This window comes from Pinus tabuliformis, chromosome 2_1 (assembly GCF_031772625.1).
Source record: "Pinus tabuliformis cultivar Carrire ecotype Pingquan chromosome 2_1, CPIR1, whole genome shotgun sequence".
Taxonomy (NCBI): Eukaryota; Viridiplantae; Streptophyta; class Pinopsida; order Pinales; family Pinaceae; genus Pinus; species Pinus tabuliformis.
Genome location: NC_142299.1, coordinates 345,805,781 through 346,094,138, shown reverse-complemented (window position 1 = coordinate 346,094,138; position 288,358 = coordinate 345,805,781). Strand labels below are relative to the sequence as shown.

Sequence of the window (288,358 nt, the reverse complement as noted above, 5' to 3'; positions counted from 1 at the left end):
TTATTCTTTGAGCTTTAGAAAGAAAGAGAAAGAACACATAGATGGATGCAGATTACCAAGTCCAAGAGAGTGAAGGACATAGGACACATGGAGGAAAAAATCAAAGAGATGGCCAGAGAACTAAGCAACCTGAGGGACAGAGAGGCCATAATGAAAGCTCAGTTGGAGGTATAAAATGCATGGTTGAAAGGACAACTACAAGAAAGAGAGAATCAATTGGCATCCATGTCTAGTCTACCCTTAGAGGTAATCCAGTGCAGGATGCCAGCTAAGTCTTATGCATTATACCTTAGGGAACAATGGTTGTAGTTCCAAATCAATACCCTGGCACTGAGAGGCATTATGCCATTCCAGGACTATAGATAATTAATTGATCTTTGTGATCAAATCACATTTGAGGATATGGCTAAGATGTTTGAGTTCTACTTACATAACATGGCCTTGACTCCTAGGGCTACCAGCTTTACTTTATCAACCAGGGGTTCGTAGAAACTTGGAGGAGACAGTGTTGTATACACAAGTAAAAGTGATGGTTCTTCCCATTGTCACTGTTCAACTGGCGATAGACCAATAGAGTTTTTCAAGACAAACTTCTATGGATTCAGAAGAAGCTTGATTACTGATGAGGGAAAGAGAAATCTACTCTAAGAAAAATCTTGTCTACTCCAGTAAGGAAGAAGACTGAAATCAAATGCTAAAAACACACCATTTTCTAACTAATTGCTAAGAGCTTATGCTTCAAACATAATGCTAAGTTAACATGTATGCAATCCTCTTGTCCTAAGCATGTAAACTGAAAAGACCAAAGATTCTACTACTACGCATGTAAATGACTAAAATGAATATGTTTTTCTTTTTGTCTTTTTCTTCATTTATGGAAAAGTGTGAAAGCTAATCTCTTTTGGTGATGTGTTAGATGGCTTAGGGATGCCGGTGAATGGTTAGAAGGTTGGGAAGACCATTAGGTGACCTTTTCTAGTGTCCTAGAAGCTTTTTTCTCAATTCGGCCTCAAAACAGGCCACTACAGGAAAACCTACAGGATGTCCTAAAAACCTACAGGATTCCCTGTATTTCTATAGGATACAGCTGAGAGAAAAATTATGGGTGTTGAAGGTGATGGGAGGCTTAGGTAAGGTGGTTTTAGGATGGAATGAGGTAAGGAAATACCTAGGATCACTCAAAACTCAAAACCAAGTTTGGAAGATGGTTGGATTTCCTCAATAAGCTTGGAGAAGTTTCCTTGTAGAATGATGAAATTGGTGAGGGTATTTGTGAAAGCAAGGAATGATCATGGATGGATGAAGTTGGAAGGATGTTGTTGACTATGAGATCTCTTTGTAATTCTGAGGCACCTGCACAACATCAAACATTGATATTTACCCAACAATCATGTAAACAAGAAGAATGAGCTAGGAAAACAGAGTTTAATGCTAGTTGTCTACTTCATGCATGAGTAAAACTTGAAGAATAAGATGGAAACATTGATGAGATATACTGTAAGACTGAAGATGGAAGAAATGATAACTATATCCTACTCTTGCAAACTGATCAAATGTTGGCTTAAGTACAAAAAACCCTAAATTCTATGAGAAAGTAGAATTTTGTCTTTTTAGGGTTGCATAGGAGTTCTTTCCTCAAATCATGATCCCTGCAGAAAGAAGTGAGACCAAAACACCTATTGATAGCTTTTTGATGTTCCTTTATCTCTTCTAAACTACTACTGAAGTAAAGCACAAATGGAAGCAAACTAATCAAATCTACACTACTTGCAATGAAATACTTCTAAGGACAATTTAACCATGAATCTATGAAATCAATCTAAGCATACAGATACAAGAAGAGGAGCCTTTGCTGCTAGGGTTGGGCCCTAACCCAAGATATTCAGCCCTCTGAGTTAACTCAGTGCTGGATCAAGAAAAAGCTCATTCTCATTATCAAAATAGAAAATTACATAGCAATGTCTTCCACAAGTCTTGAGCTAAAAAATAACTAGTGTTTTTACAGCAAAAATTCGAATCCTAATGAGGCTCTAGGCCTCTTTATTTATACAACTGAAGTCTCCAATGACTTCCTTAAATCTAGGGAGGCTCGACTCCCAAACTTGAGATAAACTAACTCTTTGACTGTCACTTTCTCGGTTGCCTTTTGATCTTCATGACATGGCAGCTTTTACATCGAGCTAGTGTGATTGATGGAGGAATATTTGAATGAGGGAGGAGTAAATGAGGGGGATTCACCTCCTACAATCTCTCTTCCTTGTCTCATTGGAGTTTCAGCCCTTAATCTAGCCAAAATTCCGTAATTTTCTCTCACAAACCTGCATTCAATGCACATTAGTCCACTAGGCATAATATCTCACTTTGACTCATCTCATTAAACAAAATATAATCAAAATATGTAATAAGTTGTGAGAAGAGTTGATTTGACTAAGCTAGGAGGTGAATTAAGGTCCATATAGTTGCCCAATGTTGAGGTTCATCATCAACCCCCTACTGAAAGTGTTGCTTATCCTCTGAGCAACTCAATCAATATCCATGTCTTTCAAGATCTAGTGGCCTCCCTAACATCCCATGCTTCTGTTGTGGTTTCCTCTTCTTGTGCATAGAATCCTACCTTCTTTTCTATCTCCTCCCACTTCTTTCTCTCTTCCTCTTCCTTCCTTCCTTCTAACATCCCCAAGAGCAGTGGTGGACTGAGTCTCAATCCAATCCAATTGACTTTGAGTCTTTGGAGGGTTTTCTTGTACAGGGGTGTCTTGTTCAGTGCTTCTCTCATTCTTTGAGGAGAATGGTACTCTCTGATTTATAAACTGTATGGCAAAGTATTCCATCTCCTTTGGCAAGCTTGCATACTATCATCCCCTAATAGCCTGAACATATCCTAAAAATGTGTAATTGCTTGGTCTTGGGCAGCAAGATACCTGGGTGCAGGTTGAGGACCATTTGCAATTAAATTATGTGTGTTGATAACAACCATTAGATTTGACTGCTCAGCTCTTATCATGAGAGGCTCTGTTTGTTCCCATACCATAATGTTCTTCATTTCTGTAGCCCTTGCTTCCTTATGGTTCATCCATGATGCCAAAGCCATCAACTGTAAATCCCCTAGTTTTTCATTAAGGTCCCATACATTTAGATTTGTCAAGGCCATGTTATGTAAGTAGAACTCAGAAATCTTAGCCCTGTCCTCCAATATTCCTTGATCACAAAGATCAATGAACTGTCTATAATCCAGGAATGGCATAGCGCCTCTCTGTGCCAGGGTCTTGATTTGGAACTACATCCACTATTCCTTAAGGTATAATGCATAGGACTTAGCTAACATATTGCATTGGATTGCCTCTAAGGATAGATTGGCCATGGATTCCAATCAATTCTCTCTTTCTTGTAGCTGTCCTTTCAACCATGCATTTTCTGCCTCCAACTGAGCTTTCATTATGGCCTCTCTGTCCCTCAGGCTGCTTAGTTCTCTACCCATCTCTTTGAGCTTTTTCTCCATGTGTCCTATGTCCTCCACTCCCTTAGATTTGGAAATATGCATACATTTATGTTTTCTTGCTCTTTCTTTCTCAAGCTCGAAGAATAATGAGATGGAAAATTTTTGTGGAATGACCCTACCCCCTTCAATAAACATGTAGTAGGAGTCAAGGTTGGGTTGAGAACTAGGTTCCCTTAGCTCTAGATCCTCCTTCTTTGTTTCTTGCTGCATACTCCCTTCCTTATCCAATTTCTGAGTTTCCTGTAGGTTTAGAAGAGTTTCCTGTAGGATGTCCTCTGCTTCCTGCAGGTAGTGTTGTGTATCCTGTAGGATGCCTTTTCCCTTGAATGAGGCATATCTAGTCATAGGTCTTCTCACATAAGTGATAGGATACTTAGGGGAGGTTTGTCCTAAGGATCCTTCTCCTTAAGTTTTCATAAGAGGGGCCATCTTCTCCTACTTTTTAGGTGAGAATTCAATAACAATAGGAACCTTGGTGAGAGTTTGAGGTTTCCCCTGCCTTATTCTTGTACTTTTTCTTGTTCTAAAGTACAATGGATTTTGTCTTTGTATTTTGCATTATTTTTATACTGGTGCTAAGGGAAGTGAGGGAAGTTGTTTCCTCTTTCTCAATGGGTTCTGGAGACACCCTGGGTGAATCCTCCTTATATTATGCCTCCTCTTATACATTCCCCTTTTCATCTTTGTCTTTCTCCTTTTCTTCTCCCTCTGGTTCCTCACTTTGTTCATCAGTTTCCTCCTTGGCATCTTCTTCTGTTTCTTCAAAAATTTCCTTCTCTTTCTTTTTCTCTTCTTCCTCATCTATTTCCTCTTCATCCCTCTCTTCTTCTTCTTCATATATTTCAGTTTCTTCTTCATCCCTTTCATTATAAGTAGGGCTCTTGTCATATTCGAGGGATTTTATATCCTCCGCTATCTGCATGTCTCTAAAAATTTCCCTTGTGATAGGAATTCTAAGGTTTTGGAGGGCATCTTCTATGATGAGTCTAATTAACCCATGATGGGATAGCTATTGGTGGTTTCCTTCTTGCACCTTAATGCTCAGATCTATCAGTGATTGAAGAAAGAAGTAGGGTATGTTGAGACTGTGGTGAGGAGGTGTATCTGCTCCAAACCTCAATTCTTCAAGAAGCCTAAAGTGGTATCCATATATAACACAGTATCTACCTTCACATGATATATATTTTATAAGGTGGTAGCTTATTTCATTCTAGGGGTATGGTAGGCTTGCTATTATCAATCCATTTTTGTCTTCCATGGCCTCCTCTCCCTCTAAAAAGAATTTCTTCTTTGCAATTTGGCTATTTCCCTTGTCCTCTTTTCTCCAAGGCACTCCTAAGGGAAGTGTGGTAATTCTACCTATGGGTTCAGGGGTGAGTTCTATGGAGAGGCCTCTCACCACAATAGTGGCATGGGTCCTATTCAGAGGAATGAGGGAGAGAGAAAAATCTCTGGATACTTCATCATCATATCCCCTCAATTTCTCAAAGAAACCCATCCAATTATACCTTGTGAATATTTCTAGCACAAGAGGGTGTTGATGAATCCTCACGATGTTGATGGGATCCCTTCTATTAAACCCCCCCTGTCATTTTTTCTGATGGATGGAGGAGTATATATGTCTGCTAAACAATTTTAATGAAGGAGGAAATTTAACTGAAATTTCTATGGATAGAATTCCCTTATATTGCAATCAATTTCAACAACTAGAAGATTTGTTATGTTCCTTTCACTTGGAGAAATGTGGGGGAATGTAGAACCTACCTCCTTAACACTTCTTGTTGAAACCACCCTCTATTTTCCCCTCTAAAGTTTCTCACTACCAATCCTGAAGACTTCTTGACTGTATCCTGTAGGATTCTTGTGGGATCTTGTAGGATTTCCTGTAGGATCCTGTAGGTGGTTTTGAACAAGAAAAAATGAAATTTGCCTCTTTTGTAGGCTGCTTGAGGTTGAGAGCGAATTTTCTAGTGTGAGCCTCAAGAATGTGAATGCATATATGCATGGGGATCAACGTTTATTTCCTCTTATGGTTGATTTGAGTGAGGTGGTGTGCTAGCAGCTGAGGTACGAATATCTATTTTTGGACCGTTGGTCCCACTACCACATCATCACTCTCCTAACATCGTAATAAACTCCCACTTCATGCATCCATAGCTTAATTTCTTTCAACCTCATCCTCCTTTTCTTTTACTTGCCTGCTGCTAGGTGTGTGAGGACTAATTGTTCTGTCCTCAGTGACTGAATGAAGGTGGCCAAGTTAACTGGCCACCTTTCGCTTATAAACCAACTCATTCAGAACTTTTACATCTTTTGATCACATTATGCTAATGAGAGAGTGGAAGCGAGATACTTACCTTTTGTAACAATTCCCTGATGCGGTTTGTTTGAAGAAATGAAGTATTTGTTGTGTGTTGGATGCATGTGCTTTTCTCCTTTTTTATTGTGTTTTGATGATTTTCTTTGATGTGCAGGCACCTGGTGTTGATGATGATGATGTCGATGTTGTTACTAGGCTCTGGAGGAGTGTTTTCTACCTTTGGATCTCCATGCTTGAAGCTCGCTGCAACCTATGATTTTTGTTTTGTGGGATAGGCTGCTATATGATTTCCTATGGGATGTCCTGTAGTTGCTTCTCCCTCAAAATGTTTAATCATTTTCTACTACTAGAACCTAAGGATGATTGGAATGGGCAGAGAAGGGGTCTAGGGATTTGTGCATGAGGAAAAATAACCTTCAGGTGTTGTCCCCTTGATCTAGGGTTACTTCCTCTAAGATTCCAAAGCCATTGTAATTCCTACAAGATCATCCTATAGGTTTTCAGGGGATCCTGTAGGTTTACAAGGAATCCTGTAGAAAACACAGAACCCTTGCAAACTGAGGCAAATGAGTGGAAAAATGGAAGGAGTGGTGGAATGATGAAGGATAATGAATGGAGAAATAAAAATATAAGTTGAATAGGTCCCTTTTGATTCTCCATTGTTGCTCTGATCTTCCTCTTGCTCTCCTGCAACCAATATTTTCATAATTTATCTTTTCTCTCTCTTTTTTATTTTATTGAAAACAACTAGTCTGCCTCAAAGAGGTTTTCATCCTAGCTACTTTCCCTTAGCACCTTAAGAGAGGTTTTCACCAAGAGATCTTTTTATTTTTCTTTTTCTTTTTCTTTTTTTTACACCATTGGGCCACCTCAAGAGGTCTTCAACCCAACAGTGAGACTCGGGTACCTCATGGAGGTTTTCACCTGAGTCTCCTTATTTATTTGTTTCTTTTCCTAAGTGACTTGATGAGGTAGGAGCTAAGACTTACTCCACCACCATCACTATTTTGTTGATACCACCAATGGATTCTTGCTTTGATAATGGCCTTTTCTAAACTTTCAATTTGTGCCCATTAACATGTAAAGGAATGGCCTTTGCATCTATGTTTCTAATATGCACTGAACCATTATCATGACATAAGGCCCTAACCATCTAGTCCTTAACTTTCCCTTAAATTCTTTATATCTAGAATCGTATAACAAATCCCAATCACCTTATTAAAATTTCTTGTACTTGATGTTCTTGCCATGCCAGATCTACCTCTAAATTTGAGTCACCTTTGTGTGTTGGAGGGCCTGCATTCTGAACTCATCTAACCCATTGAACTGGAGCAATCTCTCTTTTTGTGCACTGCTGAGATATAGATCTAGTTGGGCTGCCATCCTCAATGTATTGTACTCAAATTCAATGGACAGCAAGGCCTTTTCCCCATAGACCAACTCATAGGGTGTGAATCCAGTGGTCGTCTTCCAGGTAGTATTCTACGCCCAGGTGGCCTCAACTAGTCTATCTTCCCAATATTTTCTATTGCTACTAACCACTTTGGTCAGAATGCCCTCCAACACTCTGTTGGTCACTTCCACTTGCCCATTAGCTTGTGGATGATAGGGAGTGGAGGTTCTATGCTTGATCTTGTGCTGGCTTAACAAGTCTTCAATCATGTTGGACGTAAACTGGTTTCCTTGATCAGTGACCAATTCTCTAGGGTACCCAAACATGTAAAATACATTCTCCCTTAAGAACTTAGCCACCTTCTCCTCTGTTGCTGGCTTGATTGCCTTAGTTTCAGCCCACTTAGTCAGATAGTCAGTGCAGACAATAATATACTGCATTTTATTGGAAGGATGGTCAATAGGTCTAATGAAATCCATGCCCTACTTGTCAAATGGCTCAAAAGTGTTGGAAATAATACTGAGAGGGGGGGGGTGAATCAGTATTATCAGATCAATAAAACTTTTTCAATGCTCAGAAACATATACGCTACTTCAGTTAAGCGAACCAGCGTGTACAGGCTACTGTGTCTAAAGAAACCAGCGTATAACCATAAATCTTATAATTTATCTTCAGTTAAATGCATTAGAACATTATTCACCATATTAAGAGTAAACAGATGCAGTATACTAGAACAGATCATCACACAAAAGCCACACACATGAACACCATGATATAAGGTGGAAACCCAATGTGGGTGAAAACCACCTGCTGCAAGTCGTCTCTATCTTTCTTTAATAAGAACTTCAGTTTACAATCTTTTGTAATGGTGCAGCCTTATACCAGTACGCAGGCTACAACCTGCAGAAGGCTTCAACCTTCTCTCGTTCTCCAAACTTCCTTGGAAGGGAGCTCCAACCCCCTTTGCTCTTGTACTAGCTAAGATACTAGTACGTAGGTGCAGGCCTACAATCTTCTTTCCTTCAGGTACCACTTTTCATCAATTTTCAGACTGGGTACTCCTGAAGCACAACATTACAATTTGAAGACCATGATTCATTCACAAATCATTGAAGCATAAAACAACCAATACTAGCATCATCAATCTTTGAATCACTGAACCACTGAAACCCTGTCAACACCAGTCACCAGAACACAGAACAGACTACAGAACTCTGCAATACCAGTCAGATCCAACTGCAAACCCAAAAATCAAGCTTCAAAAGATATACGCTACTTCAATGAGAGCAACCCGCGTATACACGCGCTTTTATCGAAGACAACCTGTGTACAGATCTAAAAATAAATTCTCTCAACTTGCAGCTGTACCAGACATCAGTTAGACCCAGAACATAACATTGCGTCAGTATGCAGATCTAGAAATACGCATAATCAACCATATCATAATAGTGCATTTCAAACCATTAGATCCCGATCTGTCCTTAGATCTAGTATTCCATCAACCGATGTGATCTCTCCTTAGCTTAGATCAAGCAACCCAGAACCTGCATACCAGATCTCTTTCTTTTTCAGATATTCAAGCCTTTTCAAAAGTTGTCCTTGCCTAATGATCTTCTTCTCCTTATATAGCCTTAGGCCTTGCTCAATACCAAGGGCCAAAACCATAGAAATCCAATACCATCAACTTAAAAACTAGGGATCAACACGTCTGTCGAGATACTTTGGTCCAAAGACATAGGCTCAAGTACCGAGGACTAACTACCACGGACCAAAGGGAAGTTTCCCGACATATACGCCCTTTTCTGTTCATGCATCTGCGTGTATACGCGCCTTCGTATATAGCTCACCTGCGTATACGCGACTTAGTATGCAGATCACCAGCGTGTATACGCAACTTGGACTTAATTAACCTGCGTATATGAGATTTCTCTTCATTCTGTAGTCTGAACGAAGATCTGTCATCAAAGAGAGTTGCCATCAAGGACAACACTTGTATCATAGTGCCACACCTGTGCCAAAATGCCAACAATCTCCCCCTTTGGACTTGATGGCAACCTCAAGATCCTTAGAATCATTCTCCCCCTTTGTCATCAAGGGCAAAGGGCTGTGCTCCCCCTGAGTACATGCTGATACCTCTACTTGGCTGTGCTGAATCATGCTCCCCCTGACTGTAGGCAAGATCTGCAAACGATGTTCTTCAAAGAGAACCAAGACTTATACACCATAAGGGACCTTCCTATCACCAAAAGACTTAATACATACATCCATACTCCCTACCAAGAGGGGACACATCAGAAACAATCAATTATATTACATCATTCATCCCAGGCATAGTGGGGAAACCAACATAGGCCGTTACATGACCTTGACACCATAAAAGAGATATCACAAAAGAGATACATGACATAGAGACAACAGATCTAGACCAAGACTTATGAAAGTCACCAGCAGCATCTGATAAACATCTTTTAGATCAGCAACCAAGATTTCTTTCTGAGCTCCTTCTCCTGAAACCAACAACAGACAAACATCAAAATGCCAACAATGTTTTATGAAACTTTAAGCTGCTCCCCCTGAACCTGTGCCTGCTGCACCCCCTGAAACTGTGCCTGAAGAATTCTGGCATACCCATCTCAGACCTTCTCCAACCAGAGTCTGCCCTTGCTGTTCAGAACTCCATATACGCGAGTTCGCCTGCATAAACCTGCGTATGTACGCGGATATACTTTCTGCAACACGCGTACACCATACACGCGACTTTCCCAGCATAAATCGGCATATATACGCGGATATCCCTTACGTAACTTGCGTATACCAACTTTTTTGTAGAACAGACAAGCTTCAACAGCAGGATGAAGCATCAACTACTCCCAGCTTTTGTCTGAGATATTCAAAAGTTTCCCTGGGCAGTGGTTTTGTGAGAATATCAGCAACTTGTTCCTTAGAAGGAACATACTCCAACTTGACCTTCTGCTCAAGCACTTGTTCCCGAAGAAAATGGTACTTGATTGGTATGTGCTTGGTCTTTGAGTGCATGACTAGATTCTTTGAAATGCTGATTGCACTTGTATTATCACATAAGATAGAGACTGGTGGAGTGCAAGTGATTTGAAAGTCCTGCAAGGTCTGCATCATCCAAAGAAGTTGTGTGCAACAAGATGCCGCAGCCACATATTCTGCTTCAGCTGTAGATAAGGCAATCGAACTTTGTTTCTTGCTGAACCAAGATACTAATCTGGAGCCCATAAAGAATGCACCACCACTTGTGCTCTTCCTGTCATCCACGCTTCCGGCCCAATCTGCATCTGTATAAGCATGAAGTGTGAGATTTGTATCTCTAGGATACCATAAGCCGTAATTTTGTGTCCCTTGAAGATATTTGAAAATTCTCTTCACAGCCTGAAGATGAGTCTCCTTTGGATTTGCCTGAAATCTTCCAACTATTCTGACTGCATGCATGATGTCTGGTCGGGTACCTGTCAAATAAAGCAAACTCCCAATCATGGATCTATAAGTTGGTTGATGAACTGCTGCTGATTCATCATTTGCACTGAGGCTGCATCCTGTAACCATGGGTGTACATACTGGCTTTGAATCTTCCATGCCATACTTCTTCAAGATCTGCTTGAGGTACTTGGTTTGAGACAAGAAGATACCTCCTTCATTTTGTTGGATTTGCAACCCAAGAAAGTATGTCAATTCTCCAAGTAGTGACATTTCAAATTCTTTCTGCATAACCAAGGCAAAGTTTTGACTCATAGTCTCTTCATTGCTGCCAAAGATAATATCATCTACATAAACAACAAGTATTAGCAATTTGTTATTTTCAACTTTTATATAGAGATTGCTATCCGCTGATCCTTTTGAAAAGCCTTGTTGGTGAATATATTTGTCCAACCGATAGTACCAAGCCCTTGGAGCTTGTTTGAGACCATAGAGAGCCTTTTTCAATCTGCATACAAGGTTTGGATCATTCCCAAGAATGAAACCATCTGGCTGCTTAATATATACTTCTTCTTCTAAGTCTCCATTCAGAAAGGCTGATTTCACGTCCATTTGAAATACCTTGAAGTTTTGAAAGCTTGAGAGAGCAAGGAACATTCGGATGGCCTCAAGTCTTACCACAGGAGCAAAGGTCTCTTCAAAATCTATTCCTTCTTGCTGCGCATACCCTTTACAAACAATTCTGGCCTTGTTTCTAATTACTTCTCCATTTTCATTCAATTTATTCTTGAAGACCCATTTTGTTCCTATGACATTCTTATCTTTTGGTCTAGGAACTAATTCCCAAGTGTTGTTCTTTTCGATCTGCTCAAGTTCTTCATCCATAGCTTTGACCCAACATTCATCTTTGCATGCTTCTTTCACATTTTGTGGTTCAGTAGAGGAGAGTAATGCCAAATAGCTTGAAGCTTCTGCAATTGTTCTTCTTGTTTGTACTCCTGCTTCTTTCTGCCCCACGATCTGAGATTCTGGATGATTCTTTTGAACATATCTGGATGGAGTCTTCTCTTCTATTCTTGTCTGCTCCTCTGGTTCTTCTTGATATTCTTCTTCTTCTTGAGGTTCTTCATCATTCTGCCTTTGAGAGTAGCCTTCATCTTCTTCAATGTCTTCATGATGAACTTGCCTAGGAATATATCCCTTCTCATCAACCACTACATCAATGCTGTCAACAATTCTGCCAAGTCTTTTATTGTAGCACTTGTATGCTTTGCTATGTGGAGAATAACCAAGAAGAATGCCTTCATCTGCTCTTGGTTCAAGTTTGCCAAGTTGCTCATCAGTATTCTTAATATAACATTTGCTCCCAAAGATTTTGAAGTGCTTCACCGGAGTCTCACCACTCCAGAGCTCATGAGGTGTTTGAGTGCTGTTTACTCGGACATTTGTTTTGTTAAGAATAATAACCGCAGCATGTGCAGCTTCACCCCAGAAGGTTGCGGGAGTACCTGATTCATCAAGCATAGCACGAGCCATTTGTTGGATTGTTCTGTTCATTCTTTCCACAACCCCATTTTGCTGAGGAGTTCTAGCTGTAGAGAATTCTCTTCTTATCCCATGTTCTTCACAGAAATCGAAAAATTCGTTTGAGGTAAACTCCCCACCTCTGTTAGATCTGAGGCACTTAATTTTGTGTCCTGATTCATTTTCAACCAAGGCCTTGAAGGATTTGAATTTTTCGAATGCTTCATCTTTGTGCTTCATGAGCCCTAACCAAACAAATCTGGAGAAATCATCAATGAATAATATCAGATATTCTTCTCCTCGAGGTGTCCTCTTCCTAAATGGACCACATACATCTGTATGGACTAGCTCAAGAGGCATGCTAGCTGATCCTTCCTTCTCTGGAAAGTTAGTTCTGGTTTGCTTTCCAAACTGACAAGATTTGCATATGGTATTGTCTGGAATTTTGATGTCTGGAAGACCACGAACTGCCTGATATTTGCATGCTTTCCTTATTTGTGAAAAGCTTAGATGCCCCAACCTCCGATGCCATAGCCAATGTTCATCATCCTTGCTTAAGTAGCATTGTTGTCTTTCCTCAAAGATATATAGATTATTTGGAGTCCTTCTTTCTTTGAGCACTGTTTTACCTGTATCAAGATCGCGAACACAACATCCATTTGATCTAAATATTACCTATGTTCCTTGATCGCGCATCTGACTGACACTCAGAAGATTATGCTTCAATCCATCAACATATAAAACATTTCCTGCTTTGACCTTCTCTTTCAACGGAGCAACACCTTTTCCTTTTATGGCTGCAGAGATATCGTTTCCAAAAGAAACTTTCTTCCCCTTTTCTAATGCGGTATATGACTCAAGCTTTTCTTTGTCCCCTGTCATATGCTTCGAACATCCACTGTCAATGTACCATAGACTTTCTTGACCTTCTGCATAAAAGGCTATCCCGCATCTTTCTGGTTGTGATTCCTTTATTCTCCATGTTCTAACATTTGAGGTTTGTTCCTTCTGAGTTGTCTTCCGGAACCTGCTCCTGCATTCAGAGTCTTCATGACCAAAGTTATTACAAATAGAGCATTCAACTTCGTTTTCAAGAAACGAAAAGTTGTTATAAGTCCTTTTCATGGTTCCAGTCATTCTCCCTTGCTTTTGAGCTTCTCTAGTCATGATTGTCTTGTAGGCAACACATTGAGCTTCTTTGTGACCGAAGTTATGGCAAGAAAAGCATTGGCCATTAAAGAAACTTCTGCGATAATCAGATCTATCATCCAACCGATTGTAGCTTCTATTCACATTCATTCTTGGAGAAAATTGGGAAGATTTTACCTGTGGCTGATTGTAGCTTCTGTTTGTCCTTAAGGCAATTTGTCCCCGAATTTCTTGATGGTCTTTATTTGTTCTTGAGGTAAACTGTCCCTGATTCACCTGATGACTTTTATTTGGCCTTTGCTCGCTTCTCCTTGCTGCATCAAGATAACTTTTAGAGGTAGAGGCTTGAGATGTTTCTCCATTATATCCTAGACCTGTCTTGATCAGAGGAGATCGCTGCACATTGATAATCTCATCCAAGGTTTCAGATCCTTTAACAAATTTGAGATTAATTGCTTTAGTTTTCTCAATCTCCTTTCTAAGACAAACAATCTCACATTCCAATTTTTCAAGATGTTTTTCCTTTTCAGTCAGTTGATATTGTAGAGAATCAATAATAGCACTTTTCTCTTCTAAGGAAACTTTGAGATTATTCATTTCTTCATAAAAGCCATCTACATCTATAGCATCCATGTAGTCATCATCTTCAAAAGCCATTAAAAGTTTATATCTATTACCTTGTTCATCTTCATCACTATTTGAAAGACCATCACTATCCTCATGAGTGTAATAGCTTTTCTTCTTTTCATTATGTTTCTTGTTCCATTTAACAGGTTCCTTTCCCTTGTCATTCTTATCTTTGTGAGGACATTTGGCAGCATAATGACCTACCCTTCCACAAGCAAAACATTTAAAAGGTAACTTACCTCTGAACCTTCCAGAACCCCTTTGAAGATTTCTGACAAAATTTGATTCTTCTTCTTCACCTTCTGGCACATGACTTGCTTCATAATAATCTTCTTTGCCTGAAGCTTTGAAGGCAGCTTCTCTTTTGTCTGATGGAACTCCCTTTCTCATTTCATAAGCGGTTAGAATTCCATGGAGCTGAGACATAGTGAGAATTTGCAGATTTTCCTTTTCTTCTATGGCAGACACTTTAGATTCAAACTTGGGGGACAAAGATCTTAGAACCTTTTCAACCACAATAGCCTCTTTTATTTCTTCACCCAAGTTTTTCATGCAATTAACAATCTCAGCTACCCTAAGGAAATAGTTAGCCACACTTTCATCATTATACATTCTGAGAGTCTCATACTTAATCCTGAGAGTTTGAAGTTTAGCACGCTTTACCTGTTCGTCTCCTTCATAGCTTGTGACAATTTTGTCCCATATTTCTTTTGCAGATTTATAGTGCATTACCTTCATGAATTCTGATTGAGATATACATCCCAATAGAGTATTGACTGCTTTCGCATTTGTTTCATATTTCTTTTTCTCGGCTGCATCTGTAGGAGTAGCTGAAGGAAAAGTGTAGCCTGTCTCTACGATGTCCCAAACTTCTGTACCAAGAGATTGAAGATAGGCAGTAACTCTTACCTTCCAATAATTGAAGTTTGTTCCATCAAAAACCGGTGGCCTGATTGATGCTTCTCTCTCGTAGTTGCTCATGATAAACGATCTACCTTCAAGCGATCAAGCTTCTCTGAAGGACCTGCTCTGATACCAATTGTTGGAAATAATACTGAGAGGGGGGGGGTGAATCAGTATTATCAGATCAATAAAACTTTTTCAATGCTCAGAAACATATACGCTACTTCAGTTAAGCGAACCAGCGTGTACACGCTACTGTGTCTAAAGAAACCAGCGTATAACCATAAATCTTATAATTTATCTTCAGTTAAATGCATTATAACATTATTCACCATATTAAGAGTAAACAGATGCAGTATACCAGAACAGATCATCACACAAAAGCCACACACATGAACACCATGATATAAGGTGGAAACCCAATGTGGGTGAAAACCACCTGCTGCAAGTCGTCTCTATCTTTCTTTAATAAGAACTTCAGTTTACAATCTTTTGTACTGGTGCAGCCTTATACCAGTATGCAGGCTACAACCTGCAGAAGGCTTCAACCTTCTCTCGTTCTCCAAACTTCCTTGGAAGGGAGCTCCAACCCCCTTTGCTCTTGTACTAGCTAAGATACTAGTACGTAGGTGCAGGCCTACAATCTTCTTTCCTTCAGGTACCACTTTTCATCAATTTTCAGACTGGGTACTCCTGAAGCACAACATTACAATTTGAAGACCATGATTCATTCACAAATCATTGAAGCATAAAACAACCAATACTAGCATCATCAATCTTTGAATCACTGAACCACTAAAACCCTGTCAACACCAGTCACCAGAACACAGAGCAGACTACAGAACTCTGCAATACCAGTCAGATCCAACTGCAAACCCAAAAATCAAGCTTCAAAAGATATACGCTACTTCAATGAGAGCAACCCGCGTATACACGCGCTTTTATCGAAGACAACATGCGTACAGATCTAAAAATAAATTCTCTCAACTTGCAGTTGTACCAGACATCAGTTAGACCCAGAACATAACATTGCGTCAGTATGCAGATCTAGAAATACGCATAATCAACCATATCATAATAGTGAATTTCAAACCATTAGATCCCAATCTGTCCTTAGATCTAGTCTTCCATCAACCGATGTGATCTCTCCTTAGCTTAGATCAAGCAACCCAGAACCTGCATACCAGATCTCTTTCTTTTTCAGATATTCAAGCCTTTTCAAAAGTTGTCCTTGCCTAATGATCTTCTTCTCCTTATATAGCCTTAGGCCTTGCTCAATACCAAGGGCCAAAACCATAGAAATCCAATACCATCAACTTAAAAACTAGGGATCAACACGTCTGTCGAGATACTTTGGTCCAAAGACATAGGCTCAAGTACCGAGGACTAACTACCACGGACCAAAGGGAAGCTTCCCGACATATACGCCCTTTTCTGTTCATGCATCTGCGTGTATACGCGCCTTCGTATATAGCTCACCTGCGTATACGCGACTTAGTATGCAGATCACCAGCGTGTATACGCAACTTGGACTTAATTAACCTGCGTATATGAGATTTCTCTTCATTCTGTAGTCTGAACGGAGATCTGTCATCAAAGAGAGTTGCCATCAAGGACAACACTTGTATCATAGCGCCACACCTGTGCCAAAATGCCAACAGAAAGTCACCTGAGGTTGTAGATACATTTCATCCCTTAGAGTAGGCTTTCCCATCCGTTGGCACTGATCACACTGACTAGTATATCTCCTCACATCTTGATGAAGAGTGGGCTAATAATAACTAGCTTGTAACACCTTGAATGTTGTCCTCTTTGCTGCAAAGTGACCTCCACAAGGCCCATCATGACAAGTTAGAAGGATGTCAAAGACTTCCTCCTCCCTGACACATCTTCTCAGAATCTGATCCAGGCCTAGTTTGAAGAGGTTGCCCCCAATCCAAGTGAATTCGATGGGAATTGTGCAGATACCAAATAGTTTGCTATGTCAACAAACCATGGAGAGAGAACTGAAATGGTGAATAAGTGTTCGTCCGGTAATTGATCATCAACCATTCCTTCCTCACTTGTAGGCAACAACATTTTCCTTTCCATGCTTATCAACACTAGTTAGATCAAACTGTTGTAATAAAAGTAACCATATAATAATACGGGAATTCACATCAGATTTATTCATTAAATATTTGATTGTAGCATGGTCAGTATGTACAAATTTTTGATAACCTGTAATGTAATGCCTAACTTTTTCAATGAATGAACAACATCCAGGAGCTCCTTTTCAGTCAATGTGTAGTTTAGTTCGGCCTTTCACATATTCTTACTGATAAAGTCAATGGCATAAGGAAATTTTTCATCTATCTAGCCTAAAGTTGATACTATGGCTTTATCTGAGGCATCAGCATGTATATGAAAAGGAAGGGCTAAATTTGGGCCTCAGAGAATCGGTGTAGTGGTTAGCTTATCCTTTAGGGGTCCAAGGCCTCTTGATAGCTTTTTGACCATACAAACTTAGAGTCTTTGTCCAACAATCCAAATAAAGGAGAAGCTAACATGCTAAAGTCTTTTATAAACCTCTGATAGTATCCAGCTAAACCTAGGAAACTTTTGACATCTCTCTGCTTTTGCGGAGGCAGGACCCTTTGGATGATAGCTATTTTGTTTGGGTCCACCTACAGTCCTTGCTAGGATATTGAATGACCTAGCATAGTCCCTGCAGTCATCAAGAAATCACATTCCCCGGGACTAAGAGAGAGGTTCATTTCAATGCATTTGTTCAACACTTTACCTAAGTTGGACAGAGCCTCCTGGAAATCACACCCATAAGGTGTAATATCATCCATATAAATCTCTACTGCATCATGGACTAGCTTGGAAAAGATACTCCAGACTGCTCTCTAGAAAGTGGTAGGAGCATTGCATAGGCCAAAAGGAAGGACCCTATAGGCAAAAGAACCCCAAGGACAAGTGAAGGTGGTTTTATCCTGGTCTTCTGGGCTGATATGGATTTGATTGTACCTGTTGAATCCATCTAGGAAACAGAAAAACTTTTTCCTTGCCAGGCCATCTAGCACTTGGTCGATGAAAGGTAGAGGGAAATGGTCCTTCTTTGTGGCTTTGTTTAACTCTCTGTAATCGACACAAATCCTCCACTTACCATTTTTATTTGGAACCAACACCAAAGGAGAGACCCACTCACTGTCGGAGATAGGGTAAATGAATCCTGCATCTAGCAGCTTTTGTAGTTCTTCTTTGAATATACCCTTGAGAGTTGGATTCATCCTCCTTCGGGGTTGTCAGACTAGTTTGCACACTTCTTTGATATAAATGTGGTGAGTACACACCAAGGGGTGCACTCCCTTCATTTCTTTGTAACTCCAAGCAAAGGCATCCAGGTGTTCCTTTAGCATGTTGCACAACTTTTCTTCTTGGTGAACAAAAAGAGATGGGTTGATTTTCAAAGTTCTCTCAGGGCCGAATTCTATGGTTTTGACATGGATGGGGTTTGAATCAGCTAAGCATAGATGAATCTGAGGGTTTTTCTAGGTTTCCTTTACTATTTCTTCTAAGGAAAATGTATTGGGATTTGGACTTTCGATTATGTGTTTAATCAAATCATCTTCATCCGGTTGTCCCCCTCCCATGGTTGTTTCTAAGGTATAGAGTTGGGAGGAATAAACATCATCTTCTCCCTCCTGTTCCAGCCATAAAGGTAAGTCATGTTCTATAGATGGCTGAGCAAGAGGGTATAGGACTAACTGCTTGGACATATGCCCATTTTTTATAGTCATATTTCCATCCCTACAGCTAATGTAGGCATCGGTAGTGGCTAACCAGGGCCTCCCAAGGATGAGAGGATAACCAATAAGCTTAGCCTTAGGCTGGAGAACAAGGAAATCTGCATGGTATTCCCAAGAGTCAATGGAGACCATCACATCCTCCACAATCCCCTCAGGGGTCATTGTGGAGCACTCTACAATTTGCATGATTGTTGTGGTCTTTCTCAGTGAACCCTGGAGGTTGAGCTTGAGCATGGTGTCCTTGTTCATCACATTAAAGGTAGCCCCTAGATCAATCAAAGTGTGTGTGACAATGGTTCCATTGATGTGCACATTGACTACAAGGCTTCCAGGGTCCAAATACTTTGGACAAATTACCTGCCCTAGCATTAAGTCGGGTAGCTGTCCAATGACATTAATGGTAGGGGCATCTCTTTTTTGCCTCCCTCGATGCTTGAGGAACTTCTCCTTAATCAACTTGTTGTAAATAGGTACATCTTTTATAGCTTGGAGAAGTGGAATTTTGACACACAAATTTTTCAATTCTCCTAGAAGTTTAGTCTCTTCTCGGTAGGCTGGAGTGGTTGGGTTAATCTCTCGGGAAAGGGTGGTGGATTTACTTTAGGCATGCTTTCCTCTCATTCTTCCTCAACCTCTATAGGTGGAGGTAGAGGCTGGTTGTTCAGGAGTACTCTCCCATATCTCAGGTTGATTTCCTGAATTTCCACAGCATAAGTAGGATAGGATGTCTCTCCATTGTATACTTGTTGTGCATGTCTGTTGTTCGGGTTTGGATTTGGCTGGGCAGGCATCTGGGGTTTTTTAGGTGGAGCAAGGTGTAAAAGTTGTGGTTGAGCAGGTGGTGAAGGCAACAAATATGGAGCGTTGTTGTATGGGGGCCTCCACCCTTGGGACAGTGCATTCCACCACGGTTGTGGTGGAGCAAAAGGTTGAAATGATTGGCTGGTTGGCTGGGAATGATACTAAGGTGCAAAGGACCAAGGAGTAGGTGTAGACCAAGAAGGATGAGCACGGGGCCCCCAAGAGGGAATGGATGGCGGTTTGGTTGGGGTTGTAATATTCATGGTATGACCCTTGTATGCCCTGCTGGTACGGACTAGGCCCATGAGGTCTCCTTTGATTTATGTAGCAGAGTTGTTCAGTCACCCCTTCAACTCCTTGATATACAACTTTTAGTCCAGGTAGAGAATGGCACTTGTCTGTGGAGTGGTTTTCTTCACAGACTTAGCTTATTTCAATTGAATTCAATGGACATTCATTCCTAGGGTGCCTCCTTGTGCATCTAGGGCAAAAAATGGCTAAGGCTCTCTCTACTTCATCCTGTTTTCTCTTAATGTGCATATTGTCCATCTGTACGACAAGGGTTTGTTGGAAATAATACTGAGGGGGGGGTGAATCAGTATTATCACATCAATAAAACTTTTTTCATTTCCATATTCAGATTCATATATGCTACTTCCACAACTTCTTATGATTCAGTTAGTTGATCCTTAATGAGTGCATTAGAACATTATCAACCATATTAACAGTAAACATGTGCAGTAAAATAGAACAAATCATCACACATAAGTCACACACATGAACACCATGATATAAGGTGGAAACCCAATGTGGGAGAAAACCACCTGCTGCAAGTCATCTCAATCTTCTTCTTAATAAGAAAATCCTTTTACAATATTTATGTACTGGTGCAGTCTTATACCAGTACGCAGGCTTCTACCTACAGAGAGCTACAACCCTCTCTCGTTCTCCAGTCTCTCCTGGAAGGGAGCTACCACCCCCTTAGCTCTTGTACTAGCTAAGATACTAGTACGTAGGCGCCGGCCTACAATCTTCTCTCCTCCAGGTACCACGTTTCATGCATTTTCAGACTGGATACTCCTGAAGCACAACACATAATCTGAAAGGCCACGTTTCATCCAATTTTCATACTGGACCCATTAATATCATTGAAGCACATAATCAATCAATCTTCTGAATCACCCAAACACCAGATCAATACATATACAAGGATAATATATGTGTTAGCACCCAGATCTAGTCCATCAGATCACATAAATATGAGTCATTATGATCCTGATCCAATATTAGTTCTCATCCATCAATACTGAAGCTAAACACAATCAACCAAACAGAATATGCAGAATACTGACACCTTTAAACTATCATCAGAACCCATCAACAACCAGAACCATCTGTGACTTCAAATGTCATAGCTCAAATTGTATACGCTACTACAATGAACCAAACCTGCATATATACGCGCTTACACCAAAGCCAACCCACGTACATATCTATAAATATTCAAACATGACTTGCAGCGATTTCAAACTTAAGTTATACCCAGTTCAGATCATTTTTCAATATACAGATCTAGAATAAGCATAATCAAATATATAGAGATAGTTCATTTCAAACCATTTGATCCCGATCTATCCTTTGATCTTGTTCTCCATCAACCAGTGAGATCCCTCTTTAGCTCAGATCCAGATCTGCACCATAACCCAATCACAGTATTCCAGATCTAGCACTTTATCAGATAATTCAGATGATGCTTTGCCAAATGATCTCCTTCCTCTTTTATAGTCTTAGGCCTTTCACAATACCACGGTCCAAAACCATAATAACACAATACCACAGACCCAATACTTGGGATCAACACTTTTGGATGCAATACCACGGACCAAAACCATAGGATCAAAAACTGTCGGACTAATACCATGATCCAACCATGAAAGTGTGTGAGATCAACACTTTTGACGAGGTACCATGGTCCAAAACCATAGGTTCAAATACCAAGGACTAACTACCATGGACCAAAGGTAAGTTCTCCAACATATACACACTTTTCCTTGCATGAAAGTGCATGAGATCAACACTTCTGACGAGGTACCATGGTCCAAAACCATAGGTTCAAATACCAAGGACTAACTACCATGGACCAAAGGTAAGTTCTCCAACATATACGCGCTTTTCCTTGCATGAAAGTGCGTGAACTTTTTCTCTACATGAAATAAACTTTTCTTTGCATAAAAGTGCGTGAACTTTTCTCTACATGAAATAAACTTTTTAACTACCATGGACCAAAGGTAAGTTCTCCAACATATACGCGCTTTTCCTTGCATGAATGTGCGTGAACTTTTTCTCTACATGAAATAAACTTTTCTCTGCATAAAAGTGCATGAACTTTTTTCTACATGGAATAAACTTTTCTCTGCATAAAAGTGCGTGAACGTTTCTCTACATGGAATAAAATTTTCTCTGCATAAAAGTGCGTGAACTTTTCTCTACATGGAATAAACTTTTCTCTGCATAAAAGTGCGTGAACTTTTCTCTACATGAAGGAAACTTTGTTGCACTATAATTTATCAAATAAATTTGCTGCACTATAATTTATCATTTGTGTGATTTTCCATCAAGGACAACACTTGTCTCATAATGCCAACAATCTCCCCCTTTGGACTTGTCATACTGAGAATTGTCATCTTATATCTCTTCCGTAGATTCATCTAGATATATATAAGTGAGTTGATCTCCTATGAGTTGTTTGCCATCAAGTACAACACTTGCATCATAATGCCAACAATCTCCCCCTTTGGACTTGATGGCAACAATACCAAATCACTCTCCCCCTTTGACATCAAGGGCAAAGGGCGAACCAAGATATTCTCTTCCTAGAAAGGCATTCCGCTATTCATACTCCCCCTGAGTACCTATTGAAATCTCTGAATGAACTCCCCCTTTGTATATGCCAAGGTGTACCAATCTGTTCATGCTACATGCTGAAAGCTCTGCTCTTTCTGAATTGTGTTGTTCATGCTCCCCCTGACTGTAGGAAAGATCTGCAAAAGATGTTCTTCAAGAAGAACCAAGACTTATACATCATGAAAGACCTTCCTATCACCAAAAGACTCAATACATACATCCATCACCCAACCAAGTGAGGATACATCAGAAATATGACAACCAAATACATTACATCTTCATCCCAGGCATAGTGGGGAAACCAAACATAGGCCGTTACATGACCTTGATATGACTGAAATATTTCATCAAATGACTAGATAGAGACACACTATTACACCATGAGTCTTGATATGACCTTTACATCGAATGATATACATGACATTTATAACAGAGACCAAACACCTAAATAAGATCATCAACAACGACACTGAATGATCTGCTCCATAGCATCTGTCACCAGCAACTTGTATTAGTGCATGAATCATCAAGGTATGTCTGTATCAACTCATCCTTTTGAACAGAATTCTGTATATACAGAATCATTCTATCATATGTGAGAAACACCATAGCCATCCAGATCTGCATGGACCAAGTATCATCAATTGGGAATATCAATCAACATATGTACGAAACAACCTATCATCATATAGGTAAGAACTCATCATCATCAAGTCTCCAACAATGCAACTTTGAATAAGCATCCATGTATCCAGCCAACAATCCTCATCCATATATGTGCCAAGAACAATAGGAATCCTGCATCATAACTGTAATATATGATCTTTATGCATATGATGACAACAGCATATGAGTGACTCATCATCAAGTAAAGAAGATGTGAATTCAAGCTATGTACTTCTCCTTATCCTTATGAATATCACCATGTAAGCACCATTAGAGGATCAACCACAAATCTGATCTAAATATCAACTATGTAACCCCAAGAATCATCTGAACAACTCATAACCATATCATAGCAACATGAATCATTTAAGCATCATCACCAAGGACTATTAACCATAATGCCAACAATGCATTAAAAGCATATGCTCCCCCTAAACTTGTGCCATCTTGTTTACTGTCAGATCTGATCATTCATATCAGCAAGAAGTATCAATACATCATCATTATCAAGTTAGAAACAAAATACTTCTAACCATCATATCCACACATCATTAGCAAAATGCAACCATTATCAATTAGAGCAAAACTGATCCTTTTCTTGAATCTGTCCCTACTGCCTTTCTTCAAACAATCATATACGCGACTGTGCAGTAACAAATTCGCGTATATATGCAACTTCCCTTTATCAAGCTTGCGTAGGAGATTGAATTTTTACACTTCCGTCTCCCTCTGTTATGTCTGTATAATGTGTTGTGCCGCCACTTTCTGACTGAACTTCCTTTTTCTTCCATATCTTCAAGTGTGATGATGTTTTCTCCTTTTGGTGTGATGTCCGTGCTTTGTTCCTGCATTCCTTTGCTATATGTCTAATCTTGTTACATGCATAACATCTTACATGTTTCATATTCCTTTTGTAGCAATCAGCAACTTTGTGACCAAACATATTGCAAGCAAAGCAATATCCATTAAAGTACCTTGACTGAGATGATCTGTTTGTTTGATGATCTTGAACCCTTCTTCTTCTACATCTGGCTGCAACATGTCCAAGGTTATGACATACATAACATTCAACATTATTCATAGGAGGAGTAAAAGATTTTCTTTGAAGAATTTCTTTCCTTGGTTGATGATGAGATTGACCTTTCATCTCTCTTATCTCCTTGTTGATCATTTTAGATTTCTCTTTAGAGTTCCTTGCCTCACCTTGTGAACTAGATTCACCTTCAACAGATTCATGAAAGCCAAGACCAGTTTTGATAGCAGGAGATCTTTGACTATTAAGAATATCATCCAAGACTTTAGTACTATCTTGAAAACGTAAGAGCTTATCCTTTTCTTCTAATTTACTTTTCAAGATATTTACCTCAACCTGAAGTTGTTCTTCTTTTTCTAGATATTGCTTCTTCATGTCTTCTTCAGCTTTCCTTTCTTCTTCCAACTAATGCTTTAGCTTGAGAATCTCCTTTTCTTGTTCTTCATTCAGATCCTATTGCATTTGACAAATTCTGAAAGCACATTCTAGCTGAGATTTTAAGCTGATAACTTCGTTTCCCTGTTTTTCAATATCTTGGACTAGATCTTTATTCTACTTCTTTGATTCTTCAAGATCTTCCTTTAGAGAGCGGATCGTGGCTTCAAGAATTTCATAGTAACTGGATCTATCTTTGAGTTTCTTGATGGTTGTGTTCTTTTCATTGACTTCATTTCTTAGAGATGTTGCTTCAACCTGCAACTTTTGATATTTCTCCTTGAATAACTCTCGTTGAGCCTTTTGTCTAGTAACAGCTTCTTTGAGGGCACCACTCTTTATGTTCAGAAGTCTTTCTTGTTCACTAATTTGATATCCTTCTTCCTCACCCATAAGAGCACATTCAGTTGTTTCATTATCACTTCCATCTTTTTCAAATGGATAGATAGCTGGAACATCAGAGGATAGCAAATTCATACCTGATAGTTCATCTTCATTCTGAAATGATTCTGAATCTGAATCTGAATCTGAAGAGCTTCTTATACCTAATCCCCAATCGATTCCCCCACTGTCATAGTTCTTCTGAGATGTCTTCTTCTTCTTATGAGCTTTCTTCTTAAGCTTCTTTCCCATTGTTACACGGATCTCCTTCAAGCGATCAAGCTTCTACCAAAGGACCTGCTCTGATACCAATTGTTGGAAATAATACTGAGAGGGGGGGGTGAATCAGTATTATCACATCAATAAAACTTTTTTCATTTCCATATTCAGATTCATATATGCTACTTCCACAACTTCTTATGATTCAGTTAGTTGATCCTTAATGAGTGCATTAGAACATTATCAACCATATTAACAGTAAACAGGTGCAGTAAAATAGAACAGATCATCACACATAAGTCACACACATGAACACCATGATATAAGGTGGAAACCCAATGTGGGAGAAAACCACCTGCTGCAAGTCATCTCAATCTTCTTCTTAATAAGAAAATCCTTTTACAATATTTATGTACTGGTGCAGTCTTATACCAGTACGCAGGCTTCTACCTGCAGAGAGCTACAACCCTCTCTCGTTCTCCAGTCTCTCCTGGAAGGGAGCTACCACCCCCTTAGCTCTTGTACTATCTAAGATACTAGTACGTAGGCGCCAGCCTACAATCTTCTCTCCTCCAGGTACCACGTTTCATGCATTTTCAGACTGGATACTCCTGAAGCACAACACATAATCTGAAAGGCCACGTTTCATCCAATTTTCATACTGGACCCATTAATATCATTGAAGCACATAATCAATCAATCTTCGGAATCACCCAAACACCAGATCAATACATATACAAGGATAATATATGTGTTAGCACCCAGATCTAGTCCATCAGATCACATAAATATGAGTCATTATGATCCTGATCCAATATTAGTTCTCATCCATCAATACTGAAGCTAAACACAATCAACCAAACAGGATATGCAGAATACTGACACCTTTAAACTGTCATCAGAACCCATCAACAACCAGAACCATCTGTGACTTCAAATATCATAGCTCAAATTGTATACGCTACTACAATGAACCAAACCTGCATATATACGCGCTTACACCAAAGCCAACCCACGTACAGATCTATAAATATTCAAACATGACTTGCAGCGATTTCAAACTTAAGTTATACCCAGTTCAGATCATTTTTCAATATACAGATCTAGAATAAGCATAATCAAATATATAGAGATAGTTCATTTCAAACCATTTGATCCCGATCTATCCTTAGATCTTGTTCTCCATCAACCGGTGAGATCCCTCTTTAGCTCAGATCCAGATCTGCACCATAACCCAATCACAGTATTCCAGATTTAGCACTTTATCAGATAATTCAGATGATGCTTTGCCAAATGATCTCCTTCCTCTTTTATAGTCTTAGGCCTTTCACAATACCACGGTCCAAAACCATAATAACACAATACCACGGACCCAATACTTGGGATCAACACTTTTGGATGCAATACCACGGACCAAAACCATAGGATCAAAAACTGTCGGACTAATACCATGATCCAACCATGAAAGTGCGTGAGATCAACACTTTTGACGAGGTACCATGGTCCAAAACCATAGGTTCAAATACCAAGGACTAACTACCATGGACCAAAGGTAAGTTCTCCAACATATACACGCTTTTCCTTGCATGAAAGTGCGTGAGATCAACACTTCTGACGAGGTACCATGGTCCAAAACCATAGGTTCAAATACCAAGGACTAACTACCATGGACCAAAGGTAAGTTCTCCAACATATACGCGCTTTTCCTTGCATGAAAGTGCGTGAACTTTTTCTCTACATGAAATAAACTTTTCTCTGCATAAAAGTGCGTGAACTTTTCTCTACATGAAATAAACTTTTTAACTACCATGGACCAAAGGTAAGTTCTCCAACATATACGCGCTTTTTCTTGCATGAAAGTGCGTGAAATTTTTCTCTACATGAAATAAACTTTTCTCTGCATAAAAGTGCGTGAACTTTTTTCTACATGGAATAAACTTTTCTTTGCATAAAAGTGCGTGAACTTTTCTCTACATGGAATAAAATTTTCTCTGCATAAAAGTGCATGAACTTTTCTCTACATGGAATAAACTTTTCTCTGCATAAAAGTGCGTGAACTTTTCTCTACATGAAGGAAACTTTGTTGCACTATAATTTATCAAATAAATTTGCTGCACTATAATTTATCATTTGTGTGATTTTCCATCAAGGACAACACTTGTCTCATAATGCCAACAATCTCCCCCTTTGGACTTGTCATACTGAGAATTGTCATCTGATATCTCTTCCGTAGATTCATCTAGATATATATAAGTGAGTTGATCTTCTATGAGCTGTTTGCCATCAAGTACAACACATGCATCATAATGCCAACAGGGTTTGCAACATCTCACTCTTGAAACCCTCCAACATGTTTCCAATTTCACCCTTGATGGATGTATTGGAAGATGATGGACTAACCATAGGTTGACTACTTCTACCCTTTTTCCTAGCTACCCTAGAATGTTTTCTAAAGACAGTCTTGATATCCTCATAGGGTAACTGGTAGATGTCCCCATCTACTAACAAGTTTAGGGTGTCCAGAAGATCTTCCCTTACCCCTCTAAGTAGGACTAGCTTCAGTGACTTAGGGTCAAGTGTGCACCTAGCCCTTTTGTAGCAAAGATGGAATCTTTCTTCATAATCCTCTAGGGATTCATCATGCCCTAAGGTCATCCTAAAAATTTCCTCTTTAGTGTCTTTATACCTATAGTAGTATCAATAGTTGTTGTTGAAGGCTTGCTTTATTTGAGCCCAAGTTGTGATGTTATCCCCAGGTAAACCCATGAACCAGCACGAAGGTGCATCCTTGAGAGTGGATGGGAATAGTTTCAACTTCTTCTCATCATTGGTGTAGTCATAGGTTCTGCATATGAAAGAAAACTCAAATAAGAAAGTGTTTGGATCTTCTAAGGCCAGGCCATGGAAATGAAGAAGGGCAGAGGGCTTATATTATTCACTTTAGTATCCTCATTGGTTTCCCTGATGGGGAAGGAACCCTCAACTCTTTCTCTATTTCCTCTGTCATTTCTGCTTTCAGCCATTGGGTCAGTAGGAATGGGTTCTTCTTCTTCTTCTTCCCCTACAGGCTCTTCAAATATCTTTGGTTGCTCACCTAAGGGTTCCTCCAATTCATAGCCACTGATGAAGATGGAAGGTTCGTTGTTTGAAACAGTGGGTGTATTTGGAAAAAATTTCCCTAAGTTATCCATATTCCTACGAGGCATGAAAAAAATGTTTTTGTTTTGTTTTGTATTTTTCCAAACTTTGAAAATGATTTCTGAATTGAAATTACTAACTGAATGAAAACTAACTACTTGAATGAAATCTTACTTGTAGAATGGAAAGGAAAGAAAAGAATGCAGAATGGAAAAGAAAGCAAGCTAAACTACTTTTGCATAAATGAAACTATTAGCAGAATATCAGAAACAAGAAATGGAAGAAAGAAAGCAATAATCACAAATTACTCAGACACCTCCCCGGAAACGGTGCCAAAAAGTGACGAGCACTAGTATTGCTGCAAGAATGCTGCAACTCCTGGGGCTACCAACTTTACTTTATCAACCCAAGGTTCATACAAACTTGGAGGTGACAGTGTTGTATACACAAGTAAAAGTGATGGTTCTACCCTTTGTCACTATTCAGCTGGCGATAGACCACTGGGTTTTTTCAAGCCGGACTTCTATGGATTCAGAAGAAGCTTGATTACTGATGAGGGAAAGAGAAATCTACTCTAAGAGAAAGCTTGTCTACTGCAGTAAGGAAAAGGACTAAAATCAAATGCTAAAAAAACACCATTTTCTAACTAACTGCTAAGGGACTATGCTTCAAAAATAATGCTAGTTAACATGTATGCAATCCTATTTTCCTAAGCATGTAAACTCAAAACACCAAACATTCTACTACTGTGCATGTAAATGACTAAAATGAATATGTTTTTCTGTTTGTCTTTTTCCTTCTTTTAAGGAAAAGTGTGAAACCTAATCTCTTTTAGTGATGTGGTAGGTGGCTTACATATGTTGGTGAATGGTTATAAGGTTGGGAAGACTATTAGGTGACCTTTTCTAGCTTCCTAGAGGCTTTTTTCTCAATTTAGCCTCAAAACAGGCCACTACAGGAAAACTTACAAGATGACCTAAAAACCTACATGATTCCTTATATTTCTACAGGATACAGCTGAGAGAAAAATTATGGGTGTTGAAGGTGATGGAAGGATTAGCAAAGGTGGTTGGAGGATGGAATGAGGTAAGGAAATACCTAGGATCACTCAGAACTCAAAACCAAGGTTGGAAGACAGTTGGATTTTCTCAACAAGCTTGGAGAAGTTTCCTTGTAAAACGATGAAATTGGTGAGGGTCTTTGTGAAAGAAGGGAATGATCATGGCTGGATGAAGTTGGAAGGAGGTTGCTGACTATGAGATGTCTTTGTAATTCCAAAACACTTGCACTACATCAAACATTGATATTTACATAACAATCATGTAAACAAGAAGAATTTCAATTAGCTAGGAAAACAGAGTTTAATGATAGATGTCTACTTCATGCATGAGGCAAATTTGTAGAATAATATGGAATCGTCGATGATATATATTGTAAGACTGAAGATGGAAGAAATGATAACTAAATCCTACTCTTGCAAACTGATCAAATGTTAGCTTAAGTAGAGAAAACCCTAAATTCTATGAGAAAGTAGAATTTTGTCCTTTTGGGGCTGCATAGGAGTTATTTCCTCAAATCATGATCCCTGAAGGAAGAAGTGAGACCATAACACCTATTGATAGCTTTTTGATCTTCCTTTATCTCTTCTAAACTATTGTTGAAGTAAAGCACAAATGGAAGCAAACTAATCAAATCTACTCTACTTGCAATGAAATACTTCTAAGGACAATTTAACCATGAATCTATGAAATCAATCTAAGCATATAGATACAAGAAGAGGAGCCTTTTCTGCTAGGGTTGGGCCCTAACCCAAGAGCTTCAGCCCTCTGAGTTAACTCAGTGCTGGATCAAGAAAAATCTCATTCTTATTATCAAAACAGAAAATTACATAGCAATGTCTTCCACAAGTCTTGAGCTCGAAAATAACTAGTCTTTTTACAGCAAAAATTTGAATCCTAATGAGGCTCTAGGCCTCTTTATTTATACAAATGAAGTCTCCAATGAATTCCTTAAATCTAGGGAGGCTCGGCTCCCAAACTCGAGATAAACTAACTCTTTGACTGTCACTTGCTTGGCTGCCTTTTGATCTTCATGACTTGGTTGCTTTTACTTCGAGCTAGTGTGATTGATGGAGGAATATTTGAATGACGGAGGAGTAAATGAGGGGGATTCACCTCCTATAATCTCTCTTCCTTGTCTCATCCGAGTTTCAGCCCTTAATCTAGCCAAAATTCCCTGATTTTCTCTCACAAACCTACATTCAATGCACATTAGTCCACTAGGCATAATATCTCACTTTGACTCATCTCATTAAACAAAATATAAACAAAATATGTAATAAATTATGAGAAGAGTTGATTTGACTAAGTTAGGAGGTGAATTAATGTCCATATGGTTACTTTTATTACACCGGTTTTATCTAACTATTGTTTATAAGTCCGGCAAGGAAAATTTTGTTGCGGATTTTTTGTTCAGATTAACTTTGCCTATATGTGAGGAAGGAATGGTTGATGATCAGTTACCGGATGAACACTTATTCGCCATTTCAGTTCTCTCTCCATGATTTCCTGACATAGCAAACTATTTGGTATCTACACAGTTCCCACCGAATTTTTCCTCCAAAGAGAAAAGCAAGATTGTGAGGAAGAGTGCCCCATTCACTTGGATTGGGGGAAACCTCTTTAAAATAGGCCCACATCAAATTCCGAGAAGGTGTTAAGGAGGAGGAAGTCTTTGACATCCATCTGACCTGTCATGATGGGTCTTGTGGATGTCACTTTGCAGCAAAGAGGACAACATTCAAGGTGTTACAAGCTAGTTATTATCGGCCCACTCTTCATCAGGATGTGATAAGATATACGAGTCAGTGTGATTGGTGCCAAAGGATGGGAAAGCCTACTCCAAGGGATTAAATGCCTTCGCAACCTCAAGTGACTTTCGAGCCATTTGACCAGTGGGGCATGGATTTCATTGGACCTATTGACCCTCCTTCCAAGGAAAATCAATATATCATTGTGTGCACTGACTATCTGACTAAGTGGGCTAAAACCAAGGCAATCAAGGCAATAACAGAGGAGAAGGTGGTTGATTTCTTAAGGTAGAATGTATTTTACACATTTGGGTACCCAAGAGAACTGGTCACTGATCAAGGCAACTATTTTACATCCAACATGATTGAAGACTTGTTAAGCCATGACAAGATCAAGCATAGAACCTCCACTCCCTATCACCCACAAGCTAATGGGCAAGTGGAAGTGACCAATAGAGCATTGGAGGGCATTCTGACCAAAGTGGTTAGCAGCAGTAGAAAAGATTGGGCAAATAGACTAGTTGAGGCCACTTAGGCCTACAATACCACCTAGAAGACCACCACTGGATTCACACCCTATGAGTTGGTCTATGGGAGAAAGGCTCTGTTGTCCATTAATTTGAGTACAATACATTGAGGATGGAAGCCCAACTAGATCTAGATTTTAGGAGTGTACAAAAAGAGAGATTGCTCCAGTTGAATGGGTTAGATGAATTCAGAATGCAGGCCCTCCTACACACAGAGGTGACTCAAATTTAGAGGAAGATCTAGCATGACAAGAACATCAAGGACAAGCAATTTCAAGAAGGTGATTGGGATTTGTTATATGATTCCATATATAAAGACTTTAAGGGCAAGTTAAGGACTAGATGGTTAGGGCCTTATGTCATAGAGAAATGTCATGATAATAGTTTAGTGAAAATTAGAACCATAGATGCAGAGGCCATTCCTTTACTTATTAATGGCCACAGATTGAAAGTTTACAAAAGTCCATTATCAAAGCAAGAGTTTGTTAGGTCCCTATAATACTAGTGATTACCCCATTACTATTGTAGTTGTATCCCTTATTAATATTGTTGTTCCCCTATTTTCCCCATATTGTTATTACTTTGCCCCATAGAATCCCTCTATTGTTATTTTTGTGGTTTTATATTATTATTGTTAGGTCGGCTAGGTTATATTGTGACTCCTTAGACTCCTATATGTAGAAAGGAGGTTTTGTCATTTGAATCATCCAAGAATTGTTCATTTGTGTAATGTAAAGGAGGTTTCCCCCTCGAAGAGGCTGAATTCTAAGGCGTTCAACTATCTTTTCTTTCTTTTTGTGAGCTGGTTTCATAACATTTGGTATCAGAGCTTTGCATTCTAGGGTTTCGCTGCTCCAAATAGGTCATCGTGACATTTTCGCTATAACTTTTGCTCTGCGATGTTTCAGAAGCAAAAAAAAAAAAAACCCATTTGAGAGGAAATTGCACTGAACCTCGGATCCAAATTTCAGAGCTTTTCGCACTATATTTGCGGAGATATGATCTGAGGAAGTTGGTCTTTTTGCAGACTCCTGAATTACATTCCAAATAGGTGACCTGGGGAAAATCGTCATAACTTTCTCTCTGAGCATCGGATTGAAATTTTGTAAAAGGGTACAGAAAGAGGAAGGACAGTAGTTTTTTGTATATATTTTTCAGAGCCAAAGGTCGAAACAATGACTCGTGGCACATCGTACAAGTTTTCTCTACTGAACTAGTCTATAATCAGGTCACTGTGGGAGATTTGGCATAACTCTTCCCTGGAGAATCCAATTTGGATCAGACTGGTGGCATTGGAAAGAGGACATAGAGGGCTACCGTAGGTCACAATTTTAGAATTGGATGATCCAAAATTAAAGAGATACATCAGATTCAATATCAATCTCCTACAAAGTGAAAAAAGGTGTGTAGTTTTTTTTCAAATTTTTTAATAAGCTTGGTTTGAAAAATTAGTTTGAAGGAATTCAAAGGGCATAGTAAAGAATTATTATCTATAATTGATGCCGAGGAAAGAAAATGCAAACACCTAGTAAGCAACCTGAAAGCTCTAGCATGATTCATTAAGAAGAGGAAGAAATGCAACATGATATATCAAAATTACAAGACCAAGTGCAACAAGTGTCACTTGCACAAAAAGCAACAGAATCTAAGATGGATGTCTTAAAGAAAGATGTAGAAGCTAAGATGGATGGTTTAAAGAAAGGCATAGAAGCTAAGATGGATTGTTTAAAGAAAGGCGTAGAAACTAAGATGAATGACGTGGAAGCTAAGATGGACGATTTGAAGACAGGCATGGAAAATGTGAAGACAGATTTGAAGATAGATTTGACAAAGTTTCTACAAGAAATGCTTACTAATGGTGAAAGGGTAGCAAAGGAAACTCATGATGAGAACAAAAGAAATGTTAATCATGATTTCATAGACTCTAATGTGGGATCGAAGACCCACCATATTCCAAAAATCGACATGAGGAAGTTTGATGGCAAGGATCCCGCAACATGGATACTACAGATGGAGCAATTTTTTTATCTCAATAATGTGCAAAACACACAAAAGGTACGTATTGCAACTTTATATTTGCAACCAAATCAGTTTGTATGGTATCAATGGCTTTGCTCTCGTAAACAAATTATCGCTTGGGCAATTTTTACGGAAGAATTGACAGCACATTATGACGATACAAAAAGAAACACTTTTTTTAGCCAATTGATAAGTCTCAAACAAAAGGGTTCAATAATGGAGCACATTGAGGAGTTCCAAGAATTGAATATAAGGGTAAAAAATATTCCAGAGGAGCATAGGATTGATGTGTTCATAGGGACTTTAAAGGATAATATCCAACATGATGTTCGCCTTTGGGAACCTGATTCATTAGAGAAGGCATTCAGGTTAGCAAGAAAAATGGAAAGCAAAATTATGGCAACCAGGAAGCATACCACTCACAACTATAAAGATGGAAGTGTTGTTGCCCCTAGTCTTCCACAACCTATAAGGTTGACACCACAACAATTGGAAGAAAAAAGAGCAAAAGGGCTTTGTTACAGTTGTGATAGCAAATACACTAAAGGTCATAAGTGTGCTGAGAAGAAATTATTCTACATAGATTGTGAAGAGGAAGAAGAAAAGGAGCAAGAAAGGTCAAAACAAGAGGATATACTCCAGGAATAAAGCCTAGATAAAGAAGAAATGAATCCGACCATATCTTGTAATGCATTGGCTGGAATTACCACTCCTCAAACCATCAAGATAGAAGGACAAATCAAGAAGAAAAAGGTAATAGTGTTGATTGATTCAGGAAGTACCCACAATTTTATTCATTGTAAGGTAGCAAAAGAATTGAATTGCTTCCTATATCCAACACTAGAGTGTCAAGTGATGGTTGCAAATGGAGGAACGATAAATTGCTCTGGAAAGTGCCATAATATCAAGCTATCCATGGGAGAATATGTATTGACTAGCCCAATGCTTTCCATTCCAATGGGAGGTGCAGATGTTGTACTAGGAGTCCAATGGCTACAATCCTTGGGTACAATAGCTTTTAATTTTCAAGAAATTTTCATGAAATTTTCTACACAAGGAAATAAAGTTGAATTAAGGGGTATTGCAGGGAAACCGAGAAAGATAATCAGCTCTAACGGTATGACAAAGCTTCTAAAAAAGGAACAAAGAGGTGTAATTGCACAATTATGTTTGCTAGATGTCTCCACATCGGAATCATCTATTTCTCCAGATCTCCAAAAAGTCTTGGACAATCATTCCAAGGTATTTGAGACTCCCAAAGGTCTCCCACCTATTCGTGATCATGATCATTCTATTCATCTGATTCCAGGAAGTGTTCCTCCAAACATCAGGCCGTACAGATATCCCTATGCCCAAAAGAGTGAAATTAAATGTATGGTTGCAGAAATGCTAGAGGCTGGTATAATTCAACCTAGTCAAAGTTATTTCTCTGCTCTAGTAGTAACGGTGCACAAGAAGGATGGATCATGGCGCATGTGTCCGGATTATAGAGAGCTCAACAAGCTCACTATTAAAGATAAGTTTCCCATTCCCATCATTGATGAATTACTGGATGAATTGCATAGATCAATTTACTTCACCAAGTTGGATCCTCGTTCAGGATATCATCAAATCAGAATGAATACTGAAGACATTCCGAAAACAGCATTTAGAACTCATGAGGATCATTATGAATTTTTGATCATGCCTTTTGGCCTTACCAATGCACCTTCTACATTTCAAGGATTGATGAATTCCATTTTTAAACCTTTCCTTAGAAAATTTGTGTTAGTATTTTTTGATGATATACTAATCTACAGCAAGTCTTGGAAGGATCATGTTGAACATGTTGACAGGGTGCTACAACTATTGGAGGAGAAACAATTATATGCAAAAAGATCCAAATGTTTCTTTGGAGTAGAAGAGGTGGAATATTTGGGTCATATTGTATCTCATGAAGGAGTTAAGGTAGACCCTAGCAAAATTAAAGTCATTAAGGAATGGAAAATTCCCACATCCATAAAGCATCTGCGAGGATTTCTCAGGTTGACAGGTTATTATCGCAAGTTTGTTAAGAATTATGGGAGAATAGCAGCACCTCTAACAACATTATTGAAGAAAGATGCATTTTCATGGACTCCAGAAGCAACAAAGGCCTTCGAACATCTTAAAGAGACAATATGCCAAGCACCAGTCTTAGCTACACCAGACTTCACAAAAACCTTTATTGTGGAATGTGATGCTTCAGGAAATGGAATTGGTGTTGTTTTAATGCAAGATGAAAGACCCATTACTTTTGAAAATCGTCCAATCAAGGGAAAAATTTTACACAAAGCTATTTATGAGAAGAAAATGTTGGCAATACTACATGCACTTAAGAAATGGCGACCCTACCTAATGGGGGGACACTTCAAGGTAAAGACGAATCATGATAGCCTTAAATACTTTTTAGAACAAAGATTACCCTCTGAAGAGCAACAAAAGTGGATCACAAAGATGTTGGGTTATGACTTTGAAATCATTTACAAAAAAGGGAAGCAAAATGTGGTGGAAGATGCACTCTCAAGAAAGGATGAGGATGTGGAAGCATTGTTGTGCGCCATTTCTATTATCCAACCAGATTGGATAAACGAAGCAACGGAGGAACTGAAGAATGATGAAGAAGTGTGGCCACTTATTCGAAAGTTACAACAAGATTCCAGTACATCTGATACATTTAGCTGGCAAAATGATTCGTTATGGTACAAAGATCGCTTATACCTCTGTGAGAATTCCAAACTCAAACAAAAGATTCTTATGGAATTGCACACTTCTCCCTTAGGAGGGCACTCAGGATTTTTAAAAACTTACCACAGGGTTAAGAAGGAATTTTTTTGGGATGGCCTTAAATCGGATATTCAAAAGTTTGTGGCGGAATGTTTGGTTTGCCAACAAAATAAAGTTGAAGCAATTAAGACCCCAGGTCTATTACAACCTTTATCCATTCCAAGCCAATGTTGGGAGGAGGTTTCAATGGATTTTATCACAGGTTTACCCAAGTCTGAGGGAAAGAGTGTCATCATGGTGGTAGTTGACAGACTTACCAAGTATGCACACTTTTGTGCATTATCACATCCATTTAAAGCCAATACATTTTCTACTGCATTTATGGAAACAATTCAAAAGCTACATGGAAATCCAAAGATTATTGTAAGTGACAAAGATCCCATTTTCACTGGAAATTTTTGGACAGAATTATTTTCTTGTCTTGGTACTCAGTTAGCTCATAGCTCATCTTATCATCCTCAATCAGATGGGAAAACTGAGATAGTAAACAAATGTTTAGAAGGATATCTTCATTTCTTTGTATCTGATAAACAGACAAAATGGGTCAAATGGTTGCCTCTGGCTGAATGGTGGTATAACACTTCCTTCCATACAGCAACAAAAATGACCCCATTTATGGCACTTTATGGATATCAGCCACCATCCATCACATCATATTTAAGAGAAAATTATAAGGTTCAAGCAATGGAACATCACATCGAACATCAACAACAAGTCCTCCAACTCTTAAAGGATAACCTTGTGTTGGCACAGAATAGAATGAAACAACAGGCAAATCAGCATCACAGTGAAAGAAGTTTTGATGTAGGTGATTGGGTATTCCTACAGCTACAACCATATAAACAAATGTCCCTCAAGCAAGCTAAGAAGGATAATAAATTATCACCAAAGTATTATGGTTCGTACAAGTTGTTGCAAAAGATTAGTACTATGGCATACAAATTGGAGCTTCCTGCAGCTTCTTGAGTGCACCCAATTTTCCTTGTTTCATGTTTAAAGAAGGTTATAGGTTACAAGCTCACAGTTCATTGCTAGAACTTGACGAGGAAGGAAAAATTATATTGGAACCAGAAGGAGTCACAGAAGCAAGAACTCAACAGTTACGAAATCAATCAATTTCGGAGTATCGCATCAAGTGGAAGAGCTTATCCGCTGAAGATTCCACATGGGAGGATGAGAATTTTATACAGAAGCATCCAGAACTACTCAAGCATTGAGGACAACACTTTTTTGAAGGAGAGGGGCATGGTAGGTCCCTATAATATTAGTGATTACCCCATTCCTATTGTAGTTGTATCCCTTATTAATATTGTTGTGCCCCTAATGTCCCCATATTGTTATTACTGTGCCCCATAGAATCCCTCTATTGTTATTTTTGTAGCTTTATATTATTATTGTTAGGTCGGCTGGGTTATATTGTGACTCCTTAGACTCCTATATATAGAAAGGAGGTTTTGTCATTTGAATCATCCAAGAATTGTTCATTTGTGTAATGTAAAGGAGGTTGTCCCCTCGAAGAGGCTGAATTCTAAGGCGTTCAACTATCTTTTCTTTCTTTTTGTGAGCTAGTTTCATAACAAATTTCATTGATGGTATCAACAAAATAGTGTTGGTGGTGGAGCAAGTCTCAGATCCTACCTCATCAAGTCACTGAGGAAAAGATAAGGAGACTCAGGTGAAAACATCCATGAGGCACCTTAGTCCCACTATTGGGTTGAAAAACTCTTGAGGCAGCCCAATGGTGTCAAAAAAAAATGGATAAATAAAAGGATATCTGGGTGAAAACCTCCCTTGAGGCACCTAGAGCAAGGAGCTAAGATGAAAACCTCTTGGAGGCACACTAGTTGTTTTCAATAAAAAATAAAAAGAAAAAGAAAGAAAAGAAAACTTATGAAAATATTAGTTGCAGGACAGCGGGGTTTTCTACAGGATTCCCTGTAAACCTACAAGATCCCCTAAAAACATACAGGATGATCCTATAGAAATTGTAGTGGCTTGGGAATCCTAAAGGAAGTAACTCCTAGAGTAAGGAAAGGACCTGCACATGTCAAAGAAATAAATTCCTACTTCACCATCTCATTACCATACCTCTCTCTACCATGATCACCCCTGCATTCATCACAAAAGTCAGTTTTCAAGAAGAAAACAACTCAGAGAAAAGCTGATGAAGACAGAGAAAAAGGGGACAGCACCTGAAAGTTATTTTTCCTCATGCACAAATCCCTAGACCCCTTCTCTGCCCATTCCAATCATCCTCAGGTTCTAGCAGTAGAAAATGATTAAACATTTTGAGGGAGACGCAACTACAGGACATCCTCTAGGAAATCCTATAGCAGCCTATCCCACAAAACAGAAAACATGGGTTGCAACCAGCTTCAGGCATGGAGATCCAAAAGTAGAATAATCTCCTCTAGATCCTAGTAGTAGCATCATCATCATCAACACCAGGTACCTGCACATCAAAGAAAATCATCAAAGGACAATAAAAAAGGAGAAAAGCACATGTAGCCAACACACAACAAAGACTTCATTTCTTTAAACAAACTACATCAAGGCATCATTACCAAAGGTAAGTATCTCACTTCCACTCTCTCATTATCATAATTTGATCAAAAGATGTAAAATTTGTGAACGAGTTGGTTTATAAGCAAAAGGTGGCTAGTTAACTTGGCCACCTTCGTTCAGTCAACGAGGAAAAAATAGTTAGTCCTCACACACGTGGCAGCAATCAAGTCAAAGAAAAGGAGGATGAGGTCAAAAGAAATTAAGCTACGGATGTTCGAAGTGTGAGTTGATTTTGAGGTGAGGAGAGGGATGATGTGGTAGTGGGACCAACGGTCCAAAAATAGATATTCGTACCTCGGCTACCAACACACCACCTCACTCAAACCAACCATAAGAGGAACAAATTGTTGATCCCCATGCATATACGCATTCACATTCTCGAGGCTCACACTAGAAAAGTCCCTCTTGGCCCTAAAGCAGCCTACAAGAGAGGAAATTTTCATTTTTTCCTGTGCAGGACCACCTACAGGATCCTACAGGAAATCCTACAAGATCCCACAGGAATCCTACAGGATATAGTCAAGCAATCTATAAGATTGGCAGTGAGCAGCTTCAGAGGGGAAAAACAAAGGGTGGCTTCAACAAGCAGTGTTAAGGAGGTAGGCTCTACATTCCCCCACATTTCTCCAAGTGAAAGGAACATACCAAATATTCTAGTTGTTGAAATTGATTGCAATATAAGGGAATTGTATCCACAGAAATTTCAGTTAAATTTCCTCCATTAAAATTTTGTATCAGACATATATACTCCTCCATCCATTAGGCAAAATGACAAGGGGGTTTAATATAAGGGAGCCCATCAACACCATGAGGATTCATCAGCACCCTCCAGTGCTAGAAATATTCACAAGGCATAATTGGATGGGTTTCTTTGAGAAAATTAAGGGGTATGATGATGAAGTAGCCAGATATTTTTCTCTCTCCCTCATTCCACTGACTAGGACCCATGCCACTGTTGTGGTGAGAGGCCTCTCCATAGAACTCACCCCTGAACTCATAGGTAGAATTACCTCACTTCTCTTAGGAGTGTCTTGGAGAAAGGAGGACAAGGGAAATAGCCAAACTGCAAAGAAATTCTTTTTAGAGGGAGAGGAGGACATGGAAGACAAGAATGGAGTGAGAAGAACAAGCCTACCATACCCCTGGAATGAAATAAGCTACCACCTTATAAATATATATCATGTGAAGGTAGATACAGTGTGGTATATGGATACCACTTTAGGCTTCTTGAAGAATTAAGGCTTGGAGCAGATACACCTCGTCACCACAAACTCAGCATACCCTGCTTCCTTCTTCAATCACTGATAGATATGAGCATGAAGGTGTAGGAAGGAAACCACCAACACCTATCCCATCATGGGTTAATTAGACTCATCGTAGAATATGCCCTCCAAAACCTTAGAATTCCTATCACATGGGAAATTTTCAAAGACATACAGACAGATGAGGATATAAAATCCCTCAAATATGACAAGAGCCCTACTTCCAGTGAAAGGGATGAAGAAGAAACTGAAATAGATGAAGAAGAAGCAGAGAGGGATGAAGAGGAAATAGATGAGGAAGAAGAGGAAGAGAAAGAGAAGGAAAGTGGTGAAGAAATAGAAGAAGATGCCAAGGAGGAAATTGATGAACAAAGTGAGGAACCAGAGGGATAAGAAAAGGAGAAAGATAAAGATGAAAAGGGAAATGGAAATAGGAGGCAGAAGACAAGCAGGAGTCACCCGGGGTGTCTCCAGAACCAACTGAGAAAGGGGCAACACCTACCCTCACTTCCCTTAGCACCCCTATCAAAAAAAAAAGGAAAAAGTCAAAGACAAACTCCATTTTACTTTAGAACAAGAGAAAGTACAAGAATAAGGTAGGGAAAACCTTAAACTCTCACCAAGGTTCCTATTGTTATTGAAGACTCATATAAACATCAGGAGAAGATGACCCCTCTTATGAAAACTCAAGGAGAAGGATCCTCAGGACAAACCTCCCCTAAGTCTCCTATCACTTATGTGAGAAGACCTGTGACCAGATCTCCCTCATCCAAGGGAAAATGCATCCTACAGGATACACAGCAGGACCTATAGGAACCAGAGGAAATCCTACAAGAAACTTTGCTAAACCTACAGGAAACTCAGAAATTGAATCAGGAAGGGAGTATGCAGCAAGAAACAAAGAAGGAGTATCCAGAGCTAAGGGAACCTAGTCCTCAACCCAACCTTGACTCCTACTACAGGTTTATTGAAGGGGGTAGGGTCATTCCATAAAAATTTGCAAGCCCTTTGTTCTTTGAGCTTGAGTAAGAAAGAGTAAGAACACATAGATGGATGCAGATTGCCAAGTCCAAGGGATTGGAGGACATAGGACACATGGAGGAAAAGCTCAAAGAGATGTGAAGAGAGCTAAGGAGCCTGAGGGATAGAGAGGCCGTAATGAAAGCTCACTTGGAGGTAGAAAATGCATGGTTGAAAGGACAACTGCAAGAAAGATAGAATCAATTGGCATCCATGGCTAGTCTATCCTTAGAGGCAATCCAGTGCAGGATTCCAGCTAATTCCTATGCATTATACCTTAAGGAACAGTGGTTGTAGTTCCAAATCAAGACCCTGGCACAGAGAGGCGCTATGCCATTCCTGGATTATAGACAGTTCATTGATATTTGTGATCAAAGCACATTGGAGGATATGGCTAAGATGTATGAGTTATACTTACATAACATGGCCTTGACAAATCTGAATGTATGGGATGCTAATGCAAAACTAGGGGATTTACAGTTGATGGCATTGGCATCATGTATGAACCATGAGGAAGAAAGAGTTGTAGAAATCAAGAAGATAATGGCAACGGAAAAAACAGAGCCTCTCATGATAAGAGCTGAGTAGTCAAATCCAATGACTGTCATTGGCACACATAATTTAATTGCAAATGATCCTCAACTTGCACCCAGGTATAAGAGCAAGCAATTACACATTTTGAGGATATATTCAGGATGTTAGCGGATGAAAACATGCAATCTTCCAAAGGAGATGGAATACTTTTCCATACATTTTGAAAATTAGAGAGTACCATTCTCCTCAAAGAATGAGAGAAGCAATGAACAGGACACAAATGTACAAGAAAACCCTCCAAAGACTCAAAGTCAATTGGAGTGGCTTGAGACTCAGTCCACCACTGCTCTTCGAGATGTCAGAAGGAAGGAAGTGATGGGCCTCTAAATTAGACATAAATTAAAGACCATGCCTCTAATGTAAAACAGAAATTAAGGCCTATGACCATCCTTCAGCACATTAAACCTATCTTTTTGCATTAGATAATTTATTTTTAGCTTTAATATATTCATTAGGAAGGTTTATGAATAATTGAATATTTGTGCCTAATATTATTTATTTTTTGTGGAATCTTGTGAGAATATTGGGCAGATTATGAAGAGTTGGAGGAGGAGATAATTTAGGGAATTGTTCCCTACTACTGTAGGATCAATTATTTATAATTCAACAAGATATTATGGAATTATGGCACAAATTGTGGAACTCCAATGATTGAGAAAATCTAGGAATGTGTTCCACTAATCAAGGTATTTTGGTGGGGAAATCTTCCTCCATGCATGGGGAATGATTCTTAATCATTTTGTATAAGTACCAAGTCGAATTTGCCTCTAGGAAATGATTGAAAAAATCTAAGAATGTGTTCCATGTCATTTAATGCAAATTCCTAGTATTGGGGACTAGATCCACTAATCAAGGGATTCTGGTGGAGAAAGCTTCCTCCATTCATGGGGAATGATTCCTAATCATTTTGTATAAGTACCAAGTCGAATTTGCTTCTAGGAGGTGATTTTCATTAGTGCTATTGTGGAGAGAGCTTGTACTCTTGCAGTTCCATTGTATTTTCTTACAAGGATGTAATTCTATTGACGAAAATAATGAAGATTGGTGTCATGTTCAGCTTCTAAATCTTGTTAACCTACATAGGTCTCTGATTTTCCTTGGGCTTGACCATCCCAGGAACCTCAGAGCCCTTTTTTATAATTTCTTTCGTTCTTTTCATTGCTTATTCACATGCATCTCTAGTTTTTATTCCTTTCTATTTCTGCATTTAGGATTAATAATTTTTTGTTGTAGGATTGAGTTAAATGGCTGATGTAAGTTCTTTTGCAGGATAACAAGCATTATTTCATCCTTTGAAAAGATTTGGAAGTTCACAGTAATCATTGAGTTTCTTGGATTAGTCTTCTTATTCCCAAATCTAGATTGCTGGACCTCCTTTTTAGCAAAGAATAGTAAATTTCTACTATTTTTTAGAGCATGCTAACGAGATTCAATCGAATTGATTCCAATTTCATTAGATCAAAAAAAAATCTAGTTAATAACAAAAATTACCCCATTGCATTTGAACTTCATTTGATTAGGCATTTTTTAGATTTACTAGCTCACTAGTTCTCAAATTTCTAGATTTTCGACTAGTAATGTTTTTTATTTTTTTTGCATGGGTTAACATAGGTCTTTTTGAGTGATTACAATTGGAATAGGGACCTAAGACATCCTAGTTAATAACAAAATTTGTCCCATCCAATTTGGATTTGATTTTATTGGTCATTAAACCCTTGCCAATTTCATCATTTCACAAGGAAACTTCTCCAAGCTTTTTGAACAAATCCATCCATCTCCCAACTTTGGTTTTGAGTTCTAAGTGATCCTAGGAATTTTCTCACTCCATTCCACCCATCACACACCTTTCCTAGGCCTCCCATCACCTCCAACACCTCACATATTTCTCTCGGCTATATCCTGTAGGTTCACTGTAATTCCTACAAGATCATCCTGTAGGTTTCTAGTACATCCTCTAGGTTTTCTTGAAATGGCCTGTCTTAAGGCCGAATTGATGGAAAACCTCTAGGAAGTCACCGAAATCCTCCCAAGGGTATTCCACACCATCCAGCCATCTCATAAACCTTCCATCCATCCTCAAACATCCTTAATTCACCTGCCACATCCACAGAGGCAATTAGTTTGCATACTTGATTTTGCATAAAAAGACAAAAAAGAAAAAACAGATTTAGTTCAGCCTCTTTACTTGCACATTAGTGATGTTTGATTCTTCTTACTTCCATGCTTGGTGTTGAATTATGTGGGCCTGACCCAGGTTTAGAAGTGATTTAGCCAAGAAAATCCCGATACTACTGGCCCTTTCGGCAACATTCCGCAAAGCGTGGACTGAGGTCTCAGCCGAAGTAGTATGGGAGGGTGCTAGAACCAGGTTTCCGTACCCTGGGAATGTCTGATGAGATTTTTGAGATACGTGATGCGCACTTGTTATTCCTTCACAATCCGTGATGCTACTTTCGCGCAGCCCTACTCGGGGCGCAACCCGTATAATACCCAAGTTCTGTGTTATTTAATCTGTTATTACCTGATTACTTAACTTGTGGATGTAAGATTAATGATTGTTACAGTATATTCGGTAATCATAATAGTGTGCGTAATAAACAAACCAATATAGATGTAAATAAGACAATGCACCACAAATACATAGAAATAAGAATCAACTTCTCTTTATTAACCTTCGATCTCGATTACAGACTCGACACCGCCCTGCGCACTCAGCGGCAAGGGTCTGCGCACTCAGCTGCGGACTCTACTAGGCCTTTGTGCACTCAACTGCAAAGCCTCTCCCTACCACTATGACCCAAGAACACTTAGACTCTTGCCTTCTGCTTCACTATCTCATCCTATCCCTTAGATTCTCTATTTTCTTTACACTTAGAACCTTGCTCTATTTATACAATTCCATGGTTTGCAGACCATGGGTAGGCCAACATGACATTACATTACATTACAAAACTTAGGGTGGACAACCCTACGACTCATCCTATCCCTCGCGCTCCGCGCCCACAATTCGCGGAGTCCTACAAAACCTTTGACCAAAAATTGGGCTTTGAGCCCTAAAACATACTGTGGGGGGATTCCATGCCCAATTGGCCCCCAACACAATCGTCATGACTCGTCCTGAGTCACTTTGCTAGTGCGGTGATCTTGGCATGGAGCCCCTCCAACTGGTCTCGTACTGCTCGGAGGTCCGCAGCGCACTATTCTGCGGTGTGCTGTGTTAACACCCAGGTTGTTCCCTATGACTCCCAAGGGAATACGGCCGGGGTAACCACTAACCAATCTTTGGATCACAGTTCCTAGCCACACTGTAATCAGAGAGGGCTCTCTCTTTATAATTTGTCTCTGTTTTGATGGTGTTTTAGGCTAGTTATTATGCTCAGGTTTTTTGGTTTATGTTTTGGTTGAAGGACTTCTTTCAGGGCTTAAGGTGTAGTGTTCAGAGAATAGTATATCATTGGGCAATGGAGTCTGGAGTTGTGAAATGCTTTGAAATGCAGGTTTGGTGATGTTCGGACTGCAGGGCCTATTGTGTATCTTAAACAAACAAATTTAAACTTAAGGGGTGAAGCATGGTCAGCCAACAGAAAGCAATTAAGAATTCTCTATTAAGCTGGTGATGTGAAAGTGAAACATGTTGCACAGGAGCAAACTTGAATTCCTGAAACAAAGCTCACTGTGAAAGATATATTCTGAAAGTGCAGCAATTAAGAATTACACTTATCAAGATTACAGCTGAAGAAAAACATTCATTAACAACACAGATTGAACTCAGGGTATTCCTTGAATAAGTCCTGAAGGTTATTCTTTTTCCTTGTTGCTAAACGCTTAGAAATTAGAAACATATATGGGTTGTAAAAGATTAAAGCACATAACAAAGAGAGTTACAGAAACTTATTGTATTGTGAAGTACACAGGAATCCTGCAGTTTTCAACAGACACCAGAACGCATTCAACACTTCAGAAATCCGAGAAATTCCATCACTTTCTTTATTAAACTTCTGAAAGGATTACAGCATAAGAACTTCTTCAGGAGAAATCAACAACAACCCTTTGCAAAACATGCGAAGGGGACTTTATAGAAATGTTTATACAAAATATCTCAGGCATTGAGTCATCTGAGAGAGAAATATCTTCATTACTTCGTACAGAAAAGTAGAAAAGAAGTTATTGCAGCTTTGAATGCAACATAACTGCTCTTTAAGTCTGTCAGAGGATATTTTGACCTTTGGAGGTCACTGAGTCGGTTGGAACGCTTTGCTTTAATGCTGGAAAATGTGCCTTTACGTTTGCTGCGCTGTATGTTCTCGGCCCTGCCACCTGTGACTGTGCTTGCTGCTGTGGTGACCGAATAGCCCTGCTGAGTTGGCTCAGCCTTTTCATCTTTCCTTTGTATGCTGATTTTATTAAACTGTGCTTTGCATAACAATTCATATTTTTATAAACAAAATTTGGTGAATGGCTCACTGTTTACAAAATTGTTTGTATTGCTTTGGTCCACCAGTCATGTGTAGGTAATTGATGCCTGAGGATTGCATCTATAGTCTCCTCTGCCTCTGTATACTTATAAAAATTGGGAGGGGCCTCAAACAGGTGTTTGATTTCATTCATTATAAAAAATAGATTCTCTACTCTGTTATAGAGAGTCTGTCCTGTGGCTGGCCCTGTTTCCTCTGAGGTGCTGGGCTTCTCGTTGATTTGACTAGTGGAAAATGTGTTGACCCTTTTGGCATACTGGTCATGCGTGAACAATCTCCCTGCGCTGTTCAGTAAGCTAGGGAGCCCTCTGTTTTCTAACACCTGAAATTTCTCCAAAAATCTACTCACCTCAGTCTGCATATCCTGGGTTCTTCTTTCCAATGTCTGCACTAAGTTTCTCAGTGTGAGAACCCTTTTGATCAACTGAATGTGCTCAGTTCTGTTTGGAATTCCCATGGCAGCCAACTGAGTGCTTGTCCTATTGTTAAGCACATTGATCATCCTGGTGGCTATCTCAGGCATGTTGCTTAGAGCAGCTCTTGCTCTCTGAATTTCAGTGTGTGCTTTTGGAATGAGGTCCAACTGCTCATGGATTGTTTCAATATATTGCCATTGCTCATTTATAGATTGGCCAATGTTAGCCCATAGCACTATTTTAAGCTCAGCCACCACCTTATCTAATTTGAGCTCATTTTCTAGCTCTTTAATTTTATCTTTGAGGGCTTTTATCTCCCTTCCCTTTTCTGCCACAGACTGCTTGGATTTATCATATCTGTCATTCACTTTGGCCAATTTATCCCTGGTCTCATTCAGCTCTGTCATTTGAGCTTCCAGGGCCTGGATCTCATTCCTCAGCTTTTGCATGTCCAGGCTTGGGGCCTGCTCTGTTGCTGGTGGTGCTGCTGAGGTGGATGTTGCTGCTTGTTCTGGCTGTTGAGGAGGAGGAACAGTAGGTGGAGCAGTTTCCTCAAGATTTATTACTTCAGGAGGAGGCTGGGAGGTCTGTCCTTCTTCTCTTTGTTTCAAAGCTGCCTGTAATGCTGCCTGTGCAGCCTCTGATTCTCCCAGCTTTTCTTGTGCCTGGATGAGCTATTTGTAGAGAGACACCAGCAAATCTGTGGCTTCTTTATCATGCCTCTGCTGGGCAACCTCATCTGTTTGAGGGTGGATTGTGGCTAGCATTTTTATCTTTTTCTTCAAGGCAGCCATGTCTGCATCCCTTAACTTCAATATCTCCTGGATGCCTTTGATATCTTTGGGATCATGCCCAATTTCAATAATTATATCTTCTAAGGACCTAATTCTGCTGTCCTTAGCCTGTGATGATGCCCTTTCCAACTCAAGTTGGGCAGCTGTATTATTAAGGCTATTTTCCAGCCTGTAGTTGTCCAAGGTTTTGTCTACCAAGGAGGCATAGACCATCTCACCTGTTTGTTTGTGCAACTCAATTTTATCCATTGGGTGGATGTCTTTGGCAAGGACCTCAAGATTGGTCCTTATATAATCTGCATGAGTTTGGGGCTGTGCTACAGCTGGTAAGAAATGACTCATGATCATCTTTCCTTCACTGACATCAAAAGCAGACATCAGTCTTTGCTGGTTGGTGGGAGCCATCTTCAGCAAGTGATTATACAGATGTATTTTTATGGGCTCACTCCTTTTCTTTATGTCTATGAACTGCTGTTTGATGCTGAGTTCACCCTCCCTCTGCTGGCTAGAGGAGCTGACTTCTCCTCCCACAGTTCTGTTCTGTTCCCCTTGGAAGGAACTTGCAGATACTTCCCTGCTGGGTGGGCCCATGCCTAGAGACTGCCCTGTTGGCATTTCCTCATCCGAGAAAGGGTTCATTCTCTGTCTTTTCTCACCATGACTTTCTGATGTGGTCAAGGGAGTCTCTCTGTCCCTTTTTCTGCTAGTATCCTCCTTTTGTGGAGTTTGGAGGATTGATGCATCAACTGATGTTTCTTGCCTAGGAGGCACTGTATTTTGTGCCTGCTGTTCTTTGGAAATGGGGGCTTTAACTGTCCCTTCTTGCTGTGGGGGCTGCTCTTTATTATGCTGCCCTTCTTCTTGCTGCATTTCCTGTTGTTGTTGTTGTACCTGTTGCTGTTGTTGCTGCACCTTCTCATGCTGTGGCTGTTCAGTATCCATTTCTTTTTCCTTGCCCTTGCCAGATATATCTTCAGTGGCTTTGGGTGGTTGCTGGTTTGCAGTCGAGGAGGATGCAACTGCTCCCACTTGTGTGCTTGGCAGTGAAAACACCTGTGAACAAAGTTCAAGGTCAGCCATCTTTTTAAGATTCCTCACTGCTCTTTGATTCAGCTCTTCTTGTGTAACCGGCTCTTCTAGGGTTCCTCTCCTCCATTTTGCTTGGTTAGCATGTTTTTCAATGTGAGGGATTTTTAGATGATCATAGCCAGAGAGCCTATATCTGAGCCTTCTCAAAGTGATGAAGTGGTTGGGGTCATAAGGTTTCCAGAGGAAACTAGTTTGAAGGCCAAGGGACTCAAGCATCCTGTCTGCTTCTTTCCAACCTTCCTCCCTTTGGTTATAGACAAAGTGGCCCAGTTGGTTCCTGACTTTCAACTGTGCTTTCTTGCCTTTGCCTGAAAAGTGAAGCACATCAACATTGCCAAACTGCCTGAAGTATTCTAGGGAAAATAGCCTCATAGGCACATATCTGGGTAGTCTGTAGGGAGGCAGTTCACACCCATACATCCTGATGACGGTGTGGTGCTGGTAAAAGTACCAGTCCCCAATGCTGTATGATTTGGATAGCTGCAGGATCCTTTGCATTTCATCTGTGAGCCTTGGAGGGGGTGAGCCCATCATTATTGACATAGCTGGGTGAATGAACTGATCTATGAACTCACAATAGGTATAAGGAGTTTCACCTCTACAATGGAAAACAGATGACCAATAGACCACTGATCTTGGATTGCCTTGGGCATCCTCTCTTTTGATTGGAAAAGAGAATTTCTGATGTTGATGATATAAGATCAAGTGGTAAATGTAAGAGGTATACCTGAACACTCTTTCTCTTGCCAGGTTCATTAGTTGCTCATGTATTTTGTCTGCTATATAGGTGGCATAGTCATAGCAGATAGGAGACTTGTCAGGAGCAAACATGAGCATGATTACCAGCACAGTTTGATCAACAAACTCAATGGAGTTGTAGCCCAAAATGGGACTAATCATGTTTGCCAGATCTCTGCCCAGTTGGTTGAGGTATACTTGATTGATAGGAGGATACTTCACAGAGTCAGAGCCAATGTATAACTGGTTTAGTTTGGTAACCTGAGCATCTGTCATTTTGGCTCCTCGATTTATCACGTCTACAAGTGATAGAGGGACCAGTTTCTTCTCAGTCCTGAAGCAGAGCATATCCTTGATAGCTTCTGGGGTGACATAAAACACAACTGATCCTGAAGGGTCAAGAACTGCCCTCTGAGTGGGGTCATAATTTTCAGCACACAGATGGATCAACTCAGGGAATTGGTTAACTTGAGGGAGCTTGAAAATAGGGAGGAATGAGCTCCATATGCCCAGCACATCTGTTCCAGCCTCATGCTTAGCCTTCAGTTCATTAAGCAGGTGAATGTGGAACTTGGTACCCATCAGCATTTCCTCTGAAATCTGATAGTCCATGTCTGCCAGAGACTGCCATTCCAAATGTCTCTGAGGGGCATTTAATGGAGCAATGTTTAGTGCTATTGGAGCCACTGGTGGATCCATGACTTCTCCTAGGATTTATGAACAGAGTTGCTATGCAGAGCAACACCAAGAGTTTTCTTTGAGGGAGAAATGTGAATTGTTTGGAACAGAGAGTGAGTGAGACACTTGCAGCAATTGAAATACTGCTTAAAGGACTGACAAAATAGTAGCAGGACTGAGCAAAGTGTTTTCTGTGGTGAATTTGGTCAGTTAAGGTACCTAGTTCACGACTGCGCGAACTAGCTGCGAATTTCAACTCAATTTGTCAAATGCGGCCCTGCAGGAGTTTAATGGCTTCACTGGCTGGATATAAGTGTAGGTCACAGTGTGTTTAACGGTGAAAACAGAGTTTTAAAGTCTGTTAACAGTTCATTTGTGGAATTATGGATAAAACCAGATTTATGCGATGATTTTGAAGAATACCTGGTGAATTCGTCGGCAAGAGTTGCGAATGCAGGTGCAATGGAGGCTCTGGCGGTCTCGGAATCGTCTTTAGCAAGCTGGTGCTGGTTTGGACGTGAACAGCATGCAGAAGTAACAGTAGTGTTTTTTGCCAAAAGTGGAAAAAACACGAGATTTTGGCCTAAAAATGGATTTTTGGCAATATTGGCGCGTTTTTGGGATGACGTCAGCATGACGTCATCGGGTGGGGTCGGAGACGGATGACGTCAGCATGACGTCATCGGGTGAGGTGGCGAGCTGCTATTGGTCCACGGGGATGATGCGGTGGCAGACACATTGGCACGGGGGCGGACAAAAAGGTTGACGCGATGGCGGGGTGGCAATGACGTCGGCATGACGCTGGATGAGCGGATTAACAGAAACCGGAAATGGTTGGTGGTTTTGTATCGCACCGCTATATCTACGGAGGTGGAATGTGTCAGGTGTACCTCCAATGCATTGTGGGGAAGGCGCGTGGTGGGCACCTGACGTCACCTTCTAACAGATATCGGAAGGTATCTGTCGGACGTCGGGGCCGCTCCGATATCAACGAGGGCCGTCGGATCACATGGGTCAGATCCAACAGTTGACGGAAGGGTGATGTGATCGAACAATACGGATGGGGGCGGGATTAGTTTATTATTTGTTTTGGAAGCTGCGCCCGGCGGAAAACATTAGGATATGGGTTTTTGTAAGGTTTTTTCAATGTATTTTGAAAAATCAAACATACGCGCCGAAACTTTGGATAAGCGGCCAAAGGTGGGTTTTTTGGGTTTTTTCATAATTTCAAAGGGGTTCATGGGTAGGAGGGGGCTTTTATAAGGTTTTTCTTTACAAACGAAGGTTTAATGGGTGGAATGATTTGAAATAAGGGAGAGGGGTGAGGTTTAGGTTCATCAAAGTGACCAGATGCCAATTTGATCCCTGACAGAGGATTTATTGGCTAAAATTCCAAGGGGAGGAATATTTATACAAAATTTTGGGGTTTATACACCATGGTGTTAATAATAGTAGTGGAAGGGTAACATAGGGGAATTACATAATAGAGTTAGAGTTAATATGGGGGAAAATGTGAATGAGGGGGGGGGAAATCACTAAGTTTATTAGAAACTTACTTAGTTTAGGGAGTAGATCAAAATGAAAAGAATTTTAGACAAGAAATGTGGCTTCTAAAAGATTAAGAACCACCATGAAACCATAATTTATTCCATGAATCTCAACTGATGAGGGAGTGTTAGTAATGAAATGGAAAAGGGGAAGAAGGGAGGTTAGACCTGCTTCTTGCTTGCTGCAACTTGATGAAGAATAACACCTTCTTAACTCATTGATTTTGCTTTGGTAAACAAAGTTAGCACACATGCAACTTATAAGAAATGACCTTTCTACAACCCCAACTGCCTACCCATCTATTTGCCTAGCATTTTTTATTTCTTCCTGGAGGGTGCACTTGGACTTGCAGACCCTTACTTGCCTTTTCTTTTCTTTGGCTTTTTCTTTTGTTTTTCTATCTACTTCTACCCTTATTTCTTCCAAGGTCCCAGATTAAGCTGTTGGGAGCCTTTTCTTCTCTACCTCAACTACTTGTCTGCCAAGATTAAACAGTTTGGACAGACTTCTTTCTCTATTCTACAACTGAAAATTCAAAACATGGCATGATCCAGATTAGACTGTTGGACCATCCATCAAAATTTAGTCCCCATCAAGCTATAAGCACAGATTGTATTCTTATGGAAATATGTGATCTTTGCATCATCAAAGCAGAGCATATTTGGACCTTTTCATTTCCAATCATGAAATATGAAACCTATTGGTATAGGTAGCTAACAGTGGCTCCACATGGGGATGGTGTTTCATTTGAAAGACCAAGAACAGCAGGTCAGATTGCCTTGCTCCTTGACTGCTCTTGCCAATCTTGAAGTTTGCTGCTTTGGAATGCCAAAATTGTGTGCTTCTCTTCTTGGTAGACCTCTGATTCTATTCACCTTTCGCTGGCAGTTTAAGAAAACTTTGAGAAATTGCATTTTTACATGTTGACAGAAAATAATATATACATCTGGATATGTACAAGGGAAAACTCAGGCTGCACTTATAGGTGATATTCAAAATAGTGCTTCAGCATCCTGCCATTCACAGGACCTTCATCCAAATCAGTTTCATTGAGACTCTTAAGGAAATAAGTGTTGTTTCCTTGTACTGCTTGGACAGCAAATGGTCCTCTCCAGAGGGAATCAAATTTTCCATGTTTTCCCTTATCCTCTCTTCTTGAATCCCACTTGAGGACTTTGTCACCAATGTTGAAATCTTCTGCCTTAGTTCTTCTATCAAAGGCCTTCTTTAATTTTTCTTGTAGAACTTGAACTCTGCTGTTACACTAAAAAATGTCACCATGACTATTTACAGTTAGTATGGCTCAATCAACAGTCATGCTACCCTCTTAGGCAAGTCTTATGCCTCTGCTATCCATCTCAAACTCAAAGAAGAGAGAAAGTCTTGTAAAAAATATGTTTATCTCTGGGGACGCAGGTTCTCTCAAGCCTTAGCTGCGGGGACGCTCACAATGTTCACAAAGACTGCGTCTTTGGACGCTCTGTATATTAAGGGACAGGTGCGTCCTTCTGTAAAAGGAAAAATGCGCAAGTTTCATCTTAAAAAAGTTACTTGTGGTTACTTCTAGAACTTTCTAGAGGTCGGTTTGATGAAATGGATGCGCCTCCAATTGGTTCATGTATCCCTATTAAGGAGGAACTTATCCCATCAATAAGGGAGCTATCCCACCCAAAGAGGGGGATTATCCCATTGATGGTGGACCTGAATAACCTCTTTACAGCACTATAAATAAAGGCATTGAGCCAGAGGGAGGGGAGGTTGAAGCTATACATTTTCTTTGGGTAAATGCTGCAGGAATTAGGACTCCCATTTAGAGCCTTGTGAGGAGAGATTGTCTTTGCTTGATTCTACTTGGAAGTGGGTGAGCTTTGTCAAAGTAGAGGAAAACCCTTAATGGACCCTGGGAGGAACTTGCACAACACCAAGGCCAGGTTGTAAGAGTTTCTTTGTTTCGTTATTAATACAAACTGGTTCATTTTTCTCAATAGCTTGTGTTAATGAGTTATTTCATGTGTTCCTTGGTCTGCATGTTGAATATATGTTTTATTATATGAGATGCAAGTGCTTGGTAATTGTTTGATTGTTTGTGGTTGCAGGAATTGATGTGAAGGAGGAGCTCATCCGAATCGGCAAGGATGGATTACAACAACAGCGTTTTGGAATAAGGTAAGCCTAAACACTTGTAGTTTTCATGTTTTAAAAGGTGTATTTAGAGAAAGATCGCTCCATTTTGTCTTGTTTGTCGCTAGAGAGTTTAGACTCCTAGGGAGGTCAGCTGTGTCCGCACAAACGACTTTTTCCGCCACGACAAATTGGCGACTCCGCTGGGGACTCCATTAATGTGAAAGTCTTTTCCTTTGTGTGAACTTTGCTCTGAGAAAATCATTTTTATTTTCTGGTTTTTGACTGTGAGAATTTGTATTTGGGTGGCTTAGCTTTAGATTTAGTTAGATTTGGTTTTTCTTAACTTTTCCAGAAAGACGCACCCTCTAAGTACTGCACAGTGCGTCTTTGGACGCGCTGTTTCCGTTTGCACAGAGCGGGCCCGCGCCTGTTATAACGGGTTGCCTGCGTCTTACTGTAAAAATTTAGAAAAACTCCATTCTTGCTTTAATTGCTTTTAGATTTTGTTTTTTCTCAGTGTTTTCTGCCCAGATCCTTTAGTACCCTGTCAAAAATTTTCACCTGAACTTGTTTTGTGAGCTTTGAGTGTTTTAGTGGATTTCAACGAAGTTTAGGCCTAGGGTTTGATTTTTGAATAGGTCCTGTAGTGACTTTGACGGTAGAAAGTTGTCCAGCCTTAGATCTCTCTGGTTTGTCAGCCTTCTTAGAAGTCGGGCCTGTCGTAAAGTCTCCTTGTGTGAGCAGCTTGCCATTTAAGTTGTCTTTTGGGTCAAATTTCGAATTACTTGTTTATAAAGTGTTGATTTCCATTTTACAAAAGAACAAAAAGATTAGAGTTTTGTTTTGACTAGTTTTTGGTTCTGCAATAAGCTAGTCCTTGATTTGATTGTGATCAAGTAAAACACCTTAGAATAATCATTGTTGGCTTTGCCTCATTAGGATTAATTAGGGTAATTTCCTTTTGATTTGTTTTGTTTTTTGAGTGAATTTTCATAGATTTCATAGTTTGCAATTGATTTTTATTAAAATAGATTTATGTTTTTCGTTAAATAAGAAAAAATACAAAAACATCTCCTTTTAAAAGTTTTGTTTCAAGTAGCATTTAAAGTTTTTGGAAGAAAAAGAGTTTTTTCGTGCAAGTAAAGAGTGGTCATGTTTTTATGCTTGGAAAAGACAAACGAATTGTTTCTTTGATTGTCTTTAATTAAGAAGTTGCTTTTATAAAAAGTGCATTCTCTCAACTTTTTAGTTAAGCAATTCATCGAAAAAGTAAAGTAGTGGGTAAATCATCCTAGGTGCATTTTGTAGTGGTTTCGAGTCGAGTCAACACACCACTGGTTTCACTTCCATCACCTTTTGACTTAAGAAACAACCTTAAAAGTAACGCTTAAATTAAAATCAATCTAGTAATTTTTATTTTTCTAGGGCTCTGAAACACCAACATAGCTTAGGCTAGGGTCTTGGAGTAGGTGAGTACTTAACTCTCCAAGACTACAAAACCAAACAGATAGTTTATCTTGAGTAGAATAAATCCAATTGTTTCAATTGCATTCTGGGAAAGCTCCTCTTAAAGGAGAAGCACGAGCTCGTGTCCGAACCAGTGAGGGGATCATTCCCCCCTCGTTGGGAACGACGCCAGACAGTACGTATTACAAACGGTAAACCTCGGATTAACCATTGTCGAGGAGCCAGGGGTCACTTATCGGTAAACCTTGGATTACTGTCAAGGAGCCGGTAAGGGGATTGAGCTTGTTACTCTGCCCTTGCGTGCTGTCGGAGTTTAGACTGTTCCCCCAGGTGTAATTGTTGTGATTGGTAACTTTAGTGACCATAATCTTTAGGGTTCTACCGAGGTGACGGTGGAGGGAAGGTCCCACTGTACCTGGAGCAGACGTCGGTTATACTCACTTGGATTTTCCGGGGGGTTCACTTCACTTCGAGACGGTTAAAGTGGAGGAACTTGTGCCGGTCTATTCATTAAGCAGGTTGCCGGGGTAACTGTTCCACCCGCCATTTCTGTACTGAATCCAGCGAGGTTGGATTTCATCACCAACTAGCGCTTTTGGTCCGGAAGACTACTGTTTGTGTTTGGTTTGACGCTCTAGATTCTTTAGGCGTGTGCTTCAAATTTGTTTGCTTCTTTAGAAGACTTTAGGTGGTTTGATTTGAAATTTTTTACTTTGTTTTCGTGTGTTGTAGTTAAAAATCTTTAATTGTGGCGGAATTACCGAGACAGTCCCGTAGACTTCGGGGCCAGTCTCCTGAAGTTGTTTCTGTGGCCGAATTGTTGAGAAGATCCCGTAGACTTAGGGGATCACCTCCTCGAGACGACCCGGGTAATCCAGAAGGTTTAAAGGTCCTTGTAACTCCTCCTAGTGACAGTAGAGTAGGTTCACCTGAAGAAGGAGAATCTTCCTTGGTAGTCCATCCGGATTACCAAAGTTTAGAGACAGGTTATAATCCCGAAGCTGTTTCAGTTTCTGAGCTTGTCGGTAATTTTTCGTCTGCTAGTGATACAGGCGAAGAACCTGAAATATCTGAACCTGTTACTCCAACTTCTAGTGTTCCAGATTCACCAAGAATAGAAAGAATTATCACCGAAAATCTTCCTACTGGTTTGATTGCTATAGAAGAACTTGCTCCAGAGGAGGATATAGGTGTCTCTAACCTTGAAGGTCAACTTACTATTGATCTAAGGGAGCGTGAATCCATCTTTTACAGTCCTCCTAGAAGTACTACTTGGTACCTTTCGTTAACCAATTATTTGGACAACTCAGGGGTAGGTTTTTCTCCACCTCGTACTCCTTTTCCACCTAGAGGTATTTATACTCCTGTAAATATGACTGGTCAGTCGTCTGTGTTTACTCAAAGTCCTGAATCTTTTTTACACGGCGGTCCTTCTGTTCCCACTGGGTATCAATCTCTTTCTGGTACCTTTGCGGGGGCATCTCCTCAACCCGTTGATCATGGGTTATTAATTGGAAACAGTGGTAATGTACCATTGGGTGTAGGAGACATTTACATGATGTCAGGTTCAGTTCCCGTTTCTCAACCTCAAGGTGGCCAATTACCGCCTGGGGGGCAACCGCAGTTAACGCCTGGGGGGCAACCTCAAGGTACACAAATCGTGTCTGGGGGCAACCTCAAAGTCAGTATGCACCTATGGTGCAATACGCGCCTCAAGGTCAACCCCAGCCTCAATATGTACCCCAGGGTCAACCTCAGTATCAATATCAACCTCAAGGATGGCAACCTCAAGGATGGCAACCTCAAGGGTATCAACCCCAAAGTTATCAACCTCAAGGGTACCAACCTCAAGGTCAAGGTCAACCCCAGTATCAGTATTTACCTCAAGGTCAATACTCGAGTCAAGGTTATCAACCGCCTCAAGGTCAGTCATATGTTCCAAGTATGGGAACTGCACCTTACAATTATCAATCCTACCCTCAATCCGGTTATGGATCTCAGTATCCTCAACCTGTTACGGGTCAATACCCTGGAATGTTAGTATGGGATCCATCACAGGGTCAACAGGTGTTGCAGCCAAGTGTACAGATGGTTCCTCAAGCTGGACAACCCGTAGTTTCTGGTCCAACCCAGCAACCGCAACCTGTCCAGCCAAATGTTCAAACTTCTGTAACTTCGGTAGTTACTCAGCCGCCAATTGCACCTAGTACTCCATCTCAAACGGCTGCTGCAACTACCGCTACATCTACCATACTTACTTCTGGAGTATCGACGGCTCCAGTTTCTACTGTCCCTGTTACCACACCTCAGACATCTTTACCGTTGTCTGGATCTACGATTCAAACCACGGTCCAGATGCCTATAGGTCAGCCTGGTATAAGTACGGTTGTTACTACTCAACCTCAATTTGTTCAACCTCCGTACCAGGGACAGTACCAACATGGGCAAGCTGTCCAACAACCGGTTTACCAGTATCAACCGTATCCTGGGTACACTTATCAACAACCTCAACAACCCCAGTACGGTCCGGTTAATCCTGGTTTTCCAGGAGGATATAATATCCCAAATGCGACTCCTGTTCCTAGTTATCCTGGATATCCTCCTCCTGGGGCTGGTATTGTGACCCAGAGTTTTAGAGATCCTAACCGGCAGTTACCGTTTATCGCAACTTTGGATTTACCAGACTTGACGCGCCTAACGAACGATCCAATTCAATATCTTCCGTTCTGGCCGCCAATGCCAAATAAGTTGCCCAGTGATATACCCAAGTTCGAAGGTAAGTCTGGAGAGGATCCGTCCAATCACGTGATGACTTACCACCTCTGGTGTGCTTCGAATTCTATCTCAGATGATTCCATCCGCTTACGTCTTTTTCAGCGTACACTCATTGGTCTCGCGGCCAAGTGGTACATTGAGTTACCACGGGCCTCTTTTTACAACTTTAGCCAGTTAGCTACCTCGTTCTTAACTCACTTTCAGTTGCCGGTCAGATACGATAACGGCACGGAGTTATTAACTTCACTAAAACAATCGACGTCCACGTATATTTCTGATCACATTCATGAGTGGAGACGTCGAAGGAGGTTAGTGAAAGTTTTTATCCCGGACCAAATCTTAGCTGAATGGTTTGTCAAATCATTATTACCGAAGATTACTGAAGATGTAGCTAAGGCCGGAGTAGTTACTGAGGAGCAAGTCATTGCTCAGGCACAATACCTTGACTTAGTTTACACTCAGTCGGGTACGTTACACGAGAAGATTCCGGATCTTCCAAAGTCGAATCAAATCGCTGCTGCTCCTTCGGGATCTCATGCCGCTGATGGTATGATTGGTATCGTGACTACGAAGAGCAAGAAGAAGTCTTCCAAGGCTTCAAATACTCCAATTATCACTTTGCCTGATTCTCCGACAGGAGAGTCTTCTCCTCCTGAACTTACCGCCGATATTCACGCTGTAGAGTCATCTACGGCCAAATCAAAAAACGGTGGAAAGAAGAAAGGAAAGAAGAAGGCTAAAGCAGACAAGGCTCCGAAGGAGAAAACAGAAAAGTCGGAAACCAATGACGAAAAGCGCAAACCTCGATATCCTTGTCTTATTTGTGAAGAGGATCATTTTACGAGAGATTGCCCTCATCGGGCCGAGGTTGTGAAAATAGTCAAAGGTTCTCCCACTCCTGCTGTGTTAAAAAATCCATTTCCGGAGCAGGAGAATAAGATGATAGGTTCTTCTTCGAATGCCAGTGAAGAACCCATTTTGATGATGTCTCATGTGAGGATTGCGACTCGATCGCAAGATTATGGTAGTAAGAATCCTGTTGATGGTAAGGAAGCAGAATCTTCTCACTCTAACCCATCAACCTCAGCTCCTGGTTCCGATCCACTACAGATCGAAAAACCTAACCCAGACTTAGTGATTAAGCCGCCCGCCAAGGGTGTACTTCGAAGGTCTGCTTTCAATCCACATGCGAGAGCAGCCCAGAATTACAACATTGTTGAGGACTTAGCTGTTTCACCCTCAGCAATGTCGGCGTTAGAAGTGCTGCAATCATGCCCAGCACAACGAAAATTGCTTTTGTCGGCTATCGGAGCTGTTGATGTTCAGGACCCGAATCTAATGATCTTCGATCTAGAAAATAGTACACCGCGTCTCCCCCATCAAATGGCTTTCCAAATTCCAGTGATAGTCAAAAACAGGCCTATTCATCGGACTGTGATTGATGAGGGAGCTTCTACGTGTATTATGTCGATTCAATGTTGGAGATCCCTTGGTTCTCCTTCGTTGAACCAATCCCCCACCATCCTTAAGGCCTTTGATGGCCGTGGGTTCCGTCCGTTTGGTATTCTACAAGAATTGCCTATAGGGGTAGAAGGTAAAACCGTTAGTCTGGATGTGGAAGTGGTTGATGCCCCTCTAGACTACAACCTTCTTTTGGGTCGAAGTTGGTCATATGCTATGACAGCGGTCGTTTCATCGGTCTTCAGAATAATTAAGTTTCCACATAACGGTAAGATCGTGACTATTGATCAGCTGACATACTTTTCATCCGACCCAGCCTCTTCAGAGAGTATCCAGCATGTCGGTAAAACGACAATCCCTTATAGGGACGTTGGTGTAGGTTTAGTTAAGGATTCCGGTTTACTGGGAACTTTTCCTCTCCCTCCACTCAACGTAGACCCTTCATTTGCAACAATTCATATGATTACATCAGAAAACATTATTTATGATGATCCTTGGATTGTCCCATCTGACTCTGAGATAGACTCATTCGGTGATGCTATGCCTTTGAGTCCATATGAAATTGCTTATGAAGCTGTCATGTCTTTTACCGACTCGCATTCAACCGAAATCGACCAAATGAATGTGGTCAGTGAAGAATCACTTTTCACCTCAACCTTAGAACGGATAGCGTTTCCCGAAGTCGTGTCATCTGACGAACAACTTCGCGAAATCCTAAGTGTAGATGATCTACCATGGGAGGATCTCCATCACAGATCTTCGTTTTTACCTAAGGATGATGCATTTGAAAATGATTTTTCATCTATCTTTACCGCTGAATATGTCAAAGACGCTCAGGATCCAACGAAACATTCTGATTCAGAGCTGAATTTAGGGAATATTTCTCGTACTATTCCCATTGATATTTCAGTGAAGCCCGGAATTGAGGAGAACATTCATATAGGTGCCGCATGTACTGAAGAAGAAATCCAAACTTACAAGGCCCTATTCCAAGAATTCCGCGATGTGTTTGCCTGGTCTTACGAGGAAATGCCGGGAATCGATCCTGCCATTGTTGTTCATGAAATAAAGACCTACCCGGATGCTAAACCCGTCCGGCAACGGTTGCGTCAGATTCACCCTCGAAAAGCGGCTGCGATTAAAGCAGAAGTCGAAAAGCTGTTGAAAGCAGGTTTCATTTATCCGATCCCGTTAACGGATTGGGTATCGAATATTGTTCCGGTCAACAAGAAACAAGGAACAATAAGAATCTGTATCGACTATAGGGATATAAATCGAGCTTGTCCAAAAGACAACTATCCTACGCCTTATATCGATCAAATTATTGATGATTGTGCCGGAAGTGAAATGTTTTCCTTTATGGATGGTTTTTCGGGCTATAATCAAATCAATATTCTACCTGCCGACCAACCAAAAACGGCATTCATTTGTCCATGGGGGACATTTGCTTATTGCAAATTACCTTTTGGGCTTAAGAATGCCGGGGCTACTTTTCAACGGGCGATGTCTTATGCATTTCATGACATCAAGCACATTGTGCAACCCTATCTCGATGATTTGCCTGCTCATTCTTTACATCGAGCTGATCACCTTGTCCACCTACGAGCAATCTTTATGAGGTGTAGGCATTATCGAATTCGGTTGAATCCCCACAAGTGTGTTTTCTGTATAGAAACAGGTCGATTGCTGGGATTTGTTGTTTCAAAAGCCGGCATTCGCGTCGATCCCTCGAAAGTCGAGGCTATCATCAAATTGCCTCCTCCTTCGAGTTTGCGCCAACTCCAAAGTTTGCAAGGGAAAGCGAACTTTTTACGCCGATTCATCCCAAACTACGCCGAGGTCACTAAAGGTTTTACACGGTTGTTGAAACAGAACGCACAATTCTTTTGGGACGAGATTGCCCAACAATCTTTTGATGCACTTAAACACGCGTTGACCCATGCACCGTTGTTGCATCCTCCCAACTACAACCAGGACTACTTCTTATACCTCGCAGCTTCGCATTCCACCATTGGAATGGTGTTAGTTCAAGAAGATGAATTCGGAGCGGAGCATGTGATATATTATCTTAGTAGGACCTTGAATCCCACTGAGCTAAAATATTCGCATGTGGAGAAATTGGCCCTGGCAGCCGTTCAAGCTGTCCAGCGTTTTCGTCACTACATTCTTCTCCGTAAAACTACAGTTATTTCGGATTGCAACCCTATGATTTATATTTTGACAAAACAACTGCTAGGGGGCAAGTACTCTAAATGGATCGTTATCCTGCAAGAGTTCGACTTGGAGTTCGAGAAGTCCAAGTCTAAGAAATCCTTAGTTTTTGCGGAATTGATGTGTGATTTCCCGAGTGCTGACACAGAGACTGTGGCAGAAGAGTCCATTGCGGACGAATCTTTGTTTCTTATCAGTACTGTAGATCCGTGGTATGGGGATATAATCATCTATCTCCAAACCCAAACCTTTCGGCCTGAAGCTTCCAAAGCGGAACGTCGAAAAATTCGGTTTCAATCCCAGCCATACAAAATTATTGGAGATACACTTTATCGCCGGGGGGCAGACTTAGTTTTTCGACGTTGTTTAACTCACGAAGAGGCTGAGAGGGTTTTGAATGATTGTCACTCTGGAGCATGTGGCGGTCATATGTCTGGGTATGCCACAGCTCAGAAGGTGTTGCGCGCTGGCTATTTCTGGCCGTCTATGTTTAAAGATTGTATCATTGCCGTCAGGAAATGCCACAACTGTCAAGTGTTTGATCGCAAGATGCGCGCTCCACCTGCTCCTCTCCACCCTATAATTGCCGCTGGTCCATTCGCCAAATGGGGTATCGACTTTATTACTTGTAACCCTCACTCGGCCGGGGGGCATGCGTATATCATCCTTGCGGTTGATTATTTTACTAAGTGGGCCGAGGCGATGCCTACATTCGACGCAAGCGGCAAAACAGCTGCAGTTTTCGTATTCAATCATATCATAACTAGGTTTGGTGTCCCACAAGCAATCATTACTGACCATGGGAGCCATTTTCGAAACATCATGATGACTGAGCTTACAAGCCAGCTTGGTTTGCGCCACGATAGCTCTACTCCTTATTATCCGCAAGCCAACGGTTTGGTTGAGTCTATCAACAAAGTTCTGGTTATCATGATCCGACGAACCATTGGTGTTCATCGGTCGAATTGGCACAACATGTTATTTTCAGCGCTATGGGCATACCGAACCTCAGTGAAAAATTCAACAGGGTTCACTCCTTTCCAGCTAGTTTATGGCTTGGAAGCTGTGTTACCCATTGAATGCGAAATCCCATCACTTCAAATGGCTGTCGAATTACTTCCAGCTACTTCCGAAGAGGAGAAACGTTTATTGTACTTGGCTAAATTAGATGAGACTCGACGTGACGCTACATTGGCAATCGAGACTCACGCGAAACGAATGAAAGCTCAGTATGATAGAAATGTAACCCCTCGAAGTTTTTCGGAAGGAGACCTAGTGCTATTATATGATCAAGCTAACGATAAGCTAGGTGCTGGAAAATTCGTTCCTATGTGGCATGGACCCTACATTGTAAAGCGAAAGCTAGCAAAAGGGGCTTATGAGCTGGTTGATTTTGATGGGGACTCTTTGGGTAAACCCAGAAATGGACTTTACCTAAAGAGGTATTATGCTTAAATGGTGGATGGAGAAATTTTTAGATAGGTTAGATTTTCTTTCTAGCTAGCGTGTTTGTTAGTTTAGTCAGTGTGCTTAGCTTAGAGAGTGTGTTTTTTCGTCGTTATTCTGGCTTATCTTGGTTTTACTCTTGATATTGCAGATGTCGACGCCTCTCCAAACATACATTGGATTTGCTGATGGTGCTTGTCGTAGTACACGGAATATCTCTTCCGCAGCTTGGGTTATCTATTCGCCCTCTGACGAGTTAGTTTCTATGCATGGGGTAAGCCTCGGTCAAACAACGAATAACATTGCAGAATACAGTGCAGTGGTTGAATTATTATCCGAATCTATTTCATTTGGAATTCGACGTTTGATAGTGAGGTTAGATTCTGAACTTGTTGTATTACAGCTTAATAGAGTTTATGCCATTAGAAATCCTGTGTTATTAAGGTTGTTTTTGAGAGTGCGTCTCTTGGAACGTGAATTTGATTACATTGAATATCAGCATATTCCAAGGTCTTTAAATACATTAGCAGATGCAATTGCTTCTCGAATGTTGGACAGACATTTACGATAATCATGCAAGTAAATTTAAAAACATTTCATCACATATGTTAAACAAGATAAGCCGGTAATAGTGATATATATATAGATAGGAGTGTGTCAAAAAATATACATCGTCTTCGATCATAGGTTGAAAAACACCTTATGATCGGCAAAAATGATAAGTACAAAAAGTAAAAATGTCACATGTGACTACAAAAGTGACTAGTCAATCACTGGTGGTGCTCTCTGTATGACACCACTGCACGGGCTACCTTACGCAAAAATCTCCTAAACGGTCCAGGGACCGCGACTACGAAGCGCTGAAGCCTATAGGAATGTCGTCCATAGTAGTCTCAGGTATATCTGCCGTGAGACGCTCTAGATCATGCTCCAACTCAGCTAGTACTTCTGCAGCCGCGTCCTGTGGGGCCGGTACCGGTGCAGCTGGATGTAGTCTATCAAAAGGCCGGAGGTTGGCTGGACGCTGTGGACCAACATCTGCATTTTGAAAATTTTACTGTTAGTTTTGAGACGATATATATGAAAAATAAAAAAATACATAATTAGAAAACTTGTGAAAATTAAAGTACCTCTGTCATCCCATTGTTCTCCCGGTGGAAGAACCATGTCCGGATCACCTCTAAAATCCACTCCGGCATACGGAAAGTCCTGTATCGAAAAAACCTGGTCCTCTAACCAGTGAAAGTAACTATCTGAGAATCGAACCACCGCCGTGCCCTCGTCAGGATGCCGGGCCATCACCGCAACCCATCGTATCAGCTTTGGCTCCCGAGGACCCAAGATATCAACAGTGAGTTGCTGAGGGATCAGCATTGGAACTCTCTCCAAGGCAAAGCTCACGACTAGAGGCCCATATCCAAAAGTCTTTAGTCGTCCGTTCTTTGCCTTGGTCAGTTGGCTCTTCATATGAGCCGACACAGCTTCACACCAGTTGAAAATGGTGCCTTGGTAACAGTCAATTGCCATCCGCATTTGGGATCCGGAAGCAATGTGTAAAGCGGCCGCGCCGCAAATTCTGGTAACCGTGAACGCTATGACTTTGAGTTCACGCAGAGTGATGTGTTTTATCTCTATGCCTTTCGAATGGTGAGCCCCAGGTGTGCACCACTCGTCGCGGAGACTATCAAGGGATTGGCCACCCGGCCTAGTCCCCGCAAGACTGAGTTGCTCGCCTCTGTTCGGCAAGCCAGTGAGAAAGTATACATCCGAGGGCTCTATCTCGAGCTGGTGCCCTCCTATGTAAAAGCATTGTTCTTGAACGTTCCATCGATCAACCAGCCATTCCAAGAATCTTACCTGGCCCCTCATGCCCGGTATGGTCCAGTATTTGTATAATCCGCATGCTCTTAGGGCATCCAGAGAAGGTTGATGATTTATTGCAACTTCATCATCCTCTACATGCTCTCTTTCTCTCCAATCTAACATGGTTAATACCCTGCACATCAGAAATAGCAATTAGAAATTGATTTGGGAATTTTTGGTAGTTTTTTGAGGGAGTTGGGGTTTTGAAATGCGCACTTCTCGGAAGACGCACCCCGGCTTTGTAGCACAGGGCGCCCGGACGCGGCTGGCCTGAAGGCGGGCTGCGTCTTCCGACTATTTTCCCGTATGAGAAAAAGTCGGGGGACGCGGGTCACCCGAAGGGCACCCGCGTCCGCCGAGAAGCGCATTCCAAAACCAAAACCCCCCCAAAAAATGAAACTAAGACCTAAAAATTAATTCTAAACGGATAGAAATGCAGAGTAGGATGTGTAAAATACCTGGATAAGACGGCGTTCGATTCCGACGGTCGGATTTTCCGCAGCGACCACGGGAAATTTTCTTGTCAAAAGCTCCTTTTTCAACCTCAACAGTGAAACGGTAAAAATGACATGGTAAAAGGTCTTTTTATAGGTTTTTTGGATGAATTAGTTCATTTTTTACCATGAAAAGGTATTTCTCGATGTATTTTTGCCTATTTTAAACAGGTATGAGTAATGTGTTGCTTTTGTGCAGGACAAAGGGATTTCGAGGGAAATTGTAATTTTTCACAAACAAAAATATCAGAGTCATCTTTTAAGCCCTTTTCTGACTCCTAAAACATGAAAAGATCGCCGAGCGTTTCTTTTACACTCGTTAAAACGGAATTAAAAGACGGTCCCCTTTTAGCTCTTTTCTGACCGCAAAATCAGGAAAAGATTGCCGGGTTTTTGTCGTTTCAAACTCGATAAGGAAATAAAACGACGTGTCCTTGATCGCTTTTTACTTTTCAGGTCAACGACACTATTATGAAAGTACTCCTTGGTCGCAAGATCAAGCGGTTCCCCCAGGTATTATTTTATACTTTTTCGGGCTTGAGGGACACAAATGTACGAAAAAGTTCAACGTGGAGTCTCCTTTAGTTTTTTCAGACTCTCTAAAATTGAAAAACGCCGAGTTTTTCCTATACTGGGCTCGTTAAATTTTTACAGTAGAGGACCTGTTCAATTACAAACAGGAACGAACCACTCCTTCCTAGGGTTCGAATTTAAACTAGGTTGGACTCGTCCGAAGGATGAGCTTATAATCAAGCATATGTTATCCTCCTCAAGCTTGTTAAAAATAAAGAGGTACTTGCCAGAAATGGTGGGGGAAAAGAGAGAAGAATGAACCTGTTTGTTACCTTTTGTCTCGAAAGAAACTTTACCACTGCTCTTGAACACGACACTGTTTCATTCACCTGGGTTGGGAAATCTTTTACCTCACAGTTGATCAAACCACTTTGAAAGTCTTTAACCGGGTTCCGGGGATTAACTTTGAGTTATTCGTCACCAAGCCATCTGTCGTGTCGTTATGTGTTCAAGAGGTCTGCAAGCAAAACTTTCATCTGCAAAATACTTGTCATCCATTTGACCATCCCTGAGTCAGTCCTTACAGCAACATTTCTTCAACTTGAACAATGATTTCGTGTTGCGGGCTTGCCTGCAACGGGTCGCTTTCTATCGACATCGACACATTATCTAGAAAGATGACTTAGGAATCGACAGTACCTTGAAGTCTGCATGCATCAATGGCAGGTTTCTCGCCTTTGACGTCAGTTTACATCATTGACTTTCGATCAAAGGATTCCGTGAAGTGTTCGACATCAAAACATCTATTCACATTTCACGGGTTGTGCTTGGTACTTTGAGAACCATTGACATTACTGGTGGTCTCTCTCACGCTTGTTAACAGTTTACATCATCGACTGGTAATCAAGTGGTTTCTAACATGTTCGACATCAAATCATTTAATCACATGGCTAGAATCGTACCAATTCGGGAAGTAGAAGTGAAGACCCTGGATCTAGTTTCTACCATCCAGGCTGCGAGGAGTTTTGTATTCATTATCTATGTAGACTAATCATAAACAGATGGCTGCGTCCATACTGTGTCTACAAAAGTCTATAAAAATGATGTACTGCAAGATCATTCCTGTATCAGAGTAGTTAGTCCATTAGTTAAAGTTTTGAATCTGAGTATGGGAATGCCTACCTCAGTGATGATATAATCTTATACATGTATTTTGTGTTGAAAATTGCAGGTTCCAACCAAGTCATCCACAAGACAATCCTTGAAATGATAAAGCGCTTCACCCTTCCTAGAATTACAAAACCCTAATCTATTCCAGGCTTCGCACTTTAGGGGGCAATCTGTTACACTAAAAAATGTCACCATGACTATTTACAGTTAGTATGGCTCAATCAACAGTCATGCTACCCTCTTAGGCAAGTCTTATGCCTCTGCTATCCATCTCAAACTCAAAGAAGAGAGAAAGTCTTGTAAAAAATATGTTTATCTCTGGGGACGCAGGTTCTCTCAAGCCTTAGCTGCGGGGACGCTCACAATGTTCACAAAGACTGCGTCTTTGGACGCTCTGTATATTAAGGGACAGGTGCGTCCTTCTGTAAAAGGCAAAATGCGCAAGTTTCATCTTAAAAAAGTTACTTGTGGTTACTTCTAGAACTTTCTAGAGGTCGGTTTGATGAAATGGATGCGCCTCCAGTTGGTTCATGTATCCCTATTAAGGAGGAACTTATCCCATCAATAAGGGAGCTATCCCACCCAAAGAGGGGGATTATCCCATTGATGGTGGACCTGAATAACCTCTTTACAGCACTATAAATAAAGGCATTGAGCCAGAGGGAGGGGAGGTTGAAGCTATACATTTTCTTTGGGTAAATGCTGCAGGAATTAGGACTCCCATTTAGAGCCTTGTGAGGAGAGATTGTCTTTGCTTGATTCTACTTGGAAGTGGGTGAGCTTTGTCAAAGTAGAGGAAAACCCTTGATGGACCCTGGGAGGAACTTGCACAACACCAAGGCCAAGTTGTAAGAGTTTCTTTGTTTCGTTATTAATACAAACTAGTTCATTTTTCTCAATAGCTTGTGTTAATGAGTTATTTCATGTGTTCCTTGGTCTGCATGTTGAATATATGTTTTATTATATGAGATGCAAGTGCTTGGTAATTTTTTGATTGTTTGTGGTTGCAGGAATTGATGTGAAGGAGGAGCTCATCCGAATCGGCAAGGACGGACTACAACAACGGCGTTTTGGAATAAGGTAAGCCTAAACACTTGTAGTTTTCATGTTTTAAAAGGTGTATTTAGAGAAAGATCGCTCCATTTTGTCTTGTTTGTCGCTAGAGAGTTTAGACTCCTAGGGAGGTCAGCTGTGTCCGCACAAACGACTTTTTCCGCCACGACATCTGCTGAAAACTTGGTCTCTAGTTTGTTGTAAACATATGATCTGATTGATTCTTCTTTGCATATCACTTGGTTCAGCTTGGCTTTCCTGAAGAAGTTTCATAACAGGCACTCCTAGTGATGAAGGAAATTTGGCCTCTAATCCATAAACCAACTCATATGGGCTGGTCCCAATTGATCTTTTGGTTGTTAGTCTATCTGCCCATAGGGCATTCACAAGCTTCTTATGCCAATTCTTTTTGTTCTCTTCTAGTACTTTCTTTATGATGTTTACCAGACTTTTATTTGATGACTCAGCAAGGCCATTTCCTTGGGGATAGTATGTAGTAGAATGGCCCAAGGTGATGTGAAATTTATGGCAGAAGTTCACCATTTTCTTGGATCTAAAAGCAGCAGCATTGTCTGTTATTATTTTATCAGGACAGCCAAATCTATCCAATATGTTGTTTTCCAAAAACTGAATGATAGTGGAATCATTTGCTTCTCTGCATGGAACAGCTTCAATCCACTTGGTGAAGTAGTCTGTGGCTGTTAAGATCCATCTATGTTGGCCTGAGGATGAGGGATGAATTTCCCCAATGAAATCCAAGCCCCATTGTTGAAAAGGTCTCTCTATTGCAATAGGCCTCAAGGGAAGTGGCAGCAACTGTCTCTTTCCCTCAAACACTTGACATTTATGACATGAGGTGGTGAATTTCTTGACATCAGAGAACATGGTGGGCCAGTAGTACCCAGCCCTTAGTATTTTATCCACAGTGGACTTCCAGTACAAGTGTCCACCACAGTCACCTGCATGAAATTCCTTTATGATATTGTCAGTTTCACTCTCAATTAGGCAGTTTAGCAATATGCCTTCATGATTTTTCCACAATAAATTTCCATCCATAATACAGAATTTAGAAGCTTTCATTTTTAAGAACCTACATTTAGTTCTGGACAATCCTGGGGGAGCACACAGGTTTTGCAATACATAACATATATCAGAGTACCAAGGGGATTGCTCAAAGGCTACATTGATCTTTGGAGTCGCCAGCTCCGGTTCACTGTCCAGCTGGTTAATGTCTAAGGCTTGGAAATTTGCTTCTGTCATTAATTTGGCCAAGCCTTGCCCTTTTATTAGTTTTGTAGGTTTTATCTCAATGTTAGATTCCAAGATGTTGGCAATCCACTTTCCTCTTCTACCCTCTAAATTTTCTTGGGTGAGAATGTCTTTGACAATAGGACTTGGCACGTATGCTATAACATGGGAATAAAGGATGTAAATCCTAAAGTCTTTAATGGCTTTGACCAAAGCATAAGCTTGCTTTTCCATGATTTGATACTTTAAAGGTGCATCTCTAAGAGCTTTGCTAAAGAAAGAAATTGGCTTCTCATTTCCTTGGTCATCTTTTTGCAACAAAACAGCAGCAATAGTATGCTGGGAGGCAAAAGAGAAAATGATAAATTCTCTGTCAAACTGAGGATTGGTCAACACTGGGGTTTGGGTAAGGGCCAGTTTTATACCTTCAAAGGCTTGATTGGCTTCAACAGTCCATTTGACTTTTGAATCTTTCTTTAGCATGTTATTTAATAATCTGATTAGTTCTGCTAAGTTTGGGATAAACCTTCTCAAAAAATTGATTTTTCCCAAGAATCCTTGCAACTCTTTGACATTTCTTGGGTGGGGCATTTGTAGGATAGCCTGTATCCTATCTGGGTCAATTCTAATGCCATCTTTAGAAATGATGTGGCCCAATAGCTTACCTTCCTCTAAACCAAACAGGGATTTCTTGGGATTCAAGGAAATTCCATATTTTCTGCATTTTAGGAAGATCTGTCTCAAATGTTTTATATGTTCTTGGTCTGATTTTGAAAAAGGTGTAAGGTCATCTAGGTAAATGACTAAAAAGTCATGAATCTCCTTGGCAAAAGCAATATCCATGGCTCTTTGAAAAGTTGCCCTTGCATTTTTTAATCCAAAAGGCATCTTTACATATTTGAAAGTTCCCCATGGGGTAGTGAATGTCGTTTTGTCTTGATCATCAGGGTGTACCAGGATTTGATTGAAGCCTGAAAATCCATCCAGTAATGAGATCCTTGAGGCCCCTACCACTCTTTGGAGAATGTGATCCATCTTGGGTAAGGGATAGTTGTCTTTGAGGGATACTTGGTTCAGATTCCTTAAGTCCACACATAGCCTAATTTCACCAGTCTTCTTTCTTGTAGGGACTAAGTTGGAGATCCATTCAGAGAATCTGATTGGTGCTATGATGCCTGCCTTGAACATTTTCTGTACTTCTTGTTCCATTGCTGGGAGAAGCATAGGATTGATTCTCCTCAATTTTTGTTTAAAGGGCTTTTGATCAGGTTTGAGAGGGATTGTATGCTGGATAACAGAGGTGTCATAGGACTTTAGGTCCTCATAACTCCATGCAAAGACATCCTGGAACTCTTTAAAGAGGTCAATGTATTTAGGCTTTTGGTCAGGAGGTAAAGATGCAGACAATTTAATTATTTTGGGTTTGTCAATTGTACCTATGTTACATTCTTCAATGGCTGCATTTAAGGGCTGCATTTTTGGTTTTCTGGGGATATCATTTGAGTCAAAGATGTCTTCTAGTGGAGTTAGGCCTGTTGGTAGAAAATTGTCTTTCAGCTCTATGATTTCAGTTTCAGCATTGGCCACTTCCTCACCATTGATTGATTGAATTTGCTGAATGTTGTCCTCATTGAAAATAGTTGGATTTAGCATTTGTTTTGCTGTTCTAGGTGATATTGGGTGAGTAGTTTTCTGAAACTGTATTTGTGATTGACTTGTTGTATCAAGTATTTGTGATTGACTTGCTGTATCAAGTATTTGTGATTGACTTGCTGTATCAGTGTCAATATTTAATCCTGCAAATTCTTGTTGCAGAGTTAAAAAATGGTTTATTTGCTTGTCATCCTCAAATACTTGCCAATCATTAACATTGTTTGGAATGGAGGGTCTGTGTTTTACCTCAGCTGTAAAACAATGATGGGGCTCAAAAGGCAGTTTGCAGGTACTTGCAAAGGTGGCCAAACTATGAGCGTACAGATTGTGGGTTCTAGGAATTTTAGTGATTTGGAATTCAAAGAAAAAGTTTAGTACCTCAGCAACAGCAGACCTATAAGTCCTTAGTCTTTTGTCATTGGTGACAAAGTTTCCCTTCACTTGTTGAATAACTAGATCTGAATCACCCATGATTGAAACCCTGGCAGCTTGTAAGAACTTTACTAACTTGAGGCCTAGTAAAAGAGCTTCATACTCTGCCATGTTATTAGTACATCTGAAGTTTAATCTATAGGCTCTGCCTTCCACATGACTATTTTCTTTGTTGTGTACCCAAACTCCGGCTCCTGCCCCTAACTTGTTGACTGAGCCATCAAATTCGAGGAACCATAGAATATCTTGTTGTGGGGGAGATTTAACAATCTGTTCATGGGCTGGCAAAGTAAGTTGAAGTTGTGGTTTTTCATCTGGCTTGTATTTTAGGACAGTCTCATCGTTTGATTGGATATTCTTGACAACTAGGGCAGCAGCAGCATCTAGTGTTTGATTGACTGTCGTTTCATTGGAGTCTTCCTCCTGTATGAGTATCTTGGTTTCAACCTCACCTTTTGAGGGAGTTGTGTTGTCATTGAAGAGAATGTATGAGTCTATGTCTGAATGGACAGCATATATGGGAAAGTTTTGAGGCTTTTCTTCACTGCTGACCATGTATTTCATGAGTGTTTCTCTGTACAGTCTTTTTGGTTGCCCAAAAACAGAGATGGTGGCATATGACATGTCTAATTGCAGGGAACCTTGGAGTTTAGCTCCCCAAGATCTTGATAACAGCATCCCATACTTAGGTGGAATATCAGCAACTACCACATCCATTAGGATTGTCTTGTTTGGGTATTGAATCAGAGACACACATAAATCTTTTATGAGACCTAGACACTTGACTTGGCTGGAGTCAAAGGAAAACAGGTCCTTATATGGTCTTGTTATGTCTAGATTCAATCTCTCCATGACTGTTTTTGGCATGAGATTGTGAGAGGCACCTGAGTCAAACATTGCATTATGTAATATTTTATCATGAATATGTAAACTGACATAGAAAGGTAATACCCCTGTGACTACCGCTTTTCCATCCACTTCTGGGCCAAACAGGAGTTCTGGGGTGTCATCCAGCACATTAACATCATCTTTGTTGCTAGTGAGTTGAAGGAACTTCTTGATCTGTAGTTTATAGATGTCATGCTTGGCTAGTTCTGAGAGAGGAATTGCTATCTTTAGTTTGCCAATTTCAGTTTCTAGGTCAAAGGGTTTTTCAGATTGGGTCTTGGGGTTATGGATAACAGTCCTTTCCTTGCTTATTAAATCTTCTTCTTGATTTTTATCTTGACTTTGGGACTTGCCTCTTTTACTCATCTCTTGGGGAGTATCATTTAAATTAGGTTGAGAAGGTGAAGTGGCCACAGGCTGCTGTTTTAAGGACAGTGGTTCAGTGATCTCTACAATAATCACTTCTTCTGCAGGTGAATTTATTTTGTCATTAGGTTCTGTGACTATGACTCTTTCAGGCTGCTGATTATCCTTTATCTTTTCAGGCTGGTTTACATTCACAGTTCTGCTCCTCAGCTTGTATTGTTTATGGACTTCATAAACAGCAGTGTCATAGCCTTGTTTAAAGTCAAAGGATTCACCTGATTTAGTTTGGAATAGTTTGATTTCATCATCCTCATGATCTTCTTGTGTTAAAAAAACTTGACTTTCACCATCTAGACCCATTAAATTAATCTCAGGATCTTCATTGGGCTCTGTTGATGTGGAAGTTTCTGCATAATTTTCTTGGAAAGGGGGTCTTATGTCTTGGTCAGCACTGGCCTTGCCAACATTTGGGTTTTGAGTTCTCCTAAAATTTGGATTCCTAGGAGGGTTGTTTTGTGGTGCTTCCCATGATGATTTTCTCTCAATCGATTCCACTCTGTCGCCTAATCTTTTCATTCCATTGAGTATTGCATCCAGCTTCTGATCAAAGGCAGAGGGTTCCTCTTTGAAAACAGTCCTCTTTTCCAACCTTGCCCTGTTTCTTTTGGCAATTAGGTTGGCTTCCACTGTAACAGCAACCCTTTGGGCCTCTACAAGGGATTGAGGATCTCTTTCCTTCAACTGATAGGCCATGTCAGGGTCAAAACCATCAGGAAATTTGTACAAGGCTAAATCAGGAGGAGGTCTTAAATTTTGTGGAATCGCGTTATATACATTGTTAAATCTTGCACAATACTCCAAAACAGTCTCTTGGGGACCTCTTTTGATAGTGTCATATTCCCCAAGTATGTGCAGAGGATCTTTCTTCTTCTCCCATCTGCTAGTAAAGGCTTGATACAGTTCATCAGGAGTTGTGATGGAGTTTGCATTCAGGGATCTAAACCAAGTTCTTACATCCCCAGTTAGGCTTTGAACAAACATCCTCATTCTGACACTGTCATCATCTATTTCATAGGTCTCAAAATGGTCTTGCATCCTCTTAGCATGCTGGACAGCTGTCAGAGGGCCATTGGAGTCAAAATATGAGATTTTGGTTTGGTAATCTTGAGGTAGAGCTGCAGCATTAGCTGGTATCTGCAAGGGTGCATATCTGTTAGCCATATTTACAGGGTTTAGAGGATTAACAGGGGCAGCTGGGATAATAGGAACAGTGGGTACCACAGGGGTAATAGGTAAGGGTGAACCTAGAGTGTTGGTCAAGGGGATATGTGCAGTGGATGAAGATGTGAGAGGAGGACTTTGAGATGTGGATGGTGAACTAGGGGAACTAGGGGTAGACCGGAAAAGGACCTTGCATGGAGTAGAGATAAGGCTGGGATGATCTGAATCTGAGGTTAGATCAGCAGGCTGCTCCTGCCTTTGCTGCCTCCTAATGTTTCTAGGGATGGTATTTGGATTATCAACAATGATGGGTGGATTAGGGTCAGGATTTGCCCTAGTGTGCCGTGGATTTTTCTTGGGAGCCAGCTTCTAACTGTTTTTTAGGATTTTATAGGAAATTTTTATATCTTCAAGGACTGGATAAAGATTTTGGAATGGTTGTATATATTTCAAAGCTGAGATGAAGACTCACTGAAAAAGCTCTTCCCTAAAGCTGTCAATGTGACACAGAAACAGCTTTGCAGGCCTCCTGACTGATTTCAGGCTTGATCTGTAGCTTTGAGAGATGTATAGAAATTGAAAAATCCTTCGGTCCCCAGTGGAGTCGCCAATTATGTTAACACCCAGGTTGTTCCCTATGACTCCCAAGGGAATACGGCCGGGGTAACCACTAACCAATCTTTGGATCACAGTTCCTAGCCACACTGTAATCAGAGAGGGCTCTCTCTTTATAATTTGTCTCTGTTTTGATGGTGTTTTAGGCTAGTTATTATGCTCAGGTTTTGGTTTATGTTTTGGTTGAAGGACTTCTTCCAGGGCTTAAGGTGTAGTGTTCAGAGAATAGTATATCATTGGGCAATGGAGTCTGGAGTTGTGAAATGCTTTGAAATGCAGGATTGGTGATGTTCGGACTGCAGGGCCTATTGTGTATCTTTAAACAAACAAATTTAAACTTAAGTGGTGAAGCATGGTCTGCCAACAGAAAGCAATTAAGAATTTTCTATTGAGCTGGTGATATGAAAGTGAAACATGTTGCACAGGAGCAAACTTGAATTCCTGAAACAAAGCTCACTGTGAAAGATATATTCTGAAAGTGCAGCAATTAAGAATTACACTTATCAAGATTACAGCTGAAGAAAAACATTCATTAACAACACAGATTGAACTCAGGGTATTCCTTGAATAAGTCCTGAAGGTTATTCTTTTTCCTTGTTGCTAAACGCTTAGAAATTAGAAACATATATGGGTTGTAAAAGATTAAAGCACATAACAAAGAGAGTTACAGAAACTTATTGTATTGTGAAGTACACAGAAATCCTGCAGTTTTCAACAGACACCAGAACGCATTCAACACTTCAGAAATCCGAGAAATTCCATCACTTTCTTTATTAAACTTCTGAAAGGATTACAGCATAAGAACTTCTTCAGGAGAAATCAACCACAACCCTTTTCAAAACATGCGAAGGGGACTTTATAGAAATGTTTATACAAAATATCTCAGGCATTGAGTCATCTGAGAGAGAAATATCTTCATTGTTTCGTACAGAAAAGTAGAAAAGAAGTTATTGCAGCTTTGAATGCAACATAACTGCTCTTTAAGTCTGTCAGAGGATATTTTGACCTTTGGAGGTCACTGAGTCGGTTGGAACGCTTTGCTTTAATGCTGGAAAATGTGCCTTTACGTTTGTTGCGCTGTATGTTCTCGGCCCTGCCACCTGTGACTGTGCTTGCTGTTGTGGTGACTGAATAGCCCTGCTGAGTTGGCTCAGCCTTTTCATCTTTCCTTTGTATGCTGATTTTATTAAACTGTGCTTTGCATAACAATTCATATTTTTATAAACAAAATTTGGTGAATGGCTCACTGTTTACAAAATTGTTTGTATTGCTTTGGTCCACCAGTCATGTGTAGGTAATTGATGCCTGAGGATTGCATCTATAGTCTCCTCTGCCTCTGTATACTTATAAAAGTTGGGAGGGGCCTCAAACAGGTGTTTGATTTCATTCATTATAAAAAATAGATTCTCTACTATGTTATAGAGAGTCTGTCCTGTGGCTGGCCCTGTTTCCTCTGAGGTGCTGGGCTTCTCGTTGATTTGACTAGTGGCAAATGTGTTGACCCTTTTGGCATACTGGTCATGCGTGAACAATCTCCCTGCGCTGTTCAGTAAGCTAGGGAGCCCTCTGTTTTCTAACACCTGAAATTTCTCCAAAAATCTGTTCACCTCAGTCTGCATATCCTGGGTTCTTCTTTCCAATGTCTGCACTAAGTTTCTCAGTGTGAGAACCCTTTTGATCAACTGAATGTGCTCAGTTCTGTTTGGAATTCCCATGGCAGCCAACTGAGTGCTTGTCCTATTGTTAAGCACATTGATCATCCTGGTGGCTATCTCAGGCATGTTGCTTAGAGCAGCTCTTGCTCTCTGAATTTCAGTGTGTGCTTTTGGAATGAGGTCCAACTGCTCATGGATTGTTTCAATATATTGCCATTGCTCATTTATAGATTGGCCAATGTTAGCCCATAGCACTATTTTAAGCTCAGCCACCACCTTATCTAATTTGAGCTCATTTTCTAGCTCTTTGATTTTATCTTTGAGGGCTTTTATCTCCTTGCCCTTTTCTGCCACAGACTGCTTGGATTTATCATATCTGTAATTCACTTTGGCCAATTTATCCCTGGTCTCATTCAGCTCTGTCATTTGAGCTTCCAGGGCCTGGATCTCATTCCTCAGCTTTTGCATGTCCAGGCTTGGGGCCTGCTCTGTTGCTGGTGGTGCTGCTGAGGTGGATGTTGCTGCTTGTTCTGGCTGTTGAGGAGGAGGAACAGTAGGTGGAGCAGTTTCCTCAAGATTTATTACTTCAGGAGGAGGCTGGGAGGTCTGTCCTTCTTCTCTTTGTTTCAAAGCTGCCTGTAATGCTGCCTGTGCAGCCTCTGATTCTCCTAGCTTTTCTTGTGCCTGGATGAGCTGTTTGTAGAGAGACACCAGCAAATTTGTGGCTTATTTATCATGCCTCTGCTGGGAAACCTCATCTGTTTGAGGGTGGATTGTGGCTGGCATTTTTATCTTTTTCTTCAAGGCAGCCATGTCTGCATCCCTTAACTTCAATATCTCCTGGATGCCTTTGATATCTTTGGGATCATGCCCAATTTCAATAATTATATCTTCTAAGGACCTAATTCTGTTGTCCTTAGCCTGTGATGATGCCCTTTCCAACTCAAGTTGGGCAGCTGTATTATTAAGGCTATTTTCCAGCCTGTAGTTGTCCAAGGTTTTTTCTGCCAAGGAGGCATAGACCATCTCACCTGTTTGTTTGTGCAACTCAATTTTATCCATTGGGTGGATGTCTTTGGCAAGGACCTCAAGATTGGTCCTTATATAATCTGCATGAGTTTGGGGCTGTGCTACAGCTGGTAAGAAATGACTCATGATCATCTTTCCTTCACTGACATCAAAAGCAGACATCAGTCTTTGCTGGTTGGTGGGAGCCATCTTCAGCAAGTGATTATACAGCTGTATTTTTATGGGCTCACTCCTTTTCTTTATGTCTATGAACTGCTGTTTGATGCTGAGTTCACCCTCCCTCTACTGGCTAGAGGAGCTGACTTCTCCTCCCACAGTTCTGTTCTGTTCCCCTTGGAAGGAACTTGCAGATACTTCCCTGCTGGGTGGGCCCATGCCCAGAGACTGCCCTGTTGGCATTTCCTCATCCGAGAAAGGGTTCATTCTCTGTCTTTTCTCACCATGACTTTCTGATGTGGTCAAGGGAGTCTCTCTGTCCCTTTTTCTGCTAGTATCCTCCTTTTGTGGAGTTTGGAGGATTGATGCATCAACTGATGTTTCTTGCCTAGGAGGCACTGTATTTTGTGCCTGTTGTTCTGTGGAAATGGGGGCTTCAACTGTCCCTTCTTGCTGTGGGGGCTGCTCTTTATTATGCTGCCCTTCTTCTTGCTGCATTTCCTGTTGTTGTTGTTGTACCTGTTGCTGTTGTTGCTGCACCTTCTCATGCTGTGGCCGTTCAGTATCCATTTCTTTTTCCTTTCCCTTGCCAGATATATCTTCAGTGGCTTTGGGTGGTTGCTGGTTTGCAGTCGAGGAGGATGAAACTGCTCCCACTTGTGTGCTTGGCAGTGAAAACACCTGTGAACAAAGTTCAAGGTCAGCCATCTTTTTAAGATTCCTCACTGCTCTTTGATTCAGCTCTTCTTGTGTAACCGGCTCTTCTAGGGTTCCTCTCCTCCATTTTGCTTGGTTAGCATGTTTTTCAATGTGAGGGATTTTTAGATGATCATAGCCAGAGAGCCTATATCTGAGCCTTCTCAAAGTGATGAAGTGGTTGGGGTCATAAGGTTTCCAGAGGAAACTAGTTTGAAGGCCAAGGGACTCAAGCATCCTGTCTGCTTCTTTCCAACCTTCCTCCCTTTGGTTATAGACAAAGTGGCCCAGTTGGTTCCTGACTTTCAACTGTGCTTTCTTTCCTTTGCCTGAAAAGTGAAGCACATCAACATTGCCAAACTGCCTAAGTATTCTAGGGCAAATAACCTCATAGGCACATATCTGGGTAGTCTGTAGGGAGGCAGTTCACACCCATACATCCTGATGATGGTGTGGTGCTGGTAAAAGTACCAGTCCCCAATGCTGTATGATTTGGATAGCTGCAGGATCCTTTGCATTTCATCTGTGAGCCTTGGAGGGGGTGAGCCCATCATTATTGACATAGCTGGGTGAATGAACTGATCTATGAACTCACAATAGGTATAAGGAGTTTCACCTCTACAATGGAAAACAGATGACCAATAGACCATTGATCTTGGATTGCCTTGGGCATCCTCTCTTTTGATTGGAAAAGAGAATTTCTGATGTTGATGATATAAGATCAAGTGGTAAATGTAAGAGGTATACCTGAACACTCTTTCTCTTGCCAGGTTCATTAGTTTCTCATGTATTTTGTCTACTATATAGGTGGCATAGTCATAGCAGATAGGAGACTTGCCAGGAGCAAACATGAGCATGATTACCAGCACAGTTTGATCAAAAAACTCAATGGAGTTGTAGCCCAAAATGGGACTAATCATGTCTGCCAGATCTCTGCCTAGTTGGTTGAGGTATACTTGATTGATAGGAGGATACTTCACAGAGTCAGAGCCAATGTATAACTGGTTTAGTTTGGTAACCTGAGCATCTGTCATTCTGGCTCCTCGATTTATCACGTCTACAAGTGATAGAGGGACCAGTTTCTTCTCAGTCCTGAAGCAGAGCATATCCTTGATAGCTTCTGGGGTGACATAAAACACAACTGATCCTGAAGGGTCAAGAACTGCCCTCTGAGTGGGGTCATAATTTTCAGCACACAGATGGATCAACTCAGGGAATTGGTTAACTTGAGGGAGCTTGAAAATAGGGAGGAATGAGCTCCATATACCCAGCACATCTGTTCCAGCCTCATGCTTAGCCTTCAGTTCATTAAGAAGGTGAATGTGGAACTTGGTACCCATCAGCATTTCCTCTTAAATCTAATAGTCCATGTCTGCCAGAGACTGCCATTCCAAATGTCTCTGAGGGGCATTTAATGGAGCAATGTTTAGTGCTATTGGAGCCACTGGTGGATCCATGACTTCTCCTAGGATTTATGAACAGAGTTGATATGCAGAGCAACACCAAGAGTTTTCTTTGAGGGAGAAATGTGAATCGTTTGGAACAAAGAGTGAGTGAGACACTTGCAGCAATTGAAATACTGCTTAAAGGACTGACAAAACAGTAGCAGGACTGAGCAAAGTGTTTCCTGTGGTGAATTTGGTCAGTTAAGGTACCTAGTTCACGACTGCGCGAACTAGCTGCGAATTTCAACTCAATTTGTCAAATGCGGCCCTGTAGGAGTTTAATGGCTTCACTGGCTGGATATAAGTGTAGGTCACAGTGTGTTTAACGGTGAAAACAGAGTTTTAAAGTCTGTTAACAGTTCATTTGCGGAATTATGGATAAAACCAGGTTTATGGGATGATTTTGAAGAATACCTGGTGAATTCGTCGGCAAGAGTTGCGAATGCAGGTGCAATGGAGGCTCTGGCGGTCTCGGAATCGTCTTTAGCAAGCTGGTGCTGGTTTGGACGTGAACAGCATGCAGAAGTAACAGTAGTGTTTTTTGCCAAAAGTGGAAAAAACACGAGATTTTGGCCTAAAAATGGATTTTTGGCAATATTGGCGCGTTTTTGGGATGACATCAGCATGACGTCATCGGGTGGGGTCGGAGACGGATGACGTCAGCATGATGTCATCGGGTGAGGTGGCGAGCTGCTATTGGTCCACGGGGATGATGCGGTGGCAGACACATTGGCACGGGGGCGGACAAAAAGGTTGACGCAATGGCGGGGTGGCAATGACGTGGGGATGACGTTGGATGAGCGGATTGACAGAAACCAGAAACGGTTGGTGGTTTTGTATCGCACCGCTATATCTACGGAGGTGGAATGTGTCAGGCGTACCTCCGATGCATTGTGGGGAAGGCGCGTGGCGAGCACCTGACGTCACCTTCTGACAGATATCGAAAGGTATCTGTCGGACGTCGGGGCCGCTCCGATATCAACGAGGGCCGTCGGATCACATGGGTCAGATCCGACGGTTGACGGAAGGGTGATGTGATCGAACAATACGGATGGGGGCGAGATTAGTTTATTATTTGTTTTGGAAGCTGCACCCGGCGGAAAACATTAGGATATGGGTTTTTGTAAGGTTTTTTCAATGTATTTTGAAAAATCAAACATACGCGCCGAAACTTTGGATAAGCGGCCAAAGGTGGGTTTTTTGGGTTTTTTCATAATTTCAAAGGGGTTCATGGGTAGGAGGGGGCTTTTATAAGGTTTTTCTTTACAAACGAAGGTTTAATGGGTGGAATGATTTGAAAGAAGGGAGAGGGGTGAGGTTTAGGTTCATCAAAGTGACCAGATGCCAATTTGATCCCTGACAGAGGATTTATTTGCTAAAATGCCAAGGGGAGGGATATTTATACAAAATTTTGGGGTTTATACACCATGGTGTTAATAATAGTAGGGGAAGGGTAACATAGGGGAATTACATAATAGAGTTAGAGTTAATATGGGGGAAAATGTGAATGAGGGGGGGGAAATCACTAAGTTTATTAGAAACTTACTTAGTTTAGGGAGTAGATCAAAATGAAAAGAATTTTAGACAAGAAATGTGGCTTCTAAAAGATTAAGAACCACCATGAAACCATAATTTCTTCCATGAATCTCAACTGATGAGGGAGTGTTAGTAATGAAATGGAAAAGGGGAAGAAGGGAGGTTAGACCTGCTTCTTGCTTGCTGCAACTTGATGAAGAATAACACCTTCTTAACTCATTGATTTTGCTTTGGTAAACAAAGTTAGCACACATGCAACTTATAAGAAATGACCTTTCTGCAACCCCAACTGCCTACCCATCTATTTGCCTAGCATTTTTTATTTCTTCCTGGAGGGTGCACTTGGACTTGCAGACCCTTACTTGCCTTTTCTTTTCTTTGGCTTTTTCTTTTGTTTTTCTATCTACTTCTACCCTTATTTCTTCCAAGGTCCCAGATTAAGCTGTTGGGAGCCTTTTCTTCTCTACCTCAACTACTTGTCTGCCAAGATTAAACAGTTTGGACAAACTTCTTTCTCTATTCTACAACTGAAAATTCAAAACATGGCATGATCTAGATTAGACTGTTGGACCATCCATCAAAATTTAGTCCCCATCAAGCTATAAGCACAGATTGTATTCTTATGGAAATATGTGATCTTTGCATCATCAAAGCAGAGCATATTTGGACCTTTTCATTTCCAATCATGAAATATGAAACCTATTGGTATAGGTAGCTAACATGCTGGACCTGCTGCATGTGCTCTTCTGATGCTTCTTTGTGAATATCCACTATCTGCCTTAGCGCATATAGTCCCTGTATCTGTGCGAGCTTGCCCTCAATATTGGTTGTATGGTGAAGGCCTCATCAATCTAAGGCTAGACGCGCACTTTGAGAAGTGCCTCTTTCTGTCTTGCAGCATCTACCTGCCCTTTCAGTGCCCTTGCTTACTGCATCTTTGCTAACCGTTGGGTGAGGACGACTGTCTGTCCAAGTCCCCTTACATTGTCATACTGCTCCTATAGTTCACGCGCCTCTGTTTCCAGGCGTTGTATGTTGGGGTCCTCCTGCAAGGATGTGAGGACATCAAAAGCTTGGTCCAACATACCAGTACAGTCCTGCACTTCCCATCAAATTTCTTCTAGTCCTATTTGAATCATGCTAATGCGCTATTCTCTGACTTCCAGAGGAGTGGAAGGTTACGCCTTCAACCGTAGCTCAACAATCTGGAGGTTCAACTCCAACTCTACCCACGTTGTTTCCTCGCGCGCGGTTCGGACTCCACTTGCCAGATAGTAGATCCGCATCTCTGTGGGTAGGTTTGTAGTGATGGAAAATTCTAGAATGTGCCGGCATGCTTCATCAACTATTTGCACAATCTGCTGATTCTATGACCCTAGTTGGTCACACTCCGGACTGAGTTGTTCAATGTTTATCTTTTGCTCACTCAATACCTAGATCACACGGCCCTCCAGGTATTGTGATGCCATCCTGTAGTTGATACAATGTGTCTCGCAAAAAGGCAGCCAAATTAAGGCCCATTCCCTTGATCCTGCTAACCGCAGCTCTGTCATCCTCATTCTCCGCTGTTACCGCTCCTTTCGGTAGCACTATAGTGTTGGCCATCTTTTCGCGTAGCAGTTGTTCTACTGATGTCATGCCTGTTGCGATGTGGGTAGACAAGGTACCCTCCTGCGGGGGCCACACCTATAATTCCTGCAACTGCACCCTTAGGGCCCCCAACACAGTCTACTGCTCTAACATGACTTTGTGGAGCGCTTCCTTGGTGACATCGCAAACCATTTCACCGATGTCGTAGAGGTCACCTTTCGTTAATGTGATCGAGTCGATGGCCAATTTGGAGGCCTTGACCTTTTTCCATGGACCCGATCTCTCTGTGACGCGTGGCCTTTTGAGTTGGGTGGAAGTTGTGCCTGGGTCTGCACCCTCTCCTGCAGGGTTTGTGTCCTCTGTCTCCTGTTCTGTAGATAATTCCTGGCCTTCCCCAGCCTGTGTTGTTGTGGCCCCTACTGTCTGCACTGTTGTTGCTGCTTCGGTGGCCTTTGTCTGCTCCGTAACTGCCTGTGCTGCCTCGTGGACTATCCTTACCTCGGCTGCCGCTTTTTCGTTGCACCTATTCTTCACCAGCTGTGTGACGCGCGGCTTGGATTCCCCCTTTCTTTTCTGTGCTGCCACCTTTTCCAATTCTACTAAATCCGGGGCGCACCACTCGGGAGGCCATGTCTCTAACACTGTAAAAATTGCATCATCCATGGCGATGAATGGGAGCTTGGTCCACTGCTGTGCCAGATCTTTCCACACCCTGATGTAGACATTGTGCATGTTCGCCTTGAAGTCTACAAAACTTTGCAGACTGTTGTACACCATGGGGGATAGGTGCAGCCTCCTATTGATCCACATATGGATGCTCGCCTCCATGAGCACCTAGAAAATCTTTGTATCGTGAATCCGCTTTGCTTCCTTGGTAGCCCAGAGCGACGCATACTTCCCGACCTCAAGTAAGTCATGCTCAATCTCCGAGAACTAGTTGTCCTCCATTAGTTCACCAACAACCAGCAAGATGGACAAGAGCAACCATGCGTAGTGGAAGGTCTTACCCTACTCCTGGGCCTCCTTGTAGTTGATCAAAAATTCTTCACAGAGGAACTCGGCCCAGTTGAATTGGACCCCCTCTGTGCATTGTTCAGCCAATGCAATCACCAGCGCTAGTACCTCATCAGTGCGGCATTTTCGCATTACCTTGCCGACCAGGAGTTGGGTGGCTACGCACACCCCTTTATCCTTGATACTAGTGATGGCATAACCCCTCTTTTTCTTTTCTAGCTTGTATTTGGCCTTCATGGCTTCCGCGAGGGCCAAATCACTGCTTTTTCTTGCTATTGTCGTGGGGTCTTTTCCCTTACAGGGAAGCCAGGAAATTCAGTGGATGAGAGCCACACTGATGGGAATAGGCTCCTCCAGCCATAAGTACCCATCGTGCACCAGGCAAAGCAGCTGCCTGATGACAAAAATGGTGATGGGCGCACGGTGAAAATGTGGTATCCACAATAGATGTAGCAACCCGGCCTTCTCCACACTGTGCAGCCATTTCTGTGGCTCTAACGTAATTACTAGCCCCTTTGTGGTCTGCTTCATGAGGCTCTCTGTCTCTAAGTGTGGGAACTTCTCGCTGTCCGCGAGGTCCCAGTCTTCAAACTTCATTGTGGGCACGCAGCCCAGGGGCGAGCCCTCAAACACAATTCCATCAGGAAGGAGCAGGGTCTGGAGTGCGCTCTTCATGGCATCCAGATCCTTTGGTATCTTTTCGCGGAGGAACGTACTCGGGAAATTTCACTGCAGAGCGCACTGGCTGGATATCCTCCTCTACTTCCTCTGCTTCCTCTACCTCAACGATCAGAGCCTATAAATCCTCCTCCTCTTCATCTGACTCAATGGTGACAACCTTGCCCTTTTCTTCCATTGAGAGCTTACTGAACTGTGGATTCCTTGGGGACATCCGGACTAGTCCCGTGGCCTGCTTATATTTCTTCAGTCTCAGTGTCCGAGGTGATTTTGGGATTTCTGGCACAACCCCAATCTCTTCGGAAACATCATGTACCGTGTGGGTTGGCGTGGCCTCACCAGTGGTTCCTTCCTCAAAGCCCAAACCTCGCCTGGTAGTCGTCATCTTGTCCATCTTGTATGCAGTCTTTCACAAACTTAGGGGCTCAGATATCGCTCGGCGCTCAACATTCCGTGTTCTAATCAACTGCTCAAATCTCAAGTGAAAAAGTGTTGTCTCATGGCCAGCCTTTGGAGCTTTATAGCGTCTTTTGAATTCAAATTTGACCATTCCCCCAATTTCGGGCCATCAATGCTTTCTTGGCGGCAGATTTTCCCAAATCTTGCCCATAATTCGCGTCTTAAATGCCCACCGCCCTCTCCATTTGGCCTTAAAGTGGACATCTCATCATGAACAGTAACACCAACGGTCACCTCCCAGCTTATCTATGTGGCAGCGTTGTCCCTCATGCATGGGCGCGAACCTTGGGATATGCTGATTCTGCGTGTAGGTCCCTTATCATGCAATTTCAAAACAGACTTCTTTATAGTCCCGCACTCTCTTTCAACTGCCTAGAGCACTGAGACTGTACTTCCTACGGCTAGTTAGAGGGCCACACCATCTGTGCGAGGCTTCAACTTGTCTTCCCGTATAGTCCGCGGGGAATCCTCAATTGTCCTCGCGACAACTGGCACCATGCATTCTATCGTATGTAGTGTGCTCCCCTAGTTACTGCGTTTGGTGAGATGCGGTCATAGCCATGGCAACAGAGTCATAAATTCTTGGCTATAGTCTTTTAAGTCAGTGATATGATCATCTGCACCTTGCCTTGTCACCCTTGGTCTACCGACGCGACATGCTTGCTTGATCTCGTTTTCCGGCCTTGTGACCTCTGCGTCCATCAAAAGGATTTTCTTCCTCAGCCATACCTGGTCTTTTTTGAGTTCACGAGTCTAAGGTTCCCTCACCGAATGGCTTCCTAAAGCCTTATGTGTTCAACCTCGCATAGCTGTGTGATTTCTTCGTCTTGGGCTTCATGCACTGTCAAATCTGCAGGGGCTATTACGTGTGGATTCCCTTTTTCATTTTCTTTAGAAATTATGGTCCTTACTCTATTCCACACCTTTGGAATCACTTCTTCGGTCAGGGTTTTGCACATGGACCCATAGGCCCATCAGACCGCTGGTATGTGCAAGTCCCAATTAGTGCGTCTCGCCTGGTGAACCTTATGCAGTACTTCGCACACCCTATAGAATGCTTCCTCATGGATAATTAGTAACGTGCGTCGCCTTTTCTATTGCTGTATTTTGTCCTAATTCTCTATTCTAGGAGTGGTGTGCGCTGGTGCAAGCTGTACAGCATATGTCCGTACCCATCGGGAAAGGTGGGCATGCAAGTTGTCCCGCCCCTGGTGACTGGCTCTCATCCTGAGCTGGGGTTTTCCAAATTGTAGGCACATCATCCTTCGACATCCACACCAGTCCTCAAAACTTCCTTGATGCATACCCCACCATCATGCGGGCGTTGCGCGCAGTGCCCACTTCAGAGCACTGAACCGCTGTTGTTCTAGTACTACGCTTTCGAATTTGTTCAGGAATTCATCTACCACTGTCAACCCGTCATACCTAGGCAGATCCCTTGCTTCTATTGTTACACAACATAGTGATCTTATCATCATGTTGCAATTGAGTGTGGTTACCTCATGTAACCGGTTCTGCCATCGTTCTACTTCTTCGTCTGAATCCGAAGTGCAGGAGTTGTCGCGCTCCCATGAAATCCTACCATCTGCTGTCGGATTCACCCAATCCTCTTCTCATGTGGTTATCTTGTAGATGCAATCGAGATCGTCATCGCTATCATCGTCGCGCACCGGTTCAGTGTATCGTGCTCCTTCGGTTGGATCTAGCGGTACTACTACGCATAGTGACTTGTTTTCAAAGATCATTTTGCACTTGTTCAGATTTATGACTCCATTCATATTTGTGGCCAATTATATTCCTAGTAGCGTGGGATAGGGATTACTGTTATCGACAATCTCTATTACTTCAAAATCTGCCTGCGCGCTCGCACCTTCAATATCTATTGTCACCCCTTGCAATCTTCCCATGGGCAATATCTTCTGTTGGTTCACCATTCGTAACTGAATAGGAGACCATTGTAGCATGGGTCTGCCCATGCATTCCCATGTTTGTTTTGGCAGTACATTTGCGTCCAATCTGAGATCCAGGATTACCTGATCCATTTCATACTCGCCGATTTGCACAATCAACCTCATTTCCCTTCCGGTGTGCAATACATGCTTCCCCAATTTCCGGACCACACGTGGTTCTCCTGACCCAACGAATCTAGTGATAAGTTCTGATAGTCCTTTGACTACCTTGCTGTTGCACAACAGTTTCATGCATGTCTCCAGAAAGGTAGTGAGCATTGAAGGATCCATTCCTAGTTCTAGTTGATCCTTACTACCTAAAGTGGAGGCCTCCATGAAGCTCTTCTTAGCTTCCATGAATGTCTCCTTCGCGCATTCTAAATCAAACTCGGGTTCCTTTGTAGGAGCCTTGCGAACCCATGCACTTTCTTCTGACTGCTTCCCCTTATCATCTCCCGTGGTCATACCGCTCCTGAGCATCATGTTTACATTCGGGTCTTCTTCGCGCGGCTCAGACCTCATCATTTGTAAACTGTGAGTCGGAGGGGGCTGGAGTACCCCTTTTTCACGCATCCTTGCGATCAGCAAACGACAGTCTTCTGTCTCATGATCAAACTGAGTACAATAAAAACATGATATCCTTGTTAGGTTGCTACAATCGTGGGCATAGTTCCCTAGCCCTCTGCTGTTGTAACAAATTAGTTGTCTGCGACCCCTTCCTAGTCCCATTCCGCCTTGTCCTCGACCGTGCCCCTGAAATCCAATGCGTGCCATCCCTACATTTGGGTTGAGGGCTCGTGTTTCGGTCTGCACCCTGTAGGCAGGGGTCTAATCCATCGTTAGTTCATAACTCTAGCAGGTGCATTCATTGTGGCTTATCGACCTGCATAAATTACAAAACAATTTTTGGGACGTCTGCTTATACTTCTGCAATAGATGACAATTATCCATAATGTGTTTCCCTCCTATTTGACAGATCGCACACCATAATGCAGGTACCGCGCTCGGCCCTTCCTGTGCCTCTGGTCTCAATGGCATCGGCCCTCCTCTTGCCAAGTAGTTCACAAACACTGGACAGTGATCCTTGTCGTACCCTTGGCCTTTACATTTTATGCACCATACTTCCTCAAATGCCTCCAACCAAGATGTCCTGTCCTATTTCAAACTTTGCATTTCTAGACACAGGTTCTACAGTTGTGCGTGGATTTGTTGGACTCCCAACCCAGGATCTTGTATAGGGGTCTCATGTAATCTCATTTCCATCTCCAACACTTCAGCCTGGGTGGAAAGTTTTTTTTTGAAAGCGTCGTCCTTAAGTGCAGTGTCAAAGATGCTACAAACCATGTGCGATGTTGTCCATCTGTCAACATCATATTGGCTTCGCGAATCGTACTCTTCAACCTTTGGTCCAGATCCCAGGGGGTCTCACCCGGGAGCATCGCGATCTCCTTAAACCCGATGATTAATTGTGTCTCTGAATTTGGCCTACTAAATTCCCTGTTCAGCGCAGCCCGGACCTTTGTGATTCCTGCATTTGGGTGGTCATTAGAATGCTTGATATACCATGTTAATGCGCGATCCTGTAGTGCACTCACCAGCATAGCCTTCTTAATATTGTCATCCACGATGCCTTGTGCTTCCCATACTGCTCTTACCACGAACCAGAATTGGTCCGGATCTTCATTCCCCACTCCTCTGAATACTAGTAGTTTGATCGCACTTGCCATACTGAACTGTGGTGGTGGCGGAGGTGGGGTGGGTGGAGATGGAGGTGAGGAGGGTGAAACGGGTGGCGATGTGGGTGGAGGTGGTAAATGCGGAATTCGTTGCCTTATCAAACTGACCACGCTTCTCGAAGAAACCTTCGCAAGCTCTTCCTCGCTCTCCCGCAAGGGTGAAATTAAGGGACTGGTTTCTAATTCTTCACTACTTCCACTTTTGTAGATCTTCCCACTCCACGTAGTCCCAAACATTAATTTATTCGCATAACCCGCTTTTCACACAATATCATTTTAATCCAAGTGTTCAAAGATTTAATATACTTACCTCGCGGTCCCTTGAGGAAACGTCGCTCCGCCTCACTATAGCTAACAGTTGTGTCTACACAAACTCAGTGATAAATCCTCCTATTATCCGGTCGATCCAATGGTCCACAGCTCACACGATCTTATCTTCTAAAGCTTCTAGTCTGCGCACTAATTCTGGAGTCCACACTATTGGTTTGTCGAGCCTACACCTTCCCTGGTTGTCCGCTAACTTCACGATCCACTCATACAGCTCAGAAGGAAAGGATGCAAAGAAAATCTCGTGGATTTCCATATACAAGTAGCGTTTCAACCATTGTTCCTCAGATACTCGTGGATTTCTATTTTTCTGCGTCGTGAACTCGTGAATCTTCTTGTCCAACCACTCTTCAATTTCTTTCTTTGTTGGATTCCAGTGGCACGACATCAAACATCCCTTATGCAGAGCCCGGTCCCAGCAACGAAACCATTTGTGGACCTAACCCAGGTTCAGAAGTGATTTAGCAAAGCAAATCTCGATACTACTGGCTCTTTCAGCAACAGTCCGCAGAGCGCGGACTGAGGTCTCACCCAAAGTAGTATGGGAGGGTGCTAGAACCAGGTTTCCGCACCTTGGGAATGTCTGATGAGATTTTGGAGATACTCGATGCGCACTTGTTATTCTTTCACAATCTGTGATGCTACTTCGGCGCAGCCCTACTCAGGGCGCAACCCATATAATACCCAAGTTCTGTGTTATTTAATCTGTTATTACCCGATTACTTAACTTGTGGATGTAAGATTAATGATTGTTACAGTATATTCGGTAATCATAACAGTGCGCATAATAAACAAACCAATATAGATGTAAAGAAGACAATGCACCACAAATACACAGAAATAAGAATCAACTTCTCTTTATTAATCTTCAATCTCGATTACAAACTCGACACCGCCCTGCGCACTCAGCTACAGGGGTCTGCGCACTCAGCTGCGAACTCTACTAGGCCTCTACGCACTCAGTTGCAGAGCCTCTCCCTACCACTATGACCCAAGAACACTTAAACTCTTTCCTTCTGATTCATTATCTCATCATATCCCTTAGATTCTCTATATTCTTCTCTATTTTCTTTACACTTAGAGCCTCACTCTATTTATACAATTCCATGGTCCGTGGACCATGGGTAGGCCGACATGAGATTACATTACATTACAAAACTTAGGGCGGACAACCCTATGACTCATCCTATACTTCGCGCTTCACGCCCGCAATGTGTGGAGTCTTACAAAACCTTTGACGAAAACTTGGGCTTTGAGCCCCAAAACATGTTGTGGGGGGATTCCATGCCCAACACTTAGATAATAGCATTTGGTTCATGATAATTTAGCATTATTGCAAAGCATAGTTTCTTGGAAATTAATTAGGAAATGGTGCGATTTAGCATTGAATTTTTGTCTCTTTCCTTGTACTTTATTTCGTGAAATTGGTTAAGGTTCCATTTCAAACATTTCATTTTCTGCAATTAATTTAGGATTTGGTTTAAGTACATGCATTCCATTACATCATGATAGCAAAAGAAGAACACATTGTATGTTGCACATATAGTGTCAATACCTCTTAAGTTTGTACGAACCCTGGGTTGATAATTAAAGTTGGTAGCCTTGGGAGTTGCAGCACTCTTGTTGTAACACTGAGGCTCATCAATTTTTTTGTGTTGTTGCCAGGGAGGTGTCAAAGTATGCATTGTTTTCCTCCCTAGTTGATTCATTTCTTTTTAATTTTTGCAAAAACAAAAATAATAATTGCATTAGGCATATTTCATTTCAAAAATAGAAAAGTGCATTGGATTAATGTTTTCATTCAATCATAACAACAACAAAAAAATCTCCAACACCAACCCACCCCCCATTTGAACATGTGGTGCAGTAAGAGCCACATCACCATTCACTTTTGCATGTAGAAGAAGAAGATGGCAAAGAATGTAGAAGAAATGGATGGAGATGATGACAATGAGGAAGATTCTCTCGGATTTCTCATTCAAGATACTAATATCAATGTGCACATGAAGAACATCCCTCCATCTTTTCTTCCAAAATTTCATGTTCTAAGGTCAGAGGATCTGGAAACATTTCTCTTTGAATTTGAAATTGTTTGTAGATCTTATGATTACTTATTAAAAACTCAAAAACTGAGATTGTTTCCTGCAACATTGAAGGATAGAGCTCTTAAATGGTTCATGATTTTAGGGACTAATTCAATAAGATCATGGAATGATATGCAAAAGATATTTCTAGACAAATATAAACATCATGATCATAAAGAAGAAATATTTAGAATGAATCAAAGAGAAGATGAGAGTCTTGGGGATCTAATAGAGAGGTTCATGTATAATGTTAATAGGGAAAAACTACATCATTTAGGACCCGACACACTAAAAACTCTCTTACTTAGAACAATTAAGGATGAGTGGATTGATCTCCTTAATCTCACGAGTAGAGGTGATGTATACTAATTATCATTCGATGAAATTTGTGAAACATGCAAACGCATATCAAGAGGAAAAGCAAGAGTAGGTAAATTAGCATCAATATCGGTAAATCAAGCTAAACTTGGAAATTTGTTTGATGATTTTAAAATAAAAATTCTTAGCAATCTAATAAAACAAGTAGAAATGTTAAGAATAAAAAATGAGAAAAAAGAAGTTGTTTGTGTTGTCCATGCAGAATCACATGATGTTAAATGTTTCTCCTCATTACCAAGGTTGAAGGAAGTTCACCAAGAGGACAATGGAGCAAGTCAATTTCCAATGCATCAATGTTATGTAGCTCCAAGAGAACCATGGCAGCCTATTCAGCCTGATATGATGCAAGAGCCTAATTCACAATTTCAAGGTTATGCATATCCACCTCAAAGTAATTGGAACACACCTTTTCCTTGGCAACATTGGCCATCTCAACCCCAAAACCAATCTTGGCAAGAAGGTTGGCAAGGAACTTATGGGAGCCATCCACAATATCCTCAATATATTCCTCAATATCCTCCATACCAAACTCCATGTTATCCTTACCATTCACCTCCACCAAAACCACAACCCCATCTACATCCATCTCAAATATACACTCCCACTCAACTACCTGTACCACCATTCCCAAACCCACACATTGAAATAGCTCAGCCCACTTAAAATGCTGAGGTACAACACTTCCAAACATCTCCTCTTGAGATCAATGGTATTCACCATAACTCAGGAAGAGTATTGCAAAAAAGACATCATCTTGATATCATTGAAGGACCACATCCAAAAGAAGAAGATTCAAATAAGAAGACCACAAAACCATGGGCTGCGATTGATGAAGAGAAGACATCAAAATCAAAGATCGAGAGAACTCCCTCATGGATACCATCAAATTCTCCATGTATTCAAGAGAACAATTAGCAAAAAGAGGAAGATTTGAAGGTCATGGTAGAAGAAGACATGAAGAATGATCCAAATTAGCAAGTGGACCAGGGGCATCACAACTATATTGAAATATGGTTCCAGACAGTCATTAAGTTGCAACAATACTCTCTTCTTCAATTGTGCTTGATATCATCAAAGTCAAATCATTTGATCTCTCAAGTTCAGGTAAATGTCAAAGCATACATGTCAAGCCTACACATCAATTTTTCTATCATCTTGATGTGCACATGGCTCCATTGGAAGTATTATTGTACTTGAAAGTGATTTTGTTTTTCAAGTAGGGTAGGGTAAAAAAAAAAGAATGAAAAATAAGAGAAAAAATAAGAATCTCAGGTGAAAACCTCCTTTGAGATGCCTCAGATTGGCTCATTGATTGAAAACCTCCATGAGGCAGTCAATGGGTTGGGAAAAAAGAAAAAAAAAAAGAAAAGATCCTAGGTGAAAACCTCCTTTAAGGCACCTAGGCAGACCTACTAGTTGAAAACCTCATTGAGGCGGCTAGTAGGCCTAGAAGAAAAAAGAGAAAAATAAATAAAATAAATCCTTTCTCCATGCATCTCTTTGATAAATGCATGTACTCTCCAACATCTACAAGCAACAAGAACAAGTTGGTACCAAAAGGAAAATTGGTCAAGCCTAGTGAAAAGAAATCAAATTTTGACTTTCTCCTCCTTTGCTCAAATGCTCCAACAAGGCCAAGGCCATGCCAATCCATCATCCTCATCTATTTTCACCATCCACCCATAATTCTCAAGCTTCTACCATTCAGTTTTCTTGTTGTCCTAAAAAACTACAGGATGCTCTGTTTTACTACAGGATACAAAAATACATAGAGCAAAAATTTGTTTTTGCCATAACTTGAAAACCATGCATCCATTTTCCAAGCTGTTTCAGGGGGAGATGCATATGGATGATGGTAACATTCTCATTCGATTTCAGCAAATTCCAATGCACGGTTTCCAAGAAATTGGCCTCCATCACCTTCATCCATTTTTGCATTTTCTCAATATTCGTGCATCCATTTAAAACGTTGTTTCATGGGGAGATGCATATGGATGATGGTAACATGCCCAAGAAATTTCAAAAAATTCTAGTGCATGGTTTCTAAGAAATCGGCCTCCATCACCTTCAACTATTTTTAGTTTTTCTAGAGATTTGTGCATCCATTGACCAAAAATTTTCTATGGGGAGGTGCATAATGATGATGGAAACATGCTCAAAAAGTTTCAGCTCAATCTAGTCTACCATTTGGGAGATATGGACAAAACAAGTCGTTGTCCTGTAAACCTATAGGATACAGAACAACACCTACAAGATTGGCAGTGAGCAGTTTTAAAGGAGATCCAAAGGTCAAAGAAGCTCCTCCAGAGCTTAGCAGCAACATCAGGATCATCAGCATCACCATCCAACACATGCACATCAACATCAACTCAACAGCATTATGAATGTCTCTCCAACAACTATTAGGTAGGTACAGGTATGCAATATACTTGAACTCTTCTCTTGAGCATATTATAGTTAGAAATTTGTTGTCAATGCATGAGAGATGAGGTTTTATAAGCTAAGGATGGGTCAACAGTCTCAGCTATCTTCAACTAGTTGATTGCAACTCACTCCTTCACTCATGCAATGTTGAAAAGTCAAATTATGAAGGGTGATGATTTCAAGGAATGCGGATAGCAATTAAAAGAAGAAATTTTTACAAAGGTCAATGTCACCACAGCACTCCAAGACCTCCATTCACTTCATATTCACTATCTATTCATCATTCATCCATCCCATTTCATTCTTGAAAAAAAGCCAAAGAGAGCATCCTCTCCATTTTCATGAAATTTCCATTTGCAGGTCAGCAAGAAGGATGGTCAAAGAGCAAAGGAGGATCACAAAGAGACCCCTTTCACTCACATTTTTATTTTACCACTCATTACCATTCATTCCTCCACCATTTATGTCATTTTTTGCACCCATTTACTTTAGTTTACAAAGGGACTGTGTTTTCTACAGGATGATCCTGTAGGAATTACAGTGACCCAGAAATCCTACAGGAGGCAGTCCTAAGGCAAATAAATGGCAGAAAAAGGTAACAGAATGTTGATAAGGGTGTGGAAGACCTTGCCAAACTGAAAAAATTGTCAAGAACCATCTTGAATAAGGGGAAGAAGGCAAACTAATAGTCTCAAGAAACAAGGATTTTTCTTTGCACAAATATGTTTTTTTGCTTATGGAATTATGGATTCAACAAGATATTATGGAATTATGGCACAAATTGTGGAACTCCAATGATTGAGAAAATTTAGGAATGTGTTCCACTAATCAAGGGAGCAGATCCACCAATCAAGATATTTCAGTGGGGAAAGCTTTCTCCATCCATGGAGAATGATTCTTAATCATTTTCTATAAGTACCAAGTCGAATTTGTCTTTAGGGAATGATTGAGAAAATCTAGAAATGTGTTCCCTGTCATTTAATGCAAATTCCTAGTATTGGGGACTAGATCCACTAATCAAGGGATTTTGGTGGTGAAATCTTCCTCCATTCATGGGGAATGATTCCTAATCATTTTGTATAAGTACCAAGTCGAATTTTCCTCTAGGATGAGATTTTCATTAGTGTTATTGTGGAGAGAGCTCGTATTCTTGCAGCTCCATTGTATTTTCTTACATGGATGTAATTTTATTGACGAAAATAATAAAGATTGGTGTCATGTTTAGCTTCTAAATCTTATTCTCCTCCATAGGTCTCTGAGTTTCCTTGGGCTTGGCCATCCCAAGAACCTCAGAGCCCTTTTGTATCATTTTCTTTGCTTCTTTTAATTGCTTATTCACATGCATCACTAGTTTTTATTCCTTTCTATTTCTGCATTTAGGATTAATAATTTCTTGTTGTAGGATTGAGTTAAATGGCTGATGTAAATTCTTTTGCAGGATCACAAGTATTATCTAATCCTTGGAAAATCTTTGGAATTTCATAGTAATCATTGATTTTCTTGGATTAGTCTTCTTATTCCCAAATCTAGATTGTTGGACCTCTTTTTTACCAAAGAATAGTAAATTTCTAAAAAAATTTAAAGCATGCTAACGAGCTTCAATTAAATTGATTCCACTTGAATTAGATCACAAAGGCATTATAGTTCATAACAAAAATTACCCCATTTCATTTTCACTTGATTTGGTTAGACATTTTTTGGATTTACTAGCTCACTAGTTCTCAAATTTCTAGATTTTTGACTAGTAATTTTTTTTTTTCATGGGTTAACATAGGCATTTTAGAGTGATTCAAATTGGAATAGGAACCTAAGACATCCTAGTTAATAAAAAAAATTGTCCCATCCAATTTGGATTTGATTTGCTTGGTCATTAAACCCTCACCAATTTCATCATTTCACAAGGAAACTTCTCCAAGCTTTTTGAGAAAATCCATCCATCTCCCAACTTTGGTTTTGAGTTCTGAGTAATCCTAGGAATTTTCCCACTCCATTCCACCCATCACACACCTTTCCTAGGCCTCCCATCACCTCCAACACCTCACATTTTTCTCTCGGATGTATCCATGTAGGTTCACTGTAATTCCTACAGGATCATCCTCTAGGTTTCTAGTACATCCTGTAGGTTTTCCTGAAATGGCCTGTTTTAAGGGTGAATTGATGGAAAACCTCTAGGAAGTCACCAAAAACCTCCCAAGGGTCTTCCACACCATCCAACCATCTCATAACCCTTCCATTCATCCTCAAACATCCTTAATTCACCTGGCACATCCACAGAATCAATTAGTTTGCATACTTGATTTTGCATAAAAAGACAAAAAAGCAAAAATAGATTTAGTTCAGTCTCTTTACTTGCAAATTAGTGATGTTTGATGCTTCTTACTTCTGTGCTTAGATAGTAGCTTTTGGTTCATGATAATTTAGCATTATTGCAAAGCATAGTTTCTTGGCAATTAATTAGGAATTGGTGTGATTTAGCATTGAATTTCCGTCTCTTTCTTGTACTTTCTTTCTTGCAATAAGTTAAGGTTCCATTTCGAACATTTCATTTTCTGGAATTAGTTTAGGATTTGACTTCATTACATGCATTCCATTACATCGTGACGGCAAAGGAAGAACACATTGTATGCTACACATATAGTGTCGATACCTCTTAAGTTTGTATGAACCTCAGGTTGATAATTAAAGTCGGTAGCCTTGGGAGTTGCAGCATTCTTGTTGCAATACCGAGGCTCATCAGGAAGGAAGAGGAAGAGAGAAATAAGAGAGAGGAGATAGAAAGGAAGACAAGATTCTATGCACAAGAATAGGAAACCACAGTAGAAGCATGGGATGTGAGGGAGGCCACTAGAGCTATGAAAGACATGGATATTGATTGAGTTGCTAAGAGGATGAGCAACACTTTTAGTAGGGGGGTGATGATGAGCCTCATCATTGGGTAACTATATGGACCTTAATTCAACTCCTAGCTTAGTCAAACTAACTCTTCTCACAATTTATTATATATTTTGAGTATATTTTGTTTAATGAGATTAGTCAAAGTGAGATATTATGCCTAGTGGAGTAATGTGCATTGAATGCAGGTTTGTGAGAGAAAATCAGGGAATTTTGGCTAGATTAAGGGCTGAAACTCGAATGAGATAAGGAAGAGAGATTTTAGGAGGTGAATCCTCCTCATTTACTCCTCCCTCATGTTGTAACATATTTTGGCACACTGATTTTTTTTTTAAATCTTTAGTGAAAAATTGCCACTTTTCTTCTGGGCTAAATGCTGATAGATATAATTATTATGCTTTTGAATGTTTCATATATATATATATATATATAGAGAGAGAGAGAGAGAGAGATATAGATATAGATATAGATATAGATATATTATTTTTATAAAAATATAATTATATATTTTTATGAAAATATTTAGTTTAAATTAAAATTATATTATAAAATAAAATAAAATTTGAGCCTAAGTCAAACCAAACATTCATAAGAATCCCAAAAGTCAAAGTTAACCTCTGGGCAGTTTTAAATGGAGGAGATTGTAAAAAACCAAATCAACCGTCTCCATTCTACTTCGGATCCCAGGGTCATTCGAACTTTAACAGCTAGGGGGGGTCCGAAATTAGTTGTTTTTTCAAAACAACTTTTGGATACGTGGCATCAGCAGGAGAAATTCGGACCCCCCCTTGAAAACCATTTACCACTAAGGAGGGGGCCCCAAAACCATACCCTGTATTAATTAGAATTTTATATGGCAGAATACTATTATGAAATAAATTTATTTCACGATGGAAGGCAAAGTGGGTAAAATGGAATTACAAGTTAATGTGTTACAACTACACGTAAAATAAATTCTTGGTTCATGAAAATGAATAAAGGGAGGTTTTGCAATCATATATTGATGAAATTAATGTACAAGAGAAGAAAAAAGAAATTTACAGTGTGAAAGTAAATGAGTTTTTACAAATGAGTTTTTACAGGGAAGGAGAAACGGGACATGGATTTACAAAACCACACATAGTTTTGTAAATACATGAGAAATAAAAACACTACAAAATTTCAAATAAGTGGATGAATTTATCCATAAATTTATTATTTGAGAAGATACTTTCTGAATTTATTAAGTAAATTCATTCACGAAATATTTGAAAACATTTACGATTTTGAAATTAGTGAAGCATTGTCAAAAAGTGACATAAAAGCATTCCAAACAGATCTTCAACAACAACTTCATAAACTCCAGATTTCAAGGCACATAAATATCATATGAAAGGAAAATTGCGGAACAACAACTCCAGATTTTAAAGGCATGGAGATATCAGCATTCAAAACATCAAAAGATCAACAGATTGAGGATCATTCTGCAGATTTTTAGCAATCATTCAACCAACTCCAGATTTCAAGGCAGATACTTGCAACAATTCTAGATTTCCTGCAACTAATAAGGAAATATTATTTATTTTTAATATACAGTTCAGAATTTCATTCCAGGATTATTGTAACAGTTTAGGGGATATTTAGTCTATATATTGTTTTATTTGTAATAAACAAGGGTGGGATTTTGATGCCAAGACTCTACACTTTGTAATAGCTTCTCTTATTTGATTTCTAATGAAAGCCTTATGGCTCTGGTTTGACAGAATTTTGTGTTTCTTGTATGTTTTTCCAGTATTTCCATATATGTTTTCTACACATGTTCAAGCATTTATAGGAAGGTATGGGTAAGTGTAGATTGAGTATCAATTTATTCTTAAATCCCCTGCAAAATCATAACCTTTAAAAAAAGATTAGCTTATTGGACTATTTGTCTGAAATAGCTCCTCTTAGAATTGGTTTCATTTTGGCCTTCTTGAATACTCTGCAATGTGTTTTGTTGGGATGTAGAAATCTTCTACACACATCCAAATTTCCCTAGTTGTTAAGAAGTTTGTCTGACTGCTTAATTATTAGGAATCTCCTTACATTCTTCTACCATAATTCTTGAAAAAGCTAAGTCATTCTGTCAGGCTGGAAGCTGACACTTTCAGAATGGACCCTGTGAGAGAGGCCTTTAATCATGATTAGGGATTGTCATTGATCGCCAACCACCCCCAATTAAAACCATAAATTTGGCCATTGTGCTTGATAGGCTACTATTCAGTGACATGTGAACAATGTTAAACAAAGCCTCTTAAACATTGAGGAAGCCCCCTCTGGTTCAAGCTCCAGCTTGAACCTAAAGGCTAGTTGAGTTGGTTTCCTGGTGTAGTTTTTTCCGCCAAGGACTGCCTACGGGAAATAGGCACAACACACACTAAATGAAAATGGAAGAAGCTAGACATAGGCAACCATGCAAGCACCCTTGCTAATAAATCTTCTTGAAGTTCAGTACAAGATATGTTATCTATTATCATAGGATCCTCACATCAAATTGATGCAATTAACTTTCTCCTCTTCTATTTTGAGTTGTATTCATCATGAGCACCCATAACACTTCTTTTCAAGACTACAGGAACCAGTTGGTTCTCCATCACAATCCCATAGTTTGAAGATGTTCCAGGAATAATGTTGCACATAAGAGGATGTCGTAAACAGTAACATAACTGCAAGAAGTATACACTTAACAACTAAGCACAAGAAAAATATTGAGAATCACATTATATGAATCATAAATCTATATATTGTATTTACTTTTTATATGATTTTTCAAAACTCAGTATCAGGTCTAGTGACATGAGTATCTAACTTCAAAATTTTACAGCAAATTATCACATTTAAATATAAAGATAGAAAAATGTGAGTTGAACTTCCATTTGTTTTAAAATACCGCATTATATCCCAACACACACCAATCATGTATCTATGTGATTTATACAAAAACAATCTCAGATTCTCAAGATCAATATCAAACACATTGCATGTAAAATAAAATCAACAATGGAAAATCTGGCAAGAGATTCGCATATCAAGTAGAACTCAATAAATAGCAAGCTAAAAACTAACAAGAATATGCTAGGTACAATAATGATTGCAAAAGAAAAAAAAATTGTATTATGTGTGGCATAGCCTCTCACATGTGCACAGAGACAGTCAATATTTTTGTATCACTATGTATGAGGGTTATTTTTACATGGGTACTATGAGAAGTGAAGGAACATCTCTAAGTTTCAACTATCATGTTGTTTAGAGGGCTTCATTTAATATTGACAGATCCACATCCAATAATGGAAATAATTACCTTCATCATCAATGTGATGGAAGTTGTGATTCCTAATAAAATGATGTTATTTTTTGAATACCATCTACAGGCCCGAATGTCTTCATTCATACAGGTTGTTACTAAACATATAAACTTTTTCCTACTCTTTAAGGAGGGCTTCCATCCTCAGTTTTATGGGCATTGATTTTAGGAAAAAACTAATATTCTTTGTATATTTCTCTGTTCTAAATCATAAATGCAGAAACAATTATATCAACCTTTGCATGTCATATATGATGTTACTATATAATAAATACTTATTAGACATTTATCAACATTACAATAATCATGGTTAGAACTAAAGCAACAAATAATGAAATGGCACAAGTGATTAATATAAACGAAATATATTGATATTAAGCGAAACCAAGATCCAATCAGAACCAAACTCCCTCATGTGACCATTCACATTATCAGGAAAAATAGCTAACCATGGAACCATGGAACTTGGATTACAATCAAATATGGAAAATATATTTGAGAGACTGCAATTTATCCTTATTTACAAAATGACATCTCCACAAAAGTTTCCACGCATCTTGTTTATTTCCATAACATCCTAAATCATATCATGCTCCCCCTTATGCATAGCTCATTGATTCCCACTAGAGTTGAAGCCATTCAATGGACAATCAATCATAGTAGAAGATGATTCTTCTCCACTTGTTCTATAGTTACCTATCAAAGTGTCATATGTTAGCGCAATGAAATTTGCTAGAGCATCATGGTATATGTTCACTGTTAGGTCCCTATACTACTAGTGTAACCCCTTATTGTTATTAGTACAACCCCCTTATTATATCCTTGTGCCCATGTAGTCCCCATATTGTTATTATTGTGCCCCATAGAAGTCCACTATTGTTATTATTTTGCCCTTACATTATTATTGTTATGTCGGTTATGATTATATTATGACCCCTTAGACTCCTATATATAAAAAGGAGGTCTTGTCATTTGTATTATCCAAGAATTGTTCATTTGTGTAATGTAAAAGAGGTTCCCCCCTCGAAGAGGCTGATTCCTAAGGCGTTCATCTATCTTTTCTATCCTTTTGTGAGTTGGTTTCATAAAATTTGGTATCAGAGCTTTGGATTCTAGGGTTTTGTTGCTCCAAATAGGTCATCATGGCATTTTCGCTATAACGGTTTTTCTACGACGTTTCAAAAGCTAACAAAAAAACTCATTTGAGATGAAATCTCGTTGAACCTCGGGTCCGAATTTCAGATCTTGTCTCGCTACATTTTCGGAGATATGATCTAAGGAAGTTAGGGTTTTTGCAAGCTCCATAATTTTATCTAAAATAGGTCATCGTGGAAGTTTCACTATAACTTGTTCAATACAAAGTTTCAGAAGTTGAAAAAAAACCATTTGAGAAGAAGGCGGTCGAAACCTCGGGTCCAAATTTCAGATCTTGTCTCGCTATATTTTCGGATATATGATCTGAGGAAGTTAGGGTTTTTGCAGACTCCCGAATTACATCTTAAACAAGTGACCTTGGGAAAATTGTCATAAATTTCTCTCTAAGCATCAGCTTGAAATTTCGTAAGAAGTTACAGAAAGAGGACGGAGTGTAGTTTTTTGTTTATAATTTTCAGATCTGAAGGTCAAAATTGTGACATGTGGCACTTCATACAAGTTCTCCCTTTTGAAAAGGTATATAATCAGGTCATCTTGGGAGATTGTACATAACTCATTCTTGGAGAATCCAATTTCAATCAGACTGGTGGCATTGGAAAGAGGACGCAGAGAGCCACTGTAGGTCGTGATTTCAGAACTGGAAAATATGAAATTACAGAGTTATAGTCGTTTCAAGATCAAGCTCCTAAAATCAAGAAAAGGCAATATGAGGAAGTTTGATGGCAAGGATCCGGTAAATTGGATACTATTGATGGAGCAATATTTTGATCTACATGAGGTGCAACTGTTACAAAAGGTACATATTGCATCTTCATATTTAGAATCGAATGAACTTTTATGGTATAAATGGTTGTGTTCTCGTAAATCATTTGTCACTTGGTTAATTTTCACGGAATAAATGATAGCGTATTATGAGGATTCAAAAAGTAACACCTTCTTTAGCCAATTGATAAATCCCAAACAAAAGGGTTCAATGGCAGAGCACATTGAGGATTTCGAAAAATTGAATATAAGGGTAAATGATATTCTAGAGAAGAAAATGATTGATGTCTTTATAGGGACTTTAAAGGATAACATTCAACATGAGGTTCGTCTTTGGGAACTTGATTCATTGGAGAAGGCATTCAAGTTGGCAAGAAAAATTAAGAGCAAAATTATGGAAACAAGGAATCTTACCACTCACAACTATAAATATGGAAGTGTTTTTTCTTCTAGCCTTCCACAACCTACAAGGTTTACACGATAACAATTGGAAGAAAAAAGAGAAAAAGGGCTTTGTTACATTTGTGATAGCAAATACACTAAAGGTCATAAGTGTGCTGAGAAGAAATTATTTTACATAGATTGTGAAGAGGAGGAAGAAAAAGATCAAGAAACATCAAAACAAGAGGATATACACTAGGAACCAATCCCAGAGAAAGAATAAATGAATCCAAACATATCTTGTAAAGCATTGGAAATAATTACCACTCCTAAAACTCTCAAGATAGAAGGACATATCAAGAAGAAAAAGGTTAAGAAGTGAAAGATCACATCGAGAAAGAAAAAATGAATCCGACCATATCTTGTAATGCATTGGCCAGAATTACCGCTGCTCAAACTATCAAGATAGAAGGACATATCAAGAAGAAAAACATAATAGTGTTGATTGATTCGGGAAATAAAAATAATTTTATTCATTGTAAAATAGCCAAGGAATTGAATTGCTTCCTATATCCAGCACCAAAGTGTCAAGTGATGGTTGCAAGTGGAGGAACCATAAATTGCTCTGGAAAGTGCCATAATATCAAGTTATCCATGGGAGAATATGTATTGAATAGCCCAATGCTTTCCATTCCAATGGGTGGTGTTGATGTTGTATTAGGAGTCCAATGGCTACAATCAATGGGTACAATAGCTTTTAATTTTTAAGAACTTTTCATGAAATTGTCTTCAGAAGGAAAGGAAGTTGAATTAAGGCGTATCACAGGGAAACTGGGAAAGATAATCAGCTCTAACGGACTGACAAATCTTCTAAAGAAAGAAAAACAAGGCGTAATTGCACAATTATGTTCACTAGAGGTTCCCACATCGAAATCATCTATTTCTCCAGATCTCCAAAAAGTCTTAGATAATAATTCTAATGTATTGGAGACTCCCAAAGGCCTCCCACCTATTCGTGATCATGATCATTCTATTCATTTCATTCCAAAAAATGTTGCTCCAAACATCAGGCCTTACAGATATCCCTATGCCCAAAAGAGTGAAATTGAACGTATGGTTGCAGAAATACCAGAGGCTGGTGTAATTCAACTTAATCAAAGCTCTTTCTCTACTCCAATAGTATTGATGCACAAGAAGGATGGGTCATGGCACATGTGTCTGGATTATAGGGAGCTCAACAAGTTCACTCTTAAAGATAAATTTCCCATTCCTGTCATTGATGAATTATTGGATTAATTGCATGGATCAATTTACTTCACCAAGTTGGATCTTCGATCAGGATATCATCAAATCAGAATGGAGACTGAAGACATTCTGAAAACAACATTTAGAACTCATGAGGGTCATTATGAATTTTTGGTCATGCATTTTGGCCTTACCAATGCACCTTCTACATTTCAAGGTTTGATGAATTCCATTTTCAAACCTTTCCTTAGAAAATTTGTTCTAGTATTTTTTGATGATATACTAATCTACAACAAGTCTTGGAAGGATCATATTCAACATGTTGACAGAGTGCTCAAACTATTGGAGGAGAAACAATTATATGCAAAAAGCTCCAAATGTTTCTTTGGAGTACAAGAGGTGGAATATCCAAATGTTTCTCATGAAGGTGTTAAGGTAGACCCTAGAAAAATTAAAGCCATTAAGGAATGGAAAATCCCCACATCCATAAAGCATCTGCAAGAATTTCTTGAGTTGACAGAGTATTATCGCAAGTTTGTTAAGAATTACAGGAGAATAGCAGCACCTCTAACAACATTATGAAGAAAGATGCATTTTCATGGACTCCAGAAGCAACAAAGGCCTTCGAACATCTTAAAGAGGAAATTTTCCAAGCACCGGTCTTAGCTACGCCATACTTCACAAAAACCTTTATTATGGAATGTGATGCTTCAGGAAATGGAATTGGTGTTGTTTTAATGCAGGATGAAAGACCCATTGCTTTCGAAAGTCATCCAGTCAAAGGAAAGTATTTACACAAAGCTATTTATGAGAAGGAAATGTTGGCAATACTACATGCACTTAAGAAATGGCGACCCTACCTAATGGGAAGACACTTCAAGGTCAAAACGGATCATGATAGTCTTAAATACTTTTTAGAACAAAGATTATCCTCTGAAGAGCAACAAAAAGGGGTCAAAAAGATGTTGGGTTATGACTTTGAAATCATCTACAAAAAATGGAAGGAAAATGTTGTGGCAGATGCACTCTCAATAAAGGATGAGGATGTGGAAGCATTGTTTTGTGCTATTTTTATTATCCAATTGTTGGTTTATTGGGACCTAACCCAGGTTCGGAAGTGTTTTAGCCAAACAAATCCCGCACTACTGGCGCTTTCAGCAATAATCCGCAGAGTGTGGACTGAAGTCTCACCTGAGGTAGTATAAGAGGGTGCTAGAACCAGGTTTCTGCACCCTAGGGATGTCTTGATGAGGTCTGGAGGGGTCGCGAACCGATCTGCGCACTCGCGCTACTCTGCACAGTTGTCTAGCCCTTGCGTAGTTCTACGACGAGGCACTACCTAGATTCCTTATTATTATTATTGCGGTTATTATAGATCTAATCTAATTATTAGGGTTTTAATCAAGCATTCAATAGTTATAACCAGCGCGCATAACCATAAATCTTAAAGATATGCATAAAACCATAACATAATAACAAACATACAGCTCTGCAACCAGATGCACAATAATTCAGAAACACTTATCTTATATTAATCTTCTGTTTCAGTACAATCCAATTCTGCCCTGCGCACTCAGCTGCAGGGGTCCGCGCACACGGCTGCGGACTCTACCAGGCCTCTACGCACACAGCTGCAGAGCCTACTCTAACTACTACCAACCACGATTCGGACTTACAGACTCCGAGCGAATATTGCAGTCATAAACCCATAATACTCAAGATTAGAACCAAAAAGATTCCTTCTACCCTTAGAGCCTCGCTCTATTTATACATTCCCATGGTTGGCGGACCATGGGTAGGCCGACTTGCTTTTTATTATCTTACATTATTTTCAAGCGAACAACCCTTTGACTTGACCCATTACAATTCGCGCTCCGCGCACTTCGTGGAACTCTTACAATATCAATACCCAAAATTGTGGGCTTAAGCCCCAAAACTGTTATGCGGGGGATCCACTGCCCAACAAGCCCCCAACACAATCATCATGACTCATCTCGAGTCACTGGCATGGTGCGTTGATCTTCACGTGGAGGTCATCCAACAACTTTTGCGCTTCGCTTACGTCCGCAACACATTCTTCCGCCGTTTGCTGTACCCATTGTGCGCGAGTCTTCGTTGTAGTCTAGTGGGTCAGGATACTCGGCTCTCACCCGAGAGACCCGAGTTCAAGTCCTGGCAACAGAACCATTTGTTGGCTTATTGGGGCCTGACCTAGGTTCGGAAGTGTTTTAGTCAAACAAATCCCGCACTACCGGCCCTTTTGGCAATAATCCGTGGAGCGCGGAATGAAGTCTCACCCGAGGTAGTATGGGAGGGTGCTGGAACCAGGTTTCTACACCCTAGGGATGTCTTGATGAGGTCTAGAAGGGTCACAAACTGATCTGCACACTCATGCTACTCTGCACAGTTTTCTGGCCCTTGCGTAGTTTTGCGACCAGGCACTACCTAGATTCCTTATTATTATTGCGGTTATTATAGATCTGATCTAATTCTTAGGGTCTTAATCAAGCATTCAGTAGTTATAACCAACACGTGCAACCATAAATCTTAAAGATATGCATAAAACCATAACATAAGAACAAACATATAGATCTGCGACCAGATGCACAATAATTCAGAAACACTTATCTTATATTAATCTTTTGTTTCAGTACAATCCAATTCCGCCCTACGCACTCAGCTGCAGGGGTCCGCGCACACAGTTGCGGACTCTACCAGGCCTCTGCACACACAGCTGCAGAGCCTACTCTAACTACTACCAACCATGACTCGGACTTACAGACTCAGAGCAAATATTGCAGTCATAAACCCATAACACTCAAGATTAGAACCAAAAAGATGCCTTCTACCCTTAGAGCCTCGCTCTATTTATACATTCCCACGGTCCGTGGACCATGGACAGGGCGACTCGCTTTCTATTATCTTACATTATTTGTGGGCAGACAACCCTTTGACTTGACCCATTACAATTCGCACTCCGCGCACTTTGCGGAACTTTTACAATATCAATACCCAAAATTGTGGCCTTTAAGCCCCAAAACCATCACGCGGGGGATCCGTTGTCCAACACTAACTAGATTGGATAAACGAAGCAAGGGATGAATGGAAGAATGATGAAGAAGTGTGGCCACTCATTCAAAAGTTGTAGAATATCCTAGTTCAAACAATATTACCAGAACTTGACAAGGAAGGAAAAATCATATTGGAGCCTGGAGCAATTACAAAAACAAGAACCCAACAGCTACAAAATCAATCAATTTCAAAGTATCTCACCAAGTGGAAGAACTTACCTGCTGAAGATTCCACATGGGAGAACAAGAATTTTATACAGAAGCATCAAGAACTACTCAAGCGTTGAGGACAACACTTTTTGTAGGAGAGGGGCATGTTAGGTCCCTATACTACTAGTGTAACCCTTACTGTTATTAGTACAACCCCCTTATTATATTTTTGTGCCCATGTAGTCCCCATATTGTTATTATTGTGCCCTATAGAAGCCCACTATTGTTATTATTGTGCCCTTACATTATTATTGTTATCGGCTCTAATTATATTATGACCTCTTAGACTCCTATATATAGAAAGGAGGTCTTGTCATTTGTATCATCCAAGAATTGTTCATTTGTGTAATGTAAAGGAGGTTGCCTCCTCGAAGAGGCTGATTTCTAAAGCATTCATCTATCTTTTCTATCTTTTTGTGAGCCGGTTTCATAACATGCACACACAATGAAATAGAGTGTCAAATGTACCTGGCATGGCAGCTAAGGTTGGATGGTCTTGCATCTCCCTTTGGTCTTAGGTTATCGTCATAGTTGTAGATTGTTGCATTGTTATGAAAATAAATATATCACATGTTAAATAATGGTGGTGACCAAATACTTAAATCTAAATCCATGACTCTATTCAACAAATGAAAATAACATGGCACCATAGACAAGGCATTACTTGATCGAAGACATCCTCACTTATTGAGGTATCGAAACTCAAATGGTTCATATTTTGATAGATCAACATTTAAATCAATTTCCAAACCATGGTTTTTTTTGTTAGTTCTTCTTTTCTTTGTAAGGCTGAGGAGATTATTCTTCCTCTTCAAAGATGAATCAAGAGAACCCAACCCAGGTGTGAAGTAAAAATCCATAATGTGCAAATTATTGGCTTCATCCAACATTTTTTTAACCAGACCAGTCAACTGGTTTGTCTTCGTCAAAGTAGTAGGATGGTTATCTAAAATGAGATGTACATGGCTAAACAACTCCTCCCTTTCTAAATGAAGTGCCTTGGCATCTGCATCAACAATATTTGTGGCCATAAGAGTAGCATCGACATCTACATCATGGTTTTGGGGCTCTATATTGATCTTAGGAGGGTCATGAATATCTTATCCTCTGAATGTTGATGAAGCAATGGATTTGAATTATACGAGTGGAAATACAACCAATTAATCTTTATGGCATGCTTGCAAATGTTTCCACGAATAGACCATGGAAATTCACAGGTTATAAAATCTGTAAGATACCAGTTGACAAGGTGTTTTTTACCTTGATCTGTCTGACTCCTCACCCAGTAAGCACGAGTTATGCTCTCATGAGGACAAGAATTAGTATTTATAATTTTTCTTGATCATTCCATTGATAGTTCAAGCTTCTTTTATATCTTGTAGTTGTTTAGAAATATTTCTTTTTTTAAGATTTCTTTGAACCGATAAGAAGGTTCAATGGTTGTTAATAGCATATGCAACAACCAATCCATCCTACGGGCACATTTTTTCCTTCTATTGGATAAAAATGTTATTTTTAGGTAACAATGGTATGACTCAACAACATTATTGGTCACCTAATTTGCAATAGGAAACTCACATTTCATCCACATCACTAATTGAAAATAGAACTATGTTAGTCTTAATATATCACATTTATAGAAGACAAAAATTCATATAATATGGAAAGTTTGTTTACTTACGAATCTTATCTCCAACAACCCAATTCTTGTGGAAATAGCCTAAAAACTTCTCTTCATCTGCAAATTTGTAAAAAAATGATTGATTGCATCTTCCACTTCATAATTGAGAGTGTGTTTCGTGATAAAACCTAACTCACTAAACATCTCATTGGCTTTTATGGAACTAGTGGCCAACTGATTGACATTTTTTAACCAAGCCCTATGTACATGCCAAACACAGAAGATCACATCACAACCTGTGATCCTCCTCCCTTATTCAATGCATTTTAGTTTCTTATTTTTAGAAAAAATTGCAAGTTTGGTTATATCATGGCAATGCTAAAGTTACGTCAAGGATGTGATTTCAACCAATGCATTAACAACCATAAAGACATTGACTTTCCAATCAGGATGGATTTGAAAACACTTGTGCATGAGCTGCTCCAACCATAGTGCAATATCATTTGATGTGTTTCGTGATGCCATGACCCAGGCAACTAGCACCTCGCTTTTTTGTTCATCAAATTCCACGAGTGTATACAACTGAAATTTTCATATTCAACGTTACATAAAATCAAATATAAGATATTAATCATACTGAATGTATACAACTTAAATATTTATATTCAATCAATCATTGGCATCTCACTTACCCCATATTTATTTGTATTAAATGTTGAATCCATGTCTATTAAGCTATTATGCGATAGCTTGAACATTGCCTCCAACATCCACTTTGTTTCAATCACTATTATAAAAGAAACTTCCACACCATTGGGCATTTGGTAAAATAAAAAATATTCATGGTGCTTTTGATGCCAAAGGTTTACACTCATTTCATCCTTTTTGTGCGAAGTTGATAATTTCCCTTCGCCAACCTATTATATATATTTACAATATATTTCTTGCATGAGACGAAATCCATATCCTGAGATGTTGCATCAATGTCAACATGTCTCTTAATGTGGGTTTTATACACTATATCAATAGGCAGTCAGACACCAAATTTTTTCTTACAATTAGTCTTATTGGTATTGGAATGGGACAAAAGGGAGGAATATTTTTTAAGAGGGCATAGGATGTAAGGTAGCTTTTGGATCCCATCTAAAATATTAAGCATTTTAACTCTGCTATAAATGAAGCAGATTTTTTTAAGTTCTCTTGATAATCGATAGGTGACGGAGGATTGTAATGCATCTCTAATGTCATCAATGAACACAATGTTGGGAGCCCAAGCAACCACTCTATTTTGATGCCCTCGATTATTGAATCCATATGAATGGGGAAATTTAGCAGTAAGCAGTAAAATTTGTGTCATTTCATTTCATTTCTAGCAAGATACAGTTGAGAATTTCATTCATTTGAGAGTATATAACGATTGATTGTTTATCAGATGAATATATGTGATTGGTCAGCGTTTTCTTTCTCTCATATGAAGAGTTTAGACTCAAATATATCATGTTTGACTTGTAATCTAGTTTCTAAGAATTTAAAATCTCCCCCTTTATCAAAGTATGCACTCTCAACTTTGATTGTCCTATTGTTTGATTGTGTGAGTGTGCATTCCCAACATTAGTTATCATGTTGTTTCATTAAGTGAGTATGCACTCTCAATTTTAATTTTTTCACTGTTTGATTGAGTGATTATTTCAAGCATAGATGGACTAGTAGGTATGAAGCTCATTTTTGGGACAAGAGCACTTGGAAAGGCATTTGCTTGAGCCCTTGTAGATAAGGATTTAGACAAATCTACTTCAACAAAGATGGAGTTAGCCTTCAACAAGAATGATATAATGGAACCAATATATCAATACTAATGTCCTTTTTCATTCCTTCATAGTTTTGATGACCAGAAACTTGAAATCCTAGAGATTTTAGCACTTGAGTATGGAATGTGGCAACATTTACAGTAAAATATAACCAATTTCAAATCAAAAACAATTACAGAATGAATTTTTCGTTTTAATTGGAAATACTTTCACAAAATCTTCAACTAGGTGTAGTGGAAGAATACTCATGTCAAATGTTGCAAAGTGAAAAAACCATTTGTCCAAAGATCCAGAAAGTAATGTTGGTTTTCTTTATTAGTATATAACAGTCTCTACTCAATAACATATAACAATCCATTCTATTGCCCCAACATGGAACTACCTACTAACTAAGAAGTAAACTTGTACACAATGTATTTGCAAATGCAAGATGTGCATCATCTCTCTTACATTCTGCTGCAAGAGAAGAACATATTTGGGAGGAATTATGCTCCTCATTGTGGCCTCCAACAAAAATTGCAGAAGTGAAAAGGTTAATTTCTGCATTGGGTGTTTTTTGGAAGTTCTATATAGATTGTTTTCCTATAGTCGTGAACAGAGAGAGAGAGAGAGAGTTTATGTTATTCACTGCAATACGGAGTTCAACAAATCAGAGGAATTGCGATCAGATTACTGTGATAAAGAGCTCAGATTAAACTCATTGCCGGAGCTTACATAACAATGTGTATAACATGGCAGAGCATTTAATGTACAATATGGTTTTTTCTCAATATTACAAAAAGCCTTATTTAGCATAACATTTGTTGTGGGTTGATTGCATAGGTTTTTGGAAAATTAGGCGATCGATCGATCATGAGTTCGATTCCCAGCGGCCGCGAGATGTGAAGATGGAGCCCCACACAAGAGCAGCTGAGAATCTGGGAAGTTATCTACAATGGCGGAAACCAGACTCCTAAGCCCGAGTAGATTCAGGTCATTGCCGCGGAGCTCTGTTGGCATGGGACTGTGGCGGGAATCAACGTGTTCTACTGGTTCAAAAATCGTAAAGATCGAGAGAGAAGGAAGAGTCGTAGCATTCAGGGAGCTCATGCTGCTGCAAATTCCTCTGGATTTTCTTTTCTTCAACCGAATGAAACCAGGTTTGGAATTTCAAATTCATATTCACCAGATTTGGAAGCCCAATCCCAGCATAAGTTGTCTAGAGGTGAGAAATCGGCTCAGAGTAGAATCTTAGGGTTAGATCTGGTGAATTCGAGATCTAGTCCCCCGGAGAATTCCCCTCCCTACCATCACCATGGCAGATCTGTTCTTAGACGCACAAGAAGCCCTGGCACTTTGTCTGGGCATTTCTCTGACTCCTTTCAGATCCAAATTTCTCTACCTTCAGGCAGAACCATCCTGCAATGGGTCTGTTCTTCAGATCTGGTGTTGGATCTCAAGCTGGATCTAGATCGGCGAATCGGGATCCCTTCAGGCCTTCAGAGACTTCTCTTTCAAGGTAAACAACTTGAAGACCTTCTTCCCCTCTCTTCTTACATCATTTCCAGAAATAGCTCTACAGTGTTATCCCTTCGTTTGAGAGGAGGTGCAGCGAGACAGTCATCCTCTGCTCCTCCTTTCTCTTACAAAGATACAGTACAATCTGAGAATCCCGAACCCTTGGCAGGTCTTAAACCTAAGCCTTTTTTGGTTGACAAGATAGAGGAAGTTCCCTCTGTTGAAATCACCAATGAAGGTCCTGCAAACCTGCTCCAAGAATTTGCAGAAAGAGCCATCATTTGCAGATTTAACGGACTGTGGCCGTGATCTCAGGATCTCTATGCATGGATCCATGCAAACTGGACTCATCATTGCAAGATCAGTTTCTGTTCAAAAGGATACTTCATTGTTCTATTTGATGACAGTAAGCATTATGAAAAGGCTTTAGAAGAGGGCCCTTGGTTCATGGGAACTGCAGGGCTCTTCTTGACTCCTTGGTTCCCAGATTTTGATCCAGCAACTGCTGTCATTACCAAGACACCTGTATGGATCAGGCTTCCAAACTTACCTACCCACTTATGGCATGGTGTTGTCTTTGAAGCCATAGGCAACACCTTGGGCAACTTCATTATGGGAGATTTCTGGCGGGAAAATAAAGGTCTCTACACATATGCCAGAATATGTGCGTAGTTAGATTTGAGCAGAGGACTTCCAGAACAAATCAATCTCAAGTTAAACAACTATGTTTGGACCCAGACATTGGATTACGAAAATACAGCATTCAGTTGCCGCCATTGCCACCAATCAGGGCATCTGCAGAACCCCTGCCCCTCTCTCCCAGCGAAAAAAAATATAAGGATAACCTCTCCAAACGATGGGCTCCTTGCTCTCCACCTCTAGTCGTGGATTCTGATTCCACTAGCTCTGAAGATGAAGGTAGCGATACAGATTTGGATCAAGCCCCTCAATCCGTGGTCCCTTCCACCAATGGTCCGACGCAATTCTCCGATACAGTGATCGCCCAAAAATGCGTCCATTTGACCTCCTCCTCTGATTCAGAAAAGGAGGGCCCCCCTGATGCAGATCCCCAATCTTCAAGTTGTCATGGCTCATTCACCCCAGGATGGTTGGGTCGAAGTCAAAAAAAGGAAAGGGAAAAAGCTTTGTGTTGAAGCGTCTGCCCATTCTGGGTAGAAGTCAGTCTTTTTGCTTTCAGCCATATGTTGTAGCTTCTTGCTTGTTTCACTCCTTCTCCGGAACCGAGGTTGATAGTCCTATCATTTCCAGGTGCCGGTTTTCTGTCTCTCTTGATTGTATCATCCTGTACCATATTTTTGATCAATAGAATTAGTCTAATTCAGAAAATAAAAATAAATAAATAAATAAAAATGCGTATAACATGTAGTGTTTTTTTTTCTCTTATTTTTGCAATAGGTTTTGTTCTATAATATGATTAATAATCCAACAAAAAGCTTTGATAATCTTTCCCTGCAGATGGCCTTCTGTTGAGATTGTAAGAAATGTCTCTACTTATTTGTGTTATGTAGCTTGTAAAGTTGCAGGGAGAGCCAAATTACCTGCATGTAGTGTTTTTTTTTTCTCTTATTTTTGCAATAGGTTTTGTTCCATAATATGATTAATAATCCAACAAAAAGCTTTCATAATCTTTCCCTATAGATGGCCTTCTGTTGAGATTGTAGGAAATGTCTCTACTTATTTGTGTTATGTAGCTTGGAAAGTTGCAGGGAGAGCCAAATTACCTGCATTGGACATCAAGTGAATGGAAACCTATGGGATAAATTTTGTTATTTGCATATTTTCCAATTGTTCCGAGAGAAAGGGAGTATTTAACATAATTTTTGAGATTAAAATTAATATTTGTTTTACAATTTTTCCCATTTTCCATAGGAACGAGCGAAATTCTTAGAACTTTTTACCTCAGTGATTTTCAATGGTTAAACCATGTAACATTGCTAGCACAAAAAGTGCCCTTGCACTCCTTTGAACCTGCGACCTTCATTTGAACAGAATCTATTACGGTTTCCTGATGTGAAAACGTGGGATGAAATGGTTAAAGCATGGTCACAGTGACCACGCACAGGGAGGTTTTGGCGAGGTCGAATGGTCTAACGGTGATAATTTGCATGTGGTTTTAAGCTTCAAGGCTATTTGAATGGGTTCCACCCACAACATTAACTCGACGAGCCGGCACATGGGCTCTCGGATGTGGCATCAGATCGCGAGAGAATCTAAATCCTTTTTGAATATGGATGGATTGACCTCGAAGGGGGCAAAGTAATTGCCTATGGCCGAAGTCAGAGATTTTTCCGACCAGCAAACAATTCAGGCAATTCCTTCACATGAATAGACTACTCTATTTTTTTGGTAAGTGTCTTCCATATATATTTATAAATATTTTTGAAATATTATAAATTAAATCTTAAATTAAAAATCCAACCATTTATAAAAATTGAATATATATATATAATTACATTAATTTCATATTTAATAATTTAATTTTAAAATTGTAAAAATATTAGAAAACAATTTTTTAAAAACTTAACAAATCAAACGATATCGCTTTAATTAATTTTATTAAACAAATTATGAATCAAATTACATTAACCAAAGAAAACACTGATTTTTTTATATTTTAATATAAAATTTAAAAACATATGACTAACCCTCTTATTTAATAAAATTATAATTATGAAAAAAAAAATTACTAGATTTTTTTATATAAATATTTAAAAATTATATATAAATCATCGTAACATTTATGCTGAAATGGGCTCCATTTTTCCAACTTAGAAGACCATTTATATTACAACCATGCATGCTTATATTTTAGTCTTTCTTGTTTTAAATTGTTGAATTGAAAACTTTAATTTTGACTTCCATTTCATTCCTCCAAGCGGAAGATTCTACATTTCCGGCGCAGCCTCTCCTGTGCTTTCTCACCCAATCGCAATTTGGGACACCCCTTCACCCAAAGATACCCTAACGATATACAATATGCAACTCCTTCCAACTCGCCCAACTGAGGGCACCGATGAACCAATAGAAGTTCAAGTTTTGTTAGCTGCGCCAAATTCCGTATGCTCTTCAACTTCACACAATTGAATACATACAACCTCTCAAAGGACACCATTGTTTTAACATTCGGCAGCTCCTCAAGTTCGTTACACGCTTCAATGTGTAACTCTGGAAGCTTTGGAAGACCACAAAGGCCTTCTATACTTCTCAGATTGTAGCACCTATACAATTTCACAGATGTGAGTGCCTTTGGTAATGTTCCAATCTCCACCACATTAATACACTCCTCTAAGGTGAATTCTCGAAGGTTACAGTACACAACGTCATCAAACAATACATCTGATGTGTGAATTATGGGAGAAGCAGCCACTTTCAACCAACTCAACTGACTCGACCATTCAACTGAAGCCGATAAACACTTCAAATCCCCGCGATACTCCAGACCCAATTCCTTCAAGTTCGGTAAATCACCCAGCGAATGCATCACCGTCTCCAGAATAGGGTTTCCTATCCACAAAACTTCTAAATGCTTGGGGAGTTCAAAAGCACTTGCCAATTCTTTAAAATTTGTGCCCGTCAACTTCAGTGTTTTCAGGGACCTTTGATGTGCCACTTGCGAGGGACATACTTCAACTTTTTCACAGTGTTGAAGACCTATATGCTCGAGTGTTCCTATATTCCCAAATGTTTCGCTTGAGATTGTTAAATTATAACAGAAGTTGGCATCAAAATATTTAAGGCTACTTAAACAACCGAAGGAATCTGGCAGCCTCTCCAATTTCTTGCAGCCAGTTAGGTCCATGTGGTGGAGGTTCGTCAAGCCACCCAAGGAATCTGGCAGCCTCTCCAAGTTATAGCAAAATGACAGCTGCAAGCGGTGGAGGTTCGCCAAGCTGCCTAAGGAATCGGGCAGCCTCTCCAAATTGACGGCCCGCAGGTCCATGTGGTGGAGGTTCGTCAAGCTGCCAAGGGAATCCGGCAGCCTCTCCAATCTCTCGCACCAAGAGATGTCCATGTGCTGGAGGTTTGTCAAGCTACCCAAGGAATCTGGCAGCCCCTCCAGTTTGTTGCAGTTAGACAGGACCATGTGGTGGAGGTTTGTCAACCTGCCGAAGGAATCTGGCAGTCTCTTCAATTTCTTGCACCAATACAAGTCCATGTGGCGGAGGTTGGTCAAGCTACCGAAGGAATCTGGGAGTCCCTCCAGTTTGTTGCACCTAGACAGGTCCATATGGCGGAGGTTGGTCAAGCTACCCAAGCAATCTGGCAGTCTCTTCAATTTCTTGCACCAAGACAAGTTCATGTGGCGGAGGTGGGTCAAGCTACCGAAGGAATCTGGGAGCGCCTCCAGTTTGTTGCACCTAGACAGGTCCATGTGGCGGAGGTTGGTCAAGCTACCGAAGGAATCTGGCAGCCTCTCCAATTTCTCGCACCCTGACAGGTCCATGTGGTGGAGGTGCTTCAGCTGCCCTATGGACTTTGGAATGCTCGTGAGACGGCTCGCATCGATAATCTTTAATTCCTGCAACTGCAAAGGTGCCTGGCAGATCAAGCGTTTCGACCGTAAGAAAAACGATATAAACATTAACTATATATATATATATATGTTCTCAGGAGTAAAACCGTCAGAAATAACTGGAGAAGCCCTGCTATGCAATATCAATAGTTGATCATGACCACACACTTTTTAACTCAAAAAGATTTACCTGTGATCTGCCTTGCCACAATGTTTCCAACACACTCCCCTCCACTTTCAAAACCCTCAGGTTCTTAATATTAATCCACAAAGGTAAGCAAATGTACGGACAATCACGCCAGAAAAGCCATATGAGATTTGGCAAGCGCACCCGCAAAATAGGATCCAACAGATGACCTTGTGTCTCAACAAGGTGCAAATTCATGACACTAATACCAAGAAACCGATAACGTTTATTGTACATTCTATTGCGAAGCTTCATCATGCGGTTACCCAACAGCTGGTGATTCCTTCGGTACCATGACAACAATTGTGAGCTTGTCTCCTCTCGTTCGGTGCTATGCTCGTCAGGGAGCAGCCTAATTCCGCGTGCTTCACTTATAACCTGTTCATTATGGTGGAGAGTTAAGACACTGCACACAGCTTGCTATGATTAAATATAAATATTTCGCAGGTGAATAACGATTGAGAAGTTAAATTCTGTATACATATTTCTAAGCCAAAATGTAACTATTTTAAAAGTTTGAATGATTGAAGACTTACAGATGAGTGCTTCTGCAGCCAATCATGAAAGTTATTGGTGGGGCAACATAAACGGCGCGGCGATTGATACTCTGCGACCTCTCTTGCCATATCCCGGAGGACATCATGCATATGGATATAATTTTTATCGTCGACTTCTACAAGGCATTTACCCTCTAAATTTGTAAACCCCGACAATCCGTTCCAGCCTGATCTGTCCCATGCTGTTATGGCACTAATTTTGTTTTCTCCTACGAAAAAAAAGGCAATATCTAAAAAGATCTGCTGTTCCTCTTCACTGAGCGCATCGTAACTAATTTTCAATCTGTTCTTTATCTCGGGTGAAACTTTTGATTTCTGAAGTTCAGCCTTCCAATAGGATTTATCTTTTAGAAAGAGATGTGCCCCAAATACTTTTAAAGCTAAAGGCAGTCCCTCGCATACCTTAAGAAACTGATCAACTAGATCTTCAAATCCCTGTAGCGGATGGGCCTGACAGAAGGCATGTGAACAAAAAAGCTCTAGCGAGTGTTGTCTAGAGAGGCCCTCTAACTTATAAATGCATGACTGTTCCAGCCCTGCCCTTGCAAGCACATCTTTAGAGCGAGATGTAATCAAAATTAAGCTATCCGGTCTTAAGACATCTTTAGCTGGTAAAAGGGCCTCTAGCTGATCCTCATGATCTATGTCATCTAAAATTAACAAAACATGAGAAGATTTAAGATGCCTTTCAATTATCCCTTTGCCTTCATAAATGTTCTGTATACGCAGATCTAATTCATTGACATTCAGGCCCCTTAGAAGTACCCTCTGCAACGAATGTAGGGAGCTTTTATTAGCATTTTCTCTTATGTCTGACAAAAAGTAAGATTTATCGTATTTCAATCTCTTGCTATTGAAGAGTTCTAGAGCCAACGTTGTCTTGCCCACTCCACCAAGGCCAACTATTCCTGCCACCTGGACTTTTCCACTGTGCTGCTGCTGCTTCAAAACTGTAGTTTCAAAATCTGCTACTTTTTCATTTAAACCAGTGGGATACTTGGCCACATACAACGGTGGCCTTTTGCTCAATTTCACGACACATTCAACGATCTTCTCTAACATATGACCCTCGTCACTGCATATTCACCAAAAGTTTTTTCCAGTCGGAAAAAACGCTTTCTTTATTATTACTAAAGAAAGTACAGTTACATGATTCTGTTCCATGATAAGTACTAAAACTTAGCAGCAAGAAACCCAATGGAAAATAAAACAAAAATACAAAAATAGATCGACTACTGTGCTGTCATCCACTTAAAGTTCATTGGTTCAGAAATGCTTTGTTACCAAAAAAAAATTATGTTCCATGACAAGTACTAAAACTTAGCAGCAAGAAACCCAAAAGAAGATAAAACAAAAATAGATCGACTACTGTGCTGTCATCCACTTAAAGTTCATTGGTTCAGAAATGCTTTGTTACCCAAAAAAAATGAATCTGTTCCATGATAAGTACTAAAACTTAGCAGCAAGAAACCCAAAAGAAAATAAAACAAAAATACAAAAATAGGTCGACTACTGTGTTGTCATCCACTTTAATTTCATTTGTTCAAAAATGCTCTGTTACAAAAAAAATGATTCTGTTCCATGATAAGTACTAAAACTGAGCAGCAAGAAACCCAAAAGAAAATAAAACAAAAATAGATCGACTACTGTGCTGTCATCCACTTAAAGTTCATTTGTTCAGAAATACTCTGTTAAAAAATAAGGGAGGAAAAAAAACAAGAGACATATGCTAGTTCAATCTATGAAATCGAAATATGAAATCAAAATAAAGCCGAAATCAAATCTAGAATCCCGATTCAAAGCAGCATGATGAATGACTCCATGAGATGCTGAAATGCCTCTTTTGGAGAGAAATGCATATTCACCAAAAGTACCAATATAAGATAAACAATTAATCAATCGGAACCGAAGGACAAAGCATCAGATTAAGTATATAGATCAGAGAGGGGGAATTGGAGTTCTCACCCGTTAAACGCGCCATCCAGATCAAAACCGCTTATGTCTGCAACTCTGGAAAGAGCATCTCTCCAATTTTGAATAATGGCAGAGTCATATCGAAGCTTCTCTTGACGTGTTTGAGAGTCCAACGTTTTCTTCATTTGGAGTTCATGCAGGCTGCGAGCATACGCTCCATTTTTGTTCTGATCTGTCCACCTAAGTTCAGCAGGGTGGACATGGTAAAAGACCGGAATAATTGGAGCCCCAGACCCCAGCATGAGAAGCAACTCATCTAAACACCATCGTGACTCCGCATATTTAGGAGAGAAGATAGCTACATGGATCGAGGCGCTTCCAATAACGCTGGATAGCTGAGAAGGAAAAGGTAGTCCTTCCTGCAAATCCTGCTGATCTAAAAAGGGCCTTAATCCACGGGAAAGAAGAGCACGGTAGAGATGAGCAGCAAACGTCTTCTTCACTTCCCCACGATGGTTAATAAACACATCGTAGGGAATATTGCTGCTGCTGTTATTGGAATCAACAGCGGTGGAAGAGGATGAAGCACCATCGGAAGTTGCGCGAGGAGATGTCTGAATTTCAATTTCAGAGTTGGTTTGGGGGATCGAGGATGCAAGCGTTCGGTATGCCATTGCGAATTGTTATACAATAATACAAACACAGACAAGGCTAAATTTGGTGCTGCGAAGCTCTGGATGGTCCGATGCAGAGGAAGGAAATGAGTTGAGGAGCTTCAAAGGAGCGGAGAAATTGTAACGAGAGGAAAGCCCGGAGGTGAAAGCTTACATAAACCCTTATCCTTGCAGATGCCGCGGCTAATAAAATAAAATATCCTCAATGGAGGTCTAGGGGGTTAGCGTCCACCCATTAACAGCGTCAATCTTATCTCTTTACATTAAAATATTATTTTTTTCCATTATGTCGGTGAGATTGAGATTGTGATTTATTAGTGTTTGAAATATTTTTTTGAAATTTGATATTATTTTAAAATAAGATTCTATTAAATTTTATTTAGATTTCTAACAAAATTGATTTTAAAAAATCAACATTGACTTTTTAATTTACGTATCCGTGTTGGAATGCAACTTGAGTTGCATCTTATGATGTCCATATTTTTCATAGAAATTTGGTAATAAAATGATAATCAAAATTGTAATTTTTTTGGTTCAATTTTTTTTCTTTATTCAATCTCTTTAACAGTCCTATGAAATAAAAATTATACAAACAACACAAATCAAATTTAAAATTTGTAAAAATCATTATATATTAATTTATAAAAATCCTAAAAACAAATTATAGTACAAGATCTTATCTTTTTGCATGTGGGATCCACCATATTTACACTTTAGTGCAACTTGAGCTGCATCTTTTACTAGAGGGGAAATGTTCACATATAGCTACCAAATGTGGTGAATAGCAAGGACTAAAGTATTTTCTAAATTTGATATGAAATCAGGGTTTTGGCAGGTGGCAATTAATAAAGATGATAAGTTTAAGACTGCTTTCACTGTCCGAGTAGGACATTATGAATGGAACATCATGCCTTTTAGACTAAAGCATGCCTCCTCCAAATTCCAGAAGGTTATGGATAATGTTTTCAAGCCATATTTTGATTGGTTACTAGTATACATTTATGATATACTTATATTTTCTAAAAACGTCCATGATCACTTTAAACATATCCATAAATTTGTACAACTTGTCAAAACCAATGGATTGGTTCATAGCAAGAAAAAGATTGAATTATTTCAGACAAGTATCTAGTTTCTTGGTCATACAATTAAAGATGGGCAAATCAGTCTGCAAAACATGCTTTGGAATTTGCTGATAAATATCCAAATATTATCACTAACAAAATTCAATTACAAAGATTCTTGGGATGTTTAAACTATGTAAGCAGCATTTACAAAGATTGCGCCAAAGATAGATCATCACTCAACAGAAGACTGCAAAAACATCTAGAACGTTGGTCTCGGGCCCACACTGAAGCTGTTAGAAGAATTATAATGAAGGTAAAAACTCTTCCTATACTTCATATCACTGATGAAGATTCTTTCAAAATTGTTGAAACAGATGCCAGCAATGAAGGGTGGGGAGGAGTTTTGAAGCAAAAGAAAGAAGGAGAAGAACAAATAGTTTAGTTTGTCTCAGGGACTTGGAGCCCACCTAAGAAAAACTATTCTACTATAGAAAAAGAGGTCAAAGCAGCATGGAATTGCATTGATAAATTTGATATCCACCTGATACAAAAAAAAGTTTCTCTTAAGAACAGATGCCTATGTATTAAAGAAAGTCCTCAGTAAAGCTATAAAGAAAGTAGGAGAAGCTAAGTTCTCAAGGTGGCAAGCTCTATTTGCGAATTTCAACTTTCAAGTCGAACACATCAAAGGCGAAAAAAAATGTCTGCTTAACTTCCTAAGAATAGAATATTCAAATCAGAAAAACATTGCCATGGTGACAGTAACAGAATGGGACCCCTCCCAACATACAAAGACTCTGAGAAGTATTTCTGAAACATAGAACTGGGAAGAATATTGTTCCAGATGGAAACCAACATGGTAGCTAAGTCTCTAAAATGGTTAAGTCTAGAAGATAAGTCTCTTTTAGAGAGCTTGAAGCTGAAGAAAACCCATTAAGAGGTATGTATACTTCATCATCTAAAAGGATTATAAATTCTGTAGAACTTGAATATTTTGAAAGTCAACCTGCACCTAAGTGGTGTCTGCCCAGTATCTCCTCGTCAGAATTATATGTTGACTTATCTATGTTCCATATTAAAGTTGTAACTAGAATATATATCAAAGAAAGTATTAGTCAAATACAAGAGATCTCAGATCTCTAACTGTGGCAAGAACAAAACTATTCAGTCCTCTATGGACTAAGGGATTGATCCTTACCCTTATGCACCCCAGATGCAAATATTTGGTTCCCAATCTTTTGGCTTCAGCATGAAGTTTCTTAGTGTCAAGAAGAGAAAGTGTTGTTTTACTTATATATATATATATATATATATATATATATATATATATAGATAGATATATATAGATATATATATAAAATAATAATTACTTATTTAAGAGGTGTATAAGGCTTATATAGAATCGTTATTCAAGCTTATGTATTGTTTTCATAAATTTCTATTTGTTTTATATATAATAAAAATGATAATTATTTCTTTAAGAAGTGTATAAGGTTTATATAAAATTGCTATAATATAGTTTATTTGTTTTATGTTTTGAAAAGTTTTGTAATGCTTTAAAATTGGTTTGTTTGGTTAAGAACTCATTTTTCTAAGACTTAAGGAAACATGTTGACACTATGATAGATTTGCCTATTATGCGAATAAAATATAAAAATAACAACTAGTTTATTCTTTCTTTCTTTTCTTTTTTGTAAATTTCGACAAAAAATATTACATAAGGTATTACACTGAGAGTTCTTCATTCCATATAAAATCAAAACAACTAGTTTATTAACTTAGTATTAAGTAATTGTTTTGATTTTTGGTTTGATTTTAATTCTAATTATAACAATTCCCTGATTGGGGTGACAAACATCGAGGTCTGTGAGATGCGTGTGTGGTGAGAGTGTAAATTTGTCTGATGGAAACGAGGGCACACTCCCTGTCCTCCCATTACGTATGGTGTACGGTGCGTTTAATAATGTTGCATGCGAAATCTTAGTCTCATTCATTCTCTCCGGGTTTGAGTGTTGGAGAGGTAAGTGGGTTTATGGTGCTCGTCAGGGTTCAGGAATGTTATATTGTTGTGGTAGTATGGTGGCTAGTAGCTTGTGGTCTGAGCTTTGTTATTCAGTTTGGTTTCTTAGACCCTAGGTTAATCTGGGAGAGTTGGAGGTTTTGCCACTGTTGCCTCCTCCATAGCGAAAGGTTCACAAAAGTGTTAAGTTCTTCTCCCGCAACCTAGTATCTCTCCTCCATCAGCATCTTAAGTGAATTTTGCATGGTAATTTGATCAATTCTAGTGCCTATTCTTGCATTGCTTACTAAATTTCTCCCAAAGTGTTATTTGTGTTTAGGAAGGTGTCTGAGTTTCTTGTCCGTTGGGTATATTTTGGGTCTTCCTCTTTCTATGGTGTCTCCCTAGATTCTTGAGATGCATCGCTGGGTGAGCACCAATTGGGTTCGGTGGTGGAAGGGTGGTTTAGAGACAATTGTTGTGGCTTGTAATTGTCTTAGGTTCATTTCTTATGTGCTTGTGCTTTGGTGTCAAGTTATTGTCTTCGTCTGTGTTCCTAGGTGCTTCCCTTGGTAGAGGAGAAGCAAAGGTCTCAGTCTGGTTGGCATGTTTCTTATCTATGGGTTTGCTTGTAACTCTCTGAATTAGAGAAATGTGGTTTTCATCCCTATGGAGTAGACATATGTTAGATAAGTCGGGGTTATCCTTCGCCCTGCTGTAGTTCTCAGCATTTTGGGTGTTTTTTCTACTCATTGATGAGGTGTATCCCTAGGCCCTCAACATGAGACTTGTGTCATGTAACTCCCACTCCCAGCCCAAGTGGAGGGGAGTTTCGTCCAGTTAGGTAGGATGTAGCACAGAGATAAAGGTGGTGTTGGAGGGTTTTTTTGCTGAGCATCTAAGGAGGGGTGGCCAAGCTGTTGGGGGTGTGGTCTATGCAACGCCGGGAGCCCATGGTGGCAGAGGTGGTGTGAGAGTAGGGCGGGGTGGTCGCGTAGCTGGTGGTGGAAAGAAAGGCAGAGTGGCACATGAGGATGGAGGAGGTGTGTGGGGTCGAAATCGTTGGCCGGGGGGTGCAGGTGTTGCTAGCTAGAAAAGTCACTCCGAGGTATGTCATGACTTGCTTCAGTCTGTTCTGGATCACCTAGAAGCTTATAATAGAGCCAAAAAGGAAGAACACAAATTCTTCATTGCTACGCTTAATCAATTGAATTAATTTCAGTTCCATGTCCAACAAAGGATTGTGGTGGAGTGGCAGGGTCAAAATATGCTGACTGAAAAGATGGATAAGTTGTAAACGTGGTTGGCTCACTTCGAGCAGCATGTGCAATGTACTTATTGTCCCCCTTCCCATCTAGGTACTGGGCTAGACAATCCAACTTCAATCACTTCCGATAATTGAGCATGGTCTCAGGTGTTCTTCTGGTTCTATTGGTATTTTGGTGCTTTTGGTGTATTAGGATTTGGATCGTTCCTTTAGTTTTACTTTTGTTTCTTTGTCATATGGTGCTAGCATTAGTCAACAAACCTAGTCAGGGTGAGATTACTTTCATTTTGCTATCTATGTACTTTTGTTTTGATGAATTAATCGAACCTTGAATTACAAAAAAAAATCTAATTCTAAAAATCAAATAATTTTTTTCTACAAATTCTATTATATCATTTTCTCCCTGAGTTAAAGTTGTTAATACAAAACCACTGGTTTTGAGACCACTCCCTTCTCCTCCTTTATAAGCCTAAAATATTTCATCAATCACATTCACACAAAGGTCAACGGTCCTTAATCTCTATCTGAATTGTCACCACCAAATTTATGGGAAGATGAAGGTATATAACACATAGAAAGAGGTATAGCTATCATAATATCAATGAATATACCACCCTGTTCTACTTTTTCTGACACCTTTAAAAGTCACAAATATTTTCAAATTTTCCCAGTTGTTGTTCCTAGCTAACTTCTAAGACATATGCAAATTTTCATGACTAAATGGTGCATATACTAATTCTTGGATTATTTTTAATAATAATTTTATGTTGTAAATGAGTTTAATTTTGTAGAAATATCAATTTTTATAAAATTATTTATTTTTAATATAAAATTATCTTTATTATAAAATTTAAAAAAAAGTAGGGTGCATCCCTGATCTCCAAGTTCATTTATGTATATGCAACGAATTTCAACAAATCAAGCTTAGTACCCAACACCAAGCCACAAGACAGGAGGAAGTGTATATTTATGTACTACGTGTCAAAATGTTATCACAATAATGGTGTATATCAACACCATCGTGTTCTTTTACTTGATTAATGTGTTATGTGCAACAATTCCTCAAATAAATCAATAGTTGTCAGTCTTCTAGGTATATCAGGGATGAAATCAATGGAAAAGAAAAATTGAGGACCCCCTTGGTTATTCGAGCTTTAACAATGAATGGGGGGGGTGTCCGCAATAGGTTGTTTCCCCAAAACCATTTTTATGACATGGAAATATCAGATGGATTGTGGCACCCCCCTTCAAAAAAATTTCTTACCAGTAGTAACCACCCCTGCAATCCACTTGTAGTTTTATAAATGACGAAAAGGTGTCATCATAAAATGAAGAATGACCACATGTCAAGGAAGTGCCTTCTATTTGAGGAAGAACACAAATGTACATATCAATTTCTTCTCAATTATGCAAAGGCTTATTAGTACAACAAAATGCCAGTTTGTAAGGGGAACATTCAATGTCATCAAATTCTGAACTAGTTGGTTTCATGAACATTTTCATAAATGTGTCATGGCTTGTACTATAAAATCATTGGTTTTTGATGATAGAGGTGTACTGTTTTTCTAAGTTGCTTGAGGAATCAAGCCATAATGGTGGTAAAACCCAGTGGAAGAATATGCAATAAAAATGCACTGCCATTGGTAAAGAGATGACAGTTACATTGAAAAATGGTAGTGCAAACTTCTAGTATGATTGGTCAATTTCAACAAGCTCATCGATTTGATGAGAGCTAAATTATTCGTTATGCCCAGGAAAATGTTGAAGGCTTCCCAATTCCTATGACAAACTTCAAAGTTTCACAGTTTGGTCATGAACAATCAAATCCAACTTTTTTTTTTTTTTTTTTCTCAAAGTTGAATCATATACTATAGTCAAACATTATGTTCTCTTAAGAAAACCTCCTAGAAACTTGCTCTAGTTTTTACATGCAATTGAAAGGGAATTTGAAGTATTGGCAATTTTAGGAAAATATTAAAATACTCCAGTCCTAAAGGTTTTTTATTTTTTGCACTCACACAAATGTAATTGGTACAACATTTTACACCATGGAGTATTTGGAAGGTCAGATTATTCTAAATCTTGGACTGTCGAAATTGAACCCAAAACAAAGAAGAGCCATATACCTTGCTATTACCAAAACTTAGGAAGAAATGCACAATGTTTATGTTGATGTAGTTTCAAATTATTTGAAAAGAACCTTTGGGAAAATGAAATAGTGCCTTCGAATGCAACATGTGGACCTGTTTCTGAGGTTTTTATTCGAATTCATTAAGAAGGGTTTCCTTCCAAAGATCACAAAATTCATATATTTTCTTGAAGGTATTTGTTGTTAAATCTATCAAGAGCATACATATGAAAGCATGCACAAAACTAATGAAAAAAACAAGAGAAGTCTGATTCATAATCCATGAGTCGAACTCTCATTGGAATCTCATATATCCATAGTAGAAATGAATACATTATTATATAGATGACATATTTCTAATTTGATTATCCGTTATCTGACTAATCTACCACCCCTAATAATTTGTTGAATGATAAGTGACTACATCTATTAATTTACTACCCTAATTCTGATAACTCGGAACACAAAATTTGCTAGCAAATTTTCCAACAATTACATAACTTAGTTTAAGAATTATTCTCAACACTCCCCCTTATTGCTTAATGAGGTGATCCCAAGCATATCCCTCATGTATTGAAACTTCCCTTTTGGTAGTTCTTTGGTAAATATATCTGTAATTTGATCATTTGTTGTACAAAACTTTATTTCAATTTCTCCTTTTGCCACATAGTCTCTTGTGAAATGATATGTGATATCAATGTGTTTGGTGCGATTATGAAACACCAGATTTTTAGTTATGGAAATGGTAGACAAGTTATCACAGTAAATAGTGGTGGCATATTTTTGTTCTTGTTTTAGATCTAACAATACTTTATTCAACTAAATTGTTTCACATGTTTTTTGTTGTTGTTATGATATACTATGCCTCTATAGAAGACAATGAAGTAGTTTGTTGCTTCTTTGAACACCATAATAATACACCTGATCGAAGGCTGAATACGTAACCTAAAGTGCTTTCTATCATCAAAATATCCAGCCCAATCACTATCTATATAACCAACCAACCCAAAATTATTTGATAAAGTATACTAAATTCAATAATTTATTATTTGAGAGAGATACTTCAAAATTATTTTTGTTGCTCCAAAATGAATCTTACTTGGACTTTGCATGAATCTAGAAATCAAGCCTACTGCATGCATAATATCAGGCCAAGTGGTAGTAAGATACAAAAGGTTTCCTACTAGACTCCTATAGGGTTGGGAATCTACCTTTTCAGCTCCATCTTCTACATAAAAATTTTCATTTGTATTCATGGGTGTGCTCATGGGTTTACAATTTCCCATTTTCCATTTTTCAAGAAGATTTGAAACATATTTTTCTTGTGAAATAAAAATTCCATCATTCATTTGTGTCACTTCTATGCCAAGAAAATAATGGAGCAAACCCAAATTAGTCATTTCAAATTCAGTCATCATAGCCTGCCTGAACTCTTCCACTAACAAATCACTTGAAGATGTGTATATCAAGTCATCTACATATAAGCACACAATTATTATATCATTACAATTTGACTTTATATATAATGTGTGTTCATTTTCACTTCTATTAAACCCCTTTTTCAAAAAATAAGTGTCAATTCTACTGTACCATGCTCTTGGAGCTTGTTTAAGCCCATAAAGAGCCTTTTTTAGTTTGTAGACTTTTTGTTTATTTCCTGCTTCTTCATATGCTTGGGGCTAGTGAACATATACATCTTCTTTCAACTCACTATTTACAAAGGATGATTTAACATCAAAATGATAAACTAACCATTTATTTTGTGCTGCCAATGCCAAAACAGTTTTGATTTTATCAAATGCCAGTTTGCAAGGGGAACATTCAATGTCAGCAAATTCTGAACTAGTTGGTTTCGTGAACATTTTCATAAATGTGCCATGGCTTGTACTATAAAATCATTGGTTGCTGATGATAGAGGTGTACTATTTTTCTAAGTTGGTTGAGGAATCAAGCCATAATGGTGGTAAAACCTAGTGGAAGAATATGCAATAAAAATGCATTGCCATTGGTAAAGAGATGACGGTTACATTGAAAAATGGTAGTGCAAACTTCTAGTATGATTGGTCAATTTCAACAAGCTCATCGATTTGATGAGACCTAACTTATTCATTATGCCCAGGAAAATGTTGAAGGCTTCCCAATTCCTATGACAAAATTCAAAGTTTCACAGTTTGGTCATGAACAATCCAATCCAACTTTTCTTTTCTCTTTTCTCAAAGTTGAATCATATACTATAGTCAAACATTATGTTCTCTTAAGAAAACCTCCTAGAAACTTGCTCTAGTTTGTACATGCAATTGAAAGGAAATTTGAAGTAATGGCAATTTTAGGAAAATATTAAAATATTCCAGTCCTAAAGGTTTTTTATTTTTTGCACTTACACAAATGTAATTGGTACAACATTTTACATCATGAAGTATTTGGAAGGTCAGATCATTCTAAATCTTGGATTGTCGGAATTGAACCCCAAACAAAGAAGAGCCATATACCTTGCTATTACCAAAACTTAGGAAGAAATGCACAATGTTTATGTTGATGTAGTTTCAAATTATTTGAAAACAACCTTTCGGAAAATGCAATAGTGTCTTCGAATGCAACAGGTGGACTTGTTTCTGAGGTTTTTATTCCAATTCATCAAGAAGGGGTTCCTTCCAGAGATCACAAAATTCATATATTTTCTTGAAGGTATTTATTGTTAAATCTATCAAGAGCATATATATGAAAGCATACACAAAACTAATGAAAAAAACAAGAGAAGTCTGATTCGTAATCCATGAGTTGAACTCTCATTGGAATCTCATATATCCATAGTAGAAATGAATACATTATTATATAGACGACATATTTCTAATTTGATTATCCATTATCTAACTAATCTACTGCCCCTAATAATTTGTTGAATGATAACTGACTACATCTATTAATTTGCTACCCTAATTCTAATAACTCAGAACACAAAATTTGCTGGCTAATTTGTCAACAATTACATAACTTAGTTTAAGCATTATCCTCAACACTCCCCCTTAATGCTTAATGAGGTGATCTCAAGCATATCCCTCATGTATTGAAACTTCCCTTTTGGTAGTTCTTTGGTAAATATATATGTAATTTGATCATTTGTTGTACAAAACTTTATTTCAATTTCTCCTTTTGCCACATAGTCTCTTATGAAATGATATTTGATATCAATGTGTTTGGTGCGATTATGAAACACTGGATTTTTAGTTATGGAAATGGTAGACAAGTTATCACATTAAATAGTTGTGGCATATTTTTGTTCTTGTTTTAGATCTAACAATACTTTATTCAACTAAATCGTTTCACATGTTTGTTGTTGTTGCTACAATATACTATGCCTCTATATAAGACAATGAAGTAGTTGGTTGCTTCTTTGAACACCATAATAATGCACCTAATCCAAGGCTGAATACATAACCTAAAGTGCTTTTTCTATCATCAAAATATCCAGCCCAATCACTATCTGTATAACCAACCAACACAAAATTATTTGATAAAGTATACTAAATTCAATAATTTAATATTTGAGAGAGATACTTCAAAATTATTTTTGTGGCTCCAAAATGAATCTTACTTAGAATTTGCATGAATCTAGAAATCAAGCCTACTGCATGCATAATATCAGGCCAAGTGGTAGTAAGATACAAAAGGTTTCCTACTAGACTCCTATAGGATTGGGAATCTACCTTTTCAGCTCCATCTTCTACATAAAATTTTTCATTTGTATTCATGGGTGTGCTCATGGGTTTACACTTTCCCATTTTCCATTTTTCAAGAAGATTTGAAACAATTTTTTCTTGTGAAATAAAAATTCCATCATTCATTTATGTCACTTCTATGCCAAGAAAATAATGGAGCAAGCCTAAATTAGTCATTTCAAATTTAGTCATCATAGCCTACCTGAACTCTTCCACTATCAAATCACTTGAAGATGTGTATTTCAAGTCATCTACATATAAGCACACAATTATTATATCATTACAATTTGACTTGATATATAATGTGTGTTCATTTTCGCTTATATTAAACCCCTTTTTCAAAAAATAAGTGTCAATTCTACTGTACCATGCTCTTGGAGGTTATTTAAGCCCATAAAGAGCCTTTTTCAGTTTGTATACTTTGTGTTTATTTCCTGCTTCTTCATATCCTTGGGGCTAGTGAACATATACATGTTCTTTCAACTCACTATTTACAAAGGATGATTTAACATCAAATTGATAAACTAACCATCTATATTGTGCTGCCAATGCCAAAACAGTTCTGATTTATCAAATCTTGCAACATGAGAATATGTTTCATTGTAGTCAATACCTAGTTGTTGAGCATATGCTTTGCTACTAACCTTGCTTTGTGCCTTTGTATTGATCCATCAGCTGCATACTTGGTTTTATACAACCATTTCACCCCAATGACTTGTTTTTTAGTAGGAGGATCCACAAGCTCCCATGTTTCATTCTTTTTAATCACTGCCATCTCTTCATCCATTGCTTTGCACCAAACTAACTCTTTTACTACATATTCAAAACATCTTTTCTCTGCTTCAATCTAAGACATCAAAGAAAAATTAGTATAACCATAAATTTCATTTAAAGATTTTGTCTTTTTTGAAGGAGGACTTGGACTTGAAACAAGACTTGAAGTAGCAAAAGATGATGGAGTGGATGTGGCCTCTAAAGTATTTTGATTACTGGATGGATTTTCAGAAACAAAAGATTCATCTTCTTGTACAACAATACTTGGAGTTTGTTGTTTCACATCATGATTCCACTGCGATTCTTCTTTCTCAACAAAGAACACATCACGACTAATCATTAATTTTTTAGTTAGTGGATTGTACAATCTATAACCTTTGGTTTCCTCACAATATCCAATTAAAATTCATTTCACACTTTTATCATCAATCTTTCTTCTCTTTTCAGTAGGAACATGAGCATATGCAATGTAACCAAAGTCTCTTAAATGAGAAATATTGGGTTTTCTTCCACACCATGCTTCATAAGGGGTAATATTTTGCACACTTCTTATTGGGCATCTATTAAGAAAATAAACAGATGTAGCTACAGCTTCAACCCAAAAAAAATTTGTAAGGTTTTTACCTTTCATCATGCTCATATCCATCTCAACAATTGTTCTATTCTTACGTTCAGCAATGCCATTCTTATGGGGAGTATAACTAGTTGTCAATTGCCTTTGAATGCCATTCATTTTGCAATAAGAATAAAACTTATTAGAAGTGAATTCTCCCCCTCTATCTGTGTGTAATGTTTTTAGACAATAACCACTTTGCTTTTCCACAAGAGCTTTAAATTGTTGAAATATGAAAAATGCATCGGATTTTTATTTAATGAAATATACGCATGTTCTTCTACTAAAATCATCCACAAAAATAATGAAATACTTATTTTTGTTCAGAGACAAAGTTTGCATAGGACCACACATATCTGCATGCACTAGCTCCAGTGGTTTACTTGCTCTCCATGATTTTCCTACTGGAAATGAATCTCTATGTTGCTTACCAAGAATACACCCTTCACAAACTTTATCAATAGAACCAATAAGTGGTAACCCTTTGACCCTTTGCTTGTTATATAAAAATTTCAAACCTTTCATATTCAAATGTCCATAACTTATATGCCATAGCCAAGGACTATCATCTTAAGCAATATTCTGTTTTGCATCATATTAGTCTTAGCAATAATTTTACTGTGATCATATTTATCATAGATTATGCATTTCTTTTCCTTGAAAAAAATTAAATATCCCTTTTCAAGGAGCTTCCCCACACTCAAAAAATTATGTGCTAGACCAAGAACATATAAAACATCATTAATGTGCTTTGGTTTTCCTTGTTTTGTCTTCACATCAATTGTTCCCTTACCCTTAGCTTCAACTGGCTTGCCATCACCCAATAGTACATCAAATTTGGTAGATCCATCTATATGCACAAAGCCATATTTTTTTCCTGACATGTGATTGCCGCAACCACTATCCATAAGCCATAGCTCTCTATAAACATTATTAATTGAATCACAAGCCAAGAATAAAGTGCCTACCTCTTCTTTTTCTTCAGAAAAATTAGCTTGTTGTTTTTGTTTTTCCCAACAATTTCGTTCAAATGGCCAAGTCTTTTACAATAAAAACACTGAACTTGGGATTTATTAAATCTTTTACCTCCATCATTGTCATCATTACTCTTCCTTTGTTGTTTGCAGAAAAAAATCTTCCTCGACCTCTGCCTCCTTTGTATGTTTTTCCTCTTCCTCTTCCTCTTCTAGAAGTGTTTTGGCTTTCCTCATGAGAGGAACCACTTTTGTCTTTGAAAATATTTCCTCTTGCTTGAAAATCTTGCTCAATAGATTTTTCAGAAGATCTACTGATTCTTTTCTCATGAGACTGAAGAGACCCCATTAGCTCATTCATAGACAACTGAGTTAGATCCTTAGACTCCTCAATAGCAACAACAACCCCATCAAATTTTGCAAGAAAACTTCTTAAGATATTCTCAATAATTTTTTGATCTTTTAAATCTTCTCCATGAGACCTAATTTCATTCACTATAGCCATAACTCTAGTGATAAAATCTTGACTAGATTCAGAGTTTTGCATGCACAAAGTTTCAAATTATCTTCTTAAGGACTGCAACTTAACAATCTTTACCTTATCATTTCCTTGATATGCTTGGTGCAAAACATCCCATGCCTCCTTTGATTTTGCTACTCCAATTAGTCTTGGAAAAATAAAATCATGCACTACTTGTTGTATTAGGAAGAGAGCCTTTGAATCTTTTTTACAATTTTCCTTTGGTTGCGTTCTTTGGTCTTGAGTCTAGCGAGCATGTTTTTGAGCATCTGGTTCTGTATATCCATTTTCTACAAAATCCCACAAATATTGCGAGAGAAACAATTTTTTCATCTTAATGCTCCAAAAACCAAAGTTATCACCTTTAAACACTAGTATTCGTGGCTGAGAGATATTCATATTGTTGGCCATTGCTGCTAACTACTAAGCACTCCCACCAATAACCTGAATCTGTACAGGCTTCACAGAATTATGAAAACTCTTGCCAGTGGATTTCACAAACTTTTGAAACCTCTTGCCAACAACACACACTTTACATATAAATCAACTCTCTTAACCTAACTCGGATACCACATGTTAAATCTATCAAGAGAATACATATGAAAACATAAACAAAACTCATGAAAAAAAAGAAGAGAAGTCTGATTCTCAATCCATGAGTTGAACTCTCATTAGAATCTCATATATCCATAGGAGAAATGAATACATTATAATATAGCCTACATATTTATAATTTGATTATTCATTATCTGACTAATATACTACCCCTAATAATTTGTTGAATGGTAATTAACTACATCTATTAATTTGCTGCCCTAATTCTGATAACTCAGAACACAAATTTTTTTGGCTAATTTGTCAGCAATTACATAACTTAGTTTAAGCATTATCCTCAACATTTATGAACTATCTAGGGGAAAGACGATAGTAACACTTATAAATATGGCTACTCAAAGGGGTTGTTGTGTGGAGATTGAAAGAGCCATGATAAATGGGTTTCTCAAAATTGGAAAAGTGAAAGATGCCATTATTCTCTTCAGCTAGTTCTTGGATGTGAAGAAAATATAGCATTTGCTTGAAATGGAAGTTGAATAATACAATTCTGGATAAAGGGAAAATATTGTGATTTTTATCATTACAATTTGGCACCATTGTAAAGGATCACTATTCCAAATGAAACAGTGTTGTCATTGGAGGGAATGGAAAAAACTTGAGGCAAGATTTCTTACATCAGGTTGTCAATGAACTTTTATAGTTTTCTACAGTTATGCCCTCAAGGTTTACCCAACATCCATAAGGTCTACAAGCTTTGGGGCTGAATTGCTATTTTGTTTTTCTCTACAGAAACCAAAAGAGATGCTATCAATAATGAATAAAGAAATAGTTTTTTTTGTAAATGAAAATTGAGGCCTACTGATTGATAAGTATTCTTAAAATGGAACCCAAATCATACCAAAGAGGAGTTTCCCAATGGCAGAAAAATCTAATGTTATGAATATTAAATCTGAAGTAGAGTACATTATTGCTGCAAATTTGAAGACGAACTTCTCAAGACAAGAAAATTATTCTTAATAGTGCTAAGCTCTAAGTTTTGTTTTCCCATTGGTTTGAGTATCATAATATTACTAAGAAGAAATATTACTTATCACAGGTTGTTATATATTTGTCGATTGACGTTTGAAATAAAGTTTGGGCTACCTCATATTCTATATATGTGTGGTTTGTATAGATATGAATACTAGTTTTCCTTACATGTTCAATCAAGTTGACTATCAAATATTTCAGGTTTAAAGGAGACACTTGGCAACAAATAATAGTTAAAAAATTTTCAAGGCATAGAATCAACAACCGAGGATGAGGTAGTAGAGTTTTGAGGCATGAAATCAACAATTCCAGATTCTAAAGGCATGAATATATCGGTCCAAAAGACAATTGGTTAATAGGTAGCAAGATTTCCTTTTTTAAAGGAAGATGGATATATTTTCAGGGATCAACATCAACAACTCAGATTTTCAAGATGATTATCAATAGTCAAAGGATCAGTCTCCAGACTTCAAGGTAGAAAATTTGCAAACAACTTCAAATCTCCTGGAATTCTTTTGGATATTATTTTTATTTTTGGTGCATTGTTTAGATTTTTATTCAAGGCATATTGTAACAACTTAGGCCCTTGTAAATTTTCTATATATTAGACCATTTGTAATGTAAAAGGGTCAGATTTTGTGCCCAAAAACCTTAATATTTTTGTGAAATTTGTTATTACAAAGAATTTTATAAAGGGCTTCTAACTCTAGTTCATGAAAAAATTTGTTACTTATGTATGTCTTTTCTAGTGATTTCATAACATGTTATTCTTCATATATTTGAGGTAACATAGAAGTAATGGGTAAGGATAGGTTGATTTTTGATCTCCCTGATAGCCCTTGCAAAGTTATTATCTATACTCGGACTAGCTAATTGAACAATTTGTTTGGATTAGTACCTTTGCATCAGTAAATTGTTGTCTTTTGACATCTCTTAAATATATTGTTGTTAGCTATAGAAATTGTTCTACACACTTCTACTCTTTATTAGATAACTAGATATTCAGGGAGGATATTTAATCATTTAATTTCTCCTCCATTCCTCCATCAAATCCTTTCAAGCTATGTTATTCTACCATAATTGAATGCTGGCACTTGGATAAGGCCTCTGCAAGAGAGGGCCTAGTTTGTGAGTAGAGATTTGTGACTCATAAACAACTATCTATACAAAAAATCATATAGCTGGAGGTTGTGCTTCATAGATTGTTATCCAGTGATAGTGAGCGACATTAAAAAGCCTTGTATTACTTGAGGGAGCCCCATTTGGTTCAAGGTCCATCTTGAACCTAAAGATTGGTCACGTTGGTTTCTCAGCACACTTTCATAGCCAAGAACTTCCTTCGAGAAACAAATAAAACACACCCCTTGTTAAGGGCATTGAAGTTTTAAGAGTATATTTTTATGAAATCTATTGTTACAGAGAATTTTGGGACTATCAACACATGTTGAAAATAAATATGGACATAACCAGACCAGCAACACACATAAAAATAGAAATATATTTTTGGTCAACTTGGACCTAGTAAAAACCCCTTCAATCTTCTTTGGGGAAAACCTGTTAGAGAGCTCTTCAAATTTATTTATCTTTCAAGTTCAGGAAAAATATAGTTGCAGACAAAACAAAAAAACTAAATACAACTTATCTCTTCAACCCAAAAATCCTTGAAAATTGTGCCCACTTTGCCTCGATTTTCATGCCCACTTGAAGCTGAAAATATGTACTATATGCATATGACTGTATGGACTATATCGTAGGGACTCCATATGGATTGTACATATTTCCAGACTGCTATACAGACTGTATGGATCTTTTTTTATCATTTTTTTTCAAAACTTCTCTCGAACGACGTTCAATTCACAACATTGAATGTTTTTCATGCCGTACCTTATGCTATCTTCTATGCCTTGATTTTGATGCCCATCTTTGCCCAGAAATCACTCCTTCAGCTTGTTGCAACAAATTTCTCCTTCAAAACTTTTCTCCAGCTCTCAGCCTCCTTTCTCCAATCTGCTCATGAAGAATGAATTGTAGTCTCTCGTTTCTTTTCCGCCTCTTGTTTCCCTAAATGACTTTTGGGAAACCCTAAGATCTAATGGTTTAGATTCATTCAGATCAAGGGATGAGAATAAATGTGCATTTAGTTCACACTTTCTATTTTTTAACTCACCCATTAAATAAAGTACTCACATTGTACTTTATGTCTAAAGTCACTTTTCACTTTATAATTTAACATTGACTTTACCACTTATAAAGTAACTTTCACTTTATAAAGTCACACTTAGGAAAAGAATTATTTTGGACACTTTTTCCTACGTAGAGACTAACCCATGCGAAACCACTTGTCCAAGGTACATTAAAAATCAACAAAAATATGATCTACATTCTCTTCTATGTTTTTTTTAGGCCCCTATAATACTATGGATTCCCCCATTATTATTGTCATTGTAGCCCTTATTATTATTGTTTTGCCCCTATTGTCCCCATATTGTTATTATTTTTCCCCATAGAATCCCACTATTGTTATTGTTGTGCCTTATATTATTATTGTTAAGTCGACTTGATTATATTGTGACCCCTTAGACTCTTGTATATAGAAAGGAGGTTTTTTCATTTGTATCATCCAAGAATTGTTCATTTCTATAATGTAAAGGACGTTTCCCCCTCAAAGAGACTGATTTTGAAGTCGTTTATCTATCTTTTCATCTATTTTGTGAGATGGCTACATAACATTTGGCATCAGAGCTTTGGATTCTAGGGTTTTGTTGCTCCAAACAAGTCATCATGGCATATTCATTATAACATTTTTTCTACGATGTTTCAGAAGATGATATTAAAAATCATTTGATCCAAAATCTTGGTGCACCTTGGGTTCGAATTTTAGATCTTTCATCGCGATATTTTGGAGATATGATCCAAGGAAGTTAGGATTTTTGCAGGCTCCTGAATTACATCCCAAACAGGTGACCTCAGGAAAATCGTTATAACTTTTTCTTTGTGCATCAGATTAAAATTTGGTAAGAAGTTACAAAAAGCTAATGGATTGTAGATTTTTTTCTATTGTTTTCAAGTCTGAAGGTTGAAATAGTTACATGTGCACTTCGTACAAGTTCGCTCTATGGAAAAAGTATATAATTGGGCCATCTTGGGAGATTGGGCATAACTCTTTCTTGGAGAATCCAATTTTGATGAGCATAGTGGCATTGGAAAAAGGATGCCAAGAGCTACCACAGATCACAATTTGGGACCTTGAAGATCCGAAATTTAAGAGATACAACAGATTCAATATCACTCTCTTACAGAGAAAAAAAAAGGTGTGTAGTTTTTTTTTTAAATTTGCATAAGTTTGGTTTGAAAAATTAGTTTGAAGTGATTCAGAGGGCATAGTGAGAAATAGTTATCATTAATTTATGCCCCAAAGAAAGAAAATGTAAACACCTAGTAAGCAACTTGAAATCTCTATCATGACTCATGAAGAAGAGGAAGAAATGCAACATGATATATCAAAATTACGAGATCATGTGCAACAATTTTCACTCTCACAAAATGTAACAGAAGCTAATATGGATGGATTAAAGAAAGACATGGAAGTTAGATGAATGGAATGGAAGCTAAGATGAATAGCGTGGAAGCTAAGATGGATGGCGTGGAAGCTAATATGGATGGCATGGAAACTAAGATGGATGGTATAGAAGCAAATCTTAAAGACAACATGGAAGATTTGAAGATAGATTTGAAAACGTTGCTACAAGAAATGATTACTATTGGCGAAAGGGTAGTAAAGGAAACTCATGATGAGATCAAAATAAATATTAATATTGATTTAACGGGCTCTAATGTTGGATTGAAGAACCACCATGTTCCAAATATTGATATGAGGAAGTTTGATGGCAAGGATTCCATAACATGGATACTATTGATGGAACAATATTTCGATCTCCATAATGTTCAAAACACACAAAAGGTATGCATTGCAATTTTATATTTGGAACCAAATCAGTTTGTATGGTATCGATGGATTTTCTCTCATAAACAAATTGTCACTTAGGCATTTTTGACGAAATAAATGATAGCACATTATAAGGATACAAAAAGAAACTCCTTTTTTAGCCAATTGATAAATCTCAAACAAAAGGGTTTAATGATGGAGCACGTCGAGGACTTCCAAAAATTAAATATAAGGGAAAAAAAATATTCTAATGGAGCATAGGATTGATGTGTTCATAGGGACGTTAAAGTATAAAATCCAACATGAGGTTCGCCTTTGGGAACCTAATTCATTAGAGAAGGCATTCAGGCTGGCAAGAAAAATTGAAAGAAAAATTATGACAACAAGGAAGCCTACCACTCACAAATATAAACATGGAAGTGTTGTTGCCCCTAGCCTTCCACAACCTACAACGTTAACACCACAACAATTGGAAGAAAAAAGATCAAAAGGGCTTTGTTACAGTTGTGATAACAAATACACTAAAGGTCGTAAGTGTGTTGATAATAAATTATTTTACATAGATTGTGAAGAGGGGGAAGAAAAGGAACAAGAAACGTCAAAGAAGAGGATATACACCAAGAACAAACCCTAGATAAAGAAGAAATGAGTCTAACCCTATCTTTTAATGCATTGGCCTGAATTAACACTCCTCAAACTCTCAAGATAGAAGGGCATATCAAGAAGAAAAAGGTAATAGTGTTGATTGATTCGGGCAATAACCATAATTTAATTCATTGCAAGATAGCCAAGGATTTTAATTGCTTCATATATCCAGCACCAGAGTGTCAAGTGATGGTTGCAAATGGAGGAACCATAAATTGCTATGGAAAGTGCCATAATATCAAGCTATCCATGGGAGAATATGTATTGAATATCCCAATGCTTTCCATTCCAATGGGTGGCACTGATGTTGTACTCGGAGTCCAATGGCTACAATCTTTGGGTACGATAACTTTTAATTTTCAAGAACTTTTCTTGAAATTTTTTCAAAAGGAAAGGAAGTTGAATTAAGGGGTATCGCAGAGAAACCAGGAAAGATAATCAACTCTAACGACATGACAAAGCTTCTAAAGGAAGAACAATGAGGTGTAATTTCACAATTATGTTCGCTGAGTTTCCCACATTGAAATCATCTATTTCTCCAGATCTCCAAAAAGTCTTGGACAATCATTACAAGGTATTTGAGACTCCCAAAGGCCTCCCACCTATTTGTGATCATGATCATGATATTCATTTGATTCGAGGAAGTGTTCCTCCAAACATCAGGCCTTACAGATATCCTTATTCCCAAAAGAGTGCAATTGAACGTATGGTTGCAGAAATGCTAGAGGTTGGTATAATTCAACCTAGTCAAAGTTCTTTTTCTACTCCAGTAGTATTGGTGCATAACAAGGAAGGATCATGGCACATGTGTTCGGATTATAAGGAGCTTAACAAGCTCACTATTAAATATAAATTTACCATTCATGTCATTGATGAATTATTGGATGAATTGCATGGATCAATTTACTTCACCAAGTTGGATCTTCGTTCAGGATATCATCAAATCAGAATGAAGGTTGAAAACATTCCGAAAACAACATTTAAAACTCATGAGGGTCATTATGAATTTTTGGTCATGCCTTTTGGCCTTACCAATGCACCTTCTACATTTCATGGTTTGATGAATTCCATTTTCAAACCCGTCCTTAGAAAATTTGTGTTAGTATTTTTTGATGATATACTAATCTACAACAAGTGTTGGAAGAATCATGTTCAACATGTTGACAGGGTGCTCAAACTATTGGAGGAGAAACAATTATATGCAGAAAGCTCCAAATGTTTCTTTGGAGTACAAGAGGTGGAATATCTTGGTCATATTGTATCTCATGAAGGTGTTAAGGTAGACCCTGACAAAATTAAAGCCATAAGGAATGGAAAATCCTCACAACCATAAAGCATCTGTGGCTATTTCTTGGGTTGACAAGGTATTATTTCAAGTTTGTTAAGAACTATGGGAAAATAATAGCACCTCTAACAACATTATTGAAGAAAGATGCATTTTCATGGGCTCTAGAAGCAATGAAGACCTTTGAACATCTTAAAGAGGTAATGTGCCAAGCACCGATCTTAGTTACGCGGGACTTCACAAAAACATTTATTGTGGAATGTGATGCCTCAGGAAATGTAACTGGTGTTTTTTTAATGTAAGAAGAAAGACCCATTTCTTCCGAAAATCATCCAATCAAAGGAAAGTATTTACACAAAGCCATTTATGAGAAGGAAATGTTGCCAATACTACATGGACTTAAGAAATGACGACCCTACCTAATAGGAATACACTTCAAGGTAAAAATATATCATGATAGTCTTAAATAATAATTTTTAGAACAAATATTATCTTCAGAAAAGCAGCAAAAATGGGTCACAAAGATGTTGGGTTACGACTTTGAAATCATCTACAAAAAAGGGAAGAAAAATGTTGTTGCAAATATACTCTCAAGAAAGGATGAGGATGTGGAAGCATTTCTTTGCACCATTTCTATTATCCAACCATATTGGATAAACGAAGCAAGGGGTGAATGGAGGAATGATGAAGAAGTGTGGGAACTCACTGAAAAGTTACAGCAAGATGCCAGTACAACTGATACATTTAGCTGGAAAAATGATTCATAATGGTACAAAGATCGCTTATACCTATATAAGAATTCCCAACTCAAACAAAAGATTCTTATGGAATTGTACACCTCTCGCTTAGGAGGGCACTCGGGATTTTTAAAAACTTACCACAGGGTTAAGAAGGAATTTTTCAATGATGGCCTTAAATCTGATGTTCAAAAGTTTATGACGCAATGTTTGGTTTTCCAACAAAATAAAGTTGACACAATTAAGACCTAGGTTTATTACAACCTTTATCCATTTCAAGTCAACGTTGGGAGGAGGTTTCAATGGATTTTATCACAGGTTTACCCAAGTCCGAAGGAAAAAGTTTCATCATGGTGGTAGTTGATAGACTTACCAACTATGCACTCTTTTGTACATTATCTCATCCATTTAATTCCAATACAATTGATACTGCATTTATGGAAACAATTCGAAAGCTACATGGAAACCCAAATATTATTGTAAGCGATAGAGATCCCACTTTCACTGGAAAGTTTTGGAAAAAAATATTTTCTTGTCTGGGTACTCAATTAGCTCATAGCTCATCTTATCATCCTCAATCTAATGGGCAAACTGAGATAGTAAACAAATGTTTGGAAGGATATCTTCGTTGCATTGTATTTGATAAACAAACACAATGGGTCAAATAGTTTCCTCTGGATGAATGGTGGTATAACACTTCCTTCCATTCTACAACAAAAATGACCCCATTTATGGCACTTCATGGTTATCATCCACTGTCCATCACATCATATGTAAGAGGAAATTCTAAGGTTAAATTAGTGGAAGATCACATCAAACATCAACAACAAGTTCTCCAACTCTTAAAGGATAACCTCACCTTGGCGTAGAATATAATGACACAATAGGTAGATCAACATCGCATCGAAAGAAGTTTTGATGTAAGTAACTGGGTATTTCTACGGCTACAACCATATAAACAAATGTCCCTCAAGCAAGCTAAGAAGGATAATAAATGATCACCAAAGTATTATGGTACGTACAAGGTTTGGCAAAAGATTGGTACTATGGCATACAAATTGGAGCTTCCTGCAGCTCCTCGAGTGCACCCATTTTTACATGTTTCATGCTTAAAGAAGGTTATAGGTGAAAATCTCCCAGTTCAAACAATATCTCTAGAACTTGACGAGGAAGGAAATATCATATTGGAACCTGAAGCAGTCACAGAAACAATAACTCGACAGCTATGAAATTGATCAATTTCAGAGTGTCTCTTCAAGTGGAAGAACTTACCCGCTGAAGATTACACATGGGAAGATGAGAATTTTATACATAAGCATCCATAACTACTCAAATGTTGTGGACAACACTTTTTTGAAGGAGAGGGGCATGGTAGGTCCCTATAATACTAGTGATTCCCCCATTATTATTATCATTGTAACCCTTATTATTATTGTTGTGCCCCTATTGTCCCCACATTGTTATTATTTTACCCCATAGAAGCCCACTATTGTTATTGTTGTGCTCTTATATTATTATTGTTATGTCAAATTGATTATATTGTGACCCCTTATATAGAAAGGAGGTTTTTACGTTTGTATCATCCAAGAATTGTTCATTTGTGTAATGTAAAGGAGGTTTCCCCTCGAAGAGGTTTTTTTGAAGTCTTTGATCTATATTTTCTTCTATTTTGTGAGTTGATTACATAATAGTTTTTACATAATATGCCCCAAGTCATCCCAACAAAACTACGTTTCTTCAAAAAATCACTAGTAGGAATTTTATCAACCAAAATGCACCATTGGAATAGACGATATTTGGCTGGATAGGACAACCTTCATAATTTTGGTTACCACCAATCCAATACATTCATCCTTTTACCTTCACTGATATAAATGTAGCCCTCTTGGTGTATATTCCATGCTCTGAGACAAAATCCAACATATTGTGTCATCCTTGTTTGTAAGTCGAACATGAGATCTACTTAGAGCTAAAGTATATTGCCTCCATTGTTTATAAAAAACAAGAGGCATGTCTAGCTAGTTTTCATTATACCATCCTTGAGCCCAAATTGTGGTATGGGCATTATTAACCACCATTAGGGGATTTTTGAGGTCTAAAATGGTCCTCCTAAGAAAAATGTATAACCAAATAAACTTTATAAGAACCAATAGGATTCAAGGTGATGATGTCAACCATGGGGGATGATTCACCATTTTGGAGTAAAAAAGTAAAAAGACTAAAAATAATAAAATAATAAAACTACTTTTTTCAACTTATCTCCCTAAGGTTTTGCTCAAATTTCAAGTGGGAGTACTCATTGGATGCAAAATTTAATTACTCATCCAAGGAGTACCCATGCTGGATACTTTCGATGGACCCTGCTACACGAAAAATGAGAAATACATGAAAAAATGTGATTGCAATCACATTTTTCATGTATTTCTCATTTTTTGTGTAGTAGGGTCTATCGAAAGTATGCAACATAGGTACCCAGATGAGGAATCAATTTTTTCATCCAAAGGGTGTTTTTGCTTGAAATTTGAGTAAACCCATAGGGAGATAAGTTGAAAATATGAGTTGAAAAAATAGTTTTTTTCCCTCTAAAATTTGATGATGTAATCTAATCTTATTTTATTATTTCTGTTATTATTTTATAATTTCTTTAGGAGGCCCTTTTTAGACCTCAAAATTCCCCTAATGTTGATTTAGTGTGTTCCTCCTATTCACATGAAGGATTCCAATCAAACCTTGAGGCAACCAAAAGCTATCACCACAACCAACCCATGGATCAATACCACCTTTAACCTTCTCTCCATTCCTAATCAACCAATTTTGAAACTTAATCTATTCAAAGTTATAAGTTCTCGATCCACTGGATAATTCCAAATTTAATGAAATGTGTTTGCTGTTCAAGTCCTTGTAATATAAGTTTTCCAATTTTAATGAAATGTGTGTTTTCGGATTCAAGAGATTATCTGAAACTTTGTCTATAGGGGAAGATCATTTGACCACACATTGAATTATTATAGGGGAATCACCTAACAAAATGAGAGAAGAGACCTAAAATTATTTGGAAAGAAGAATTCCTTGGAGTAAACCATAGGCTTCTACATGATTATTTCTCATATTCCCCAAGCCCCATGAATACTCTAAAACTTTGATATCTCTAAAGCCACAAAGTGCCCTCCTACTCTACTCGTGAGGTGTAAACTAGTTGGTTTGTGTGGGGTTTAGTTCTCACAAAGTTGCAGGTTCAAACATTATGGGGATGGATTGAGGATGGAAGCCACCTTAGGAGGATTAAAACTATTCCAAGGGGCATCCAAGCCTCACCAAGTTTAGCACAATCCTGGTTATAAACATCCCATTGTAGACTGATTATTCTCCTTCCATGTAATAAATGAGCTAGCCTTGGCCTAGGCTCATCCTAGTCACAAAAAAGTACCCTCCCCCTTTTTCGACCCCTTAATTACATCATTTAGATTAATAAAAGAAAAAGTAAATAAGTTAGCATCAACAATTATTTCAGAGAAATGTATTATTTATGAAAATTTTAATATATTTTCAATACACATGTATTCATGGATTGACGAAAATTAATGACACCTTACCATAGATTAACAAAAATAGATTGGAAACTATGCTACATGCCCAAGTCAAGGCCCCCAACTGGCATGCCCTATAGAAGCAATCTTTCCAAGGGCAGAAAATACATCCCTTATGTTTGGAAGAGGCTTAATATATTTCATACATTTTCATTCATTTTCCTTTCTTTAGAAGTACGTGGAAAGAAATCCATAAAATAATTGGGGTAAGATCTCTTTTGGATATGAAACTTAGTTGATGAGGGATTAGAGGCCTAGATCGAAAATAAACATAAGGAAAGCTTTAGGGCCCTATCACTGGGGTCTGCTAGGGTATTTGTTTAGACAAAAATGGGATTATTTTTGTATGATCCGGGAAATTCATATATGAAGGTTTCTCTCTCTAGCTTGGTTGTACAAGACTCTCTAAAACATATTGTTTCTCAAGGCCACAAGGTACATGCTCCCACCATCATCCCAAAACATTAGCTATGTCCTTTCTTCAATGGAGCTTTACAATTGTCCCCCATGGTGAGGGGTTTTGGAGGGTGCATCTATCTATCAAAAACACACTTCTACTCCTTCTCATGTAATATTGACTTGGCAAATAACAACTATGTTGAACTCTTTCTTTAAAACTTCTTCTGGAATTGGTTGTGCACCTTCATATTTCAAAAGTGAACATTTATAGGGATTGTTTGAGAGTCATAAATTGGATGAATAGAAAATCAAAACTAAGAAATCACTTTTTGTTTCCACTTTATCATAAATTCACATGTATATTACAACAATTATCTTATATCTCCTTCTCACATGTCTATAGGGAAAAGTATAAAGAAGCTCATAAAGTTTCAAAAGAAGGATTGGAAATGGCTCAAAGTGAGTAGAAACTCAAGGAAGACAGGAAGGTGTGTTCAACCTTCTCCAGGTATGCCCTTGTGAATGACTTTTTTTCATCATGAGAGTAAAAAACTGATGGATTGTTATATTTTATGTTTATTGGGACTCTCTCTATATACAAAGGCAATATATCTCAAATCCTCTCTCTTTAGAAGGACACATAGATGATAAATTATTTTCTAACCTTTTTTACTATTGAGCGAGAATATATAGGTGGTATCCACCAACAAATCAAAATGAGGATACAAGGGAGAACTTGGTAGGCAATGCACACAATATAATGAACCATGATGTTTTTCCTACTAATTTTGCTACAAATCAAAGACAATTTTTGCATTTCTGGCCTTCAACAATGTGTTTTAGGTGTTTTGACACTTACTTTGTTTTTCAAAAAATGTTTTAGGTGTTTTGACACTTTGTTTTTCTAAATGTTTTGACACTTGCTTTGTTTTTCTATTTTTTTTAGATATGAAACCAAAATTGGCTAGTTTTGTTCTTAGATTATGCCATTAAAATGTTGAACAATATTTATGCATGTGTATTTTATTTTTTCTATAGATAAAATGCTATTTTTTCAATGAAAAAACAAAACTAACAAAATTAGATAAATAAGATTTGGTATTTTATATTTGTAACTTAAAATAATATATTTAATATATTATATTTTTAATTTAAAAAATAATATGTTAAATATTATACAAGATGTGCCGTATAATAGCTTAGATATTAGTAATTTGTTAGTCGACTCACAGAGTGTGACTACATTTTATTAAAAACATAATATGTTCAATATTATTAGGTCATTTACAAGAGGATGGTATTCATTTTATCAATAAAATTGATCACATTTTATAATTCAGTTAATAATATTAACACATTATAAGTTTTAAGTTTTTAAATAAAAAGTTACGTACATCTTTAACCTATTATATTTTAAATTAGAATTAGTCAATTAATAATATTTGGCTCATTTAGTTAATAATATTCATTTTCGACGGGAATTGATGAGCAGCTCCTGCGCTGTATTGAATGGATTATCTTCTGAAATACACACCGTCCGATTGTGAAATTGCAGTTTTCCATGTGCGGTTGCACAGGAGGAGTCGAGCATTTCTGTTTTTCATATATTTCCGTGTGGATCCCTCTGCGCAAAATGGGACAACATTGACTGGACGCCCTGCACGCCTAGGTCGAACGACAACATTGACTGGCCGCCCTGCACGCCTTGGTCGAACGACAACATTGACTGGCCGCCCTGCATGCCTAGGTAAAGAGTAGAATTAGGTTGCATAGCCGGTGAGTTCGACGAAAACTACTTGGGAAGACGACCCTGAAGTTGCCCTGCAAGCTTAAGTGGAGTTAACCATCTAAATTTTAGGAGGACCTAATTAACTAGTTATGTTGACTTTTGTTTATGTTGACTTTTGTTAACTAGAAAAGCTCTCGGTTCAATTTCTTAATTAGAAAATTCACTATTTTTAACCATTCGAATTGCCTTTAAAATAAGGAACAAAGAAACAAGTTTAATCATTGTTTTGGTGAGCACGGGTTGGTGAGTCCAAAGCAATAGGAAGCATGAGTTGACAAGACCAAAGCAATAGGAAGCATAGGTTTGTGCACGGAGCTTGTGAGAGGAAAAGTGTGCAAGAGAAGCTTTTGCACAGGTCGGTAGAGGGTATTAAAGATCAACAATATTGGCAGAGTTTCAAGCACGAAAGACAAGTGTGTCTCTCGAATTGAAGTAGTTGTATTTTATAAGAGATCAATTGCTGAGTTTTTTCTATCAATAAAATTCTCAAGCAAGCTGACGGTTTTCCCAGTTGGGTTCCCTAGAAAATTCTATGTTTTTTAATTATGTGATTGTTCTTTTATTTTTGATCCTATTCCACTACATCTAGTAGAGAAATTATGTGTTTATGTGAGAAGAAATTTCATTTCAGATTTCTTGTATTAGCAGATCAAGATTTTGTGGATTTTCTACATGGTATTAGATCTTTTGGAACATATATAAGATCATCACAAGTGCAACACATCCATGGAGAAGGATATCTGATTAGCCACAGCCTGAAGGACAAGTGTCGAGTTGAGGAAGAGGGTTGGAGGACAAATTCTAGGAAGTTTTGTGCATAGTTTGAAGTGATATTTATCTTAGGAACAAGCAGTAGATTTCTGTTCAATTTGAGAAGGAGGCAAAGCTCATAGAGCCTAGATTGGGAGGGTCATAAGGTCTACAAGTGGCTAGTATTGAGGGTTGAGTATTCTTAAAAGTACAGAACAAGAATGGACTTGTTAGAAGAGGAAGGAGCGAAGTTTTTGTAGCAGTTTGAGGCCGAGTAGGAGTGCTATAGAAATTGCTACAGGAAGCCCTAACTAGGGGAAAAAAGTTGTAGCCTTGAGTGCATGCACAAGACCAAATATTTGGAACAAAAGTTAATGTCTTAGGTAAGGTAAATTTTCTTCTAAATTAGTGTTGTGGCTAGAATGATTTGTTGAAGTTTCTAAGTCTAACAGTTACAAACCCTCCATGACTTTATTGATTTATTCCTACCTACTTGTTCTGTTAATTAACAAGTTATTTACCATGTAAATACTGAAAATAAATACAAGTGCATGCTCAACACGTTATAGATCATCAACTGAAGGAAACAGAAACAAACACACAAATGACACCGTTATTTTTGGACTAATGTCCCAGGAAAAACCCAATGCGGGAAAACTAGTGCAGCTATCTGAGGGTTTTATTATTAAGCAGTTATTTTTTGAGTACACTAGGTGCCAAACTGGCTAACCCGACAGAGATAAAAAAATATGGCAACAATACCTCTCTTCAGAAACAGGTATTTAGAAAGCCTGCTCCACGAAATCACTCTCCAACATAATCTGAAGCTCATCATCAGCCCTACTGGCCGCTACGTCAGCCTACTGAGGCTCTACGCAGCCTCTTTGGCTCTCTGTGTCACTCTTGCAGCCTTTACGTGGATGACGCAGGCCCTTTTGGCTCTACACAGTCTCTGCTACCTCTACATTTCTCCCTTTGGCTTTGCATCTGCCTCTCTCTGCTTCTACATTGGTCTCTCGGCACTATCTCTGCCTCTCTTCCTTTTACTCACTGCCTCTCACTGCAACTGATCACTAATTCTATCTCTCTTAACAAACACTACTCTAGAGAATAGAATGACTGATCACTCTGGTGCATTCTCCAGGTGACCCTCAAGCCTCCTCTTATACTTTTCTCGTTGAAAAATCAACAGCCGAGATTAAGTCCCTAATCAACGGCTAAGATTAGATCTGGCTTGATCCATGTCTTTTGGACCATTCTAACACAATTTTATATTAATTCACATTAATATTTTAATTTGCCTAAGTTTAGACTTAAGGACTCTATTAAAAATATTAATTATTTTAATATCTCCCTAAATTTTTAGAATATGTCCAAACTCTTTTTGGGTATTGGATATCTCATGTGCCCTAACCTCTCCACCAAATTTTGTGGCTAGAGCACATCCGATGCTACCCCAAATAAACATGATTGTCCAGGTTTGGGATAGTTTTGGTGGACATCTTATGTACTATTTGGAGGGTAGTCATAAGGTGTCTTTGGTGCCTTGAGTCCAACATTTGAGGACTTGAAATATGATTAGAGAACTAAAATTGTTGAAGCTTAGAGTTTATCCTTGAAGGGATAAAGGAAGAAGCCAAGAGGGCTTATTTTTGAGCCATAGTTCACTGTGTAGAGATGGACTTCTACAGTGAGAGTGGGCAACCTCCATTGCCCTAAGATTTTTTTTTTTGTGGAGTAGAAGTGAGGCAAGTAGTGGGAAGGTTAAAGACCCTATGAGATGGCATCCTTGATGGACAAAGAAGTAGCTAGAGGGAAAACTATTTGGGCCAAAGATCAATGGCTTAAAGGAGTTACGTTCACTGATAGTGGTAGATTGTGGAGCTAGATATGCATGACTTCAGAGGCAGAAAAATTGAGTAGCAAGGCAAGAAGTGCTTAGAATAGAAAAGTGATAGACTCACAGAACATGGTGGGAAATAACAGGTCTTCAAAATAGGTTCTGCAAAAGAAAGCAAGGAAGCCTTCTAGTTTAGAGGGAGCGACTAAAATAGCAGAGAACATTGTAATGTTGGAGATAGATCCAGGTGGACGAGGTTCTTCCAGGAACACATTCCTCACTAAGACGGAGTGTTGAAAATTGGTGAGAAAATTAACTCCTTGATTTGTGCCTTAATTCAAGGAGTCAAAGTCGAGTTCCTTTTTGTGCTTGGATGATTTCCTAAAATTTAGGAGTTTCCCTAAAAATTGGGAGTGCATGAGGCAATTAACTAATGTGTTGTAGTTGAAGGTCGAGTTTTGATCTTCTAGTGTGAGTTAAATTGGGCACTAAAGACTTAAGTGGAGTTAGCCTCCTAAATTATATCAGAACCTAGCTAACTAATTTTGTTGACTTTTATTAAATAGAAAAGCTCCAGTTCAATTCCTTAATTAGAAAATTCAGTAATTTTAACCATTCGAATTGCATTTAAAAGAAGGAATGAAGGCACGAGTTTAATCATTGTTTTGGTGAGACCAAGTAATAGGAAGAACGAGTTTTTCTATGGAGATTGTGAGAGGAAGTGTGTGGAAGAGAAGCTTATGCACAGGTTGGTAGAGGACAGAAAAGATCAACAATATTGCAAAGGTTTCATGCTTAAATCAAGCAGGAAAGAAAAGTGTGTTTTCCAAATTGAAACAATTGTATTTTGTAAGAGATCAATTGCTTAGTTTTTTCTATCAATAAAATTCTCAAACAAGAAGAGGGTTTTCCTAGTTGGGTTCCCTAGACAATTTTGTGATTTTGAATTGTGCCACTTTGCTTTTATTTTTGTTCCTATTCCACTGCATCTAGTAGATAAATTCAATGTTTATTTGAGAATAAATTTTTATTTCAGATTTCTCATATTAACATATCAAAATTTCACAGATTTTTTATAGAGAAGCATGCCACTAAACCATTAATGTTATCTGCAAACAAGAAATTTAGGTATGTGTAATTTTAAGTGTAAGCGTAATTCATTGTGAGTTAGGTAAGCATAATTTTCAGCGCACTCCTCGAAAATTATTCATTGTCTCTCTCATATATGGGTTGCCCAGGTAGGTTTTCCAACTTCTAGCAGGTTTTTTTTCCCAACAACATTGTTTGGTATTATATTTCCATTTTTGGATTTATGTTTATTGTTTCAGTAGCTGACAACAAGGTTTAATAAATATACAACAACCATATGGCTCACAGTGGTATGGTAGTTAGCATCCATGGCCTGTACTTTATGAATTTTGTTGTTCAAGAACATAATCTAAAGAGAATTTGCATTCCATGAAAACATTTTCATAGGGTTTGGAGCCCATCAATGGTTTCTAATGTTGAGCATCAGGTCCTCAATGAAAATTTGAAGAAAGATTTATCATCACGCATACATCCGATATCATCATCCAACACTTCAATCACAAATATGCAGTTGGATAATCTTCCTAAGCAAAGGAACACCATTGTTGAATTTGATTTTAAAAAGTACATGAATTCCAAAGCAATGGCAGTGAATGAGGCATGGATAAGGTTATCCCACTTAGATATCTTGAGGAAATACATGAATCCATGAGGTGTTCTCTTCTAGCAGGAGGGAAGCGAGTTCTTCCTATTCTGTGAATTATTGCTTGTGAATTTGTGGGAGGGACGGAGGAGCTGACAATGACAACTGCTTGTGCAATGGAGATGATGCACATAATGTCTTTGATTCATGATGACCTGCCTTGCATAGACAACCATGATTTACATCGAGGTAAGCCTACAACCCATAAGGCCTTGGCTAGGCAGATCCAACCAATCAAAAAGGCTTGTTTTCATCTTATTTCATCCAACAATTTTTGACCACGTGTAAATTTAAACAGTGTTTGTGACTTCTGTGACTTCCCTGTCTATAGTAGCATCCTCTCCTAAAAACTCTGGTTCAAAGCTCTTTCCAGACAAAGCTCCTTCCAAGACATGAAGGCTTACCCCAACTAGGATTCACGCCCCCTTTTCAATCTTCCATGGTGGGATTCTAACTTTTCCACCATGTGTTCTTTAATCACATCCACACATTGATCTACCACTGGGCGAGGAGGGAAAACAAGAGGATTTCCTTCCATTTTAAGAAGTTACAACTTTTCCAAGTGCTCAATGGAGTTAGAAAACATAGTTATTTGATAGTAATTTATGTTCAACTCAATTAGAGACGTGATAACCCCTATAGATTCTAGAAAAGCCATGAGATAGTTAAAATTGATGTTGAGATCTAGATACTCGAGATTCATCATATTCTCAAGATATTTTTAAAGGCTTCCAAGCTTGTATATATTATGTATAGTATTCATAAAAAATAGTATAAATGCACATTTTTCATTTGTTGATTAAAAATAATAGATAATGAAAAATTTGAATTATATATCTGTCAATATCAAGTTCATTCAATTATTATTATAAATATTATTGAAAAATATTAGTAACCTCTTGAATTGAATTTATATTTTAAACGTTGGTAATGTATTTATCTTCTGCAAATTCATAAAGCATCTTGTACCTATTGACCTCTGTCTTCAATTAAATTTATGTAGAGATAAAAAAATAAGTGTGTAGATTGATAGACGGGAAGATTAGGATATTTTCAAAATCCTGCAACAACACAAGATAATGAAGTTACATATAGTTGATGATATCTTCAAATTTTGAAATTATGGAATGCTAAAGGGCTAATATTAATTATTTTAGATTGTTAGATTATAGAAATGTTCCTACAACCCTTTAAATTAACTTCCCATGTTTCTTGAACTTTGTAAACCCTATCCAAAACACCAACTAGGGACATATCACCCATCATTCTGATCAATTTTTCTCATAATCAATAAATAATGATGTACCTAACACACTTAGGCACCAAGTTTTGGGTAGTTAGTCAAAAATTATTTCTTGCAAACATGATGTTGCCATATATATATATATACATACATTAAGCAGGCAGGTTGAGGAAGTGTCTCCTTCCATTTTTTATGTGATTGCTAACTTTCTTAGCATAACCAGGGAATTGCAATGAGACTCTCAACATTCTCTCAAAAGCACTACTTTCAAAATATAAAATAAGATAATATGTAAGAACTATAAACAACATACAAACAATGATTGCATACTCTTACCTAACAAAACTGTGTATGATAAATTATAGAATTTGATAGAATTAACACATTGATTTATGAAATCATATGATTAATATTGAAGTGGGAATAAATGAATATTAATCCCACATGATTCTCACCTCTGGGTTTTTCCTTAATGTTGGGATTTTCTCTTCAGTGGTAATGGGTTGGACATTTCAAGCTCTCAGCAAGTAAAAAGGTGTGTGTGCTTTGTTGGGACGGGGTCCCTTGGGTCAAATTTTGTTAAATATTGTAAAGTCTCCACATTTTGAGGAGTGGAGTGCGAGTAGCGCAGGTCGATAGGAGTCAAAGGGGATTTAGGAAGGTCAAAGCCCCTTAGTTTGTTAAGAGTCAAGCTGTTTTGAGACTTGCCCATGGTTCACGGACCATGGTATTGTAATGAAGAAAAATATGAAATGAAGTCATTGAAGAGTCATAAGATATCTCAATATAAGAAAGAATAATGCATGCGTTGAGTCTATTTTTATCTATTCTATACTTGGGTGAAGGGAAAGGCTCTTGCAACTGTGTGCGTGGAGACCTTCGTAAGTCCGTAGCTGAGTGCATGGGCCCCTGCAGCTGTGTGCGCAGGGTTGGGAGGAACAATAATTGAAGATCTGAAGCATAATAAAGGCTTGTTTTAACGAACTATCTGTGTATTTGTGTATCACTATTTTATCTCTGAATTTACTATATTTTTGATCTGTTGAATGAAATTAATTAGGAAAAGTACTTAATAGATTCATGAAGACGTAGATATGTTTGTTTATATAATGTCATGGATGTTTAGCGCAATCGATGAAGGACATAAATCTACTAACGGTTAGTTACTGTAAATTCCGGGTTTTAAGGGTTAGGGTTTGCGAAGGGCAAGATAAATCCCGAAGTTCGGTAGAAACACATCACATAGTCCTCTGGATGCAGAAACATTGTTCCAGCATCCCCCAATACTGCCTCGAGTGAGACTACAGCCTGCGCTATGCAGGTTGTTGTCGAAAGGGTCAGCGGTTTAGGGTTTTGTTGGTTAGCGCAACCAACTACAAACCTGGGTCCAAACCCCCTCAAGACAACAAATGGTTCCATTGCTAGCATCGAGATCTATTTGAGGAATGTGTGATGTGGCATAAGTGGATACCGACTAAGAAGGAGATTTAGAAGTGGATAGATTAGAAGCCTCAAGAGTTTGCAACTCAAGAAAACAAGAATTCACACCTGTCGAAAGAAGAGTGGTAGCAGAGATACTTGTATACAAAGGGACACAAATTTTTATTCTTCTATTTTTTGTGCGAATTATACAAATGGTTGGCTAAATTGGTGGATGGTCAACTTACTTGGAAGTTGGATAACCTTATTGTGGCTAGGGAAACTTGCGTGGCCTTCTTCTCATCGAATCTGACATCCCTACAAACCACTGTCATCCTATTGGTTGGAAAGTACACCCGATAGTTGTGAGGTGTACTAGTGTACCCCACAAATATCCCTAACTCTGCCTTTGGCTCAAGATTCTTCCATGCATCTTTGGTCACATGGAAATATACCGATGACCCAAAAATCTTGAAGTGACCAACATCTAGCCTCGTACCAGAGAAATCCTCCTCTAGTGTCTTCATCCCAAGTATCCGATGGCGCTTCTATTCTACAAATAGACTGTTTTGTTGCATGCCTTAGCCCACAAGTGTAGTGGTAGTCCCTTATCATGTAACATTGCTCATGATACCCCCTAAATTCTTATGTTCTTCCTCTTGGCCACCTCATTATGTTGTGGGCTATTAGGTGTCGTCAACTCCCATTTAATCCCTTCTATTGCAAAGATGTTTTTAAACTCATTTGAGACATACTCACCACCCTTATCACTCTGTATAGATTTAACCTTCTTTCCTGATTCTTCTCGACCAATGCTTAAAATTCACAAAACTTTATGAAAGTTTGATCCTTTTTTTGCATGAAAAATATCCAGCATTTACGAGAAAATTTGTCAACAGAGATAACATAATACATGTGTTTGGTCGTGGATGTTTTCGAGAATGGTCCACACACATCTGAATGGACTCGCTCTAGAATAGCCTTTGCTCGACTCTCTCTGTCATGAAAGGAAGAATTGGTGTATTTACCCAAAGTACACCAATTGCATGTATCAACTTTCTCTAGCGTACCTTTCGGCAAACCAGTAGAAATTTGCTGCAATATTTTCAAAGCCCCATGATGCAAGTGACCCAATTTCCTATGCCACAACTCGCCAACATCTCGGCTCTACACCATCTTTGCTTTCGTTCTCAAAGCAGCAAAATCCTCTACATCAAACTTATAGAGATTCTTCACTCGAATCCCAATTTTCTTTACCTGACCCATGGCTATGTGTCTAAGGAACGTGTTTCCTTTTCTAAAGACCACATCATAGCCTTTGTCCTCCACCATGGAGAATAATACAAAGTTCTTCTTCAACCCGGGCACATACATAACATCCCTCAAGGTGAGAGGAGCACCATGCTCCCTCTAAAATGTAACCATGCTCAATCCTGTAGCACTATACCTCTCGTCGTCACCCATATTGATATGCATCTAGAGATCCTTCTCCTCCAGTACATTGATTTTCTCCTTGTCACCAGTCATGTGGAATGAAGCTGCACTGTCTAAGTACCATACACTTCCCATCACTGATGGAACCATGCATGAAATGAGGGAAACATCCAATTCGAATGGAGAGACCAAATCCTCACCCGTCACTCCTCTTGAGGACTTCTTCTTGGACTTCTTGAGTGGACAATTTGTAGCAAAAATGGCCTAACTCATGACAATGAAAGAACTTAACTTTAGACATGTCTTTCTTCTTACCTCCGTGGAAATAATCCGATTTGGAATGGGGTGCCTTCCCTTTCCCCTTCTTTTCCTTACCTGCTAAGGCACAATTTTCCTCATCATCAATATTTGATGAGGAACCATCTCTGGTGTTCCTTCTGATCTCCTCCTACATCAAATCTGACCACATTCGTTCCCAATCTAGTAGCTTCTCCCATTCATTAACAGATTCATGATAGTTATTCCAACTCTTAGGAAGCCCTAGGAGCGCTAGGTTCACCATATCATCCTCAACAACTGTTATTCAAATACTTCCAAGTTCATCTCTATAGGTTGTGAACTTGGTCAAGTATTTTGGAACGGAATCACCTTTCTCCATCTTGATTTTTCGAAGTTTATCTTTCAGTGCCAACTTCCTATGGTCACTGTTGTTTCAGAAAAGGTTTGTCAATGCTTTCCACATAGCATATAGAGTCTCCTTCCCATGAAGACTCAAGACAATGTGGCCTCGAACTCCCTCAAGGATTACCCACCTTGCCTTCACCACACACTTCTTCCATTCAACATGATCTTTTGCATCCGATGTTGGTGGATTAGGAATATCGTGATCAATGAATTCCTTTAAGACATTATCCTCCAACACAACCTCCATTTTGTCCTTCCAGGCTATATAATTCGAGCTGCCTTCCAAGGCATACTCAAGCTATTGGCATTATGATACAAGTGTTGTCCTTGATGGAAACTCACTCACAAGTCAGTTCAGTTTTGATAAAAGGAAACTCACAGTATAACAGGTATATTCAGAGGTAACAAGGCATTGGTACAGAAGAATATGAAGATGGAACAAAGTTCTACTAATCAGAATAAAGAAGTTGAAGGAAAAGAATGATGTAAAGCAGGTTAAGAAGTATACGCAGGTCCACTTAGTCAAAACAACATATACACACTAGTCCACATAACAAAAAAAGTGTATACATATACATGCAATTTCACAAGGGAAAATCACGTACATGTTGGAAAATCAAGGAATTTCAAGAGTAGAGAATACCAGGGGTAAATACCATGGTATTAACCCACGATATTGAGCGGAGTAACGCCTATTTGATCCCGTCTAAGAATACCACAAGCTCTAAGTGTTGTTTTGGTCTGAGGTATTGAGAAAGGCTAAAACTATATAAGGAGGAGAAGATAAAAGGGCTAAGTGTACAAGTAATGAATATATTATGAAGTGTTAGATCAAAACAAAATATGCATGTTATGGGTTTCTGATGCTTTTATTGATCTGAACTAAGTATGCACCTGAGTGTTTGATGATGCATGAGATATAATGATGGACCAGGATCATAATGACTTATCATTATGTGATCTGATAATGGATAGGCTAGATATGATTGCTAACACGCATTTTATCCTTTATATGTGATGATCTGGGTATGTCTGAAGTCTGGAATTGCAACGAAGTTAAAAGTAAGTACTTTCAGATATATACGCTGGTTCGCTTTGGTGAAGGTGCGTATACACACTGGTTTGAATCTTCCAAGTAGTGTATGGAAAAGAAAAGCTTGATGCTCAGGGATGGCTGATCTATCAGATCAGTGCTGTTGTTTTACTGTTGTCCGTCAATGAAGTCTTCTTAGATCTTAAAGCAAAACTGAATGCATAAAGAGTTTGTGTCTGATTGATTTATTGATTGAGTAAGAAGGGTGATCCTTGCTGCTATCTATTTAGAACTATGTAAATTAACAGTAGATCTTCATAATGTCACCGATTGGTACAGATTGTCGTTTAGAGCTTTGATGATTCAGTATCTTTAGAGGTATACGCATGTTGGGCTAAAGGATGTTGCGTATACAAGCAGGTTGGCTTCATTGAAGAGGCATATATAGTCTAACACATGATATTTGACGTTAAAGTTGGTTCTGGCTTTTGATGCAGTGTTCAGGGTTCAGATCTATGTACTGGTTATAGTGATCTATCTGTTCCAGTTGATTGGATGAATTTGTTTAAGTTTGAATGAATGGTTGATTCCATTGTGTCAGAGGTTCAGTGATTGTTTGATTCAGTATGTGAGAGGTTTTAGTGATTGATTGATTCAGTTATGGTTGATTCAGATATTGATGATTGGTTTTAGTTATGTCAGAGATTGATGATTGAGTTTCAGTGATTGGTTTTGATGGTTGTATTGCAGTGGTGATTGATTTTGAGATTCAATGTTACTAATGGGTCCAGTGTGAAAATTTGATGAAACGTGGCCTTCATATTTTAGTATTGTGTACCAGGAGCATCCAGTCTAAAAACATATGAAACATGGTCCCTAGAGGAAGCTAAGGGTTGGATCCTTCAATGAGGAAGTCGAAGCTTCCTGCTAGTAGTGGATGGTGATTTGATCAGGGGGTTGGAGCTCCCTTCCAGTAGCAGTTGGAGAACAAGTGAAGGTTGTAGCCTTCCATAGGTCGGTGCCTACGTACTAGTAAACATATCAACTAGTACAAGAACTAGGGGGTTGTAGCTCCCTTCCAGTATAAGCTGGAGAACGAGAGAAGGTTATAGCCTTCTGCAGGTGGGTGCCTGCGTACTGGTGTGAGTCTACACCAGTACAATATTGTAAACAGATTTTCTTATTATTAAGAGAAGACAAAGACGACAACAACAGGTGGTTTTCACCCACATTAGGTTTCCACCTTAAATCTTGGTGTTCATGTGTGTTTCTTATGTGTGATGGTTTATTATGTTATTACTGCACATGGTTACTATTTAATGTTTAATAAAGTACTAATGCATTGATTAAAGATCAACATATGATGAATTAACTGAATCATAAGATCACTGAATATATGTTGGTTTCCTTAAGAACAGTTGTGTGCACATGCAAGTTCCCTTCACTGAAGTAGCGTATATAAGTATGATTATGGAAATGAAAAGGTTATTGATTTTTAAATACTGATTCACCCCCAGCCCCACGGGGGTAGGTGAGTTGTTAATCACAATGTGGTGAAGTTATTTAGAAAGGCGGGCTCTGTACTGAAGGTCATGAGTTCAAATCCCACGGACTTACCCTGGAGCTGTATAGAGGGGCGGGTGGATCTCCTAGTGGTTATAGAGGTAGCAGTCAAAATCGACCCCATGTAACGCGAGTCGCGAGGCTAACCCTGTTGTCGATTCCACTGTAATAAAAAAAAAAAAATACTGATTCACCCCCCCTCTTAGTATTATTTCCAAAAACTGGTATCAGAGTAGGTCCTTTAACAAAATCTTGACCGCTTGAGGGAGATTCATAGTAACATTGGGAAAGAAGCTAAATAAAAAAGCACCTCAAAATAAAAAGACATCTCAAACGAACTATGATAGTGGGAGAGACGATTGGCCTTTATGTGGAAGCAACTCTTCAAATGCAGAATCACCTCAGAATGAAGATGAACAAGCAAAAGAACTATCAGGTATGAATTTGTTGTCCTCTGATGATACATTTCTCTGTTCATTTGAAGATAATGAAAGTGACAACAAAAGAACTGAATTTTCTCTTATGGGTGAAAGAGAAAGAAATCAAATAGAGGCAGAATTTAATAAGCTCATAGACACAATTAGAGATCAAAAAGATCTAATTGATAAAAGGGAATGTACCTACAAAGAAGAAGTTACCAGGTTAAAAGCCTAGTTAGAGGAAGGAAACAAAATAAAGAAGCAGTACAAAAAAAAGAAGATCAAAGTCAAACGCTGCAGGGTAAAGTGACATCATTTGAGAAATGAAGTGAATGAAAAGGACACAATAACAAGGAACTTATAGAAAGAACCAGCTACTGTGAAGGTCTTGAAGCTGTGGTTTTTTCTATAAAGGAAGATCTCAAAAATTCAAATAAGAAGAATGAGGAACTACTCCAAGCATTTGAAGAACAAGAAAATGAAGTTCTTGAATTAAGGCAACAAGTGGAAGAAGGAAGAAAAGATGAAGAAATCATGAAGAAGCAGTAACTTGAAAAGGAAGAGCAATATCTGGTTGAGTTAAATATCCTAAAAGGTAAATTAGAAGAAAAGGATAAAATTTTATGATTTCAAGATAGTACTAAGATTTTGGATGATATTCTTAGTAGTCAAAGGTCACGTGCCATCAAATATGGTCTTGGTTTCCATGAAACTGTTAAAGGTGAATCTAGCTCACAAACTGAAGCAAGGAACTCTAATGCAAAATCTGAAATGCTCAACAAGGAGATAAGAGATCAACCCCATCAACAACCAAGGAAAGAAAGACTTCAAATAAAATCATATACTCCTAACTATGGAATTGATAATCGGCTCTTTCCTCTTATGAACAATTTTGAATGTTTTATATGTCATAATTTTGGACATGTTGCAGCTAGATGCAGAAGTAGAATGATTCAAGCTAATAACTGTCACATAGAAAGATCATTGGCTTCCAGGTACTTTAAGGGATATTGTTTTTCCTACAATATGTTTGGTCACAAAGCCATTAACTTCTATAGAGGGTTTATGAAACATATAATATGTTATGCTTGTAACAAGTTGGGGCATATAGCAAAAGAATGCAGGAGAAAAATTCATCCAACATACCAAAAGGAGCAAACATCATCACACTCCAAGGTATGGAAGAAGAAGTACAACCAGAAATATGTGCCATAGCTCAGTATACAAACATAAAAAACTCAGAAGGAAATGAAAATATGAAATTTCAGTGTCCTAATTCTCATACATAGTTATCATGAATACAAGTTGCATATATAAGCGAGTTCAAAGCTACACAGTCATGTATATGTTGGTTTGATGAAGAAGCAGTGGGATAGACTCATAAAAATGATCTGATATGGTTCAGACAATTATCAATTATCTTTTTTGTCTTGATGATTGATGACTATAGTCTGTGAATGTTATTTGGAATTGCTTTTGACCCACATAAGTTGTCGATGACTTGATGTATAACTAGTTGATGATGATGCCTTGATGACTCTTACTAATACATGCAATGATCATATCTGACAGTGAACAATCCGCATAGGTTCAGAGGGAGAATATGCTATGCTTACATTGTTGGCATTATGTTTAAAAGTTGTTGGTACATAAAGCTTCTTATCAATGGTGATACTTATGGTGAGAAGTATTTAAATAATACATCATGCTATGTTGTAGTCATAAGTTTCCTATGATGAAATCTCAGATGATACTTATATTGCTTGAACCACATAGTTATTATTCATATCAGATTTATGGATGATTATGGATGACTCTTTTCGATGATGCATATATGGTATGTTGCTTACATGGTGATCTTCATAAGGACAAGGAAAAGAAAAAATCTTGAGTACACAACTTCATTATTTGATAAGTGTCATTTTGTTATCATCATACCTTCAAAGATGCATAAACTTCATATCGTGCAGTTATGGATGAGGATTCCTATAGTTCTTGGCTCTCACATGTTTGGGGATTGTTGTTGTTGATGGTATCAAGAAAGCTTGACAAATGACTATGAACTCATGGTTTTTCTAGAAACATATTGCTATCTCCTTGATGGATACACATTATGTTGGATACATGGATGATTACTTAAGTTGCATATTGATAAATATTGTTGGTTGGCCAAGAGAATGGTGTTATTGCAGGCCTCACGAAGACATAGCTATTTGAAGACATGGATATTCAGAGACATGGCTTACTTAGTGATCCAGATTTAAACAGGAATGCAACAAATTACAGAAAAAACCATAAAGACGGATATACTGTAGAAATAATACTTCATTTCATTACTGTAAAATACTGAAATATGCTTACAAACAGAAATGGAAATAAACTAGCTAGGGCGATGGTACCTTATCTCTGAGAAGAGATGTGGTAGCTACATGCCTCTAAATTGTCTTGCAATGAGGCTCAAATGCCTATTTGTTGTTGAGAAACAATGGAAAACCCTAAACATCCAAAAACCTAACCCTAGGAGATGAAATGCCAAACTATGGGCCTTGTTTAGGTAAATTGGTACATCAACTTCCCGGGGTCGTAACTTTGGCATACAATCTCTGTTTGACACGCGCAATACCTCGTTAGAAATATCTATCTGAGGACTACAACTTTTAAGTGAGCAACATTGGTCCACAACACATGTTTCTCCCAGTTTTCCCAAAAAACGTTGTTTAGGGCCACAAAACGGCTCCGGAAGTTCAGGACCCGAAAAACTACTAAAAATAGTAAATTGAGCTACAATTAAGGAAATTGAAAAACTAAAAGAGATAGATGTGGGGGTCCAAGTGGGATAGGTGGGTGGTCACCAACATCCACCTGGATCATTCCTCCCCACTTAGGAAGCAATGGTCCCCATTGTGTTGAGTTCCTCCATCTGCTGAACTTGGTCCCTGGTGAGTTGTTCTGTAATCTCTAATGTGTCTAGTAATGGTGGGAAGCATGGTAGAGGGTGGTCCACATTGAACACTCGGTGCAAGCGAAGGAATGGGGGAATGCTATGCTCCAAAGCATTATTCCCCACAACCTTGGTACTGGTGTAAGGACCATGTCGCTTCTTGTACTTGTCATTTTTCAGAATGGAGCGATGATATATCGACCTGTTGGGTAGAGCTACTCTGGGAGTTAGATCGAATGAATGCTTGACCTGCCAGTGCAATGGTACACCTGTGGGTGAGGAGAAGATATTCCTGTGTTATTTCATGACCGTATCGATCTGTTGTTGTTGTTGCATGGAGGAACCCTTCGCAGGGGTCATGGATGTGGCGATGATCTTCCCCTTACTTTGGGAGTGAACCAGACAGAAAATGAATTTCCTAGTCAGGAGATGAGCTTGTTGCATTTCTTAGCGGTGATTAAAGAGGTGGTGGTAGGTGGGGCTACCTTCGATATCCTGTATAATGAATTACACAAAAAAATAATGATAGCGCAAGGCCTTGACTCATACACAACATGTCGCCTCCATAAGTATGGTTGGCCTAATAATACATCACAAACATCCAAAGATACAACATCACACAATACCTCATCTGTGAAGGGTTTGATGTTGTAGGGAAGGTGACACTACTGGCGAACTCAAAGATCTCGTCCTTGGTGAAGTCACCCAATACTGTACGGTTGTGGGTATGGTGTAGTCGGTAGGCCCAACCACTTCACAACCTCTGCCGAAATGAGGTTCTTTTGGTTGCCACTGTCGACAATGAATTGTAGTGGCGAACCCTTCACCCACATCTGCGAGTGGAAAAGACGCACCCCCTCCTCTGGGTCTTCGGGCTCATTCTTTTGAATCTTGGCGGTGGCTACAGTGGCGCTGGGCTCCACGTCAATGATCTACTTCCCTTTGCCATTGCCCTTGTTGGGTTCTGACTCGGGGTTGGAACATGCATCTGATTCTGAAGCCTTCAACTCAGCCACCAACAACTACTTGGTCTGACACTCACTTGTGTTGTGAGTGGGGCTCTTATGGAACTCACACCACTTTCCTATGTCCTTATTCAACTTCGTGGTTTTGTTCTTTTCTTGTGGCTTTGATAGGTTGTCTTGGGTCACCCCGCCTTGGGTTTCTCCTTTTTTCTTCAGATTCACAAATCCAAAGTCTAGCTTCTTTTATTTAAACTTTTACTCGATTTTCATAGCGTATCGGTACGTCATGCCGAGCGAGGAGATGTTCAGGAACTCCATCTCTTCCTGGATGTATCTGTGTAGGCAACCATGGTATTTGAGTACCAAATGTAGCTCAAAATCCTTGATACCCAACTGTGTGCAAAGGGTATGAAAAATGTTTGTGAACTCTGGCACATCTTGGTCCCTTCCCTGCCGTAGCATGGTCCACTTTATGTATTTGTCCTCATAGCTTTTGACAGGGTAGTATTGCTCCTTGATGACATCCCGAAATGAATTCCAAGTGGGTGCGGCTGAAAATAGTGAGCCCGTACTTTCATCCTTCTACTCGCAGTAGGTTTCCCACCAGTCCTTGACGTGGGGGGCTGCTTTGAGAAGAGTGAAAATAATCTTTTCCCGACTGGAAAAATCATGAGCAGAAAAATAACCCTCTAGCAGGTTTAACCATTTATATACAACATCTGCATCTATCTGACCCTCGAATATTGGGATTTCAAAATTAACTTGTACCTTAAAGGGTGTGGCATTTCTAGAGTAGCTGTTGGAAGCCGATGCATCGCCTCTCGGTAGCCGCTGAAGGATCTGGGCGATGTTTTCCATCATCACTTTCCTTTGTCGCTCGAGGGCTTCTTCGAGTAAGATTTTGATAGGATCTCTTGCCCCCTCATCTTTCTTTTCTTCCACCATGGGAGGCCATCAGGATTTGCGAGGTTGGTCTTGCAAGGGTTCGACTAGTTCAATCCCTAACACCTTATATCCTGACCTCGTTGGGGACATGCAATGAAAAACAAAGAAGGAGCAGACCGCTTTGATACCATTGATCTAGATTTAAATAGGAACACAAAAAATTACAGAAATAACCATAAAGACAGATATGCAGTGGAAATAATACTTCATTTAATTACTATAAAATACTAAAATATGCTTACAAACATAAATGGAAATAAACTAACTAGGGTGATGGTAGCTCATCTTTGAGAAGAGATGTGGCGGCTACATGCCTCTAAACTGTCTTACAATGAGGCTCGAAGGCCTATTTATTGTTGAGAAACAATGGAAAACCCTAAACATCCAAAAACCTAACCCTAGGAGATGAAACACCAAACTGTGGGCCTCGTTTGGGTAAATTGGTACATCAACTTCCCGGGGTCGTAACTTTGGCATCTGATCTTCGTTTGACGAAGCACAATACCTCATTAGAAAGATCTATCTGAGGAATACAACTTTTGAGTGAGAAACATGGCCAATGACCCATGTTTCTCCCAGTTTTCCCAAAAAACATCGTTTAGGGCCTCAAAACGGCTCCAGAAGTTCAGGACCTGAAAAACTGCTAAAAATAGTAAATTGAGCTACAATTAAGGAAACTGAAAAACTGAAAGAGATAGATTGGGGGTCCAAGTGGGATAGGTGGGTGGCCACCAAAATCCACCTGGATCACTTAGTCACATAATAATAATTACTTCTTACTTTATGATGATAGGTTTGATACTCACATATGTTGATTATCATGGTTTATGCTTATCAGATATGGGATGTTCCCTATTGATGATACATGGTTGATGTATTGAGGGTTCTTGTGGAAAGATCATGCAGTTCTTGATGATGATGTTATGATCATTGATGATGATTGTTGGGTGTGGAATCCCCCCGAAGGCATGTTTTGGGGCTTAAAGCCCAAGTTTTGACCAAGTCCAATGTGAAGACTCCGCGATTTGTGGGCACGGAGCACGAAGTCATAATAGAGTCACAGGGTTGTTTGCTCTTGCTTTTGTAATGTACTGTCGGCTTGAAATATATATCCATGGTCCAAGGACCATGGGATTGTATAAATAGAGCAAGGCTCTAAGTGTAGAAAATACATCTAAGGAAGATGAGTCAAAAGGATTGATGAAGCATTGATTCAAGTGTAAATCGTGTCTTTGGGTTGTAGAGTAGGAGAAGACTCGAAAGTTGAGTAAGCAGAGGCCTAGTAGTCTACAACTGAGTGCGCAGACCCCTGTAGTTGAGTGCACAGGGCAGGTCAAGTCTGTAACCATTGGAAGTATTAATAAAGAGAAGTTATATCATATTTCTGTGTATCTTTTCCTGTTTTATGTATTATTGGGGATGAATTGCAAGTTTATTTTTTATTTGCTGCGCGAACTCATATGAATGTGTTGTATAAATAAATATAACATAAGGCATCCATTTACACGAAAATAACTAACTGGTGTAAGAAGATAAGTAATATCTTGGGTGTGACTTAGGGGAATAGTGCAGAGCGTTGCTCCAATAGTGTGGAAGCCCTATAGCCCCTAGTTAGGGCTGCGCGAAGGCGAATATATCAGGGCATGAAGGCTAGGGAAGTGTAAGAAGTAACCTGCACAGGGACTAACATTTGGACTGAATCAATCCCTCAGACACCTCAAGGGTGCGAAAACCTGGTTCCAGCACCCCCCCATACTACTCCGGGTGAGACCTCAGTCCGTGCTCCGCGCACTGTTGCCGAAAGGGAAAGTAGTACAGGCATTTGTTTGGCTAATTAACTCCGAACCTGGGTCAAGCCCCAACAAGCCAACAATGACTATAGTGTTTTCACATACATATGATATGATGTGAATGATTTTTGTGACTACTTGGAGATATGACATATGCTTAGTTGATTCATGGAAGTATATGATAAGGCTCTTTTTACCAAGGAAACAAAGCAATGAGATCAAGAGGATGAGTTGATATCTATATGTGACATACTTTGTCAAAGGTTGATGATATTTACTTTGTCATATCTTGGGAATTGATGAGGGACATATACAGGTTGCTGGTTTGGATGTCGCTGACAGATTATTATGGTGTAGATCATATATGGTGTATGATAGTTGTTGATGACTATCATTATCTTGTTTAGGTATTTGGTCCTTTCTATAAATGTCATGTAAAGGCCCATGATGTAATAATATGTCTCTGTCTACCGTGGTCTTTTAATGAGTCCTTTTTGGTCATATGATGTAATTTGTACCCCCATTATGCATGGAAAGGATGATGTAATAATTTCCATATTTCAGTCATGTATAAACAATTGGTATATCCCCACTTGGTTGGGTAGATGAGTCAAATTTTGTATATCCCCACTTGCTTGGGAGATTTATGTATGAGTCATTGGTGATAGGAATGTCATACTGACATAGTTGAGTTATAGATTCATGTTATTCTTTTGGAAAATAATTTTACAGACTCTGCATGAGCTCGGGGGGAGCATGGACGGTTTAGTGCATCTTAACATGTGCAAAGGGGGAGTTTAATCAGAGAATTTAGCATGTACCTAGGGGGAGCATGATCAATGTTCATATTCAGTTGTTTAGATATGGAAGTCTTCATTTTGGTCATCCCTTTTCTCTTGATCTCAAAGGGGGAGAATATCTTGGTCTGCCCTTTGCCCTTCATGTTAAAGGGGGAGAGTATTTTGGTGTTGCTTATTATATCTAACATTTTCTACAGCTTGAAGTAATCAAAACCAACATGGTTTCCATCATGTCCAAAGGGGGAGATTGTTGGCATTATGATACAAGTGTTGTCTTTGATGACAACTCACTCATAGGTCAGTTCAATTTTGATAAAAGGCAACTCACAGTATAACAGGTATATTTAGAGGTAACAGGGCATTGGTACAGAAGAACATGAAGATGGAACTAAGGTCTATTCATCATAATAAAGAAGTTGAAGGAAAAGAATGATGTAAAGTCGTTTAAGAAGTATACGCAGGTCCACTTAGTCAAAACAATGTATACACGCTGGTCCATAGAACAAAAAACGTTTATACGTATACGCGCGCTCTCACAAGGGGAAAAGCACATACATGTTGGAAAATCAAGGAATTTCAAGAGTAGAGAATACGAGGGGTCAATACTGTTAGGACTCCAAATTGACCATTTTTGACCTTGTCTTTTTGCTATAATATTACCCTTTTTTCAGTCCATAAGTTGAAAGCTTTGATTATATAATGACCTAATCATCCCAAGGTATGAAGTAACTCTCCGCATTACTATATGTTTAATTATTCATTACATATTCATGTTATATTTATAATTATCTTTGGAAAAGTTAACCAAGTTCCTAAGTAACCGTTGAACTGTCTAAAGTCTGCAGAAATTATAATTCATAGTTGCTGTAACACCAGAAACAACAACTACGCAGTTGCTACAACACCAGAAACAACAACTACGCAGTTGCTGCAGCACCAGCAACAACAACTATCTAAAGCAAGGAAAACATTATTTTGCAATAACTGGAATACCAGAAATGACAAACAACAACTATCAGAAGAATCGGCAGAGTTCCATGCTAACACAACACGATCAGCAACTGTCCAGAAAGGGTAAAACACGGTTACAGTTGCTAAAACACCAGGAACATCATGAGTTTACTAAATCAGCAACAATGGGGAAGCGGCAAAGGATAGTACGAGGATTCCAAGAAGACGATTGAAGTTTGCTTACCAGATGCGTAACAGTAAGAGACCCAAGAAAGAATACACCGTCACACTGTTGTAACGACATCCTGTAACAAGGATGGATTTCTTATTTTTGAAAAAAAGGTTTAACTGAATGAACTATGACGGTCTATTGTAATAGATGTCTCCTCTGTAAAGAGGATACATCTACATTAGAAGGGGGGGGGGGGAGAGAAAGAAGTGTGAGGAAAATTTTGAAAAACAAAAGCAAGTCTGAATCTTTATTGTAACTGGACATTTTGGCAGATGAATAAAAATTTGTTCTGAGCATCTAATCCAGCATTTGTGTTCCGGGGAATCTTGTGAGAGGGACAAGGCCCACCTTCTTCACAAGATTCACCCATTTATTTTCTGTTAGTGTGTGAGTGTGTTTGGAAATTTCCTTTTTGCTGGTACTCTGTTTGGATTCTGTAGCATTACCTCTGATAATTTCCTTTTGCTGATACTCTGTTTTGTTAATTGCTTGATATTGTAAAAGAATACTTCACCGGTGAATTAGAATTGCAGTGTGTATTAGCAACCTGGTTACAGGGGCAGGTGCTGAACATCCTTACCCTGAGGATAGGGTCCTGATCCTCTGCTAACAGAGCAGCCATTACTTCTCTTTTCATATTTGTATTCTTAGTTAACTACTTTCATTTTATCTTTGCAATATACTGTAACTATTATAACATAGAGTAAGGAGTTTGACAGAAAACAGAATCGTGTATACTACAACTTTTAATGCTTTTAGAATTAAGTACATACAGTACGAGGTCACCTTTGAAATAAAAGGACTTTCCCAGGTTGACAAATTAATGTGGTACTTGACTGTTTAATCAATAAACAATTCAAGTAGCCAACAAATACCATGGTATTAGCCCATAATATTGAGCAGAGTAATGACTATTTGATCCCGTCTAAGAATACCACAGGCTCTAAGTGTTGTCTTGGTCCGAGGTATTGAGAAAGGCTAAAACCATATAAGGAGGAGAAGATCAAAGGGCTAAGTGTACAAGTAATGAATATCTTATGAAGTGTTAGATAAAAAACAAATATGCATGTTATGGGTTTCTGATGTTTTGCTTGATCTGAACTAAGTATGCACTTGAGTGTTTGATTATGTATGAGATCTAAAGATGGACCAGGATCATAATGACTTATCATTATGTGATCTGATAATGGATAGGCTAGATCTGATTGCTAGCGCATGTTTTATCCTTTATATGTGATGATCTGTGTATGTCTGAAGTCTATAATTACAATGAATTTATAAGTAAGTATTTGCAGATATATATGCTGGTTTTCTTTGGTGAAGGTGCATATACATGCTGGTTCGACTCTTCCAAGTAGTGTATGCAAAAGAAAATCTTGATGTTCAGGGATGACTGATCTATTAGACCAGTGTTGTTTTTTTACTATTGTCTGTCAATGAAGTCTTCTTAGATCTAAAAGTGAAACTGAATGCATAAAGAGTTTGTGTCTGATTGATTGATTGATTGAATAAGAAGAGTGATCCTTGCTGCTATATGTTTAGAACTCTGTAAATTAACAGTAGATCTTCGAAATGTCAATGATTGGTACATTTTGTGGTTCAGAGGTTTGATGATTCAATATCTTTAGAGGTATACACAGATGGGCTAAAGGAAGTTGTGTATACACGTAGGTTGGCTTCATTGAAGAAGTGTATACAGTCTAACACATGATTTTTGAGGTTACAGTTGGTTCTGAATTTTGATGTTGTGTTCTGGGTTTAGATCTATGTATTGGTTACATTGATCTGCCTGTTCCAGTTGATTGGTTGAATTTGATTAATTTTGAATGAATGGTTGATTCAGTTGTGTCAAAGGTTCAATGATTGTTTGATTCAGTATGTGAGAGGTTTCAGTGATTGATTGATTCAATTATGGTTGATTCAGAGATTGATGATTGATTTCAGTTATGTCAAATATTGATGATTGAGTTTCAGTGATTTATTTTGATGGTTGTATTGCAGCGGTGATTGATTTTGAGCTTCAATGTTACTAATGGGTCCAGTGCGAAAATTTGATGAAACATGGCCTTCATATTGTAGTATTGTGTACCAAGAGCATCCAATCTAAAATATATGAAACGTGGTCCCTAGAGGAAGTTGAGGGTTGGAGCCTTTAGTGAGGAAGTCGAAGCTTCCTCCCAGTAGTGGCTGGTGATTTGATTAGGGGGTTGGAGCTCCCTTCCAGTAGCAGTTGGAGAACAAGTGAAGGTTGTAACCTTCTATAGGTCGGCGCGTATGTACTAGTAAACATATCAGCTAGTACAAGAGATAAGGGGTTGTAGATCCCTTCTAGTAGAAGCTGGAGAATGAAAGAAGGCTATAGTCTTCTGCAGTTGGGTGCCTACATACTAGTATAAGTCTGCACCAGTACAAGATTGTAAATAGATTTTATTATTATTAAGAGAAGACCGAGACGATAGCAGCAGGTGGTTTTCACCCACATTTGGTTTCCACCTTAAATCTTGGTGTTCATGTGTGTTGCTTATGTGTGATGGTTTATTCTGTTATTACTCCACATGGTTACTATTTAATGTTAAAAAAGTACTGATGCACTGATTAAATATCAACATATAATGAATTAACTAAATCATAAGATCACTAGATATACGCTGGTTTCCTTAAGAATAGTTGCGTGCACAAGCAAGTTCCCTTCACTGAAGTAGCGTATATAAATCTGATTATGGAAATGAAAAAGTTATTGATTTGTAAATACTTATTCAGCCCCCCTCTTAGTATTATTTCCAAAACAAGCCACAAACCATAGAATGCCATCTACCAATCCTCAAGTATGTATTGCAAATTTGAATTTCACCTATAACCCTGAGCTCAAAACTTCGAAATCTCCTCTATTATATCACCTTCAGCTTTGATACCATGTAGATTTTCCCGTAGATTCACAAGCTCATGTAATATACTAAAGCAAAAGACAAGAATATACTTCTACTTTCAACCAGCAGAAGCCAATAGATTGATGAAAAATAATATGAACAAGAAGAAGATAAATCAATGGCACATAACACAATAAGTTTCTCTAGGGAAATCCATTGCTCAAAACCCCAACTATTTGTATTGCATTAATTAAAAATATGAGTGAAGATACAAAGCGTGTGAGTTCTCACAAGAACAATTCCACACAAGTATGCTCAACAATCTACCTCACAAGCCCACTCTTAGCCAACACTTAGCCAATTTCCACTACCTTCCAATCCCCTATTCTCTTGTACAATTCCTAGGATGAATATCCCGTATTTAAAGGGAATTCATGCTTCCAAAACTGCGCAATCCAAACATAGGTCCTTCGGTGATTGCATGCATGATATTTACAACTCGGTAAATCATACAACTGATAGTACAATGTCCCTGCAATCTAGTCTAAACTAGCTCTTTCTCTGAACTCACATGCATGAGTTTTTCATGAGGGAATCTTCAGTTAACTAGAGTAACACTTGTGGATGCACTAGTGCACCAACTAACTGTTAGTCCTCTATTAGTTCCACAAATAGTTAGAACTAATTTAACTGACCATAACTCAATAAACTGAGTTAATCTAATTACAACTCAAATAAACTCATCCTGGACCCCTAAAATTTAAGGAGAACATATACATGACTACAAAAAGACTTCCAACTCGAAATTTCTAAGCTAATTAAGTTAATTAAACTTAATTAACTATTTACAAGTTGCTATGAGAATATAATTCGATTTTAATTCTTATTTTAATTCAAGGACAAATTAAACTAGAATTTTCTCAACAGACATTCATCAGTACACGTGAACTCAAGAAGTTCCTCGAAGAGGAGGTAACAAATCGATGAACTGGGAAAAGAAAACGGCCATATACATGTTTGATTATACATAGTCTATTTTTATTTTTATTTAATTATACTTAATAATCGTATGCAAGACACTCAGGGGATTAAAGGCATATGCGTGGCTAGAAATTATGGGGTAGGTGATGTATCCCATATATGTGCATCAAGACTAGACTCAATGCATAGCTCATTAAGAGTTCTTCATTTGGTAACTCCGACAAAAGTGGAGGGAAATTGCAATAAGATATTTAAAGAGTTGATTTATTTAGAAGTGAATATATAGTCATGTCCATAAGGTTTTCAAGCAAGTGTGCTTGACATTATATGCATCAATAGCATCATATCAAAGCTTTTCATATCTTCATATGCATGTGAAGATGGTGGGGAAAAGAGCAATAACTATCGCCCTTGTTGGGGAATTTTGACAGAAGGTGAATCAGAGGAATTTGTGGTGGGTAACTCTAGGAGATACCTACGGTTGAATTAGCTTGCAGAAACAAATCAAGAGAGTAATTTAGAGTTGTTGAGAGAATTGTTTACACCTCAAGGGAACAAAACCACTCCCATCTTTGCAAAGAAATATTCGTTAGGACATGTTTGTACACATTTTGAGTTTTGAGTTTTGTTACTGACTCTACTTGTCTAATTATATAAAACAATTTTTTACTTTATTTTACTCACTGCGCTCCTTTATTTTGTTGATGTTCATCATTGTAAGATCAACCTGAATAGTTCGAATTGAAAATTTTGTCAGTAATTCTACTTATCTCTCTGTGTAAAGAAAATTATTACCTCATTTCACAAATATCATCTTAATTTTGCTTAATGTACTCATTTACTTTGTAGGTGTGACCATTATAGGTAACTACTTGTGGGGTTGACAAATTGGAAGGAAAAACCATTCCTTTAGATTTGAGGTCCTGTGACTTATTTGACGACATTGACCTTCCGTATCTGAAGGAGCTGTATGATTTTGTGGTGAAAGAGAAATTTGATCTTGGAATGATATCCATTCCTATCCGACAAATACCCAAAATAGCATTTGGACATCGATGGTCAATGACTCCTGGATACATAGAACATAAGCACTTTTTAAAAGAAAATCCTTGGTTTGTCTTCCAATCAGGGACTCTGGAAATAACCAAAGTAGTCCAGTTCTTTTTTACTAAACAGTGTGGATGGGAAGAGGGAGATGAATATGAAAAATGGCATGCAAGCATAAACTACATTGTTGAACCAAATGGGAGAGTTATCCCTGTAGACCTTTTACAAAATATTGGGAGGAAAAAAGTACACCAATTTTAGAGTTTCTCTTCAACCACTTGGAAGGAGTCTCACATCAAGTTAATGATTTTATTTATTTGTTTCTTAAATATTTTGAGATTACAATATAAGTTAAAAATAAAATTATAGATGAATAATTGAATGGTCATTTCTTTTCAATTTTATGTTTATTTTTGTTGTTGTTGTTTTTTATCACATGAAAAGGATCATGTTTCAAGTTAAATGGGGAAAGCTTCTACTACTATGCATGAGGAAAACGAAAAATTTAAAAAAGAAGAATGGGAACAGCTGAAGAGTATGTCAATTTTAGAATTCCTTTTCAACCACTTGGAAAGTACCTCAGATCAGGTAAATAATTTTATTTATTTCTTTTTATATATTTTTACATGGTAATATTTGTGTTTATTGGTTTATATTGAAACTAATAAAAATTAAAAAGTAAATGATCATGACTGAATAAATTATTTCTTATTTATTTTGACACCATAATATAAATAACAAGAGCAACTTCGTAGCGACAGTCCCTGCCGATAAGAGACTACTTTATAAGAGAAATACTAAGTACATATGAAAACACAACACCTAGTTGCCATTTGTGAATGGACCTGTTTATAAGTCACATCGGAATCAAAAAAGTCAAGTGAAATTCATAATCGCATAAATCCATAGTCGAAGAAAGGGGCCCACATAGACCTTGTTGATCTAGGAATAACCTTATTGTTACATATATAATTTATGACACTCATTATTTTCTTTTGTTAAGAGTGTAAACATAATAGTTGGTTTCCTTGAATGCCATGTCATTCATCTTTCTATTTCGACAGTTGAAAAGTTGCATGCAACTCATTTTACCAGGTTGCTCTTACAAGCATGGCAGGGACCAAGGTTTAGGCACTCGTACAGGCATGGCAGGGGGCAAGGTTTAGGCACGTCAACCTGTGTAATTTCCCATTGAAGGGCCATCACCATCTTCATCTCCAAATGGTATGCTGGATCAAGGGCCTGGACTACGATGGGTTTCAGTAATAGGGTAGAGATTAAATGGATGGGGAAACTTTACCACAATATGAATTGAAAGAACTGGTAGCGGCGATCGGGAATTTCAATTCACCAAATAGAATTTATGGCTCCATCTACCACGACATCATCAATGAAACCTCGATGGCGATCATGAAAATGCAGCGCGACATCCCACATAGAGTTAGAATTCTTAAATAGCTCCACCACTTCAACCTGTTTCTCCTATTAAGGTGTTTTTTCTCCGACACACATTCATACTTCATCTTCAAGTATACGGACAATAGCTCTCTCATTGTCTGCCTTCACAACAATTCGCCATTTCTGACCTGGAGACGTAGAGTGAAGCTCGCTCTAGATGTGGCAGACAAGCTCAGATATATTCACAATTACAACATGTCGCACTACGTCCACAAGGACATCAATAGAATTAATGTTCTCCTCGATGGCAATTTCCAAGCCAAGATTGTTAATTTCATTGTGGCGAAATCTGCAGAAGAAGGATTTTCTCTGACGAGGCATGTGAGTGGAATGAAGGGATATATGGCTCTCAAATATCTTTCTCATGGTCTCATGATTCCAAAGCTTGACATATTCTCCTTTGGGGTTTTCATGCTCTTCATGTTGGAGCTTCTCTCAGGCAAACCAGCAGTTTTGTGCCACAGCCCGCTGGGACTGCCCACTTCTCAGAAATCCCAAACACATGGTGCAGTCGGGGCAATGGAAAGCATGAGTTAGGGACTTGGCTTAACCAACTTGGTTAGAAGGTGACGTATATTATTTTCTCTGAACATAAGGTATGTTTCTTGCAGTGAATCTAATTATGTACTTACTTTAGGCTCAACCTTGTTCACAAAAAATTGTGATATGACAAAAAATTACTAAATGTTGTACCTATTTATTCAAATGTTGTACATTTTCATTCTCGATCCTTTGCAGAAGCATCATCAATGATGCTTTCTTAAGTTTTGCTTCAATTCATTCCTTTAAGCTTCCTTAAGTTTAAGGAAGTTTAATGGCAAAGATGTAATTAATCAACAATTCAAGTATCTAAATTTTTACATCAACTCATGTCCAACATGTCCACTGACATAGATCTTTCTTCTTTCTTCAGGTACAGGCAAGGCATCATTTATGACCTGCTCAACAGCGAGCTCTCTCTTTGCATACCAATGAGTTCTCAATCGGGATCCTGTGATGGCGCCAATGCATATATAGACTCACGGATGAAGCTGAAACTGTCGAGAAAGAGTAAGCATACACTATAAAAGCTTGAGAGAAATGTTTTAATGAACTATCAATTGTATTTTTGCAATTATTTTGGTTAAAGCAGAGTAGAATATAACTTACTATGCATGCTTCCCTTCAATTTGTGGCTATGGTTTTCTGTTTCCCTGAACATGAATATTCGCTACTGGTATGAACAATAATGTGAGACATCCTTACATCCTTTTTTAGGTATGCGAGGGTGTACCTGCAACTTGCAATGCGAGACATCCTTACTACCTACAACCTACTATGTGAGACATCTTACTACCCTCAACTTGCTATCAGAGTCTCTCAGCACAAATTGAAAATGAAATGAGTCATATCTGCAACTAAAAATTTCATTGATCTTTTCAGAGAATAATGCCTAGCTCCAAATGTATATTTATCTCTGAATGTAAACCTATGGCGAGTTTAAGATGGATGAGCATGTGTGGCAGGTGTAAGCAAGTTGTGTGGTGTGTGGCAAGTGTAAGTGTCAAGTGGAAAGTGTAAACAACGGACGAATTACTATAAATGTTCAGGTATTTTTTGAAACTGCTTACATAACATTTTATGCGGTGGGTGGAAACGAGCCATCCAAACTTTGCTTAAAATTCGTTAAAAGAAATTTTAGGATCTAGAAATTCAACAACCCGGCAATAAGACCTCCAATATAAAACTTTGGATAAAAGAAAAAAAAATCAAAGCTCGAAAATAGAACTTTGGATAAAAGAAAAAAACATCAGTTAAATTCTCTGGTCAACTCAAATTAATAGGGAGTCAACGCCGATGCGAACGCTATAGTCCATGCTATGCCGGAGGCAGGGGCTAATAAAAGGGGATATAAATGATGATGAATAAATAACTAATATTGATTTTCAATTCTATTTTGGTGTGAGATGTTGTTTCAGATTAGGTAAAAAAGCTAATGTGTCAAGAAAAAATTATATGCTTGTGTAATGGCTATGACGATGAGATGCCTACTCTACTCATGAATGAAATGGATCAGTTCAGGAAGGGAATTCACATTATTAATGTGGGTGATATAAAGATGGAGATCTTGCTTTTCAGTGATATTATTTACAAGAATTATTATAATCTCTACACAATTTCTACACAATAATTCCAACTGATGTGGAGAACAGGGTTGGAATTTCAAAAAGAGATTTACCTATCAAATTTGACGTTTTCACAATTTCCTTACCTGTTTTCATAATTTCAAGCCAGGATCTTGACGATTTTGTAATTTTTTAAACTGTATTTGACTGGAAAATTACCTTGTGACGGGAAACTTGCTCATCATATTCCACCCCTGGTGGAGAAGATGTTCAAGCCATGAACTTATGAGATTTTCATCACGTCTTCACTATTTAAGGAAGAAATTAATAGAATAGAAGAAAGTGACAAGAAATTGTGTGAATTGAAAATATTTTTCGATTATTTTGGAGATGAAGATCCTCGATTCATGACCTTAATGGACCAATTTGGAAAAGTAGTTGCACTTTTCGGTAATATGAGCTTAATATCCAGAGATGGTGGGAAAGATAGAGCACAATGATTCATAAAGTCAATGATCAATGGTATCAAAGGGGAAGGAAAAGAAACGCATGATGAAGACCCCGACGTCTCCGAAAGCCTTATTAAGAACATGCAAATGACATCCACTGTAGTAGTTGAGCAAGAAATTATGGATGCCTATTTTGGAGCTTTCAAGAGTACACATCTGAGCTTTGGGGAGTGGAACTTTATCAACTTTTGAAATTCAACAAGGTTGATCGTTTTCTTTAGTATCTATCCTCAATTTTTTGTAGCATATAAATTTTCATTAACGTAATTATTTTTGCATTTCTTATTTCGTAATAGGAAGGAAGAAAGTCATCACTACCAAGGGTGACTTGGCCGACTTCGAGAGGCTTCTGTATGTTAGAGAATTTCCTATTAGAGGGAGCAGACGTCAATTGGGTTATGCGTATTAAACATCTCCATAATCTGACAACTTTTAATTATATATATATTTTTTAACATGAATTTCGTTTAGGATCATGTCCTACTTCTATTGCAAATATTGAATATAATTTTTTATTTTATGGAAAATTTCAGAAACATGTCATCTCTCGGAATCCTGAAGAAGTTACATGCAAGACTGTGATTAAGAATCTCCTTAAGGATATAATGATAAAAACAACGTTTATTAGCTGAATGGCTCTCCAGGTGAGATACCTGGAGAGTGTACAAACACTCATACACAAACTATTATCTTCAATCAGGAGAACAACCTAGTACATATAGGCTTTCACACAATCAGGGTGGTTTCAACCACTCCCTAGACAGTAGGATCTAAGACCTAATATTAGAGTCTCAATCCTATCCTTAAAACAACTAATTGTATCTTTCTCCATTAGTTCTAACACTCCCCCTTAATGGAGAAAGAGTTCACTAATAAAATCAAATGACATATGACGCCTGCTGGTCTCAGTCTAAGCTAAGCTTACAATGGTAAAAGACAAAGCTTTCATTTTTGTCTTCTTGCAGCAAAGCCCATACTTGTTCATTTGTGGATGAGGATTCATGTTCACTTTCTTTGCCATGAGGTAGTGATTTATCTTCACCTCATTTCTTCCCCTGTGAAGAAAATCTTGAATTCTTGTTCTCGCCCTTCTCAGAATTATGGCAGGCTGGATAGGAGAATTTTCCTTCTCACTATTTCTAGTGTCAACCATTTGAACACCAGCGATGATGTCTTCACCATTCATTAATGAAAATTTTGTTTTGACTTCACAAAGACATGGTGTTTCAAGCCATGATTCAAGAAACTTCAATTCTTCTTCAAACTTCATTGCTTTTTCCTACCTCCCAACATCTGCACAAAAAAAAAATGTTAGATTTATAATTAGGACCACATTTTATTTTATCTTCCTGCTCCTTCAAGAGCGCTCTCATTTCTCCATCTCTCCCTACTTCATCCCTCTCTACTGACATAGTTATGCCTTCAGCCTCTTCACTTAGTTCCATTTTTGCAGGCATATTCTCCATTTGATCTGTATGTGAGGATAAGCCTTCCTATAGAATTTCCCATTGTAGATCAACAGATTATGCAATAAACTAAAGCAAAATACAAGATCTACTTCTACAACAAACTTTGCGGAAGCTTAATCGAATATGAGCAAGATTAATAAGAACACATATAACTGAGAATGAGAAAGCAATCACATATGAACACAGAAGAATATCCTAGGGAAAGCCTCACCCTAAAACCCTAATCTCTGTAATATCATACAAGTGGAAATATGTTCAGATTACAAAAAGAATCAGCTCTCAAGCTATCCTGCTCTCTCTGCAATAGAACAATACAGCTCATAGACTGAATAGACACAACATATGTCTTCCTCCAGCCCTCCAATCCTCCTATTTCCTTGCGTAATTTTTCTTGGGGTACAGTAATGCCACCTGTGTAAATTGGCCTCATTCACACTCACTAAACTGAAGAAGTAACTGCGCAATCTCTAAGGAATGAATTCCTTCTACATGCAAGAGATATCCTCCAAGGAATATTCCTACGACTGATAGTACATTTTCCCATCAACTGATCTCAACTAGGTCTCTGACTGAACTGACATGCATGAGTTATTTATGAGAGAATATTCAGTTATCTGAAGTGCAGCGGTTACATGCATGCATGCATTAACTAACTAAACTCACAAATAGTTCAACAAACTATTTGAACTAATATAACTGGACTTGACTTAGTTAACTGAGCCAACTAATTACAACTCATCCTTATCTCTTTAACTGATGGATAAATTCCTCAATCAATGGAGAAATTGTTGCATGTCCTCACATAGACTTCATGTTTGATTTTCCACAACTAATTAACTCATGGTGAATTATTTAATTATTTTACAAACAACTGCTAAGATCAAATTCGAATGTTACTTCTCTATTTTAGTTCAGGGACCAACTAAAATAGGAAGGTATCCTGAAATGCTATTTATAGCAGTACTAAATTTAGCATTTCTTGTTGCTATTTTCAACACTCCTTCTCAACAAGAAAGGGATTATCAGTAACCCCAATCATGTCCCTGTGGAACTCGAACTTGCATTTTGACAATGCCTTCGTCAAAATATTTGCATCACATTCCTCAGTCGAAACATACAGCAACAACATGATCCTCTTGACCACACAGTGTCGAAGATGGTGATACTGGATATCATTGTGCTTGGACCTGTCATGAAAAACTGGATTCTCAGTAGATCACAGTTGGATCCATCCTCTGACAAAAAAATCCCACTAGAATCTTCCGCATCCAAATGGCCTCACATGCAGCCTGACTAGCAGCCATGTATTCAGCCTCTGTTGAGCTAAGTGCATCTCATCTCTATTTCCTACTGTATTAGGAAACTGCAGTTGAACCAAGGTTAAAGATTCCTCCAAAAGTGCTCTTCCGGTCTGATGGACTCCCTACCCAATCCGCATCTGTGAATCCCTGAAGCTTCACTCCCTCTATCCGTCTGTACCACAATCCAAATTGAGATGTACCTCTGACATATCTCAGCACATGTTTCACTACCTTCCAAAACGGCTTGGTAGGCTGAACCATAGCTTGACTCAGCTGGTTCAACGCAAAGCATAAGTCTGGTCATGTGTTCACTAGATACATAAGTGAACCTACCAGCTGCCGATAAAAAATAGCAGCTACTACCTCACCTGAAGTAGCATCCTCCTTCCTCCAGTTCCCAGCTAGAGGAGTCTGCATGGGCTTACACTTCTCCATGTGAAAGTGCTTGAGTATCTCATTGGCATACTTGCCTTGAGACATAAATAATTCACCATCTTTCTGCCACACCTCCATGCCTAGAAATTAGTGCATAAGACCCATGTCTTTCATTTCGAACTCTCTTGCAAGGTCCTCCTTGAAAGACTATATCAGCTGATCATCACCTGTCAAAATCAGATCATTGACGTAAAGAACAATGATCAATTGTTTACCTTCTACCATGATGTGGTAAAGGTTCACATCTGCTTCACTCTTGGTGAAGCCCAACCCGGTGAAATAGCTGGCGATCCTGGTGTACTAAGCATGGTGTGCTTGTTTCAACCCATACAGAGCCCTCTTGAGTCTGCACACATACGACTCACGATCGAAGGTCTCGAAACTTTCTTGTTGCTCAATGTACACCTCCTCCTCAATCTTCCCATTGAAGAATGTTGTCTTCACGTCCATCTAGTGGGTATTCCACCCCATCTGAGATGATAGTGCCAACATCGATCTAATAGATGAGTAACTTGCTACAGGAGCAAAGGTCTCATCGTAGTCGATCCCCTCGACCTGTGAGAAACCACGGGAAACAAAACTTGCCTTATGTTTCTCAACACTGCCATTAGTTTCCTGCTTTACCTTGTAAAGCCATCTGGAACTCACCACTAACTTGTCCTAAGGTCTTCGAACAATATCCCAAACACAGTTCCGCATGATGGAGTCATGCTCCACCATTACATCAACCCAGACTGGTTTCTAAACTGCCTCCTCAAATGAAGAAGGCTCGGAATCTACACACTCCCCAACCAGGGCCATGTAACTAGTATACCGCTTGGGCGATCTCCTCTATCTGCGTTGAGAAGATGGCTGTCCCACATTCTGCCGCACATCCAACATCAACCTGTCAGCTTCCCTTGAGCGTTTCTGCCCATCTCTAGAAGTATCAGCATGAGTGGATGTCTCCACTCCCGGATCCTCTGCATGCAACTGCTCCACATCAATCTGAGGATCCTCCTCCTTAGGAACAGAAAGTTCCTCATCTGCATGCAACTTGAGTTCCCTCTCAAGTGATACTCGCACGGCTTTCTGCTCGTCGAACTTCAAATCCTTGCGTACCACTGTTCTCTGACTGGTAGGCAGGTACACTCGATAGTTTTCGGGTGTATCCATGTACCCCACAAGTATTCCCAACTCAATAGTGAGATCTAGCTTCTTCCGGGCATATTTGGTCACATGACAGTAAACTGATGATCCAAAGATTTAGAAGTGACTCACATCTAGTTGCTTCCCAGAAAAGGCCTCCATAGGTGTCTTCATTCCCAGTATATGATGTGTGCTTCTGTTCTGCAAGTATACTGCTGTATTTCATGCCTTAGTCCACAAATGCAATGGTAGGCTTTGGTCATACAACATCGCTCGAGCTGCTCCCACAATTGATCTATTCTTCCTTTCGGCCACCCCATTCTACTGTGGGTTATGGGGTGTCATCAACTCCTGTTTAATTCCTTCTGTAGCACAGAAGTCCTTAAACTGCTGGGAGACATACTCTCCACCATTGTCACTATGCAAGGCTTTTATTTTCTTTCCAGATTCTTTCTCTGCCAAGGCTTTAAACTCACAAAACCTCAAGAAGTTCTGATCCTTCTTTTGCATAAAGTAGATCCAACATCTACGAGAAAAATCATCAATAAAAATAACATAGTACCTTTGTTTAGTGGTGGATGCTGTAGAGAATGGTCCACAAACATCTGAGTGAACTTGCTCCAAGATTGCTCCAGCTCTAGTGTCTCGATCCGGAAAGGAAGATTTCTCATACTTACCCAAGGTACAACCCTTGCATGTATCCATATGCTCCAATTTTCCCTTATGAAGTCTGGCAGAAATCTGTTGCATGATCTTCAAGGCTCCATGGTGCAAGTGGCCCAATCTTCTATGCCATAGCTCGCCAACATCTTGGCTCTACACCATCTCAGCTTTGGAACTCAATGTAGTACAGTCATCTACCTTAAGCTTGTAGAGATTCTTAACTCAAATCCCTATTCGCTTGGTCTGTCCAGTGCCGATATGCCTCAGGAATACCTTACCCTTACTAAAGACTACATCATAGCCTTTATCTTCTAGCATAGCAACGACACAAGATTCTTCTTCAAACCTGGTACATACTTTACATGAGTCAGGGTGAGGGGAGATCCATGCTCCCTCTGAAACACAACCGTACCTTCACCTGAAACATGGTACTTTCCATCCTCGCCCATCTCAATCTACATCTGGAGATCCTTCTCCTCCAAGGTACCGAAAATATTCTTGTCACCTGACATGTGGAATGAAGCTCCACTGTCTAGGTACCAAACACATCCCACCATGGATGAAACCATGCATGTAATGAGTGAGAAATCCATCTCTAACTATGAGGCTAGTGCCTCAGCGTCTGATCCCTTCGAGGATCCCTTCTTGGATTTCTTGTATGGACAATTCATAGCAAAATGGCCCACCTCATGACAATGAAAGCATCGCACTTTAAATTTGTCAATCTTCTTCCCACCATGAGAAGATTTTGAATGGGACGCCTTCCCTTTCCCCTTCTTAGCCATACTGGCTAATGCTAGATTTTCCTCATCATCTTGCTTTGAGGAAGATCCATCTCTGGTGCTTCTTCTTATCTCCTCCTACATCAGATCTGACCAAAGTCGCTCCCAATCTAGTAGTTTCTCTCTTCCATTTACCAAGTCTTGGTAGTTATGCCAGCTCTTAGGAAGACCGCGGAGTGCAAGACTCACCATGTCATCATCGGCTATCGTGATCCCTACACTTCCAAGCTCATCCCTGCAGGTGGTGAGCTTGTTCAGATATGTAGAGATCGTGTTGCCCTTTTCACACTTGATTTTCTGAAGCTTGTCTTTTAGCGCTAGATTCCTATGATCGTTGATGTTCTGATATAGATCTTTCAATGTTTTCCACATCGAAAACAATGTGTCCTTCCCATGGAGGCTTGAGACAATGTGGTATCGAACTCCCTCCAGTAGGATTCTCCTTGCTGTAGCCACACATTTCTTCCATTCCAGCAATTCTGTAGCAACAGTTGGCTTGGGGACTTCTTGATCAATGAAGTCATTTAGATTGTTATCCTCTAATACTGCTTCCATGTGATCCTTCCAGGCTATATAATTCAAGCTGCCATCAAGGGCATACTCAAGCCTTAAACCATTGAATGCCATTGGTGAAATTAGAGATGTGATAAGAATTCGATTTCTATATTCAGGAACCTCAAACTTCGAACTTCTCCCTTCACAGTATAATGTTCTCTCCTTTGATCACCTTTGCTCTGATACCATGTAGAATTTCCCATTGTAGATCAACATATTATGCAATAAAATAAAGCAAAATACAAGATCTACTTCTACAACAAACTTTGCGGAAGCTTAATCAAATATGAGAAAGATCAATAAGAACACATATAACTAAGAATGAGAAAGCAATCACATATGAACACAGAAGAATATCCTAGGGAAAGCCTCAGCCTAAAACCCCAATATTTGTAATATCATACAAGTGGAAATATGTTCAGATTACAAAAAGAATCAGCTCTCAAGCTATCCTGCTCTCTCTGCAATAGAACAATACATCTCACACACTGAATAGACACAACATATGTCTTCCTCCAGCCCTCCAATCCTCCTATTTCCTTGCACAGTTTTTCTTGGGGTCCAATGATGCCACCTGTGTGAATTGGCCTCATTCACACTCACTAAACTGAATAAGTAATTGTGCAATCTCTAAGGAATGAATTCCTTCTGCATGCAAGATATATCCTCCAAGGAATATTCCTGTGACTGATAGTACACTCTCCCATCACCTGATCTCAACTGGGTCTCTGACTGAACTAACATGCATGAGTTATTTATAAGAGAATATTCAGTTATCTAAAGTGCAGCAGTTACATGCATGCATGCATTAACTAACTGAACTCACAATTAGTTCAATAAACTATTTGAACTAATCTAACTGGACTTGACTCAGTTAACTGAACCAACTAATTACAACTCAATATTTCAACTCATTCTTATCTCTTTAACTGATGGATAAATTCCTCAATCAATGGAGAAACTATTGCATGTCCTCACATAGACTTCATATTTGATTTTCCACAACTAATTAACTCATGGTGAATTAATTAATTATTTTACAAACAACTGCTAAGATCAAATTGAATTTTACTTCTCTATTTTAATTCAAGGACTAACTAAAATAGGAAGGTATCCTGAGATGCTATTTATAGCAGTACTAAATTTAGCACTTCGATATTTAGCATTTCTTATCGCTATTTTCCACACTCCCTCTCAACAAGAAAGGGATTATCAATAAACCCAATCCTGTCTGTGTGGAACTCGAACTTGCATTTTGACAATGCCTTCGTCAAAATATCTGCATCATGTTCCTCGGTCAAAACACACAGCAACAACATGATCCTCTTGACCACACAGTCTTGAATATGGTGATACCGAATATCAATGTGCTTGGACCTGTCATTAAAAATTGGATTCTCAGAGAGTTTGATACAACTCTGATTATCACAGTAGATCATGGTTGGATCCATCCTCTCACCAAATGATCCCACTAGAATCTTCCGCATCCAAATGGCCTCACATGCAGCTTGACTAGCAGCCATGTATTCAACCTTTGCTGAGCTAAGTGCAACTGATCTCCGTTTCCTACTGTACCAGGAAACTGTAGCTGAACCAAGGTTGAATATTCCTCTAGAAGTGCTCTTCCGGTCTGATGGACTCCTTGCCCAATCCGCATCTGTGAAAGCTTCACTCCCTCTGTTCGTCTGTACCACAATCCAAACTGAGATGTGCCTCTGAGGTATCTCAGCACATGCTTCGCTGCCTTCCAAAATAGCTTGGTAGGCTGAACCATAGCTTGACTCAGCTAGTTCACCGCAAAGCATAAGTCTGGTTGTGTGTTCACCATATACATAAGTGAACCCACCAGTTGCCGATAAATAGTAGCAGATACTACCTCACCTGAAGTAGCATCCTCCTTCCTCCAGTTCCCAGCTAGAGGATTCTGCATGGGCTTACACTTCTCCATGTGAAAGCGCCTGAGTATCTCATTGGCATACTTGCCTTGAGACACAAATACTTCACCATCTTTCTGCCACACCTCCATGCCTAGAAAGTAGTGCATAAGACCCATGTCTTTCATTTCAAACTCTCTTGCAAGGTCCTCCTTGCAAGATTGTATCAGTTGATCATCACCTGTCAAAATCAGATCATCGACATAAAGAACAATGATCAATGGTTTACCTTCTACCATGATGTGGTAAAGGTTCACATCTGCTTCACTCTTGGTGAAGCCCAACCCAGTGAAATAGCTGTCGATCCTGGTGTACCAAGCACGGGGTGCTTGTTTTAGCCCATACAGAGCCCTCTTGAGTCTGCACACATGCGACTCATGATCGAAGGTCTCAAAACCTTCTGGCTGCTCAATGTGCACCTCCTCCTCAATTTTCCCATTGAGGAATGTTGTCTTCATGTCCATCTGGTGTATCTTCCACCCCATATAAGCTAATAGTGCCAACATCGATCTGATAGATGAGTACCTTGCTATAGGAGAAAAGGTATTATCATAGTCGATACCTTCGACCTATGAGAAACCATGGGAAACAAACCTTGCCTTATGTTTCTCAACACTGCCATCAACTACCTGCTTTACCTTGTAAAGCCATTTATAACTCACCACTGACTTGTCCTGAGGTCTTGGGACAATATCCTGAACATAATTCCGCATGACGGAGTCGTACTCCTCCACCATTGCATCAACCCAGACTGGTTGCTGCACTACCTCCTCGAATGAAGAAGGCTCAGAATCTACACACTCCCCAACCAGAGCCATGTAACTAGTGTACCGCTCGGGCAACCTCCTCTGTCTGCGCTGAGAAGATGGTTGTCCCACATTCTCCCGCGCATCCAGCATCAACCTATCAGCTTCCCTTGAGCGTTTATGCCCATGTCTGGAAGTATCAACATGAGTGGATGTCTCCACTCCCGGATCCTCTGCATGCGGCTGCTCCGCATCAATCTCAGGCTCCCCCTCCTTAGGAATATAAAGTTCCTCATCTACATGCAACTTGAGCTCCCTCTCAAATGATACTCGCATGGCTTTCTACTCGTCGAACTTCAGATCCCTACGTACCATTGTCCTTTGATTGGTAGGCAGGTACACCCGATAGTTGTGGGGTGTATCCGTGTACCCCACAAGTATTCCCAACTCAGTAGTGGGATCTAGCCTCTTTGGGCATCTTTGGTCACATGATAGTAAACTGATGATCCAAAGTTTTGGAAGTGACTCACATCTGGTCACTTCCTGGAAAAGGCCTCCATAGGTGTCTTCATTCCCAATATATGGTGTGGGCTTCTGTTCTGCAAGTATATTGTTGTATTGCATGCCTCAGCCCACAAATACAGTGGTAGGCTTTGGTCATGCAACATCGCTCGAGCTACTCCCACAATCGATATGTTCTTCCTTTCGACCACCCCATTCTGCTGTGGGTTATGGGGTGCTGTCAACTCCCGTTTAATTCCTTCTGCAGCACCGAAGTCCTTAAACTGCTCAGAGACATACTCTCCGCCATTGTCGCTACGCAAAGATTTTATTTTCTTTCCAGATTCTTTCTCTTTCAAGGGCTCTAAACTCACAAAACCTCAAAAAGGCCTGATCCTTCTTTTGCATAAAGTAGATCCAACATCTATGAGAAAAATCATCAATAAAAATAACATAGTACGTTTGTTTAGTGGTGGAGGCTATAGAGAATGGTCCATAAACATCTGAGTGAACTCGCTCCAGGATTGCTCCAGCTCTATGTTGTGGCCAACAACAACCCCCCTTCTTATTTGGTGTTATTACTAATACTAAATAAGTGGGGACCCTTAGTCAAAAATTTAAAAAATTAATTAGTTCTTGTATTTCCTTTTTAATAAAACTTACCATCATAAAATTAGGAAAATACCCTTGAAAAATCTAAAAGGTTTAAGTTTCATGATAAGGTAAGACAAAATCTTTCCTTAAGAAAAATCGCATCGCAAAAAGGATAACAGGATACCTCCTTGCAAGTCGAATTCTAAGATTGTGAGATCGCGATGCGAGACTACAAACATATATCGCATCGCATGCATCAAAGACTGCTTACGCTGAAAAATCTTAAATCACCGATATGCGATGGCGTATATCACAAAATTGCATTTCGTAGAAAACACTTTAACAGAAAATTTTCATATTTCGCGCTCCTACGATATTCCATATTGCGATTTTGCGATAAAGCGGCAAAGCGATATTACCGGTAAAGCGATAGAATGATATTGCGATATTGCGACACAACAATCTGCGATATTGCGAAGCAAATCACAAAATTGCTTCATAGCAAATATTTAGGGCTCATTATTCGAGAAAACTGTTTCCATAAACCAAGACCTGGTTATGTGCGTTAATGCTAATTAATGAGTTAGTTGCCAGTTGTTAATGAAATATGGTTTTGTGCTTATCGAAAAGCCAGTTAACGTAAGGTGGTATATTTTATATGTCTTCAGCATTTAAAGCTTTCCCGTCACCTTTCCTTATCATTACTCTCACCTTACTTGTAAACTGCAGGAACGAACAACAAAGAATTATACAAAGCAGTGTACAGGATATTATGGGGAAGAAAGGCAAAGCTCTGAGTTCTGACGACAAAGAAATGACGCCCCTATATACAGACACTGCCTGTAACAGAGACACTAGGATTACTACTTGGGAAGGCATGTATAATCTACTTGAAGAAGAGAATCCCAAGGTGATGGAGGTTATGGATACTGCAGGTTCACAAGGGTCTTCTAAGGCATCAGTTGCAGATTTAGCTTGTTCGTTTTTGCACCAGATAGCGACGAGGCCCAAAATTCTCCCAAACACAGACATGGTTAAATGTGTACTAGACAACGCTGACATCAAAAATAGACAATTTAAAACTCAGGGTCAAGGACTTATCGGCTCATTCATTTCACAAGATTTGAAGCTGATGTATCATTTACCAGAGCCACATGCGACTTATAACAAACAGGCTAGAGATAGAAGGCTCAAGAAAAGGCAGAATCAATCAAAAGATTAACTAAGTTGAATTGGGATTCTTACTGGGCGTATTCGGTTTTGAGAATGCAACAAGATGATGGAGCTTAGTGGAAAGGAGTCGCCTTCACTAAGTGGGCCCGCAGGCAAATTATGGCGCAAAGTCTATTTTTAGACTATGTCTATTTTCAGACATATGGATCATGGTCTATGAGTTACAGTATGTTGTTTATGGATGATTGGTCATGTTGGGAAAAATAGATGGACTTCTATTTTTGGATCACAGCAAGAGTGATCAAAGTCTATTTTTAGATTGCTAAGTAAAAATAGAAAAGTCAAATATTATTGTCTCATAATAATATTTAGACTATAAACTTTATCTTATTCTCTTGGAGCACTTCAGTTTGAGCTACAGATGTGGCACATGCAGTTGATAGAAGGAAATACACATTCCTTATGTGTTACTTGAGCTATTGCATGCAGGACTTCAGTTAGAACTCAACTGGTTGAGTTTCTGTGGAGTTGACAGTGGAGTTGATGGAGTTGTGTTCAGTTGAACTAGTTTTATTCAGTCTAACTGGAGAAAACACTAGCGATGAGTTGTGTGAATTAAATATTAATTAATTCACTAATTATTAACTCATAAAGTAACTGAAGAATACATCAATTAACTCAGTGCATGTACAGTTCAGTGGAGACAGGTGTTATAGGTTGAGATTGCTATTAGTTGTGACTATAGTTGTGCATGAGATCTTGCACAATCAATGGATTGAGTATGCCAATGAGTATTTCCCAGTATATGCCCAGTATTATAGCCCGTGCTCACGTGATTTCCAGTGTGAGTGATTTTCCAAGGTAAATAGAACTTGCAACGAGTTTGGAATTCAATTCATTCTCTTTCAGGATTGTGTAGTGGAGGCAAGCAAGCAACGAAGGGGATTTGGAGATCAGATCTGAGCTGTATTGTGTGTAACGGGTGGAGATAGTGCTGGATACTTGAGAGGAGTATTATACTATGTAATGTTACATGTTCTCAATCATTAATATATAGATAGTGTGGGGTTTTTAGCTATAAGCTTTCCCCGGGTTACATACTGTGTTAATGTGTGCATGCTATTGATGTTTCATTGTTATTGATGCTGCTAAATTGATGATCAACGTAAAGGAGATTATTTATTGTGCATGTATTCCACAATAATGTATAATCGGGATAATATCTGTTGAATATGTGTTAAATTATTCAAAATATCTACATTTGGTAAAACCACACAGCCAGTGTATGACTCTCAAATGCATCATCAATTCTGCCGAGAAGATGGCACCAACTCTTGCTGATTCCATTTTTGCAGGATAGTTAAAGTCCGAAGTCGGTCAGCTGACTCTTCTCAAGCAAATGCCGAATGCTTGCAATTTCAAGGATCAGATACAAAAATAGTTAGTTGTTAGTTTTAGATTCAATATTAGTATTAATTTTTCTTTATTTTTGCCTAAAAAAAGGACGGTCATTTAAACCGTATCCTACATTTTTGTAATAAGTTATTTTTAGATTTAGTTATTAGTATTTAAACCCTTCTCATGCATTTAGAGAAGGCTCCTAAAATTTATCAAAAACTTGTCCTCAGAACATTCACTTTTGTACCCTCCGAGGAGGTTTTGATGAATGAATGGAACATGATTTATTGATATCTGTATTTAATATCTGCTACTGATGTTGCACTTCTGTACTCTTAGTGGATGTTGGATTAAGAAGAGATAAATCATTATCACTTGAAGCTCATGAGTAGAACTAGTTATAAATGGTACTTCTATCTCTTAAATATTTTTGCCTTTGTGTTAAAAGTGATATTCATGTTCAGTTGTTTATATATTGATGTGTGAATGTCTGAGTTATCATTTGGCACTTTTGTACGGTGATAGCTATTTATTTATGCTTAATGTATGAGTAGCTTATTATGCGATATGCCTTTCACAATTGTTTCATCTAACTTTTTATACGAAGTGGTTTATCTGTTTGAATTGTTTTCTCATAACAGTTGAATGATCTTTATGATCGATTGTTATCTAAAATCATTTTAGATTGCATAACAGAAGGATTACACCCCGGGTTAGTGTAGACTTAGATATTTCTGGTTATTAGAATACAATTTGCATGTTATTAGATTAGAGTTAGAATTAGAGCATCTCATTTAGGAACTTTTAGAAAGGAAATATCAACTCTTCGCACACACACACACATAAATTGGGAAACTGGTCCCATATCCCCAGTCGGACCCACTATACCAAACGGAAAAGGAGCTGCTAACCAAGGTCTGGACCGGGTGGGTATCCCCCTTGTTGTAGACCCAATTTTCAGGGCTTCAACACTCTACTGTCTTGATCTGGAAAGGAAGATTTTGCATACTTACCCAAGGTACAACCGTTGCATGTATCCATATGCTCTAGTTTTCCCTTGGGAAGTCCAGTAGAAATCTGTTGCATGATCTTTAGGGCTCCATGATGCAAGTGGCCCAATCTTCTATGCCATAGCTCGCCAACATCTTGGCTCTGCACCATCTCAATTTTGGAACTCAATGTAGCACAGTCGTCTACCTCAAGCTTGTAGAGATTCTTAACTCGAATCCCTATTCACTTGGTCTGTCCAATGCCAATATGCCTCAGGAATACCTTTCCCTTACTAAAGACTACATCTTAGCCTTTATCTTTTAGCATAGCAATGGACACAAGATTCTTCTTCAGACCTGGTACATACTTTACATCAGTCAGGGTGAGGGTAGCTCTTGATCCCTTTGAAACACAACCGTACCTTCACCTGAAACACGGTACTTTCCATCATCACCCATCTCTATCCGCATCTGGATATCCTTCTCCTCCAAGGTATTGAAAATATTCTTGTCACCTGACATGTGGAATGAAGCTCCACTGTCCAGGTACCAAACACATCCCACCATTGATGAAACCATGCATAAAATGAGTGAGAAATCCAACTCGAACTGTGAGGCCAGTGCCTCACCGTTTGATCCCTTCTAGGATCCCTTCTTGGATTTCTTATGTGGAAAATTCGTAGCATAATGGCCCACCTTATGACAATGAAAGCATGACATTTGCGATTTGTCAATCTTCTTCCCACCATGAGAAGATTTGGAATGGGACGCCTTCCCTTTCCCCTTCTTAGCCATACTGGCTAATGCTAGATTTTCCTCATCATCTTGCTTTGAGGAAGATCCATCTCTGGTGCTTCTTCTTATCTCCTCCTGCATCAAATATGACTAAAGTCACTCCCAATATGGTAGTTTCTCTCTTCCATTTACTGAGTCTTGGTAGCTATGCCAACTCTTAGGAAGACCGAGAAGTTCAAGACTCACCATGTCATCATTGGCTTTCACGATCCCTACACTTCCAAGCTCATCCCTGCAGGTGGTGATCTTGTTCAAATATGTAGAGATCATGTCACCCTTTTCACACTTGATTTTTCGAAGCTTTTCTTTTAGAACCAACTTCCTCTGATCGTTGTTGCTCTGATATAGATCTTTCAATGTTTTCCACATCGAAAACGATGTCTCCTTCCCATGGAGGCTCAAGACAATGTCGTCTAGAACTCCCTCCAGGAGGATTCTCCATGCTCTAGCCACACATTTCTTCCATTCCACCAATTTTGTAGCATCAGTCGGCTTGGGGACTTGTTGATCAATGAAGTCCTTTAGATTGTTATCCTTTAATATTGCTTCCATGTGATACTTCCAGGATATATAATTCGAGCTACCATCAAGGGAATACTCGAACCTTAAACCATTGAATGCCATTGGTGAAATTAGTGATGTGATAAGAACTCGATTTCTATATTCAAGAACCTAAAACTTCTAACTTCTCTCTTCACAGTATAATGTTCTCTCCTTTGATTGCCTTTGCTCTAATACCATGTAGAATTTCCCACTGTAGATCAACAGATTATGCAATAAACTAAAGCAAAATACAAGATCTACTTCTACAACAAACTTTGTGGAAGCTTAATAGGATATGAGCAAGATTAATAAGAACACATACAACTAAGAATGAGAAAGCAATCACACATGAGCACAAAAGAATATCCTGGGGAAAAACTCACCCTAAAACCCTAATCTCTGTAATATCATACAAGTGGAAATATGTTCAGATTACAAAAAGAATCAGCTCTCGAGCTATCCTGCTCTCTCTGCAATGGAACAATACATCTCACAGACTGAATAGAAACAACATATGTCTTCCTCCATCCCTCCAAGCCTCCTATTTCCTTTCATAGTTCTTCTTGGGGTCCAATGATGCCACCTATGTGAATTGGCTTCATTCACATTCACTAAACTGAAGAAATAACTGCGCAATCTCTAAGGAATGAATTCCTTCTACATGCAAGAGATATCCTCCAAGGAATATTCTTGCAACTGATAGTACACTATCCCATCACCTGATCTCAACTGGGCCTCTGACTGAATTGACATGCATGAGTTATTTATGAGAGAATATTCAGTTATCTGAAGTGCAGAAATTACATGCATGCATGTATTCACTAAATGAACTCACAATTAGTTCAACAAACTATTTGAACTAATCTAACTGGACTTGACTCAGTTAACTAAGCCAACTAATTACGACTCATCCTTATCTCTTTAACTGATGTATGAATTCATCAATCAATGGAAAAACTATTACATGTCCTCACATAGACTTCATGTTTGATTTTCCACAAGTAATTAACTCATGGCGAATTAATTAATTATTTTAAAAACAGCTTCTACGATCAAATCCGAATTTTACTTCTCTATTTTAGTTCAAGGACTAACTAAAACAGGAAGGTATCCCAAAATGCTATTTATAGTAGTACTAAATTTAGCACTTCTATATTTAGCATTTCTTGTTGTTATTTTCAACACTTCCTTCTCACCAAACAGTAAGTCATCAACCATTTCACTCAGTATATCCCTCAGCTGGTCACCAGAGAGGACAACCACAATCTTAACAAGCCAGTGTCGAAAGAGGAGGTTAGTAAAGTGATTAATGAAATGCAAAATGGAAAAGCACCAAGCTCGGATGGATTCAATGTAGACTTCTTCAAAGCTTGCTGGGAAATAGTCAAACAGGATATCCTCGATGTTGTGGAAGACTCAAGAAAATATAGAAAGGTTCTAAAGGATCTTAATGCTTCCTTTATAGCTCTAATCCCAAAATAGGAAAATGCCATGACTCCAGATGGTTTTCGACCCATAGCCTTATGTAATGTGGTGTATAAAATTATTTCCAAAGTGATAGCCAATAGACTCAATCCCCTTCCACCATCTCTAATCTCGGAGGAGCAAACATGCTATGTGGAAGGAAGACAAATCCTCAATAATATCATTCAAGCTCATGAGGTGGTACACTATCTCAAAAGAAACAAACAAGCTGGTATGATCATTCAGTTGGAACTAGATAAAGACTATGATAAGCTAAGTAGGTCTTACATAAGAGCAATTCTAAGAGCCTATGGCTTTGACCAAAATTGGATAAGATGGGTTATGGCACTAATCACCACGACCAGTTTCTTCATATTGCTTAATGGAGCTCCATCAAGAACCTTGACACCCTCTAGAGGACTCAGACAGGGAGATCCGCTCTCACCATTCCTCTTCGTTCTCATGATGGAAGGGCTAGGTAGAGCGATCAAAAGGGAAAATGTTGAAGGACAAATCCAGGGTATCAAACTCACTTTGGATGGAGCGACAAACACTCATCAACAATTTGTGGATGACACAATGTTGCAGGGCATACCCACAGTTAGGGAATCCAAAGCCATCAAAAACATCTTAAATGACTTTGCTATGGCAGCAGGCACAGAGGTAAGACTCAACAAGTTCAAACTATTTTTCCTTAACATTAATATTGCTATTCAAAGAAACATTACCAAAATTCTTGGGTTTCAAAGGGAACAGCTTCCTTCCAAATATCTTGGCATGCCTATTATTGACAAACCTCTAAGAAAGAAAGTGTGGGAGCCAATATTAAATAAACATCAGGACAAGGTCAGAAAATGGACATGCAAGTCACTAAATTTGGCGGGGCGCCTTGTGCTCACATAGGCGGTCTTGCAGGCCATTCCCATTTTCATGTTTTCAGCTCTTCCTACTCCTCAAGGCATTAAGCAGCAGATAAGGAGCATACAAAGGACTTTCTGTGGGGCAGAGGGGAAGAGAATAAGAAGTTGGCTTTAGTGACCTGGGACAAGCTTTGCAAGACCAAAAGCCATGGTGGCTTGGGGCTCCATGATCCTGAGACCCTCAACAGAGTTTCAAGAGCCAAACTTTAGTGGAGATGGATCAAGGAGTCGACTACTCCCTGGGCTAAGCTTTGGAAACAAAAATATGCCAAGTATTGGTAGGAGAAGGATCACATTAGAATGTCAGGGAAAATCAGGGGCTCCCATATTTGGAACCTTGCCTGGGAAAATAAAAGTATTGTTCAGCAACATTGTTTCTGGGAAATCCGAGCAAGGAACCTAGCTCATTTTTGGGAGGACAACTGGCAACAGGAACCCAACCTTTATAAGGATGAATTAGCAGCTCTCAAGAGTGACACAGATAACAAAGGGCTACTTTTGGTAAAAGACTTCTGGGACCAGGAAAGGAATAATGGAAAATGGAGGAATTGGAAGGATCTAGGATATAGTGATGAGAGTCCTCTGAAGGCCCAGGCAGACGCTCTCACCCAGGATCTAGAGCATAGAAGGATTTTGGTTTCCTCCTCACTTGACCAATTAAGATGGGGAAAGAACACTGAAGGTAATTTTAACCTCAAAGAGGCTAAACAGGAAGTTACAAGATTTAACTATCTGAATCTTGATCAAGTCTGGAAGAAACTATGGCAGAGCCCCCACTGGATGAAAATAAAGTTATTCATCTGGCTAGTGCATCAAAGGAAGATTTTAACTTGGGAGAATCTCTTAAAGAAAGGCTTCATTGGTCCTTCCAAATGTTACCTCTGTGGCTCAAATGAGGAGATGATGGAACACCTTCTCAACCTCTGTCCTTTCACATCCAATGTGTGGGACTGGGTGGCCTCAATCTTTAGACAAACTAATAGGGATAGACTCAGCATATCCAACACTTTGAAGAACTAGAGGAAGAACTTCTCAGGGAATGATATTATTAATAAAGCTTGGATTTGTTTCCAGGCTTTATCATCTGGAATGTTTGGAAAGAGTGTAACAGTCGGATCTTCAGAAACAAAACAAGCAAGCCCCAACACATAATTGACCCAATTCTAAGGCAGCTCAAAGATACAGTAAGAAGCTTGTTGAGGACACTTCCTAAGGATCCTCCTCTGCCCCAAGAAGCGATTATTAGACTTCATTTGGGTCTCCAATCCATAAGCCCACAGGGAATAATAAAGAGAGTGAGCCAAATAAATACAGATGTTAACATTTGGAAGCCTCCTCCTTATGGTTTCTTCAAGGTTAATATAGATGGAGCATCTAAGGGTAACCCAGGACTAGCTAGCTTTGGGGGTTCCATATGAGATGATCAAGGGCAAATAAAGAATATTTCCATGGCCACTTGGGGAAGGCTACTAATAACATGGTGGAGCTCATGGCATTAGAGCAATGCTTGCAAATCCTGGTGGATTCAAATTCACATAATGTTATCATTGAAGCAGATTCGGAATTGATCATTAGAGTGGCCAAGAAAATATGCAATGGAACTTTTCTAGATAAAGTGTCGAAGCATTGGAAGCTTTTGCAGGTCTTTCACCATATCTACTCCCACCTACAAACCATAAAAATTGTTAGATTTGTCCATGTGAAAAGGAAAGCTAACATGTTAGCGGATCATTTGGCAAATGAAGGAGTCACCAACAGGGACAGGGATTCTTAGCATGCTTGGGATTTGTTACCTCCATGAAAACTGTGGGAGGACTGTCTTTATCAGGCAAAGATAGATATGGAGCTATGGATTAACAGGATGGATCGAAGGGGTTCAGAAGACAGGCGAGAGAATGGAGATCCCTAAACCATCTGCCCTTTTTGGTTTTGGCTGTAATCCAAAGCTCCATTTTCTTTTGGTTGGGTGGCGAAAATACTGACTTGGGAAGTACCACAGGTTTGGTCGTCCTTTTTTATATTGCTTAGATGGTGTTTGACAGATAATATGGGAGGAAGTCTCAAGAACTCCCCGCCGGACTGGATTAACGGTTTCCGCTTGGCGAAAAGAGCATGCATGCTTTTCCGCAAGACGAGCGATTCAAAAACCATAAGTGGTATATCGGGCGAGGTCCAAGTGGTTTTTGGTTTTGTGATGTTGGCCCCCGATTCCACTCTTCGTGTGACACGTTGCGGCGAGGAGGTGAGAGAAAACCTCCCTCATGGGGTGGTTAACCCTCGTGCTACTTATCCACCCGATATCGACGAAGACCATCGGATCCAAGTTAGGTGATCAACAGTGGAGATTTTTTTGTGTTAGTTGATTTGGTGTTTAAGACCCTGAGGAGTTTAGAGAGCTGGGCCTTAAGTTTTCTTCGAGTCCATAAGAAAGTTTCAAGTGTGGCTAGTTGTTGGCATTCTTGTGGACCCTCGGAGGGTCATTTGTGGTATTTTTGTGGGCCTCGATTTTGTGGACCCGTCTTCCAAGGAGTTTAGGGTTCATTTGGTGCATGTCAGCATGACCAGATGGTCAATTGCTTGCTTTTTGCCCAAAGTGTTTGGCTGGATCTCACTGGTTTTTCTTGCTCAGGCTTCTCCTTGTTTTGGGTGCGCGGTTCAGTTTTTCCTGCCCTGCTATCTGTTGAACTCTCACAAAGTGGGTGTGGGTACATGTAAATTATGTACTATTGGCTAGATTAATAGAAGGTCGTACTCTTAATTGATCAAAAAAAATAAACTAATCTAAGTATGTAATACATGATTATAACTGCATCTGACTCTTTCTCATTGCATTTACTTTTCAGGCAAAGAAAATTGGTTTGGCCTATTGAGTCACCAATTATTGGCAGGCCAACATACTCCCTTTTATTTTCAACAAAAATAAAAGTCCCCTCCTAAAATTTTACTAGTTTTCTTGTTTTGACTTAATTGGATTTGTATTGGTTTGATTCCTGAATTCCTTCCTCTAATTGTCATTTTTATTTTCATGGCATTATTGTTCACTATACAGTCTATTCTTCCATTCGTTGGAATATAGGAATTATTTTCTTTAATTGTTATGATTAGTACCAATTAACATTTCTCCTTATAGAAATAAAACATTTCATTTCAAGGGCCGCTACAAAATCATAGTTTCTGTAGTAGCCCAAACTTGACTTTATGATGTAACTAATGGGAATATTTGATTGAACTATCATATTGATTCCCATGCTTATCCTTTTATTTCAATTTTATGTGTGCTTTCAAATATTTCATGTTCAGATCAATGATCCTAACCTAAAGTATAACCTATTTTGGTGGTGATGTATGTTTTAATTTTTCATTGATATCATTTAATTATGGTGTATCTGCCTTTGATATTCACTCATTAATGGTCCACTCATTTCAAATTAAATATATGATTTCCAACGATTTGTTTCACGGATTCACACTTATGGTAAATACTGGTTTCGGCTCATGTGTTATGCTATTATGCCTAGTAATCCCTTGATTTGGAACCCTAAGTTCTAAGTGTCAATCTGTAGCAATGCCAATTGTTATATGGCTCATTATCCCACAACTAACACTCATTTCTCTTTCCCAAGCCAATACTTGATAGTTGTTAAATAGATCCTTGGGGTTTTCTCGAGAAGGTTTCACCAAACCACTTCATGTCAACCCCTTCTTGTTTTGGTCATGAGGGTTCTGTAACCTAGGGTTTCATGTTTGGTGTTTGGCTTCTTGAATCCTATTTCATCTTGACCTATAACTTTTCCTTTTAAACATGCCACCAGTAGTCCGAACCGAGCTTATTGGAGAAAAAATTGTTGAGGAAAATGAGGAATACTTGTTGTTGAGGAAAATGAGGAATACTTGGCTCTATTTTGCCAAGTTGGTTGGTGGGATTTTTTGCAACTATTTTGAAGACACCCCAATGAAGTAGTAAAATCCTTTACTACTGCTTACAATGGAAGGAGAGCCTATGTGGGTGACTTGGAAATCAAAATTAATCTAGAATTTGTTGCAGCAACAATGCATCTACCCCTTAAAGGTGAATGTTGGTCCAAAAATTTTGCGGTCCAAAGTGTTCCATGGAGGAAATTGCAAGCTAACAAGGACTATAAATATTTTGTCAAAGGTATGCACATATAGTTCCTACCACCAAAATGGTGTGAGTTGTTTCATTTAATTTGTAGATACAAAGGATGTTATAGTGTTATTTTCATGTATCATACTTAGTTTTTAATGGATTTCTTATGCCGAAAGCTTAACCTACCTTATTATTCGTTGAAGAGTTTAACGAGAATGTATATGGCTTACCAAGACAACCACAAGAACCTTGAAAGGTCCCTTTTCCACCATATTTTAATTGTCATGTTAGTCAGACATCGTTTGGTTCAAATTGGGGAAAATTAGGATTATTTTCTTGCTCATAACAATTATGGTAAACCTATGGTGTTTGACCCTATTCAGTCTTCCACCACCATGGGTCCTAACCCCTCTCATGTTGATTTAAATCCATCATTGGTTGAGGAATTACATTAGGACAAGTGCAAGGCATCTATCCAAGCACCAGGGTCACCTTCTTCAAAGGATAGTCAAGTTAAAATTTTGAAAATTATGACCTCTCTCCAAGTTACTAGGAGTGCATCGAAATCTTACAATTAGAATCCCTTTGAAACTCCTCAGCCTGAACCCCAATCTCTTCAACCAACAAAAAAACATCAAAGTGATCAAATACATCAAAATGTATAGGACATGGCTCAAGTAAGACAATTTAAAAGGAAAATTGCTAGAGCCTGAGGGACCAGGCATAAAAATCCCCCTGAGATTGTTTCCTTCGTTGACATGGAAACTAATCCTGAGCCATCACTGAAAAGAAACAAGCCTCATTCACAGGGTGCTCCTCATGGTCACAATAACACTACCAATTGTGATGATTCCTCCTCAAGTAACCCCCATTCAAATGATTTAATCTCCAACATGTATTGGAAGCAACAATATATGCTCATTGTCCCTTGTCTAGAACACCAAATCAACCAACTTATTTATGAAAACAACAAGTTGAAATCTTTGTTCCACACAAAGGATAAGTCTAAGGATAAGTCTAATGAACAAAAATCATTTAGTATTGAAAGTAAAACCCAGTCCAAGGATACTCACATCATGATAAATTCTCTAAATATCAAAGTTACCATTTCCCTAGAATTAGAGGGATATGATGCAGGAAAATAGTCCATTTATATTTATATATGCATACGAAGTATTACAGGTAATCAAGTTGTTTTATTTTAGTTTTCTATTTTAGAATAAAATACTCACTACAAAATCAAAGATTTATTAACAACCTCATTCGAGTAACACTATCAGATTATTTAATTTTAGTTTGTTTCTTTACTAAGTTCTCCATGTTGGCATTACAATCATCTTGGATATCATGACCCACGATACTTTCAGTCACCATGTTCCCATTCTTAACCTCGTATGGGAATCCTATCTACCACATGTTTTATTTTAATTTGGTCATTTGGCTGAGAGGCCTAAGAATGAAACATTTCTCTTTATCTTTTGTAACTAAAAGATAATTTTTAGTTTTACTTTGTGTTGAAAGGTTGAAGGCCTATGGTTATATATACCCCTCACTTTGATTGAAAGGGGATCTGAAAGGGAACATTTTGAGACAAGGATATTCCGGTTGGATCTTGACTATGGAATATCTTTAATACAAGTTCATTGATTTGATTTTATTTAATCTGGTCTTTTTGCTTTACATTACATAGTCATAGGAGTATCTTATTTATTCTCCTGTAAATTATTTTTTGAGATTTAGAAGATGATGTTATTTGCTGGATGATTTTATCTCTTAAGTAGAAAATTGTTTCCATTGCATTTCTTTGTTAAAAAAATAAAACATTATTTCGATTTGTTATTATTTTATTTTATCGATATTTTTTTGCAGTGACTCTTGTCCTAAGAAGTATTGACCTAAACATCACTTCGATTTGGATTCCTGTGATTGTATTATGGGTATTCAGATTGATAGAAAATGTCATTTTTTATTTACGAATTGATGATAATGTTATTGTTGTAGATGATTGTTTTATTCGCATCATTACTTTAGTTACTAGGTTTTATTGATTGTTTTCATAAATCCAATAATTAAGGTATATGAAATTTAAAGAGATCATGTGTAGTATTCCCTTTTGTCTCTCTTGGCCAAGCACTTTTCCATTTGTTTCTTCATGTAGAATCTGAAGAGGATAATATAGTTAATTTTTGTTTGTCCTCTGTAATAAAGAACTTGTAGATTTACAATTAATTGTTTTGTTATTATTTACATTAAGGAATAGTTTTGATTCAATTTGCAATTTTTTTAGGAACAAGATTTCATTTTGTTTTGACATATTTTGCAAGGTTTATTGATAATGTATCCTCTTTGATCCACTTACATTATGTTTTGGCTTTTTATTTTTTGTAACATAATATTTTGTACGTTGTATCATATCTTTATTTTGTAAGAGTAATTATCATATTTTATTTCTTAATTCCGATTTCGAGATATCTGAATTAGAATTATTTAGTATATTAGTAGTGAAACATTCAACCCTTCGTTTTCATGTTCATAACATATTTAGGATGTTTGATTTATATTATTTCTTTTGCACAACTAACTTAATAATTAATTCTAGTTTAGTTTAAACATAATTTAGTATAGAAATAGGTTATATTAATGTAGAATAACCATAGCTTAGATTAGTTTTTCCCTAGATTAACTCTTTTCTAAGAAGAAATGATTCAAGGCTAACAATCCTATAACCCCGTTGAGGATAGCTATACCAAACATCTTTGGCTACTAAAGAGCCTCGTTATGGGCTATTCCTCCCTTATTGACTTAGGTGTACAACGCTTGCATCAACAGGACCCAAAATTTAATTGTTGATTGAAGGAGCTACTGGTGGAATCATCTAAGTATCAGGCCATTGTTCATATAGTGAGGTCAATCACCAAAGGGGCTAGCGAGAATCAAATGTCATGGTTGTGACAATTGTGTATTGAGTTCCCAAGGAGAATGTGGTACCTAATGTGGTGAATTTTTGGAGTACTTGGAAGGTTTGTTAGTCCGTCACTGCATTACATGAAATATTTTCCAATTTTTATGGGCCCATTACCCACAAAGAATTGATTTTGTCATAACCATAATATTGGTGGCTATCAGGTGGTATGAAAGCATGGAAAAAAGATTTCTTGATTGTTCAAGAAATATGAAAACAACTTCTAGCTTCGGCTATGTAGAAGTTGTTGAAACTTCCATATTTGTGATTGTGGGTAGAATTTTCAAGAGAAATGAGTAGCATGAAACAACCTAAAGATCAGAGGAAGCTCAAAACATTCCAAAGGAGGTGAACCTATGATACCAAAAGGAAAAATTCATAGGAGAGAAGTTTGGTGAGGTGTTGGTGGAGGCTTGGTTGTAGCTCACCACTGAGTATGCGAAGACGCTCAATGATACTTTAGGAGAAAGAAGACCAATATTGAAGATGAATACAGAGTAGCAATGAAAACACATGATCAATATATCATAAACATTTTCTATCGCAGGATTTTGATGTAGGAGCATTACTCCCTTCCCCACCTCCCCCCTTAAATCAAAGTTGAAATCTTGACCTTCTAGAAGGCACATCATGGCAAGGAGTATGTGACTTCCTCGTGACTGCATATCAAGGATGATAGGTTGGTTATTTTATCATTTCAAGCATGTAATTATATGTAGGCCTTAGATGTTACACCTTAATGTAAACATTTTTTACATTCAAATTTTTTATATTGTAATTTTATTTTTATTAATAAAATTACTAACAATTTTTTTAGATAAAATAAAATCATAATATACATATTACATTAAAATAAATAGCTTATAAATAGTTGTTATTAATTAAGGTCCATGTTACCATATAAATTAAAATAATAATTTCGTAACCATATTTAAATTTTAATAATAATCACATAAAATTGAATACTTACAGTATAACAAGATTCTTAACTATGAATATTCACCCTCATATTACCATGGATATTATTGACTTCTAAATAGGCTTTGTTACAATACCACGGCTTATCAAGACCATATTTTCAAAAACCATAAATCATTTCAAAATCAATATATTTTATAAATAGTTTATTTTAATTTAATTTTATAACATTTTTTAAATTAAAATGTAATACTCATAATAAACATACAATATAATAAGATTCCTAACCATGAATATTCACCCTCATTTTACCATGGATATTATTAATTTGTAAATAGGTTTTGTTACAATACCATGGGCTAGTACTGTGGGTTATCAATACCACACTTGCTAAAAAACCATAACTCATTTCAAAATCAAAAATATTTTATAAATATTTTATTTATAATATTTATTAAGTTAAATCTAGAAGCAAAAAGGTGTGGGAGATATGTTGTAGTAGTGTGAATGTTTGCAAACATTTATATGTGGAATCAATTAAAAAATAATAAAAGATTAAAAGTAATTTCTTACATAGAGATGTTGTAATGCCTTGTAAACATTTTGAGTATCTTAAAATACATTGAAATTAAAATTAACATTAACATTAAATTACAAAAATAAAATTAATTATCAATAAAACCTTTTGAATGGGCCAAATTACATAAAACTAAAAACAAAACAAAATAAAATAAAGATAAAATCAATAATAATAATAATAATAATAATAATAATAATAATTATTATTATTATTATTATTATTATTATTTATAATGATGATGATGAATGTTTACTAAGACCAATGTGGTCTATGAAACCTTAAGAAAGTTAGAGATTAATTGTGACTCTTTAATATTTTATTTCTATAATAAAAAAGAAGGTAAAGAAGGGCTCTAAGATCACCATAGTTTTGTTGAATTAACAAGTCAAGAAGGTTGGTAGTGTGGCAAATGTTTTGGACATAAGAACATATGTGAGTAAGAGATAGGAAATCTAAGAGAAAGTGTTTTTCATCTTCAAGTCACTTTGTATTGCAAAGATGATAGATATAGATTTTTTCTTCCGAGGTTGTTTTGGGAATAGAGGTTGTTTTGGGAATAGATCAATGTCTGGTTTCACTATGAAGCTCATGAGAATTAGTTCTTATCTTTGCAATGTTCATTTTCACTTTTGTACTTGTGAAGGCAAAAAGATAATTTTGGTTAGCAATGGTGGGGTTGATCACCTCCTTATAATACCTTAGTTTTCCTTTTCCCTTTATCTCCTTATCATGCCACAATTTATCCTTAAATTTGGAGGTAATAATAGTTTTAATATTAGCCTTATTCCCCAAGATGATATCCTCCTTTATCCCCTAATGGCCGAGTCAAGACTGCGTACCTTATGTCATTCATGCTTGAGAAATAAGTGGGGATTTTGGCTAAATTAGAACCAATTTTGGGGAACCTCTTGGCTTCCATGTTGTAAAGATTCTTCTTATACATTCAATACCTAAACATAGTCATGCTTTCAAAGGGAGAAATGCTAGCTTCCATCAAGAGGATAGGATAGGGAATATTTCCTTTAATCTTGAGGTTGTAGGTTATAAATTTCTTTTGAATCATTTTTTATCTTCGTGCATGACTTTCGAGATTTACTGTAACCCCAAACCTCACATCCATATAGGATAACAAGGGTGGCTAAGAGTCTCAAAGAGGAAGCTTTTTTTACTCGAAATCTAGAGATCAGCTCACTTACAATTGTTTTCAAGCTCATAATAAGTTTTCCAACCTCCAATAAAACTAACCTAGATCCATATGAACTCCAGATCCATCAAGGATCAAATCTCTTGAGATGCAAACCTCTTTTCGAGTGAAAAGGGATTTGATCCTTCTCCATGCTTGGTACATCTAGAGTTAAGATGAATCTAGGTTGATATAAATATAAATATAGATTGTATTAATATTGAAAAAATTAAAAGAATAATTTATCCTCAAATATAAATGCTAATTCTCAATAATTGATATATTTGATAAAGACTTATTATTCTCAATAATTAATGGATCATATCAACCATTTTAAAATTGTATTGTTGTTTTTGTATAACTCTCTAAAATAAGATCATTGTGTTGATAGCCCAATAACAAAGAATTACAAGTATTAAATTGTTAAGCCCAACTCCCTATTTCCACAATCTGATAATGGACATTTTCACACTTTCTTCCATTTCATGAATTTCAACTACATTAGGCTTTTTGAATATTTTAGTACATTTCATAATTTCTTTATATCTATAGACACCTTATACAATTTATAGAATCAAAAGATGCATTAAATGATATTTAGAATGTTTGATATCTTTTTATTCAAAGATCTCTCAACTTGCCATAAGAATGTTTGATATCTTTTTATTCAAAGATCTCTCAACTTGCCATAAGAATGTTTGATATCTTTTTATTCAAAGATCTCTCAACTTGCCATATTTATTTATTTATAGTAGTGTTGTAAAACGTTTTTAATATGACTAAATATTTTTTGTGTTAACAAACTCTACAAGTTACGTGAACTAATCAAATTTGCATAATGCAATGTGTCTTACTTTTTCATATATAGAACAATATATCATCACATGCACATTATCTCATTTTCTTCTTGTTTTTAAAGCATAAGCATTCTTTTATGTTTATATTTTTCTTCTTTCTATTTCAAATATTAAAAATGCTAACTTAAATTAACAAAATCTATATTTCTTTTATATTAGAAATTTTCTTAAAAAACATTATTATTATGTGTTAACAATCATTAAATTATTTTTATTTTAATAAAAACAATTATACTAATTGAAATAATTAATCTTCTCTTCAATTTCTAAATATTTAGTTAATTTTTATACATATTTAATAATATATTAAAATAAAATATATAATTACAACTCATACCTTATATTAAAAAAATCCATGTAAACTTATTAAAACATAAAAATTTAATACTTGTAATTTAATTACAATAAATTATCACAATTATAACCTAGGAAGAAAGTGGGCAAAAATTCTTCACCATGGAATATGATTCACTCGCCAAATCATCTCAGCACATCATCCTTTAGATATCTCCTTGTATTCGATTTATTCCCTATAATTAGATATCTCCTTTTAAATTTGAACATATCATGAATATAATTATATATTTTCTTTATATATAATTACTGAGATAATTGTATTACTTTTTATATATAATTAAGGTTTTTTAAATTAAATGTGATTATATTTTTGAATTTCAACATGAATATAATTAAACACATTTTTTATATATAATTATTGGGATGGCCATGTTATTTTTAATTTATAATTGAGTTTTCTTTAACTAAATATGATTAAATCTTTGAATTTGAACATATCATGAATATAATTGCACACTTTTATTATATATAATTATTGGGATGACTGTGTCACTTTTTATATATAATTGATTTTTCATAAACTAGATGTAACTAGACTTTTGAATTTAAACATACTATAAATATAATTACACACCTTTTCATAAATATAGTATTAGGATGACTATGTCACTTTTTTATATATAATTGATTTTCCTTTCATTAAATGTAACTACATGTTTAAATTTGAACATATCAAAACTATAATTACACACTTTTTTTATATATAATTATTGAAATGACTCTATCACTTTTTATAAATAATTGAATTTTTGTTTAACTAAATATGATTACATCTTTAAATTTAAACATATCACAAATATAATTACAAATTAAATAGATGTCTTAAAATTTGAAAATATCAATATAAGTACAAATTAAAACTAAAAAAATAAAAAAATATTCTCGAAAATCAAATAAACATAATAATCAAACCATGCTTCTCAATAATTACATAGTTTTGAAATTTTAAACATATTTTCCACCCAACAAATTACGCCACAGCTGTGATCAACTTTGAAAGCAGGACAACAACTATTGAATTATTTAGGCCCCATTGCCACAATCGAACAAACCTCATTTTCACACTTTCTTTCCCATCAGACCTTTTAGTACATATATTCATGATTTCTTCACAAGGGGAGAATCGCTATACGCCGCATTTATAAGAATACCGACTTTCTTGTGGACTCCCATAGATCAGCGCATCCTTTTTTCCGGATCTGCCTTTATTCAATTCATACTCCCCACAGTGCGTAATTTCTCTTCGTTTTCTTCCTATATCGAAATTTCTCTCCATTTCTTTTATATATCATAATGACAACTTAGTGGCACTTTCCACGTACAACTGAGTTAGATAACTGTTGTAGATATAAACTTATAAAGAATCTAATTACAGATTATATTAAAATAAAAAAATTATATATTAAAGATAATCAATCCTCAAATTCCAATGACAACATAAAAATCTAACCCTTCTTTTCAATAATTAATGGATGGCCGTAATAAAAAATGGGTAAAAATCTAACCTTTCTTTTCAATAATTAATGGATGGACCGTAATAAAAAATTGGTTATATTTAATGGACAACTTCACCATCAAAATTCCCTCCCCACCTCACAACTTCTCAGCAAATATTTTTCTTTTCCAGAACTCCAATTCATATCGCATAATTAGGAAATTTTTATTGATAATCATAATTAAGAGTTTTTTAATAATTATTTTTTATATATATAAAATTGTGTTTTTTTAATGGAATTGTTTTTAGTGAGATTTTTAGATTTTTTGGTGCTAAAATACGGTAGAAAAAATTGAAGTGAAATTTTGATTTGTGTTATTTAAACTGGTTTTTTGAATGTATATATAGATTCAGCGCCATGAAAAACCCTTAGGACACTTTGATTTGTATAGGGGTTATCCATCAAACTTGTGATTTCAATAAATTCTAACCAGATTTTAAAGAAATTAAACCAAAAAAACCTATCAGAAAAAACTTCAAAAAAATCTCACTAAAAATAAGTAATTTTTAAATTACATAAATAACATCCTTGAATAATATATATATATATATAAAACTCAATATCACTTTTATATATAATAATTACATCTTTAAATATAAAAATATTATAAATATAATATATATTAAAATAAAATAAAAAATCAAAATCACAAAATCTAATCATACACTCAATAATTATCAACCACTTATTTTGAAATTAAAAACTTATTTTACATCCACTTATCAGGCCATGCTGAAATTAACTTTAAATATTCAATTATTAAATTCTTAAGTCCCACTCCCTAAATAATATTTCCCACACTCACAACTTCATAGGGGAGACTCGTTATTTTCCGAAGCGGTAAAAGTAAAAATAGGTACATTCTTGTCGGGGACCAGGGTAACACTTCTTTTATTATTATTCAATTTTACCCACAGTCAAGAATTTCTTCACATTTTCAGATGACGTAAAAGTAAAAATATGAACATTCTTGTCAGTGACCAGCGATAAATTTCTTCGCATTTTCAGATGGGGTAAGAGTAAAAATATGAACATTCTTGTCAGTGACCAGGGATAAATATTTTATAGGTCATATTTCTTATATTCAATTTATACGCCCACCGTCAAAGATTTTTTCACTTTTTTTTGTTTCGTTGTTGTATAACTCATTTTCAATCCCGATTCTTTTCATACTTTCTTCTTATAACTTATTTTATATGTGATATAGGTTTAGTTGTATTTAATTAAATGTAATATATTATGGATTATTAATCACTATAGGTGTTTTAAATTTAATTATATAAATTTTAGTAAGGCTATAAATTTTTATTATTTTAAAAGTTTTTTTAAACGTATAAATAGATTTAGCACTTTTAAATATTTTTAGACAAAATTTAGACTTATTATTCTTAAAAAAATTCACAAAATTTTAGACTAAATTAACCCAAAAATATATATATCTAACAATTAAACTTATCACTCAACCTATTATAAATATATTAAAATAACTAATAAATATAAATAATACCCAAAAATCCAATTATTATTCTCAATAATTGTTTGATCCTATCAATTATTTTAAAATTCTATTATTGTTTTCCATCGGAACTGCCCAAAACACACCACAAAGGACATCATTACAAGTGTTAAATTCTGAAGTCCTACTCCCTATTTCCACACTAGGACAATGGAATTTTTCACTTTTCTTGATTTCATGACTTTCACCTAATTATTCTTTTCTTTTGAGTATATTTCATGATTTCTTTAACTTAATAGAGACTTTATAAAACCTATGAAATAAAAAATTTATTAAATTATATTTATAATGTTGATATTCTTTTATTCCAAAGATGTTTCAACGAATTTATAAAACCTATGAAATAAAAAAATTATTAAATTATATTTATAATGTTGATATTCTTTTATTCCAAAGATGTTTCAACTTGTGCTGGTCTGAAGCATCTTTAATATAATTATATATTTTTTTATTAGCAAAGTCTACCAACTATGTATCATCACATGGGCATGATCTTATTTTATTTGTTTTGTTGTTTTCAATTATGTAATATGTTTTATTTTTATCTATAAGACAATCTATCATCACATAGACATTTGTTTTCCTTTTTTCTTTTTCAAAGTATAGACATTCTTTTATGTTTATATTTTTTTTATCTCCCTATTTTAAATACTAAGGATGAAAACTTAATTTGAATTAACAAATTAAATATGTTTTTTTAATAATTAGATATTTTTTCCTAAAATGTGTTAATAATTACTGAGTCAAATTTATTTTAATGAAAATTTATTTTATATTAATTTGAAAAGATTTAGGATCACATAGCACCTAGAGAATGGTGGTGTCTAAAAAGACCATTCCTGCTGGCCAATATGACGGAATAATCAATAATCATGGAGTTTATTGGCCTATATATAAACTATATCAAACATTAATACCATGGGAAAAACCATGAATGCTCATTTACATGGAGCCTGAAAGCATTGGTTATTTGACTGAGTCATTTTTACTCAAACAACCCTAACAATTTTTTTCTTCATTTTCATCCATATTCAACATCTTACCATCGAATATATAATAATTATTCATAATATGTTATATCATAAGAAATTGTAAAATGAAAAAAGTGTAAAAATATATTTTGTCATATTGAGCGAAAAAGAAGTAGAGACATAACAAATTAATACTTGTAATTTAATTATAATTAATTATCACAATTATAACATATTAAAAAAGGAAAAATTATTGGCAATAGGCTATGAACGGAATACAAGGAAATGTAAGGAAATTTGAGATCTCCAATATTTTCATACCCCAAATCATCTTTACTCATCATCCCTTAGATATTTCCTTTTATTCAATTTATACCCCACAACATAATACATTTTTTTTTGCAATTCCTACCCAAAGCATTTAGCAAAGTTATTTTTTTGAGATTTCATTTTATTCCATTCATACCCCCACAATCTAGAATTTCATACTTTCTTTGTACATTATTATTGGATGACTATGTTACGTTTTATATATAATTGAGTATTCTTTAACTAAATGCCACTACATCTTTGAATTTGAACATATCATCTCATGAATATAATTGTAGATTAATTGCATCTTTAAATTTGAAAATATCATGAATATAATTAGACATTAAAATTAATATTGGGAAATGGGAAAAAAATATTCTCAAAATCAAATAACAACATAGAAATCCAACTATGTTTCTTAATAACTAGCACAACAATATTACTAAATGTGATTGATATACTACGAAGACATCATTTTCCATTATTTATATGTTAATCAAATTTTATAAATGAGATCAGTCAACATAATTTAATAAGAAATAGTAAATTATAAAACAAAACCAATCCATATATTTATAATATATTTTGGATTTAAATTTAAATTATAAAAAATATATTATTTAATAATTTTACCAAACTAAATATTATATATGGTTATATAATTAGAATTCATAATTAAATAAATTTTATAAATATATTTATTTTAAAATATTTTATTTAAATTTTGTTATCAATTTCAAAATAACAACTTCATTCAAATACTCACCTCTTTAATTAATTATAAAGGCTCCGATAAGTTTAATATTCCCAAAATCAATTAAATATAACAACTTTCAATATTCCCTATACTCACTCAAATCTTTCAATATAACATGGAACTCTTAATAATTTTAACTAACTTAACTTTTTAAAGAAAATAAATAAATAATTAAGAAAAAATCAAATTTCATTTTAAGCAAATAAATAACAGAAAATAATGGAGTTGTAAACCCTGTCAAAAGCATTCTTAGTTAAAGAACAAGTCATTGGTTTGTTCTTGACCACTTTAAAGCACTTGGTTTGTTCTCGGCCACTTTAAAGCACTTGTTACAATATCAATAATATTTGGTTTAGTCTAAAAAGTACAACATTAAAAAGTACAACATCACTGTGTATTGTGACTCCGACCATTAAATTTATTTGTACCCATGATTACAAAATTGATCATAATTATGTATTATAATGTATCACTAGAAATTGCCCCAAAAGCTGCAAAGATATTGATCGCCCCATGTTGTCATAAATTTTGTATGTACTAGAATTGTGTTAATGTGTGTAAGTGCATTCACCTTGTATTAAAGCAAGACCGATATGAAATGAAGCAATACTAAATAGTATCACAAGATTTCATTTGCATGGCCAGTTTGAGTGTAAGTTTTGGTTGTATTTGTGCTTCAGATAGCAAGGTTGGATTTATTTGGTTGAAACCACTATGGTGTGTTCCCTCTCAAAGGAAATTTGTTGAATCTAAGGGAAGCTAGCCATAAACAGATCATGGAAAATGTTGAGATTCGAAATATCAAGCAAATCCTTAGTGTGTAGTATGGAAAGGAATATGACAATGTCAAATATCTAAGATATGGCCATCTAATAATGATGCCACATCAGGTATATGATGTATGTTGACAACTTTGTAATTTCTATGTAAGCTTAAAAGATATGTTCAATTGGACATTGGTTGTTTATCTCGTGTTTCTTGTAAGATCATGAAGGTTCCCACATCAAAAGATTGTTGAACAGCTTCATACATTCCTTTTGGCCATCTCTACTTAATATTCCTTCATTTTTCTTCGAATTCATCACTCATATTGTCAAGGTAATTATTCTCATCATAACCCTATTCCCATTAAATGTATAATTCCATTAAAAAAATTACAACTCCTTAACAAGGTAATCATTCTCATCAAAGTAATCATTCTCATCATAGCCCTATTCTCATTAAGTGTATAACTCCATTAAAAAAAAGTGCAACTCCTTAACCGTACGAAAATGTATATTTTTTCAATACAATGGAGCGTAAATCCCCCCAAAGTAATTATTCTCATCATAACCCTATTCTCATTAAGTGTATAATTGCATTAAAAAAAATACAACTCCTTAACAGTACGAAAGTGTATATTTTTTCACTCTGATGGACCATAAATCTCCACATTTACTTTTTGGTTTTTTTATGAAGGCAACCCAAAAGGATGAAAGGGAGTTGTCCTTTTACACCATGCATGAGTATGAATCATGGAGAGAGTCTCTAGGTGAAAATGTGATTGAGTTAGTCTTTAGAAAGAAGAAAATAGAAGCCAGAAAGAATTTCGTAAACAAGGAATGGATCATATTTTCTATAGATGAGTTGCAAATATCTATCCCATCCATTTGAAACCAAGGCAAAGAAAAATTGTGTTTTGTTATTTCAAGAGAAATTTTGTCACACAAGCAAAGATTACTTCCTTTAACCACAATATATTTTTTTGCTTCCTATCTTATATCACACTTGTAGAATTTGTAAGAAAAAGGTTACCCTTTTAAACAGGTTTCTCAATTATCAGGTTATGTCTTGAAGCATTCTGCTTAACCATGGTGAGCATAGTCATTCGAGCACAATTATGGGAATGGCACAAGATTTTGTTGGAAGCAACAAAAAAATTGTGGGGATAAAGCTGTTTATGAAATTTTAATGATATTTATTTTTAGTGTTTCCATGTATTATTATTGGGATCTAGAATTTCACACTTTTTTTTATGTAGTATTATTGAGATTATTGCATTAGTTTTTATATATAATTGATTTTTTTTCACTATTTTTAAATTTGAACCTATCAAAAATATAATTATATATTTTCTTTATATATAATTATTGAGATAATTGTGTTACTTTTTATATATTATTGAGTTTTTTTTTTAACTAGATGTGATTACATTTTTGAATTTGAACATATTAGGAATATAATTACACAATTTTATTATATATAATTTTTGGGATGCGAGTGTCACTTTTTATATATAATTGATTTATCTTTAATTAAATGTAGCTAAATCTTTGAATTTGAGCATACCAGGAATATAATTCACACCTTTTGATAAATATAGTATTGGGATGAATGTGTCACTTTTTATATATAATTGTTTTTTCTTTCACTGGATGTAACCACATGTTTGAATTTAAACATATCAAGACTATAATTACACATTTTCTTTATATATAATTATTGAGATGAGTCTATCATTTTTTATATATAATTGAATTTTTTTTAACTAGATATGATTACATTTTTAAATTTAAACATATCACAAATATAATTACCAATTAAATAAACATACATTTTAAAATTTAAAAATATCACTAATATAATCACAAATTAAAAATATTTTCAAAAATCAAATAAACATAATAATTAAACCATGCTTTTCAGAATTTTGGAATTTTAGACTTATTTTCCAGACCACAACTGTAATCAACTTTAAAATCAGGACAACAACTATTAAATTCTTTATTTCCCATTCCCACAATCAGACAAATCTCATTTTAACCACTATTAAATTCTTTAGTCCCCATTCCGACACAAAGAAACTTTATTTTCACACTTTAACTTTTTAGTACATATATTCACGATTTCTCCACATGGGAGAATCGCTACCGACCGCATTACCGACTTTCTTGTGGACTCCCACAGATCAGCGCATCCTTTTTTCCGGATCTGCCTTTATTCGATTCATACTCCCTTCCGGATTTGCCTATATTTAATTCATACTCCCTTCCTTTTTTATATATCATAATGACAACTTAGTGGCACTTTCCACGTACAACTGAGTTAGATAATAATTGTGGATATAAACTTATAAAGAATCTAATTACAGATTGTATTAAAATAAAAAAAATTATAGATTAAGGATTAAGGGTAATCAATCCTCAAACTTCAATGACAACATAGAAATTTAACACTTTCTTTTCAATAATTAATAGATGGACCATAATAAAAAATTGGTTATATTTAATGAACATTTTGCTATCACAATCCCCTCCCTACCTCACAACTTCTCAGCACATTTTTTTTTCAGAACTTCTATTCATATTTTATAGCTAGGAATTTCTTATTCATATTCACAATTAAGTAGCTAGGAATTTCTTATTCATATTCACAATTAAGAATTTTTTAGTAATTATATATATAATATTGGTTTTTTTATGGAGTTGTTTTTAGTGTGATTTTTTGGATTTTCTGGTGTTAGATTACTCTGAAAAAAATTGAGGTAAAGTTTTGATTTTGTGTTATTTAAACTTGTATTTTGACTATATATGGATTCAGCGCCCTGAAAAACTCCCAAGGCACTTCGATTTGTGTAGGGGTTACCCATCAAACTTGTGATTTCAATAAATTATTGCCAGATTTTAAAGAAATTAGACCAAAATCCCACTAATCCCACTAAAAATAATTAGTTTTTAAATTACATATGACAACATTGACAACATCCTTATATATATATATATATATATATATATATATATATATATATATATATATAATATGGTTACATCTTTGAATATAAAAATATTAGAAATATAATATTTATTAAAATAAAAAAAACTCAAAGACAAAATTAAAACACAGAAATCTAACCATGCACTCAATAATTATTAACCACCCATTTTGAAATTGAAGACCTATTTTGCATCCATTTAAAAAAATCACACCACCAAAATTAACTTTAAATATTCAATTATTATATGTGCCTAGGCATAGGGATGATATAATGCATTCAATTTTGTCTTTGACTGCCTATTAGTTTGTCTTTGACCAAAAAAATTTGTCGTTTATCTATAGTTTATTATTATTTAAATTTATTTATTTGTAAATTGATTGGTTGAGGTCTTATTATGAGCTTTTTAGTAACTTCTTAACTTAATAGTTGTTAATTTTTTTTAGTTTTATTTCCCTTTTATTTAATTTTATGATTTTTTTTATTTAACTTCTTGATTTTTTAAAAGTAAAAGGAAATAAGAAAGTTTATAATTTTTTATGATTTAAAAAGAAAAATTGTTAAAAAACTAAAAAAATAAATCAATATTAATCTTGATTTTGTAAATGATTTGTGATTTAATAAATCTTATTAGAAATTTTATTAATTTTTAATTTTATATTAAAACAAAATATATAAAATCCATATCAATATAAACAAAATAATTCATTCAAAAGTAGATGTGAAATTTTAATATTACAATCTGGACTTTCCTATAAATGAAATCAAATATATATGAATCATATATATATTTTTTTCTAATTATCACTGTTACTTTTTGTTTGGGTTACTTTTTCTTCTTTTTTTTTGGTTTTATAATAAAAATATTAGGCTAAGTGGAAGTGGAAGATATGGATTTAGTTTCCCTCCAAATCACCATTCTTATTGGGCAGATTCAAGGGTTTTGTGAAAAATTGAAAGTTACAGACCGACAAAGGAAGAAAATAGAGTTTGGTGTTTTATGGTTGCTGCTTGATGCACATCGTCCATTGACAATACTATTCAATATCTTCAGGTCAAGGTTTACATTTTCAGATCTTTTAATGACTAAATGTTTTATTTTTTGAATCTGCAGTTTCAAAATTGTCTGATTTATTTATATTTTTTTGGTTTGTTTTGATTTTGTCATATGTCTGCTTGGAATTGCTCAATTCTTTACATATTGTGTGTCATTTAATATCTTGGTTATGTGCCTGCCTGGTTTGAATGTCCAGCCATTGTCAAACATATTGAAAGCCTATTGAAGTAGCACATGGTCATTCAACTGCTATGCTAAATCGCTAAATCAAAACACAAAACTGTAAATGAATTCCTTTGGTACAAAAATAGTGCAGAATTTGGAATCCAAGAACCTTACTTATGGTATTGGTATTGAAAATTTAGAATGAACAATTCAACAAATTTGGCCACTATTTCTATACTCTCCACGTTTAAAGACATAAATTATCCAAAATAAGCTTGCCAAATCATTTTGTGCAATATAGGGTATGCAACTCCGTGTCATGTGACAATAAATCTATTCTGTTGAGATTTCTCTCAAAATAGGTCTTTGCATTTTAGTCTCAATATACGGCTTAGCTCTCAACATAAGTTTTGGTCTTTGCATTTTAGTCTCAATATACGGCTTAGCTCTCAACATAAGTTTTGCAGGACGATTCAATTATTTAATCCTTCCAATTTTTTTAAGAGAGAAGCACATTATACACACACCTGGGTCACAGTGTAGGCCTGCTTCTACCACTATAATTGTTTATCTTTTATTTATCTTAGCCCAATTACATTTGATTATTTTATTACACTATATTTTGTTTATAGTTTATAAAATAATATTTTTTTAAGTATGAATATATGAATATTTTTATTAATTTTAGATTTAATAATAAAATTTGATTGTTAAAATTCAATAAATGAAGTGTTTTGAGCTTTTTAAATATATTGAATAAATTTATTTAAATAATTATGATTTTAATTCAAAATTAAAATATAAACTATTCAATAAACATTGTTACTGTTCAGAAACTCTTCGGCAAAATCACATAACCAATCTTTTGTCGACGCGTTTGGAACCAACCAGTGTGGTTCATCGTCAGGACAAGTTACTATTTTTACTATTGTTACTATTTTTTTTAATATTATTACTAATTTTATTTTCCAAATGATAAAAAAATTAATAAATTTAGAATCTCATCAAAATTTATAAAGACTTTGATTTTTGTTCCATTTCTATTAATTACAGCATTGTGGACAAAACAAACTCACCTACATTGTCATAATTTCAGTGTTCATATATATATATATTATTTTTTCCCAAAAATTAAATTAATGGATATAAAAATTTATTTGTTGATAAAAAATTAATTCTCTAACTTAAACTTATCATTAAATAAAGTTATATAATTTCATAACAGTTTTATATTTCAACAATGTAAATTTCAATTTCCCTAAACTAAACAACAGATGCTAACTATTAGATAGCACTTGTTAAATTCTTATGTCCCCACTCCGTATTCAAAATACTTTCTCACACTTTCTTTAGTCTCACAATTTTCCTTGCTCATTTTCCTATTTAATACGTTTTATAATTTCTTCACATGAGAGAATCGTTATTTTCCGATGCGGTAAAAGTAAAAATATGTACATCCTTGTCCCAGACTAGGGATAACACTTTTTTTTATTCAATTCATACCCACAGTCAAGAATTTCTTCACATTTTCAGATGGCCTAAAAGTAAAAATATGAACATTCTTGTCAGTGACCAGGGATAAATATTTTGGGTCATATTTCTTATATTCAATTTATATCCCCACCATCAAATATTTTTTCACACTTTTTTGGTATAACTCATTTTCAATCCCAAATTTCTTCAAATTTTCTTCCAATAACCCATTTTCACATTTTACATGTGATATAGGTTCAATTGTCTTTAATTATGTTATGGATTTCAACATAGTAATGGTAATGGTTTAAGAGTTTGATGCAAATTTGATTATATAAATTTTAATAAGGTTATAAATTTTTATTATTTAAAAAGGTTTTTGGAAATATAAATAGATTCAACACCCTTAAAAATCTTTGAGACAAAGTTTAGATTTGTTATTCCAAAAAAAATCACAAAATTTTGAATTAAACTAACCAAAAAATATCACCCAAATTTTTTTTTATCTAACAATTAAACTTATCACTCAAACTATTATAAATATAATTATATTATAAATTATATTAATATTGAAAAATGAAAAAGACTAATCCATCCTCAAAAATAAATAATAAATATAAATAAACCCAAAATCCCAATTATCATTCTCAGTAATAGATCGATCATATCAATTATTTTAAAATTCTATTGTTGTTTTCCATCCAGCTACCTAAAACACACCATAAAGGACATCATTACAAGTGTTAAATTCTTAATCCCCACTCCCTATTTTCACAATAGGACAATGGGCTTTTTCACACTGTTCTTCATTTCATGACTTTCAACTGATTATGCTTTTCTTTTGAGTATATTTCATGATTTCTTTGAGTTAATTGAGACTTTATACTATCCATAAAATAAAAAAATGTATTAAATTATATTTATAATGTTGATGTTCTTTTATTCCAAAGATGTTTCAACTTGTGGTGTTATGAAGCATCTTTAATATAATTATATAATTTTTTGTATTAGCAAAGTCTACTAGCTATGTGAAGTACTCAAATATTTATGATGTAATATGTCTTACTTTTTTATAGGGCAATGTATCAACACATGGCCATTATTTTATTTTATTTGTTTGTTGCTTTCAATAGTGTAATATGTTTTATTTTTCATCTATAAGACAATGTATCATCACATGGGCATTATCTTATTTTATTTTTTTGTTGTTTTCAAAGTATAGACATTCTTTTATGTTTATACTTTTTAATCTCTTTATTTTAAATACTAAGGATGAAAACTTAATTTGAATTAACAAATTAAAAGTTTTTGTATGATTAGATATTTTCTCCTAAAAACACTATTATTATGCGTTAACAATTGTTAACAATTATTGAGTTAAATTTATTTTAATGAAATCTTCTTTTATATTAATTTGAAAAGAATTAGGATCACATAGCACCTAGAGAATGGTGGTGTCTAAAAACACAGTTCTTCCAATAATCGTGGATTTTATTGACCTATATATAGACTATATCAAACATTAATACCATGGGAAAAACCATGGATGCCCATTTACATGGAGCCTAAAACCATTACTTACCTCACTAAGTCAATTTTACTCAAACAACCCTAACAGTTTTTTTGTTCATTTTCTAAATATTTAATTCATTTTCATCCATATTCAACATCTTAAGATCCAATATATAATAATTATTTGTCATATGAGAGCAAAAGAAGTAGAGAAATAAGAAATTAATAAGTTTAGGTTAATTATAATTAATTATCACAATTATAACATAATAAAAAAGGAAAAATTATTGGTAATATGCTATGAATAGAATACAAAGAAATGTGAGATCTCCAATATTTTCACACCCCAAATCATCTCTACTAATCATCCCTTAGATATTTCCTTTTATTCAATTTATACCCCACAACATAATACATTCCTTTTTCCATATTTTCTTTTATTCAATTCTTACCCAAATCATCTATCAAAGTTATTTTTTTGATATCTCTTTTTATTCCATTCATACCCCACAATCTAGAATTTCACACTTTCTTTATATATTATTATTGGATGACTATGTTAATTTTTATATATAATAGAGTTTTCTTTAACTAACTGCCACTACTACATCTTTGAATTTGAACATAGCATGTCATGAATATAATTGCAGATTAATTGCATCTTCAAAATTTGAAAATATCATGAATATAATTACGAATTAAAACTAACATTGGGAAATGGACAAAAATATTCCCAAAATCAAATAACAACATAGAAATCCAACCATGTTTCTTAATAACTAACACAAAAATATTAGTAAATGTGATTGATATACTTCGAAGACATCATTTTCCATCATTTATATGCTAATCAACTTTTATTAATGAGATAATCAACATAATTTATTAAGAAATGGTAAATATAAAACAAAACTAATTCATATATTTATAATAGATTTTTGAATTTTAATAATATTTTTAATTTAAATTTAAGTTATAAAAACTATATTATTTATTAATTTTTCCAAACTAAATATTATAGATTGTTATATAAATATTAAAATTCATAATTAATTAAATTAAATTAATTTTATGAATATATTTATTTTAAAATATTTTATTTAAATTTTGTCATCAATTTCAAAATAACAACTTCATTCAAATACTCACCTCCTTAATTAATTATAATCACATGCTCCGATAAGTTTAATATTCCAAAACTCAATTAAATATAACCATTTTCAGTATTCCCTATACTCACTCAACTCTTTCAATATAACATGGAACTCTAAATAATCTTAACCAACTTAAATTTTCAAACAAAATAAATAAATAATTAAGAAAAAAATCAAATTTCATTTTAAGCCAATAAATAAGAGAAAATAATGGAGTTGTAAAACCCATCGAAAACATTCTTAGTTAAAGAACAAGCCATTGATTTGTTCTCGACCTCTTGACCACTTTAAAGTACTTGTTGCAGTATCAATAATATTTCCTTTAGTCTAAAAAGCACAACGTCGTTATGTATTGTCACTCCAACCATTAAATTTATTTGTACCAATGATTAGAAAATTGATCATAATTATGTATTATAATGTATTACTAGAAATTGCCCCAAAAGGTGTAAAGATACACAGATAGGATTATCGATATTGATTGCCCCGCGTTGTCATAAATTTTGTATGGACTAGAATTGTGTTAATGTGTGTAAGTGCATTCACCTTGTATTAAAGAAAGACTGATATGAAGTGAAGCAACACTAAATAGTATCACAAGATTTCATTTCCATTTCCAGTTTGAGTGTAAGTTTTGGTTGTATTTTTGCTTAAGATGGCAAGGTTGGATTTATTTGGTTGAAACCACTATGGTGTGTTCCCTCTCAAAGGCAAGTTGTTGAATGTAAGGGAAGCTAGCCATAAGCAGATCGTGGAAAATGTTGAGATTCAAAATATCAAGCAAATCCTTAGTCTGTAGCATGGAAATGAATATGACAATGTCAAATATCTAAGATATGGCCATCTGATAATTATGGAAGATTAGGTACATGATATATGTTGACAACTTTGTAGTTTCTATGTAAGCTTAAAAGATATGTTCAATTGGAAACTGGTTGTTTATCCCGTGTTTCTTGTAGGATCATGAAGGTTCCCACATCAAAGGATTGTTGAACAACTTCATACACTCTTTCTGGCCATCTCTACTTAATATTCCTTCATTTCTCTTTGAATTCATCACTCATATTTTCAAGGTAATTATTCTCATCATAGTCCCTATTCTCACTAAGTGTATAATTCCATTAAGAAAAGTGCAACTCCTTAACTGTACGTAGATGTATATTTTTTCAGTCCAATGGAGCATAAATCCCCACATTTACTTTTTGTTTTTTTTATGTAGGAAACCCAAAAGGATGAAAGGGAATTGTCCTTTTACACCATGCATGAGTATGAATCATGGAGAGAGTCTCTAGGTGGAAATGTGTTTGAGTTATTCTTCAGAAAGAAGAAAATAGAAGCCAGAAAGAACTTTGTAAACAAGGAACTGATCCTATTCCATGGATGAGCTGCAAATATCCATCCCATCCATGGTCAATGGATTGAAACCAGGGCAAAGAAAAATTTTGTTTTTTTCTTTCAAGAGAAATCTTATCACACAAGCAAAGGTTACCTCCTTTAACCACAAAATATATTTTTCTTCCTATCTTATATCTCACTTTTAGAATTTGAAAAAAGAATGTTACCCTTTTAAACAGGTTGCTCAATTCTCAGGTTATGTCTTGAAGCATCGTGCTTAACCATGGTGAGCAAAGTCATGCGAGCACAATTATGGGAATGACACAAAATTTTGTTGGAAGCAACAAAAAATTGTGTGGATATTTATCTCTAGTGTTTCTATGTATATCTAAATGGTGCATATCTAGTGATGGTTGTTTCATTTTTGATAGGGTGGATAATATCATGTGAGCCCTTGATATGTCTTTGCATTTCTATCACCAATAACACATTTCTTGTTCCCAAATGATGGAGATTGTATTGTTGGACTACTTGAACGAAGACGGCTAGAATGTTGAGCCAAAATCCTTACACTGCTTGAATTACGACCTCTTTAAATTTTTTATTTAATTAACTTTCCAAAAAATTAAAATATCCCCAACCATATTAGATAATACTTAATTGCATGCAAAATTACATGGAATCCTTGTTTTCTCACAGAATTGGCAGATCACAACGAGGAAGCACAATGACTTAGTCATAACCAGAGCTTAGATATTTAAGCCAACAAATGGCCTAGTCAATAATCTTCACTTTACGATAACCTCATACAACCCACTTGCAAAATATCATGAAACTTATTTTTTTGAAGAAGCATATATCAATTGCAGACAATATATTAGTTCCTAATAATAGTATCTATGTATAAGATACCAAAACATGCTTTCACTCATGTCATGCAAAATAATTGAGTGATCTACTTGGACTTCCTAATGAATTCATCTAAGCAAGTTGCAGTGAACTAACCAGATGCAACGTATCCTTGTACTCCAAAAAGAAACCTAGTTTAGATTTAAAAATAACATATTGTCAAAGTTATGTGCAAAATGATTAAGTGAGATTTGTTGTTAGATTGGTATGAAATGAATATTGTTAATCATTGAAACACACTTATTACTGTAGAATTGCATTAATGACCATTAATTTTCTCTGCATAAATCTACCCATATCACATGGAAATATTTTAAGGAAAAATATATCATAGATTTAGACTACCAATGAATAATTCACTAAGGCAACAAGTTCACATCAAAGCAGCAAGGTCAGTTGCAGACAAAACACACAACACTCCATTATTAGTTATAAATTTTACTCCCAAGTAATTGCAACAATACATGTAACAACATGACCATGATAAAGTTGTACAACATTTAGAAGCTAGAGATAGAGTATACCTATATTTACCCAGAGAACAATCAAAATATAGATAACAAAATAATATTGCAAGGTCTCCTCAACAAAAGGTGACAAGCATCAAATATGTGTTACATCAATAAACACCCAATTCTTGTATTATTGAATATTAAAGCAACCTAACATGAGTTGTCTACTAACATACGTTGATATTTTTTAAACCAAGAGGTTTTATAAGTATAAGTTAGAGGAATGAAATTCAAATAGAATTTCTAGTCAATTTCAGTTCCTACCAGATGATTAGTGGATTCTCTATCGAAAATCACCTTGCAACCCTCTTCTTTCACTTACACCTAGTTTGGAAGACACTCTCTATACCCCTGTCATATTTTGGGACTTGCTTTTTCTTCCCTTCACTAAAGTTCGTTGTAATATTAAAGCCTTCCCTATTTCAGACTTAACTTCCACTACATGTGATTCTTATTGTGTTATTGTTGCCTTGTTAGCAGCTCAAAGTTTTATAGAACATTCTTAGGATTTATGAGGCTTATTGGAAATCAAGCACCCCGAGGTCATTTGATCTCCAAATCCTCTATATACATGCCTCTTAAGAGTTTCGTTCCTCTACAGTTAGGCCTCACATTTCGCTCCTTTTTTGGCTCTTCACTACTAAAGTTATTTGTAGCATTAATATCTTTCTTGTTTCAAACTCGCCTTCCTCTCCATGTGATTATTCTTATGTTATTGTTTCCTTGCTATAAACTATGAGATTTAGAGGACATTCTTGGGCTTTATGTATCTCATTGGAAATCAAGCACCACAAGGGTGTTTGATCTCCAAATGCTCTATATCCCTGCCTTTTATTCCTTCCTTTCCTCTATACTTGTGCGCATGTTTTGGTCCTCTTTTCTCTCTTATCACTTATGAAGTTTGGAGGAGATTTCTATTCTCTAATTGAAGTACAACCTGTCTCTTTTTCCCTGTTTTTCATTTCCTATTCCATTTTCCATCAACCTTTAGATTATATTGAGAACTTTCATCCTCTGTAATGGTCTTAACTAATGGGAATTCATTTTGGAACTAGAACCTAAGACTATTGACATATATTTATGCTAATTTCACTTCATCACCATGGTTATTAGTTCTGATTTGGAGCCTCATGAACTACTCTGTATAAACTTGGACATAGTTCTCTCTTTCCCTTGAATTATGAAATTCTTGAAATAATTTTTGTTAGTAATCTGAAGGTAAAATATGCTCCCCCAAATGTTTCAACATCTTAGGCCAAAGCCTAACATTTTCCTTTCCTTATCTTTTTCTATGATTTTTCCAATTATCCCATGGTAGGACTTCAATTTTTACACTTCAATTTTCATTCTTTGTGGTCCTCTTCCTCAGCCCCATCAATTTAAAAATATGCAAGTTATAATTCCAATCCATAAATTGATTAAGTTGAATTTTCCCTTGAAATTTGATACCTCTATTTTTTTTCTTTGTTCCCTTCTTGAAAACTGCTATAGTTAATATTTCCATGGTATTGTAAGCTTGAATGGGGATCCCCTTGCACCGTAGGTTCATCTTCATAATATTCAGGCTATGGTATAGTCTCCGTGGCATCAAGTGTTTTCCAATTTCCATCATTGCATCTACCTCTCCTATCCCAATTTCAGTAAATCCTATGTGTATCGTTCTCCTTGGCCAAGTGCTCTTGATGCTTTGATATTGATCTGATGTAGACACTCTCAGTGTGCAACAATGCTTCAACTCTCTAGTGATTCAAGTAAAAATATAGATACAATTGTCTCTCCTTTCAGTCAATTGATCATTCAAATTTGTTGGTTCTCCTATAATTTCTCTGTTTTAGCTGCATAAAACCCTCCATAATGTGAATCTAACCCTTTAAAAAATACTAAGAGAACACAAGTGATATACTGGGGACAATTACATTATCTAGGTTAGGAAGCACAAAGAATATCATTTGCAGAACTTGCTTTTTTTCCCTCTTATTAAGAAAACCACCAATAACAGATCAACGACTAACAAGTAAGTGACTACTATGAAAACTCAAAAAGATAACTCTCCCCCAAGCACACTCATAAATAAATAAAGATACATAGTACAATACAATCCATAATATGGTAAAACAACAATTGCACAATTTGTCATATTCTACAAAGATACAACAATTATCTTTTGAAAACGAAGTTGGTATAGTATCTATCATTTTACACAACTCTCTCAACTGCATATGGAGGAATAGTCAAGAAACATATTATATGAACCAAGAAAAAGTCTAAGACATATCTAGCATATTCTAAAATCTAAACAAAATTTATTTTGGCATAAACTTACAGCTATGCATGGTCTGAAATATCTCCTTGCGACTTGGCTCAGGAATGCATCACGCTGCCTCAACTAGATCATGTCCATGGAAATATTCTCTTCGAGACTCTCCTTTCTGCAAAATGTGTTCATGCAGTTCCCTAATATAGTTGGGTTCATCCCTCAACCTCAATACAATGTTCTCCTTACTCTTATTTATTCTTGAGAGGGAGGAAGGTAGCTCTCCTATTCCATTCATCTAAGACCTTCTCCCATGGTTTGGCAGATAGCTCGATTGTAAATTAAAAGTTTCTTGGCAAGGGAAACTAAATTTGTTCTATTTGTGAGATTTACCAACATTCGGCTTGCAAGTCATTTTCTACTGCATGACCGCTCCAAATAAATTTATTGGTTGGTACTACCATGGACAGAAGTGCATTGATTGAAGCTCTAGATGTAATAATTGTAGGCGTAGAATTTTCCTTATGACTGGAAAGTGAAGTGTTGGCTAGCATCATGATGGCTCCAGACTGCTCGTGAAAATACTCGGCCATGAGAATATGAAAGATTCCTAGTCGAAATAAATAGATGAAAGCTGGAAAAACAAACAGGTTCACTCCTAACCTGACATGGCAGGAAAGGTGGCTCAACACATAAGTAAACAATTGATCATATAATTCAATTCGCTTGAGACCACAGGATCATGCATCATGGAATCCCACTTGAAGAATGGAGCAAGGCTTACAATCTGATACCATGAGGACAAATATCACTCTCAGACCATGGGGACAAATGTTAGCCCAGAGAAAAAAGGGTAGACGAATGGTTTGCCTGACCATTTTCAAAAGGAGACGCCTATCGACGTAATTATGTATTATAATATTAAAGTGCATCTATTATTATGACAAAGAACACACATGTATTATTAAACTGCAGTTGAATAGAAGAACCCTAATTTGGACTTAAATTTCACAGATAAGGTTTTTTATGCACCTTCATCACCATCTAATTTTTTGTAGTTTAATTTGAAGCACTTTATAGCCATGGAAATGTGCATCATGGAAAATTTTAAGGATGGAATTTAATCCTAAAGTTTAGTAACCTTGGTGAATGTTATTAGTCCCTAATATGCAATTTGTAAAATGCTTGATGATATATATATATATATAATAATAATAATAATAATAATAATTTTATATTAACCTATATAAAATTTTGCCGATTTTTTAGGTAAAATAATTTTACACTATAAATGTTTGGAGAACCATTTTTAGAAAAAGTGGAAATTGGCGAATCATTTTTTTGGAAAAAACATGGAAAACTAGCCCACCTACAAATATTAGCCCCTAAAATTTTCCCTGGTGCACATATGAAACTTTATTCCATCGGTACAAAAAGAAACAATACTTGAAAATATGGAAAAGAGAATTTGAACTTGCTTTCTTTTGAGATATTGTTTTAGTGTCATTATGAGTCATCGTCAAGATTTACAAGGATAGGAATTCTTCATCATCCATTATTTTTGGGTGATTTTTAGCATTTTGAATTCTGGGGTTCATTAGCATGAAAAATAATGTGCATGTACATCGAAGAGAAGAACGCTCATTGTCATTTAGTTTTTTCGATAGAATTGACTTATATCAAACATTTCCATGATGAATATATTTCTTGGAAGTTTGGTGCCTCAAAATAAATACCAAAAGTCCTATGAAGAATTTACTATCCAAAAACATTCAAAGGTACCACAAAATTTTGAACATTCCACTATAAAACTTACACAATATTTTTGTCATACTACAAAAAATTCTCAAGATAGCAATTTGACACTCTACATGTATTCTTTCTGTATGTGTACAACACTCTTAGACCCAAGATGGAAAATACACATTTAGAGTTACAATTCCCTGTCACAAAAAAAATAAAAAAATTGACGGAGCTTCTATCAAACAAAACCCTAAGGTTTCAAACCTCCATTTTCCTTTTTGAAACCACTTCTCTCGCAAGCCATCCTACCTCCCCGATTATCCATGGAACATCTGGTTGAATTGACTGATAGCTTCAACCCTATTATTAAATAAAAATAAAAATTATTAAATTATATCTAAAGCTAAAAATTATTAAATTTTTTTATTTATATGTAACAGTAGCCACATTTGAAGAATATTTTTCTAATAAATTAAAGATAGGAGTAAACCTAAGAAATTGAAAAACTATTCATACGCCCTCTACATTATCCATTGGATCATGTATTAGATGAAGAATATTCCCAGATTATCAAATTTTGGCCATTCTAATTTAAAATTTTTAAATTCCTTAACCCTATTCCAATATAGACCATGCCTTTAACATAATTAATCAACCATACTACCAATTTTGAAATTTTATTCTTATTTTCCATTCACATGTACGAATCATACTACAACTAAAATCAAATCAACTTTGAAAATGGATCCATTTTTCTTTCCTTTGAAACCTTTTTCTTTTTCTTTACCCTTAAATGGATTTTTGCTACCCTCTTCTCGAATATTTTTCCCTCTTGCCTCAATATGAGTGGCTTGCACAAAATCCTCATCTAGACTATTGGGATTAAATACATGAGGATCATATTCCTAAGGTAACTGTGTAAAGCCCCTATATACTTCAACAACGTGTCTTGTGATTGAAAATATACACCTAACATTAGAGACATTCTTCTAAATTCTTGGGGAAATATTGCACATTTTGACCTTTAAGTTGTCTAAAGTTCCGCCAATTCATGATGGCTTTCTGAATATATGCTAGAGGGTAAAATTGTATTTTAATTGTAGCAATGAAATCAGAACAAGAAATTGAGTTCTTACCATGTTTTTTTTTATCTCTTCTTGTGTCTTGGCTTCCCACCATATTAGTGTTGCACCCTCTAGTCTCAAGGAAACTAGCTGAATCTTTGTATAATCATCTTGAAGGTTTTGAATTCTGCTATAGACCTCCAACTAACGAACCCAATTTTTAAGCTTCTCTGCATTCACTTCACCATTATACATGGGCAGTTCAAATTTAACATTAAGTTTTAACAAGGGTGTTTTACCAATTCCTTTTGAGGTATGTTGATGAGTATGAGTAAGGGTTGTATTAGTGGAAGAGGGTGAAGATGCTTATGAAGATGAATATGAAGATGATGGTGGAGATGGTGGAGGTTTACCTCCATTTCCATTACCTCTTCCTCCTGAAGAACCTTCTCCTTTTGGAGGCTTGGAGCTTTCACCCTATAGTCTTGTATTCCTCTCTTCATAGAGGACTTTCACCATCTATGTCATGTCAAAGAAAGCCTCCCTAAAAAAATTCTCATCCTTTGACATATTTGCAGGCTCTCATTCATGTGACATGCTTACTGAACCTTCAACTGTAATTTAAGGTAGAACTGGTGGTGGATATTGTGGCAATGTTGCACTCCTCCTTGACCCAACTTCAGGACCTTCAACCAACTTTCCTTCTCCTCTATTGAGCTTCAACCTTGTGTTCTGACCATAAAAAAACCCCCTTTTTATTAGTGTTAGTAATAACATTAATAAATGGGGACCCTTCCAAAAAAATCAAATCCTAGCATTTTATGTTGCCTTTTGTTTTTAGAATAAAACAAGATGTCAAAGTGAAACTTGCTAAAACATGAAAATTTACCATTTCATTCTTCAAGCACTCAAAACTTCACAAACTATGAGTTTCCTTATGAAAAGCGCTACATGACCATAGACCTAAGAAAAAACTTTATAACGTAAAGTTGTGAATATATAAGCAAACAATGAAAAACCCGCCTTTAGGAAAAATTATTCTTGCATTGCAAAAAGTTCACAACAGATATTCCTCATAAAAGATGACTCCTTGAAAATGTGATCCATGAGAATGCGAGATCACAAATCTTATAACCTCATCGCATCGCAAATTCCGATACCACGACGCTACTTTATGTATCATAACCAAATATCGAGAAATGCAATAGCATCTCACAAATCGCAAATCACAAATCGCAGCGGCTCAACATAACGATGTTTTTTAACGAAAGAAGGTTTTACGATATAGAGATCTGTGATATTGCGAAGCAAATCGCAAAATTGCTTTTATCACAATTCAAAGGGCTTAGAGTTCTAGGACAATACTTTTCGTCCTTCGATGCAAACTTATGAACATTAAAGTTTACCATAATGGTCCATTAGTGGTCATTTATTAAAAACGATTCGGATCAATGTAAAGGACATTTTACGCAAGTTAATATCTTTTGATATGATTTAGAATTAAATATCTCCCGCCACCTTATTTTTATCTTTCTATTGATTATTCCAGTATTCACTATCATCTTACCATATTTTCGTTCTCTGCTTGCCGTTTTCAGGAAGAACACATGGAGCGTAATACACAAAGGAATGGGGAAGAAAGGCAAGGCACTTGCGTCTGAGAAATCAGACATGGCCCCGTTATTTATAGACACTACCTATAGCCGAGACGCAGGGATATCTACGTGGGAAGAAATGTATCAGTTGTTGGAGGATGAAAAGCCAAGAATTATGGAGGTTACAGTCACAGCGGATGGACGCGGCTCCTTTGATGCATCTCTAACTGAACTTGCATGTTCGTTTCTACATCGCATTGTTTCAAGGCTGATGATACTCCCATACACTGACATGGTGAAATGGATTATAGATAGCATGGACATATCTGACAGACAGTTCAAGGCGGCTAGCCAGGAAGTCATGGGGTCATTCACGACTGAAAATTTGAGGAGTATGTACCACTTACCAGAACCCTAGGCCAGCTACAATAAGCAATTCGTCGCGAAGTTCACCAAGGAGAACGAAGACTTGGCAAAATGCACAAAGAACTAGTCAAACAATGAGGAAAGGCTAAAGAAGGATAAAAATGGTATGTACGCCATTGGCTCTCTGTGTTCTCCTTATTGTTTTGCCGCTGCAATGTTGTGTAGATTATTTGGGAAACCAGACATCAACAAGTTTTTTCCAGAATGGTTACCTTTACTTGATGTGGCCACTAATGCCACAATAATGGATTGGGCCCTAATCCTATCCGACAATGTGACCACTGCAATTTTAGGATACAGAACTAAAAGAAGCTTTGCTTCAAGGGTTTACCCTCCATTCTTTTTGAGTGCCTATGAACCATTGAGCAGAAGAAATCGCATCGCATAGTTCATAAGTGAATGAACCATTGAGCAGAAGAAAGTGTGATGTACAATACCATTGTCAACTGTTGGATGACTGTTGATTCCTGATCGTAGGATCATATCACATCACATCATTCATAAGTGAATGAACCATTAGGTGGAAGAAAGTGTGATTTGTGATATGCTATCACTTCATTCATTAAATCACTTGGACCCATAGCTGCCACTTCCGCCTATCATATAACGACTCCACTGTTCATTCCCCGCTCATACAATAAACTCCCTCCACCTCATCTCTCATCCCGCACATTCCTCCACAATCATATGGCCCACACTCCCTTTTGGCCCTCATTTGAAGTTTATCGGCCGAGGGGGCGAAATGGGTAGTCTCTAATACTGCCCATGTAAACCACAAAAGTACCTTTTAGTCTTTCAAGACTGAAAATCTCAAAACCACAAACTGCTCCGTCTTACCCCCGAATGCGGTATCCTTCATAGTCATTACCACCACTCTACGTCACCTCCACGTCACACTCCACTTCATATATCCCATCCAATCATCGGCCACCTATCCATTTCCCATTCATTTCCACTCCCTTGCATTTATAACCAAATGTCTGTTAATTAACCTGTTGGATAATTAATGAACTTCCAAATGCTCAGCACCACTCTTACACTCAATTTTTCTCTTTATAAGCACTCCGCCATACATTTCAAAGGTTACATAGTTAACTTCTATGATCGAGAGTATTCTTCAAGCTTGCCTACTCAACAGCTTAGCCACTATTCGACATTCTAGCAGCCACTTGTCCTGTTCGCAAGCACACCTTCCAGGTCCACTTGTCAGCTACCTGTCTCCACTCTGTTAACTCATTTTTTTTATCATTATGTCATTTACAGTCCGTAGTTTCGTTTTCCAAAATGCCTCCCAAGGGAAAAACAATTGTAGAAGTGTGAAATCCTCTAATTTAACCACAGATTGATTTCCACCATACTCCATTAATTGACAAGGATTGCAAAATCATTGAGACTTCTTCTCAATTCAATTTATTTAAAATTTATTGATGGTGGGAAGAGCAGCTAATTGATTAGAGTGATGAAATTGGGCTCTAGGAATCCCAATTACCCCATTATATTTTTCCACAAATACACAAAGCTCCAGAGTTTGTGAGGAAATGCCATGAATCCTATGATCCTAGCCAGAGATCCATTATCTCACCTACCGAAGAAATCCTCTGTCCCATTAACGTTGATTCAATTGAGAAAATGTTGCAAGCCCCTACCACTACACCAACTCATCCTTTTTCTCATGAAAAACTTATATAAGCTTATAACAAATTGGACTTTACCAAGAGATCCCAAACCCTAGAACTTTTTTTAGCAATTGGTAGTCCTCTACCAAAGAGAAACCCCCCTTATGATTCATCTATGTTTCCTGATAGAACTAGGCATATCACTACTATCCTGGCCTATTTGCTTGGTTATCACTCTAATCAGTTTGTCAATGAAGCCATCCTTGGTTTCTTATCCATGTTTTCTTCTGATTCTAAGCCTACTATTATTTATGATTTGGTTCATTTCATAGCTAAAACCATACATAAGCAGTTTGTCAAATTTAACACTGAAGAAGTATTCAAGTATTCTTCAGTACTTGTGTATATGTTTATATATTTTCAGGGAGACAAATTCTCATTCCCTTCGTAGAAACTTGATGAATAAGGACAACAACAATCAGTGATTTTCTGGACTTCAATGGGGATGAAGGAGAAATAAGAATTCACATACAAGCAGTTCAGAGAAATATTCATTCATCCAGCCCTCAGCCTTATGAGCAGCACCCCATTACCAAGGATCAATGAGGATATTATCAAAGAACTTTAGTTCATAGATCAAGTTGCAATAGGAGATTGGTATTTCTACCAAAACTACACAGAAATAAGGGTTTTTGGCTGTGAGCTTCCACCATACAAACTGCCAAAGTACCTTCCTGTTAGAATCTTTGCACTGGAGTACTTGAGGCAAATATTGAATGTAGATGAAGTGCATTTTGTAGCTTCCAAAAATAAATCACAATTGAAGCTCAAATCTCATGTTGGTCCCTTCATTTGTAATACCAAGGCAATAGGGGAGGAAACTGATAAGCTGCTAGAAGAAATGAAATTTTCTCTTAGTTTTTCTTGGTCATATGACCCATTAGGAGTCATATCCAAACTCAGAGTGGAGAATAAATTCACACCATATCATCATACAGCTAGGCCTAAGATAGAACAGTTCAAGAATCAGTCGGAATGGACAAAGAACACCCTCCAGGAGGCTGAGGAGCAGGTATTCTCTACATCAAATATGCAAACTCCAATTGCACGGGAATAGGTAGCCAAGAGAGGGAGGGAAGAACAATATTCATCTGCAACAGAGGAAACAAGCCAAGGCTTCAAGGTTTTTCACAGGAAAAAGAAACAAAGGGTCTCTATGGATATTGATTCACAGTCTTGTTGAAAATCTATATAATCTCCAACTAAGTCTACCACTTCTCATGAACAACAGATAGTACAACATTTTGGAGGAATTCCAGAGAATAAAGAGGAAGACATCTTCCATGTCTTTAGTGAAATCGAATGAAAGAATGAGGAATTGAAGTTGAATACTTACACCCAATTCTAGAAGCATTCTTCCAGCTCTTAAGCAAGGCTTCTTTTAGTCTTTGACTCTGAGAAGGGGAAGATGCAAATGGCTTTCTTGTAGGCCCAAGTTCCTCAGCCTAGGACTGCAGCTCAATATCAGAAACATACTTCTTTTAAGTTCAATTTCCAGGATGTGCATCCAATTGATCAAGTTGAGATGCACAAACAAACTGGATAGATGATTTCTTCAACCTTGACAAACACTGCCATGAGTTTGTCAAAATTGCAGGTTACATTGGCCAACATTTAGTCACAATTGAAGTTGGAGAAGGTATCCTCGTTAGGAAAGGATACCAAGATTTAGTCCCTGGAAAATCTAGTGCTAAGGATGGGATATGATCCATCAAACATAAATGCTGCAGAGGAGCTCATTAAGGAAAAGAACACTAAAGTTGCTGCACTAAAGAAACAGCTAAAACTACCAGCATCTAAGGATCCAATAACTAAAGAAATCGAGGAGAAAGACACTCAAAAGTCAGGCATGATGAAGCTCATCATAGAATAGTATTTGAAAATAAAACAAACGGAGGAGAAGATGGAAAAATTGGTTAAGGAGAAGGAGGAAGCTATCAAGAACATCCAAACTTCAACATATGTAGTTTCTCTTACTGCAGTTCCCATCACCAGGGTTTCTATTAGAGCCATTGCATCAACAACAGGTACAACAGAAGGAGCTGAATAGCTCACTGAAGTTGTTCAGGATCTGTCTATCCAAATAAGATAAATCAATAAATTGAAGGATGAACTCAAAGAATTACGACTCTTGAAGCCTATATCTGACAGTACACACACAACTGAAACAAACAGACTTAAAGACCAAGTGGAAGTGTTGAAGAAAGAACTCACAAATTCCTTCATAGGAAACATGTTGGGTTTAGCAAAATAAATTCTGTGGGAAGAAATGACAGAGGCAATCAAGGATATTTGGCCCTCCATTAAGATAATATTCAACCAAAAAGATCTTTTGGAGAAAGCTTAGGAAGCAGTGGAATCCATAAATAGGCAGCCTCTGATATAATCAAGTTTTTGAATTCCAAGGATGACTATGAGCTTAAGGAGTTAAGGATAAGTGACAGAACTCAAACAATATTAGAAGTGAATAAGATTATCACTAAGAGAAATCTCAACCTTTAGCTACAAGAAAAGTGTAACAATGTTAACAACATGGTTCAGACGTTCTTCAACAAAATTGAACCTTTGATCAGCAAAGGTTTACCTTCTATGATGGTTATTAATGATAAATTGATGCCAATTGAGGATTATGTAAAAAAGTTAACAGAGGTGGGCACCCATGCAACTTTAGTAGCCAATATCAAAGGATCAGCAACACCAACTCTTATAGTAAAAACACTTAGGGATTCTTTCTTCATCATGGATGAAATCAAGCATATATTTTTGGTAAAACCCACTTTTACTAAATATACTGAGATGGATGAAATCTAGAGGAGGGTAACAAAGATTTCTTTCCCATATAAGAAACACTGGGAAGAATTATTAGATTTACTGGATTGAGGATAATGGAACAACATTCAGTTTTTGTGGAAATAGTTAGCCAACTCCAACCATTTTTCAACTTTTTCAGCATTAGTCATCAAACAACGCAACACCAAAGCAATGCCAGATCATTAGACAATTTTATTTTTTGATTGTGTGAATAATCTCTTTTTGTAAAAGAATTTCAGGATATTTTTCGTCTTGCTATTGTATAAATAAATCTCTTCACGAGTTATTAAAGGGTTTCACCCTTGAAGAAGCATTTATATACATTTGATGTAATTAATCTTTCTAGATCATTAATACGAAGAAAAGGATTCTGAATTCTGTTTTGCACAGTTTGTGTTTCTTGTAAGTGTTTCCAGTGTCATTCATTATGTTTTTCTTCATATACTTGTGTCTTGCAGAGATAACTAGGTAGGAGTAATTGTATTTCAATCTATTCCTATAAGCTTTCTAAAGTGGTAATCTATAAAGAGAATGAGTTAAAGGACTGTTTTCTTAATTAATTCCCTCAAAATTAATAAATCATCAACATCTTTTGTAAGCTCATGTGTGTTTTCTCAAACCTGTAAACATGATTTAAAGGTTTTCATACTTATGATTATCTAGATTTCAATTTGAAAACTGTGGCAATCATATTAATTTTTTGTTTCTGCTCATCATCATAAAAGCTATTTCAGTGTGTAAATATTTATAGCAGCCCTCTATTGAGATATTGATATTATTCAAGAGGTTAGGCACATTAGTTCTATATCTGTTTCATCCATTGGTCTCCCAAATTAAAACAAAACCCCCAAAACATTTATCTTAGATGCTCTAGCATAATAGCTAACCACTATTACATCATAGGTACAACATAAGGAATGTTGACTAGTCCTAAAAGCAAGAAATGAAAAAGTGCTCTCACGAGGAGCATAAGGTGGTTGACTAATCTATCCAAGAAGAAGCAAGTGAAGAAAGAGATCAAGCATGTGAAGAACACCATGATCACAAATAATCGCTATCTAACAAAGATCCATTGAAGACATCTCCCTAAAGAAGGTAGGACAGCTCTGACTAAGAAAGGAAGAGATTAAATGACCCTTGACACCTATGAAGGCCTTGGAGTTATGAAAGGTGCAAATAACTAATTCTGCTCTACGAAAGTTTCATGATGAAGAAGTCATCCAGAAAAAACACCATTTAATGTTGAAACAATATCAGGATGAAGTCATGAAGGACTACTAGATCAAAGCATGGGAACAAGCAAGTACAAAGAAGCATCCATGTGAAGAGTAGTATGAAGCATAGACAAGATGAAAAGGAATAATCAAATGATAAGAGAATCTACTATGTGACAAGAAGGCCACTTTCCACGAAGGAGGCAATGACATCAAAATAATAAAGGAAAGTGATCGATGGATGGTGCCCTACCAAGAAGAAAATCGACCAAAGACTTCATGACGTCAAAGGATGGAAGGAGATCAAACAGCTGGAGGAACCACACAGATAAATTTGCAAATGAATAAACAAGTACCTAGCTAAGAGGGAGTTATAACAAGTTCCCAATTACAAAGGAACTTGGACAATTACCTTGTCAGAGGATACTTGGGCATGTCTTCCCCAATTGAGAGGAAGTGATAGACACAACATTCTTGTCTTCACTTGGGAAGAAATAATGCGAGGATTAGGTAATCGTCTAGAACCTGATACTCTTTGAGGATGTGTAGGGCATCCAAGACAAGAGTAGTCAAGAGAACCTATATTATTTGAGGGCTTGGAACCCAAGATAAGAATATTCCTAGAAGGTCATACTCAGTGAACACCTGGGTGGGTATGTACCTTGAGAGAAAATGACTAAGGTGTCTATAAGTCATTGACCTCATCGACATTGTGCTCTCATCTATTGAGAGATAGATTTTTTAGTCAAGGCCTTGCTGTGGAAACAATGTTGGTTACTATGATGCTATAATAGATGGATTCCCAATCTGGTTTCTCTTATGTGAATTCTTCAAGATTGAAACACATCCAAACACCTTGTAATGTTGTGTGAATATCTCCCTAGTTAATAGCAAGCGTTGAATAAAATGTAACTAGGTTCAGTATTCATAAATGTATTTTTGATATTTGTACTTATTCAAGAAAAGAAATATTATTTTTACAAGATATGTCAATGAGTTTCTTTCTCATTGAAATAGGTCCAGCACACATTATGTGCTATAGGTGAGTCAATAAGTCAAAAGAAAATGATTGAAGACCTTAAGGGAATGTTACACCATGTATGTTTATGTATTAGAGTTAAGAGAATACCTCCAAGAAAAGTCAACAAGTCTCCTCCAAGCAACAACACCTGCAAAAGAAGAAATTCAAATTATAAATGTCAAGTCAACTTGCAGTCTACTAGTCAGCCTTCAAGTATGCCTAAAAGGAGGGACAATCCTTTATATATAAAGGTTGTCCACTCCATTAAAATGTGAAGCATTACCTTTGAAATCAACAAAGGTAGGAAGCTAAGTAAAAGGGTAAAGAAGGACGAAGAAGTGCTTTCCGAGTGCAGCGAAGAAGGTGAAGCCTAGACCAAAGTCAAGAGGACCATTTCTAGGGAAGTTTCAGTCACACATGCGAGAAAAGGGAAGGTTTCCTATGGTCATAACAACAGTAGTATATCAACATCACATATCTCATCATTTGGGCTAGAAAGATAGGCCTAAAGGGCCTCCCACTCAAGCGAATAAACAAGGAAGAAAATCAAAGGTAATAGGGTTGTTCTAAAGTCTATTACAGTCACACGTGGAAGGAGCAGGAGGTTGTCTATGTTGTCATAACAACCCTCCCATTGCAGTCTTACAAGTTCATTGGTTGGTGAAGATAAGGAAGGGATCATCATAAGGAAAGGGTGTCATCAAAGGTGTCTCTTCTAGAGAAGGTGCAACAAGGTCTAACAACAATTGTAAGGAGGACAAAGTGTCGGGAAACGAAGTGCCGGAAGAAGGAAGTGTTGAGGAACAAAGTGAAGAATGGAGGAAGGACTTGACTTGTGCTTTGGGGACATTCTAGACAAGGGTCTGCGGTTTGTAAATTGATCAATAAGAAGCTTCAATAAGAGAAACTTACCAGAGGGTTTTCCTCTCAAGAGAAGAGAGGTTTTGGCCGTAGCAGAGAGCCAACATCTTGTGTTCTTGTTCTTATGTTTTTGGTAGTAGTTTGATGAAGTACACACACATGCATTAATAAGAAGAATAATATTAAGCTTAGAAGAAAAGTAAAAAGACTTCACAAATTGTTATAAAGTCAAGAAGAATAAAATTACACCTAATTTACCTTGATTCTTCAACATATGTTAGGTTCTCACAATCTTGAAGCGATCTATGAACTAGTTTGGTTCCATATTTTCAAGTATAATCCTTTCTTTTACATTTTTCCACTGAATGTGAGCTCATTCTTGAAGGAATTTTGGCATTTTCAAACTAATTGTCTTAATCTTCAAGGTAGGGCCTTATATTAGATAAATGATTCTTTCTGGGTTAATCTATCTTCATCATTTGAATCTATTGTGTCACATTCAGGATTAGAGAGAATATGTTATATAGATAAACATAGTTTCAAAGCCTTTTAATCTAATTATCAAGACATAGGTCATCTTTGGTTAGAAGTTTTCTCCCTGTCAGACTATTATGAGATTGAACACCTTCTTGTTCCCTTTGTGAATTTTATGAAGTTGATCTTGTTTTTGGAACAATCACTCTTCTTGAATGCTTGTAACATCCATGGTGAAAATTCCATGTAATAAAAATTAATGAAGGAAAAATAATAACCATGGTTGATGGAACATTTATTCCAAGTTGAATTTTGGGAAAGACATGCTAGTGTAAGTGTTCATTTGGTTTATTATGGCTAAGTAAATTAGCAAAGGAAATGGCTAAGGCTTTGGAAAGGTAAAAAGGCTTCTAAGGATCAGTTGGTACCTTTTAGTCAATTCAGTTTTGGAGCTATCTCATTATTCTCTCTCTCACACACTCTTGGACACAAAGTTTTCTAAGAGCACTTTGGCATTGGATCAAGAGAGGCAAAGAAGGCAAGAGGAAGGAAGGAGCAAGAAATCAAGAGTAGGATCAAGTAACTACAACAAGATTCTTTGTAGGTATCTATTTGCATGTGTGTTTTTATTTCTATATTTGGCATGTATGGTATTCCATGTGGTTCTTTGTGGTTATGGCATGGGCTTTTCTAGGTGTGACAGTTTTTTTAGCCTAGCCTTGCCATATTTGGATAACCATGGTTCTCATGTTTTAGTGGAGTTGGATTTCTAGATGGAATCAAAGCTGAGTGAGGTGGATCTCCGAATGATATAACACATGGCCTAGTAACCATTGAAACGGATTGTGGGTTGTGGTAAAGTAGGATTTTGTGTTGCCTAGGTGGGACTAGGAATCCTTGACTAGTGAATGGCGGGATATACGGTAAAGCCTAGAGGTGATTTCTCTTGATTAGGACTAGGAACCAGTGAATGGCAGGATATATGGTAAAGCCTGGAGGGTGGTGTCTTAGTTTAGGGCTAGTGATCCCTGGATCAAACTTTGGATTACAGTAAAGCGTCAAAGGCTAGGAGATAGGAAAATTCCTCATTATATAGGCGTAGAATTTTGGTGGCATCCATGCTTGTTTTGGCCTAGTGATCTAATGGAGATCATGGTAAATCCTGTTATTACATGTTTATTGTGTTGGCCTAGTGATTTGGTGCGGATTATGGTAAATCATGGTTTCTATTGATGAGGGTGAGGTGGTTTAGCCTTGGGATGCCTTGGTTGGTTCTTTTGGTTTGAATCCCACATTCATGCTTGGAATATGGCACGAGGGTGAATGGATGAGGAGAGAATTGGCTTAACCCATCTATGGTCCGGTGGAATGTTGTAGTCCCATCCCGGGTTGGCTTTTGCATTCATTAATAAGAGGTTCTTTCCTTAATATCTTATGTATAAATGTATTGGTTTATATGTGGATTTTATGGTTGATGTATTTGTTGTGCCTCAGGAGACAATTCATGGTTGTGGGGGGAACTAGTGCCTGAAACATTTTGAGATTGGATAAAATATTGAAATTAATGGTTTGAAGTACAAGTGATGAAGGCCTGTAAGAAAAAGTTTTAGTTTAGAAACCCTCGCCTTTTAAAGCAGAATGACCAAAGACTATGAGAGTTGCAGGGTAGAAATGTAAAGAAGAAAATGGAGACAACGTTTTGGCACAGGAAATTAAGAATCTCTGCTTCAAATCTGTAGAAAGAATGATGGATGAAGAAGAAGAAAATGGATGAGATTCCCGTATGTGGAGTACTCCATTAACAAGATTAATTTTTAATGATTACAACGAAATTTTAATCAGTACAACGAAGTAAATTCATTAAAAACATAAACTAAAGCACCAGTTACATCTTACACTGTCCAAGAGAGGAAAAACATATATGAATATTGGGACACATGAGAAACATAATAACTACAACACCAATGCTCGAATCAAACTAACATATATTATTCAGGCTTCCAAAAAATTCTGGTTTAAAATAGTTAAGCATGAAGAATGGACTCTTAATCCCCTTCATGTCTAATTTGTGCTCTTTTATTCTTCTCCCTCCTCAACTTTCGTATAATTGGTTATAAAAAAAAAATTGGAAACAACTATACAACTTGTTCAAAATATTTTTACAAAAATACAATATAATAAATCTCATAATATTTTTAAAAAACCAAAAGGAAATAAAAGGGTTGGATCTTTTAATGTTTACACTTTGTATAATCAGAAAGCCAATTTTTAATTCTTATGAATTAATAACACGAGCATGTAATTAATTTTTCTAGAAAGGAAAGTTAAGTGGGACCCATGGTTTGTCCTTGACACACATCGTTAAGGAAAACCATAAACAACTTACGAGGGCACTTGTGCAATTTCTAGAATAGAGAACTAGTGATGTCATAACGAATTTGGTCTGTTGATTTATTTCATGAATGGTTTGAACATACTACCTTGCGAGAGCATCGTTCCATTAAACACCATGTATTTTATGCCGTCAGGATTTGGTTGATTCAAACACAGAATGATGTGAGTTGTCGACCTCCTTTATTTGATCGAAAAAATAGAAGAACTAACTGTCTCACTTAAAGTGATTGAAAGTATCAGCCATAACATCAGAGCCCTCACGAACGAAAAATCCCTAAAGCCATGGATATGTCACCCACATATTTCACAGGTGAATGCCTTACACAATCGATACCTTCATTAGTTTAGTATCCTGCAATCTTTTTGTCAAAATATAGAGCAATATCGAATCATTTAATGCAATCCACAGTCCACAAATGTTCAAACCAGTCTATCAAATATACATTCGGTGCTCCTCCCACGTATTTTCTGGTGATCATGTTCAAATACTGCTGGAAATTGGTGTCACTGGTTTACGCAAGGGAACATGTTGTAAAAGCTAGCGAGGAAAAGAATGATTCATTCTTCGAATGTAATTTCAGAAGTTCCTTCCCATTTAACCTTGTCACACAATATTTTCAGTGAGGGCCATAATGTAAATGAAAATTGGTGTAGAAATTCCATTGGTATCATTTCATTTTTTAAAACCTTCTCCTCGTGGATTTCCTAGAAGAATTTCGCATCATATGGAAACTCTGGACATCATTATGTTCTCTCTTTTGTTGGTCAATCACTTAGTTTGATATCACTCGATCTCGACTGAACTTGTTTGCAGACTGGACAGGATGTTGGTTCCTCCTCTTTGTCACTTCTCATAACTGTTTCCAAATAATTTCAAACACCACATAACATAATCGTTGATTGATTTTCCTTACAATGTATAAATATAAAAAGGCTATGAAACGTGAGATTTTCCAGAAATAAAGAATTGCCGGAAGAACCAGTTCTAATTTATCTTGCCCTATAGAAACTATCACCAAATAAAAGGAGGAATTGCACCAACAATGGCTCTAATTTAATGTTAATCATCTCTAATGATTATATCCCTTTGGGTCTCTTCCAGGGAGGAAATTGTCAAAATAGAAATCAAATTCCAACATAAATAAGTCATTTGCAGAGCATTTTTACAAAATCTAGCATTGAAAGAACCTATGATATATCGAAAACCGCTCTAAATTTGTGGAAACTTACCACCTAGAATCCAAATCGGGGTATTATGCACAAAACCCAGATCACAGAATTTTCAAATTTTGCTCCGTTTGTTCGAAATTGAGCTCGAAATTCATGGCTTGGAGATAATTGCGTTTTTTGTGTATCTGAACTCTGCTTTATCAATTTGAAAAGGTATGCAACACATTACAAATTGAAAACCATGTATCTTTTAATAGGGCCACTCAATATTGATCCAACCTCTATGCGATGAAAGGATTTCAACTGATCACCAAAAGTTGAGGCAATAGTTTTCGAATGTATAAATAGTGAATCATTCTCGCTATCATAAAACATACTCAAGTAAACCACTTTCACTTCGTCTTCTACTATTTCATGAAAAATTTAATCCTCCATGATATACAAGTTTCACAACTTGCCTCCCATGCTTTCCTTAGAGTACGAGATCCATAAATGAACATAATGCAATCGAAAAAGCTCGAGAAAATGATCATGCAATCTAATGGAGAAATCAAAATCAAAGAAATATTGCCCCTTGATCCCGATAGTTAGTTGATGGATAAAGAAACGAACCTACGATTTAATTCCATCCCACATCCTTTTGATGGTCATGAACAGTGGTTGTCATTGTCCCTCTACTTCTGCGAACTAGAGGCTTATTTTAGAATACCAACTTTGCATCATTGAACACCAAATATTTCCTCTTCAATCCTAGCATATCATTTTTCAACTCATTTATGTCTTTGAAGCTCTAAAGCATAGTTGTATCAAGAGGCTTGTTATGATCACCCATAAATCTAAACACAAGGTGTACAACATTGATTAAAACATGACTATACTAGAAACAAAGTCTTTTGCAACAACCTATCAAAGAATCTTTGACATTTAGTTGTGCCAAAATGAGCTACAACAATATCCTTGATATTTATTTTGTTATTATGTTGCCTGTAAGCATGTATTATAACAATGATGATGTATGGCCCTCCTCTTGTTCTGATTTGTAAATAAATGAACAATGTATCTATGACCTAATAGATGATAATGTAGCTAATGATATAAGGGGTCAATGCTTTTTAGCGATTCTCAAATAAGTATGATACCCCTATGCTCAAATATGTTGTTTACTCATGTAGATTACATATTTGTGATATGTTGGACGAAATGTCTGTCATGGTTAGTAGGGGTCTAGTCAAGTCCTTATTCAAGTAATTTCACTTGTATCATCATTCCGTTGTTATCTTTCTGTTATGAAGGTGTCACTTGGTTCTGGGCAGTGACCAAGGCTCAAATCCCGACGTAACAAGCACAAAATTGAACAGAAAATTCACTGGACATTGTCATACCATGTTGTAGGAGTGTCCAGAGCCTTCCAGACACATGCATTCCCATATCATGGGAGCATCCTGGGGTTAATTGGTCTAAAAAATCTGTGGGACATTGGGCTAGTTACCTAAGAGGTTGGGATGGTTCCCGAGAGTCCTATTGTTGATGTGGAAGGTTTGTATTAACATATTTCTCACTGTTGAGAACGAGACTACTTGGTGTGGGTTTTATGGAGAAAGGGCTTGAAATTCTTTATTTTTTTGAAAATAGCAAAAGCTTGTTTTTCAACATCTGAGTAGTTTAATTTAGCCCCCCACAAATTGGAGCTAAAAAGAGAAATCGGTGCTTCAGCTTTATCATCATTAAACTGTGTTAATATAGCTACATATGACTTCTTAGAAGCAAAGGTATATAAAATGAAATGATTAGAAAAATTTGGAGTTTCTAGTGAGGAAGCATTCAAGGTTGCTTATTTAATCATATCAAAGGCTTCATGCCAATTATGTCCCCATTTAAAAAGATAATTTTTCTTAATCATACATTGGAGAGGTAAAACAATTCATGAAAAATCAGGGACAAATATTTTGACAAAATTTATCTAACCTAGGAAATATTACATGTCTTTCTTGTTATGAGGTAAAGGGATTCCAGAAATTTCTCTTATCCTGTCAGGATCAATGTGAATCCCTTCTTTAGATACAATAAATGCAAGGAGCTTTCCTTCACTCAGAGCAAAGAAAGATTTCTTGCAATTGAGATAAACTCCATACCTCTAACAATGCTCAAAGATTTGTTTTAGATCATTTAAATGATTACGATGCCTTTTTTAGTACACAGTTATATCATCTAAATAGATTACCAATGATTTATTAACCAAGCCTTTGAAAGCTATGTCCATGGCTCTCTGAAATGTGGCACCAACATTGATTAACTCAAATGGCATCTTTTGATAGGCATAGGTGGCCCATTTGGTTCGAAAGGTAGTCGTTAGTCGATCATCTCGATGTACTAGAATATGATTATAACCTGAGAATCCAACTAGAAAATACATTAGTTCTAAGCCTGCAACTGATTGTAGTATCTGTTTCATAGGAGGTAATGGGAAATTGTCCTTCTGACAAGCTTTGTTAAGATTGCGAAAGTCTATACATATTCGAATATCACTGTTCTTTTTTCTGATAGGAACAAGGTTGGAAACCCACCTTGAGTGCCTGACAGGAAAGATAATTTTGGCTTTGAGTAGCTTATTCAATTCAGATTTGATCTGATTTTCTAAATTCAGATGGATTTTTCATAGCTTTGTTGCACGAGTTTTTCATCATATATCATGGAGATGGTATGTTTAAAAATAGAAGTGTCATATGTCTTAAGGTCTTCATAGTTCCAAGCAAATACATTCTTGTATTTCTTCACCAAATGAATGAAGGTTGACTTTTCATCAGGTGTAAGACCATGTCCTAGATTGATATTCTGAGTTTTAAGGTCAATTCCAAGATTAATTAATTCAAATCTCAAAGTTGAACTTTGGAGTTTTGAATTATTGGAATTTTTGAATCTGTCATTGAGATCATATAAGTCCTCCACCTTAACCACAGACTTAGGTATGGAATTCATAGTTGTTTCTTTCTTAAACTGGGAGTCAAGTTGATATTCATCTATTATTTGGTCGTCATAAGAGCATTCATATGTTTAAAAACTTATGATATCTGGATCATTATTAAAGACTCGCCAATTGGTGATATTTTAAGGAATAGAATGCCTAAAAATCAATTCGATAGAAAAGTGATCGGGGCTATAATCTTCTGGTGGAATGAGCTTGGATGCAACATTAGCCAAAAGATTGGCACTTGCATTTTGGAGTCTTGGGATAGGGGAAATATAAAATGATGTAAAGTGAGAAGTGAGGTCTTGGACTAATGATTGATAATGTTTCAAATGTCTAGACAAATAGTGTATAGTATTTCTTACCTGTTTTATCACAATTTCTGAATCTCCAAATAGTTGAAGGCGTTTGATATTAAGGCCGATAGCCTTATACATCCCTTGAACCAATGCTTGATATTCGACAGTGTTGTTTGTGCATTCGAATTCAACCTTGCATGATATCATAGTTTTTCCTCCTTTTGGGCTAACTAATATGCATCCTGCTCTCAATCCATCATTAGATTTGGATCCGTTAAAAAATAATTTCCAAATAATGAGCTACCTATAGGTTTATATACAAAATTTATAAACTTAGAATTATCTATTTAAGAAACAATTTCAAATTGTGATATAACAAAATTTTCCAGCGGAAATAAACCTAACAAGTAAAGACTATGTGTGGAACTAGAAACTTGATTATGAAAGTGTCCTCTTCAGATGTCGATCTTGCTTTGAGACGGGCCATCTAGCCAAAAATTGCCCAAAAGCCTCTGAGAAAAATTCTACTAAAAAAAACCACCACAGATCTACATGGTGGGAAGGAGCACAAAAAGAACACTACACTGTCATAAAAGAAGAACACTCTAGAGAAAACTCTGAATCACAAGAAATCGGGCAAGAAAGAAACAACTCTCAGGAAAAGCAGGGAGAAAGCCCTGCCCAACAACAAAAAAGTGAACTTGACAACCCTTCAAGCATCAACAATTATGAGGATTTGAATACCGCACAAAATAAATCTTCATTTAACAGCAAAATAGATCCCCTAGATCAAACTTCTTCTCCGACTACCTTCAAAAGGACGAACATAATAGATTGTGAAGCTAAGACACCAATGTCCCAAGAAGTAGAAGAGATGAAGGAGATGCAAGATAAAGGAAGTTGGAAGACCGTAGAGAAAAAAAAGAAAGCTACAGCACCAATCTCACCAAGAAAGACGAGGAGCCAGTTAATTAAAATCTAAGAAAATTATAGGTCCGATAGACCAATTTGGTCTCAATGGACGTTAACCACCATCATCATCATCATTAAAATTTCCTAGAAATGATTCAACTGAGTAGTTTCTGATGATATTACTTCTATATGCGACTGGCTCATTTTTTCCCTCTAGGTCTGTAATGATATACTTTTGATGTTTTTCGCAGTCAACCCTTATCTGATTTGGCTTGCCATTATAGGGAAGCCACATGTGGGACCAGTCAGTTGCAAAATGGCCATGAAGCTTTTCTGACCAGTCTCTGCTAAGGATTAAACCATAGAACTCAGGGATATCAGCCTTAAGAATGTTAAAGACTTGACACACTTTATGGTTTGATGAGAGTCTGATAGTGACTTGATTGAGCTCTCCTATAACTTTGACTTGGTATTGGTCTAACTGCATAATGCGCACAACAGATTTTTGGACCCAACATCCAATTTCGCACAAACTCTTTGTTTAAGAATGTTAGATGAAGTTCCAGAATCAAGTAAACAATTGTGTAGATTCTTGTTTAAAATTTCAAAAGTCAGAAGGAATGGAGGTGTATGGGATTTGGATCTTCCTCCTATTAGAGCAATATCTATAGGACCAATCCTATCTAACAAGGTATTAGGAGGTCTTCCCATTTCTTGGGAAAATTACGAGATTACAAGAGCGAGAAGCGAAGAAGTAGGGACTACTTTTAGATATTTGAGCAATAGTTTTTGTTGATGTTTCAACTTGCTAAGCTCGTAAAAGGTAATGTTCACCCTAGTCTTTTTCATATCTTCCACTATGTTGTATTCCATTTCATCAGAGACTAACAGGGTTTTAGCTGAAGGTGAAGAATTTGTTTGAGAAGGAGTGGTTTGAGTGGATTTAGATGAAGATTTCTTACCTATTTTTTTGTCTTTGGGAGTTGGAGTTGATACCTTCTGCTTTGAATTTTTTTGTGGAAAATCAACAGGGCTTCTAATCCTGGTTGGAATAGGTAGTGCTTCTTGTGCTTCTTCATCGAGAAGGATAAAGTCCCACATTTCTTATAACTCGACTACTTCTTCATCATCTATTTTCTCTTCAACTGTTGAGACTTCATCTTCCTCCACATTCGATTCAACATTTGATATGGTACTTGTTGGGCATGGACTCCCCCGACAACATGTTTTGGGGCTCAAAGCCCAAGTTTTGAGCCGTTATTGTTGTAAAGACTCTGCGAATTGTGGGCGCGGAGTGAAAATTATATGTCAGAGTCATAGGGTTGTCCACCCTAAGTTTTGAATGTAATGTCGGCCTACCCATGGTCCATGGACCATGGGATTGTATAAATAGAGCGAGGCTCTAAGTTGTAGAGAAAGCATGAAGAGGAATGGATGGAATAAGAGCTCAAAGTGTAGAGTAAGAGTCTAAGTATCTTGGGTCGTAATAATAAGAAGAGGCTCTGCAGCTGAGTGCGCAGAGGCCTAGTAGAGTCCGCAGTTGAGAGTGTGGAAACTTGCAGCTGAGTGCGCAGGGTAGAGTTGAGTCTGTAAAAGAAGGAAGAAAATAATAAAGAGAAGTTTTATCTGAATTCTATGTATATATTCTTATGTTATTACATGTTTGATATCATTGGCAATTATCATGTTTTATTTACTACATGAGCTTATATGAATTGTGAATATTGTTAAGTATAATTAAAAGCATACAAATAAGTTAAGTTAATCAACTAATATCGGGCTACTAGTAAGGACTTGGGTAATAACACTGTTCAGCCCCCGATTAGGGTTGCGCAAAGGCAGCATCTCAGGCTTTGAGGTATAGGTAAGCACGCATAGCAACGTGCGTGCAGGGTTGAACCGCGGACCACATCTCCAGGGTGCGGAAACCTGGTTCTAGCACCCTCCCATACTACTTCGAGTGAGACCTTAGTCCGCACTCCACAGGCTGTTGCTGAATGGGCCAGTAGTACTGGGATTTGTTTGGCTAAATCACCTCTGAACCTAGGTTAGGCCCCACTAAGCCAAAAAATGGTTCCATTTCTGGGACTGGGATCTGCATAAGGGATGTCCAATGTTGTGTCACTGGAATCCAACAAAGAAAGAATTTGAAGGGTGGTTGGACAGAAAAATTCACAAGTTTGCTGCGCAGGAAAATAGGAATCTGCGACTATTAAAGGAACAGTGGTTAGAGTGCTACTTACACACGGAAATCAATGAAATTTTCTTTGCATCCTTCCCCTCTGAGCTGTACAAGTGGGTCGTGAATCTAGCAGACAGTCAAGGAAGGTGTAGGCTTGACCAACCTATTGTGTAGACTCCAGAATTGGTGCACAGACTAGAAGCGTTAGAAGATAAGATCGCACGTGCTATGGATCATTGGCGCGATTGAATTATAGGAGGATTTATCACCGAGTTCGCAGTAGATACAACCGTCAACTACAAGAAGGTGGAACATTGCTTCCTCAAGGGACCGTGAGGTAAGTACGTTAAATCATTGAACACTTGGATCAAAATGTTATTCTGTGAAAAGTGGGTTATGCGAATAAATTAATGTTTGGGACTACACGAAGCGGGATGATTTATAGAAGTGAAGGTAGCATAGAGATAGAAAATAGCCCCTTGATTTCACCGCAATGGGAAAGTGAGGAAGAGCTCACGGAAGTTTCTCTGAGAAGGGCAATCAGTCTGATAAGGCAACGAATTTCACTCATACCACCCCCATCTACACCACCACGATTTTCACCATCGTCACCCCCATCTCCACCCACACCACCTTTGCCACCACCACAGGTTAATATGGCGAGTGCAATAAAACTACCAGTATTTAGAGGAGTAGGGAACGAAGATCCAGACCAATTTTGGTTTGTAGTAAAGGCTGTATGGGAAGCGCAAGGGGTTATAGATGAAAACATAAATAACAAAACATTGGTAAGCATGTTGTAGGATAGCGCACTTACGTGGTACATTAAGCACTCTAATGATAATCTAAATGCAGGGATCGCAAAAATCCAAGCTGCATTGAACAGGGATTTTAGCATGCCAAAATCAGAGATGCAGTCGATTATCGAGTTGAAGGAGATCGCGATGCTTCCAGGCAAGACTCCTTGTGAACTGGATCAGAGACTGAAAGGAATGATTTTGGAAGCCAACATGACCTTGACAGATGCACATCACTGTGCATGGTTTGTAGCTTCACTAACGCTGCATCTAAGGACGGCGTTGTCACAGCAGAAGTTATCCACCCAAGCCAAAGCATTGGAGATTGCAATGAGACTACACGAGACCCCTATATAGGATCCTGGCCTGGGAGTTCAACAAATCCATGTGAAACTGCAAAATTTGTCTCTGGAAATGCAGAGTTTGAAAGAGGACAGGACAACTTGGCCAGAGGTGCGCGAGGAGGTATGGTGCATAAAATGCAAAGGACAATGACATGACAAGGACCACTGTCCAGTTTTTGCGAATTACTTGGTGGGAGGAGGGTCGATGCCATTAAGACCAGAGGAACAAGTAGGACCAAGCACGGTGCCTTCATTATGGTGTGTGATTTGTCAGATAGGAGGAAAACACACCACATATAACTGTCATCTATTACAGAAGTATATGCAGAAGTTGCAACAATTATTCTGTAATTTCTGCAGGTTGGTAGGTCATGATGAGCACACTTGCAAAAGTTATGAGCTGATGATGGATCAGACTCCTGCCTATAGAGTGCAGACCAAAACGCGAGCCCTTGATCCAAACGTAGGGATGGCGTGCACTGTATTTCAGGGGCACGGCCAAGGTCGAGGTGGAATGGGACTAGGAAGGGGTTGCGAACAACTAATTTGTTACAATTGCAGAGGGCCAGGGCACTATGCCCGTGATTATACGAATCTGACGAGAGCATCATGTTTATACTATACCCAATTTGATCATGAGATGGAGGACTTCCCTACACTAATAGCGAGGTTACGCGATAAAGGAGTACTCCAACCTCCCCTGACTCAGAACTTACAATGGATGAGGTCTGAGCCGTGTGAAGAGGACCCAAACTTAAACATAGTGCTTTGAAGTGGTACCACAACCGGAGATGACAAAGGTAAGCAGCCTAAAGAAAGTACGTGGGTTCATAAGGCTCCTACATAGGAACCTGAATTTGATTTGGAGCACGCGAAGGAGATATTCATGGAAGCTAAGAAGAGCTTCATGGAGGCCTCCACTTCAAGTAGTAAGGATCAACTAGAACCAGAGATGGATCCTTCAATGCTCACTACCTTTCTAGAGACATGTATGAAGCTGTTGTGTGACAGCAAGGCTATGAAAGGGCTACAGGAACTTATCACTAAGTGTGATGGGTCAGGAGAGCCACGCGTAGTATGAAAGCTTGGGAAACATACATCATGAACAGGAAGGGAAATGAGATTGACTGTGCAAATTGGTGAGTATGAAATGGATCAAGTAACTCTAGATATAGGATCAGACATGAATGTACTACCAAAGCAGACATGGGAGTGCATGGGTAAGCCCACGTTACAATGGTCTCCTATTCAATTACAAATGGCAAACCAACAAAAGATTCTATAGGGGGTAACAGTGGATGTTGAAGGTGCGAGCGCGCTTGCATATTTTGAAGTGATAGATATTATCAATGATAGCAATCCTTATCCCATGCTACTGGGCATAGACTAGGCCACTGATACGAATAAATTCATAAACATGAAGAAGCGCAAAATTATTTTTGAGAAAAAGTCACTACGCGTAGTAGTACCACTAGATCCTGTTGAAGGAGACGATACACAAAACCGGTGCATGAAAATGATAGTGATGATGATATCAATTGTATCTATAAGATAACCATGTGAGAGAAAGATTGGGTGAATCCAACAACAAATGGTAGAATTTCGTGGGAGTACGACAGCTCCTGCACTTCAGATTCAGATGAAGAAGTAGAACAATGGCAGAACCAGTTACACAAGGTAACCACACTAAATCGCAACATGATGATAAGGTCATTAGACTGTGTAGAAATAGAGGCAAGGGATCTACCCATGTATGATGGATTGACATCAGTGGATGAATTCCTGAACAAATTTGAAAGCGAAGTGCCAGAACAGTAGCAGTTCGATGCTCTGAAATGAGCACTGTGTGCTACGCCAACAATATGGCGGGGTATGCACTAGCAGAGTTTCGAGGACTGGTGAAAATGCAGAAAAATGATGCACCTATGATTTTGGAAACCACAGGTATGGCTAATAGAAAAATATGATGGAAGCAACGATCCGCGTGCACACCTCATGAAATGGAACAAGGGCTACGGGGAAGAGCCACAACCTAAATGGGTGCATTTGTTATATCACACCCTAGATGTCATACTCATGAACTGGTATACTGAGATAGAGCTTTGCGATGGTACAAACGAATGGGATATCCTACGTGAAGGATTTTTGTTAACATTCATGTTCGAAGGTTGGTGGTGGGAGACTGTTGATGATGTGCTACAAGTAGTAAAAGTAGCTATTTTCAAAATACCTCAGGATCCAATGGAAGTGCTTCAGCCGAAATGGGCGACATAGCTGAGCTGTGTGCTGGAATATTACAATGTAAATGTTGAGGAGGATGATGAGGACCCACAAAATATTAACATTCCAGAGATAGAAGGATGTCGCGAGGTGTGAGGACCATTGATTGAGGATCCTGACATCTCTGCACTGCTAAAAACAAAGCAAGTAAACATTGGGACGAAGGCGAAACCAAAGTATGCCACGCTCGGAGACTATTGGGATGACGCCACTGTGGACAAGTTCATGGAGCTACTTCTCGAATATCAAGACTTATCTCCGACCAAAATTACAGATTTAAAAGGGATCATTGGTGACTCAGGCATGATGAATATCACCCTAAAACCTAACGCGAAGCTAGTCAAGCAAAGGCCTTACCGCTTGAATCCCAAGTATAAGGAAAAGGTCCACGTAGAGTTAGAAAAAATTCTCGCCGCAGGAATTATTGAGCCAGTGGAAGAATCTGACTGGGTGAGTCCTATGGTAGTATAGGAGAAAAAACAGAAGGGCGAAATAAGAATATGTGTGGACCTCAGGAAGCTGAATGATGCCTTTGTACACGATCCATTCCCGACACCGTTCATAGATGAGGTATTGGAAAATGTTGGCAGACAAGAAGCATACTCGTTCATGGATGGGTTCTCGGGGTATCACCAGATCAAGATCCCATCAGAAGATAGGAGCAAAACAATCTTCGCAATAGAATGGGGATGCTTTCAATACACCGTCATGCCTAGATGAAGAATGCGCCAGCCATTTTTTCGTGCATCATTGTTGCTGCATTCAAAGTATACATCCACAAGTTCCTAGAGGTCTATCTGGATGACTAGACGGTCTTTGGATTGGTTAAGCACCACATAGAAAGCTTATGCTTGATGTTGGATACTTGCCGACGACACCAGATTGCATTGAACCTTAAGAAGTGTACATTTATGGTTCCCTTTGGGAACTTGTTGGGACATGTGGTCTACAAACAAGGGCTAATGGTGGACCCTGTGAAGATTTCCATTATTCTAAATTTGGAAGCACCGTGAAGTGTTAAACAGGTGCACGCTACCTTGGGACATATAAGGTACTATAGTAAGTTCATAAAAAACTATGCCCAAATAATAGCGTCGATGGAAAAGATATTGAAAAAGGATGTTACATTTTGCTGGAATGACAATTGCATGAAGAGTTTGGATGTCCTGAAGGGGAAATTGGCCTCTACTCCAATCTTGGTCTTCCCAAAATGGGATGTGGAGTTTCACATACATGTTGATGTGTTGTGTATTGCACTGGGAGCAGTACTCATACAGGAGGGCACAGAGGGCGTGGATCACCCTATCATGTTTGCAAGTCGAAGATTGTCTAAATATGAGAAGAACTATTCCACTACTGAGCGCGAAGGGTTGGAAATGGTGTATTAGCTCCAAAAATATTGACATTATTTGCTAGGAGGACATTTCAAGATGTAAACCGACCATTCTGCGTTGAAATACTTGGTGTTACACTAAAATATCATCACCATGATTATTTGCCGTCAGTATGGGTCAGTATGATTTATAGTGCAATGGAGGGAAGTTACTAGGTCCTCCTTCAAAGGGATAAAGCCCTCCTTCAAAGGGATAGCTCCTTTAGTCAAGGGATTAGCTCCTTCTCTTTTGGGATGCATGAACCACCTCAGAGCGAACAATCCACATCAAAATTCCTTCTAGAAAACTCTAGAATTAATCCAAAGTGAGTTTTTTAAGATAAAACTTGTGCCTTTTGACTTTCACAGGGGTCCGCACCTACACCGTTAGGGACAGAGCGGGTAGGTACGCAGCTTTTGTACACAGAAGGTGCGGGACCGCAGGTGACCATGAGAGAAAGTGCGGAACTAGAGTTACATTGATTTTTAATTTCTTTCTCCCAATTCCAAAGCTTGATTTGAAGAGCTGAGGTCTTAGACTTGCTTAGGAGGACAGTACAAGTGATGATAGACCCATACTGACTGCAATTAATCATGGTGATGATATTTTAGTGTAACAGATTGCCCCCTAAAGTGCAAAGTCTGTAGTAGATGAGGATTTCATTTATCATATAGGAAGAGTGAAGTACTTCATCATTTCGAGGATCATCTTGTGGAGAGCCTGGTCGAAACCTGTAAAAACATTCAATGCAAGATATATATATGAGATCATATCATCGTTGAGGTAGGCATTCCCATACTCAAATTAAAACTAACTAGAAAACTATCTACTGTTCTGATATAGGAATGATCTTGTAAAACATCACAAGTATGGACTCATGTGAACACAGTATGGACGCAGCCATCTATTTATAAATAGTCCACAATACAATGAATACGAAATTCCCCGCAGCTTGGATGGTAGGAACTAGATCCAGGGTCTTCATTTCTACTTCCCGAAAAAGTACGATTCTATCCATGCGAATAAATGTGTTGATGTCGAACATGGTAGAAACCACTTGATTACCAGTCAATGATGTAAACTGTTAACAAGTGTGAGAGAAACCACCAGTGATGTCAATGGCTCTCAAAGTACCCAGTACAATCCATGAGATGTCAGTAAATGTGTTGATGTCGAACATATCATGGAATCCTTCGATCGAAATTCAATGATGTAAACTGTCGTCAAAGGCGAGAAACCTGCCATTGTGGCATACAGATCTCAAGGTATTGACGATTTCTAGATCATCTTTCTAGATAATGAGCTGATGTCGATAGAAAGCGATCCGTCGTAGGCAAGCCCACCACACGAAATCATAGATCAAGTTGAAGAAATTTAGTTGCAAGGACTGACTCAGGGATGGTCAAGATGGATGACAGATATTTTTACATATGAATGGCTTACTCGCAGTGACCTCTTGAACACATAACGACATGACAGATGGCTTGGTGACAATTGAGCCAAAGTTAATACCCAAAAACCGACTGAAGACTTTCAATGTGGTTTGATCAATTATTAGGTAAAGGATTTCCCAACCCAGGTGAATAAAAGTGTCGTGTTCAAGAGTGGTTACAAAGTATGACAAACAGGCTCATTTTCCTCTCTTTTCCCCCACCATTTCTGGCAAGTACCTCCTTATTTTTGACAAGCTTGAGGAGGATAACATTTGCTTGATTATAAGCTCATCCTTCAGATGAGTCCAACTTAGTTTAAATTCGAACCCTAAGAAGGAGTGGTTCGTTCCTGTTTGTAATTGAACAGGTCCTTTACTGTGGAATTTTAACGAGTCCAGTATAGGAGAAACTTGGCGTTTTTCAATTTTAGAGAGTCTGAAAAAACTTAAGAAGACTCCAGGGTTGACCTTTTTCATAAATTCGTGTCTCCCAAGCCCGAAAAAGTATAAAATAATACTTGAGAGAACCGCTTGATCTTTTACGACGAAGGAGTACTTTTCGTTATTAGTGTCATTGATCCGAAAAAGTAAAAAAGCGATCAACGACACGTCGTTTTATAACCAATATCGAATTTGAAACGACAAAAATCCGGCAATATTTTCATGTTTTTACGGTCGGAAAAGAGCTGTAAGTGGACCGTCTTTTAATTCCGTTTTAACGAGTGTAAAAGAAATGCTCGGCAATCTTTTCATGTTTTAGGAGTCAGAAAAGGGCTTAAATATGACTCTACTTGTTTTTTCGTTGAAAATGATAGATTTCGCATGAATAATCCTTTATTCTGCAGAAAAACACAAACATTACTCATACCTGTTTGAAATGGATAAAAGCGTTGCAAAATACCTTTTCAAAGTGAAACATAAACAAATTTGCGATTTATTTACTCAAAAAACTTATAAAAAGGGCCTTTGTCAATTCATTTTTACCGTTCGAGTTTGGTTGAGAAAATAGTGCTTTTGCTTAGAAAAGGGAAAATTGACTTTCATGTTAAATATGTTTTATGCAATTGGTTTTTCAGGTGCTATTTAATTTGTTTGCCTTGTTTGTGTTTGCAGATTCGCGAAGAGGAGCTCATTTGGATCAAAAGAGCGAGGGCATCCAGAAGCTTGCGTTGGACCAAAGGTAGGCCCTAAAAACACTTGTTTGCTATTGTTTATTGAAGCATATTTAGAGAAAGATAGTGTCTGGTTGGTTTGCTTGTCGTTAGATCTTCTTTAGATTCTAGGAAGGTCTATCTTGTCCGCAAGATCGACTCATTCCGTGCGAAAAAATGTCGACTCCGCTGGGGATTTGATTGTTTTCCTTGTCTATACTTTGACCTGAGAAACTGTATTTTCTGTTTCTATTTTTGACTTGATGATTGTGGGATTGGGTGAATTTAGTTAATTTTGAGTTAGTTTTCATTTTTCATTGTTTTGGGAGAGGTACGCACCCTCGGAGTTAAGCACAGTGTGTACCTGTACGCACTTTTGCTTTGTGCACAGAGCGTGGACGCACCTGTGTAAACAGGTTGCCTGCGTACCCTGTCAAAAATTTGAAAAATTTTAAATTTTTCTCTTTTTTATCAGTTTAGAATTTGTTTATAGGTTTTAGCCATTGCCCAGACCTGCTTGTTCCCTGTCAAAAACTTTCCTTGGTTTAATTTCATTAGCATTAGGGTTTTAGGTGGAATTCCTAGGAATTTTGCTTGTTGGGTTTGTTTTTCGTTTTTGGTTGTGTAGTGGCTCTGAGCTTAGAAGCCGTAGGGACCTCAGATTACCTTGGTGTCTACCAGTCTTCTTATGAGTCTGACCATTTATGAAATCTCCCCTTGTTGAGGAATTCGCTTTGAGTTTTCCCATTTCAAAATTTCGAAAAGCTTGTAGTTGAAAGTTTGGAATTTTCATTTTTAAAAAAAAGAAAATGAAAGATTGGTTGTTTTTTGACTAATTGTGATTCTGCATAAATTAGTCCTTAGCTCACGTTTAGCTAAGTAAAACATCCTAAAAAAGACTTTTAGTAGGCTTTAACTTCAAGTAGCTTTTTACAGTTTGTAGCTCTCAAAGTTAGTCATTTTCATTAGTTTTGAGTGTTTTATTTACAAAATATAAAAAAAAAATCTCTTTTGGAAAAGTCTGTCTTTTGTAGTGATTGAGTGCTTTGAAAAGAAAAGGGAAAATTGTGTGAAATAGCTAGTTGTCTCGTTTTGAGTACTTTGGAAAGGAAAAGCTCTTCTTTTAATTTGTTTAATTGAGAAAGATTTGTGTTTACAAAGTATTTGCATTCTCAAACTCTTTCTTAGTTTAGAAGTTCATCGAAGAGAAAAGATTGTTTAAATCATCTTAGGTGCATCTTTTTAGTGATTTCGAGTCGAGTCTTTACACCACGAGTTTCATCTCCGCCACCTCTTGACTTAAACAACAACCACTAAAATTAACGCTTAAAGTAAAATTCACCTAGTAACATTTTATTTCTAGGGTTCTGATACACCAACTTAACTTAGGATAGTGTCTTGGAGTAGGAGAGTAATTAACTCTCCAAGACAGTAAAAACAAACAAGTAGTTGTATCTTGTGGTAGGAAGAAATCCAATTGTTGCATTTATGCTCTGGGAAAGCTCCTCTTAAAGGAGAAGCACGAGATCGTGTCTGAACCAGTGTGGGAATCAATCCTTCCTCATTGGGAATGACGCCAGATATTCACGTATTAAAAATGCTAAACCTCGAATTAACCATTGTCGAGGAGCCTGGGGTCACTTGTTGGTAAACCTTGGATTATGTCAAGGAGCCTTCAAGGGGATTGAGCTTGCTACTTTGCCCTTGCGTGCGTATCGGATCGTAGACTGTTCCCCCAGGTGTATTTGTCTCAGTTGGTAACCTTAGTGGCCATATTCTTTAGGATTCTTCCTAAGGTGACAGTGGTGGGAAGATCCCACTGTACCTGGAGCAGACGTCGGCTAGACTCACTTGGATTTTCTGGGGGGTTCACTTCACTCGAGACGGTTAAGTGGAGGAACTTGGTCCAGTCTATTCATTAAGCAGGTTTCCGGGGTAACTGTTCCAACCGCCATTTCTGTACTGAATTCTGCGACGTTGGATTTCATCACCAACTATTGTTTTCGGTCCAGAAAGTTACTGTTTGTGTGTGTTTGATCTCTAGATTCTTTAGGCGTGTGATTCAAATTTGTTTGGTTCTTTAGAGGCTTTAGGTGGTTTTCATTGAGACTTTACTTTGTTTGCATGTGAAGTAGTTAAAAGTTTTTAACTGTGGCTGAATTACCAAGACAGTCCCGTAGACTTCCGGGCCAGTCTCCTGAGTTTGTAACCATGGCTGATTTACTGAGGAAGTCCCGTAGACTTCGGGGCCAACTTCCTGAAGAAGTCCCAAGCCATCTTGAAGGCTTGAAAGTCCTCGTAACTCCTAGTGGCAGTAAAGTTGGGTCACCTGAAGAAGGAGAGTCTTCGTTGGTTGTACATCCTGATTACCAAACTCTAGTAACAGGTTATAATCCTGAATCTATTTCAGTTTCCGAACTTGCTGGTAGCTTTTCATCTACTAGTGATATAGGTGAAGAACCTGATATATTTGAACCTGTTACTCCAACATCGGGGTTTGTCTCTCCAACTCCTAGTGGTCCTAATTCACCTAGGGTAGAAAGAGTAATCACCGAAAATCTTCCTTCTGGTTTGATAGCTATTGAAGAACTTGCTCCGGAAGAAGAAGTAGGCATCCCTATCCCTGAAAATCAACCTGTTATTGATCTAAGGGAGCGTGAATCAATTTTTTACAGTCCACCTAGAAGTACTACTTGGTATCTTTCTTTGACTAATTATTTGGAAAACCCAGTATTAAGTTTTTCACCACCTCGTGCTCCTTATCACCCTAGAGGTTTTTATACTCCCGTAAATATGTCAGGTCAATCGTTCATGTTTACTCAATCGCCTGAATCTTTTTGTACGGCGGTCCTTCTGTTCCCTCTGGGTATCAGTCACTTTCTGGTACTTTTTCGGGAGCATCTCCTCAACCTATTGAATAAGGGTTATTCACTGGAAGCAATGGTGCAAAGCCGTTGAGCGTAGAAGACATTCTTATGATGTCAGGTTCTATTCCCAATTCTCAACCTCAAGGTGGCCAGTTACCGCCTGGGGGGCAGCCTCAATTAACGCCTGGGGGGCAACCTCAAGGTACACAATTTGCATCTGGGGGGCAACCTCAAGGACAGTATGTGCCTACGGTACAATACGTTCCTCAAGGTCAACCCCAGACTCAATATGTACCCCAAGGTCAACCCTAGTATCAATTTATACCACAAGGTCAACCCTAGTATCAGTGCGTGCCTTAGGGGTATCTACCCCAAGGTCAGTACTTGAACCAAGGTTTCCAACCACCCCAAGGTCAATTTTATGTTCAAGGAACAGGAAATGTACCTTTCAATTATCAATCCTACCCTCAACCCGGTTATGGTCCTCAATATTCTCAACCTGTTATGGGTCAGTACCCCGGAATGAACATAGTGTGGGATCCATCGCAAACTCAACAGGTGTTGCAGCCAAGTGTACAGTTGTCATCTCAAACTGGACAACCCTTAATTTCTGGTTCATTCCAGCAACCAATCCAGTCTAACATTCAAACTTTTGTACCTTCGGTAGTTTCACAGTCTGGGCCTACTGCGCCTCGTACTCCATCTCAAACGACTGCTGCAACTGCCGCAACATCTGTTCAATCTACCCTACCTACTTCTGGAGTATCGACAACTCCGGTTTCTACTGTTCCTGTATCTACTCCTCAGACATCTTTACCACCGTCTGGATCCACGATTCAAACTACGGTTCAGATGCCTGTAGGACAACCTGGTTTAAGTACGGTTGTCACAAGTTAACCTCAATTCACCTATCAACCGTACCAGGGACAGTACCAATTCGGTCCTGCTATCCAGCAGCCAGTTTATCAGTATCAACCGTATCCTGGGTACACTTATCAACAACCTCAACAACCCCAGTACGGTCCGGTTAATCCTGGTTTTCCGGGAGGATACAATATCCCGAACGCGATTCCTATTCCTAGTTATCCTGGATATCCTCCTCTTGGGGCTGGTCTCATGACCCAGAGTTTTAGGGATCCTAATCGGCAGTTACCATTTATTGCAACTTTGGACTTACCTGATTTGTCGCGCCTAACGAACGATCCAATTAATTATCTTCCGTTTTGGCCGCCAATGCCGAATAAGTTGCCCAGTGACATTCCCAAGTTCAAAGGTAGATCTGGAGAGGACCCGTCAAACCATGTGATGACTTACCACCTTTGGTGTGCGTCTAACTCCATCACAGATGGTTCGATCCGTCTTAGACTTTTCCAGCGCACTCTAACTGGTCTCGCGGCTAAGTGGTACATTGAGTTACCACGAGGCACTTTTTATAATCTTAGTCAGTTAGCTACCTCGTTTTTAACTCATTTTCAGTTGCCAGTGAGATATGACAATGGAACGGAACTGTTAACTTCGCTAAAACAATCGACATCCATGTACATTTCAGATCATATTCATGAGTGGAGACGTCGACGACGTTTAGTGAAGGTATTTATTCCGGATCAAATCTTGGCTGAGTGGTTTGTAAAATCTTTGTTGCCAAGGATCACTGAAGATGTTGCTAAAGCCAGAGTTGTTACTGAGGAGCAAGTGATTGCTCAAGCATAGTACCTTGACTTGGTCTATACTTAGTCAGGTACGTTACACGAAAAGATCCCCGATCTTCCCAAGTCAAGTCAAATCACTGCAGTTCCTTCGGGATCTCATGCCGTTGACGGTATGATTGGTACGGTTAACACTAAAAGTAAGAAGAACTCTTCCAAGAATTCTTCTCCTATCATAACCTTGCCTGATTCCCCGATAGGAGATTCTTATGTAGAGGTTTCTGCCGATATTCACGTTGTAGAGTCATCTACGGCTAAATCAAAATCCGGTGGGAAGAAGAAAGGAAAGAAGAAGAATAAAACGGACAAAAGTTCAAAAGAGAAATCTGAAAAGGCGGAATCCAATGATGAAAAGCGCAAACCTCGTTATCCATGTCTCATTTGTGACAAAGAACATTTTACAAGAGACTGCCCTCATCGAGCAGAGGTTGCGAAGATCATCAAAGGTTCCCAAACTCCTGCTGTTTTGAAGGATCCATTTCCAAGTCAAGATAGCAAGATGATAGGTTCTTCCTCGAGTGCCAATGAAGAACCCATATTGATGATGTCCCATGTAAGGATTACGACTCGATCGCAAGATTATGGCAGTAAAAGTCCTATTGATGGTAAAGAAGTAGAATCTTCTCATTCTAATCCATCAACCTCAGTTCCTGGTTCCGATCCACTACAAATCGAGAAACCTAATCCAGACTTAGTAATCAAACCGCCCACCAAGGGTATAATTCGAAAGTCAGCTTTCAATCCACATGTGAGAGCAGCTCAGAATTATAACATTGTTGAGGATTTAGCTGTTTCACCCTCAGCAATGTCGGCTTTGGAAGTGCTGCAATCATGCCCAGCACAACGTAAATTACTTTTTTCGGCTATAGGAGCTGTTGATATTCAGGACCCGAACCTAATAATCTTTGATCTAGAAAATAGTACACCGTGTTTGCCTCATCAAAGGCTTTCCAAATCCCAGTGATAGTCAAAAATAGGCCTATTCATCGGACTGTAATTGATGAAGGAGCTTCAACGTGTATTATGTTGATACAGTGTTGGAGATCGCTTGGTTCTCCTTCACTAAATCAATCCCTGACAATTCTTAAGGCCTTTGATGGTCGTGGGTTTCATCCTTTTGGCATTCTACAGGATTTGCCTATAGGGGTTGAAGGAAAAACCGTTAGTCTAGGTGTGGAGGTGGTTGATGCCCCTCTAGACTACAACCTTCTCTTGGGTCGAGGTTGGTCTTACGCTATGACAACGATCGTTTCATCGGTCTTTAGAGTCATAAAGTTTCCACATAATGGAAAGATAGTAACAATAGACCAGCTGGCTTACTTTTCATCCGACCCAGCCTCTTCGGAGATTATTCAGCATGTCGGTAAAACGATTATCCCATATAAGGATGTTGGAGTAGGATTAGTTAAAGATGCCGGTTTACTGGGAACTTTTCCTTTTCCTCCAATCAACTCATCATCTCCATTTTCAACTATTCATATGATTACATCAGACACTATTTTTTATGATGATCCTTGGATAGTTCCTTCTGAATCTGAAATAGACTCATTTGGTAATTCCATGCCTTTGAGTCCATATGAAATTGCATATGAAGCCGTGCAGTCTTTTGCCAACCGGTGTTCAATCGAAAATGACTTAATGAATGTGGTCCGTGAGGAATCACTTTTCACATCAACCTCGGATTTAACTACGTTTTCTGAACTTGTTCACTCTGATGAGCAAATTCGTGAAATCCTATGTGTAGATGATTTACCATGGGAAGATCTCCATCCCAGATCTTTGTTTTTACCTGAGGATGATTGTTTTGAAAATGATTTCTCATCAATCTTTATGACTGAATATGTCAAGGAACCTCAGAATCCAATGAAACATCCCGATTCAGAGTTAAATTTGGGAAACATCTCTCGAACTATTCCCATTGACATTTCGGTTAAGCCTGGAATTGTTGAGAACATTCATATAGGTGCCTCATGTACAGATGACGAAATCCAATTATATAAGGCCCTATTTCAAGAATTCCGCGATGTGTTTGCCTGGTCCTATGAGGAAATGCTTTGTCTACACGGAAGGTGTGGACCCCGAGCTTTTTCCCAATGGAGAAAAAGTCGGGGTCCGCGGGTCCGCAATGGTAAACCTGCGGACCCCCACGCGCGGGTTTTGCGCCTAAAAACCCTCCCAAAAAATGAAATGAGGGACTAAATAAAAAAACTAAACGGTTGAAGATGAAGAGTAGGATGATTTGGATTACCTGGAGAAGACGGCGCTCGATTCCGACGATTGGATTTTCCACAATCTTCACGGGAAGTTTTCTAAGCAAAAGCACTATTTTCTCACCCAAACTCGAACGGTAAAAATGAATTGACAAAGGCCCTTTTATAAGTTTTTTGAGTAAATAAATCGCAAATTTGTTTATGTTTCACTTTGAAAAGGTATTTTGCAACGCTTTTATCCATTTCAAATAGGTATGAGTAATGTTTGTGTTTTTTTGCAGAATAAAAGATTATTCAGGCGAAATCTATCATTTTCAACGAAAAAACAAGTAGAGTCATCTTTAAGCCCTTTTCTGACTCCTAAAACATGAAAAGATTGTCGAGCATTTCTTTTACACTCGTTAAAACGAAATTAAAAGACGGTCCGCTTACAGCTCTTTTCCGACCGTAAAAACATGAAAATATTGTCGGATTTTTGTCGTTTCAAATTCGATATTGGTTATAAAACGACGTGTCGTTGATCACTTTTTTACTTTTTTGGATCAGTGACACTAATAACGAAAAGTACTCCTTGGTCGTAAAAGATGAAGCGGTTCTCTCAAGTATTATTTTATACCTTTTCAGGCTTGGGAGACACAAATTTACGAAAAAGGTCAACCCTGGAGTCTTCTTAAGTTTTTTCAGACTCTCTAAAATTGAAAAACACCGAGTTTCTCCTATACTGGACTCGTTAAAATTCCACAGTAAAGGACCTGTTCAATTACAAACAGGAACGAACCACTCCTTCTTAGGGTTCGAATTTAAACTAAGTTGGACTCATCCGAAGGATGAGCTTATAATCAAGCAAATGTTATCCTCCTCAAGCTTGTCAAAAATAAAGAGGTACTTGCCAGAAATGGTGGGGGAAAAGAGAGGAAGATGAGCCTGTTTGTCATACTTTGTAACCACTCTTGAACACGACACTTTTATTCACCTGGGTTGGGAAGTCCTTTGCCTAACAGTTGATCAAACCACATTGAAAGTCTTCAGCCAGTTTCTGGGTATTAACTTTGGGTCAATTGTCACCAAGCCATCTGTCGTGTCGTTATGTGTTCACGAGGTCACTGCCAGTAAGCCATTCATATGTAAAAATATCTGTCATCCATCTTGACCATCCCTGAGTCAGTCCTTGCAACTAAATTTCTTCAACTTGATCTATGATTTCGTGTGGTGGGCTTGCCTACGACGGATCACTTTCTTTTGACGTCGGCTCATTATCTAGAAAGATGATCTAAAAATCGTTAGTACCTTGAGATCTGCATGCCTCAATGGCAGGTTTCTTGCCTTTGACGACAGTTTACATCATTGACTTTCGATCGAAGGATTCCGTGATATGTTCGACACCAACACACTTACTCACATCTTATGGATTGTACTGGGTACTTTGAGAGCCATTGACATCACTGGTGGTTTCTCTCACACTTGTTAACAGTTTACATCATTGACTGGTAATCAAGTGGTTTCTACCATGTTCGACATCAACACATTTATTCGCATGGATAGAATCGTACTTTTTCGGGAAGTAGAAATGAAGACCCTGGATCTAGTTCCTACCATCCAGGCTGCGGGGAATTTTGTATTCATTGTATTGTGGACTATTTATAAACAGATGGCTGCGTCCATACTGTGTTCACATGAGTCCATACTTGTGATGTTTTACAAGATCATTCCTATATCGGAACAGTAGATAGTTTTCTAGTTAGTTTTGATCTGAGTATGGGAATGCCTACCTCAGTGATGATATGATCTCATATATATATCTTGCATTGAATGTTTTTATAGGTTCCGACCAGGCTCTCCACAAGATGATCCTCGAAATGATAAAGTACTTCACTCTTCCTATATGATAAATGAAATCCTCATCTACTACAGACTTCGCACTTTAGGGGGCAATCTGTTACACTAAAATATCGTCACCATGATTATTTGTAGTCAGTATGGGTCTATCATCACTTGTACTGTCCTCCTAAGCAAGTCTACGACCTCAGCTCTTCAAATCAAGCTTTGGAAGTGGGAGAAAGACATTAAAAATCAATGTAACTCTGGTTCCGCACTTTCTCTCATGGTCACCTGCGGTCCCGCACCTTCTGTTTACAAAAGCTGCGTACCTACCCGCTCTATCTCTAACGGTGTAGGTGCGGACCCCTGTGAAAGTCAAAAGGCGCAAGTTTTATCTTAAAAAACTCACTTTGGATTAATTCTAGAGTTTTCTAGAAGGAATTTTGACGTGGATTGTTCGCTCTGAGGTGGTTCATGCATCCCAAAAGAGAAGGAGCTAATCCCTTGACTAAAGGAGCTATCCCTTTGAAGGAGGGCTTTATCCCTTTGAAGGAGGACCTAGTAACTTCCCTCCATTGCACTATAAATACAGGCATTGGGGTGAGGACTAAAGAGGTTAGAAGTTGAACATTTTGAGGGTAAATGCTGGTGAAATTAAGACTCTTTGGTTGAGCTTGAGAGGAGAGATCACATACCTCTTGGTTCCATTGGAGAGTGAGTGAAACTTGTCAAAGTAGAGGAGACATCTTGTTGGACCGTGGGAGGAGCTTGTACAGTGTCAAGGCAAAGGTTGTAAAGTTCTTCTTCTTTTGAATTAATACAATCAGACTCATTTTTCTCAACAAGTATCTTATGTTATTTGTTTCATGGACTCCTTGACTTTCATGTTAAATATGTTTTATGCAATTGGGTTTTCAGGTGCTATTTAATTTGTTTGCCTTGTTTGTGTTTGCAGATTCGCGAAGAGGAGCTCATTTGGATCAAAAGAGCGAGGGCATCCACAAGCTTGCGTTGGACCAAAGGTAGGCCCTAAAAACACTTGTTTGCTATTTTTTATTGAAGCATATTTAGAGAAAGATAGTGTCTGGTTGGTTTGCTTGTCGTTAGGTCTTCTTTAGATTCTAGGAAGGTCTATCTTGTCCGCAAGATAGACTCATTCCGTGCGACACCTGGTCAATAAGCCTGTGTTGGGGGGGCATATGCAAATGGCTCTTATTATTCTAGGAATATGACTTTGAGGTCGTGGTAAAGCCGAGATGCCTGAATGTAGGACCGGATCACTTGTCGCGTATTGAGATGGGTGAGGAACCCACTAATTTGGAAGAGGGACTACCTGACACTCAGCTTTTTGTGGTGCGCATCGCGGACAGACACTTGGAAGATATAATCCACTTTCTAACTACAGGGACCGCACTGAATGAATAATCTGTCCAACAGAAGAAGGAATTGGTAGTGGGTGTGTTGGATTTTTCTGTCATCGCGAGACACCTATATAAAATGGGCAATGATGAGATATTTCGAAGATACGTACCTGAATTTGAACGAAGTCAGATCCTCATGAAGCACATGGGGCCGGCGTAGGAGGGCACTATGTAGGATGAGAAACTACACAAAAGATTCTCTGTGCAGGATTGTGGTGGCCAACTCTGCACCAGGATTCAAAATCATACTATAAGTCCTGCGGTATATGTCAAAGGACTAGGAAACCATCGCGGTAGGATGAGATGCCATTAAATCCAAAAATGACACTATAACCATTCGAGAAATGGGAAATCGACTTTGTGGGACCAATCAAACCTCAGGGAAAGATGGGCACGCGCTACATCATCACCGTAACGGAGTACTTGACATGATGGGTGGAGGCGCAGTTGGTCAAAGACTCATGGCCACTATGGCTACAAAGTTCTTGTTTGACAACGTGTTGACCTGATTTGGCTGTCCAAAGATCTTAATGAGTGGTCGTGGAACACATTTTTTGAATGAAACCATTAGCGCGCTCATGGAAGAATTCCAGATATATCATCAGAAGAGTACACCGTATCACCCACAAGCAAATGAGATAGTAGAGGCATTCAACAAAATACAGGAAACCATGTTAACCAAAGTATGCAACGCGTAGCGAAGTGATTGGGACCTGTGCGTACCTACAGTACTATGGGCTTACAGAACAACGTGCAAGAAACTGATGGGACAAACCCCTTTCCAGTTAGTCTATGGCATGGAAGCTATGATGCTAATGGAATATATCATACCTAGACTATGAATAGTAGCACTCACAGGGATGACGGACCATAAAGATCTGGAAGAAAGACTCGCGAAATTGGAAGAACTTGAGGAGGAATGGTTCTTGGCAGGTTTTCATTAGTAGGTTCAAAAACAGCGTGAAAAATCTTGGCATGATCACCTTATTAAGTTGCGCACATTAAAAGTAAATGACTTAGTACCGCTATATGACAGTAAGTTTGAAAAATTTCTAAGAAAATTAAAAATGCATTGGCTAGGACCATACATGGTTAAGGAAGTCAGAGACGGAGGTGTGATCCAGCTCGTCAAATTAAATGGAGAACCCTTCCCAGGCAAGGTGAATGGCAGCTGCTTGAAGCCTTACACAGGTGGGCCAACTATCTAACTAGCTGACAACAGTACAGTCTTCGCACTTTAGGGAGCCAGACAAGGGAGCGAGACTATAAGTACATATCGGTATGTATGTATGGGAATAGTTCAGTTATAGAGCTCTCCGAGGAATGGATGCAGCAGGTTTAGCAAGCAGGAGCTTAGTACGCTACGGACATCAAGACCGTTCAGGACCAATTTAAGGGACTTTGTGCCAAGATCACTGCACTGACAGAGTGACTCGAGGGTGAGTCACGATGTTTGTGTTGGGGGCCTGCTGGGCATGGAATCCCCCCACAACATGTTTTGGGGCTCAAAGCCCAAGTTTTGAGTCATTATTGTTGTAAAGACTCCACGAATTTCTAGCGTGGAGCGCGAATTGTATGTTAGATTCGTAGGGTTGTCTGCCCTAAGTTTTGAATGTAATGTCGGCCTACCCATGGTCCACGGACCATGGGATTATATAAATAGAGTGAGGCTCTAAATTGTAAAGAAAGCAATGAAGAGGAATGGATGGAACAAGATAGTGAAGTGTAGAGCAAGAGTCTAAGTATCTTGGGTCATAGTAGTAGGAAGAGGCTCTGCAGCTGAGTGTGCAGAGGCCTAGTAGAGTCCGCAACTGAGTGTGTAGACACCTGCAGCTAAGTGCAGAGGGTAGAGTTGAGTCTATAACAGAAGGAAGAAAATAATAAAGAGAAGTTTTATTTGAATTCCGTGTATCTATTCTTAAGTTATTACATGTTTGATATCATTGGCAATTATACTATTTATTTACTGCGTGCACTTATATGAATTGTGAATATTGTTAAGTATAACTAAAAGCATACAAATAAGTTAACTTAATCAACTAATATCGGGCTACTAGTAAGGACTTTGGTAATAACATTGTTCGGCCCTTGAGTAGGGTTGCGTAAAGGCAGCATCTTAGGTTGTGAGGTATGGGTAAGTGCGTGTAGTGACGTATGCACAGGGTGAATCGTGGGCCACTTGAAACCATCAGACATCTCCAGGGTGTGGAACCATAGTTCTAGCACCCTCCCATACTACTTTGGTTGAGACCTCAGTCCACGCTCTGCGGACTATTGCTGAAAGGGCTAGTAGTACTGGGATTTTTTTGGGTAAATCACCTCTGAACCTGGGTCAGGCCCCACTAAGCCAATAGTACTTGGAGGCTTAGTATCAAAGGGGGGATTTCTTTTGTACGGTCTAAAAGGTTTCTTTGAGGAATTCTCTGCTACCTGTTTCTTGATATCAACCATTTCATTGGACATGGTTTTAAGGACTTTTTGTAGACCTTCAAGATCAAAAGGATCTTTGGGTGGTTTTTTCTTGGATTTGTCCCTAAAAGTTACTTTCTTGGATTTGTGTTCTTCTCATGCATTTTTCTTATCTAAAGCTAGAATAGGTTTTTCTACAGTTATCGCTTCTTTCATGTTTTCTGCCAAAGTCATTTTGGCAACCCTATCGACAAAAATAGATGTGTTTGAGGGAAGCGAAGAGATGTAGCATTCATTTTAGACTTCATCTTTGTGCTTAGATGCTGTCGGGATCTCATTTAATAACTTGATAAAATGTGAATTGAAGTTCTTAATCGGTTCTCTAGGTTCAGATTTTAAGTTGGAGAGACCCTTGATAAGAGTGGTCGTTGACCTGTCATCTCCAAACTTAGTTAGGAACTGTTCTTGTAAGGCATCCCAACTATTAATGGAACTCGATGATAATGAAAAGTACCATGACCTTGCTGAAACTTGTAAGGTATTGATCCGAGTTGACTCAACACCCAAATTTAACCAAGATCTTTTACTTCCGTGATGTTTTTAGAATTGCATTTTATAAGTGCATAAATGAACATATATGCATGTTGTAAAGAAGAAGGAACATGAAAAGAATCAGCAACATAAAACAAAAGTCGTTGATAATGGAGTTCGTCCAGTGTGGACTATGTCTCCGGGCCGGGTGTCAAGATGGTGTTGCCGCTTCATTCAATGCTGGAAATGGTGAAGACGTACATGGACTATGTCTTTTGTCATACAAGGATATGTGCTCTCTACATGAGTGGAAAAGTCTCTCCATGAGACGTTCTGCTACAGGAACTATCATTCACAATAGAACTCCTATCAACATGAAATAAACTTATACATGGTGATCATGAGTATCTCGACATCATGGCATTAAAGGGATCTCAACCAAAACATCCATGGTGACAATGAGTATCCTGTCATCATGGAAACAAATGGATCTCAATCAAAACATACATAAAAATCCATGATGAATACATCCCACATGAAATAGACATAAAGATTTTGCATCATACATAAAGCAAGAATCAAAAACAACATAATACATCTCACAGCAAATGGTCAAAGAAGTACATGACAACAACACTTCATGTGATGCTGACTGAAGAATGGAATGCTCAATTGCTAGATTTAATGCAACATCAAAATCATGGCATCGCACGGCATAAGATTGACTGTCCACACTCTGAAATCTGACACCATCACTCCAATATGGAAAATGGCCAAAAAATAGAATGACAAATGGAAAATCTGATTACACCATCAGATTTGTGGCATCGAATAGTGTAAAATCGATTTTCAAATTTCTGAATTCTGACAAAGTGAAAATCTGGGGCTACATGAATCTTTTAGATTCTCATGGTTTGGTAGAGGGAATTCAAATGGGGGAATCCCAAACTTTTCACTATGTGCTCTAGTTAACCTTTGAGATAATTCAGATTCTTCTTGAGATATTGAAATCCCATGTAACTTATGTATGAAAGACTAGACTTCAGGGGTTTCTATAAGAGAACATTGATCTGAATTTTTTAGAAATCATGGTAGTGGATTATAAAGGGTTCTTTACAACTTCTCGCTTAGGATATGGAGATTTGGAATGCGATCGAGAAGTTGGAGGAGATGGTGAGGGAGTTTTACTCTTAGAATGGCCTATTGATTTGATTTTACTTGCCATTCATAGTTAGGCCCTCCTTCTAGTGCCAAAATGTTGAAACCTTGAAAATAGTTGCTACAACGTGGGGGAAAACCACCCAGTCTGGACCTTGATTAGCAGCTCCTTTTCCGTTTGGTGTAGTGGCTCCAACTGGGGATAATGGGACCAGTTTCCCAGAAGAGATTTTGATAGTGTTGATGGGGTGATACATGATGTAATAGGGAAATGATTAAGCTAAGTGTAATCTAATCTAAACTACTAAACACATGCATGTATCCTAGTTTAAACACTATTTAAATATAAATATACCAAATGTTTGTTCATCTGTGTGAAGCTTCTTGTTGAAATGTTCCCATTCCTTTTCCAAATCAATAAATGGGGTTTTTTCTAACTGAGTGGATGTAGGGTGAACTTCTTCTCGTTTCTTTGCTTTGGTTTGCTCGATTGTTTCCTCTGTAGTTCTAGATGTGTCCTTTTCAGACTCTTTATTTTTATTGCCTCCTCCATTTTGAGACTGGTGCTCCGAGTGCTCTGACTCATGAGTAGATATTTCTTGGGTTTCTTATTCAGAATTCTCTTTGGAGCTATCCTCCAAGCTTACATTCATATTTGGATCCCTTATTGGTTCAATCTATAGTAGGTCCATTGGGACCTTCAATAATCTCCTCTTTGTGTACACACGGAAAGATTTAACATCATTTGGAGTAAAAAGTAGTGATGCAATATGCATCAATTCTAAAAATGTTTCTTTTTGTAACAAGAGGTCACCAAAGGTGTTCTCCTCATGGGTGAATGGTTTTACTTTCACCATAGTAGTGAAGTTTTTAGTAGTTCCATTTCGGTCATATTGCCTTCCCAGGATTGTAGCTAATTTCATAGACTTCATGATCTCCGCTTCTTTTCATGCACGTCCAAAATCATGTATCACAAATGCACCACATTGTAATGGGAATTTAGGCCAAATGGCCTTCTTCATCTCTTTCAATCCTTTGCTCAACCCACCATTCCCTGTCGTTTGGTAGGCTATCTCCCTGGCCATTAACTTGTCGGGGACATAGTATGGGAGAACATGCAGTGAAGAAATGCTCCCGAATACTCTGATATAGGTAAATATTTCCTACCCAAGCCATCTAGTGACAGGCAAGATATCTACTCTAAATTCTTTTGAAACCTAGGGGTGGTTGTGTTGTAGACTTGTTTATGGATGGGTAGCACAATTCCTTGACAAATCTTATAAAAATGGGGGTGAAACTCAGACTCCCAAAAAATCTTATGGTATACATGGATAGCAAGCGAGTCATACATGGTCCACTTCCATCACATAATGGGAAATTTGCAACTAAAACAGATTGTGTCCATTACAAAAGCGCTCATGAAGAATGGGGGATAAACCCTTAAAGAGGGACTTCTCTTTCTCTTTTATTCCATAATGGGTTTTGCCAAATTATCAGACAAAATTTGAGCCCAATTCATTATTATTGCATTCACAACCACATCTATTAATGGAATCCATTCCAAGGAAAACTTGGTGCTATTGAGTTTACCGAACAATCTACATAGCATGGCTGCTGCAAAACTATAAGGGGGAGACATAGACGCCGTAGAATACATACCTGCCTTATCCCATTTGAGCTTACCTTATCTTGTTGTCTAGGCCCACGTGACGTCTGTCGTGTCTACATTCTCCTTAGCAAATTTCTTGAGAAACTGTTTATTGTAGAGCTTCTGTGGCTCTGGTAATTGGTACATTAGCCATAGGCTATCTGTTGAAAAAGATGCCATAACCACTTTCCTATTATTCTTGAATTCTCTGTCTGAGACATCCACCACATCAATTATCCTCTAGACCATATCGGTGTATGGGATTATCTTAGGTCTTGCAGCTATGTGGTGTAGGAATGAGAACATTGTCTCAAAGTAGGAGGTGTCATAGGAAGCATGAGCATCGGCTGTGGCCTTTGCTACCAAATGCCTTGGTTTTTCCTCTTCTAACAAATCATACATAGCCTCTCAAGTTTAAGTTCCTCCATCTCTGCTACATGTAGTATCAGAGAAAAGAGGGATCATTTCTGACTTTTCAGACGCAGTTGCCTTTCCCCTCTTTGTCATTACTTCTACTAACTCTTCTAGCAGATTTTTCTTGAAATGGAGCAAAGTGAAAGATATGAGATAGACGCAAGAAAGAATGAAAATGAGGATCAATGACACAGATAACCTTGAAATGGTGACAAGAAAGGATTTTTAATTAAACGCAGATGAAAAGATATCGTATCATGCTGTATTGTATCATAAATAAAGGAAAAATAATGGCCACGATTTATGGGACACTTATTTCGAGATGAATGTTGGGCAAGAAATCCTAGTGTGGGTGTTCATTTGGTTTATTATGGGTAAGGAAACTTCAAAGGTAATGGTTAAGGCTTTGGAAAGGAAAAATGGCATTTTTGGCACATTAATTTATGGTGTGATGGGGTTCTCATGTTGTGGTTGAGCTGAATTGCTAGAAGGATTCAGAGCTGAGTGAGGTGGATCTCTGAATGATAAAACACATGGCCTAGTAACCCTTGAACTGGACTGTGGTTTGCGATAAAGCCATATTTTTTGTTGCCTCAGTGGGTCTAGGAATCCTCAACAAGTAAATCGTGGGATTTATGGTAAAAACTAGAGGTGGTTGCCCTTGATTAGGGCTAGGAATCCTTGTCGGTGAATGGAGGGATATACGGTAAAGCCTAGAGGTTGGTGTCTCGGTTTAGGGCCTAATGATCCCCAAATTGAACTGTGGATTATGGTAAATCCTAAGAGACTAGGAGACAGGAAAATTCCTCATGGTGTAGGTGGAGAAATATGATGACATCCATACTTGTTTTGGCCTAGTGATCTAGTGGAGATCATGGTAAATCCTGTTATTACATTTTTATTGTGTTTTCCTAGTGATCTGTTGTGGATTACGATAAAGCCTGGTTTCTATTGATGAGGGTGAGGTGGTTTAGCCTCAAGATGCTCTAGTTGGTTCTTTTGGTTTGATTCCCACGTTCATGCTTGGAATATGGCATGGGGGTGAATGGCTAAAAAGAGAATTTGCTTAGCCATTCTATGGTCTGGTGGAATGTGTTAATCCCATCCCGGGTTGGATTTTGCATTCATTAATAAGAGGTTCTTTCCTTGATATCTTATGTATAAATGTAGTGGTTTATATGTGGATTCTATGGTGGATGTATCCATGATATTTCTGTTGTTATTATGCTAGTTATAAGCATGTATTATGACAATGATGATGTATGACTCTCCTCATGTTTTTATTTGTAAATGAATGAACAATGTATATATGACCTAATAGATGATAATGTAACTAATGATATAAGGGATCAATGCTTCTTAGTGATTCTCAGATAAGTATGAGACCCCTATGCTTAGATTTGTTGTTTACTCTTGTAAATTACATATTTGTGATATGTTTGATGAAATTCCTATAATGGTTAGTAGGGTTCCAGTCAATTCCTTATTCAATTAATTGGATTTGTATCATCATTCCTATTTTATATTTCTATTTTGAAGGTGTCATTCAGTTCTGGGAAGTGACATGGCCTCTAGGCTTTTAAAAGTGGCTCAAATCTTGGGGATGCAAGCACAACACTGAGCAGAAAAGTCCCTAGATGGCGGCACACAATGTTGTGGGAGTGTTTAGAGCCTTTTAGATGCATGCATTCCTATATCATGGGAGTTTCCGAGGATCAATTGGTCTAAGAAATCAGTAGGAGCCAAGGTTTGGTTACTTGAGAGGTTGGGATGGTTCCTGAGAGTCATGTTGCTAATGTGGAAGGTCTATATGGTGTGTTTCCATTAGCTCCACTTAAGGTGATTTAGGAGGTCAAATCATATCATAGTAATTTCTTGTCACATTTTTACCTCGGTTGGTTGGTTAATTGGGTAGATGTGGGAGGAGGGTGTTACAATACTAGAAAATTATTAGGTCATTTAGTAAATAAAAACTCCTGACATGTTGATATGAATACTTAGTTTGATTTTCCACTTATGTCCAATCTTTTGCCAACCTAGTATCCTAATTGCTTTCCTGAATTTACAATGTCAGCGATTGTTTTAAATTCTCTAAGATTTCATATTTCTGGTTTTTCATGTGATCAAATACGAAGGGAACCAATAGAGAATCAATAATCTTATGTTCTAAGCGACCAATCTAACCATAATACTGCTTCTAAAAACTATCACTCAATTAATCATTTTTCCATTAGCATACCTAATGATATTTATTTTACATCAATTGATTTTGTTGAACCTATTGATCTTCATGGTTTATCATTTCACGGTTCAGGTGCTTTTCATATAGTTGATGCACTTCAGCTTTTGTTGATGGTTATGTCAAGCCCTTGCCATCTTGACAAGATTCCTCGACAAGATCAGATCAAATTCCCCTTAGAATATTCTCTTTGTGACTCAATCACATTAATTGAAGTTTCATTTCCTCGTGAGTCTCAGGGTTTTTGAATTGGTTGTTTCAAATATCAAGATCCAATCATTGAATGGTTAGAGAAATCTTACCTAGCAAGGTTCATTGAAGATATTAAATAAGTTTCGATCCTTCTTGATGTTTGCAAAAATTGAAAACATGAATGAATGTACATTCACGGGTAGCCTTAAAGGTTTTTATGATCATCATTTCAATCAACAAGATAAAGTTCAAGACTAATTAAAGATGGCTATTATGGCACATATTTATGACAATAAGCAATACCTTCAATTCATTTTGGAAAGTTTTCAAATTGTTATCTTCTCTCTTGCACATTGCTTTATATTATTTTTAATTGATCACATCTTTTTGTTTACAAGTTGGAAGTAGTTACTTTGGCTACTTTGGAAACTTCACTTCATGTATCTCTGGACTTCCAGCTTGTTAGGTTAGGAGTAGCTCTAGGTGCACTTTAGTTCTCTAGTTGCATTGTGTGACCTTGCACTAGTCCTAGCAATTGGCTTGTGTGCTTTCTTTGTTTCCCATGTTCCTTTTTAGTTAAGGTTACTTTTTATCTAGTTTTTCTTTTGTCTTCTTGTTATGCCTTATGTTTTCTTTCTTGCTTTAATTTAATAAGATTCTACATGAAAATTCTCTTGTTTGGCTCAAAAAACAATGTGGTGAAACTTGAAAAGGGAAATTGTGACGAAGAACAACGCTTGGCTAATAAGTAATCCTATTTTTTGTCTTGGTTTACAATTCTTTAAAGTCAATGATGTCTCGATGGAAACTATGATTCGTTCTAGATGGAAAGCCTTTGGCCAAACTATGAAGCTTGTATCTTTATTAGAACCCTCATTCTAACTCAACCATGTATTGAATGGTGTTTTAATATATCAACTCAATCGAGTAGAGAAGGGGAAGGATACAAATTTAAAATGAGCATATTAATTTCAATTATCTTTCAAATCCATTATCTTTCAAATCCATTAAACAAGGAACAACCTCTCCTTCTCTTAATAAGTTGGGATCCATCTTCCACCCATCCTATAAATTTTCAATAAGTGCTTCATGCATATCTTTAAGAAAATAAAATAAAGGGTGAAGAAGAGAAAGGCTTCTTGTGCAGAGAAGTAAATCAAGAAAATTTATTGAGGTACTGTCCAGGCCTATGGGTAGCAAACCAATGTTTTTTTTCCTTGAGGTGACTCCACTGCAGTACTAAATAGGCTCACTGGAAGTGGAGAAACACTGGGGGATGTGGATAAAAATCTCGGTAAACTTATTATCCTTTTCCTGTATTGAAAGTTGAGAAAAGAATAGAGGGGATGATATATTTAGCCAGGATAAGTATAATACCCAAGGTAATATATACGGATAATCAATACTTCCTGAAATACTAATGCCTTGCAATTAAGTATTAAACCTAAACAAATAAGTTGGAGTTATTTCAATGTGTCGCCAAGTGTTGTCACTGTGACAAACACCCTCCAAAATTTTGCTTACACTTGAATTTTGGAGCCTACTGAGGATATTGTGATATATCATTCCATGGTCACTTATGGTCATCTAATTTTTTTCAAAGTATTAAGTCTTATTGTAAGTGTGAAAGTCACATTCCCACACATGTTTTGTCTTCGATGAATTCACAAACACCAATCTTTCTATGCAAGCTTAGATAGGCATTGCATGATTCTTGAAGGTAAGACTTGCACAATCATTAGTGAAAATGATTGCGTAATCCATAAGTATAGTGTATTGTGAAACAAATATCAACAGTCAATGTGCACTCTGCATTGGCAATCCCCCTCTGAACTTTGATTGCAATTGTACTTCTATTTTGGTGAGTTTTATCAACTGTTGCTTTCGCACACATTTTTTTTCGCAAGTGTCACTTTCACATTCGTGACTATCTTTTCTGATTTATTTCACCTTAACAAGTGTCATTTTCATGTTATATTCACTCTGACATGTGTCACTTTCACTTTATTTAAGCCTTTACAAGTGTCGTTTGCACTTTTCTCTTACTTTCGTAAGTGTTGTCTTGTGATTAGGGATGTCTCACATCTAGTCAAGGGGAGTCATTTGTACATTCTTGAAGGGAATTTTAGATGAATTCTCCTACACTACTATGTTCTATATATCATAAAGAAATTCATTAGACACATTCCCCAAGTCTTGAGCATTGTTTCACTAGTGTCGTTACTTGCGTCGCAAAGTGTATCTTAAGTGTCACACTTGGAGGTAAGTGTTGTTGTGTTGTCATTTCAATGAGGATATGTTGATAAATGCTTCATTGACGAGTGGTTAATTGTCTTTAAGTGTGTTATTATGTTCATGTCATGTTTTGGTCCCATCTGTTTGATCTCAGGTCCCACACTTAGTCATCTTTATGAAATGATCCTTCTCTGATTAACCTCCTCTTGGTCTGCCTCCCTGAACTGTGCATTGTGTAGTCTTAGGCCTCCAAGGGTTACACATTGTGGAGTCACGATGCTCAACTAATACCTCGTTCTCCCTAGAAATGTGCAACTTTTCCTCACAGTTAGCCTCTTTCTACGCATTGCACAGTTCCAAGTAGCATTCTGTCTCCCTGGTTCCCTGAATTATGAAACTACACAATGCACTGGTTCTCCCTCTCCTAAAATGTGAATTATGCAATCACAGTGGGTAATCCTACCTCACTATGACCTTCAACTATGTAATATTTCCTCCTTAGCCTCCAATTATATGCATTGCACAGTCATAAGCATCAATGCCTCACACTTGGCCTTTGGAATTGTGCACTATGCAATCCTTGAGTCTGCCTCCCTGCCTAGTACCCAGTTCCATCTCAACCAGTGGTTTCCATGAAGCAACCCAAAAAAGGATATTTCTGGACTTATCTCATCTTGTCATGAGTTATTTTCATTTACAGGTACTATATCTTGACATGATAGAATGATTCTCAAGGAGGATGAATAGGAAATGATATGAGGACACCTATGATGCTAGAACCATGAAGAAGTATTCGAGCACAAAGATGAAGGGAAACCATATTACAACATAAGATCTAAGAACATGATCACATGAAGACTCCATATCAATCAACCCCCTAGAGGATGAAGACAAATCACATGCAACATTTATCATGAAGATACAAAGAAAGCAGCAAAAATAGTAGCTTAGCAATGCCACATCATCATGAAGTTCCATGTCATCATTTCCAAAATTCATCTAAAGAGTCGCATGTGTCATAGTGTCTTGCCACATCATTTCTAGAATTTCTTTGTTTAATTTCCCAAAATGAGAAAATGTAAAATATGTGGAAGACTAAGGGTCCCACATGGAATATGAAGAGTCATTATTGATTTCTAAAGTCATATAGAAGCTCAAGAGTCATGAGGGAGGTCAAGAGTCACATGGTAGGTAGATATTTAACTCATTTGTTATAAATACACCCTCATAACTCAAGCAAAGGGAATTTTGAGACTTCAACTTTTACCTTGGCTTCTTTAGCTTGGCACAGGAGAGAAGATATTTCTTTGGAGGAGAAAGTGGTGACTTAATGAGGGGCACAATGTAATAAGAAGCAGCACAAGCATGCTTATTTCCATTGGAGACACTATAAAAGAGATAAAATATATAAACAAAGACATAATAAATGTTATGCACAATTGTGGAAATAATTTAGGTCACGGGAAGATTATCAACATTTCTTCATATGAGCTAAGTAGGGATGAAGCAGAGGTCTTGAATAAAGGGTTAAATTTTTCCATAACCCCCAGCCATATTATGGTGGAATAAATTATCTACAACCTTGAGGATGGGATACAAAATCTAAAGGAAAAAGATAAAGAACTAATTAGGTACGATTGTGCAATTAGTTTAAGAAGAGCAAAGCCACCAAAGAGAAATTTGAACCATGGAAAACTTATGGCCCTCAAAAACTTGAGGAACAATGATAGCATTATTATCTTGACGGTAGACAAATGGGGGGAACATTCGTAATGGAAAAATAAGAATGTCACCAAAATGAGATACCACCTGTATAATAGTGGTAGCTACAATAAGCTCAACGAAAACCATATATCTAAGATTACCAAGGTAGTTAAGAAGACTATGAAAGATTCTAACCTAGATGATAGAATGAAGAATCACCTTTCTCGAGATAGTGAAATTACCCCACAAATTTATGGAGCCCCCAAAATTCATAAAGTTGGTGCAACCCTTAGACCCATTGTCAACACTGTTGGGGCACCCACATATGAATTAGCTAAATATGTTGCAAACACAATGGCTCCACTAATTGGTAAAACCAATTCATACATTAAAGACTTCAATCATTATGTGGAACTTATAAATCAATAAAAATTGGATCCGGGGATAAAATTGTGAGTTTTGATGTTGTGTAACTCTTCACAAAAATATCATTAGACAAAGTTGTGCAAGTGGTAAAAGAGGTCACATACCCCCAAATTGTAAAACTTACGAAAATATGTATTTTCTCTAAATTATTCACATTCCAAGGATAATTCTTTGAGAAAATGTTTAGAGTAGCCATGGGATCCCCACTATCCCCTATAGTAGCTAACCTTTTTATGGAAAATTTTGAGAATAAATCCCCAGAAACCTTCCCTCTAAAACCTAAATACTAGATTAGGTTTGTTGATGACACATGTGTAAATTGGCCACATGGTTTCAATGAGTTAAAAAAAATATAGGCCACCTTAATAGTATATCTGAAGATATCAAGTTCATAATGGAGGTTGAAGAAAACAATAGTGTTCATTCCTCGACATTCTCCTCCTGAGAATAGAAGATGGATCACTTGGACACAAGGTGTTCAGAAAGTTAGCCCACATGGATAACTACCTTCATGTCAAGTCACACCATTATCTAGAACAAAATACGGGGGTGCTCAACACCCTCTTCACAAGGGCTTTAATATTTTTAGATACAGAACACGTTGAGGAAGAAATAAAATATTTGAAGAAAATCTTTGATAACATTGGATATAAAAATAAATACATCACAAAGAACATCAAAAGAGCTAGAACCAGAAAAGGAACAAGTCCCCCTGCATTAAAATCCCAAACAATTAATAGGAAGGCTTTCCTTCTTTACATTTAAGGAGTCATGGATAAACTAGCCAAGGTTCTCAGAAAGAAAGACATAGATACCTCCTTCAAACCCCTAGCAACCATAAGACAGAAAATGAGATCTGTAAAATACAGTATGGATCACTTCCAACACAAAGCGGTTTATAAATTCTTTTGTTTGTGTGGAAAATGTTACATTGGAGAGACATGAAGATATTTCAAAATCAGGCTCAAAGAACATGGTGCTAACATAAAAAATGATAGAACTCAGTCTTCAACACTTGTAGAACACTCATCTAAGACATGTCACCATGTTTGCTTCGAAGGCACCTTGATAATCACTAGAGAAAAGCATCAATATAAGTGAAAGGTACGTGAAGCCCTAGAAATTATTAAGCACCCTCACAATATTAATAGAGATGGGGACATGGAAGTAAGTAGGACTTGGATCCCCTTACACAAGGCCCCTAACCTTACTTCCTTGACTAGCCACTTTCCTTGTCCTCCTTACCCTATTTAACCTCTCCTTCCTTCCCTATCCCTCATATTCATTTCATCTTTTAAACCTCAGCACTACATCACCCTTATCCTATTTCCTTTCATATCTTCCTTATTAATACCTTGACTAATTTAATAACTATAATTTTACAACTATAACAAGAATATTCAGTTTAACTAATAATAATAACAAATATTAATATCACACTATCACATGATAAAAACTAATAGTTATAATCAATTAATAATATTTATAATAACTATTAACTTTATTAATTTAAATTAATAATTAGAATAATTAGAATAAATTAAATAACAATCATATTTATTTTAATTTAATTATTATAACAAATCAATGATTTCTATAAATATTATCTTTATTAATTATAATAACAATTATTAATATAACTAAACACATATATATGCTAACTAGTCTCCATTTTAATTCATTTTTCTTGATAATAAAATTTTTCAGGGTTGATGAGTTGGCTTATTCACATCCTCGCTCCCATATGAAACATCGACACAAAATTGAAGATTGTTGATCAAATTTAGATTCTGCATACTCAAGCATTGTATTGTATATCTTGGCACTTTCACTTAATATATGGAGCTCTCAGAGTTGGAACACATTCATGCATATATTGTGAATGATTGTGGGATTGTTCTTTCATTGTTTACAGTGTATGTTTGTGTTAACACATACTAATGAAAATGAGCTATTTCATTGGATGTGTTATGTATCTTGTTGAATGCACATTGTTACATACTTTATGATCACAATTGTCTTGTGAACTACTTTGCATGTTAACTAATGATCCTCTTATGCTCTTGTGTGTCTCTTTTATGATAATACTATTACCTTTTTAGGATTCACACTCTCTTTCCTTGTCATGAAAGTACCTTATATACTTTGCACTTGTATGTCTCATAGTGTCAACTTAATTTCTTTTTTCAAACAATGTTTTTATAACCTCTTATGTTAATAATTTCAACCAAGCAAAATCCCTAAGGATAATGGCAACCAGTCACAATTCCTATTAAGGATCCTACTCCAAACGATGTGAGGTATAGTTGGGAGTTCACATCAGGGAGTCCCCTTGGTTGAAAATTTTCCAACACCATCAACATAAGATTTAAATCGCCTACCACGAGTAAGGTGCTTAAATTGAGAAGGCCACATTCATCAATTTTGTCCCAAAAACATTTGTTGTGTGAGTAAGGTGCATATAAATTGATGACATATAATTGAGAGCTAGATCCTCTCAAAAAACCAAAAAGGATAATCCTTGTGAAATAGTTGTACGCATTGAGCTTAAGGATCCTAGGATCCCACATGGCTTCCAATTTGCTAGAGTCACCTGTAGAATTTATGGCATAGACAACCCAATAAGGGCAAGTTTTCAACAAGGATTCTGAAGCTCTCTTTTTTTACCATAGTCTCCTAAAATAGGACAAGACTAGGTTTCTTCATGATAATTATTTTGTCGAGGATTATTCTTTAGGGAGGGATTTCATCCTTTGTTTCAAGCTTAGAAGGATGAGAGGTCAAATAGTTCATTGAGTCATTCGAGATCTTGAATTTTTGAACTTTTTTCTTCCTCGTAGTGAAATTATTTCTAGAGCCAAGACTAACAAGAAGCATGTCTTCCTCAAGAAGGATTTCTTAATGGTAAAGGGTTAAAGGGCAACAAATTTGTTGAGAGATAAGAAACCCATTTTTGGGTCCTCAAAGGGCATAAAAGAGTGGAAACAATGAAGGGCCTGAAGCGAATAGGTGAAGAGAGGGGGAGATTGGGTCTAGAATGGTTCCCAAGTTGATTAGGACCATTATAATATATTGGTGAAGGGTTTGAGCGATTTGAGGCCAATTTGAGCTAGTTCAATCTGAGGAAAGGGTCAGAAAAATAGCAGAGGAAGACTCCTTGTTGAAGATTCTAATGATAGGGTTGACATGAGTCTCAAGGTAGATAGGAAAATCCTTAAAAACATTTGAGATATGGTTTTCAAGAACACCAAGATTAGAATGTGGATTAGGTGTAGTGACAAAATCAGAGAATTTTCCTTCAATTTTTGGAATAGCATCAACAGAGATACTTTCACGGAATTCGAAGGGGAAGCATCAAGGTTAAAATGGTTTACAAAATTACTTGCAACCTTTGGTACATGTTTCAACTACTTGGAAGGATCTTGTGGAGGTTTTCGCAAGTCCATACCACTGTCTATGACTTTGCCCTTATGTTCATGATCATTTCCAAGCCTCCTCGGACATTTAATGATGAAATGCTAGTGTCATGGTAGTGCACTCATCTGAAATGGAAACCTCGTAAATCTATGATTTTCCTGTGATGGAAAGGGCCCCAATATAGATATATTGTCATGAGTAGACCTCCACTAAGGTTGACCTCAACCAAATCCTAGGGTACCCTTTAACCCATGACAAAGAGGAATTCTTATTTGCATCCTCCAAGCATAGAAAGTAGAATCAAAACCATCCATTTATTAGAATGCTTACCTTTGGATGGTAGTGGAGAAGAGGAGCCCAAATGTGTTCGAATCACCTTTGTCAAGGCTTCCTCAATCATTTTTGTGAACTCCCACGTTCCTAAAAGTTCCCGTATCTTTATTCTTTCAATGTCGTCCCAATAAAAATCCACACCAAACAGAGACTTTGAATGTACAAAGTAACCTTAAGAGCTTTTTATTTATGCCATTTTTTCTTTAGGGGGTGGAAGAGGTGTGAGACAAACTAAGCCCCACACCAACACTATTTTCTGAAGCCGTTGGGCTATTTTTGTTGCATGTTTTAGACAAATGGAAATGGAGTTCTATGCTTCTAGTACTATCTCCACCAAAGCTTCCAAATCCAACAAAAAATATCTTAGTAGGCATGAGGAATTAGCCATATTAGACTATTGATGGAGGGAACATGAAACATGGGTGGTGGGCCCCACTTAGGGAAGTTATGGGATGATAATCACAACTCCAATTCAGTCTCTAGAATGCCATTGGGAAACAAAAATCACACTTGTCCCTACGAGTACCTATCTAGCATGGATTCCATTTGTGAAGTGATCAATGCATCCCAAATAGGTTGGTAGATAGGAAGTGATTGACCCATGTAAAAAAGGTTGATTACATGCCTCTTCAATAAAATATTGGCCAAGATATTTTTTTAGGGAGAAGGACATAATATGAAGAAATAAAGAATGGTCGATCACAAGGTTTTGAAGGTTTGTTTGGTGAAAGGATATGTGTTATATCCCAAAGGAAAAGTGAATCTAGAGGAGGCAAGGATTAGACCCCAAAAGATAAAGGGAATTTCAATATTAAATTGAAATGATGGTGAAGGATAAAATGGCGATTCTAAAGTGAAAATCCATCATATGTTAGGAACCATTAATTTGGGCATGCCCTTTTGTTTCCTTCCTATGCTATATGCAACTAATAAGAATCACAATTAAATTATAACAGAAATTGTGAGAGAAACAAAAATGGTAGGTTCCTATAAGAATGAAAAGAATCCTATGAAAAATAACCCTCGTTCGTCCAAAATCTCTATTATAATGGTAAAGGGTTAAAGGGCAACAAATTCATGATTATCGGGGGATTCTCTTCAGTCATATCCCAATTTATTAAATGGCGCTCATGATGTTTGATGGTACCCTAGGTACACTTTAGCATCTAGACAACCAATTGAGTTCTTATTCTTGAGTTGGTAGGATGTCTAAGTATTTTAGATTTTAAAGGAGAGGTAGGGACAAGGATAAGGAAATTCACTCCGAGATCCACACCATCAAGGGTTCCTCATGACATCAAGGAACTACATAATTTTCAAGTTTGACGAGGAAAATTGATGGTAAAGATCCTATAACATTCATATATTTCAAATGGAGAAATGCACCAAGTGCCAATTTTATAGAAAGTAACACTTGCATCTTTGTTTTTAGCAATGAATCAATTTGTTTGGCAACAATTTGAAGAGATTACTAATGGTCTCCCCCCTACTTGAGATAATGACCATGCTATTCATTTGCAACTACAAAGTGCACCACCTAACAATAAGATTTACAAATACATTCCTTTCTTCTATGGTGGTGGCTAAAAAAAATGATAGTCCACACTAAACTTGTATTATGTCAATAACATCACATCTAACAAAATTATTAAAAAAACATTTCGTGAAATAAAAAAGCAACCAGAATATATGTATATATATATGAAACCTATACTCATAACACTTGAAAAAATACACTATTGTGAAATGTAATTTTGAAATTTTAATACAAAAAGTGTAATAAAGAAAGAAGGAAATATTATCTATACTACATATAAGTAAACCTTCACCTAAAAATTTAAAGAACTTGGAACCATGATTATATTAAATAAAACAATAAAAATGAATCATATGGATTTGATCCCCAAATGAAAGCCGGTCTTGAATTGTTCAGTATCCGTTATCCCCACAAGTATAAAGTCCGTTTTAAATATTCAATCTCTAGGCAATTTTTTTTATCAATCGATCACTTGAAACTGAAAGTCTATGTCCTGGCATCCTTCTCTCTATGTCATGGCGTTGGGATGCATGGTGATTAAACTATTTTTTTGCACACTGAACTATTTTCGAAATGTACAAAAAATGACAAGCACAATAAAATCTAGTCGTATTATAAATATACAAGAATATCATTGGTTTTGATCAAATGTACATAGAATAATACATGTCCTCTCTCTCCTGTGATTTTCGCTTCTCTTCTTTTGCCTTCAACAACTGACAGTGTGATCCTTTTCCGTCCTCGTGAATTAATTCAAATTCCCTCTCCTGCCCTTCCTTTCCCTCAACTTGGCTGACATGTGCCTGCAGCCGTTCTCCAATTTTTCTACTCAACACCTCAACTTGCTTGTTAAGTCTAACATTTTCAACCATTTCTCTTTCAACTCTTTGCTTCTCTGATTCTAGCAAACTCTCTGTACAGTCAACCTTCTTCTGTAGACGTTCAATCTCCTTTTCCATTGTTGTTTTTTGTGTAACAATAGCTGCTTGCAACGTCGCTACATTACTGGCAGGCGTTGTCTTGGTCATCTGTTTCTCATTTTCCAAGCAAATTAGTTTAGCATTACATTTCCTCAACTGGTCCATCAAAGACAACACCTGAGAACTTAAATCTTCATTTATATGTCCCAGTAACTTGTTTTCTGTAGCCGTCAATTCGAGCTTAGTTTGCAGTTCTGAAAGGGCATCTTCAGATTTTCTCTTGTCAGCATCGCAAAAATGTCGGTCTTGCTCATTTTTTCGAAATATTTCCTCAGTCATCGACTCAGTCTCCTTTCTCGCGGCGACAATCTGTGATAAAAGCTCACCCTTTTCCAATTCCCAAGCTTTGCGTGTCGCCTCCGATTGTGCAGATATCGCCTCAATTTTGTGCTGAGCTTCCTGCAATAGAATACCTGCTTTAGAAGTAGCAGCTTCATGTTCCGTCATTTTCTTGGCAAGTTCTTCTCTCAATTCTTTCTCAAGTTGCTCGAACTCATCGTTCATTTTGTTTGCATCTGCAATCCGTGATAAAAGTTCATCCTTTTCCAATTCCCAAGCTTCACGTGTTGCCTCCGCTTCTGTACATATCGCTTTAATTTTTTGCTGAGCTTCCTGCAATTGAATACCAGCATTAGAGATAGCAGTTTCATGTTCAGCCTCTTTCATTGCAAGTTGTTCTCTCAATTCCTTCTCAGCTTCTTTCCACTCATTTCTCAGTTTGCTTTCAGCTTCAACAATTTGGGACCTCAGATGAGTAACATTTTCTGACAAATGAATCTTTTGTTCTCTTAAGGTTTCGATTTCTTTAGCAAGGTTTTGATTGAGGTTCTCCAACTTCGATGTATAATCATGCTTTTGAAGTTATTCCCGATTAATCGACACAGTCTCGTTTCTTGCATCAGCAATCTGTGATAGAAGTTCATCCTTTTCCAGTTCCCAAACTTTACGTGTTGCCTCTGATTCTTCACATATCGCCTGAAATTTTTGCTGAGCTTCCTGCAATTGAGCCTCAGCTTTTGAGATAGAAACTTCATGTTCCTTCTCTTTCTTTGCAAGTTCTTTTCGCAATTCCTTCTCAACTTCTTTCGACTTGTCTTTCATTTTGCTTTCAGCTTCAAATTGTGAACTCAAAATTGTCTTTTCATCTCTTAAGCTTTTGATTTCATTAAGAAGGACTTGATTTAGATTCTGCAGCTTCGAAATCTTATCATCTTCGATCATTGAAGAGTTCCCTTCCCTCGAGGAAGCTTGTCCGTTTGCAATCTTAGCATTCGTTTTCTGAGAAGTCCTTTTTCGCCCGCCCATATTGTTCGCTACTTTCAGCTGCCTGCGGAGGAAACTAATCTTCGGTTAAACTGTATGCATGTATGCAAATACTCTACATAAAAGAACAAACTGAACTTTAAAAACAGTAAACGGCGTACACACACAACAATCTTGAAACAAGCCTGTCAATCTCAGTGATAAAATTAAAGAAAATTTGAAACTGAATAAACCTTAGCTATGCAGCCGTAACTCTCAAATTAACAAAAGAAAATATAAAGAAAATAAGTGCTCGAAAGATACAGTATGCCTCTTCTACCCGGATAACAAAATGACAGGCTTTTGCTCTGCCAAAATTGCTAGTAAAATCCTTTTCTGAATATTGTTTCTAGTAAAATCCTTTTCTGAATATTGTTTGTTGCTAGTAAAATCCTTTTCTGAAAATTGCTGTTTCTCTCGGACGCTTCTACAATTTTCTAAATTGAGCCTTCGCTAGCGTAGAGGCACTGTCAAGGCAAATAATAAAGAAAACTGCAAGTTTAGTGATTTGCTTTATGGGATCATCTCGCTGTCCTATAAATAGCAAACATCTTTCGAGTAGAAATGATATGAGTGGGGTGTGGACCAGTGTTTATAATGGAGTCAATGAGCCGACCCTTTATATGGTGAGTGTTCCCGTATTTTTGAATACGGTAAGAGTCCCGGTTAATTATCTCCCAGCCACATAAAACATAACTTCAACGTCCATCATAATAATCCAAGAACTCACTAAGGTCAATGGGTGGAACTCACGGAGTTTAATGGGTGTTTAGCTAGGGATGGTATTTTGTTATTTTATTTACTGGGTTCAAGTTTTTGGAGACACGATTTTTTATAATAAAATTAGAGAGATAAATGTTTTATTAGAATGTTTTACGAATGAGGAATTTGAAATCTCTAAGGCATTTCTACCATGATGTTGGCTTATTAACCCAATATATTAATAATATTATGGTTTTTGAAATATTGATGGGCACGTCAGATTATCAAGATATACAAAAGATTAAAATTAAAAGTATGAAATTTTGAATAGTTTGTTGATAGATGTTTGGCTGGGTAGTAATGTGTCCTCGACAGAATGAGTTAGGATTGTTTCACATTATTAGTACATATAGTTATGATATTTTCTCATGATTTATAATGATAAATAATGGTGTTTATATGAATTATATGAATCATTAATTTGAGGTGTTTAAATGATTTTTATTGTTAAGATATTTGTTTGTTGTTTAAGAAGATATAGGTAGAGGAGAGTGTTTATATGAATGATTCATTTGAAGGTGTTTAAATAATCTTTTTAAGGTTTCATGTTTAGCCTATTTTTAATCTCAAATGAGGTTAAGTTCAAAAAATGAAGTTTTTTATTAAGTATCTCTTATGTGTATTTAAATCTTTAAGATTTGGTGTATCTATAATGATGAATGATCTATAAGCTATGAGGCTTCACATATCAATGGTGGTCAATGATGTAATGATAAATGATATCGTTTGTTTTCAAATTTTTCCGTCTTTGCACTCTAAGGGCTCGGTCTCAAAGCATGGTCACATGAATGAAAATGAGGTGCTAAGCTTGGGCATCATCACACATGAGCCCTTGGTTGCATGAATTTATTATTGCATAATTATATGCATTTAGTTCGCTTTGGTCAAAGCCCTTAGCTTCTAGGAATAATATCTTAGAGGTTTTGGTTTGCCCTCTTTGCACCACACTACATGGAATTATTATATATACAACACTCACATCATCTAAATATAAACAACAACAAATAGTTAAATCAAATGAATAGTCTAAACCTCAGTGTGAAGGTTTCATTTATTAAAGGTTTTGGTTCTAGTGGCTATTGGTGATTGCGTAGGAAAATCCTCCATAGTTTTGTTGTGGACATGCAAGGAAGTCTGACAACCCAATGAAATTTAGTTATGTTTGAATGGATAAATGATTGGGCATTGCGCGGAACTCATATGAGTATTCATGGTCAATAAAATGATGTTGGGGTTGGTACCCCATTGGCAATAATGAATAGCAATATTGATGTAGAGCTACATTGGGAAATCTGAGGTTGTGTGTTCGACCCCACCAGTTGATAGGTTTGGAAACGTTAGATCTTAGACTTTTGTGATCTATATTGTAAATAATATTGTCTTTAAGATTAATCTCATCATTAAGATTTGGTTGACATTTCGAACCAACTAACTTTGGTTCATCCTCAGGACAAAGGTGAAGAAATCAATGAATCATAAAGAATAAATAGCAAGGATGCATGAAGGTCCATACTTAGTCATTGGGAATTAACCGTTAGTAAATTAGTTATTAATAATATTTAGTTATTAACTAGTTGTTAGGAATTAGTTATTAAAATAATTAAAAATAATATTTAGTTATAAACTCGTTGTCAAGAATTAGTTTTTTTTATTAATTAAATGAATAAATTTATAATATTATAAGAATTAAATAAAATTAATAATATTACAAGGGTTGAAAATCAGGAATTAGCCGTTAGTAAATTAGTTATTAAATTAATTAAAATGATATTTAGTTAAAAACTAGTTTTTAGGAATTAATCTTTATTTATTTATATCTATATTAATAAAAATAAATTATAATATTATAAGAATAAAATAAAATAAATAATATTACAAGGGTCTAAAAATTGCATAGAAAAAAATAGAATATTTATTAGAATAAGTTTAATAATTTTATTAATATAAATTAAAAAAAAAACATTTTATAATGAGAATTCAAGTATAATAAAATCATTAACATAAGCCGATATTCTTATTAAAATTAAATATAATAAAATAGTTAAAGAAAAAAAAATATGTAATTTTTGAAACAAATTATTAATTAAAAAAAGAGAGAAAGAGGAAACAAGAGGTGAAATCAAGAAGAGAGGGCAGGAATCAGTCTCTTACTTAATTTCCAACCATCATCCCTATTGAGATTGATTGAATGTTTCTCGATCTCAATAGCTTCTCTATTCTTTTATATATGTGTACATGATTTTTTTTTGCATAAATAATAGACCATTGGTGGTTGGTGCCAAAATGTGGCAACCTAATAAAGGGTGCATGTAAAGAGCCTTTTTGTAGAGTATTTAAATTATTATATAGCTATATATGGTTATTTTATGTTTTTGGGCTCAATATTAGTCCAAATTTGATTATGATTAGAGATAAAATATGGATGTAACAAGGTGTGTGTGATGCTCTTTTAACTCTTATCTGATGGGCATAATGTCTTAAGTATGTTTTCAAGAGTCTATTGGAAGGATTCACTGGTTTTAGATAAATGCTGAAAACAAGTTCTGAGAAGCACTAGAGAATTTTTTAGGTAAAAAATGAACCTCAAAACAAAAATGTACAAAAAAAATCAATTTTATAAGAACCAATAGGATTCAATATGATTATGTCAACCATGGGTGATAATTCACCATTTTTGGAGTGAAAAGGTAAAAGGATAAAAAATAAAAAATAAATAAACTACTTTTTCAACTTGCATTGTAAGTTTATCTCCCTACTATTTTGCTCAAATTTCGAGTGGGGACACTTGCTGGATGCATAATTTAATTTTGCATCCAAAGAGTACCCATGTTGCATAATTTTGATGAACTCTACTTCACGAAAAATGTAGTACGGTCCATCTAAAGTATGCAACATGGGCACTCCTTGGATGCAAAATTAAATTATGCATCCTACGAGTGCTCCTACTCGAAATTTGAGTAAAATCATAGGAAAATAAGGTTAATATATGAGTTGAAAAAGTATTTTTTTTCTTTTTTTCCCTCTAAATCTTGATGACATAATC

General features: G+C 37.6%; 1 protein-coding gene across 2 annotated transcripts; it reads right to left on the bottom strand.

Annotated features, from left to right (window-relative positions):
* Nucleotides 1-114,487: 114,487 nt before the first annotated feature.
* Nucleotides 114,488-119,742, bottom strand: LOC149200275 (disease resistance protein Roq1-like). Of its 2 annotated transcripts, none has more exons than XM_089402649.1 (4): nucleotides 118,933-119,742; nucleotides 116,947-118,042; nucleotides 116,414-116,788; nucleotides 114,488-116,247 (listed from the first exon to the last, which is right to left on the bottom strand). In XM_089402649.1, the coding sequence occupies exons 1-4, from the start codon at nucleotides 119,553-119,555 to the stop codon at nucleotides 114,574-114,576; spliced, it is 3,768 nt and encodes a 1,255-aa protein (XP_089258775.1). In that variant the 5' UTR covers nucleotides 119,556-119,742; the 3' UTR covers nucleotides 114,488-114,573. The 2 variants fall into 2 exon arrangements, with proteins under 2 accessions (XP_089258775.1, XP_089258776.1); XM_089402650.1 differs by having other exon boundaries at nucleotides 116,947-118,122; nucleotides 118,933-119,045.
* Nucleotides 119,743-288,358: the final 168,616 nt, after the last annotated feature.

Excerpts from the sequence above, each read along its gene's own strand:
- LOC149200275 (XM_089402649.1), bottom strand. The coding sequence starts at position 119,555 with ATGGCATACCGAACGCTTGCATCCTCGATCCCCCAAACCAACTCTGAA. Across the intron at positions 118,043-118,932 it reads CTGGATGGCGCGTTTAACGG|TGACGAGGGTCATATGTTAG; the intron begins GTGAGAACTCCA and ends GTGAATATGCAG. Across the intron at positions 116,248-116,413 it reads TGTGGCAAGGCAGATCACAG|GCACCTTTGCAGTTGCAGGA; the intron begins GTAAATCTTTTT and ends TTGATCTGCCAG.